The 288,358-nt window shown below is 36.1% G+C and overlaps 1 non-coding gene and 1 pseudogene across 1 annotated transcript; both read left to right on the forward strand.

The window, feature by feature from the left end:
* The first annotated feature begins 2,010 nt into the window (after nt 1-2,010).
* On the forward strand, nt 2,011-116,444 carry LOC123841199 (transmembrane protein 183A-like; annotated as a pseudogene).
* On the forward strand, nt 97,672-97,744 carry TRNAV-UAC (transfer RNA valine (anticodon UAC)). Its single transcript has one exon. It is a non-coding gene; the product is annotated as a tRNA-Val (tRNA).
* Nucleotides 116,445-288,358: the final 171,914 nt, after the last annotated feature.

Consider the following 288,358-nt stretch of genomic DNA (forward strand, 5'->3'; position numbering starts at 1 on the left):
AACAAATTAAATCAAAAGTAAGCAGAAGAGGAGAAATAATAAAACAGAAGTCAATGAAACTGAAAACAGGAAATCAATAGAGAAAATTCAACAAAACCAGAATTTGTTTCTTTGAAAAGTTTCATAAAATCAATAAGCCTCTACCCAGTCTACCTAACAAAAAAAAAGATAGAAGACACAATTACTAATACCAGAAATGAAAGAGGGAGCATCACTGCAGATCCCATGAACATTAAAAGGACAATAAAGGAATATTATGAAAAACTATGCATGAAAATTTGAAAACCTACATGAACATGAACAATTCCTTGAAAGGTACAATCTGCCAAAATTCACACGAAAAGAAACAGACAATCTGAATAGGCTTATATCTATTAAAAAATTGAATCGATAATTACTAACTTTCCAAAACAGAAAGCAGCAAACCCAGGTAGGTTCACTGGTGAATTCTACCAAATGTTTAAGGAAGAAATTATTCCCTACAATCTCTTCCAGTGTATAGAAGAAAAGAGACTATTTGAAAGCCAGTTTGGCAGTTTCTTACAAAACTGCAAATACTCTTACCATACAGTCCAGCACTTCTGTTCTTGGTATCAACCCAAAAGAATTGAAAGCTTACATCTACACAGAAACCTGCACATGCATGTTTATCAGAGCTTTATTCATAATTGCCAAAACTTGGAAGCAACCAAAATGTCCCTTAGCAGGTGAATGGATAAATAAACTGTTGTGCATGCAGAAATGGAACATTATTCAGCATTAAAAAGAAATGAGTTATTAAGGCATAAAAAGATATGGTAGGCACTTAAATGCATATTACTGAGTGAAAGAAAACAATGTGAAAAGGCTTTATACCATATGCTTCCAAATACATGACATTCTGAAAAAGGCAAAATATGGAGAGAGTAAAAAGATCAGTGGTTGTTCTAGGGGAGAGGGAGGAAGAGCACAGAGGATTTTTAGGGCAGTGAAACTATTCTGTATGATACAACAATAGTGGATACGTGTAATTATACATTTATCAAACCCCACAAAATATACAATATATATATATTCCTACTTTTAGGAATATCTCTATACTAAACCACCCTTCCCATCTATGCTCATCCTCCAGAGTTCCAAATATAGTAATTAGAGTACATGCATCTAAATTGTTTTTGAACTATTCATTTATTTATTAAATATAGTGTATCATGTTTATGCCAGGCATTATTCCACGCACAGGAAATATAGCTGTAAACAAAGACAAAATCCTTGCCCTTGTGAAGCTTATATTCTGTTCTAATGAGTGAGATGGATAATAAACAAAAAATATAGGATATGTAATTCAATGTCAGATACAATTGCCATGAATTAAAATGGAGCAGGAATAAAAAAGAGAAAAGTCTGGAAGAGAAGAAAAGTCTGGCAAGACATTTCTAGGGAGGTTACAGTCTTCCTAGGAGAAGAACATAAACAAGAGCATCAAAACCTCATGCCAGGAGCTGGAACTTTTAGGAAAATTAGAGGCCAGTGTGACCGAATGAGAGAATTTTGATTATAGTAGTAGGAAATTAATTCAGAAAGATATGGATAAGACCTTAAATATTTGTCATTAAGAACTTCTTTTCATTATAAAAGACCTTCAGTCTAAGAACTCTAAGTGCTATCATATTGGGTAACAGGTTCAACCACATTTAGTCAATTACTCAATTCCAGGCTCTATTAAGAGTAGTTTTAGAGTGTTGAAAAGGTCAGTAGCAAAGAATTTTAAAACAGAATAATTCAGAAAGCCTAGATGTGTTCTCTAAAATTTGGAGGACAAAGGAAATTTTACTTGCATGTCTGACAATTTCCAAAGAAAGCAAGCTGATCTCCCACAGATGATAGTGGATATGTTGGGATTTGCCATTGAGCCAATTGTGGACTCTTTGATAGCAGTCTCTGAGTAATATTGAAAATGTTCCTGCCTAAGAGGATTTATTGCTAAGAGTAAGAAAATCTCATTAAAAAGAGGCTTAAGGTGTCATCATGTATAAAATAGGCATAGGTCAATGGTGGGGTTGGAGGAATTCAGGAGGAAGCATTGCTCATGTCAAGGAACTGAAAGCCGAGGTCCCCAGTGGTATTCGAGGGTAAGAGAACCTCTGAAGAATGCCATAAAACTTATTTTCCATGGGAAAAAGAAGGAACAGCATAATGCCAGATTAGTACTGTTCCAGTGCAAGTATACAACTCCCAGAATAAGAGTAAAATACAATTCTATTTATGTATTTATTTAGGCTCTCACAATCCCTTTAAAATTTATTCATAGGGGGTAATTTCCATGCCTTGGATGGAAACTTTGGAAAGCTTCCTGACCTGTTAGGTAATAGACAATGCTATTCCCTCTTTATAGTGTAAAGACAGTCTCCATTCTAAAATTAGATTATCTTTTTTGAAGATGGTAATCCATAATTATTTAATTATAAGAAATCTCCCAGTAAACACATTTTCTTCCCCATGCCCTGAAATTGGTAGTTCTTTGGCCCACTCCCTGGTTACATCGGCTCTCCCCGTAGCTGGGGATTCCATGGCTGTCTGCTCTCTGGATCTGTGAGTGGTTAAAACAGCTTCTTTCTCCTAGGTTGTTTGGAAATTCCCATCTCTGGGCATCTCTTACTATTGTCAAGATCAGATGTACCACCTTCAGTCGTCAATAATTCAGCATTTACTACGTGTTTCTTGATGCTGTTGTCTCTCCCTTTCTTCCATCGTCTCTTTGGGACAGGACACTAGACAGTCGTATGCTAGCTCTCATGAATGCTCACCTCTCACACACCTTTCCTGGTTGAACTCACATATTTCTTGGCACAACAAATTCTGGGAAGACATGCCCATCTCAATCAGTTTATATTTTGCCTTTATGTGTTCCCAGAGGCTGTCAGTACTCAATTCAAATTCAGAAAAACAAATCACCTTCTCTGAAGCAAATTAAAAGATGTCTTAGAGAAGAGACTTAATAAACTTTGGGAAACTTGATAAAAATATCAATATCTGCTAAATCAGCATCTCAAATAAGGGGTGAAGCATCTAAAATTTTTAATGTACTCCCCTCAGTATTGTAATCCATACCAGAGTTTGAGTGAGATTAGTTTTTCCACAGCTTTCTTTTTCTTTTTTCTTTCTTTGTTTTATTTTAACTCAGTCATCCTTTCATCTGTCAACAATTTTAAGACACATAACACCAATTGTTAAAACCAATTTAGTGAAAGGAGGGCATGCACTTTGCTATAAATTTTTCCTAACATTACATATTTTTCCTCCATATGTTATTTTGCCTTATGAGAGTTAACAGAAGTAATCAAATGTAAAAATGGTATTTTTATTAAAGAGGAAAAGCCATGGCATTCGTTTGCAATGTACTTAAGAGCTTCCCATGTAAAATCTGAAACTGGCCACTGAATGTGGAGGACAGGGAGAGAGCAAAGAATGAGGCAGGCCACTCCTGGTTGATAGGTGCTGGTTTAATAAGCAGGGGAACTTACATATGAGGCTTGTCTTGGGTGGCCACAAGATGAGAAGATTCAAATACCTACCTACCAATTCTTAAAAGTTTATATAAAGGGGGCGCCTGGGTGGCTCAGTCGTTAAGCGTCTGCCTTCGGCTCAGGTCATGATCCCAGGGTCCTGGGATCGAGCCTCGCATCGGGCTCTCTGCTCCACAGGGAAGCCTGCTTCTCCCTCTCCCACTCCCCCTGCTTGTGTTCCCTCTCTCGCTGTGTCTCTCTCTGTCAAATAAATAAAATCTTTAAAAAAAAAAGTTTATATAAAGGCCTTAACTAGGTTCAGTCACATATGCCCTCCAGATGGTCTCAGCATCACATTAGTACCTCAAGGCTATGTCTTGGTCAGTTCTTGGACAAGGCAAGCAGAACTTCCCCCAACACATGACTCCTGGAGAATATGATGCCATAGCTATCTGTAGCTTTCATTAAACTGCCCATCAAGTCTACTAATAGTTACACCTGCACCCCTGTGGAAAATACCCTTGTAAGCCAGCAAAGTGCTCCCTGAACAGCCAAGCATAGGTAAAGATATCTGACACTACTGAGAAGGATGAGATGTATTTGTGGATTTCTGTAAATAATCAAAGGAAATCCAGATGGGATATTATCCTGCTGGAAAGTATATATAATTAAAGATGTAGTCACTTATTAAAATATATTCTCAATATATACTTATTCCATATATTATATATGTGGGCATAAATAAAGGAAGAAAATATAAACATCTATTAATCTTCTTACTAAAATAATACTTAAACTTCTTACTACAAAAAATGGTGTGAACAAAGTGTTTCTTCGGATGTTCTGTCTGCTGGTACTGAGCACTTTCTTTAGCTATTCACAAAGGCAAGTAATCAAGCCAAAAGAACAGCAGTATCACTACCATAAAATTACTTGCTTCCAGTGGGTAGGGTACTGGCTCTGTGCAGCTTGCTACAATATTTGCTGTTTTCTCAGAAAGTGCTGAGCATTTGGACCTGGGTTGCTCGTTTGTGATGCAAACCCACTGCATGAGTAGTGTCCATCTGGGCTCATTGTCTTGCCCTGGTGAGACTTGCAGGCAAATGAAACCAATGTAAATATGCTGATACTTTTATTGCCTGCTATGCTGTAAGTAATAAATTCCTTTATCTCTGAACCAGAGGTCTTGTATTATCTCTCAGAAGCCATGAAACTATGAGCTAACTTTTTACTTTTGTAGGGTAAAGTCTTGGACACTTTATAGTCCTTGATTTATTCCTTAACCAGTCTTACTCATGGACTATTTTCAGTCTAAAGTGGAAAATTTTGAGTTTACTTCTCAGTAAAACGAGAAAAATACTAGCTGTCATATAGTGTTTAAGCAACGTACTGGATTTCTATTATTGCTGGAACAAATTACCACAAGCTTATGGTGGCTTAACTAAGGGTTCTAGAGGGGAGGGGGGTGGGAGGATGGGTTAGCCTGGTGGAGGGCACATTTTGCATGGAGCACTGGGTGTTATGCACAAACAATGAATCATGGAACACTACATCAAAAACTAATGATGTAATGTATGGTGATTAACATAAAAATAAAAAATGAAAATAATAATAACAAATTTATTATCTCATAGTTCAGGAAGTCAAAAGTCCAAAATTAGTCTCACGAGGGTACAGTCAAGACATTGGCACTTTGGAGACCCTTGAAGAGAATTTGTTTCTTTGCCCTTTCCGGTTCCCGGGAGACATCTGCCAGCCTTGTCTCATCACGGCCCCTTCCTCCCAACGGAATCACTCCAACCTCTGTTTTTTTCGCCATAGTTCCTTGTCACTCTGGCCATCTACTTTTCTTTTGTAAGGACCCTTGTGATTACATCAGACCCACCTGGATAATCCAGGATAACCCACCCTTGTTCAAGATTCATAACTTAATTACATTGCCAAGTCCCTTTCCCATGTATGATATCATCTTCACAGGTTTTATAGCTTAGGACATGGCCATCCTTGAGAGGCCATTATTTGGTCTACCACAAGGGGTTTAAAGATGCCAAGAAGTCCAGCAAAGGCCCAAAGTTGACCATCTAGGAGTGACTTCAGGGGAAATTTTTAAGGGATTCACAGACCTTTATAAATCTCCAGAGGGCCTGAGGATCTAAGAATAAGAAATAAAACTTAATACACAGGGATTCTTAGGACATAATTAAGATTTAGCTACACCATATTCACACATGAAGGCAATTGTGACATTCTTCTTAGAGCAATAGTGATGGGATAGACATGTGATCAAAAGTAAAGGATTTGAATTCTATACACATTATTACCTGTGTGTCTTCAAAAAAACTATGTAACCTAACCTAATTGATTCATTCACTAAAAGGTATCAATACATCCATCTGGTTGAATTTTATAAGAATTTACTGGGTAAAAACACATTATTAATTATAATGCTATACAAATATTTATTTGTATCATGGCACTTATATATTATAATTAAAAATACTATAATTTAGTGTATGTGAATATATTTCTATTACACATTACATTATTATAGAAAGATCCAATATTGTAAATTACCAGTCAATACCTAATTGGATAGCATTTTTGAATACATTCTTTAATTTAAAAATGATTGAAAATAAATAAATAAATAAATAAATAAAAATGATTGAAGTCTCTCGTTAGCTCATATTTGTATTGCAGTAACAATTTTCTTCATTTTTTTCAGGTTTTTATTTATATTCTAGTTTGTTAACATATATAGTAAAATTGGTTTCAGGTGTAATTTTTCTTGTTTTTTAAAGAAACTCCTATATTGAGGGGCACCTGGATGTCTCAGTTGGTTAAGCGTCTGCCTTCGGCTCAAGTCATGGTCCCAGGATCCTGGGATCAAGCCCCACATCGGGCTTCCTGCTCAGCAGAGAGTCTGCTTCTCTCTCTCCCTCTGCTTCTCCCTTCACTCATGCTCTCTCTCATGCTCTCTCCTTTCTCTCTCTCAAATAAATAGGGGGGTGGGAGGGATGGGGTGGCTGGGTGATAGACATTGGGGACGGTGTGCTGTGGTGAGCACTGTGAATTGTGCAAGACTGTTGAATCACAGATCTGTACCTCTGAAACAAATAATGCAATATATGTTAAGAAAAAAAAAAAGAAGAAGAAGAAGAAGATAGCAGGAGGGGAAGAATGAAGGGGGGGAAATAGGAGGGGGAGACGAACCATGAGAGACGATGGACTCTGAAAAATAAACTGAGGGTTCTAGAGGGGAGGGGGGTGGGTGGATGGGTTAGCCTGGTGATGGGTATTAAAGAGGGCACACTCTGCATGGAGCACTGGGTGTTATACACAAACAATGAATCATGGAACACTACATCAAAAACTAATGATGTAATGTATGGTGATTAACATAACAATAAAAATTTTAAAAATAAATAAAATAAAAGTGCCAGAGAGCTTTCAGTATATTATCATTTAAATAAGTAACAAGGATAACTAATTTGTTGAATGAGCTGGACAAAATGGAGTATGAGCAAAAACTACTTTTTTTTTTTTCACCATTGCTTTTTAAACTTATTCTGTCGACTGGTTCCTGACCTTGAATGAAATCTAGCTCACACCTCATAGCTTATATGATCACCTTTAGATATGAGTAAATAGTCTTATTTGTTCAGACATTAAAAGTTCAGGAAGTCCAAGACTCAATTTCTTTTACCTCCAGCTTGAACCTGACTCAGGTCTAGAAGTGTATGGTAGGGAGGGGGACATTTCCAGTCTTACTTTGCCTTTCCCACATTCTTTCCTCCCTATTCATCTGCTGTTCTTCCTCTGTTCTACAAGGCTGATTTTTATTTTTTGTAATTGAAGTATAATTTACATGCATTATTATATTAGTTTCAGGTATAAAATATAACGATTCAACAACTCTGTACATTACTCAAAAGAAGTATACTCTTGATACCCTTGAGCTATTTCACCCTTCTCCCCACCCCGAAGAGCCCAAACAATCTTGAGAAAGAAGAGCAAATCCCAGATTTCAGGTTATCCTACAAAGCTGTAGTAATCAAAACAGCATGTTACTAGCATGAAAAATAGACACATAGATAAATGGAACAGAATAGAAAGCCCAGAAATAGACCCATGCTTACATGGTCAGTTGATCTTTGCTTATTTTTGAAGAATGGGTAATTGAGGGTTTAAGAGCAAAGTGCAAAATTTAGGATGTGAGTGTGTTTATAGTACAATACAGGCCGTAGAATGCCCTCAGATTTGGCAGATTTTTAAATGTAGGCTTTTTTTTTTTTTTCCCCCTATGGAGTTTCTTTTGTTTATTCTCACGGGTACTTACCATGTGCATTTCCTCGAGGTGAGATATGTCTCCTCTAGAATTCCTGACCTCTGATCTACATCTCAGTCCTTAGATTTAGTGTTTAAGTCCACACAGATTCCTTATCCTAGAAATACCTTATTCCTCTGTTCAGATCTTTGGGGAAGACTTAATTTCATGATTCTAGCCTCCCAGATGCTACATGTGCCCTCCAGTAGTCACTTGTTTTTGACTTCATTGGTGCAACGTGAAGTGCTCCAGCTGTTTCTGTACTTGTCCTGCTTTGGGGGCTGCTCGAGACTCACTCCTGTTTTTAGTTTTCCATATCCAAGTAAAGTATTGGTTCTATGCCCACTAAACTCTGTGAAATCTGCCAAATAATACAAATGCAAGTAGTTAGAGAACAGAGAAATCAATGCCACTTACGGAAATCAGAACTCTCAAAGAGAGTGGTATGTGAAATTGATTGAACTTGTACAAAAGAGACTGAATAGCAATGGCATGCTAGGTCAGAAAGTTTTTGCTGGTTTTAAGAGTCCGAGCTTTATAATTAGGTAGCCTTAGGTTTGAATTTAATTTCTAGGATATATTTCCTGGTTGAATCTGAACCAGACACTTCCATTGCTTTGGCTTCCCTATCTTTTCTGTAAAAGATAGGTATTTCTTAAGGTTATTATAAATATGAAATTATTTAAGGTATGCAAGGACTTAATGCCTAGTTTATTGTAAATAGTCAATATATCATAGCTTAAGTCATACCTCGGTGGCTCAGTTGGTTAAGTGTCTGCCTTCAGCTCAGATCATGATCCTGGAGTCTTGGAATTGAGCCCTCCTATTGGGCTCCCTGCTCAGCAGGAGCCTGCTTCCCCCTCTCCTTCTGCCTTTCCCCTCCCCGCTCATGCTCACTCTCTCTCTCATACTCTCTATCTCTCTCAAATGAATAAATAAATAAATATTTAAAAACAATAAATAAGTCATAGCTTAAAATAAATATGGTAGAGTTTCTGGAGTTAGGATTTTCTTTCTTTATTTATTTGAGAGAGAGGGAGAGAGCGTGACATGGGCCTTGATCCCATGACCCTGAGATCATGACCTGAGCTAGAACCAAGAGTCAGACACTCAACTGACTGAGCCACTCAGGAGCCCCTGGAGTTAGGATTTTTAATTCATGCATGGATATGAAGAAATAGAAAACAAATATGATTTAATAGTGAGAGCTACATTTGGATGGGAACAATGAGTTCATCTTCCAGGTGCTCCCATACTACTTTGTACATTTCATTTTAATTATCTGGGCAGTCACTGATCTTGCCTAAAAAATTATGGGCTCTTTAAATGAGAAACAGTATCTTACTCATCCTTTATGCCTTGGCACTGATACATAGCAGTCTTTAAAAGGAATTTCCTGAATGAATACATTAAGGTATTATGAAATAATTGTTATGAGAAATTAAATATTGGCATGATTATCAATAACAGATATTGAGAAAGAAATAATGAAAGTGGTTAATTGGCAAAAGTAGCCTAGTGTTGGAATGTAGAACAACTTCAATGAGATAAAGATGAGCAATTAGAAAACTATTTTTCTAGATGTGACTCACAGTGACAGGATTCCAGACCAAGTGGCAGCATTGGATGTAAATAATCATCCAAGAGATAGTGTGGAGAGTAATGCATGATGAAGTGAAAATAGAATATAAAGGAAAAATTAAAATGTGAATTAATACTCCTAAAATGAAGAAGAGACATATTTGGAACCTAAGTGTGGGACTTAAGAAGCAAATTGACCTAAGAATAAACAATCAAATATTGGGGGGCAGAGCAAGATGGCGGAGGAGTAGGAGACCTGGATTTCATCTCCTCTCAGGAATTCAGCTGGATAGGGATCAAACCATTCTGAACACCTACAAACTCAACAGGAGATTGAAGAAAAGAAGAGCAACAACTCTCTCATCAGAAAAGCGACCACTTTCTGGAAGGTAGGACGTGTGCAGAAGTGAATCCGAGGTGATATTCAGGAGGATAGACGGCGGGGGAGGGGCCTCCGTTGGCCGCTTCTGGCAAGTGATAGAGCTGCGGAGCACAAAATCGGAACTTTTAAAAGTCTGCTCTGCCGAGGGACGTCACTCTGGTGGCTAAGCGGGGGGTGGAACCCTCCGGACAGTGTGGTCTCAGGACCCTCGGGGTCACAGAAAGACCGGGGGTGCCTGAGTGCGGCAGAGCTCCCAGGTAACGGAGTGGGGAAGCCGGCTGCAGAGGCGGAGCCCAGGCGCGGGCTCCCAGCTCGGGGTGGCCATAAACCGTGATCCGCGGCACAGTGGGCCTCTGCTCCTCCAGCAGGGACCCAACAAGCGGCAGATCCGGGGAGACTCACCTTCCTCCCCCGGGAGGAGCCGCGCGGGAGTGCACCGCAGGGATCTGCTGGGTTTGGAGACTCCACACGGGGTTGGGTTGATACTTTATGTGGAACACCCAAAAGACTCCACCCCAAAACTGCTAGAACTCATACAGGAATTCAGTAAAGTGGCAGGATATAAAATCAATGCACAGAAGTCAGTGGCATTCCTATACACCAACAACAAGACAAAAGAAAGAGAAATTAAGGAGTCGATCCCATTTACAATTGCACCCAAAACCATAAGATACCTAGGAATAAATCTAACCAAAGAGACAAAGGATCTGTACTCAGAAAACTATAAAATACTCATGAAAGAAATTGAGGAAGACACAAAGAAATGGAAAAACGTTCCATGCTCATGGATTGGAAGAACAAATATTGTGAAGATGTCAATGCTACCTAGAGCAATCTACACATTCAATGCAATCCCCATCAAAATACCATCCAATTTTTCAAAGAAATGGAACAAATAATCCTAAAATTTGTATGGAACCAGAAAAGACCCCACATAGCCAGAGGAATATTGAAAAAGAAAAGCAAAGCCGGCGGCATCACAATTCCGGACTTCAAGCTCTATTACAAAGCTGTCATCATCAAGACAGCATGGTACTGGCACAAAAACAGACACATAGATCAATGGAACAGAATAGAGAGCCCAGAAATGGACCCTCAACTCTATGGTCAATTAATCTTCGACAAAGCAGGAAAGAATGTCCAATGGAACAAAGACAGTCTCTTCAACAAATGGTTTTGGGAAAATTGGATAGCCACATGCAGAAGAATGAATCTGGACCATTTCCTTACACCACACACAAAAATAGACTCCAAATGGTTGAAAGACCTCAATGTGAGACAGGAGTCCATCAAAATTCTAAAGGAGAACACAGGCAGCAACCTCTTCGACCTCAGCCGAAGCAACTTCTTCCTAGAAACATCGCCAAAGGCAAGTGAAGCAAGGGCAAAAATGAACTATTGGGACTTCATCAAGATAAAAAGTTTTTGCAAAGCAAAGGAAACAGTCAACAAAACCAAAAGACAACCGACAGAATGGGAGAAGATATTTGCAAATGACATATCAGATAAAGGGCTAGTATCCAAAATCTATAAAGAACTCAGCAAATTCAACACCCAAAGAACAAAGAATCCAATCAAGAAATGGGCAGAAGACATGAACAGACATTTTTCCAAAGAAAACATCCAAATGGCCAACAGACACATGAAAAAGTGCTCAACATCGCTCAGCATCAGGGAAATCCAAATCAAAACCTCAATGAGATATCACCTCACACCAGTCAGAATGGCTAAAATTAACAAATCAGGAAACGACAGATGTTGGCGGGGATGCGGAGAAAGGGGAACCCTCCTACACTGTTGGTGGGAATGCAAGCTGGTGCAGCCACTCTGGAAAACTGTATGGAGGTTCCTCAAAAAGTTGAAAATAGAGCTACCATATGATCCAGCAATTGCACTACTGCGTATTTACCCCAAAGATACAAAAGTAGGGATACGAAGGGATACGTGCACCCCGATGTTTATAGCAGCAATATCCACAATAGCCAAACTATGGAAAGAGCCAAGATGTCCATCGACAGATGAATGGATAAAGAAGAAGTGGTATATATATACAATGGAATATTATGCAGCCATCAAAAGGAATGAGATCTTGCCATTTGCAACGACGTGGATGGAACTGGAGGGTATTATGTTGAGTGAAATAAGTCAAACAGAGAAAGACATGTATCATATGATCTCACTGATATGAGGAATTCTTAATCGCAGGAAACATACTGAGTGTTGTTGGAGTGGGGAGTGGGGTGGGAGGGATGGGGTGACTGGGTGATAGACACTGGGGAGGGTATGTGCTCTGGTAAGCGCTGTGAATTGTGCAAGACTGTTGAATCTCAGATCTGTACCTCTGAAACAAATAATGCAATATATGTTAAGAAAAAAAAAAAGAAGGAGAAGAAGGTAGCGGGAGGGGAAGAATGAAGCGGGGGAAATCGGAGGGGTAGACGAACCATGAGAGACGATGGACTCTGAAAAACTAACAGGGTTCTAGAGGGGAGGGGTTTTGGAGGATGGTTTAGCCTGGTGGTGGGTATTGAGGAGGGCACATTCTGCATGGAGCACTTGGTGTTATGCACAAACAATGAATCATGGAACACTTCATCTAAAACTAATGATGTATGGGGATTAACATAAGAATAAAAATTAAAAAAAATCATATATTAGTATTTGGACTTTGAGACAACATCCAGGCATTTAAGTGTAAATTTCTTTTCCAAATTTGGAAATACAAACGTAGAGAACTAATTAAGATAAAAATCAACATGTAGAGTTGTTACTGAAAAAGCGACAGCTGTAATGTGAGCTTAGATTAATTGGGGAGAATTATATAAAGTACATTTTCAAAAGCAGGAAATCAACAGTGACCTCTGAATTCTGGTTAGACTTAGTGACTAAGAATGCTACCGCTTATTGAGTGTGTGGTGCGTGCCAGGTAAAGAGAGAAACTGGGCTTTGGAGAAGATAAGGAATTTGCCTAAAATCACACCACTAGTAAATGCTACCAAATGGAAGATCCAGGAATCAGCCTCACTCTGTCTCAAAATCTCCTTTTCCCTACCAATTATAACAAAGGCAACATATATGGAATAGACAAAAGAAGGAAGGTAAACCCAGGTTTTAATGGAGATGAATGTTTTAAGAATATATTATTAAATGTAGAGGCTGAAATGGCCACAAAAAGTTGAGGTTGATAAATATAAAATGTGATAAAATGACCAAGCTGCCCAAACTGCCTTGAATGGCCATTGGAAAACTGTGCAGCTCTCTTTCTGGCCATCAATAAATAACACTTATGTTAGCCATGTCTTTATTAATGATTAAAATCTTCAGGTCTTATAAACAGTCTTCTTCAGCAGTACCTCTAGCAAATTCGTCTTGAAAGATTTCCACAGCCCTGCACACTGAAGGGCTCATGTAACTGACAAGGTAACGACAGGGGCAATTTTAAACCGTTAAAAGACTGCTGTATTTGATCTTGCCCAATGCTGATTTCAGCAAAAGAAGGGGAAATGTTCATTATGTCAAAAAGAATGTAAAGCACAAAATATGATGCCAGTTTCTGAGACCTTTCCATCCAAATCCTCTCCTACCAAATGGCAGGAATATGTTAAAATTATAGTCACAGAAAACAAAGTAAATGTTGGTTCATCTCAAGCTAAGAAAGTAGTTACTGTTAACAAGCTTTGCAATTTTACAAATCCCCATTTATGTATAACAGTACACAATTTTATTTTATTTTATTTTATTTAAGATTTATTTATTTATTTATTAGAGAGAGAGAGCATGAGACGGGGGAAGGGCAGAGGGAGAAGCAGACTCCCCGCCGAGCAAGGAGCCCGATGTGGGACTCGATCCCGGGACTCCAGGATCATGACCTGAGCCGAAGGCAGTCGCTTAACCAACTGAGCCACCCAGGCACCCAACAGTACACAATTTTATATTAGCCAGAAAAGATGACAGGGAAAGGGGTAATGTTCACTGCAATAAAAATGATCTTTGCTTATATGAGGCAGGTTTTATTCTTTGATTTTCAATTTGATTCAATGCTTAACCTAATGAAAATGCTACAGCAAATAAAATGCATTTCCATTGCACAATCATTTGTGACTTTGTTTAGACTAGCTGTGAATAACTCCAGTTTTTCCTAAATGAAGTTATTTAGTTGTCTCATATCAAACCACTTGCTATGTTGCAAACAACAGAAGAGAAGAGGTTAATTTAGAACAGCATTAAGGAAAAAAAAAAAAGTTCAACAAGGGAAAATGCAAGGTTTAGTCAAAATGGACAATTGGGAACAAATGGCAAGGAGCTAAATACACTAATTGAAAACCAGGAGGGACATTTTTCCATTTCTTTCTTTTTTAGTGCACTGATTAAAAAAAATAGTTAATTAGTACACATCATCAGATCTACTCCACACTGGGAGTTTAACCTTGTAATTTTGTCATTTTTTAGAGAAGTCGGGTGTTCAATGAAAGCACCATTAAGTTATAAATGCATAATGATGTGTATCGTCGATAGACCAGAGACTACTCAAAACATTCCTTTGTAAATTTTGCATATTTCCAGCATTTATCTACCACTTCGTGTTTACCAAGTGCTTTATTCTTGTTCAAGAATCTATTTTCCAAAATCATGTGTAAATATTCTTTTCCAAAGGCTATTACAACACACAACGGTGACAGTTCTTAATTTTTCTTTAACAGTTGATATCATTTACATTATTTAACCCAATTTCTCTCAATTTTATAGGTAAGTTATATAGAACTCCCTGATTCAACAATTAATTATCCATTGTCTATATGTGAATGTACATGCTAGGTCTTTATCTTTTCAAGGACTTTTATAACCTCTTGGAGGAACCAGATTTCTCATCATGTTGTTACAATAAAACAAGGCAGTTGAAACTTAGCTAGGTACTTAAACCTACATTAATGCTGTGTGTCTTCAAGAATACCCTCTGGCAAAAAAAAAAAAAAAAAAAAAAGAATACCCTCTGGCATTTACTACCACATTCAAAATATTCTCAACTCATAACCTTCCAAGGACGAGACGACTGCATGCCGAGGACTCACAATAATAAGAAACGGCATTAGTTGAGTGTGCATCCTGCATCAAGCATTGTGATGAGCGTGTTTATCAAGTACTCACCTTTTAGGGACTGATCATAACTTCATAAGGCAGCTGTTATAATGACTTAATGACTTCCCATTTTCCAGTAAGAGAACTGAGTTTTAGAGAATCTAAATAATTTGCCAAACATTATATAACTAAATGAGGTGGAGCTGGGATTCACATTCATATAACCTGAATCCAGACTCTTATTTTTGCCCTAATGAAATATACTTCCTCCCCATCACATTGGGGATTTGGAAGGCCTCGCTATTTAGACAAGTGCTATTTTAGTTTAGCCATCCTTTGACCACCCTAATTACAATAAAGAGGACAAGCAGAGCCAAGATTTACTCCATTAGGTGGAAAGAATAATTTCCTATCTTCCTCTGTCCATAGGCATCATCTCACTTTGGCTCATGAGACACCTGAGCCAACAAAAATACATACATACATACATACATACATACATACATACATACATACATACATACAATAATCCAAGCAGAACGGTTTCAGCCTTGCCCAGCTTCTGTATATGTCAGGAGAGCAGCTGTTGTTGCGATGGCCAGATTCTCTGGGGACGCCTTGGCTGTGACTACCCATATTATTATGACTGCAGATTGCAGTTTGGCAAAGAGAAAGCATATTCTGACCAGGGCAGGTGAAGGAGAGAGGGTCGTGCATTCAGAGTATTGGGAAATTATGAATTTCAGAGTTGGAAGGGCTCTTAAAGTTTACTATCCCTTTATATCAACAGCATCTGACCCAATCCAGTTAGATCATTACGCTTCTCATCACATTACTTTCTCTTGCTTCAATCGCTGATTCATTCTTACCTTCTGAACCAGTCCAATCTAGGTACCTAGCCAACCCTGACAGATCTGGCAGCGTTATTTCAAGCTGAATCGCCACCCCACTGCATTGGTGTGGGTCACAGACACTGACAATCTTAAAAAGTTAGTTTCCATTCTTATCCTTTCGCCCTTGCCAAATTTCACTCCCTTGCCAGGCGTTCACCCCTGCCATTTTCACCCAGTCTTTCGAACTGGACTTGTGTTTTGTTTCCTTCTTCATGAGTTTTTCCACATTAAGCTTGAGTCCTGCCTTAAGCCCCGGGGCAATGGACTAGGTCACCCACCAGATGACTTCTGGAAGTTGAACAGTTTTATTCTGACTCCCATGTCTCTACTAGTGAAACTGATTTTACTTAGATGGACCTATTACACCACGACTCTCACTTATAATAATTATCACTTCCACAATATTCTACTTGCCGCCCCTGTGCACTTAAACAGTGCTACAAGATCCAATTGGGCAATGGTCCCCGGTGTGATCTGGACTAATGTTCACACACATTTGAGGCCCTCCATAATGGCAGATTGTTTTCCACACTTGATCTTAGCCAAAAGGCCGAAAAGCAATGGCAGATTGTTTTCCACACTTGATCTTAGCCAAAAGGCCGAAAAGCAATGGCAGATTGTTTCCTAGGTCCAGTCATACATTCTTTTTGTTCTTAATCATCTGTCATTTAGGTTTCAACATACCTCTCGGCTGCTCTTCTTACAAATTGATAAGAAGCAATTTTTTATTCTTCTTTGACTACAAAGAGCTTTTTTAAAATATCCTCCTGGACGTAAAAGAAGGACTCAACCTCAGGGAAAAAAAAAAAAAAAAAACACAATAAAACATGTTATACAAGGTGCAATACCCACAAAAATCATGACAGCAATACTCTTTTATTTTGAAATATATTTCCAAGATTTTGGAATAATCTCCTTTTTATCTTAAGGAAAACCCTTAATCTTATCAGCCAAAAGGTTTTAATACATGGCTTTTAAGCCCTTGGTTTTATCCAGAAAATAATCTATTTAGAAATAAAAGTGGCATTAGGAAAGTGGTTGAAGAGGCTTGCATGAACTTTCCGTAGTGCGTCAGTCTCTATACACTTAAAGAAATGAACCGTCTTTAAACAGTCTAATGGCTTTTAGAGGCACTCTAATAAAACAACACTTCCTTTCAGCTATTTGATGCACTAAATGTATTTCTGCTCCACTGGTTTCATGTTAAGTGTGCCTTTCTCCTAAATTGTTTTTCTATTTGCATATATATCTTTATAGCCATAGATATACAGTATATTTTGCACAATTAAAGGAAAAGGATTTTAAATCCAGAAAGTTCATGTGTATGAAGTATAGCTCCCAGAAACCCTGTAATATAGTTTCACAAACTGTTTTTTCTAATTCATGGCTTCTGTTTATTTCAAATGGTCTTTGTTTTTATTACTTGGATTCTGTGTTTATATGGGTTAATCTCAGAAGTTCATTTATATGCTTGTCATTAATAGTTAATATTTAATGAATACTTATTAATGGCTGATACTGTTCAAAATGTTTACATGTACTAATTTATCTAATACTCCCAGGAAATCATTAGAGTGGGTGCTACTGTTATTCTCATTTGATAGGTGCAAAAAGGAAAGAGAAGTTAAATAGTGCATAGTTGCACCGCAAGATAAGCAAACTATCCCAGAGATTGTGCAAGTGAGAGAGCCACATGATAAACCCTGTCCTCAGGTCAGACCTCATAGCTTTAGCCTCTGCCTTATGCTGTCTTAGTTGATCGGAGAAACTTACTAACTCATGCAAGGCCTCTTAAGTAGAATTTTAACCCAATTCTTCTAACTGCAATTCCAGCATCATGTCTATTTTACCATCAGAATATATGTCCTTCCTGATACGGTCATAGAACTGGGCATTGTAAAATAGTTTTGGCAAGAAGAGTATCAAGATACCTTTTCCTAGCACTTCCCCCCTCACCACCGCTGTTGGTATGCCCAATTGGAGAAACTATTTGGAAGCATTTTGTTAATCTAGAACCTCTGCATTTGGATAAATATATTTGGATTGGGGGAGGGGAAAAAGTTCTTTTTCTGCTTTGTGATGTGTTCTGCATTGCCTTCTCCTTGCTAGTATGTAATGTGGAAACTTTAAGCAAAAGGGCAGATATCCTAGGCTTCAGATCTAGTTAAAAGCAGAAAATGAATGTGAAAACCAATGAAGATCTTTCTTATTTATTTAAAAAATTAGAGCATGACTCTCAGCACTCAGAGCAAAATTCAACCCCAATGGTTTAAGCTATCACATTGGAGACAATAGCCATGATACCCTTATTATATATTTACACTTCTAGTGTGTATTAGGCATTGTATCAAGTCCTAAGGTTAAAAAAGGAAAAAGAGAAACAGGACAGGGATTTTATTATGCTTTCACCAGTAAGGTATAAAGGAAAAAATACTGCAAGTTTGAAGTAAGGCACACTGTCCCCTGGCAGAGAGCAAGAAAAACTCTAAACACTTACACATTAGACCTCTTCACAGACCATACTGGCTGGTCTTTTGCTGGTTCCTTTTCTTTTCTTCAACCTTCTATTGTTGGGTTTAGCTCTTGGACAGTTCATAGCCTTAAATCTCCTAATTTTTTTCTCTGGCATAGACCTTTTATCTCCTCTGTACTCCAGACTCATATCTCCATTCTCAAACCTAATATAGCCAAGTCTGCATTCCTAACTTATTCCCTGTTCCCCAAATTTGGTCCACTCACAGTGTTCATACATTAGAAAATTGATTTTCCCAATTTCTCAGTGAAAAACAAAATGAAACCCGAGACTCATCTATGAATTCTCTCCCAATCCACATTCTATGGGTCAAGAAATTCTGTTCATGCACCTTTTACAATAGATCCAGAATATGAAGGCTTCCCACCTGGTTCATTCAAATTGTGCCCTGGTCCCAGCTGCCCTCCTTTATGGCCAGGATGACTGCAATATCTCTCTAATCAATTGCCCTGCTTCCACACCTGTTCCCTACCCACACTCTCCTCTCAAAATGCTACAGTGATTTTTTTTCAATTGTAAGTCAGACATGTGCCACTGCTCAGATCCTGTTCTCGGTTCCTTATTTCTCCCAGAGTAGATGCTAAATTCTCTAAAATGGCCTACATGGTTCAATATGATCTGGGCAACATTACACTTCTCACCTCACCTACTTCCCTCCTCATTCATTGCAGCCACAGTGACCTCCTTGCTACTTTCAGAATATGTCAGGAAAGCTCTTACGTGATGGATATTTCACAGATTATTCCCTTTGCCCTAAATGTTCTTCCTCCCACAGATAACTGCATGGTTTGCTCCCTAACTGCCTTCAGTCTTCATCAAAGTCATCTTTCACTCAAGCCTGCCCTAACTACCTTATACTAAGTTAGCATCACTCTCTTCAGGTCCAGAAGCACTCTTCATTTTCTTGCACTTCTTTATTTTCTCTATTGTACATATTATACTCTAATATATGTTACATGCTAATTACTGTTCTAAGAATGCTGCATATATAAATTAATTTAATCCATACAATAACTCTACTAGGTCAGAAACATAGTCCGCACCTGAAAAATGAGAACATTGTGACACACAAAAAATTAAGTATCCTAACCAATTTACGTTGCTAGTAAGTGGCTCAGCTGAAATTCACAACAGTCTGACTTGAGATTCAGTTCTCTTAATTACTGTGCTGTGCAGTTTCTAGGAGGCAATATGGAGTTTACTAGACTAGAACGGTGGTATGTGCAGGCTTACCATGGGGACACCCAAGAAAGACACCTAAAGAAGGGAGTTTTCAGCTTGAAGTTTAGGAATTGGCAAGAGGATGCTTTCCAAAGTAGACAGAGTTCATTTTTGAAAGATACAGTGGTGTTAGGGGCGGGGAAAAGTGAACAGAGCTTCACAAGAAGAAGGGACAGAGTAAAGACAAAATGCTTGGCATGTACAGAGGATTTCATGAAATGATAGTATTACTTGACCATTAAAGCTGTCATAAGGAACCATGTATGCCATCTATATGACAGACAACATGAGAACAACTGGGAGTATGAAGCAGGGTTGTTCTCAGCAGGCCCTGAGAAAGGTAGCCATGTGAAAGAGTAGGATAGGAGACCCTTGGGGACTGAAAAGGAAGGAGAACAATAGAGGGTGATGTATAAATGAGGGAGTGTGAATGTGACCTAATCTCAAAAGGGAGTCCTGCATAATTGGTTTTGAAGTAAAATATATAAGGTAAAATAGCTACATTATATATCTCCTACAATGTTTTGGGAACGTTTTATTAAACTAAAGGTGCATTCCTAAATACACACAAACTGTATGGACTTTACCATGTTAGGCTATTCCCTAGGCAAGGGGAAGATGCCTGGGTGTGAGGAAAATCTTACCTTCTTATAGCCATGCCTTTTTAAGTGCAAGTCTTCTATTTCTGGCTTATACGTAATGAACATAATGAAGGTAAATAAGCTTAAATAACAAGTCAACAGAAATCTATGGAGGTCCTTAACAAGGAAATTTGCCTTTAGTGACTAAGAATTGAAGAAAACTAATTTGGTAGTAAAAAGACTATGAGGGCGCCTGGGTGGCTCAGTCGTTAAGCGTCTGCCTTCAGCTCAGGTCATGATCTCAGGGTCCTGGGATCAAGCCCCGCATCAGGCTCCCTGATCTGCGGGAAGCCTGCTTCTCTCTCTCCCACTCCCCCTGCTTGTGTTCCCTCTCTTGCTGTGTCTCTCTCTGTCAAATAAATAAAATCTTAAAAAAAAAAAAAAGACTATGAAATATTTAACAATTTATGAATGATTCTTTATTAGTAGAATGTGGTGTTATCTGTCCCACCAACACACAGTATTATTGTGAAGATCAGAGGATAAGGGGCGCCTGGGTGGCTCAGTTGGTTAAGTGACTGCCTTCGGCTCAGGTCATGATCCTGGAGTCCCAGGATCGAGTCCCGCATCGGGCTCCCTGCTCGGCAGGGAGCCTGCTTCTCCCTCTGACCCTCCCCCTCTCATGTGCTCTTTGTCTCTCTTATTCTCTCTGTCTCAAATAAATAAATAAAATCTTTAAAAAAAAAAAAAAGATCAGAGGATAAAAAGGATATTAAAAACACTTAAATTGGGGTGCCTGGGTGGCTCAGTCATTAAGCGCTTGCCTTCGACTCAGGTCATGATCCCGGGGTCCTGAAATCGAGCCCCGCATCGGGCTCCCTGCTGAGCGGGAAGCCTGCTTCTCCCTCTCCCTCTGCCTGCGCTCCCCCTGCTTGTGCTCTGTCACTCTCTCTGTCAAATAAATAAATAAATAAAAATCTTAAAAAAAATAAAAGACACTTAAAATTGTAAGTACAACAAGACTTGATGTACATAAATGAGTTTGAGATTTCTGGTTTAGATGAGCTATACCATCCAGAAATTCCTATTGCAGACCCTTTAACACAATGCTTTTGTGTATTTGCACAGTATATTTGTATGTATGTGTGTTTATGTGTGGATACCAGTTTTCCTCCCTTAACCATAATGGTAAACAGAATAATGAACCCCCCTAAAGATTTCTATATCTTAATTCCCAGAACCTATGTTATGTTACATGGCAAGCAGAAATTAAAGTTATAGCTGGAATTAAAGTCATGAATCATCAGACCTTGAAATGGGGAGATTGTGCTGGATTATCTGGGTGATTTAAATGTAATCACAAGGGTTCTATAAATTTGTAGAGGGATACAGAATAGTATGGATCAGAGGAATGCAGTGAGAAAGACTCCACTGTCCATTGCTGGCTTTTGAAAATGGAAGAGGGCCATGAGCCCAGGTAACAGGCAGACTCGATAAACTAGAAAAGCAAGGAAATGGCTCTCTCCTAGAATTTCCAGAAGGAACATAGCCCTGCCAAGACCTTTACTGTAGGCCAATGAGTCCCATTTCGGATATCTGAACTCCAGAACTTTCAGATAATAAATTTGTGTTGTTTTAGTTCCATCCACGTTGTGGCAAATGGCAAGATTTCAGTTTTTTTGATGGCTGCATAATATTCCATTGTATATATATGGAACTAGAGGGTATTATGCTAAACAAAATAAGTCAATCAGAGAAAGACATGTATCATATGATCTCACTGATATGAGGAATTCTTAATCTTAGGAAACAAACTGAGGGTTGCTGGAGTGGTGTGGGGTTGAGAGGGATGGGGTGGCTGGGTGATAGACATTGGGGAGGGTATGTGCTATGGTGAGCGCTGTGAATTGTGTAAGACTGTTGAATCGCAGACCTGTACCTCTGAAACAAATAATACATTATATGTTAAAAAAGAAAAAAAAAAAAAGAAGATAGGAGGAAGGGAAAAATGAAGGGGGGAAATCAGAGGGAGAGATGAACCATGAGAGACTATGGACTCTGAGAAACAAACTGAGGGTTCTAGAGGGGAGGGGGTGGGGGAGATGGGTTAGCCTGGTGATCGGTATTAAAGAGGGCACATATTGAATGGAGCACTGGGTGTTATACGCAAACAATGAATCATGGAAGACTACATCAAAAACTAATGATGTAATGTATCGTGATTAACATAACATAATAAAACAAAATTTAAAAAAAAACGTGTTGTTTTAAGCCACCAAATATGTGTTGATTGTTATAACAGCAAGAGAAAACTAATAACCATATAGATAACAGAATTTCCTGCATGTAGATTTTACATTGATGATTTTAAACTTAGACTTTTGGAAAATAAATTTTTGACAATGTGTTGCTATAAAGAGATATGAAATATTTCTCCCTCTCTTTTTTTAAAGATTTTCTTTATTTATCTGAGAGAGAGAGAGAGAGTGAGAGCACAAGCAGGGGGAGCAGTAGAGGGAGAGGGAGAAGCAGGCTTGCTGAGCAGGGACCCTGGCACGGGGCTCAATCCCAGGACCCTGGGATCATGACCTGAGCTGAGGGCAGAGGTTTCACTGATTGAGCCACCAAGGGGCTCCACAATATTTCTATACTTATTTCCCAAACTGAAGGAATAATTGCAGAGGAATATAACGTCTGCAGAGGCAATGGGAACATTGAATTGGTCAGCCAGTATGTGTGGAATTTACCAAGCTCTTAAGTTTGAGGGTTGTTATTGTTATTATTAGTATTATCAGTATTAGTAGTAGTAGTAGTTGTAGTAGTAGTATTTTGATGGAGAAGGAATACTTCTGGGAAAGGACACTTATCTTTTACTGAATAGAAATCACCCGCTTTTCTGTTAATTAAGGTCCTAGAGAGGAAAAAAAAATGTATAGCAGTTGTGAGGGAAACACAAAATCCATTTATTGTGAATTATTGTAATGGATGCAAAAACCCAGTTTTCTCTTGTGAGCAAAGAGAATTGCATATGTGACAAAAGAGAAACAATGTGCGAAGACCATGTTTATTTTTCTGGCTGTTTACAAAGCCAACAAAACACCCAACTGTGATGAGTTTTAATGTTATTATTGTAATGCTCAAAGAAAATTAACACTTCCAAGCACAGTGACTTTGTCATAAATGGGGAGGCAGAAAAGGAGGGGGAAAGAGAAAGAAGAGGGAGAGAGAGACTAAAGGAGACAATGGGTTCTGGCACCATCTGTCAGTGTGCTAATAGTTGCTTCTATAACAGCAGGAGGTTTAAGTCAAGAAAATCAGGCATTTGGATGATTCACTGTTGCATCAGATGTTGTTGTTTGCATTTTACTTTTGCTCATTATCTTTATTAGGTAAAGGCATTGGATATCATGTTGCTTATTCAAAGCAATTATTGAGTGAGGGAAAAAAACAAAATCTGCACATAGTATTTTAGAGACAAGTAAATGACAAAGGCAAAGAGAAAAGATGCTAAAATAGTAACATAATTTTATGTTGACATATTTAAAAATTAAAATTTGGAAAGAAGAGATTTTGAATATAAGAGAGTTGACACAGAATTGGGATTGCTATACCAATTGACTGTCTCCTTTTCCCATCTATCTAACATGAATTATGCTTAAAAATTAACAAATTCAAAAATTTTTATGGCATGTCATCAGCTCACCCATTCTGCATATTCTCAATTCGTTCCTAATATGACCTTTCCTAATAAGACCTTGACACTCTAGCTGGGATGGCTCAGTAAATGCTCCACGTTAGGCCTGTTTGTGTGCTTCCATCTCCAAGATAACCATGATTTCACATCCAGATTTTCTTTAACAGCCTATATGAAAATCACTGCCTCTGTGAAATTAGTTTGACATGAGTGATGAGTAGGTGTTAAATAATGGGATGTTTAATAATGTTAGTAATAGGTGTTAAGTGATGTTAAATAATGGGGATAGAGGAGGATACTTAGACAATGGAACATTCTGAAATTCAATGTGTAAGTAAGAACAGTGTGGTCAAGGTAATATTGAGAGGATGGATGATATAGAGTGAGTGTTTTGTTTTGTTTTTTGTTTTTCTTTGCTGTATTTCTTTCTTTTTTATTATGTTATATCACCATACCTTACATCTTAGTTTTTGATGTAGTGTTCCATGATTCATTGTTTGCGTATAACACCCAGTGCTCCATTCAGAAGGTGCCCTCTTTAATACGCATCACCAGGCTAACCCATCCCCCCACCCCCCTCCCCTCTACAACCCTTAGTTTGTTTCTCAGAGTCCATAGTCTCTCATGGTTCATCTCCCCCTCTGATTTCCCCCCCTTCATTCTTCCCTTCCTGCTATCTTCTTCTTCTTCTTTTTTTTTTTTTTTTTTTTGTGGAAAGAGCCAAGATGTCCATTGACAGATGAATGGATAAAGAAGATGTGGTATATATATACAATGGAATATTATGCAGCCATCAAAATGAATAAAATCTTGCCATTTGCAACTATGTGGATGGAACTGGAGGGTGTTATGCTGAGCGAAATAAGTCAATCAGAGAAAGACATGTATCATATGACCTCACTGATATGAGAAATTCTCAATCTCAGGAAACAAACAGGGTTGCTGGAGTGGTGGAGGGTGGGAGGGATGGGGTGGCTGGGTGATAGACATTGGGGAGGGTATGTGCTATGGTGAGTGCTGTGAATTGTGTAAGACTGTTGAACCACAGACCTGTACCTCTGAAACAAATAATACATTATATGTTAAAAAAAAAAAAAAATAGAGTGAGTGTTTTAAAGTTAGCAATAAAACCAAATAAACGAGGGGAAAAATACATTGTCTTTACCAAACTTCAGCCTCCTTACATATAAAACCACTCATAGTGCTAACCAAAATAAAACAAAACAAACCAACAAAGAAAAAAAAACCTTAGTGTTTATATGCATTTGAAAAGATATTCTGTTATCTCATTTCATCCAGCGACCAGAGAGGTGGTATTCCCTACCTTCATGCTCCCATTTTTAACATCTGATGCCCAATATTAAGCTACTCCCGTACTTTCTCCCACACGGTTCCCTGCTCCTAAATGTATGCCAATACCTTTGATAAGGATGGCTGCTCTGAATTTTAAGTTTCCTATCACAGTGGCGTATGGTAAACACTTAAAACATACTCAGTGAATGAATGAGGGAATGAATGATAGGTTGAAAGAATGAAAGTTAAGTATTCTTCTATTTGGATATTATTACATTCTCTTAACTAACGAGAGAACAGAACCAGTAGACTGGACTTTAAAAAGAAATGGATTATAGGCTGAATCATGGGCAACCTTAGCAATTCCTAGGGACATATAGGGATGTACATCATTTAGACTTAAAAATACTCATAATGGAATATAATATAATTGGAATATACAAAAAAAAAATGCAGCCTCTGTGGCTATTGGCTATAAATCTGAAAAGGTGGGCAAATCATTCGTTACCAGAGGGTGCACACCTTTATGAAAGGTAGCAAAAAAAAAAAAGTGTTTAAATTTTTGTATGTTTAATTTGTGTCTCTGTGGTCTTGATATGAAATTATTTACACTAGAGAACCAGGCATCTTTCCAAATTTTACAAACATGATGAATTACATTTCTAAAAGGAAATATATAGTGTATATTATACACCTTTAAGAAGACATAACAATTAGTCTGCACAGGTGTCCTGGAATAGGATGGTCAAGACAGCTAAGAAGGTAAACTAATAAGTCTTTATGAATTTTCAGGACAGTTCTAAATGAAAAAAAAAAAAAATCAAAAAATAATAAAACAAAACAAAAAACAAAACAAGATGAAGTAGTTAATGAATAAAATAGTCACTCAGCTGCATGAACTAATGAGCTATACATTTGTAAACTTGTTTTCCCTATACTATACTTTATAGACACAATAGAGACTCATTCATCCCACATACACTGACAACATTTTAATGTAGACTGTGACTCCTAAGGCAGTGAGAAATAAAACCAAGGAAGTGTCTCTTTTGTTGTTATTCAAACACAACATTATTTACAATGCTATTTCCATGTAGTTATTTGTGTGTGTGTGTGTGTGTATACATACCCACATGTACATATATACACACACATACTGGTATACATAAACACACACACATATATATATATGTGTGTGTGTGTGTGTATACACACATAAAAGAAAAAAGAATAGCAGACAAAGTCTTACGGGTAATGATTATATCCATTCCCTGTAAGACTGGTAACAATTAGTGTCTCAGGGATCACAATGCAGATGCTTAAAATGTGCATTTCCTTACTTACTGTTATATTCTAATGCAGTTTTTGTACCCTTTGCTTTAGATTTATTGCCATTGCCATGGTATTTCTTTAAAGACTGCATAATTTGATCTCCTGTAAGCAACCAGTGTACTACTTCCTAGAAGCAACTAGTCTGCTATCCTGAGGCCAAAACGTGAATCCCTAATTTGTAAACCTGCAGTGAAGCAAGTGTATAGTTCTTCAAAATAGGGGAAAATAACTCCTTTCCAAGTGGGAAGACATACAACAAAATACATTATTATAAAAAAAAAAATCTTGTAATTTATACACTTTGTGTTTTCTGAGACCATAGCATCTCTTGGACTCCAATATATGAGCAAAATTTCAGAGAGCCAACTGAATCTCTCAAATATAGCCCTGGATGAGGCCCTTCAATCCACCACATGGCATAATTCTTCCTTTCCCTTGGCTTGAAGTTTTCCCAAGTCTTACTTTGGAATTATATGATTTTGTTTCAGCATTATAGTTTGTCTGAGATGGGCTGAATCCCAAATTATTATTTAATGAAAATCTACTATATTACAAACCCACTTAGTACATTTTCTCATTTCTTTCTTGCAGCAAATTTACCAGGTAATCATAATTTCTACTGTAAAGGTAAAGAGAATTGGGCTTTGTAATATTAACTAACTGGTTAAGTTCTCAAACTTGATAAGCCACAGACATAGGATTCCAAGCTAAATCAGTATTCTTCTAATATCAACCTAGACAAGTAGGCCCTGGGTCTCCCCATTCCTCTTTGCAGTTTTGGAGTGCTTTCTTTGAAGGATGTCTCTCTCTGTAACCTGGAATATGGTAGAGATCAGAGCCATCTACAAATGGATACCAGTCCTATTTATTTCCATTAGAATACTTTCAACCCCCCACCTCACATTGTCCTCCTCCACAACTAAATGAGGCTGACCAGATAACAAAGGAGCTCCAAGACTCTCACCAGTGGAGTCCTGGTTCTAGAAGCATAATCTGGAAAGCAGAAAGCTCTCACTATCTAGTATATTATTTCTTTCACAAGATCCTTAAAATCAGACCATTAGAATGACAGTAATACTTCAATTTTGTGTTACAATCTATCAGTCACCTTGGATTTAAGACTCTTGTCCTTTGTCCATTTATGTTCTGACCTCAGGGCTACCTCAAGTCTACAGTGTTTACAATACAAAGGGACCTGACAACATCTTTTGTCCTGTGGGTTCCCACCACTTGCACCCAGGATAGTCACCTCACCACTTTTGCAGGTTCTATGTCATATGTCAATCAGTCCTCTAGAAGGAGTCATGCCTATCACTTCTTGTGGCTCTTAGGTTTTTTGTTCTTTAACACCAACAGACACTTATGATTGATGTCCTCTCTTCACTATCATCCATATGGGGATTGAACACTCTACTGGGTTAGTCTTAAGAATTGCCCAATGAGGAAAGGATATTCTTTGAACAATTGGGAGTGTTTTGTGGAAGGTAGGAGTGTAGTCAATATCAAAAGAGATCGCATTCTAGAATCAGGGTTTATGGCCTAAAGAGTTCAAGGGACAGCATGATTGAAAGATGTGTTGTCCTAAGTTTGTGGTAAGAAATTCTGAATAGTTGATTTAACATGACCAGAAAATAAATTATGGTTAGCATTTTTCTTCATACTCCAGGTAAAACTTGTATTTGTGGTCTTCACCGATGAGGCACAGGAACAACTTGTGAGATAGTCACTGAAAATCAGTAGTCATTGTGGTATAATGCACAGTGTATCATCATGTGATTAATGATATAACCAGCAAAAAATGCATTGCAGATGTATTTTGTTTCTATTTTGATAGAAAAAAGATCTATTTTGTTTCAATACAAGCTAGTTCCAAAGAACTATGGACTTGTGATTAATAACAATGTTGCTATTTTTTCTTGAGATAGGAGATATTAAATTAGCCAGGAATAGTGAAATAGACAATAAAGGACAGGAATAACTGGTTCTGGGGTTCAAGAACCATGGACAGGAAGAGTCGGTGCTGGAGAATATTCACTGATCAGATTAAACAAATACCTCTTCTCTATCCACTATTCTAAATCTTCATTATCAAATCACAATGCCTCATGTGGACCCATTAATTTTTAATATGTACTTATTAAAATTACTTATATAGACCAGGGCCCACATATAATATTTTTCCAATGTCTTGGTGGCCTTCTCCCAGGATATTGCCTATATAGCCTCTCATGTCTTGCTGCTCACTTGCTCCTTCCTTTGATGTTAACTTCTAATGTAGCTACTGTTCTGTTCTATTCTGTTCTATGCAACTGAGATGGCAAAATAGTTACAAACTTTATTTAGGTTATACTCTGTTACATGGGTTAAAAAAAAGACTTTTTTATCACTAACATTTTAAAGACAACTTAATTAATCATTTCCCTTCAATATCCCCATCACCTCTCCCTAGAACTGTCTCAAGTCTGTAACAGGATCAGAAAAAAACCTAAGCAGCATATATATTGTTTCATGGTTGCTTCAAAAATATAATTGAGACATGAAGTCACAATATATAAAGTTACATATTTCTTTTTTTTATTATTATGTTATGTTAATCACCATGCATTACATCATTAGTTTTTGATGTAGTGTTCCATGATTCATTGTTTGCGTATAACACCCAGTGCTCCATGCAGTACGTGCCCTCTTTAATACCCACCATCCTGCTCCCCTCTAGAACCCTCAGTTTGTTTCTTGGAGTCCATAGTCTTTCTTGGTTCATCTCCCCCTCCGATTACCCCCTTCATTCTTCCCCTCCTGCTATCTTCTTCTTCTTCTTCTTCTTCTTCTTCTTCTTCTTCTTCTTCTTCTTCTTCTTCTTCTTCTTCTTCTTTCTTCTTCTTCTTCTTCTTCCTTTTCTTCTTCTTCTTCTTCTTCTTCTTCTTCTTCTTCTTCTTCTTCTTCTTCCTTTTCTTCTTCTTCTTCTTCTTCTTCTTCTTCTTCTTCTTCTTCTTCTTCTTCTTCTTCTCCTCCTCCTCCTCCTCCTCCTCCTCCTCCTCCTCCTCCTCCTCCTCCTCCTCCTCCTCCTCCTCCTCTTCTTCTTCTTCTTCTTCTTCTTCTTCTTCTTCTTCCTTTCTTCTTCTTTTTAACATATAATGTATTATTTGTTTCAGAGGAACAGGTCTGTGATTCAACAGTCTTATACAATTCACAGTGCTCACCATAGCACATACCCTCCCCAGTGTCTATCACCCAGCCACCCCATCCCTCCCACCCCCCCACCACTTCAACAACTCTCAGTTTGTTTCCTGAGATTGAGAATTCTTCATATCAGTGAGGTCATATGATACATGTCTTTCTCTGATTGACTTATTTCATTCAGCATAATACCCTCCAGTTCCATCCACATCATATTGGGTATTTACCCAAAAGATACAAATGTAGGAATCCGAAGGGGTAAGTCACACATTTCTCCACCTTAGTTCTGAATCAATGAAGAGATAAACTAGAAGACAGTTGGAGATAAATATATCATCTTTATTACTGGTAACCACTAGGTTAAAGGTTACTAATTCTTACTTCAGAATTAGGAAGAATTATTGATCCAATCTCAGTTACAGCTGGACATTGGCTGGCCTCTCCACATGGCAGAATATCTGGTAAAATTTATGACATGGAGCATGTATTTCCTGAAAGACACCCCTCCAAAGCAGGAAAAATGCAAGGGTAAGCCACACATGCTCAGCATCCTAATCCAATTCACCTGTCAGGAACTTTACATATTTACCCTTTAGGAAGGCTAGCAAGGGTCAGTAGGTACCAGAAGTGTCACTACTTGATGTCCCTCTGAGTGGCTTCAGAATTTTCATCCAGAATATATTAAAATATATTGATAGAAGCACTAGTAACTAAATAAGTGTGTACTTATAGGTGAAAAAATGCACATTTTTCTTTTACCAAAGCAAAAGCCTGAAATAACCAACATTTCTTTGAGATTACACTCTGTGTCATAACTTTTATCTGTTAAAGAGTAATAGCTCAGCCATATCACTGGAGTTTTGAAGTGAGATACTAAATGTTAAAAAAGCTTCTTAAATATCATGTGAAAAGAATATTACCATAATAATAGAAGCTATCACTCAGAAGGATTGGATTAAAAATTAAAAAGAAGTATTACTCACTTTAATTCTTATATTCTAAATGAAGATGCTTTCATAATATAAACAGTAAAACAAATCAATGAATCAAAGAAAACTAAAAAGAAAAAAAGAAAAATAAGGAAAGAACTTAAATTGTGGGTATCACTGCCATTTGAAAAGTGCTCCCCCATTCACTAATTTCACTAGCATAACTTACATCAAAGCTAATGTTTGTATTCCATATAGCCACATGAATAAGGAAGAAGTATTGGTGGCCAGTGCCATGCAATTAAATTCCCCAGAAAGCCTAAAATAAGGGTATAAAATTCATCTGCTGTGATCAAATATCCACAAAGAAGCAAAAAAGGAATTAGTCAGTATTTAATCTTTCTCTGCACCTCCATGAATCTTCTATCAACAACAAGCTAGCGACAAGAATCATCAACATTGCAATTGTGGTTCAACAAAGAATAATTATCTAGAAAATGCATTCAATGGTTTTGTTCTCCTGGAAATGTTTTTCCTTTCAAGCAAGCTATTTTTTTTCACCCTGGATTGAGAATTTTAGTGATTGTCTTTGAAAGCTTTACAATCCTAATAGTACCATTGGAATAAATCACTGTACAATCTGGGTATGATCTGTTGATTCTTTTCTAATAATCCTAAGTCTTGTATTCAAATGATTGCATTACAGGATAGTAAGTCTAAAAGAATATACATCACAATGCTTTCATCAAATGCCAATGCAACATGATTAAGCATGAATTATTGATAATCAGGCTGTCTCGTTTTTTACCTGTTCCACTTACATAGAATGAAAAAACATGACAAATTATTGTAAGCAGGAGAAGAAACACAACAGCTGAGAACGCCTACATGGGAAATTGAAAAATATATCATCAGTTAAAGGAATTTGTCATCTATATTATTATAATATCACTTAATAATGAAGAGTTTACTTAGCTAAAATCTTTAGCAGAAGGTGTATACAGACAGATTATAACAATGACCCTTGTTTTTTAAAGAAATCATCCCGAGGAAAGAAAATTAATGCAGTTCCATTGCGATATAGGCTGTTTATACTCCTCGTGCCTCGTCACTTAATTGATATTAAAAATATCTTGAACTCTATTCATTAGGCAATCATTTTTACAATAAAATACAAATGAGGACAGAGCAATGTTGCTATAGCAAGATTTTTTTCATATAAAACTCCATACTGAAGTCTGTTTAACTCTCCAATCTTGTGCATCTGACATTTCTCTCAGAGAGCAGCTCATAGATTAAGATAAACTGTTGTGTTTTTCTTAAATACAGAGGATCTGAATATCAAATATAATAACATGTGTTCCTGCAGCCAAAACAGAATTAGAAAATTCTCTGAAGACATAGTCAATCTTTTGAATTTTTATAGTACTGATTGAAACAAATATTATTAATTTAACATGGTGTAAGTGAAATCTATTATTAGACACTTGAAAAATTATACTGAATTATAAAAATCTTTAAGTACATTAAAATATACCTAACAGATGATTTGAGTTCTTGTCGTTTTATTATTCTTATGCTTAGACCACAAATCCTACTTCATTATAAATAATTAGAGTTGATTTATTAAAAGAAAGTACAGCTAACTCCCATTTGTATAACTCCCATCTACGTAAAGAATATTGTCCTAATAAGAATCGTACATGCAACTCTTTTGGCACATTTATCTCCTTCCAGTTCACACCCTTGGATTGCTGCTACTTCACAATAGCGGTAGTAGTTGAAAGCATATAGGAAGAGAAGGGAGGACATACCATGTAAAGGAGAAAAAAGTTTTCCTTGACCCCCTTAGGTCGCTGGCTGGGTTTGAAAAGAGAACTGAGACAAATTAACAGGAGAAATGTATACATATTTATTTCATGTAAGTTTTATGTGACACAAGAGCTCTCATAAGGAATGAAGATCCAGAGGAATAGACTTGAGTATTTTTAGGCTGGGTTTGATGAAGAGTGACCACACATGAAGGACTATGATAGGTTAAGGAGTATGAGGTAAGTGTAGTAAAGGAGCGGGGGACTTAGCAAGTCCTGTTTGTTGGGATTCTTCATGGCATCTCTTTGTCTTCAGATATAAGAATGCTCCTTTCTCCTGGGTATAGGGAGGGCCCCCTCCCTCAGGAGGGCTTCATGATCTGTTTCAGGGAAGAAGGGTGAGGAGGGGAGGAGGTCAGAGTGAACTTTCTGCTTCTGCTGTTTTCTCAAACTCCTTCAGCTTAAGATACTCAATATGTCAGGGGCGCCTGGGTGGCTCAGTTGGTTAAGCGACTGCCTTCGGCCCAGGTCATGATCCTGGAGTCCCAGGATCGAGTCCCACACCGGGCTCCCTGCTCGGCAGGGAGTCTGCTTCTCCCTCTAACCCTCCCCCGTCTCATGCTCTCTCTCTCTATCTCATTCTCTCTCTCAAATATATAAATAAAATCTTTAAAAAAAAAAAGATACTCAATATGTCAAAATGATGTATTTTGGAGTAGCAGGTCCTAAACCCCATCCACATCCAACCTCACCTCTTCCCACACTCTTTCTTACCCTTATTACAAAAGAAGAGATATTTGGTTGCCAAACTGGATCTTTTCCCAGTTTAACAGTGAAGTTGGAATCTACTGATCTTCAGGAGACTGGACCATTTCCCCTCCCATTTCAGTCCCTCTGACTTACACCCACCTCTGCATCTGCTACTACCTTACATCCAGCACTGTACCAAACATTTGACTAAAGCATAATACAGGTACTTTTTTTATATGCTTCTTTTAATCCACTTGGGAGATTAAGAACATTATAGGTAAAATATTGAGAAAATGTGTTTCTTTCTTTCTTTTTTTTTTTTTGGTCTTTAGCATACGTACAATCCACTTTCTCTCTTGTCAAATAAAAATGCACTAGGTGTCTTAAAATTGTAAGGAAAACTTTACTTACAACCATTGCAATAAGAGGGAAAGACTACTGCAATAGGAGAGAGAGTGAACTCAACCTCCTTTGAAACAAAGGGCGGGAGAGTTTTAAGTGTTAGATGAGCTTGTATTTAAAGTACTGGAGGATGCTGGGAAGTGGGAGAGTGGTTAGTGTGATTAGGCCATCTGTGTTTGCTAATTGGTGTTTATGGAAGTTAGACTTCTTCCGTCCCACATAGACTGGGAGATAGAGGTGTCTTTCCTGATGATTATATTTCAAAGGGTGGCTCCCAGGTTTTTGAGAAAGACATTCTTGAGTTGGAAAACTAGCAATAGCCTGACAGAAAATCTATACCTCAAAGGAGCAGAGAATTTATAATTGCAAGATTTTTTGTTGTTTGTTTGTTTGTAAGATTTTTTATTTATTTATTTGAGAGCGAGAGAGCAAACACAGAGAGAGGGAGAAGCAGGTTCCCTGCCAAGCAAGGACCCCAAAGCAGGGCTCGATCCCAGGACCCCGAGATCATGACCTGAGCCAAAGGCAGATGCTCAACTGACTGAGCCACCCAGGTGCCCCTAATTGCAAGTTTTTTAAAGTAATGTTCTAAGAAAAGGGAGATCAGAGACCTCTATAATCAGGGGGAAAACAACCCTACACAATAGTGTTTAGTTGATATGAAGTTACTGCAGCCACCTTGAGAAATGAAATAAGAAACAATCTAAAGAGAGAAGAGGTGCGATTGTAAATGGAATCATTTCTCTAATTTCTCTTTCTACAGTTGCGTTGTTAGTGTATAAGAAAGCAACTGATTTCTGTGCATTGATTTTGTATCCTGCCACATTACCGAATTGCTCTATGAGTTCTAGTAATTTGGGGGTGGAATCTTTTGGGTTTTCCACATAAAGTATCATGCAGTCTGCGAAAAGAGAGAGTTTGACTTCTTCTTTGCCAATTTGAATACTTTTATTTCTTTTTGTTGTCTGATTGCTGTTGCTAGGACTTCTAGTACTATATTGAACAATAGTAGTGAGAGTGGGCATCCTTGACGTGTTCCTGATCTTAAGGAAAAGGCTCTCAGCTTTTCCCCATTGAGGATGATATTCGCTGTGGGTTTTTCATAGATGGATTTTATGAACTTGAGGAATGTTCCCTCTATCCCTATACTCTGAAGAGTTATAATCAGGAAAGGATGTTGTATTTTGTCGAATGCTTTTTCTGCATCAATTGAGAGGACCATATGGTTCTTCTCCCTCCTCTTATTAATGTGTTCTATCACATTGATTGATTTGCGAATGTTGACCACCGTTGCATCCCGGGGATAAATCCCACTTTGTCATGGTGGATGATCCTTTTAATATATTGTTGGATCCTATTAGCTAGGATTTTGTTGAGGATTTTGGAATCCATATTCATCAGGATATCAGTCTGAAATTCTCCTTTTTTGATGGGGTCTTTGCCTGGTTTGGGGATTAAGGTAATGCTGGCCTCATAGAATGAGTTTGGAAGTTTTCCTTCTGTTTCTGTTTTTTGAAACAGCTTCAGTAGAATAGGTATTATTTCTTCTTTGAACGTTTGGTAGAATTCTCCAGGGAATCCATCAGGCCCCAGACTCCTGTTTTTTGGGAGTTTTTTATCACTGCTTCAATCTCGTTACTGGTTATTGGCCTATTCAGGTTGTCAATTTCTTCCTGTTTCAGTCTTGGCAGCTTATAGGTTTCCAGGAAGGCCTCCATTTCATCCAGATTGCTCAGTTTATTGGCATATAGTTGTTGATAATAATTTCTAATAATTGTTTCTATTTCCTTGGTGTTAGTCGTGATCTCTCCCCTTTCATCCCACCAGTTAGAATGGCAAAAAATGGACAGGGAAAGAAACAACAAATGTGGAGAGGTTGTGGAGAAAGGGGAACCCTCTTGCACTGTTGGTGGGAATGCAAGTTGGTACAGCCACTTTGGAAAACAGTGTGGAGGTTCCTCAAAAAATTAAAAATAGAACTACCCTATGACCCAGCAATTGCACTCCTGGGTATTTACCCCAAAGACACAGATGGAGTGAAAAGAAGGGCCATATGCACCCCAGTGTTCATATCAGCAATGTCTGCAACAGAGAAACTGTGGAAAGAGCTGAGATGCCCTTCAACAGATGAATGGATAAAGAAGATGTGGTCCATATATATAATGGAATATTACTCAGCCATCAAAAAGGATGAATACCCAACTTTTACATCAACATGGATGGGACTGGAGGAGATTATGCTAAGTGAAATAAGTCAAGCAGAGAAAGTCAATTATCATATGGTTTCACTTATTTGTAGAACATAAGGAATAGCATGGAGGACATCAGGAGAAGGAAGGGGAAAATGAAGGGAGGAAAATCAGAGGGAGAGATGAACCATGAGAGACTATGGACTCTGTGAAACAAACAGGGTTTTAGAGGGGATGGGGAGGGGGGATTGGTTAGCCCAGTGATGGGTATTAAGGAGGGCACATACTGCATGGAGCACTGGGTGTTATACGAAAACAATGGATCGTGGATCTCCACATCAAAAACTAATGATGTATTGTATGGTGACTAACATAACATAATAAAATAAAAAAAATAAAAAAAAATTTAAATGTGAAAAAAATAAATCTTAAAAAAAAAAAGAAGAGGATATGAGAAACTGGATCCTAGAACTAGCCTCTGAATATTTATTTAGCAATATCTAAAGACATACTTTTCTGGAATTTTCATCAATGTGAGCAATAAACTTCATTTTGCTTTTGAATTTGGATTTTCAGTCACTTGAATCCAAAAGACACCTAAGTAATGTCTGCCACTCACAGGTACAATCACATGTATGATGTTTTAATTCTGTGTTATGTCTCTATCAACTGCAACCCCATTGCTCCTGAGAATTAAAAGAAACTTGAAAACATTCATTTGATTTGTTTCCCAATCCCAACTGAAATCAACAATGATATGTAAAAACAAGAACAACTTACATTGGACCAAAAGATAGACAAAGGTGCATTTCTTTTTCTTTTTTGTATAGATCGATATAACCTTAAAATAAATATATATCCTGAATGCAGTGGGGATAGTGCTTTACATGTTTATGCAAAGCTATGTCAATCACCCTCCCTAGATTCAAGATTATGTCCAGAAGTTTACCAATGGATAAGAAACAAGCCCATTAAAATGCATTATCAAACTGCAAGATCAACTACCATTAAAAAACAAAAAACAAACAAAACAACAACAACAAAAAAAAACCCAAAAAAACACACCATTGGTTATGTTAAAATCAAGTAAGAATTTTTACTTTAAAGATTTCCTTTACTTACGTAAATGGACCAGTATAAGCATTTACTAACTTCTATCCATAGTTAGTTAACTTCTAGGTCTGGGTTGAGATGGTCATTATTTTTTTTTTAAGTTACAAATGTAAAGCACTTAAGACACAATTTAACACACATTTGGTAGACAGAATAATGTTTTATATATGTGTTATTAAATCAGGGAAAATAAGATTTTACTAATTATAATGCAAAATAAAATATTGCAGTAAATAGCACAATTGGCACCAAATGGGAAAACTTTTGTTGTAGATGAATATCAGACAGAGGCTTAGCTTGGGTAACAGCAAAAGGTAAATTGGAGAAGTGCAAATCAACAGAAGACAGAGAATTCTCTGGGAGAATTACATAGTTACACAGTCCAGTCAAACTGGTGTGTTGTTGTTGTTGTTTTTACTTATTGGTTTATTTTAATTTTAAATTTTTTTGGGGGGAGGAGTAAATTTGTTTTTAATTTGAGTATAGTTAACACACAATTTTACGTTAGTTTCAGGTGTGCAACTTAGTGATTTGACAAGTTTATACATTATGCTATGTTCACCACAAGTGTAGCTACCATCCGTTCCATTACATCACCATTACAATATCATTGACTATATTTCTTATGCTGTGCCTTTTATTCCCATGGGTTATTCATTCCATAACTGGAAACCTGTATCTCCCACTCCCCTTTGCCCATTTTGCTCAACACTCAGACCCCTCCCCTCTGGTAGCCATCAGTTTGTTCTCTGGATTTATAGGTCTGATTCTGTTTCTTGTTTGTTGATTCACTTTTTTTTAGATTCCACTTAAAAGTGGAATCATATGGTACTTGCCTTTCTCAATCTGACTTATTTCACTTAGCATAATACTTTCTAGATGCATTCACGTTGCCTCAAATGGCATGATCTCATCCGTTTTCATGGCCCCATAATATTGCATTGCATTGTGTGTGTGTGTGTACGCACATCTTCTTGTATATACATACATGCATATGTTGTATGTATGTATATACATGTATATTCTATTATCTATCTATCTATCTATCTATCTATCTATCTATCTATCTATCATCTATCTATATCACATTTTCCTTAGCCATTCATCTATTAATGGACACTTAGGTTTTATTCATATCTGGGCTATTGTATAATAGCCAAGCTGTATAACTACATAAACATAAAGATACATATATCTTTTTGAATTAGTGTTTTCATTTTCTTTGGGTAAATATCCAATAGTGGAATTACTGGGTGATATGGTATTTCCATTTTTAGTTTTTTTGAGGAATCTCCATACTGTTTTGCGCAGTGGCTGTACCATTTACATTCCCACCAACAGTGTACAAAGGTTTGTTTTTTTCCACATCCTTGTTAACACTTATTTCTTCTCATTTTGATTTCAGCCATCCTAACTGGTATAAGGTGATACCTCATTGCGGTTTTGACTTGAATTTCCCTAATGATTAGTGAGGTTGAGCATCTTGTCATGTGTCTGTTAGCTATTTGGATGTCTTCTTTGGAAAAATATCTATTCAGGTCCTCTGTCCATTTTATAATTGGATTGTTTGGTTTTTGGTGTTGAGTTGTATAAATTACTTGTATATTTTGGGTATTAACCCCTTATAAGATATATCATTTCCAAATATCTTCTCCCATTCAGTGTGTTGTTTTTTTGTTTTGTTGATGGTTTCCTTTGCTGTGCAAAAGCTTTTTATTTTGATGTAGTCCCAATAGATTATTTTTGCTATTGCTTCCCTTGCCTTAGAAAAATGTTGCTATAGCCAGTGTCAGAGAAATTACTGCCTATGTTCTCTTCTAGGATTTTTATTGCTTCAGGTCTCACATTTAGGTATTTAATCCCTTTTGAGTTTACTTCTATGTATGGTGTTAGAAAGTGGTCCACGACCAAACTGCCCTTAAAGGGTAATGTAGGAAAGGAAATTATTAAATTATTGTTATTGATGACCACCTAGTATCATTTTTATTAATGTATGAACAATTGTATCTATTCAGTGATGTAATTAGTGCCTGCCATATGCTATTTTCTAGACACGGATGGCACAATAATGAACAAAATAAACTGATGTGTTTTCTTTCGTGCAATTATATACTCGTGGAGGGATATAGAAAATAAACAAATGAATATATGTCACACAGTGACAAGTAATATGAAGAAAAGTAAGATAAAGAATGGAACACAGTAATACTTTATTTGGATTGGAAATGATCAGCACTGATTTCAAAGGAGCTAAATTTGAGGAGAAATCCAAATGTATAAGGGAGTGAACTGTGTGAGTATCTAAGGCAAGAAACCAGACTGAGAAAGTAGTAAGCACTAGAAGTATGAGAGATGTTTGCATAAACACAAGAATTCATTATGCCGACTCAGCAAGGGAAAGAGGGATAGGAAATCAAGTTGGAGTGAGACCAAGGAGCCAGGCCAAGTGGCGCCCCTGTTCTCTTCTGTATCACTTACCCACTCCCTCTCTAGTCATCCAGATCCTGTAGATGAGCTGATGATCATTATCATTAGGTGAGAGGCTGGGTACTGTCTTTGGGTATAAAGTCTGCAGGCTGATTGATAAGGAAGTGAAGGCATTGCTGGTAATGGATGGTATTTTTCTGGTGATTTCCCAGTCATACTCTATTCAGAGTCCTTCTTTCTCAACCTCACAGCCTTGTGGAATTTTTCATTTAGTCTAGGGGTCAAGAAATTTTAATACAGTAGTCTCCCATTATATGTGGTTTTGTTTTCAGTGGTTTTAGTTACTCACAGTTAACCAAGGTCCCGGAGCAAATGATCCTAGTTCTCATGTATCATCAGAAGGTCAATAGCAGCCAAACGTTACAACACAGTGCCTACGCCATTCACCTCATCACGGGGGCATTTTGCCATTTCCCATCATCTCAAGAAGAAAAAAGATGAGCACAGCACAATAAGATATTTTGAGACAGAGACCACATTCATGTAACTTTTATTACAGTATATCATTATAATTGTTCTATTTTATTATTGTTGTTGTGAACTTCTTACTGTGCCTAATTTGTAAGTTAAATTTTATCATTGGTATATATGCATAGGGTTTGGTACTATCTGCATTTTCAGGCAGAGGGTTTTAGAATGTATCTCCCCATGGATAAGGGGGAACCACTGTATATTAGTAACCAGTGGCTTTCTAACTCTAGACAGTAAGAATTTTTTGTCCTGATATCCAACTTGCCGTGGTATTCCCTCCTCCCCAAATAGTGAAGAATTGTGTCTAGTTAACTCAGCTGAGTATAGTCGGTATAGATGGGGAAAGGACTCTGATGTGTGCAGGAGGTCAGCAGAGAATTGCAGTGCCGGGCACTTGTTAGCACTGTGAAAGAAATATTGCTATGTATTTATAGAAAATTCCTGGAAGGCTATACGCAAAGTGATGGATGAAATTTATCCCTAGCAGGTTTGCAGAGGCAAAAATATGTACTTTTCACTGTATACCCATTTCTATTTTTTGCAATTTAAAAAATAATTCCCATATATTAATTTATAACAACAAAAATAGCTCAAATTTAAAGTGCTGATTAAATGTGATACTGAATATCCCACTGAAATTTAAACCAATCTAAAATGTTGGTGGTAAGGGCCAAAATATGGGTATTGTAAGGCATATTACGATGTGTTAAACAACTTTGTAAAGTTAAGGTGCTCTGAATTCTAAGCCACTTAAATAGAAAAAGTAGTACAGGGAACAGATTGCTAACATATTGTAGATAATGTTTGTTTGACAAGTTTGCCATGCACATTAAGTAAAATGGACCATATAACTTTCTTATAATTTTTTTTACAAAAGAAGAAAACTATCTTTTTTACTTTTTGCTTTTGTTTATAAAGCTTATGTCTATAAAGCTATTATATATTATAAATTCTGTACATTTAAATGGCACATGATGTAATGAGCACTGGGTGTTATATGCAACTGATGAATTATTGAACACTACATCTGAAAGTAATGATGTACTAGATCTTGGATAATCAACTCTAAATAAAAAAAATAAATGTAACTGTTTGAATTAGGAGCTTTATATTTTAAAAAAAGGAGAACAAACAAGCCAAGACTCAAATATTTCTCAAACTTCCTATGAAAAGACTTTTCTGGAGTAGGAGAAATCAATATAAGCTGGTTACTTTGGATCATGCTAAAGTGATCCATAAATTTCTACATTCCTCACAGTAAAACAGTGAATTCAGGAATGTATACATCCTGTGATGTTGGCTTCCTTAGAGTTCTTAAATATATTGAGTTGTTCCTTCCTTGTAACATTTACCTTTACCATGCCATTCTTTCCCTAAAAACAGCCTAGAAAGTTGTTTGCACAACTGATGATCTCTTTCCATTAGCTCAAAGTTCCTCAAGATGGCTTTACCTTACAACACAATTTCAAGCTTCCCTCATATACATCCTACATACTCATAAACTCATGCCCTTATCAGTGAAGATGGTGAAAATCTATGAGGTGTCTGGGTAGCTTAGTCAGTTAAGTGTCTGACTTGGGCTAAGTTCCTGGGATTGAGTCCTGCCTCCACACTCAGCAGGGAGTCTGCTTCTCCCTCTCCCTTTCTCCCCCCACCCCCAATGCTCTCTTTCTCTCATGTGTGCGCTCTCTCAAGTAAATAAAATTGTAAAAAAAAAGATGATGAAGATCTATGATGAAAACTAGGAGACATGAGAAAGTTAATTTTCTGCAACCTTAAAGACCTTGAATCTTTCAGCATTGCAGACCAAACAGCCTTTCTTTGCCGTTTTGTTTTCATCTGGATATTATCCTCACTTTCAGGTTGACAAATTCACTTTTTTTTTTTTTTCTTTCAAGAATGACACCATGTTCAAGAGAAATCGCAGCTGGCCTTTCACAAATCCTGAAGAAATGACCTGAAGAGATACCCAAGACACAGCAGGCACCTAGTGATAAATTCTGATCCTGCATTCATGTCAAATTAGCTATTCTCCTCTTTACCTTGTCCTGCACCAACTCCATATAAAGCAACAAGAAATAGAGTGAAGTTATAAAATAGGTGACTTTGGGTCATATTACGAATAAACACTTCTTAATTTCACCTTTTGCATATAGTTTAAGAAAGTGGGTCTTTTGTAAAGTACATATTTTCTACTACAGAAGTTGACATTTGATTTTGGCATTATATGAATACCTCCTCCTAAGAGTTTGAGGTAGGAATCCGAATTTGCCTTTTTACTCTAGACCTCAAGTGACCCTTAGGGCCATAAGTGTCAAAATGAATGTACTGGAGTTAGAAAATAATAGTCACACTAACCAAAAGTCTGCTAACAAGTTTTTAAGAGGTGTGTTTATTGATTTACAAATACTATTGCAAATGGAATATTTTCGGGAATGCATGCCATTCTTTTTTTTTTTTTTTAAGATTTCATTTATTTACTTGAGAGAGAGAATGAGATAGAGAGAGAGAGCATGAGAGGGGGGAGGGTCAGAGGGAGAAGCAGACTCCCCGCCGAGCAGGGAGCCCGATGTGGGACTCGATCCCGGGACTCCAGGATCATGACCTGAGCCGAAGGCAGTCGCTTAACCAACTGAGCCACGCAGGCGCCCAATGCATGCCATTCTTAAACTTCCCCATCCCTACACACATGACATTGGTATTGGTGCCAGTCATATTGGCTGCTTGTCCCCTGGATGTAGGGATGGCTCTGGGATATAGGGCTGGCCACTGAGGCACACAAACCACATATCCCTATCAGTTATTCAACCACTCCGTAAACAAAAGACTCAAACAAAGACTGCTAATTCATAACACACAAACATGCACACGTCCATACAGCACATGTACACACAAGCCTCTGCATGTGTACATATGCTTACATAGAGCTATACTCTTTACATTTAAATACACATGCCCACGCGTGCCGATGGACACACACACTTATGTATTCTACAAGAGAGAGGAAAATCACCAAACTAGTAAACAAGAACCATATACCTCTGGAAGTGTTGGGACCATCTTAGTACAAGGTGGAGCAAACCTGCTGAAGAGTAAAGGTAACACAAAAGCAAGGAGATTTGGGAGACACAGAGATTGGTATCATTAACATTCAATGTCATTAACATTTTTCAGCCCCTGGCTACAACATGTGGAAGGTTAAACTCCCTACTCTCATGGATGATCCCAGTCTGTGTCAGTGTACGAGTCCCTCAAAACAGCCCTTCTGATAGAATATATTTGTGCTTACATTCTTCTATTGCTGTCAACTAATTACATTTCCTTTGTTTCCTTTAATATTTAAAATAGGATATATACCTATAAAGACAATTGAGCTACGCTGAGAACATTCTATGTGCACATCTGGCTAGGTATTTTGTGGATTTATCTCATAGAATCTTTGTGAAGCCATGTGGTTATTGTCATCTCTATTTAACAAATGATGTAACTAAGGCTTAGAGAGTTAAAACACTGTCCAAGGTCAGACAGTTTGTATATGGCAATTTTCAATCCATGTGTCTCAGCACTAGGTTAGACTCCCTTTTTGTAGCACATGCAAAGCATATTTGTACTACTAGGAAGAGATAATTACATATATCTCCACTTATCCAAAATATTTATAGTTAAACAGATCTGATATTAACATCTAAAAGCCTTCCAGAATAAATTATCCTCAAATGGGTACATTAATGATTCAAATATAAAATCTGCTATAAAAGAAGGAAGACTAATTTGTAAACTATTTTTCAAAGGTAAAAACATCCTTCTTAATACAGAGAGTATTAAATTTTAAAGCTCTCATTAAATATTTAAAAGTCATAAAGTTAAAAGAATTTCTTAACTCTTTTAGCAAATTGGGGAACTATCTCAGAGATAATTGGAGGAATCAAATAAAATGAGAAATTATAAAGGGTTAAATAATTAAATCATAAATAGAACAGCATTTTTAAGAAAAAGGTCAATTTAAATAATGTATACATTTTAATGAATTATGTGTCCTTTTAAAGCATATGAAATTGGGCGCCTGGGTGGCTCAGTTGGTTGAGCAACTGCCTTCGGCTCAGATCATGATCCTGGAGTCCCAGGATCGAGTCCCGCATCGGGCTCCCCGCTCAGCGGGGGGTCTGCTTCTCCCTCTGACCCTCTTCCCTCTTGTGCTCTCTGTCTCTCATTCTCTCTCTCTCAAATAAATAAAAAAAAAAAAATCAAAAAAAATAAATAAAGCATATGAAATTCATTCTAACAAAAAATATAAAAACTATACCACAATGGGTATATTAATTTCTTACAGAACCCAATGGTAAATAATGCTTAATTTTAAAAATTATTTTTAATAATTTTAATAATTTAAAAATTTGTTAACTATGATGGTGTGAAAGTGATGCACATTCAGTAGAAACCATACTTCAAATTCTGGATTTCAATCTTTTCCTGGGCTAGTGACGTGCTGTAAGATGACTTCTCATGATGCAGGGTGAGCCACACCTCCCAGTCAGCAATGTAATCACAAGGCTAAACAACTGATACACATGCAATCATTTTGTACATTTTCAGTACAGTTTTCAATAAATTACATGAGATATTCAATACTTCATCATAAAATAGGCTTTGTGTTAGATGATTTTTCCAACAATAGGTTAATGTAAGTGTTCTGAGCATACATAAGGTAGGTTATGCTAGGCTATGATATTCCATAGTTAGGTGTATTAAATGCATTTTTGACTTAAAATACTTTTAACCTATGATGGGTTTATTAGGATTTAACCCCATCATAAGTCAGGAAAGTTCTGTACATGAAAAGATGTTCAATATCATCAGCCATCAGGGAAATACAAAGCAAAACCACAATGAGACATTTATCATACCTGTTAGGATATCCATTATGAAAAACAAGTAGGAAATAACAAAGGTTGGTAAAGAATGTGGAGAAAAGGGATCCCTTACATACTCTTAATGGGAATGCAAACTGGTACAACCACTATGGAAAATAGTATGGAGGTTCCTCAAGAAATTAAAAATAGAGCTATCATATGGTCTAACCACCCCATTTCTGGGTACATATCCAAAGGAAACTAAATTGCTATATTTATATATCAAAAAGATATTTGTACTTTCATGTTCATTGCATCATTATCCACAAAAGCCAAGGTGTAGAAACAACGTGTGCATCAATGGATGAATGGATAAAGAAAATATGGTATACATGTATAATAGAATATTATTCAACCACAGAAATGAGGGAAATCGTTGCCATCCATCCAACATGGATGGACCTTGAAGGCATTATGCTAAGTGAAATCAAAGACAGAGAAAGACATAAATACTTTATGGTATTCCACTTATATGTGAAATCTTTAAAAAAAAAAAAAGTTGAGCTCACAGTAACAGAGTAGCATGGTGGTGGTTAAGCAAGGACTGGGGAGTGGGAGAAATAGGAAGAGGTTAGTAGAAGGGTACAAAGTTCCAGTTATAAAGTCTGAGAATCTAACGTATAATATGGAACCTGTAGTTAATAATAATACTGTATTATATAATTGAAACTTGCTATGAGAGTAGAACTTGTGTTCTCACACACACAAAAAATAAATACATGAGATGATGGATGTACTCATGAACTTCATGGCAGGAATTTTCCACCTTGTATTCACCTATTAAATCCTCTCTTTGTATACTCCGAATATGTTACAATTTTATTTGTCAATTAAACTTCAAGAGGGCTGGGAAAAAATAAATTAAAACCACTCTCTGCCATAATTACTGCTCTTCTTTAAGCAAAAGCTTACATAAGAAAAACCAACGCAAATTTCATTTATATGAAGAAAGGTCCTAAAGTTCCATGTAACAGGAGGGATGGCAGTGATTTCATAAGTCAGCAGTCCCAAACTTGAACACTTCTTCACCACTATGTATGAAGGCAACCTCGGGCAAGTTACTTTCCATCAATGTGCTCAGTCTGCTCATTTATCAAATAAAGGTAGCAGTCGTGTTCCCCATAAAAAGATGCTGTGAAGATAAAATGGTAAAAGAAATGCAAAGCTTGGGGCACCTGGGTGGCTCAGTTGTTAAGCCTCTGCCTTCGGCTCAGGTCAGGATCCCAGGGTCCTAGGATAGAGCCCCACACCAGGCTCCCAGGTCAGCAGGATCCTGCTTCTCTCTCTCCCACTGCCTGCCACTCCCCCTGCTTGTGATTACTCTCCCTCTCTGTCAAATAAGTAAAATCTTAAAAAAAAAAGAAATGCAAAGCTTTTAGCATAAGACTTGGAACACTATTCTTGTTCAGTAAATATTTGCTGTTACTCTCATTGCGATGTCATCAAGTAGATATGAACATGGACTAGAGAGTTTTTAAATCAATGATAATTATAAAATATATTCAAACTTCTTTAAATATTCAGAAGTATATATTTTTCCAACATAGAAAATAATACTCAGTGATTTTTTCTCTCTTCAGAAAATAAAATTCTACCTAATTTTGAGGCTAACTGCCTGACAACCGTGACTCATGTACCATGATACTAGTGTTTGCAGTGGAGTTTTAAATACCCCTGGTCAGAACTGTTTAATCATTTCAATAATTAATACTCTTATAGGCAAAGTACGGAGCCAGCTGTTGGGGTGTTTTATTTTTCAAAATGCTCCTCTCCGGCATCAGGCTTAGACACTGACTTGCTTTGGCCTATGCGATGTGCTTCTTTTTTTAATTTTTTTTAAGACTTTATTTATTTATTTGTCGAAGAGAGAGAGAGCAAGCATAAGCAGGGGGAGCTGCAGGCAGAGGGAGAGGGAGAAGCAGGCTCCCTGCTGAGCAGGGAGCCAAATGCGGGACTCGATCCCAGGACCCTGGGATCATGACCTGAGCCAAAGGCAGTCGCTTAACCTACTGAGCCACCCAGGCGTCCCTGCGATGTGCTTCTTGTGAGCAGAAACTTCAGAGCCAGCACATCATTTGCCACATTCTCTTAATCCCCTGTCATGAGAGCAATGTTCCCACCAGAGGCTGCTTTCTCAGTCTGGCTCCAAGAGTGTAGATGACAAGGAGCAAAACCGAAGTTGACTCACATTGGATATTTAGAAATAAACTGTTATAAGCCACTCTAATTTTTCAGTGACGTGTGTTGTAGTATAATCTAGCTAGCACCTACTGAAAAATTCTAATGTGTCTTCCATTTTCTCTTTTCCTTAAACATCACTCCTTTTTTGTTGCTCAGGATCCTGCATCCAATCCACCTTGTAGCTATTAGAAAGTAATACCGATATGACAGGGGGAATGCTCTGCGAAGCGTGAGGAAAACCAGGACTGAGAGTATAACAGAGCCAAATTAAGTTCAAGTGATCAAAGAGCCACATGCCTGCAGATCACTGACAGTGAGCCCAATTCAATTGTGGAGAAGCCGTGCTGGGGCAGGGAATGGGTGAAGCGGTGGGGAAACAAGAATGATAACGAGTCCTCATCTCCAAGGTTCTTCCAGCTTAGGAGACCTGCAAACTTGCAAAACTTTGTAAAGGATCTTATACTGAAGGCAGAGTCAGGGTCAGTGAAGGTACAGTGAAAGAGTCAGTCAACAGTATAGAAAACATCCAAAGTAGATAATGCTGGAACAAATCACAGTAAGTAGGAATAAGATAACTCAAACAAGGTGGGAGACGGAAAACAAAACCAGCACCTTTGGCAGTTAGCACCCCCATGGATCCATACTGAGATGACTTTCACAGTGGTTCTGGAGGCAATTGTTTGCTTTTATGCAGAATGAGAAACAAATAGGAAAGAAGTGAAAACACTGAAGGCAGCTTTTTGGTCTTGTTTTTATATTTGCCTGTGGGGGGAAAAAAGACAAGACATGACGCTCACTAGAGGTGCATGCTAGATTTGAGAAGATGGAATGGTTTATTTATTTAAGATTTTGAAAATAAGGAGAAAAAGTACATGATGGATGGACCATGGCTCCAGAGGTGACACCAAATAATAGCATCAAGGGTCCACATCCTGAACAGGAGCAGAGGTGGCTGATCTTTTGAGATTACAGGGAAAGAAATATGAATAGTTGAAGATACGGGTAATGGAGAGTGTGAGTTCTTAAGATTTTATATTTGATGAGAAAAATGCTTTTCCTGGAAAATTAGTTGCAGTGTCATCTCCTGCGTATAAATAGGGCAGAGGTTATGGATGAAGGCTTGAGGTGAATGGTAAAGATTTAAAATGGCTTTTGAGCAGAATAGGAGAGAAAAATGAACCAAATAAAATGATTGGCAAATCTGTATCAGGACACTTGAAATATTCATGTCTTCTTCACCCTGACATTCTATCTACAGTAATTTGTTCTAAAGAAATAAACTGAAACATAGGAACAAACTGATTATATGTTTATATGATATAGTTATTTTTTGAGAAAAATTAGAAATCATCTCAGTATCCAAAAAATACAGGAATAGTTATGAATTTTATCGCACATCCTGACTAGACTATGATATAATCACTACAACTTCTAAGAAAGAGTTTATAATGCAATGGAAAAAAATATTTGTGGCACTATGCCAAGTTTAAAGAAGACTGTCAGACCTATATGACATACCTATCCCTGAAGCATCAATACAGAGGACTTACATTAAAATATTTTTGGGTAGTGAGATTTTATAGATATATTTATATAACATTCATATTATATATAGCATAATCATATATTATTTGTTAACTTATTATATAATTTATATATTAGTTTTCCTACTTTTCTGTGTTTTCTATACTTTCCATACTGAAAATAAAGAACTTTTGTAATAAGATTAGGAGAACTCAATAGATTATAGAAACCTAAATAGTATAAGCAGGACAATAAGCTCCAAATCTGTGTGGTTAGTCATTTCTGAAAGTAGTACTTCACATATTCAAAGTCATAATGTATGCTTAATTAACAGTTTGGATGGAAAGTGAAAGAGAAAATCAGGTGGACCAAAACTTTCATGCGGTTGACCAAAATAGTTCAGGTAATTAACCATATCAGGGCCAGTACTTTTCAAAGTTTAATATGTACTAGAATCCCTTGGGTATTTTTTTTTTTTCAAATGCAAAATCTGATTCAGTGGATTGGAGTGGGACCTGATATTCTGCATTTCTAACAAATCCCCAGTTGATGTTGATGCTCCTGTTAAGTGTGGACCATAATTTGAGTAACAAGGATCTTGCCTGGGTAAGATATTAATGAGGAATTTATCAAGAACGAATCCTAAACCTTTATGAGAGTGCCACCTGGATGTTTTAAAATTACAGCAAGATAAAACTGGCAGTACAAAATTCAAAGAAATAGTGTTCTTAAAAAAAAAAAAAAGATTTTATGTATTTATTTGACAGAGAGAAAGAAAGAGAGAGAGCAAGCACAAGCAGGGCGAGTGGCAGACAGAGGGAGAGGGAGGAGCAAGCTCCCCACCAAACAGGGAGACCAATGTGGGGCTCGATCCCAGGACCCTGGGATCATTACCTGAACCGAAGCCAGACACTTGCCCAACTGAGCCACTCAGGTGCCCAAAAAAGTGTTCTCAAGTCAAGGTCATAGAGTTGTTGGAAGCTATCTTAAGGAAAGAGATTTCAGAGACTGCCTCCTTTCTCCTTAGATATAGAAGTAGTAACCTAAACATCTGATCTAGCAAAGCAAGCTATGACAGTTTCCCTTTCTCTCTTTATTTTTTATTGATAAAAACAAATGTATCATCAGTAGATGATTACTAATATAATGAATATGTGATCTAAGTGAGAAAAAGCAGTTAACTCTGTTCCATTAGCCCTAGACACAGAGTTAATTGGATCAACAGAATGGTTACATAAAATACCTAGAGATGTATTGAAGGAATTCATGATGAATGGAAGTCGATTTACCATATTGCCGGTGAAGCTTAAGTTTCAAGGACACAGAATTGCATGGACCTTTCCAGGGTCCTGGTCGTAGCAATGTGTTCTCCATCATGATATGTGTATATAAACTTTTCAAAATAAGGCATTTTAATTAAACTGTTTAAGGCCATTGCCTCTCTTCACCCTGATTTCATTTCTCACTTTTTTTTTTTTTTTTTTTTTTTTTTTTATCATGTCACATTTTAGTGGCAGAAAATTTGGGGGATCCAGCTTGAAGAGAAGTTGACCTGGAGATACATCTAGTTGGTTTAATTATAAATAGTTATGTGATTTACAGTCAAATCCATTTATAATTATGTTTTTGCTAGCCTTGTGTTTCAGTCCATCCATACTACTATACCAAAATACCATAAACTTGGAGGCTTATGGTTTATAAACAGCAAACTTTTATTTCTCGTAGTTGTGGAGGCTGGAAAGTCCAAGATCAGGGTGCCAACAGATTCAGTGTCTGGTGAGGAACTCCTTTCTGGTTCACAGACAGTGGCCTCTTGCTGTGTCTTCACACAGTAGAAGAGGCTAGAGAGTTCTTTGGGAACGCTTTTATAAAGGTGCTAATTTCATTCATGAAGCTCCACCTTCATGACTTAAACACCTTCCAAAAGCCTTACATCCTAATACCATCACATTAGGTTTCACTGTATGAATTTTGGGAGGATACAAATATCCAGTCTATAGCACCTTACTATAGGAATATTCCTACTCACACGGTCTCTCTTCCTCTGCTGACTTACCCAGCATCATGATAAAAGGTACAGAGACTGAGTTTTATTATAATAACAATTTGAATTTTGACACTTCCAAATTATGCAAATCATACAGGGGGAAAAAAAAAAAAAAAACTTGATCTAGATTCCCCAATTTGACAGTAAGGAAACGTGTCATGCTTCAACAATTCTTCTAATCTATTAGTAATTAAAAAAAAAATATTTTGAACAATTATGCAAAAGGGAAAAACTAATATCTTTTTCTTATCTATATGGAAAATATTTTAAAGTTGTCATTTGAATCGAAAGTAGATTATGTACACCCAAAATATAAGAAAGGGCTTTGGGGCGCCTCGGGTGGCTCAGTCGTTAAGCGTCTGCCTTCGGCTCAGGTCATGACCCCAGGGTCCTGGGATCGAGCCCCACATTGGGCTCCCTGCTCAGCGGGAAGCCTGCTTCTCGCTCTCCCACTCCCCCTGCTTGTGTTCCTGCTCTCGCTATCTCTCTCTCTCTGTCAAATAAATAAATAAAATCTTTAAAAAAAAAAAAAAAGAAAGGGCTTTGTAGTGGTATATAATTTTGTATTTAGTAGTAGAGAATATGAAGTCCAATGTAAACAGTATTTTTGACTGATTTGGGGATATTTAGGCTATATGTTAACTTTGTAAAACTTATAATTTACTTTGTATAATTTTATCATCTGAATTAGAAATTAATTTTGACCGAATTTTGTATTTGTAATTCTATTTTTTTTTTAATTTAAAGGACCCTCACATTGTAAAATGCACAAGCTGAACAACAACCTGGATATAATCATTTCAACTCTCTGAATATGTTTCTTCATCTATAAAATAGGAATAATAATAAGTATCTGTCCGGGTTTGAACAAGAATTAATTGAGATGATACATTGTATGTGCTCAGTATAGGCTCTGATACAGTAGAAGATCAATAAATGTCAGTTGTGCTTATTGTCCTATGTATATGTAATTATTATTTTTATTTTAGTTCTTTTCTCCATCCAGCTCAGCCTCTGCTTGGGATAACATCTAACAATAAAAATAAAATTATGACACTCTCCTGCTGGAAATTCTTATAAGGATGTCTATTTCTACAAGGATCCTTACAGCTTAAATTCAACCTGCCTCTAACTGTATCTCTTGAAATCTCAACTCCCTGCAGCCTTTAGATAAATGCACTTTTACCTGTTGGAGATCCAGGCCATGAACTTTTACTTTTCCCTGCCTTTGTATATGGGATTTGTTTTCTTCCTAAAAAGTTTTTCTCTCTTTTGCAACAATATGAAGTTCTATTTATCTTTTAAGGACCATCTTAAATGCCACTTTTTAAATAAATGATGGCACAATGGATAAGAATTTGCACTTACTTTTCATTAGTCATATCCCCTGAATGAAAATACTGCTAAATGCAGCAGATAACTCACATAATATCTTATAAACTAGCAGTTCCCCTCCTGCACCAACAAACCCAAAGTTACTATAGGAAGACATGCTCATTGTAACATTGTTGGTTCTGAAGAATGTTGAGTCCATAGCGATAAAATGCATAAATGAAATGTACTAGAAGCATACTAGAAAAGGATAAATGAAATGTACCAGAAGCATACAAAGAAATGATTTCAATAGCCAAGTAACATATGTGTTTATTTTTGTTGTTGACTGAAGATGTAAGAAACAAATTGAATCTGTAACAGAGTCATTATGTAATGGAAACACAAAACAAACTTTTTATTCAAGGTCACACATACTAAATACATTTGAGTGGGTGTCTGTGTTAAGGAGAAGAGTAGGGATGTAAGAGAAGTGATATATGTAATTTCAAATGCCCAAAGTCATGTCATTATAATATTTTCTTTCCATCTTTATTTCTTTCCCTCTTTCCATACACTTTTTCTCCATGGTATGGTTTAATTAGTGAGATCAATGTTTCTCAAAAGATAAATAAAAACATTTTTTTTCTAAAAAAAGAGATGATCTTCACAATAATCATCACAGTCATCTAAAAATACATGTTAAAGAGGCAAGATACTTGGACTGGTTTTTGGAAGTAAAGAATTAGTATCTATTCTAACAGAACTTAGAAATAGATCTTTTAAACAAGCAAACCAGGTATTGCTTAAGAAGTTACCTCATGAAAACCACAGACTAAAAATACGGTGCATATTAAGTCAGTCACAAACATCCAATGGATACAATTCATGAGAGTAGTCAGCCATTTTTGACATTGATTAAACCTTGCATAGAGGATTTATTCAATAAATGTTTGTTGAAGGAATGAATGAATGTTATTACTTCATAGAGGACAGTTTAATGTAATCAAGGCTACCAGAAAAAGTAAAATAAAAACATGTAATTAGATAACATGTAACGTATACAATTACAAAGTTCTAAGTTCATTTATTAACCATTTGATGCACAATAAATATTCATTTACAATAAATATATATACATAATAAATATATGTATGTATATGAGAAATTTTTCTAGTTTCTAACAAAGTAAACGGACAGTGTGCGTGATTCCAGAAGACTAATTGCTAGTATAATGACATACATTTTGTCTGCTGCTTATATGCCCCAGGTTTATATGTTTTTTGTTTTGTTTTGTTTTTATCCAACTTTTCTTAATTTAGTTGGTAGTCAATCTGGAGTGCTTTCGAGCCAGACTTTGGAACCATACTCTGCCCGTGACTATATAGGTCAAATTCACGGGGGAATTCATTCCAGTCCAGGCAATGTGAAAATGTTCTTCCATTTGAATAGCTGTGTTCAAGCACAGGACATGCTGGTATTTGCCATTTTGGCTGCCATCACAATTACCCCTATCAGTGTCTATGCACAGATGCTGAATGTGGGTAACTATTACTGGCAGGTTATGCTGGCGGCTCATACAAATGAATAATCATTGGCTCATGATCACCTCAACTCCCTAGATCACTGGAATGGCCCAGCTGGGCTGAGGAGGAAATCTAGCTAACGAGACGGATTGTTCTTTCCTGTAGCAGTTAGGCATAATATACAGGATTTCACACAGCTGTCTTTTTAAAAGTTTATCCCAAACTTTTAAAATTTATTTAAATGTTTTCATTCTTACCTTATTAATGAAAACATAATGGCATTAGGCATATACTGTGCGGGTAAAATAGCCATTCAGTTAGGGATTTAAGATTTTGAAATCATACTTACATGGAACATTACTTCTTCCTGTGATATGCTGTACAATTGCTAATGAATAGCATCAGGCCAGATGCTTACTGTGAAATTGCCACTCTTGCACCAGGCCTGCAATAAAATAAGGAACACAAAGGCTGTTATTAAAGCTGAACAGAAATTCTATTTTTGAATGACCCAATCTATATAATAGCAGCTAAGTAACAAAGTAAACATCGTTAGTGAGCTTTTCAGTCTATGTTTACATTTTGCTACCTTTTCCCCACCCCATTTCACAAGGTTTCTGAGGATACAGCTTCCTCTTTATGTTTAAATTGTCTATCTACAATTTACTGAGCCATTAGCGTTAAAAGGATTGTGCCCATGATCTTTAGCAACTGTTATTTCCTTCTGAAGACCCAGACATGGTGGAATGTGGAAAAAGGATCACTTTAATGTGCTCCCATCAGAAAGGCTGATGGTACAATGTTCCTAGGTGCTGTGAAAGTGAGGAATTTTCAAGAACAAGGAACATGCGATCATTACAAAGATGTTAAGACAAGACCCCTCCCCTCCTTTGTTTTAAAACCTGAATGTTAATTCAATGCCTTTGGTTCATGGAAAGATATTAAATGCTTTAAGATTGAGATGGTGTTAAAGTATAATGCAGGAAATTTCCTAAGGCCTTTTATCTTGGACTTCCAAATATAATTTAAGGGGAGACTATACTTTCTAATTAGGAAGTAATTAAGAATTTTGCTTGAAGTTACTTTCTTTCTATGAGACGGATAATATGCTTATTTCACGACTAATGTTATTATATTACAATCTATAAATTCAGATTTTTATTTTCCTTTTTGAAAATATGGTTGTTAACATTGGCCTTTAAAATATAGCAGCATGTTGGTTTTTTTCTTCTACCTTCCCATCTCTATTCAGCATTCTTCTTCAGCTGCATCTTAAATTTCAGAATTTCTTCTATCTGCAGCTCTCCTCCTTTATCACTTCTTACACTTGGCCCAGGTAATCTCACATATTAATGTTACAATCTATCAATATACTAATGACTTTTTGATCTATATCTCCAGGTTATCTCACCTGAGATCCAGTCCTAAATAGCCAAGTGATAATCCAGCTTGAAATTCCAATAAAACCCTAACATTTACCTTCATTATTCTCTTCCCATACCTTTTCCTTCTGTGGTGTTCTCTATGCCAACAGCATCACTATGCACCCAAGTCAAATCAGCAAACTTTGGACACATCACTGATTCCTCCCATTCCCTCATCCCATACATCAAATCAAGCACCAAGTCAAGATCAATCTTCCATAATTCTGTCTACATTTCACAGTTCTCTTTCCATTAACCTAGTGAAATAGCAGCAACTATTTTATACATTACAGCAGTGTAGTAACTAAGGTGCCTGCCTTGGTCCTAGTACTCTCCAGTTCATTCTCCACCATGCATCCCAAATCATCCTCTTAATTTGACCTTATTGTTCCACAGCAATGTTTCAATGCCTTGGTCTCTCCTAATGCCCTTGGGATAAAATCCAAATGTCTTACTATGACTTGCAAGAATCTCCCTGATCTGCCTTCTAATCTATTGCTGTTCCTGTGCTTTTATTACACAATGCAGATACATGATATAATTCCAGTTTTCCTGAGAGCCATTCATTCCTTTGGCCTGGCCTTGTTACACTGCTGTATTTATTTGAAACACTTTCAGATTCATTCCTTCACTCTTCCTTTACCTTTATAAAATCTTTTGGTGTGGGGAGACCTCCTCCAAGCCCCTAGTACCCAACACAGACTAAAGTCAGTGTCTCATCTATCCTCTTACTTCCCGTATTTTCTGGATTTCTATTACATTTATCACAATTTAATGAAAATTCTTGTGTTATTTGGCCATCTCACCCATTGGATCTAAATTTCAGTGAGGGAAAAGTGTGTCTGAATGTTTATATTGGTTTCTCCAGCACCTATGATAGGTCTAAACCTCTAATATATATGTTCAATGACTCTTTGATTAATGTATATGCAAACACATATAGATTCTTTTTCCCCTCAAAATATCTTTAAATCTGATAAAGTACTTTTTTATGTCCTGAAGCCTAGAAACACTCTCTAAAAATGAAAGGATTAGTCTATATGTCCCCATAGAAATGATTCCCTCTGATCATCCTATGCTATCTGAAACAATCTGATAGAAATATAAAAATGACTTGAAATGTATAGCATCCCTCCACCTTTATAAAAGGAGGAGGAAGGAGGGTGGAAAATCTCAGACAAATTAGAGGAAAGAAGGAATTTTAGAAAACCAGATATCTTGATGACATAAAAACAAACACCGGAAAAAAATAGGTTGTAAAATAGGAAAACTGATAGATTTAGTTTCAGTTAAGTATTAAAGAAATATAATCTGATTATCTCTGAAAATTCCAGAGTCTAATAGATAAGCAAATGTATTTACATTCAATTTGGCATGATTTTATCAATCATATTTTTTTTTATCTACTGTTTAGAATAATCATGAAACAGAATGTTATTAGCACTATTACATGAATAACAAAATTAAAACTTAGGGTAAAATCCTGATCCAAACCATGAAGGCAGTACACACAAGGTGAGATTAATACTAAGATTCACAGTTCTTAAACCCATTCGAAATTACATCAAACTACATCAGCAAAGGGTTAATTAGTATGTGTTGTATTTCCAGCTAGCCCTATGCACTGGATTAGACAAGTATCCTATTCTCTTCATTGATCATTCACCCATCAAAGTCTAATGTTCTTATGGTATAACCATGCATAATATTTCTAGAAAATATTCCATTTAATGTAGAACACTAGATTGTTTTGAAATCCTAGGACAATCAACTTTTATTAATGTTCCTTTGTCAGGCAAGTATGGGATAAAAGCCAAGGCAGTTATAGAGCAAACTGAACTTTTGGAATTCTTCAGCAACAAAATAATGTCCATATCCTTACAAGGTGGTATCTCCACAATGAATATTGCCCCTTTTCATCAACCCATTTTCAATGTTATAATCTGACACATTTTTCTAAAACTCAAATAATATTATACACACTCCACTTTAGAAAACGTAAATGGTCTTTCACAGCTATGATCATTGTTTGCGGTTGCTTTTCTTACATCCACTTCCCTGTCCTTCTATGCCAATCATTTCAACTCTGAGTGATTTTGCCCTCTGGGGGACATTGGCAATATATGGAGACATTTTTGGTTTTCATGACTGGGATGGGGGAAGAGGCTACAACTGTCATCTAGTGGGTATGGGTCCAGAATGTTGCCAAACATTCTCAGTGCATAGGGTAGTCTTCATCACAAAGAATGAGCTGGCCCAAAATGTCAGCAATGCCAAGTCTGCGGCAGCTTGCTCTATGCTAACAATACATCAATTTATTTGTATCAGCAATGTGCCTATTCCCAAGATAAAATCTGAATTCATTAAAATTAGCATACAAAGTCTCTCACAATTTAATACTTATTAGTATCTCAACATTATTGTCACTCTACTTCCTTGTTCTCAATTATTTACCACTAAAAAAAAAAAAAAATGTGTATATCAAAGCAGAATAAGCTGTACCACAATGACAAACACCACTAAAATATCAGTAGTTTAAGACCGCAAAGATTTATTTCTTATGCTACAAGTTCAGTATATGTTGGAAGGTGTTCTGCTCATTGTACTTACTAGGGACTCAGGCAGATGGAGGCTCCACCATCGTAAAAGTTTCCAACGCAAATTGAGTCTTCAGGTTTCACTATGGCAAGGCACGAGAACATGAAACCCTGCACCCCCCGTCCTTGAGTGCTTCTGTCCGCTAGTAAAACCTTGTCATCTCCACTTGCACTGGCTACATCCACTTGGCCAAACAAATCACACAGCCTTATCTAACTTCAAAACACCTTTTCCTGAAAAAAAGGAAAGCTAGAACTCAGTGAGCACTAGTAGTGTCCGCCCCTTATTTTCCGGGGCTAACTCACACTTAACATTTATATTCAATTGATGCATCACTTCTTGGAGCAAGTTTTCTTGATGCATTTTCTTGCACGATTTCGTTAGGTGTCTCTCTTGGACTTTTTTATCACACCTTGTACAGATTTGATAACATTTAACTGTTCTTATTATGGAAGTCTGTTCACTAGCTTGCCTTTTCTAGATTATTGGCTTTTGAGGTTAGGGAAGGTGTCTTATTTATTGCTGTAGTCACAAAATCTATCATACATGGATGATATAATTAAATGTTTCTTTACACAAACAAACAAGACAGTCAATCAATTAGCCAAATTATACAATAAAAGATATATGATCATTTATTTTTCTATCAAACAAGAACCTCTTGCCTCTCCAGTTAACTACTCATTCATTGACTTAAAGCTCTGTCCATAATTCCTCCTTATCGCAGTATAAGGAAATGTGTCTCAGATCATAGTATATGAGCAATTCATAGCATCATAAGACATAAAATGAAAGCATCATAAAAATCATGCTGTCTAAATTATATCAATTTTAGGATACCCAAAGCAATATTCTTCCTTTTAAAAAATGTCATTACTAAGTAAAGATAAGAGGAATTGTTGAGGATAGTCAAATTCTTGTTCAGTCTGGATTGCCTTCAAGCAACTCAAGAACCTTCATTTTTAACTGCAAACAACTTTCAGCATCCCCTGAAGAAAAAAAATCATCAGGAAAACTATGGTGAATCTAATGGGTCCCAAAGAAACCTAAACCTGTCTGAGGAAGACTGAATTTTCTCCCTCTTGAAGATACAGCGTTTTTCATATTCACTGTGAAAAAATATTTACTTCATCACCGTTGCTGAAGTAATTGATTTTATTCATAAATTGAGAGTCTCCCCTGAATAAACGTAACTGTATAATTCAGTTCAGGGGAAAGGTCACTGGACTAGACTCAAGGGACTGAAGTTCTTTTCCCGATCTTGCCAGATTTAGTCAGGTCACTCTAAGTAACTAAGATGTTTCTGGGTGTTCCTTTTTTTAGCCATAAAGGTGGATTTATTAACAGCTGTCCCATTTACTTCAGTTACTAGCAACAAATAAAGCTATGTGAATTAGCACATATTACAAATATAAAACAGACAATGGATATAAAACCATGTTATTATTAGCTTTGATATAGCACAATAGAATAGATTTGGAATCTTATTGGTACAAGTTACTTACCCCTTAACACCCTTTACTCCTTGAAAAACAGGCATAAAAAGTAGCAATTTATTAGATTGTTAGAAAAATTAAATTTAGTATTTATATCATGGGGCATAATACATGTTCAACAAATGGTAGATCTTTTAAAAAATATCATTACCTGAAAATACAGTATGATAATAAATTTTCAAAAAATAAATTATACATTTAATTTTTCTTTAGTGTTAAGTAATAGATTCAAGCACAGTTAGTATTTTCAATGAACTAGCAAAGCAGATGATTTACTTTCCTATGTGAACTTAGAGTACCTTCTCTAGAAAAGGTAGAGTAAACCGTACTTAGCTCCAAAATAATATTATTCTACCATTCTAAAATTTTAAGATAAATATGAATTAAATTTTAAAAGAAGACAAGAATAGAAGAGTTGTATAGTAACTGTGTGGTCTGACTCTTGTTTAACCAGAAACTGAAAGGAACTATCAGGTAAAGAAAGAAAGGGAAGGAAAGAACACAGCAAGGAAGAAAAACAGCACTAATGAAGTGAGAATCTGAAAACATCAAGCTCTGATTCTTACTCTAAAGATCCAAATTTGGCTGTAATGCATGTTTCCTGGTACACCATGGGGAGTGGTATTTATGATGCTTTTATAACAATTTTTTTTAAGATTTTATTTATTTATTTGACAGAGAGAGACACAGAGGGAACACAAGCAGGGGGGGTGGGAGAGGGAGAAGCAGGCTCCCCACTGAGCAGGGAGCCCGATGTGGGACTCCATCCCAGGACCCTGACCTGAGCCGAAGGCAGACGCTTAACCATCTGAGCCACCCAGGCACCCCTATGACGCTTTTAAAGAGTGGGGATTCTGGTACCCAGCTCTACCACCTATGGTAGCACTCTGTCTAATACATAATGGGAACCCAATAAATATTAGCTAACATTACTGTTGTTATCTTTGTGGGTCTTATGATTTTAAAATCCTGAATAGCCTACAGATTAGAAAGATATCTCTGCTGTTTACTCTCAAGCCCCAAATTTTCATCCTTAGGAATGGCAGAGTGAGATGAAAGAGATAGCTGGTTTCCCAAGCTTGATGGAGCTTACATGGGCCTGCAGTGGGAGGCAGAGTTTGGTGCAGGATTTCAAAATCTTTTCGTTAAATACAGTGTTTGTTCAAAAGTATCTCAGGTCTGCTATGACTGTAACTACTCAGCGAATATGAAGCAATCTATAAATTGTTAACTTCCTCTCTCTTTCCCCCCCTCCTTATGGGCATGATGCAGGGGTTCATTGAAGCCAGTTCTCAGAAATCCACGGACTTGAGCTCCCTCTTCTTTTTGGAAGGTTTTACCTACTGTGATGTGTCAAAAGCTGAGCAGCCTGCAGGAACAAATGTCCGAATCCAGTCTTCTCTGGGTACAGTCCAAATATCAATGGCTATTATTTACCCTGGGATTTCTCTGGTTTAGCTTTTTTTTGTCCTTTGCATTCCATACACTCAGATATCAAACTGGAAATAGTTTACCATTTCATATGATTATTAATAAAATAAATGTAATATTGAAAATAAAAAGTAGGATTATGGATTATTTGTTAATTTGTATCAATAGGAAAAGCTATAGTAGGAAAATTGATGTTTTTCCTTCTACCGTTTCATGTTAATTTCAATTTCAAAGTGAAATTGGTGAATTATATTTTACAATAAAGTTTATATATTATTCATTATCTTTGTGAGAGATAAAACTAGACTATAGTTGGCAAAAGTTTTCTTGGTAAGGCCCGATAGTAAATACTATAAACTGGGTAGGCTGGATATAAACCGTGTCGCATGTTTATTTTTGTTTTGTTTTTTGTTTGTTTTTTTGTTTTGTTTTGTTTTGTTTTTTAAACTTTAGAAGCATACGAGACATTCTTACCAAGAAGGCCATACAAAAAACAGGCCACTACTGAATGTGGCCCTCAGGCTGTAATTGCTGACTCATAAATTGGATATTAAATGTACTTTAAAATGAGCATGCTGAGGGTGAAGATGCAGAGGAAGTGGGATGTGTGAAAAAGCCAAGTGTTCTCTTTTTGTTATTTTGATATTGAAAACAGTCAGTGAAGAAAAATATTTACTGTGTGGACTTGACATTTCTGCCATTGAGAATATACCTAAATAATACTCGAGTAGGCGATGTATATAAGACAGCCCTCAATGGTCCCTGCTTGCTGGCATTCAAGTTTGAGGGCAATCCCTTCTCCTGGAATGTGACCAGACTTACTGACTCACCTGCAAACAATAGAATACTACAGAAGAGATGGCATGTCAATTCTGAAATTAGGTTAGAAAAGGACTGTGGCTTCTGTGATGGATATCATTTCTGATTTTCTCTCTCTGCTCACTTGGTCTGGGAAAAAACTGGCTACCATGTTGTGAATAGTCATACAGAGAGGCCCATGTGGCAAGGAATTGTGTCTCCAGCTGACGTCTATCAAGAACTTGAGTTTTGCCAAGATACAAGAGTCTGGGTTTGACAGTCTAGCCTTTCCCAGTCAAGTCTTGAGAACACAGCAACCCTGTGATGGTTAACTTTATGTGTCAACTTGGCTGGACCATGGTGCCCAGATATTTGTTTAGACATTATTATGGATGTTTTTGTTAAGATGTTGTTGTTGTTGTTGTTTTCTTTTTTCTTTATTTAGATGAGAGAAACATTTAAATTTGGTGGACTTTCACTAAAGCAGATTATCCTTGATAACTAGAGTGGGCTTCATCTAATCAGTTGAAGGCCTTAATAGAAAAATGACTGACCTTCCCTAGGAAGAAAACATTCAGACTGCAGATGATCATTGGACTCAAACTGCAACTCTTTCCTATGTCTCCAGCCTGCCAGCCTACCCTGAAGATTTTGATTTCCACCTCCACAATCACATGAGCCAATTCTTTAAAATAAATCTCAGATAGATGGAGCCATAGAAATCATCCTGTCAGTTCTGTTTCTCTGGAGAACCATGACTAATACAAGCCCCACCTGACAGCTTGACTTCAGCTGTGCTAGACACCAGCCAAGTGGCACCTATATTCTTGATCCACAGAAAATGTGAAATCATACGTGTTTACTCTTTTAATCTGTTAAATTTGGTGGTAATTGGTTACATAGCAATAGATAACCAACACAGATATATTTATATGAGTATATAGATCTAGCTTATTATTTCGTGCTGGGAAAGCATGATATCAAAATATATCTGTCTCTGGTGTCTAAAACATGTACACCAAGAACTTGTAAATACCAACCAGTAATTCAGTGTTGTCATTTTGTTTTTACCAGTCAATTTATATTTGTTGGAAATCTAGTCAGCTTTTGCTTTGAAGTTTAGTCCAAAATGTTTCCCTTTTGACTACTGTACACTTGGATGTTTTTTTATCGTAACATATTTTGTAACTTAAACTATAACCAAGAACTCTTACGGCCTTTAGAACAGACTAAGAGGCCATTTCTCCACCATCCCCATGGGCAGGATAAGGACACCTTGAAGTATAAATATAATCAAGTGACACCATCTGGCTGATTAGGCAAGGCCCCTCAGAGCCAAACCTCACTGTAGCATTGTGCTCTAGTATCTGATCCACAAATAGAAATAATTACTTTATCTGTACCTAGAAGATTATCAGCCTCAAGTAAAATGATTCAAGACAAACCCATAATAAAACATCCAAATCACTTCTTACATGTTTATGTGTTCACTCAACCAGTTTTTATTGAATGTTTCAAGAAAATGCTGTCAGGCATTTGACTGTGGGCAGGTATTTCAAAGGTAGATAAGATAAACTTCCTGCAATAGATGATATGGGAATCAGATGCAGGAAACAGGGTATCGAGTAGAACTTTTCTTATTGCCTTGGAATTTTTGAGTGGAGTCTCAAGTAGAAATAAAATGCTGTTTAGAAGTCTGTCTTCTAAAATACCTGCCAAAAAAGCAAAGCTAGCTCCCACCTTCAAGTTTACTGAGAAGCAGCCTAGTTACCTCTCCTATCCTTAATTATCAACCTTCCACATCAAACTTATAGTCTTTTTATAAAATATATATATATATATATAAATATGCTGAGAATATAAAGAAAAGATAACCATGAGAGCCTTGGTATGTTGGCCTCATAAAGACTGCAATAGATCTTTACCCTGACCTTCACCAAAAGTATTAAATGAGTTAAAAGACACCAACATTAACAGAACCTCTCATAGAAATCAGAGGGTTTCAAGGGAAGGGACACTAGGTTTTTACTCCCCAGGTGAATGCTTGCTGAGAAGCAAATAATCACACTTGTTTCTGTCATCAAACAAAGTATGGTGATAAATATTTTGAAATATGGCCCAGGAATTTGAAGTTATAATTATATGTGATGTCAATATTAATATAAAATCTCCCAAGATTATATATATATATATAATCTTGGGAGATTTATATATATATATATAATCAAGTGGCACTCAATATATATATATATTATATATATGTATATATAATCAAGTGGCACTCAATACTTTATACAGAGAGAGATGTATATGGGGAGGAGACTTGCTGTCTTTCCTGAACAAGTATTTGGGGTCATTATTTTAGTATGCCAGGAAAGAAAATAGAGTGACTTCCCACATAAATGTCTCACAGCCTTTGGCAACTATAGAAAAGGATAGAGTGATTCACCTGGCTCCATGAACAATCATGAAGTGAAGAAAACCCTGGAACCATGAAGCTGATGAGCTACCTCCCAGCCAAGTGGGTCTATGGCTCTTTCTAAGAAGGCACTGGAGGACTGGACCCTTGGTATGAGCTAATTGGCAGCACTGTATGAGAGCATCCTCAGAAAAGAATGTGACCAAGATAGAGACTGCCTAGGAAAACCACATACACCATTTTCATGAAAAATGTCACCAGGATTAGGGTCTTGGTGCCACAAGAAAATGGAAACCAACTGAGCAAACAAAAACAATGGAGCCTCTCCACCAACAAAGAAATGTAAGAGAACTTACCATTTTTTCCTGTCCTTCCTCCATGCACTCAATACAGACAGTGAGGTGAGAGGACAATCTTTCCCAGGAACAAAGCATAGATCTTCAATCCCTGAGGTGTTAGCCAGGGAAGCGGAAACCTAAAGCAGTGAGTAGGGCTGAAGCTGTCAACATCAGGAGCTCTGGCTCTGGTCTAGGAGCAGATGGAGGTGGACAACAGGTGGTTTCTTCTTTGGAATTGGAATTCATTCTTTCTCAAGAGAATGAGAGGTCAGAGCAATCTCACTGCTTAATCTGGAGACTATGATAGGATTCTTCTATCCTTAAAAGGAGGCTGGAAATAGCTAAAATTAACTCTTGTCTCTGGCTAAAGTTTATATATAACTGTATACCTCAGAGGGTAGAGGGAAATTGACTCAATCTCTCAGCTGGAACATGAACCAGGCTTCCCAGTAGTTCAGGGACCGTTTCTGCAATATCTTCAACACAATGAGGCAGGAGATTCTGCCACCAAAATGAGAGTTGGTTATGGACTAGGGTCCATGTGGGATCAAGAGGCAAACACAATTATTAGAGGACTGAACACAAAAAGAGTAGAACAAAACCAAAGTTCCCCCTCAGGGTAAGCCTGCATATCAAAATTCCAAACCCCACAAGGAAAACTAAAGTTTAGAAAGACCGATGTAAACATTAAGTGAATTACTTTACTCCAGATGAAAAGGAAAATAGAACATTCTAATATGGCAGTACAATCATATAAAGAAAAGAGACAAAAGAGAGAGAGAGAATAATATAAAGGCGAACAGGAAATTATAAAGCCAGTAGAGGAAATGATAATAGTATAGAGGAATATGAAAAATAATTAGTTAGAAACCCTTGAAGTGAAAAATTTAGTCCCCAGCATACAAAACTCAATAGCTGTTATAAACTCTGGATGGAAGAATTGGTGAATTAGAATACAGTTCTTGGAGATGCACCTAAATAAAACAGAGAACTAAAGAGCATTATATATATATATATATATATATATATATATATATATATATATATATATATAATTAAATATGATATTTAAAAAATATACTACATATATGTGTGTGTGTGTATATATATATATATATATATATATATATACATACATACATGCATACATATAATTTTTCCCCATGTTTCTAGAGCTCAATAGACTGTTATTTCCAATCTTTGTTCATTTTCTCATTCTTCTCTAGGAGATGTCTAGAAATGATGTAATTGATAAATTTGGGAAGAAAAACTGGGTAGGCTTTTTTGAGCTCTGTGCCCCTCTCCCTCAGGGATCAGATATTTCAGGGAGTCAGAAGTCTCCTCTGCTTCTCAAAGGTTAGCTCCCATCCTGCCACATGGACAAACCTGCTCCAAGGTCAGCACTTGCAGGTCCAGATGAAGAAGTATACTTAATTCTGTAGCTAAGGGTTGGCAGATTCACCTGGTTAATATTACCCAGTCCTGTCCTCCAGCTTGGCTTCTGTCAATAGTAGAGGAGTTATTTGGTCTCCATATGCCATTCTTATGTTTTCTGTTTCAAATGCTTTAGAACTCAAGCAAAGAAATGGGTGAATTTAAGAGATAAAAAAGAAATCCCAACACTTGCATGGGTATTGTGTGCATATATACATACTTAAGCTGTGCTTTCTCTTCTTTCTCCCTTCTTCACCCCACATTTCACTTCATTAGTAACTGTGCAGAGGCCCAGACTTACACTTTTGGTGGGCAGGAATAGCAGATGTTGGAACATTTCTGGCAGCTGTGTCCATTTTTCCTGCGAACTCTGAGGATGAGACTCGTCAGTAGTTTGATCGCTCTTTCTGTCTGACATGTAAGACCCCAGGGGACATGACAAAGCTTTGGGTACTGTAGGATAATCACTATCTAGATCGGATCAATCCAGCCACCTTCTGTTAGAAACGATTCAGTGGAGTCCTTTATTTCTCAGTGTTTGACAAATGGGATTTTCTGTGAAAGCTATCTGGACTTTTTACAGTCTCTAAGCCTTATTCTCTTGATGTGTTAAAACAAATTCAGAGTATGCAATGGGTATTCAAGCAAGAGAAAACAATTCACTGAACTCTGAACACAGCAGGGATTCCCCAAAGCTGGTACCCCTTATTGTGTGCTCTGAGATTTTGTATTCATATCCCAAGCCTAAGTGGAGCAGCATAGATGAGTTCTGACCCGTGTTGCCAGCCAGACAATGTCTCTATATCCCTAAAATATCTTCACAAACAGAAGCCTTCTTATATAAATAGACCCATATGAGGCAAATGCATAACATGATCATAGATATATCAACTTCATCATCTACGTGATGTCCTCTATGCTCTCCTAGGGGTCTATCAGCATCTCTCATTTCTCTGGGCCAGGCTGCTTCCCTGAGCACATCTCACACCCATACCCCAACTCAATTCACTGGTGGCTTAGAAGTTACCGTTTACCTACAGTTAGGCATCAGATCTCTTAAAACGGCAACCCTAAATCTCAAACTTAGCTCTTTCCTCAGCTTGCATTGGACAGTGTGTTCGGATACACAGCTGACACTCCCATCATATTCCTGAGTCCAGGACAGGCTTGGCAGGAAAAGAATATAACTATCTATATTCAAACCACAGAGAGCTGTTGAGCTTACTCTGGAATGTGTGCTGACATTAAGATGAAACCTTAATACTTAAACTGATGAATGTGAGGATCATGGGAATGCAGACAAAATCACCTACAGACTCAGACATAAACCATTTTGGTTTCCATTCACTGTTCGTTTGATGAACATAACATAGACCTCAATAAACCCTGTGCTAGCTTTTATCGTATGCTTTGCTTTTTGGCTCCTCAGAAATAAACAATAGGAAATAATATTATATTCAGGGAAAAGGCAAAAGAGTAAGTATAAAAGAGTTCTGGAATTTGACTCAAACAACCTAAATTAAAGATATATAATAGCTCAATAAAAATACACATGTCCCTTGTCTAAGGAAAAGTCATTTACCACAATCTACTTACTATGTTCTGCCTTATCTTTCTGTTTTTTCTGATTCATTTATGAACTCAAGACTTCACTTTTCTGGGCACAGGGTAGAAGCTAAGCAAATGTATTTCATCAAATCATTCAGGCATCCCTTGTGTATCTCTCTGTCCAAATTTTCCTATTATAATGACATAAGTCATATTGGATTTAAGGCCCATTCTAACCCACTATGACATCATCTTAATTTGATTACCTCTGAAAAGACATTATTTTTACATAATGTCACATTCACACATTCTGAGTAGATATTATTTTTGCAGGATAGTATTCAACCCAGCATAATTACACAAAAACCTTTTGAGCTATTAGAAGTGAAAGGGATCCTCTTTAAATCACTAGGACTTACTCTGGTAGCTACTGAACAGGTGTATGCCTGAGGGGTTGATATTTTTCCAACTTTAGCACAATATCTTTGGACCAATATGAAACTAACACAATGTGATTTTGAGAATCCATCATCAAAATTGCACAAGCAGGAGGATATAGTTTCACAAGGCTTCATAGGTAATGTTGTTGATGGAAGGAAGACAAAGGGAGGTAAAACGGCTTATGTCCATGGGTAGCTAAGAATACTTATGTAAGAAATAGCCTCTAGAAGCTTCCAGAAGAGGTTGAGAAAATTCTGGGAAAAAGTGAAGTATGAGGAGGGAGCTACATGTCCATCAATAGAAGGTGGACAGAGTGAAATGACGATAGACAGAAATAGGTATTATAATAAGAATGGATGACCCACATTCTTCTGAAGCACAGACAAAACCCTGGACATGACACAATAAACAAGAACACTCTGAAAATTGGAAAGAAAGCACACTGCCAGGGCACCTGGGTGACTCAGTCAGTTGAGCTTCCGACTCTTGATTTCAGCACAGGTCATGATCTCAGGGGTGTGAGATCGAGCCCTGCATCAGGCTCCATGTCTGAGCATGGAGCCTGCTTGGGATTCTTTCTCTCTCTCTCTCTTTCTCCCCCACTTCTCCCCCCCAACTCATGCATGCTCTCTCTTTCTCTAAAAATTAACAATTTTTTTTTTTTTTTTTTAAAGAAGGCACACTGTCTAGGGTTTTCCATACTTGGTAGTGAATTCCCTTAATTTCCTTATCCCTTCTTGTATCCTGGACAGAGGGCTCTAGAAGTCCCTAACCTGGAACTACCAATAGGCATTGGCAAAACAAACAAACTAACAAAAAACCTTTAAGTCTTTTCCCCTAGCCGAAAGACCTGGAAAAGCGTGTCTCAAAGCAGAAAACCTTTTTGGCAACACTTACCCTAATTCAGCCAAACATAATGGAAAAATCACTACACTCTGCTTCTGTAGTTTTAACTGGGCTGAATGCACAGCTGATCTTCCACTCTCCCCACCCACCTGGCAAAAAGCAGGCAGCAGTATTTCTGATCTTCCAACCTGTATTCAGTGGAAGCAGATGATGCTCCTCTTTCTTTGTCAAGGTAGTGTCAGTCCCCTAAGTGAAGCAAGCACTCATGCCCAAGATGCTAAGCTTCTGCCCCACCCTCCAACAAAAAGGGGTGTGAGTCACTCCGCTTCCCTCTGCCCTGGTGTCAGCTCACTGAGAAGCTGAGTTTATAACCCCACTTAGGAGCAACAGGTCAGTGTGGTTGGTTCCCCACTTTCACCAGAAAATCCCCACTTGAATTTTTACCCCAAGGCAGTCTGAGTCAGCTCTCACCACTTTTCCTGAGGTAGCAGCTGTAAGGTCCAGCAGAAAGCTGAACTTACACACCCTAATCTGGCTTGCTACACCTCAACAGGAAGAATGACTGCTAAAAGAGAAAATTAGATAACATCCAAAATCTCATAATATAATATCTATTGCTGAATGGGCTTAATAGTAGAGGTAACGGAGTACAGAATCAATGAACTAGAGGACTTGCTCAGATTTGCTCAATCTGAACAACAGAGAGAAAATAGAGCTTCCCACCAAAAAAACACAAAACAATAATATCAAGGACAATAACAAATGAGATAAGTCTGTATCATTGAACTCCCAGAATGAGAGAAGAGAGTGAATGGGACTAAAACAATATCCAAAGAAATAGTGGCTGAAAACTTCCCATATTTGTGGAAGAATAAAACCTACAGATTAAAAAAGCCAAGTAAGCAAGATGGCAGAGGAGTAGGAGACCTGGATTTCATCTGGTCTCAGGAATTCAGCTGGATAGGGATCAAACCATTCTGAACACCTACAAATTCAAGAGGAGATCTAAGAAAAGAATAGCAACAGCTCTCTGAACAGAAAAGCAACCACTTTCTGGAAGGTAGGACGTGCAGAGAAGTGAATCCAAGGAGATATTCGGGAGGATAGACGGTGGTGGAGGGGGCCTCCGTTGGCCGCTTCTGGCAAGTGATAGAGCTGCAGAGCACAAAATCAGAACTTTTAGAAGTCTGCTCTGCTGAGGGACGTCACTCCAGTGGCTAAGCAGGGGGTGGAACTAGAGTTCAGAATCATGACTTTAAAGATACTACCTGGGCTTGAAAAAAGCATGGAAGTTATTAGAGAAACTCTTTCTGGAGAAATAAAAGAACTAAAATCTAACCAAGTCGAAATCAAAAAGGCTATTAATGAGGTGCAATCAAAAATGGGGTGCTAACTGCTAGGATAAATGAGGCAGAAGAGAGAATCAGTGTTATAGAAGACCAAATGATGGAAAATAAAGAAGCTGAGAAAAAGAGAGATAAACAACTACTGGATCACGAGGGCAGAATTTGAGAGATAAGCAATACCATAAGATGAAATAATATTAGAGTAATTGGGATCCCAGAAGAAGAAGAAAGAGAGAGACGGGTAGAAGGTATATTGGAGCAAATTATAGCAGAAAACTTCCCTAATTTGGGGAAGGAAACAGGCATCGAAATCAAGGAAGCACAGAAAACCCCTCTCAAAATCAATAAAAATAGGTCAACACCCTGACACCTAATAGTAAAACTTACGAGTCTCATAGACAAAGAGAAAATCCTGAAAGCAGCTTGGGACAAGAGGTCTGTAACCTACAATGGTAGAAACATTAGATTGGCAACAGACCTATCCACAGAGACCTGGCAGGCCAGAAAGGACTGGCAGGATATATTCAGAGCACTAAATGAGAAAAATATGCAGCCAAGAATACTATATCCAGCTAAGCTGTCATTGAAAATTGAAGGAGAGATAAAAAGCTTCCAGGACAAACAAAAACTAAAGGAATTTGCAAACACGAAACCAGCCCTACAAGAAATCTTGAAAGGGGTCCTCTAAGCAAAGAGAGACCCTAAAAGCAACATAGACCAGAAACGAACACAGACAAGATACAGTAACAGTTACCTTACAGGCAATACAATGTCACTAAATTCCTATCTTTCAATAGTTACCTTGAATGTAAATGGGCTAAATGCCCCAATCAAAATCACAGGCTATCAGATTGGATTAAAAAACAAGACCCATTGATATGCTGTCTGTAAGAGACTCATTTTAGAACCAAAGACACCCCCAGATTGAAAGTGAGGGGGTGGAAAACCATTTACCATGCTAATGGACACCAAAAGAAAGCTGGGGTGGCAATCCTTTTATCAAACAAATTAGATTTTAAACCAAGGACTGTAATAAGAGATGAGGAAGGACACTATATCCTACTTAAAGGGTCTATCCAATAAGAAGATCTAACCATTGTAAATATCTATGCCCCTAACATGGGAGCAGCCAATTATATAAGGCAATTAATAACAAAGAGCAAAGAAACACATCGACAACAATACAATAATAGTGGGGGACTTTAACACCCCCCTCACTGAAATGGACAGATCATCTAAGCAAAAGATCAACAAGGAAATAAAGACTTTAAATGACACACTGGACCAAATGGACTTCACAGACATATTCAGAACATTCCATCTCAAAGCAATGGAATACACATTCTTCTCTAGTGCCCATGGAACATTCTCCAGAATAGATCACATCCTAGGTCATAAATCAGGTCTCAACCGGTACCAAAAGATTGGGATCATTCCCTGTCTATTTCAGACCACAATGCTTTGAAACTAGAACTCAATCACAAGAGGAAAGTCGGAAAGAACTCAAATACATGGAGGCTAAAGAGCATCCTACTGAAGAATGAATGGGTCAACCAGGAAATTAAAGAAGAATTAAAAAAATTCATAGAAACCAATGAAAATGAAAACACAACTATTCAAAATCTTTGGGATGCAGCAAAGGCAGAACTAAGAGGAAAGTATATAGAAATGCAAGCCTTTCTCAAGAAACAAGAAAGGTCTCAAGTACACAACCTAACCCTACACCTAAAGGAGCTGGAGAAAGAACAGCAAATAAAGCCTAAACCCAGCAGGAGAAGAGAAATAATAAAGATCAGAGCAGAAATCAATGAAATAGAAACTAAAAGAACAGTAGAACAGATCAATGAAACTAGGAGCTGGTTCTTTGAAAGAATTAATAAGATTGGTAAACCCCTGGCCACCTTTAAAAAAAGAAAAGAGAAATGACCCAAATAAATAAAATCATGAATGAAAGAGGAGAGATCACAATCAACACCAAAGAAATACAAACAATTATAAGAACATATTATGAGCAACTCTATGCCAGCAAATTAGATAACCTGGAAGAAATGGATGCATTCCTAGAGATGTATCAACTACTAAAACTGAACCAGGAAGAAATAGAAAACCTGAACAGACCTATAACCACTAGGGAAATTGAAGCAGTCCTCAAAAATCTCCCCACAAACAAGAGCCCAGGGCCAGATGGCTTCCCAGGGGAATTCTACCAAACATTTCAGAAGAATTAATACCTATTCTTCTGAAACTGTTCCAAAAAATAGAAATGGGAGGAAAACTTCCAACTCATTTTATGAGGCCAGCATTACCTTGATCGCAAAACCAGACAAAGACCCCTTCAAAAAGGAGAATTATAGACCATTATCCCTGATGAACATGGATGCAAGTATTCTCACCAAAATACTAGCCAGTAAGATACAACAGTATATTAAAACGATTATTCACCATGACCAAGTGGGATTTATCCCTGGGCTGCAAGATTGGTTCAACATCCACAAATCAATCAATGTGATACAATACCTTAATAAAAGAAAGAACAAGAACCATATGATCCTCTCAATAGATGCAGAAAAAGCATGTGACAAAGTACAGCATCCTTTCTTGATCAAAACTCTGCAGCGTATAGGGATAGAGGGTACAGACCTCAATATCATAAAAGCCATCTATGAAAAACCCACAGCAAATATCATTCCCCATGAGGAAAAGCTGAGAGCTTTCTCCCTAAGGTCAGGAACACAACAGGGATGTCCACTATCACCACTGCTATTCAACATAGTATTGGAAGTCCTAGCCACTGCAATCAGAAAACAAAAAGAAATAAAAGGCATCCAAATTGGCAAAGAAGAAGTCAAACTCTCACTCTTTGCAGATGATATGATACTTTATGTGGAAAACCCAAAAGACTCCACTCAAAAACTGCTAGAACTCATACAGGAATTCAGTGAAGTGGCAGGATATAAAATCAATGCACAGAAATCAGTGGCATTTCTATACACCAAACAACAAGACAGAAGAAAGAGAAATGAAGGAGTCGATCCCATTTACAATTGCACCAAAAACCATAAGATACCTAGGAATAAATCTAACCAAAGAGGCAAAGAATCTGTACTCAGAAAACTGTAAAATACTCATGAAAGAAATTGAGGAAGACACAAAGAAATGAAAAAAGGTCCCATGCTCATGGATTGGAAGAAATATTGTGAAGATGTCAATGCTACCTAGAGCAGTCTACACATTCAGTGCAATCCCTATCAAAATACCATCAACTTTTTTCAAAGAAATGGAGCAAATAATCCTAAAATTTATATGGAACCAGAAAAGACCCCTAATAGCCAGAGGAATGTTGAAAAAGAAAAGCAAAGCTGGCGGCATCACAATTCCGGACTTCCAGATCTATTACAAAGCTGTCATCATCAAGACAGTATGGTACTGGGACAAAAACAGGCACATAGATCAATGGAAGAGAATAGGGTGCCCAGAAATGGACCCTCAACTCTATGGCCAACTCATCTTTGACAAAGCAGGAAAGAATGTCCAACGGAACAAAGACAGTCTCTTCAACAAATTGTGTTGGGAAAATTGGACAGCCACATGCAGAAGAATGAAACTGAACCATTTCCTTACACCACACACAAAAATAGACTCCAAATGGTTGAAAGACCTCAATGTGAGACAGGAGTCCATCAAAATCCTAAAGGTGAACTCAGGCCGCAACCTCTTCGACCTCAGCCGCAGCAACTTCTTCCTAGAAACATCACCAAAGGCAAGGGAAACAAGGGCAAAAATGAGCTATTGGGACTTCATCAAGATAAAAAGCTTTGCACAGCAAAAGAAACAGTCAACAAAACAAAAGACAACCGACAGAATGGGAGAAGATACTTGCAAATGACATATCAGATAAAAGGCTAGTATCCAAAACTATAAAGAACTTCTTAAACTCAACACCCAAAGAACAAAAAATCCAATCAAGAAATGGGCAGAAGACATGAACAGACATTTTTCCAAAGAACACATCTTAATGGCCAAAAGACACAGGAAAAAGTGTTCAATACCGCTTGGCATCAGGAAATCCAAATCAAAACCTCAATGAGATACCACCTCACATCAGTCAGAATGGCTAAAATTAAGAAGGCAGGAAATGACAGATGTCGGTGGGGATGCGGAGAAAGGGGAACCTTCCTACTCTGTTGGTGGGAATGCAAGCTGGTGCAACCACTCTGGAAAACAGTATGGAGGTTCCTCAAAAAGTTGAAAATAGAGCTACCATATGATCCAGCAATTGCACTACTGGGTATTTACCCCAAAGATACAAATGTAGGGATCCGAAGGGGTACATGCACCCCGATGTTTATAGCAGCAATGTCCACACTAGCCAAACTGTGGAAAGAGCCAAGATGTCCATCGACAGATGAATGGATAAAGAAGAAGTGGTATATATATACAATGGAATATTATGCAGCCATCAAAAGGAATGAGATCTTGCCATTTGCAACTATGTGATGGAACTGGAGGGTGTTATGCTGAGCAAAATAAGTCATTCAGAGAAGGACATGTATCATATGACTTCACTGTTATGAGGAATTCTTAATCTCAGGAAAGAAACTGAAGATTGTTGGAGTAGGGGGTGGGTTTGGAGGGATGGGGTGGCTGGGTGATAGACATTGGGGAGGGTATGTGCTATGGTGAGTGCTGTGAATTGTGCAAGACTGTTGAATCACAGATCTGTACCTCTGAAACAAATAATGCAATATATGTTAGGAAAAAAAAAAAGAAGATAGCAGGAGGGGAAGAATGAAGGGGGGGAAATCGGAGGGGGAGATGAACCATGAGAGACGATGGACTCTGAAAAACAAACTGAGGGTTCTAGAGGGGAGGGGGGTGGGAGGATGGGTTAGCCTGGTGGTGGGTATTGAGGAGGGCACATTCTGCATGGAGCACTGAGTGTTATGCACAAACAATGAATCATGGAACACTACATTTAAAACTAATGATGTATGGTGATTAAAATAACAATAAAAAATCACTTAAAAAAAAAAAAGAAGAAGCCAAGTGAACTCCAAAAAGGGTAAACACAAATAAATTCATGCTAGAACACATTATAATTAAACTAAAAATTGAAGACAATGAAAATATCTTGAAAGAAACTAGAGAGATATTTTGCATTACGTGCAAGGGAACACCAATTCAAATGACTGCAGATCTCTCATCTTCTTCCAGAAAGAAGTAGCAAAATGTCTTTCAAGTACTAAAAGAAAAGAACTGTCAACCATAAATATTGTAGAAATATTTCTTAATTCCTAAAAAAAATTAAGATTAGAGAGGACATAAAGTCATTGTCAGACAAACGAAGAGAATTTGTTGTTAGTAGATCTACCCTTAAAGAATGGCTAAAGACAATTCTCTCAACAGAAAGAAAATAAGAAGAGAAGTAAGCTTGAAACTTCAGAAAAGAATACTATTAGAATGGATAAAAATCGGGGTAAATATTATAAATTTATTGAGTAATGGACTTAAAAATACCACATTCTTTGCTAACACCAAAGATATAATTCTCCACTTTAATATTAATATCAATATATTATATATGTGTGTCTATATGTTTGTGTTTACTTCTTGTTGCAAATTGTCACATAGGCAGAAGAAAACTTAATCCAAATCATCCAGATTCCATGCAAAAGTTCAACACAATTAACCCCATTTATCTGGATATAAGTTCTCTACGTTTCTAAGCCTGTAGAACACAATCACAAATAAGAACTGAATGTAAAGGCCTTTGAATATCTCAAATAGCTTTTCCTTTCCTTGCTATATTGAAGTCCTGATTATTGCGCACATACTTTTTTAAAAGACTCTTACTTAAATTAGCTCTCACCAAACTCCAGCAATCTGATTTTCAAATATCCTGGCAAACTCTAAGAAAATTAAAGGGGATTGGATGATGGAGGAGGGCTGGAAATTTCTAAGAGTAGGCATTCCATTCCAGGAAGGAAGAGGAGAAAACAATTCAAATAAAGATGCAAAATATTATTACACTATAGTTATAAACTATTAAAGGAGACAGAAATATTTAAATATCTTTTTTTAAATTTCCATTAGTAATATCTTATATATGTTTAGTTAATTCTAAGAGTATTTCCCATAAAAGACAAGATTTGGGGTTCTGTCTTTGAGAAAAATGTTTAAGAATTTTTAGGCCAATCATGTTAGCTCAATATTATGGAGTATCTAGGGCGCCTGGATGGCTCAGTTGGTTAAGCGACTGCCTTCGGCTCAGGTCATGATCCCAGGGTCCTGGGATCGAGCCCCGCATCGGGCTCCCCGCTCAGCGGGGAGCCTGCTTCTCCCTCTCCCACTCCCCCTGCTTGTGTTCCCTCCCTCGCTGTGTCTCTCTGGCTCTGTCAAATAAATAAATAAAATCTTAAAAAAAAAAAAAAACAAACAAAAAAAACCAAAACCTGCTATTTCGGCAACACTTTGAAAGAATTTGCATTTTATTAAATACTATCATATCCATAACTTTCAAAAAAGCATTTTTTTTTAAAGATTTTATTTACTTATTCATGAGAGAGAGAGAGAGAGGCAGAGGGAGAAGCAGACTTCCCGCAGAGCGGGGAGCCCGATGAGGGACTCATGCGGGACTCGATCCCAGGACTCCGGGATCATGACCTGAGCTGAAGGCAGATGCTTAACCATCTGAGCCACCCAGGCGCCCTCAAAAAAGCATTTAAGGGGGCGCCTGGGTGGCTCAGTCGGTTAAGCGGCTGCCTTCGACTCAGGTCATGATCCCAGGGTCCTGGGATCGAGGCCGCACCGGGCTCCCTGCTCAGTGGAGAGTCTGCTCCCCCTTCTCCCTCTGCCTGCCTCTCTGCCTACTTGTGGTCTCTATCTCTCTGTCAAATAAATAAATAAAATCTTAAAAAAAAAAAAGCTTTTAAAAATAACTTTAAATATACCAAAAACATATAAAGGTTTCATGGACAACATGCTTTTTCTTAAGAGACTTCAATATATTAGGCAGAAAATTTTACATAAGTAAAAGTCAATAAAGTATTACATGTACTATAATACAAATATTAGCAGGAAAAAAGAGAATATGGAGAAATGAATTTCACATGGAAACGAGACAAAGTAGGTGATGTTTGGGCTGAGTCTTAAAAGATGATCAAGTGAAAAAAGGAAGGCTGGGAATTCTAGATAGAAGAACTATGCAAAGCAAAGTAAGCTGAGATATTAAAAAAAATATTTTTTTGTTTTGGTTTTGTTTTTTGTGTTTTTTTTTTGTTTTGTTTTGTTTTGTTTTGTTTTCCTTCCATGTTAAAAGGTCTCTATATGGGGTTGAAGTTAGAAGAGAAGTCTGGGCTCCAGGTAAATATTTACAGTATACTTAAATGTTGGTGGTGGTTGAAACCTTGGGTAAGAATGAACTTTCAGGAGACACTAGGACTTCTTTCCTAAAATAGAAAATCCAAGAAATATGTAACATTTTAAGAACAAGCAAAAGAAGATAAGAAACTTGCTAAAGAGATTATTTCCTATAGGAATAAGGACATGATTTTGGAATCTAATGATACAAAATGCTCTCAGGGGAGTGTGGAAGCCTAATATTGAATTAAGCGGTAGTTTACAAAATCCTAGCCATTTTTACTCAGCTTTAAATATTATACAACTGCTAGACAAACCTTGTCAAGCAAGATAATAATTAGCAACCTATTCGAGGACCCGCCTTCCACGTGTTTAGTGGTGGAGGTGATTTTTCTTTTTCTTTTGAGGTGTACAGCCAGGGAACAATAAGGAAAATATAAAAGCATCACACATGCTTTAGAAGGAGAGTTGGAGAAGCCATTTGAAGGCTCATGCTTCATGAAGTGGTCACATAGTATATTGTTTGCACAAGAGAAATAAATGACTGATTTTAGATCAGTTCAGCATTAGCACTTGTGTGGTAAAAACCAAACAAAAACTTTTATGCATCATGCCTTATCCTAGACACACTCACAATCTTTACTACAAAAAAGTAACATTAAAATAAATTTCATGTATTTGCCTATGAAAGATATATGTAAATTCTGATCATGACACTCTAAAAGGGCATTTTTAAGTTTTATCAAGCCTAATAGTCTCAAAAATGCTGTTTATAATATATTAAGATTTCATGTAAACTCCCCTTCAGCATATTTAACAGAAACTGCTAAATCTGGGATATGGAAATTTTAAAACTATTTTTCACACTTTATTTGGTATCTTATTTCTTGCTCTGCTAGACTGCTAACAAATAGCGATGGTATTCATTTAAAGATGAACTTTAGAAACCAGTTGCTTTTTGATTTATCTCTTTGAATATGGCCCAGAGCTTAGAAGACCTATTTCTCTGGTCAGAACAATCCCTTTGGGTAGGATTTGATTGGAGGGATAGTGAAAGATCTTTACAATGATTATGCAGCGTGCATAAAATCCTTACCATGAGAGTCTCTTGCCTGGAAAGAGACAAGATCTTGAGGAAATGGAGCTGAAATGCACAAATACAGTAGAAAAACTAATGTAGTAATTCTGAAGCAAGAATACTTTTATTTACATGGATGAATTATATCATTTTCTAGCTAAATGCTTTGATAATCTAAAGAGTCAAAAAGTAAGATTTGTTGGGAAGAGTGGAGGCATGAATAGTCAAGAACCTAGGACACCACAGATTTGAGAGTAGAAGTCTAGAATTCCAAGAGAAGCATATAGTAGCCCTGCTTATGCAGGGTTTCACTTTCCTTGGTTTTAGTTACCCCAGTCAACCACAGTCCAAAAGCAGATGATCTTCCTTCTGACAATAATAGATTAACTCTATATCACAATGCCTACGTCATTCTCCTTGCTTCATCTTACCTGCAGGTAAGGGGAGACTGCTGTATTTGGGGGGCTGGAAAACAGGGAATTGAAATAGCATCCAAGTAGCTGGGAAAAGTGAGAGATCTTCCCCAATGTTGATGTTTCCTTCCATATAGAGTATTTCATCCAAAGTCTTTATACTTCTTACCTTCTCCCCACCACTCATTCAGTGCCTTCACCCACTAGGGGGAAGGGATGGCTTGCCTGACGCTCTAGTTGAAAGGAGGAACTAGTTCTATGTACCAAACCCCTACTTCTTTATCTTTTCATTCTTCTCTTGGGGAGAAGCTGCCTGATGTGGCAGTCTTCAGAGGCAGGATGGACCTCCCACATAAAATTTAGTTTGAATGTTGAGACTGGTGATATTTGTCTCTGTCTCTGTCTCTGTCTCTCTCTCTCTCTTTCACACACACACACATACACACGCAGAATATGCAAAAGTTAGTCACATCATGAAGCTCTCGAGTGATAGCAGGGAAGGCTCCTAAGCAGTTTCTTCAATAATTTGAGGGAGCCAGGATGTGTGACTAGCTTTGGCTGTTATTGAGGTCAGGTGTGGGGTTGGACGGAGATTTCCTCTACGCATGCACAGGCCAGAGCAGGCATGGCAGCAGCAAAGGAGGGAGCATCTGGGCTTTCATAATGGCTTGCCCAGATGTGAGGAAAGAGTGGAAAAGGGATGGGTGGAGCTTGAAAGCTTTCAGCAAACATCAAACGTGGAGTAAGACTTTTTATTTCATTGCCACATAAGTATGTGCTTACCTCTTCTCCGTTTCTTCAATCCCACAGGGGCTGGCCTTTCTGGCAAAGAAGCCTACCCTGGCCCAACATTACTTGCAACTGGATTGCTAAAGGCTTCCTGATTCTGCATTCAGGTGCCTGGAGAAGTCAAATCATCCAAACTTCCTTTGTCAGAGGTTATGTGTTAATCACTTTGATGTGTTAATCCCTTTGTTTTATTTCTTAATTGTTTCATATTTTGAGCAGAAAAGAGGAGACTACTCATTGCCTGTAGCTGCCACCCCCTCAGGGAAGAAAATAAAAAGACTTAACCATAAAAATGTTGTAAGGACATATGGTCAAATAAAATTTCAAATTCTAAATTTTTTTCAAGGCTTATCCTAAATCTGACATTACAAATATTTATGCAACTAATACTAAATCAGTAAATGTGGAAATGAATATCCCACAAATGTAATCTCAATAGACACTCATTAGCTATTTCTCAGGTCATTTTAGACTTAGAGATTTTTATTCCATATAATAAAATGACATAATCTCTAAGAAAAAGACAAATACTATATTTGTCAGTAGTTGGAGTGATATGGGACATAGGAATCACACTCATTTAATAACTATTCTCCACCTATAGGAAGAAATGAAGAAGATACAGCCCTAAAAGTATGTCTAAAGTAGTGTTTTAAAATGTTCAGAAGAATAAAAGATGTGCATTCACATACACATACAGAATAAAAAAAAAAAAAAAATCACATCATGAAGCTTTCTAGTGATAGCAGGGAAGACTCCTAGTTTCTTCAATGATTTGAAGGTGCCAGGACAGTGTTTCTGTCTTACTCATTCAAAACTACATCTCTTGTACTTAGCTTAGTTTTTGAAACATAGTAGGTATTTAATAAAACTTGGGTAAATTCTCAGGATAGGAATCAGGTGGTGGAGTAGGGGAGGTGCTGTTACAAGTCTTCACAAACAATGAAAGCAAACACATGCAACTAACAAAGCAGTCCAGGACAGGAGAGAAGGAAATGAACTTATACTAGCATTAGCCCTGAGTACCTGAAAATGCAAACATTACTTTGGATGACTAATATTTAATATGCAATAACACATACTAGGATGGGAGAATAGATGGGAAGTAAGAACCAGAAAAAGCTTATTACTATTTTTTTTTAAAGATTTTATTTATTTATTTGACACAGAGAGACACAGCAAGAGAGGGAACACAAGCAGAGGAAATGGGAGAGGGAGAAGCAGGCTTCCCGCCAAGCAGGGAGCCCCATGCAGGGCTCGATCCCAGGGCCCTGGGATCATGACCTGGGCTGAAGGCAGACGCTTAACGAACTGAGCCACCCAGGCACCCCAAAGCTTATTACTATTAATATTATCCCTTTTATCTAAAGATTTTATTGATTTATTTGACAGAGAGAGACACAGTGAGAGAGGGAACACAAGCAGGGGGATTGGGAGAGGGAGAAGCAGCCTTCCTGTCGATCAGGGAGCTCAATGAGGGGCTCAATCCCAGGACCCTGGGATCATGACCTGAGCTGAAGGCAGATACTTAATGACTGAGCCACCCAGGCATCCCCCCTTTTTTTTAATCTCAGGATTTTGTGGCCTGGGGAAAGATGGATTAAATTAGACTTTTTAAGGAAATAAGTATATATTAATGTGGAATCTAAATTATGGCAATAGATCATTTGCATATACCACTTTCACTTAATGATTCCTCTTTCCTTCATCATATGTGTCAGGCAAAGGGGCATCTTTCCATGTATCTTTCAATGACAGCATAATATCACAGACAAGGGAATTTTTGTGTGGGCAAAGCACTAAAGAAATCGGTCAAGTAACGGAGATATCAACGTTACTAGATTTTGGATTATAGAAAAGTACATGCTCATGAGAAACGACACATTCAAATCTCAGCAGCTAAGGAAGACTCTCTTCTCTTCTGCTACTTACTAGGATATCAGATGTCAGTGTGATGTAAGCGTAGTTATAAAAATCTGCGTCTTGGTTTTCTCATCGTTAAAATAAGCATAGTATCATACGTCAGCTGTAGATACCCACTGTGATTGCTTGTTCAGGATACTTTCACTCTTTCTCTGGTTACAAATTCTTCTTTCCTCTGGGAAATAAATATAGTTCTATTTGAAGGGTCCCACACGGTCTCATGACCCAGACCTGCTCAGCAACATTACCTAATCTTCTTAGCACAGTGGTTAGTTCATGTATAGGCATGTTACACTAACTGTCCAAACCAAGTGCCATTGGGGGCTTTTCTGCCTATGCATTAAGAAGATTCTCCTTCCACAGGGCCATTATAATGTCAGGATGAAGGTCATTGCCCACCATCATGCCCACCACTGGAAGACAATCTATTTAAGAGATTGAAAGAAAAGGACCCCTGAAGATATCACTAGCATTGGTGGTTCAGTGGTAGAATTCTCGCCTGCCTGAAGATATCACTTGAGCCCTGAATCCAGCAATACCTGGAGCCAAAACAACCTGGATTTTTCAGTGACTTGAACCAACTGATTTATTTTTGTGGGTAAGCTAACTTGAGTTGTAATGCTATATTAATACCACTAAGAAATACAACCTCATATCTTGTTACACTGACCAATGCACATTTATTGCCACATAAATAGAAACACTAAGAAAATATTAGCTTCCTCATGCTGGATACAGCTCTGAAAGTATTTCTAAAGTAGTGTTTTAAAATGTTCAGAAGAATAAAAGATACATTATAACTTTTTTTTTTTTTTTTTTCCCCTACAGACCATCTTGACTTCTTCCAATAGCTGTCATGCCAAGGGTGAATGTGCTACTTCTACATGAAGGAAAGCAGTTTGTATGGAAGAACGTTAAGCCTGGACCTTCTCCTGTCACATATTTCATTGTTTCCTGCTGAAAATTATTGAGTGAATAAGGTATATTCACAACCACAAAGAGAGTTCATCAGGCTGTGAAGCATGTTTCTTCAATGGTTTTATGGTAGTGAAAACAATTTTCAGAGTCCTAGCATGTGCGAGATAGCTGGGAGACTACATAAGAGGCTGTGAAAAGGAGTGTAAAAGGGAGAAATAAAAACTAAATATATCATCCCCACACTTGTCTTTTTTTTTTTCTTTCTTTTGACGATGGTTTGCACGGGGGTGAATGTGCATGAAGACACAATGCAATTTTTAAGGGCTATGTTTTTTGAAATACATCAAAGAGCCTGAGAGAAAGCAGAAAACTACAAATAGACTTCAAGAGAGTCTTTTTTTTTTCTGTTAAAAACATCAGCATCTATAAAGGAAATAAAAGAACTGCATTAGACCTAAATGATCTTAGAAAAGTGTCAGAAGAACTGACAGGTTAATGAACGGTCTATCATTATTTTATTTTATTATTCCCTTCTTGGAAAACAAAGCAAAGAAATGGCTGACTTTAAGTCCATTGCCGAAGAGTTATACAATTATATTTTTCTCTTATTGTTTTTCATGTGTAGAGAGTATCTTTTATGTTAAGTGTAAATCAATAACCCAACAGATGAGTCCATTCAAATGGCATTCACTGAAGACCTACTATATGGTAGGCACTCGGTTAGACTCTGCATGGAAGATAAACTACAACATGGCCCCTGATCTCAGGGAGCTCAAAGACTAGATAATCTGGGAAAATAAAGTAATTATTCAAGCAACATGCTCAGTTCCAGATGTGCATGTTCACTATTATTTATTTAGGTTATACCATGGAGGACTAGCCTACCCAACTAGAAGTTTAATAAATATTTAGTCTTCTAGTATTCATTATTTTAACCAGGCAGGAGATCTGGAAAGTAATTTAGTAGTTTAGAAACATTTTGAAATATTTTACTTGATTCTGTTCTTTACGCTAAGGAAACTGCTAGAATAATACTGTCATGGACACTCACAGAAGAAAGAATGGTCTAAAATCTGCTCCAAATCTCTAAATTGACTCTACCCAGAAGGGACAAAGCATGAGTGCAAGTAGAAAGAGATTTAAAAAAATGGATTACTGACCGGCTTTCTTCATACCTGATGCACTGTAGGTTCTAGTGTTATAAAGAAGGGTTCCTACTGCCTATCTAGTACAGTCACTTAATGTAGAGAGTCTTTATTGGTTTGTATCAACACCAACACCAGGAAGCTGAGCTGCATATAACATTTTAACACAAAATGCTCTGGGGAAATTCTGTGGCCTCTAGTTCTTTCTTTATGCCTACAAAATTCACCAGGATTAGGGGCCACTTTTTCTGTATATGAATGATTACAAAGTATGCAGGTGACGTGAGATTTTTCTCTTACCCTAAAGAAAATTATAACTGTGTGACCAATAGCTTACCCTCTACAGCTTTTCAATACCCTCTTTTGTATGAAGCACATGTTATAGTTATTTTCCCTTTATTTCCTGTGCACAGAATGCAAATTGAGGTCATATACTCTGCTGCTTGCTTGACACAACAGAGATAATCAACAATTAACAAATAGTTTATCATAAATGAGAGAATTGTTGGACTTGCTGTTCCTAAAATGTCACTTATCAGATGCAGAGGAAAAGGAAACAATCTTTTTTTTTTTTTTACTGTTACTTTAGTGAGATAGATGCATCAAATTAGATTTGGCTGGTTCCTAGAAAATTTTCAAACCACACAAGTTCCTCTATATGCAATTTTGTAAAGATTTTAAACTTCAGTTTTTGTATTGAAAAATACTTGCACCCATGCTAAAGTTGTAAAAAGTCTCTGCATTTGCTTCAGTGCTTATGTATTCAGTCTAATAGTAATAACACTAGTGTAGAATCTTATCTCATATATAATTTTATTCAATGATTTATATGGTTATATACATACAAAATTGTGTGTGGTGTGTAAAGGTAAAGGATATATTAAATTGCCTACCATTCCCCCATCCATTCTCAGAGAATAAACTCTAGGGATACCATTTATTTGATCAGGGGTGAGTCCCTAACTGAAGCAGACCAATCAGATTCTCTCACCTGGAGAATTGGAAAAGAGATAGAGTGATGTCAGTAAGTCTTCAGTTTGCAGTTGAAATGGGAAACACATAGGCCTTGTTTCCTATTTCTTCCCACTCAAAAGGAAGACTGGACATCTGTCTGTAAAGTGCATGCAATCCCTCATCAATCAACACAAAGGAAGGAGTTGCCTTGTTTCAGAAAGGCTTTCTGGTTCTTGATCCTGGGCCCTTATAAATCCTGGCTTTCTTCCTCTCCTTGATTTTCCTGGACACCCTATATCCTGCCAACAATCAAAATGTTTTTCTTAAGCTAATTTCAGTTGTCTTCAATTGTTTTACAATTCTGATGACAATCTTCCAAGTTTAATTCAATAATTTAGGAAATATTAATTGAGGAGTTACTCTGTATTCTGTATTGTGGAATGGCGAGATATATAGAAAAAAAAATTCCCTCAAAGAATTTATTTTGTAGCAGAGAAAGTAGACATTCAAGTGGGTAACTTAGTTATATGTATCGTGTTACTATAAATGACAGAAAATCTCCTATAACAAACAGAGAAGTGCTGAAAAAGATTGAGCTGCAGGGAGAAAGTCATGGAATTTCAAGGAGAGTAAGGCTGCTACATGAGTGAGGTGTAGAAATACAGCCAGACTTAATTTGACAAGGAAAGAAAGAAGAACATTATAGACAGAGGGAAGGACAGGGGGAGGGGAATGGAGATGTGAAGTCCTCCATTTAGCAATATAAACACATACTGTAGGCCAGCCACCATTGGAAGCAGCAGTTAATAAAATAATAATAAATTCTCCCCTCATGATACTTTCATGATATTTATCCTTTGGGGAAGGAGACTTATTATGTCTTATATATATGGTATTTAAGATAATATATAATACGTACAACACAATAAATGAAGAAAGCATATAGGATTGTTCTCCAATCAGCCTGAATCAGAATCACCTGAAAGGCCTGTTAAAACTTAGATTGCTGGTCTCCCTTCCTCACATTTCTGACTCAGTAGGCACGGATTGATGGCTGAGAATTTTCATTTCTAAGAAGCTCTCAGGTGAGGATGCTGCAGCTACTCTGGCCATCACACTTTGAGAACCACTGATACAGTATATTAGATAGCAGTAAGTGTTATAAAGATAAAAATGTCAGGAATCTTGGAGAGGGTTGTCATGTTAAATTGATGCTCAGGCAAAGTTTCTCTGAGAAGCCTGAAGAGGGGAGGGACCCAGCTGTGTGAATATCTGGGGAAAGATCTCTCTAGGCATTTACTTAGTGTGATATGGGAAGTCATTGTTGAGTTTTAAGCAGACATGTGACATGGTCTTGCATGATCTCTCCATTGAAACAGACTTACTATAGCTTCCCCATTGAGAATAGATGGAAATGAAAGGAGGCAGAGAAATGAAACCAATAAGGAATCTATTGCAATAATAACATTATCAAGAGTGATGGAGATTTGACCTTGAGTTACTAATGAAAACATGGCTAGAATAAAGGTGGAAGATATATTTTGAAGGTAGAAGCTTCAGATGAAATAATGAATTGGATGTGGGATGTGAAAAAAAAAAAAAAAGTCAAAAATGATTGCTAGAATTTTGGTCTTAAAAAGATGGACTTGCCATTAATTGTGACTAGAAAATCCGTGAGAGGAGAGGGCTTAGGGAGAAAGATCACAAGCTCAGTTTCTGGCATGTTCATTTTGAGTCACCTACTAAAAACTCAGGCAGGTATATAGAGTAGCAATTTGTATTTAAGTATCTGGAGTTCAGGGTAGAAACCTGAGCTCAAGCTATAAACTTGAGTGCCATGCATGTTTATGTTTGTTTATAAAGGGATTGAATGCAGATAGAAAAACAGATGTGATCTAAGGGCTAAGCCCCAGGGGAATATGAGTGTAGAGAGCTGAGGGGAATAAAGACAAAAGAGGAATAGCCAGTGATAAAAACAGAGCCTGAGAGTAGATGTTGCCTAAAAGCCAAAGAAAGTGTTTCAAAGTAAAGAAGCTGAACAGCAAAAATAGGCAGAAATATGCAGAGTTTAAGGAAAATTTAAAAACAAAGATTACGATTGGCAGAATTTGATTTGGAGTTGAAAAGTAAAAGAGGAAGAAAATGCTCTGTGTCATCTTTTTCTGACATCACCAGTCCCAAGTATTACCTCCTGAAGAGAAAACAGTCATTGTTTTGGAGATGAAACCAAGGAGTTGCAGTGAGTGTATTTCCCATAAAAACCATCTGTTCTGATGAAGCTGAAACTCTTTAGCTCTATGAATATAATTTATTTAATGTCCAGAAATAATTCAATGCTTTGAATACAGGTGCTAAACACAACTAAAGGAAGTAGCTTATTTTCTGAGATAAGTAGAATAATTATGAGCATTTTTTTTTTACATCTAAAAAGCAGGTTCCATCAATGATTCTTGAGAACAACAATGTAGCTAGCTTTTAAAAGATGAAAGTAATGGTGCACTTTGAAGCAGACCTCAAAATTATCTGTCTTTAATAGAAAGTCATTATGCATTTGTACATAATGCAAGAACAAGTGCTGACTGACATTTCCAACTGGGAAAAGTTAAATAGTATTCTATCAACTGGCAAATAGCTAGTGATTCTTGGTGATGAAAATAATTATGACATATTATCTATAATGTTTGTATCTTTGAGAGGAAGGTGATTTACTTGGGATCCATAACAGGAGAAGAACATTTGGGGATGCAAATAGTTCTCTTCAAGATGACTGTTTATGCTGGAATATTAAGTTTCCATTTGTGGTAAATGGGAAAGCAGATGGCTAAATAAAAATATTTTGTCAAGTTTGTAACATAAACTACCTAGTTGTAGAAAAAACATCTTTCTCATCATTGGAAGGAATAGAAAGTGAGATGTAAACATAAATAGACTAATTTTTACAGGATGGAGTTACCCTTTGGGTTTTGAGCACCCATTAATTTAAAGATTTCTCCACAGTTAACCAGTTAGTCAATCATGTAGATGGTCCACAGATATTTCTTGAGCTCCTACTATATTCAGGCACTGTTTTTGTTGCTGTGGGGATACAGAAAACAAAGAGACATAAATTCTGACTTCCAGTCTCTAATATATGATAATAAAAATAAGGCATGTACTTAAATTCTCTCAGCAACAATTATTTATTAATCACTTACTCCGTCTGCTGGAAATACAAGTGTAAATAATATATGAGGATATAAAAATGAATTAGATACTTCTAAGTTAAAATGTAAAGATATTTAATATTAATATTTTATAGTGGTTTCTGCTGTTGAATGAAATGGTGGAACAATATAAAAGGTATTACTTTTTAATTCAAACATTTCAGTGTTGCTTAATGTTTAACAAATTGTATGAAATATGTTATTATTTTTATCATTATCATTAATAATGGCAAAGACCATTATTTGGTCAGTACTTTCTGTGTCAGTCCTTTCGTGCATTATCTCATTTAATTGTCAAACCAATTCTTGATGAATACTTATAATACACCCAACTTATAAATGAGGTAACTGAAGCTTAAGGAAACTAATTAATTACTTTGTCAAAGATCATATTAAGTGGCAGAGTCACATTTTAACCCAGTTTATTTGACTTCAATACTCAATGTTTTGTATTCTACTTCACACACACACACAAAATAAATATGGAGTGGAGAGAGAAGAGTTTAAGTACAAAGAAAATGGAAGGTTTTGTGGAGGAGGCTGGACTTTTGTTAGGTTGCCTTACATTCTGCATACTATTTCAACAGGATGATTCGGAACATGGAAGGCACTAACTAGTGAATACAGTTTGACTGGAATGTCTGATTTTTGAATGAGATATTTATGAAATTATATTCTAAACTTATTCAGAGTTTTGATCATGGAAATCTTCAAAAACCAGGGAGAGGAAACAATTTCAATCTTATTCTGTAGGAAATGTTAAGTTACTAGTGGATTAATCTGGCTGCAGTCTGTCAAATGGACTATAAATGCTGGAGATTGGATGGGAGAAAAGAACTTAAAGACTCTTGGCATGTTAAAGATCAGTGGGGTATCTTGTTAAAATTCATATTCTGATGCAGTGAATCAGAGTAGAGTCCTAGAATCTCCATTTGTACCAACCATCTAGCTGATCCCTTTGCTAATGGTTCATAACAGTGGTTCTCAACCCAGGGTATTTTGCCCCTCAAAGGACATTTGACAATATTTGGAAACCTTTCTTCATTGTCACAAACTTGGCAGGTGGGAGGAGGGGAGAAAGGGAAGTGTAGTTGCTACTGGCATCCTGTGAATGCAAGCCAAGGATGTTGCTGGAAGCCCAAAATGGCACCAAATTTGTTAAATGCACAGGACAGTCCCTACAACAAATTAGAAAGATCAGTATTGCGAAGGTTCAAAAACCTTGCCCTAGAATCATAACATTTGCAGAAAATCAATAGCATATCCTCTTTGAGGAAATATTGGAAATCTTTGTAGAATTAAGAAATCCTATGTTTTTTCACATGGATGGAGAGGGTGGTGTAGAGCTGGAAGGAGGCAAAAATTTGTCAGCTCTTACGTATGTGCAATTACTGAAGAAAATTCAATGCCTCTAACTAAATGATCACAAGCTATCAGTAAGAATTAAGTTGCATACACTTCTCCTAAACAAAATGCATTTCCCTTTTCTTCTGATTGCTCTTTTTCATATTTTTCAAATCACTTCCATTCCCTTATTGTTTTTTAATTGAAGATAAGAAGACATGAATTATCTCAAGATCTATCTTTTTACCAATAAATAGATCAAAACATTTGCATCTACCATTTCTGCTTACTTCTAATCTCAGTGGAAAACATTCCCACTAGTTACTAAGGTCTACCATTTCCACAATTACTCCAACTTATTCCATCTAATTAGAGATTCAGTTATTTTTCTACCCAAATCCTTTTCTTCTTTCTTGCTAACATAACTTTGATTTTGTGTCAAGGGCAGGACAACGATCATGCTTGTTCAAAACCGATCTCTACAATGCCATTTCCCACTTCTTTTGCCCTCATAAATTGTGTCCATATATGACCAGTTCTGATTGATATGATTTTGGCTGGAGAAGGCTCTGGGAAGTTATTTCGACCCCTGAATAAGAAAGCAGGGGTTCGGATGTGGCTATAACCTTGTTCCTGTTCAATGTCAACAGGATGGCTAAGGATCCAGCAGCCATCTTCCTATCCTATGGGAAAAACTTTGGTCTTTCCACCACTAAGCCACTAAATAATGACTGTAACTCCTACTTCTGGAATTCCTGTTATATAAGAGAAATAAACCCCTATTTCTTTAACCCACAGTGGGCATGTTTTCTATTTTGGGGGGTAGCCCAAAACAGTTCTGATGGCTGTGCCTATCCTCTCCACATCCTCAGAGGACATGGATCACCAGTTTTCACTGAATGTGAAACAGTTTTCAACCATTCTCTTTCTAGTTTTATCTTCTCAAACCTGCAAACATGCTTCACTTTCTTCTACCTCCAAAAAACAACATATAACAAACCAAAACTTATTTGTGAATAGATATAAAATATATACTTCCTTTTTTATTCTCAGTATTACTTAAAGTTTAGGTAGTATTTTGCATTTGCTGCAGTTTGACAATGAATAGAAAGATAAATGCTTAACTGCCTCTTTATGTTTCTTCTTTTTTCTTTTGAACTGAATATAGACTTATCCAAATTTCTATGCCTGTAACCTGCAGTTTAAAACTCTGCAGAGTAACAGACTAATCATTTTATGAGAAAAGAAGAGAACAAAAAATATATTTCTTCCTTTCTTTATTATTAAAAAGTTTTTAATAAAAATAAGATACCTATTTAAATAAAAATACCTGGGGCGCCTGGGTGGCTCAGATGGTTAAGCGTCTGCCTTCAGCTCAGGTCGTGATCCCAGGGTCCTAGGATCGAGTCCCGCATCGGGCTCCCTGCTCCTTGGGAGCCTGCTTCTCTCTCTCTCTCTCTGTCTCCCATGAATAAAAAAATAAAATCTTTAAAAAAAAAATTTAAATAAAAATACCTGTAACCTCCTGTATATTTTCAAATGCCATATATGGAGTTAACTATGCCTCTCCCTTTAAGAACATTTATAAAAATTGTGGTACAGTGAAAAAAAAAAAGAAGGTGGTTTGAATTCCTCTAATTTGAATTCCATTGTCAAATCTACTTTTCAAAAATCTATCTTGTCGACATTCTTTCAGCACATTTCAGAATTACACAACAATGCTTAGGTGATTGGTAAGTCATCTTCAGAATGCCACTGGTAAATTTGAAACATTTTCTCAGATCCAAAATAGAATAACAAGCTTAGCTCCCCTCTGTTGAGAAGCTTACTAATTCAAGAATTGTGCAAATTCGCACAGATGCTGCTGCTCCCACAGGGAACTGAGCTAGTGCTGCTACCTTTTTACTTGTGGCATCTCACATAATTAAGAAAATTACAGTTATGCTCCTTTCTCCAAGACAGGGAACAAAAACTATCCTTGGACTCTTTCCAAAGGTAAGTGGGCAATAAATCTCTCTTAGCTTTTATCCTAGTTAAGAAGAATATGCCAAAGGCAGGGGGTGGGGGGGGAAAGGAAACAACAACAACAACAACAAAACCAAGCATTACATTTTTCAGTACTGGTAAACACACTAGTGAGATAAATTTAATTTAATTTATGCCTGGTGCCCCTTATGCTCTCTCATTTAGAAAGATGGGATAATGATTATATTAACATATTCTGTCTAAAAGTGAACTTTAAGATATATATTGATGCACTCAATGAAGGTAGGAGGTTGGAATAAAGGTGAAGAATTCCTAGAAGATGTAATGAATTATGTCTATTCATAGTATCTTTCATCTCTAAAAATGGGGAAAACTGGAGTTCAGGTACTAAGGCTATTGATCCACCTCAGTACAGCCCAGACATAACATGCCACCTCCATTTATTTTCTGTTTGGTTCACTGATTTCTTCAGTTTCTTGTGCTACTTTCATTCCATGTTGATACGTTCTATCAGAGAAATTACTCTAATTGCACAGTATTCTTAGTATCTATGGCTGCAATTACTCAATGTTCTTATTTTTTTTTAAAGATTTTATTTATTTATCTGACAGAGTGAGAGAGAGAACAAGTAGGCAGAGAGACAGGCAGAGGGAGAGGGAGAAGCAGGCTTCCCGCTGAGCGGGGAGCCCGATGCGGGGCTCGATCCCAGGACCCTGGGATCATGACCTGAGCCGAAGGCAGACGCTTAACCGGCTGAGCCACCCAGGCGCCCCCTCAATGCTCTTATTTTAAATGCTCAATTTTATTCCATTATCTTGCCATGATATAGTTATTTATGCCCTTAAATTCACACAACTTAAAAAAAAAATCCTTTTGCTTCTGACACCTTAAGCAGAACATATGGTACATGTTCACTTCTAATGGCATTCCTCTGTCTGTGTTTTTCTGTTCTTTATTCACCTGAGAACTCTGAGTTGTGTAATAAGGGCAATGTACAGAACTGATGAGTATTCCGCTTCCTATCATTTAGAGAAAGAGGAGAGTTTCCATGTTGAAAAGATACAGATTCCATGAAACTCCTGTTCATCACAATTACAAACCTCAACCTCCATCATTTTGACTGAATGAATCACATCTTTCTTTATTTCACCATGTAAATCTTGCCATGCATTTGACTATTAATACACATGGGCAGTGTCTTTACTAAACTTTGTATTTAAATTCTCATTCAGAAGATGGAAGAATATTTTTCTTTATGAGTATTAGTGTTACTTGTAAAGCATTTTCTTTACAAGGTTGTTCCATTAAATAACAAATCATGTAAAGCCATATAAGGGGGCAGTCCAGGATGGCAGCATAGTAAGGTCCTGAACTCACCTCCTCCCATTGAAACACCAAATCTACATATGGAACAATTTCCTCTAGAAAAGATCTGAAGGAACCCTCTTACACTGTTGGTGGGAGTGCAAGCTGGTAGAGCCACACTGGAAAACAGTATGGAGGTTCCTCAAGAAGTTAAAAATAGAGCTACCTTACAACCCATAATGGCACTACTAGGTATTTACCCAAAGGATACAGAAGTGATCCAAAGGGGCACCTGCTCCTCAATGTTTATAGCAGCAGTGTCCACAATAGCCATACTATGGAATGAGCCCAGATGTCCATCAACAGGTGAATGTATAAAGAAGATGTGGTAATATATACAATGGAATATTACTCAACCATGAAAAGGATGGAATCTTACCATTTACAACAACATGGATGAAACTGGAGGTTGTTATGCTGAGCGAAACAATTCAGTCAGAGAAAGAATATCATATGGCTTCACATATATGTGGAATTTAAGAAACAAAATAGAGGATCATAGGGGAAGGGAGGGAAAAATAAAATAAAATGAAGTCAGAGAGGGAGACAAACCATAAGAGACCCTTAACTGTAGGAAACAAACTGAAGATTGCTGGAGGGGAGATGGGTGGGGGGGATGAGGTAACTAGTTGATGGGCATTAAGGAGGGCACATAATGTAATGAGCACTGGGGGTTATATGCAACAGATGAATAACTGAACTCTACATCTGAAACTAATGATACATGATATGTTAATTAATTGAATTTAAATAAAATAAGTTTAAAAAAAAAGAAAAGACCTGAAAACTAGCTGAACAGATTCTTCACAATAAATAGTAAAAGGATCACCTCAAGATGGTTAGGAGAGGCAGAGGTGCAATTCTGCCAAAAAACCCATGTTTGGCACTGTGACCCACAATTGGGAAGGATCTTAGAGCTCACAAATCGAGAGCTTCTCCCTGAGGATCAAAGGTTCATGTTCCACATCAGGAATCCCTGAGAGCTACTGTAGAGAGACAAGTCTCCCAAATGTCTGGCTTTGAAAACCAACAGGCTCAGATCCAGGAGACTCAAAGGGCTTTAAGGAACTGAGATACTTCTCTTAAAGGACTTGCTTGTTGATTCACTCACACTGGGAATAGCGCAAAAGCAGCGGTTTAAAGAGTGCCTAGCCTATATGTGAAGATTTATTTGCAATCTTAAAGCATCTGCTGGAGGGACAGGGACGTTTTGGCACTCTGCTGGGGACAGAAGTGCTGGCAGGCACCATTTTTGTGCTCTCCATCTATCTTGATAGTGCTGGAAGGTATGCCCCAGCCCTGAGCCCTCTTCCAAATCAGAGAAATGAGTGGATGTGCCCTGGCCCTGAACTCTCTAGCTGCCTCGCCAAAGCCAGAGTACATGCATAGTCCACACAGGGGATGTTCATTGATTCCCCAGCTCTGGTAGCCAGGGGGCTTGTGTTTCCACATCCCACAGAACCATAAAAATTGGAGAGACAGTTCTTGTCAGGCTACCAACTCTAGGTGGTAACATCAGCTAACATCATACTGAAAGCTTTTCCTCTACAATCAGGAATAAGACAAGGATGCCCACTTTTATCACTTTTATTCAACATATATTGGGAAGTCCTAGCCAGAGTAACTAGATAAGAAGAAATAAAACTCACTATTTGCAGATGATATGATACCATATATAGAAAACCTTAAAGTACTCCACAAAAAAATTCTTAAAACTAATAAATGTGGTAAAGTCACAGGGTACAAAAAACAACATGAAAAATCTGTTTCAGTCTATATACTAACAACAAACTATCAGAAAGAGAAATTAAGAAAACAATTCCATTTACAATTGCCTCAAACATAATAATATACCTAAAAATAAATTTAACCAAGAAGGTGAAAGACCTTTGCATTGAAAACTATAAGACAGTGATGAAAGAAATTGAATAAGACACACATAAATGGAAAGATATCCCATGCTCATGGATTGGAAGAATGTCCCTATCAAGATAACAATGACATTCTTCACAGAAACAGAACATACCATCCTAACATTTGTATGGAACCATAAAAGACCCTAAATAGCCAAAGCAATCCTGAGAAACAAGAAGAAAGCTGGAGGCATCACATTGCCTGATTTCAAACTATATTACTGAGCTATAATAATAAAAATAATATAGTTTGACATAAAAATGGACATACACAATAGAACTGAACAGAATGCTCACAAGCAAACCCACACATTTATGGTGAATTAATTTATAACAAAACAGGTAAGAATATAAAATGGAAAAAGGATAGTCTTTTTAATAACTGGTGTTGGGAAAATTGGACAACCACAGGCGAAAGAATGGTACTTGTCTACTATCTTATATTATATACAAATATGAACTCAAAATGGATTAAAGACTTGAGCTTAAGCCCTGAAACCCTAAAAATCCTACAAGAAAATACCAACAGTAATTTCCCTGACATCAATTTTGGTGATTTTTTTTTTTTTTTTGGATCTGACTCCAAAAGCAAAGGCAACAAAAGTAAAAATAAACAAGTAGGACCGCATCAAATTAAGAAAAACTTCTGCACAGCAAAGGATACCATCAACAATGAAAAGGCAACCTACTGAATGGAAAAAAAAAAATTGCAAATCATATATTCAATAAGGGGTTAATATCCAAAATATATAAAGAACTCATACAACTCAGAAAAAAAAAAAAAAAATAGAGCTACCATATGATCCAGCAATTGCGCTACTGGGTATTTACCCCAAAGATACAAATGTAGGGAACCGAAGGGGTACATGCACCCCGATGTTTATAGCAGCAATGTCCACAATAGCCAAACTGTGGAAAGAGCCAAGATGTCTATCGACAGATGAATGGATAAAGAAGAAGTGGTATATATATACAATGGAATATTATGCAGCCATCAAAAGGAATGAGATCTTGCCATTTGCAATGACATGGGTGGAACTGGAGGGTATTATGCTGAGTGAAATAAGTCATTCAGAGAAGGACATGTATCATATGACTTCACTGATATCAGGAATTCTTAATCTCAGGAAACAAACTGAGGGTTGCTGGAGTGGGGGGGGGATGGGGTGACTGGGTGATAGACATTGGGGAGGGTATGTGCTCTGGTAAGCACTATGAATTGTGCAAGACTATTGAATCTCAAATCTGTACCTCTGAAACAAATAATGCAATATATGTTAAGAAGAAAAAAAAAAAAGATAGCAGGAGGGGAAGAATGAAGGGGGGAAATCAGAGGGGGAGACGAACCATGAGAGATGATGGACTCTGAAAAACAAACTGAGGGTTCTAGAGGGGAGGGGGGTGGGAGGATGGGTTAGCCTGGTGATGGGTATTATGGAGGGCACATTCTGCATGGAGCACTGGGTGTTATGCACAAACAATGAATCATGGAACACTACATCTAAAACTAATGATGTAATGTATGGTGATTAACATAACAATAAAAGGGTTTTTTTTAAATCCAATTAAAAAATGAGCAGAGGGTCTCAGTTTTTCCAAAGAAGACATACAGATGACCAACAGGTACATGAAAAGATGCTCAACATCACTAATTATCAGAGAAATGATAATCAAAACCACAATGAGATATTATCTTACACCAGTCAGAATGGCTGGTATAAAAAATACAAAAAATAACCAGTGTTGCCAAGAATGTGGAGAAAAGGGAACACTGTGCACTGTTAATAGGAATGCAAACTGGTGCAGCCACTATGGAAAACAATATGGAGGTTCCTCAAAAAATTAAAAAATAGAATTATCGTATGATCCAGTAATTTTACTTCTGGGCACTCACTTTTCCAAAGAAAATGAAAATGCAGATTTGAAAAGATATATGAACCCTTATGTTCATTGCAGCCATATTTTCAATAGCCCAAATATGGAAACAACCTAAGTGTCCATCAATGGATGAATGGATAAAGAAAATGTGGTATATATATTTATATAAAATGCAATATTGCCACAAAAAATAAGGAAATCTTGACATTTGCAACAATATGGGTGGACCTTGAGAGCATTATGTTAAATAAAATAAGTCAGAGAAAGATAAATACCATATAATCTCACTTATACATGAAATCTAAAAATATCCCCCCAAAAAACCCAAGCCCAACAAACAACCGAAACGAAAGTCATGAATAGAGAGAGCACAGTGGTGGTTGCCAGGGGAGAGGAGGTTTGGCAGGGGGTGAAATGAGTGAAAGAGGTCAGGAAGTACAGACCTCCAGTTGTGAAATGAATAGGTCAAGGGGATGTATAGTGTTGCATGATGACTACAGTCCATTTACATAAACTACAATATCATTTATAGTAGTACATATTTGAAGGTTGCCAGGAGAGTGGATCTTGAAAGTTTTCATCAAATAAATTTTTTTTAAATGTAACTTTTTTAAAGATTTATTAATTTATTTGAGAGAGAGAGAGAGCATGCATGTGGGAGGGAGGGGCAGACGGAGAGAGAGAGAGAGAATCTCAAGCAGATTCCAAGCTGAGTGTGGAGCCTGATGGGCTCAATCCCAGAACCTTGATATCACAACCTAAGCTGAAACCAAGAGTCGGATGCTGAACCGACTGAACCACCCAGACACCCCTAAAAATGTAACTTTTTATGGTGAAAGGTAATGACTAAACTTATGATCATTTCACAGTGTATACACAATGTATATACATATACACCTGAAGCTAATATATTGTATGTCTATTATACCTTAATTTAAAAAATACAAAATGCCAAACACAAATGAAATACTCAGAATCAATTAAAAAGTAAAATCTATAAGTAAATATAGTTCTACTTCAATTACATGTTAACATGGAAATAAAACCTGTTGGGACTGTGAATAGTTCATGAAGAATTATGTGATGCTTATCTAAGCCATTTCCATTTGGACAAGAACTAACTTTATAGAAAGTTATACTTATTGCTAGCCAGATTGAATCTGCTACAGTAAATACTAAAATTACTGCCTAGGGGAGTAGAGACAAAATTAGAGCTATTCATTCACTAATAAGTGAAAATATAGAAAAAGAACTCAAACATAACAATGACAAATGAAAGATGATTAATGTAATAGGACATATACAATAAGCATTCAAAATCATGTTTAAAGTGGGATGGGGTATTTGAATTAATAACAGTAGACATTTGAATTAATAATTGTAATGGAAAAGTGGGAGCTTCTTCCAATAGTGTCGCCTTCTTTTTGTGAAGTGGGAAAGGGCACATTTACGTTGGGGAGATGTAAATTTATGTTAGAAAATGATCTTACATGAAACTGACAACACTGTCATGTACAAAAGGGTTTTAGCAAATGGGTCCTCACATTTCATTAAAGTAACATCACTTGTTGTCTTTCACATAATGGAACTGAGTAGATGATATAAAACCTGTATTATATTTCTCATGCTCATGGGGCTACCGTCGCTCTTCTAGTATCAGCACCAGAGTTTTTGCCTTATCAGGGCTTCAATGAAAGAAGCTGTCTTGTTTGTAAAGTCATTCAAATTCTTGGACTTTCCGTTTCCATTTTGAATAATGACTTGATTTTAATTTGTATCACTGTAGTTGCTCTGTTCATTTTGCCACCCTACATGCTTTTATAGGAAAATATTCAATAAATTATGTACTGTTTTATGCCTAAGCTTCTTAGTTGTAGGAATATATAAATAATGCAATAAATGTGATATTTTTCACATTTATCATGAATAGAGAGAACACAGTGGTGGTTGCCAGGGGTGAGGAGGTTTGGCAGGGGGTGAAATGAGTGAAAGAGGTCAGGTTGCTATAAAAATAGCAAATTAAAGTCCATTAAAGAATTCCACTTACTGTCTTCAGGTTCCATGGTGTAGTGGTTAGCACATCTGCCTTACACGCAGAAGATCCTGGGTTCGATTCCCAGTGGAACCACAAGGTTACCTTTGGCTTCCACTCAAAAGAAAAAAAAAAAAAAAAAGAATTCCACTCACTAAGATTGGTAAGTTCATTTGAGTTATTGCTCATTTCTGTTGTACCACAATCTTGGGCCTAACACGTTGAAGAACACTGAGAAAGGGCCCAGGGTTTTAGCCGTAAGTAAGAAAGTCAATGATCTTCCTACAAAGTTTCATTCCATCTGGTCCTTTCAAATTTGGGGGCCAAGCTCAGTAATAGAGGCTTTAAATATTTTTCTAGAGTCAAAGGTTTTATAAAAGATAATCACATAAGAGATTTTTGTATCTCTTGAATATTATTTTCAAGCATAGTTCATGTTTCTACCCCTCAAGTGATCCTACTGTCTTCTTTTCCAACCTCTATCCTCCAGTCTTCAGCTAATCTCCCATATTTCTTCTACTTTTGTCTTATCACTCTAAGCACCCAAAAAAAACCTTTTTTTTTTTTTTTAAAGATTTTATTTATTTATTTGACACAGAGAGACACAGCAAGAGAGGGAACACAAGCAGGGAGAGTGGGAGAGGGAGAAGCAGGCTTCCCGCGGAGCAGGGAGCCCAATTCGGGGCTCGATCCCGGGACCCTGGGATCATGACCTGAGCCGGAGGTAGACGCTTAACGACTGAGCCACCCAGGTGCCCCGCGAAAAAAAACTTTTAAATAAAAAGCCTAGATAGAGTTTTTTCAGAGTGGGCCTATTCCACGCTGTTAGATTAACCTAACATCTGTTCTTTTAACTCTGGAATTAAGGAGAGCCTATATCTTAAAAATTTACAATGGCAGTGACAAAGGACAAGAAACTTTTTTCTTTTCTTTTTTTTTTTTTTTTAAGATTTTATTTATTTGAGAGAGAGAGAATGAGAAAGAGTGAGCACATGAGAGGGGGGAGGGTCAGAGGGAGAAGCAGACTCCCTGCCGAGCAGGGAGCCCGATGAGGGACTTGATCCCAGGACTCCAGGATCATGACCTGAGCCGAAGGCAGACGCTTAACCAACTGAGCCACCCAGGCGCCCAAGAAACTTTTTTCATCCATTTGCAATTGATGAATGTACTTATGTGAAGAGAAAAGAAAAAAAAAAAAAAAACAAAAAAAACAAATCAGATCAAAGCACACATTAATTCTCTACAATAAAATGTTAATAAAGCATGTTGTTACATATAAAGAAGTATATATGTTGGCACACATAGCCAACTCACCTAATTTCTTACATACACCATGAATTTATACAACTGAACAAGTTTTTGTTTTTCACATACTTTGTTATTTTGTTCTATTTTATAGATTTGATTTTCTTAACAAAGAGAATTGATTAAATAATCTGATAAATATGAATTAAAATACTGGCTGTCTCAAAAGGAAAGTGCTTTTGGTGATTTATTTCTTTGAGCTTTTGTTTTTGAACCCACAAAATGTAGATGATAACATGCAGTTCCAAAGATCATTGTGGAAATTTTTGAATGGGTATAAACCTTGACTGTTGGAAATACTCAATATTGCCACCACTCTCCTCAACCCCAGCAACGAACATGGTATATTAATTTCATCCCTACTTTTGTCTTTATATGTGTATATTTTTAAAAATTATTCATATAGTTGTCTCAATTTTTCCTTCAGATTTCAGATCTAGGTAAAGTTTTAAGTATTTGGGAGAAACAAAATGAGACCTGATAAAACGAAGAAAAAGTAAAAAATGATGACTCTTTATCTGCCTTCAGGAAATATTCAAAACTAGTTTCTAGCAACAATAGTAATTGGAGAGGTAGTTAGAACAAAAATTAAGAGTAAGGTACGTAATTGATTAAGGAAATAATGTTAATTCTACCTAGAATACTGACAAGATAATTAAGTAATTCAAATTGATATGATGGCAATGTGGACTGCTATCCAAACTTTCTTGATCATTTTACTGCCAATAATAATTGTATGAAGCAAGGTTATGTGCCAAAATATTCTTTCAAAATAAATGAAGATGATGGGATAAAATGGATAATTAAGATGTTCCCAAATGATAGGAAAGATCGTATCTGTGATACAATTAAAAACGGAAGAAGAATTTACATTATTTAGAATTCTTTTTAGGTTAAAACAATCTAATCAAAGACCTCATTTTTGGTAATGATGTTCAAAAAAATGAAATGATGTTTTTATCCATTCTTTTAAAAATCTCTTGTGTAGTCAAGGACCATCTTCCAACCTGAAGCAGGATTAAAATTTTAATTTACAGAACATAATTTATTGGAAAGCTTGTTCGGGTTTAAGTGCAGTCTTTGCTTACCAAGATCGATTGTTCTCTAAGTAAGTGTAAGAGTACCACAATAATAAGAATGTATTAATGTCACTGAACTGTATACTTAAAAACAGCTAAAATGGTAACTTCTATGTTATGTATTATTTTTCACAATGAAAAAATCAAAAGATTGGAAACCTTTTATTGACAGAGCAGCATATTTTTTGAACACTTAAAAAAATAATGATTAACTCTTTTTGAAAAAGAAATTATTCCTTAGTTATGAGTCCTGTTTTTTATTCCTTTCTTATTGACAACTTTTTCTTGTATTTTCCCATGTTCTTTTAAAATGTGGAAAACTGTAATTGACACAATACCAGAAAACAATGGAAGAAAAATATAGCCTTTGAAATACAGAATACAACTGTCATAAGCAAACCTCAATTTAAAAACAAACTTTATATAATTCAGAAAATAAAAGGAGAGAAAATACTTTGTAACTCTTTTCATGAGGCTGGCATTATTTTGATACCAAACCTGGGGGTGGAGGGGTGGGAAGTACAAAAAAAAAAAAAAAAAAGTATAGACCAATATCTGTCATGAACCTACATGTAAAACTCCTCCAAAATATTAGCAAATAGAATCTAGCAATGTATAAGAATAATGATACAAGACCAGGGGGGATTTATTTCAAATATACAAAACTGGTTCAATATTCAAAGATCAATCAGGGTAACCTATCACATCAACAGGCTAAAAAAGCAAAACCATAAGATCATAATAATTGATGCAGAAAAGGTGTTTCACATAAAATCTCATCAAACTAGGAATAGAGGACAATGTCCTAAACTCAATAAAGAACCACCTACACAAAACATATACTGAACGTAACATTTAATGATCAAAGACTGATTACGTTTATTATAAGGCTAGTAACATAGAAAATATATCTATCATATTTGACAGAGTACAGGAAGTGGTAGATTCTGAAATAGGAAGAAAAATAAAAAGTAAACAGACTGAAAAGGCAGAAACAAAACTGTCCCTATTTTGCAGATGGCATGATTATCTACATGGAAAACCCCTAAAAAAATCTATAAATAAAACAAAATTCCTATGACTAATAAGTAAGTTCAGCAATGTTTCAAGATACAAGATCAAAACACACAATTGGATCACTCATATGTTGCTAGCAGGAACATAAGATGGTACAACCACTCTGAACATATTTGGCAATTTCTTATAGGACTAAATATGCAACAACCATACTGCCCATCAATTGCACTCTTGAGACTTTATCTTAAAGAAATAAAAATTTATACCTGCACAAAAACCTATATCCTTTTAGAAATAACCAAAAGACTGCAAACAGCCCAGATATACTTTAACTGAAATGGAAAATTGGTGGTACTTCCATTATATACATTAGTCAACAGCATGAATATTCAACACAAAGAATATTACTGATACCCCAAACAACTTGAATAAATCTCCAGGGGATTATGCTAAGTGAAAAACAAAGCCAATCTCAGAGGGTTATATATACTATAATTCCATTTATATCATATTCTTAAAATAAGAAAATTGGAGAAATGGAGAACAGATTAGTGATTGCCTGGGGTAACGAAGAGAAAAGGAGAGAGAGAGAAGTAGGACTATAAATGGGCAACACAAAAGATCTCTGTGATGATGGGAATGTTTTCCACCTTGAATGCCTCAATGCCAATGTCAATATCCTGGGTTTTTTGTTGCTGTTGTTGTTAAGGTTTTTTATTTATTTCTTTGACAGGGAGAGTGAGAGAGCACAAACAGGGGGAGCAGCAGAGGGAGAGGGAAAAGCAGTCTTCCCACTGAGCAGGGAGCCCAGTGCAGGACTGAGATCATGACCTGAGCCGAAGGCATATGCTTAACTGACTGAGCCACCCAGGTGCCCCAATATCTTGGTTTTGATATTACACCATAGTTCTGCAAAACGTTACCATTAGGATAATTATGTGGTACATGGGGTCTTTCTGTATTATTTCTTAAAATGCATACGAATCTATATCTCAAAATTAAAAGTTTAATTAAAAAGTAATATAAAATTTGTTCCTAGGTCTCTAATTTAAAAACATAATAATATTGTAAGCCAAGTAAAACAAAATTTAATTAGTTTAGACCCAAGTAACCAGTACTTTCTCTCCTTTTCTTAACCTGGAGCAAACAATATATCATAAGAATTTTTGTTTATATTAGATAATTAAGTAAAAATAAGTAATTTATACTACTAAAACTGAATATATACATAAAACTAGGTTATAGTAATTTTTAACCTTTTAATATATACCAAATAAAAATGTCTACATAGTCTTACCAAATATCTACATAGTCTTACCAAGAGTTGTATGCAAACTGTTAAAAACAGTATTAGGCATAATAGCCAAAATGAAAATAATCTAAACCAGCCCTGCAAGAAATAGTAATGGGGACCCTTTGAGCAGAAAGAGAGACCAAAAGTAACAAAGACCAGAAAGGAACAGAGACAATCTACAGGAAGAGCAACTTTACAGGTCATACAATGGCACTAAATTCATATCTTTGAATAATTACTCTGAATGTAAATGGACTAAATGATTCTATCAAAAGACATAGGGTATCAGACCCATCAATATGCTGCTTAGAAGAGACTCATATTAGACCCAAAATTACCTCCAGATTGAAAGTGAGGGGGTGTAAAATCATTTATCATGCTAATGGACATCAAAATAAAGCTGGAATAGCCATCCTTATTTCAGACAAACTAGATTTTAAACCAAAGACTATTATAATAGGTGAAAAAGGACACTATAACATAATAAAGGGGTCTATCCAATAAGAAGATCAAACAATTGTAAATATTTATGCCCCTAACTTGGGAGCAGCCAAATATATAAATCAATTAATAACAAACTTAAAGAAACTCATTGATAATGATACAATAATAGTAGAGGACTTTAACTGCCCACTCACAGCAATGGACAGATCATATAAGCAGAAGATCAACAAGGAAACAAAGGCTTTGAATGACACACTAGACCAAATGGACTTAACAGATATATTCAGAGCATGTCATCTTAAAGAAGCATATACATATTCATTTTGAGTGCACATAGAACATTCTCCAAAATAGATCACATACTGGGTCACAATTCAAGACTCAACTGGTACAAAATGATTGAGATTATGCCATGCATATTTTCAGACTACAATGCTATTAAACTTGAAGTTAACCACAAGAAAAAAAATTTGGAAGGACCACAAATACATGGAGGTTAAAGAACATCCTACTAAAGAAAGAATGGGTCAACCAGGAAATTAAAGAAGAATTTAAAAAAACACATGGAAGCAAGTGAAAATGAAAACACACCTGTTCAAAATCTTTGGGATGCAGCAAAGGCAGTCCCTAAGAGGGAAGTACATAGTAATACAGGCCTTCTTCAAGAAGCAAAAGAGTCTCAAATACAAAACCTAACCTTACACCTAAAGGACCTGGAAAAAGAACAGCAAATAAAGTCTAAATCTAACAGGAAAGAGAAATAATAAAGATTAGGGCAGAAATCAATGATATAGAAATAAAAATAAAACAGTGGAACAGATCAATGAAACTAGGAGCTGCTTCTTTGAAAGAATTAGAAAGATTGATAAATCCCTACCCAGACTTATCAAAAATAAAAGAGAAAGGACCCAAATAAATAAAACCATAAATGAAAGAGGAGAGATCACAACCAACACCAAAGAAATACAAACAATTATAAGAGAATATTATAACCACTTATATACCAAAAAATTAGGCAATCTGGAAGAAATGAATAAATTCCTAGAAGCATATAAACTAAAATTGAAATAGGAAGAAATAGAAAACCTAAACAAACCCATAGCCACCAAAGAAATTGAAAGTATAATAAAAAAATCTCCCAAAAAACAAAAGTCCAAGGCTGAATGGCTTCCCAGGGGATTTCTACCAAACATTTAAAGAAGAATTAATACTTATTCTTCTGAAACTTTTCCAAAAAATAGAAGTGGAAGGAAAACTTTCAAACTCATTTTATAAGGCCAGTATTACCTTGATCCCCAAATCAGACAAAGACCCCACTAAAAAGGAGAATTACAGACCAATATCCCCGGTGAACATAGATGCAAAAATTCTCCACAAGATACTAGCTAATAAGATCCAACATTACATTAAAAGGATTATTCACCAAGACCAAGTGGGATTTACTCCTGGGCTGCAAGGGTGGTTCAACCTCTACAAATCAATCAATGTGATACAACACATTAATAAAAGAAAGGATAAGAACCATATGATCAGGGTGCCAGGGTGGCTCGCCAGTTAAGTGTCTGCCTTTGGCTCAGGTCATGATCCAGGGTCCTGGGATTAAGCCCAGTGTTGGGCTCCCTGCTCACCTCCCTCTACTTCTACCCCTCCCCCTGCACTCATGCTCTCTCTTTCTCTCTCTTTCTCTCTCTCAAATAAATAAAATCTTTAAAAAAAGAACCATATGATCCTCTCAATAGATGCAGAAAAAACATTTGATAAAATACAGCATCCTTTCTTGATAAAAACCCTCCAACATGTAGGGATAGGAACATATCTCAACATCATAAAGGCCACATACAAAAGATCCACAGCTAATATCATCCTCAATGGGGAAAAACTGAGAGCTTTTCCCCTAAGGTCAGGAACATGACAGGGATGTCTACTCTCACCATTGTTGTTCAACATAGTACTGGAAGTCGGGCGCCTAGGTGGCTCAGTTGGTTAAGTGACTGCCTTCGGCTCAGGTCATGATCCTGGAGTCCCGGGATTGAGTCCCACATTGGGCTCCCTGCTCAGCAGGGGGTCTGCTTCTCCCTCTGCCCTCTTCCCTCTCGTGCTCTCTGTCTCTCATTCTCTCTCTCTCAAATAAATAAATAAATAAATAAATAAAATCTTAAAAAAATTAAAAAAAACATAGTACTGGAAGTCCTAGCTTTAGCAATCAGACAACAAAAAGAAATAAAATGCATCTGAATTGGCAAAGAAGTTAAACTTTAACTCTTCACAGACAACATGATACTCTGTAGAAAACCTGAACGACTGTACCAAAAAATTGCTAAAACTGATATAGGAATTCAGCAAAGTCACCAGATATAAAATCAATGCACAGAAGTCTGTTCCATTTTTATACACTAACAATGAAGCAGCAGAAAGTGAAATCAAAGAAATGAATCCTGTTTACAATTGCAACAAAGACCATAAGATATGTAGGAATAGACCTAACTAAAGAGGCAAAAGATCTGTACTCTGAAAACTATAGAACACTTATGAAAGACATTGAGGAAGACACAAAGAAATGGAAAAACATTCCATGCTCTTTGGAAGAACAAATAATGTTAAAATGTCTATGCTGGGGGGGCGGAGCAAGATGGCAGAGGAGTAGGAGACCTGGATTTCGTCTCCTCTCAGGAATTCAGCTGGATAGGGATCAAACCATTCTGAACACCTACAAACCCAACAGGAGATCGAAGAAAAGAAGAGCAACAACTCTCTCAACAGAAAAGCGACCATTTTCTGGAAGGTAGGACGTGCGGAGAAGTGAATCTGAGGCAATATTCGGGAGGATAGACGGCGGGGGAGGGGCCTCCGTCGGCCGCTTCTGGCAAGTGATAGAGCCGCGGAGCACAAAATCGGAACTTTTAAAAGTCTGCTCCGCCGAGGGACGTCACTCTGGTGGCTAAGCGGGGGGTGGATCCCTCCGGGACAGTGTGGTCTCAGGACCCTCGGGGTCACAGAAAGACCGGGGGTGCCTGAGTGTGGCAGAGCTCCCAGGTATCGGAGCAGGGAAGCCGGCTGCAGAGGCGGAGCCCAGGCGCGGGCTCTCAGCTCGGGGTGGCCATAAACCGGGATCCGCGGCACAGTCGGGCCCCTGCTCCTCCAGCAGGGACCCAACAAGCGGCAGATCCGGGGAGACTCACCTTCCTCCCCCGGGAGGAGCTGGGCGGGAGTGCACCGCAGGGATCTGCTGGGTTTGGAGACTCCACACGGGGTCGGGTGCCAGAGATAGAAACGCACGGTCAAAGGCCTGGCGAGCACGGAGTGCGGCCGGAGACCGGGGAGACGGGAGTGACGGACGGCTTTTCTCTGGGGGCTCACTGAGGAGCGGGGCCCCGAGTTCTCAGCTCCTCTGGGGAGGAGATTGGGAGGCCGCCATTTTCACTCTCCGCCTCCAAAGCTGTACGGAAAGCTCGCAGGGAACAAAAGCCCCGGAGAGCAAACCCGAGCAGATTACTCAGCCGGGAGGGGGCAAGGGCGGGGCAATTCCGCCTCCGGCAGAGACATTTGGAAACCACGGCAACAGGCCCCTCCCGAGAAGATCAGCGAGAACAGGCAGCCAAGGCCAAGTTAACGATCAATGAGAGCGGCAGAACTCCAGCGCTAGGGGAATACTGGACATAGAATTCATGGCTTTTTCACCATGATTCTTTAGTCTTTGAAAGTTAATTTTTTTTTCTTTTTTTCTTTTTCTTTTTTTTTTTTTTGAGTTTTTCTTTTTCCCTTTTTCAACCAACATCTTATCAATCCCTTTAAAAAAAAAAAAAAACATTTTTATTTTTCATTTTTAGAGTCATATTCTATCCCCTCATAGTAGTTACCCGTATTTTTGGCTTATATATATATAAGTTGTATCTCTTTAAAATTTTGAGATAGTTTCTTCTAACAGATTAAAATATACCCTAAATCTCTAGTATATGGTTTTTTCTACTCCCCTGCCTGATCACATTCTCTCCCTTTTTTTTTTCTTTTTTCTTTTTTTAAATACTCTTCTTTCTTTTCTCAAACAACTTCTTATCAATTCCTTTTATAAAATTTTTTATAATTTCCATCTTTACAGTCATATCCCATCCCTTCATCATATTAACCCTTATTTTTGTACATATATAAGTTTTTCTTTCTTTAAAATTTTGGGAGGCACTTTCTTCTAACAGACCAAAATACACCCCAAATCTAGTGTGTGACACTGATCTATATACCAGCCTGATCATATTTGATCACATTCTGTTTTTTTTTTGTTGTTGTTGTTCTGTTTTGTTTGTTTTTGTTTGTTTTTATCTTTATCTTTATCTTTTTCTTTTTTCTCTCTTTCCATTTGTTTTTCCACTGCTTCAGGTCTTTTCTGATTTGTTTAGAGTATATTTTCTGGGGACGTTGTTACTCTGCTAGCATTTTGTTCTCTCATTAATCTATTCTCCTCCGCACAAAATGACAAGACAGAAAAAATCACCTCAACAAAAAGAACAAGAGGTAGTACCGATTCCAGGGACCTACTCAATACGGACATTAGTATGATGTCAGATCTAGAGTTCAGAATCATCACTTTAAAGATACTAGCTGGGCTTGAAAAAAATATGGAAGTTATTAGAGAAACCCTTTCTGGAGAAGTAAAAGAACTAAAATCTAACAAAGTAGAAATCAAAAAGGCTATTAATGAGGTGCAATCAAAAATGGGGGCGCTAACTGCTAGAATAAATGCGACAGAAGAGAGAATCAGTAATATAGAAGATGAAATGATGGAAAATAAAGAAGCTGAGAAAAAGAGAGATAAACAACTACTGGATCACGAGGGCAGAATTCGAGAGATAAGCGATACCATAAGATGAAACAATATTAGAATAATTGGGATCCCAGAAGAAGAAGAAAGAGAGAGAGGGGCAGAAGGTATATTGGAGCAAATTATAGCAGAGAACTTCCCTAATCTGGGGAAGGAAACAGGCATCAAAATCCAGGAAGCACAGAGAACCCCTCTCAAAATCAATAAAAATAGGTCAACACCCCGACATCTAATAGTAAAACTTATGAGTCTCATAGACAAAAAGAAAATCCTGAAAGCAGCTTGGGAGAAGAGTTATGTAACCTACAAGGGTAGAAACATTAGATTGGCAACAGACCTATCCACAGAGACCTGGTAGGCCAGAAAGGACTGGCAGGATAAATTCAGAGCACTAAATGAAAAAAATATGCAGCCAAGAATACTATATCCAGCTAGGCTGTCATTGAAAATTGAAGGAGAGATAAAAAGCTTCCAGGACAAACAAAAACTAAAGGAATTTGCAAACACGAAACCAGCCCTACAAGAAATCTTGAAAGGGGTCTTCTAAGTAAAGAGAGACCCTAAAAGCAACATAGACCAGAAAGGAACACAGACAATATACGGTAACAGTCACCTTACAGGCAATACAATGGCACTAAATTCCTATCTTTCAAGAGTTACCCTGAATGTAAATGGGCTAAATGCCCCGATCAAAAGACACAGGCTATCAGACTGGATTAAAAAACAAGACCCATCGATATGCTGTCTGCAAGAGACTCATTTTAGAACCAAAGACACCCCCAGATTGAAAGTGAGGGGGTGGAAAACCATTTACCATGCTAATGGACACCAAAAGAAAGCTGGGGTGGCAATCCTTATATCAGACAAATTGGATTTTAAACCAAAGACTGTAATAAGAGATGAGGAAGGACATTATATACTACTTAAAGGGTCTATCCAACAAGAAGATCTAACAATTGTAAATATCTATGCCCCTAACATGGGAGCAGCCCATTATATAAGGCAATTAATAACAAAAGCAAAGAAACACATCAACAACAATACAATAATAGTGGGGGACTTTAACACCCCCCTCACTGAAATAGACAGATCATCTCAGCAAAAGATCAACAAGGAAACAAAGACTTTAAATGACACACTGGACCAAATGGACTTCACAGACATATTCAGAACATTCCACCCCAAAGCAATGGAATACACATTCTTCTCTAGTGCCCATGGAACATTCTCCAGAATAGATCACATCCTAGGTCATAAATCAGGTCTCAACCGGTACCAAAAGATTGCGATCATTCCCTGCCTATTTTCAGACCACAATGCTTTGAAACTAGAACTCAATCACAAGAGGAATGTCAGAAAGAACTTAAATACATGGAGGCTAAAGAGCATCCTACTGAAGAATGAATGGGTCAACCAGGAAATTAAAGAAGAATTAAAAAAATACATGGAAACCAATGAAAATGAAAACACAACTGTTCAAAATCTTTGGGATGCAGCAAAGGCAGAACTAAGAGGAAAGTATATAGCAATACAAGCCTTTCTCAAGAAACAAGAAAGGTCTCAAGTACACAACCTAACCCTACACCTAAAGGAGCTGGAGAAAGAATAGCAAATAAAGCCTAAACCCAGCAGGAGAAGAGAAATAATAAAGATCAGAGCAGAAATCAATGAAATAGAAACTAAAAGAACAGTAGAACAGATCAACGAAACTAGGAGCTGGTTCTTTGAAAGAATTAAAAAGATTGATAAACCCCTGGCCAGGCTTATCAAAAAGAGAAGAGAAATGACCCAAATCAACAAAATCATGAATGAAAGAGGAGAGATCACAACCAACACCAAAGAAATACAAACAATTATAAGAACATATTATGAGCAACTCTATGCCAGCAAATTAGATAACCTGGAAGAGATGGATGCATTCCTAGAGATGTATCAACTACCAAAACTGAACCAAGAAGAAATACAAAACCTGAACAGACCTATAACCACTAAGGAAATTGAAGCAGTCATCAAAAATCTCCCAACAAACAAAAGCCCAGGAACAGATGGCTTCCCAGGGGAATTCTACCAAACATTTCAAGAAGAATTAATACCTATTCTTCTGAAACTGTTCCAAAAAATAGAAATGGAAGGAAAACTTCCAAACTCATTTTATGAGGCCAGCATTACCTTGATCCCAAAACCAGACAAAGACCCCTTCAAAAAGGAGAATCACATACCAACATCCCTGATGAACATGGATGCAAAAATTCTCACCAAAATACTAGCCAATAGGATCCAACAGTACATTAAAAGGATTATTCACCACGACCAAGTGGGATTTTTCCCTGGGCTGCAAGGTTGGTTCAACATCTGCAAATCAATCAATGTGATACAATACATTAACAAAAGAAAGAACAAGAATCATATGATCCTCTCAATAGATGCAGAAAAAGCTTTTGATAAAGTATAGCATCCTTTCTTGATCAAAACTCTTCAGAGTATAGGCATAGAGGGTACATACCTCAATATCATAAAAGCCATCTATGAAAAACCCACAGTGGATATCATTCTCAATGGGGAAAAGCTGAGAGCTTTCTCCCTAAGGTCAGGAATGTGGCAGGGATGTCCACTATCACCACTGCTATTCAACATAGTATTGGAAGTCCTAGCCACAGCAATCAGACAACAAAAAGAAATAAAAGGCATCCAAATCGGCAAAGAAGAAGTCAAACTCTCACTCTTTGCAGATGATATGATACTTTATGTAGAAAACCCCAAAGACTCCACCCCAAAACTGCTAGAACTCATACAGGAATTCAGTAAAGTGGCAGGATATAAAATCAATGCACAGAAATGGGTGGCATTTCTATACACCAACAACAAGACAGAAGAAAGAGAAATTAAGGAGTTGATCCCATTTACAATTGCACCCCAAACCATAAGATACCTAGGAATAAATCTAACAAAAGAGACAAAGGATCTGTACTCAGAAAACTATAGAATACTCATGAAAGAAATTGAGGAAGACACAAAGAAAGGGAAAAACGTTCCATGCTCATGGATTGGAAGAACAAATATTGTGAAGATGTCAATGCTACCTAGAGCAATCTACACATTCAATGCAATCCCCATCAAAATACCATCCACTTTTTTCAAAGAAATGGAACAAATAATCCTAAAATTTGTATGGAACCAGAAAAAAACCCGAATAGCCAGAGGAATGTTGAAAAAGAAAAGCAAATCTGGCGGCATCACAATTCTGGACTTCCAGCTCTATTACAAAGCTGTCATCATCAAGACAGCATGGTAATGGCACAAAAACAGACACATAGATCAATGGAACAGAATAGAGAGCCCAGAAATGGGCCCTCAACTCTGTGGTCAACAAATCTTTGACAAAGCAGGAAAGAATGTCCAATGGAAAAAAGACAGTCTCTTCAACAAATGATGTCGGGAAAATTGGATAGCCACATGCAGAAGAATGAAACTAGACCATTTCCTTACACCACACACAAAAATAGACTCAAAATGGTTGAAAGACCTCAATGTGAGACAGGATTCCATCAAAATCCTAAAGGAGAACACAGGCAGCAACCTCTTTGACCTCAGCTGAAGCAACTTCTTCCTAGAAACATCGCCAAAGGCAAGGGAAGCAAGGGAATAAATGAACTATTGGGACTTCATCAAGATAAAAAGCTTTTGCACAGCAAAGGAAACAGTCAACAAAACCAAAAGACAACCGACAGAATCGGAGAAGATATTTGCAAATAACATTTCAGATAAAGGGCTAGTATCCAAAATCTATAAAGAACTCTTCAAACTCAACACCCAAAGAACAAAGAATCCAATCAAGAAATGGGCAGAAGACATGAACAGACATTTTTCCAAAGAAGACATCCAATTGGCCAACAGACACATGAAAAAGTGCTCAATATCACTCGGCATCAGGGAAATCCAAATCAAAACCTCAATGAGATACCACCTCACACCAGTCAGAATGGCTAAAATTAACAAGTCAGGAAAGGACAGATGTTGGCGGGGATGTGGAGAAAGGGGAACCCTCCTACACTGTTGGTGGGAATGCAAGCTGGTGCAGCCACTCTGGAAAACAGTATGGAGTTTCCTCACAAAGTTGAAAATAGAGCTACCATATGATCCAGCAATTTCACTACTGGGTATTTACCCCAAAGATACAAAAGTAGGGATCCAAAGGGGTACGTGCACCCTGATGTTTATAGCAGCAATGTCCACAATAGCCAAACTGTGGAAAGAGCCAAGATGTCCATTGAGAGATGAATGGATAAAGAAGATGTGGTTTATATACACAATGGAATATTATGCAGCCATCAAACGAAATGAGATCTTGCCATTTCCAACGATGTGATGGAACTGGAAGGTATTATGTTGAGCAAAATAAGTCAAACAGAGAAAGGCATGTATCATATGATCTCACGGATATGAGGAATTCTTAATCGCAGGAAACAAACTGAGGGTTGCTAGAGTGGGGGGTGGGGTGGGAGGGATGTGGTGACTGGGTGATAGACACTGGGGAGGGTATGTGCTCTGGTAAGCGCTGTGAATTGTGCAAGACTGTTGAATCTCAGATCTGTACCTCTGAAACAAATAATGCAATATGTTAAGAAAAAAAAAAAAAGAAGAAGAAGGAGAAGGTAGCAGGAGGGGAAGAATGAAGCGGGGTAAATCGGAGGGGTAGATGAACCATGAGAGACGATGGACTCTGAAAAACAAACTGAGGGTTCTAGAGGGGAGGGGGGTGGGAGGATGGTTTAGCCTGGTGGTGGGTATCGAGGAGGGCACATTCTGCATGGAGCATAGGATGTTATGCACAATGAATCATGGAACACTATATCTAAAACTAATGATGTAATGTATGGGGATTAACATAAGAATAAAAAAATGCTCTAAAAAAATGTCTATGCTACCTCAAGCAATCTACACATTCAATGCAATCCCTATCAAAATACCACCAGCATTTTTCACATATCTACAATTTGTATGGAACCAGAAAAGACCACGAATAGCCAAAGTAATGTTGAAAAAGAAAACCAAACCTGTAGGCATCACAATTCCAGACTTCAAGCAGTATTACAAATCTATAATCATCAAGACAGTATGGTACTGGCACAAAAACAGACACAGAGATTAACAGAACAGAAAAGAGAACCCAGAAATGGACCTTCAACTCTATGGTCAATGAATCTTCGACAAAGCAGGAAAGAATATTCAATGGAAAAAAGACAGTCTCTTCAATAAATGGTGCTGGGAAAATTGGACAGCCACATGCAGAAGAATGAAACTAGACCACCTTCTTACACCATACATAAAAATAAACCTAAACTGGATAAAGATCTAAATGTGAGACAGGAATCCGTCAAAATCTTAGAGGAGAAAACACACAGCAACCTCTTTGATCTTGGCCTCAGCAAATTCTTCCTAGACATGACTCCAGAGGCAAGGCAAAGAAAAGAAAAACTGAACTATTGGGACTTAATCAGGATAAAAAGCTTTTGTACAGCAAATGGAACAATCAACGAGACTAAAAGAAAACCTTTGGAATAGGAGAAGAAATTTGCAAATGACATATCCGATAAAGGGCTAGTATCCAAAATCTGTAAAGAACTGATCAAACTCAATACCCAAAATACAAAACAAAACAAAACAAAAAACAGTCAAGAAATGGGCAGAAGACATGAACAGACATTTCTCCAAAGAAGACATACAAATAGCTAACAGACAAATGAAAAAATGTTCAACATCACTCAGGGAAATAGAAATTAAAATCACAATGAGATACTACCTCATACCTGTCAGCATGGCTAAAATTAACAACTCAGGAAACGACAGATGTTGGAGGGGATGTGGAGAAAGGGGAACCCTCTTGCACTGTTGGTGGGAATGCAAGCTGGTGCAACCACTCTGGAGAACAGTATGGAGGTTACTCAAAAAGTTAAAAATAGAACTACCCTATGACCCAGCAATTGCACTACTAGGTATTTATCCAAAGGATACAAACATAGTGATTCAAAGGGATACATCCACCCCAATGTTCATAGCAGCAATGTCCATAATAACCAAAATATGGAAAGAGCCCACAAGTCCATCAACAGATGAATGGATAAAGATGCTGTATATATATTTACAATGGAATATTACTAAAAAAAAAAAAATGAAATCTTGCCATTTGCAATGATGTGGATGGAACTAGAATGTATTATGCTAGGTGAGACAAAACAGAGAGACTGATACCATACGGTTTCACTCACATGGAATTCAAGAAACAAAACAGATGAACACAGGGGAAGGGAAGGAAAAATAAAATAGGACAAAAGCAGAGAGGGAGACAAACCATGAGAGACTCTTAACTATAGAGAACAAACTAAGGGTTGCTACAAGGGAGGTTGGGGGGGTAGGGATGGAGTAATTAGGTGATAGGTATTAAGGAGGACACTTGATGTAATGAGCCCTGGGTGTTATATGCAACCGATGAATACCTAAACTCTACCCTGAAATTAATAATACATTATATGTTAATTAACTTGAATTTAAATTTTAAAAAAATGAAAATAAATGTTCATAGTAGTAGAACAAGTAAATTGTAGTATATTCAAATTATGGAGAACTACACAGCAATGAGAATGAACTGCTCTGTGAAATAGCATAGATTAATTTCACAAACATACTATTGAGCTGATGAAGACAGTTATAGAAGGATGCATATGATCTGATTCCACTTATATAAAGTAGGAAGAGGAGAAAGCTGTCTAAACTCTTAGAGATATGGACAGTGTCTGTCTAGGGAGGAGCAGGGTCTAGGAGCAGGGTTAGGAGACCTTATGGAGAGTGGCAATGTTCTACTACTTGACCTGGATGCTAGTTACTTGCATATATTCACATTGTGAAAATTTATTCAAAGGTACACATTTGTTTATGCATGTTATAGGACAATAATGAAATGTACTTCAAAAAAATTTTTTTTTCCAAACTCTGATCTATAGTTAGTATGTATGCAGCTCAAATTCTTTCAGTCTCTCTACAAATTTTTATACATGAAAAAATAAATGGACCGATAGTGGTAGAATGGCAAAAATCCCAATCATTGAAGACAATAACCACAATGATAATAAATTAGCTTTCAGGAAAATACAAAACAAGAATTAAAACAAAATATTTGATTCAATTAAAGAAAAAATTTTAATGTCTCACTTAATAAAATCTAATTATAGTGCAGATCTATCCATTTTTTATTCACCGAAGACACCAAGCTAAGCATGTGTACCTAAACAGCATTTCATTATTTTATATTCCTGCCTTTAAACTTTCCATTACGGTATTGTTTTGCTCTTTTCCCCTTTTCTTATGAAAAATAAAAACAGTGATATCAAGTTGTACCTTTTTTTTTTTTTAAGATTCTGAAAACCCGGGGCGCCTGGGTGGCTCAGTTGGTTAAGCGACTGCCTTCGGCTCAGGTCATGATCCTGGAGTCCCGGGATTGAGTCCCGCATCGGGCTCCCTGCTCGGCAGGGAGTCTGCTTCTCCCTCTGACCCTCCTCCCTCTCATGCTCTCTGTCTCTCATTCTCTCTCTCTCTCAAATAAATAAATAAAATCTTAAAAAAAAAAAAAGATTCTGAAAACCCTGTCACCTGCTTTTTTTCTGGAGAAAGATAAAGGGAGGAGAGAAAATATTCACTTGAATTTGAGGGGCAGCTTAATGGGAAGTAACAGTAGCAACAATTTTAGGCCTCGAAGGCTCCTCTCTGATCACAAGGGAATGCTGAAACTTCCTTGTTTGAAGATTGAAGAGTTTAATTTAGAGGGAAGTGACTCAAGTTCCAGGCCCACAACACCTGCTCTGGACGAGTGACGGTGGCAGATTATGCCAACTGGGATCCGGCGGTCATGAGGTCTGGACAGGTCAAGAAAGCCGTCGCCAATTCTGTGCAGCAGGAAGTAAAATCCCTGTGGCTTGGAAGCCTCCCAGGTTCCTGCAGAGGAAGCTCTTTCTGGGGTTGGTGAACCCTGTGACATCACTGACAGCCTTGATGAGAGGATGCCCAGGAGGACAGCATCCGTGAGAGAACTGCCTCCTGAACAAAGAAAAGCAAGAGGCACAAAGACCTGGACGGGGCTGGAGGAGAAGAGTATCCCATGGATATTCGGCTATTGCTGGCCTCCCATATCCATCCCGAGGACACTGGATTTTTCCCTGATTTGTAAGAAGGCCTGAACTGTCACTTGCACTGCTTCCTTTTGGACTATGTTGTACCGAACCACTACACTCTGGATGCCTCTCTGCCTTTGCACCTGTTACCAGAGTCAGTGGAGAAGCTGTGCTGTCTGTGTGATCTGATCTCTATACCTTATGTGTGAGCCCTTTGCTACTCCAATCTCCAAGAATCCAGCCATTCCAGAATTCCAAGTGCTTACTTTTCTGGTGCAGAAAGATTGTTGGGAACAGACAGGAACCAATGTGGGAATTCAACTTTAAGTTCAAAAAACAGTCCCCTAGATTAAAGAGCAATTGTATGAGAGGGTTGCAGCCTCCCATTCAGTACGAATATGTTCATACCAACCCAGACCAGGACTGCTGCCTACTGCAGGTCACCACCCTCAATTTCATCTTTATTCCAATTGTCATGGGAATGATATTTACCCTGTTTACTATCAATGTGAGCATGGATATGAGGCATCATTGTGTGAGACTGGAGTTCCAAGATTCTCCTGTCCATGGTGGTCGGAAACTGCACAGTGAACAGGGTCCGCAAGCCATCCTGGACCCAGTGCACAGCGTTGAACTCTTTGACTGGTGGCATCCTCAGTATCTGTTCTCCCTGAGAGCATAGTTACTGACTGCTTCCTGTCCCTGAAGGCAGCCCTGAGCTAGGCCAGTCCATTAGTAATCAGATTCCAGTTTGGAAGGGGTGTCTGGATTGTATATCTGGTTAGTAATACATATGCTTTTCTGGTTCCTGGGGCTCCTGTTAGGGGAAGGAGAAAGACTGAATCAAGAGGAAAAACAACTATGATTTATAAACATATTTTAATGTAAAAATTTGCATTTGAAAGGAGAAATCTGGCCCTATTTTCTGTGTTCAACCCATTTGGTGCTATTGAATTTGCTGTTCTTTATTCTTTTATCCTATCAAGTTGTACTCTTAACTAAATTTGATCTTGTGAAGCAATCCACACCTATTGTTTCATCTGTAGATGGAATGGGTTTAGCCTAAATTCTTTATCCAGGTCGCAGGCAAAGATTTCAGGTAATATTTGCCTCAGGACACGTTCCCTGTGGTGATTGTAATTGGAGAGTGCAGCTGTGGACTCTAAGGCAGTCCTTTTCGCTGTAATCCTTTCCACATGGTATTCACACAAAACTTCTTTAGTTTTCAGAGGCAGCAAGTCTTTGCCCAAACTAGTGCAGTTTGTGGTTCTCTCTTCAGGTTCACTTCATCCTTGCTGTCTTTGATCAAAAAACCTCCTGCTTTCAAAATGCCTTAGGCAAGGTGGGTCTGACAGCCACTGTTGTTTTCCTAGCACCTCTCAACTCTTCTCCTTCTTTTGAAGCTATAACTCATTGTGCTCAGGAAGTACAGGATTTGTGTCTGCCCTCTCTCTTCGGCCCTCCCCTATTTGACCTAGCCACACAGCTGGTGGAATGTCACATTTGGCATCCTGAAGAGTGTTAGTATTATTTCGAGCCATTTTCATCCTTCAGAGGCAGGACTGGCTTATCAAGTGAGATGCACTGGGCTATGCTATGGGAACAGAGAACTAGGGAAGGAAGAGACTATCTGATGCCACTTTATTCATTGTGCGGTAGGTATTTTGGAAAACATAACTGCTACTGTAAAAGAGTAGGAAAGAAACCAACTCAGTTTGGTTCAACCAACTATGAACTCAGTCAATCCTTATCTCCAATGTGTGTCACACAAGAAACTCAGAAGTGGCCTAAAGACAGAGAACAAGTAGGCCACTCACACTTCACCTCGCACAGCAGAAGAGAATTCTCTTCTGGCCTCTTGGCTACAGCCAGATCTATATGTGACAAAACCGGTTCCAAGGAGAATATTGTATTTAACATGTATTGAGTGCTCACAATGCACACGGCACTGTTTCTAACACTTCATCTGCCCTGTCTTATTTAATCCTGTGATAAATCTGTGTATTATAAAATTTTAATATGCCCATTCTGGAGATCTGAAAAGTGAGGCTAAGATAAGTTTAGTCACAGGCCCCAAAACATACAACATGTAACTTTTGGAACTGAGATTCCCGTGCTGGCAGGGCTTACTCTAGAGTCTGAGTACTTGGGCTAGAGTTGCCTCTAGGTGATGAAGGCAAAATGAAATATATCAGTTCTTTGACTCCAGTGCTTCTGAAATGGGGATGCGAAAATCCTATTGAAATGGTAGGAAAAATCTCCCTCTCTGTATTAGTTTCCAAAGGCTGTCATAACAAAGCACCCCAAACTAGGTGAGGTTCAAAAACTTGCCCAATATTGCAGCATTCGTGTGTGAAGCCAGGATCAAAACCTAGGTAGTCTGATGCCAAATCCTTGTGTATTAGTTTCCTGTGATTGCTGTAACAACCTGCCACAAATTGGGAGGCTTAAAATAACAGGCATTTATTATCTCATAGTTTTGAAAGCTGGAAGTCTCAAATCAAAATATCAACAGAGCCACATCCCTCTGAAACCTGTCAAGGAATTCTTAGTTGCCTTTTCCTAGTTTCTGGTAGTTTTCCATCAATCTTTGGCAATCCTTTGCTTGCAGCTGCACAGCTCCATCTATGCCTTCACCATCACGTGGCATTCTCTCAGGATGCATCTGTTATCACATGGCTGCCTTCTGTATAAGGATGCCAGTCATCTTGGATTAGGTGCCCACCTCACTCCAGTATGACCTTATCTCAACTTAACTACTTACGTCTGCAATAATCCTAGGTCCAAATAAAATCATATTCTGAAGTAATTAGGGTTAGGATTGCAACATGTCTTTTTGAACAATTCAAATTCTCTCCTTCACACTCTCAAAGCCCTGAATCTTAAAATCTCTTAAGCTATATCACTCCATATCTGTTCGCAGGTTCACATGGATTACCTGCTTATTAGAATATGAGATGTCAGGAGGGTTAATAGCTACCACATCTTACATCTTGTTACCTGTTGCCTATTTTTTAATAGTCTGACACAGGAACTTAAGCAACTAACATATTTTTGAGTGAGTAGATAATTTTTCTGCATGACTATACTAGGTATATATTGCTGCATAACAAATTTTGCAGTTTCTCTGGATAAAAAATCCAAATGAATTTTAAATTAGGTCATATCTTTCAACATAATTTTATTTTGCACTTTTTATGGTAACTATCTATAAATATGAACCTCAGTAATTTTTTTAAAGATTTTATTTATTTATTCATGAGAGACAGAGAGAGAGAGAGAGGCAGAGGGAGAAGCAGGCTCCCAAGGAGCAGGGAGCCTGATGTGGAACTCGATCTCAGGACCCTGGGATCATGACCTGAGCCGAAGGCAGACGCTTAACCATCTGAGCCACCCAGGCGCCCTGAACCTCAATAAATTAATTAGGATTTTAAAGCGAGACAAAATAGTGATCTATATGCTAACAGTGTAAAGAGCACACCATGGGTTCAATTATACATAGATTTCACTTAGTCAGCATTTTCTATAAGAAAAGCACTGCACACAGCATTGTAGGGGACACCAAATAAGTAAAACATTGTTCTTGTCTTGGAAGATTTTACATTCTAACAGCAAGAAAGCAGCATCTGAAAAGCAGAGAAAAAAAACTAAAATAACAAACAACAAAGTGTTATACTAATTATACCAAATCCATGTACTAACTATTCTAGTTTGGTTAATCCAATAGGATTTCCATTCAAGAAAATAGCTTTTAATTGTTGAAGACAAAATGCTTAAATTCCTGAGCAACAGAGACTCTTCAGTAGCTTTAACTATTAGGCCATGTCTAAATACTTGTGTCATTTCAATTGTTGTTTCAGATTAGTGTTCTGTTATAACTGCTTTATAATGGTAAAGGAAACTTAAATAACCTACTTATTTACACAGGATATCATGTATCATTCTCTGTATCTGTATATAAAATTCATATTCTTGTTGAAAGTTGTTAAATCGACATTTTCGTATAGATAAAAGAAAGGAAAAGTTTATATTCCTGACACCTTTACTCTTCCCTAAACTTAACCCTTCCCAATCCTCTTTACTTTTCTAATTTTGGGAGTAGAATTATATAAACAAGTTCTAGATTTCCCAGGGTATGGCTATTCAGCATATTATTTTGAAACCATTTAAAAGCATAAAGTTGAACAGAAATCAAAATGGCTGCACTAATGTTTCAGCAAAGCTTGATTTTAAAGATTTTATTTTATTTTATTTATTATTTATTTGTTAGAGAGAGAAAGAGCAAGCACAAGGAAGGGGGAGCGGTAGGCAGAGGGAAAAGCAGGCTCCCTGCTGAGCAAGGAGCCTGCTGCCAAACTTGATCCCAGAACCTTGGGATCATGACCTGAGCAGAAGGCAGATGCTTAATGACTGAGTCACCCAGGCATGCCAGCAAATCTTGATTTTAGAGTAACCATTTTCCTCTCTTCCACAAACCTCCCCTCCTCCTTTCTTAGCCTTTTGTTTCAGGAACCTCTGGTACCACTATGAAGACATGACACATGAGGCTGAGAGCAGGTACATAATTCCTGCTAGATCCTGTATTTCCCTATAAAACCTCCCCAGCCCCTTCTTCCAGGTGGGTTTGGAGTTTTGAAGTCCTTAGCCAGTTGCAGCCTCCTTTTTCCAGCAAAGCAATAAAGTTATTGTTTCTCTTTATACCCAAACTGTCTTTGTGTTACATGTTTCAACTCCAGAACACAGAGGTTGGTTTTCAACAACAATTTGAGTACTTATTATGTCCTAAACATTAATAAATATGGAAACAGGACAGATAAAATCTTATCCTTCATAGATCATATAGCCTATTGAAGGAATCAGGCAACTAAACCAAAACAACCACAAAACAATGGGAAAGAAGAGCAATGAATCAGTAAAATCAAGACAACGTGTGATGATGGGTCCAGTAAAGAAAAATGCATGGTGCCATAGAAGTAACAGAGAAGGACTGGCTTGCAGGTGGATAATATTTCAGACAAAGCAGTCACAGAGGAGATCATTTAATCTGAAATGATAAGGTTGAAAAAAAGGACAGTCAAGTCAAGAAGAAGGAGAAGTAAATGTCCAGAAGGAAGAAATGGCATGTATAAAGATCTCAAATATCTTTAGACTTTGAGTCTAAAGACTCATAAGGTTAGTATGTTGAGGAACTCAGTGATGCCAGTTAAACATGTTTATAAAGGATAGGGATAAATTACTTGACCTCTTGGATAGGAATTCCAGTTGAAGTTTGCTAGATTCCACCAGGGACATACTGTTCAGTGGCCCCAGTGTTCTGTTTAGAAGAGAAAATATGCTATGTCTCTACAGAAATCATGTAGTAAAAAAAAAAAAAAAAAAAGCATAAAAGACACAATGTAAGGCTCTTAACTCTTTCAGAGGCCATTCTCTCAGTCCAATGATTGTGAAAAGTCATTCACTTAATGAATTGTTTTTAGGCATTTGCTATTGTTTATCATATAGCTACTCTATGCCACATGCCAATCTAAGCATTTTATAAGACTGTTCCATTTAAATCTCTAATACAGGGGTGCCTGGGTGGCTCAGTTGGTTAAGTGTCTGCCTTCTGTTCAGATCATGATCCAAGACCCTGGGATGCAGCCCCATATCAGGCTCCCAACCTGCTTCTCCCTCTCCCTCTGCCGATCCTCCTGCTTATGTGCTCTCCCTCTCTCCCTCTTTCTCTCTCTCAAATAAATAAATAAAATCTTTTAAAAAAATTAAAAAATAAGTCTCTGATTAATCCTATGAAGGAGATACTGTTAAAATCCCTGGTTTATAGATGAGAAAACAGAAGTCTAGACTTCTTGCTTAGTTTTACATAAATAATTATAAGCTATAGTGATAAGATTGAAATCTTATAAAGTTTGAAATTATTATCTGCACTGTTATGTAGTATACATTGCAAAGAAGTATGTGGGTACACACAGAAACCAATTAAGACAAGATTCTTGATATGCAGAGAATGTTACAAAGAATCGAAGTAAAAGATAAACATGAGGTGCAGGAGAATGAGATACAAAAAGTCAACAAAGAGCTGGGGAGGGGTGGGGAGAAGTAACTAACTGTGTAAAACTTATTGACACATAGAATAGGAATCTACAACATTTGAATTTGGATAGTTCTACATTGTCTTTGCCTGCTCCTGACTTCATATTTTTTGTTTAACTAACGCCATTTGATTATTATGGGATAAATAATTATTGAAAATCTCTATAGTAGTCACACATTAAGAAACAAAACCAAATCTATTTAGAATTTTTCTACAAGAAATAGCTCATCAAACAGTAATGTATGGAAAACTTGACTTTATTTCTTTAAAACATGAAAAAAAAAAAAAGGGCGTCTGGGTGGCTCAGGTGGTTAAGCGACTGCCTTCGGCTCAGGTCATGATCCTGGAGTCCCTGGACTGAGTCCCGCGTCGGGCTCCCTGCTCGGCAGGGAGTCTGCTTCTCCCTCTGACCCTCCCCCCTCTCATGTGCTCTCTCTCTCAGTCTCTCTCTCTCAAATAAATAAATAAAATCTTAAAAAAAAAAGAAAAAAATGAAAGCCAGCACTAAAACTTTGCTGACTAATATTCTAATAATGGAATAATTCATAGTCAATTGTAAATTCTTAATGATTCATAAAGAAAAGTGAGTTAAATACACATTTTAGAAAGCCTATATTACCAGCTATTGGTTATATGATTACTTAAATAATAAACATAGAGAAAGAAGATGAAATTCCAGTGTTTAGTAATAAATACATATTACATTCCACTAAATTATATTTATTTCAATACACCACAATTTCATATGCATATATCTATATTTGTATATACATACACACACACACATATATATATAATAGTGATAATTTCACCTTACAATTTCAGTGAGAGACATTTAAAAATTATGGATTCTATGTACAAAAATGCATGCAGAGTCAGAACATGTATAGATACATAATTTATTACTTAAATAAATTACAGAAGTGCCCCCAAAGTGAAATAAATTCCACTAGGATATATTAGAAAACCAGTTGAAAAGATGGAGTATGTTTAACCAAAAAAAGTGGACAGTTTAAACCATGAGGAAAATGAAAGCATTTTAAAGATTCTGAAACAGAGCTTTTGTTGTGTTTTGACTTTTTGCTCTGTAAAAGCAAATGAAGACCAACCAAATGAGAAAAGCAAAGGCTATTTATTTAGAGCTTGCTTTAGCGAGGAAGTCAGCCACTGTCACTCGTGTTTTGGCAGAGACTTGAAGGCAGGCAGAGGAGTGGGGATGTTTTATAGTGGGAAAAGGGGAAAGCTGCAGAGATACCCTGATTGGAAGTTGTTGGCCTGGGGAAGCTGTAGGTACACCAACTAGATGGGGCATTCAATGTGATTGGTTAGGGGTACACATTTGGCTTTCTCGGATTAGTACTAAATTGGAAGTGGGAACAAAGATTAAAGAAGCTGTCAGTTATTAACTAAATCCTGGTCATTTGGGGCCTCATTTGCGGACAAACACCATGGAAATTATTGTTTAGCTTCCTGGATTGTTATGAAAGATAGCAATCTGACTTCCCATAAGTCTAACTTGCAGCAGGTCGATTTCTTGTGTTGTTTATTGTATATAAGAGATTTAGCTTACTGGGCAGGTTGCTATAGGTTGTGGGTCAGAGTTCTATTCTTATGTTGTCCTAACGTTGTCTATTTCTATATTGAGTATCTCAGCTCTTCAATTGTTTTTCTTTCTCTCCAGTTAGTTTCTCTCCAATTAAAAATAAGGAAAATAAAAGTGGTGTCAAATGCTGATACTTGAAACTTAAATGTAGTTTTTGGTTTGTGTGTATGTGTCTATGTAGCTGTATCTATAATGTTGACCAGTTTTCTCTTTGCAATCTAGAAAATACAACCGTTTCACAAATAAACACTAAGAGCTTTTTGCCAATGATAGTGTGTATAATAGAATAATATTGAACTATGTTTCTCCTGATAATAGTACAGCTTAGATCTTTTATTTCTTTTGCATTTTTCTAAATTTGCAGACTGTAAGAGTACAAAGGGGAGGCTGCCAAAAGAAGGAAGGAAGTATAATTAGATTTAACTTGCCCACTGAATTGGAAGATATTCTATTCCCAGAGGTTCTCTGAAAAGTTGTAAAATTCCAGGCTATATGAGTCTTGATTGCTATAATTAACATATGTGAAGTCTTTCAAATGTGTCCAGAAGTAAGTGCATCTATTGGAAACTACCTTCTAGGGCTTTTAAGTAGAAGAAAGTTGACTCCATAGACTATAGCTCTCCATAAATGCCTACCTATTATCAAGGTCACAAGTTGATACATAATCACTAAACTGGACCTATTTTTTTAATGAATTGTAGGCACTTAACTGTGGGAGGAAGGGAACTACATAGTCTTTAGAAAGCTATTTCATTCCCACTCTCATGAAGACAGGGAATCCATATATGTGATACAAAAATTGTTCTTAATAAAAATAGTAAAGATAAGAATTTAGTGCCATTGTATTGCCTATAAGGTGACCTTTACTGTATATTGTCTCTGTTCCTTTCTGGTCTATGTTACTTTTAGGCTCTCTCTTTGCTTAGAGGACCCCTTTCAATATCTCTTGTAGGGCTGGTTTCATGTTTGCAAATTCCTTTAGTTTTTGTTTGTCCTGGAAGCTTTTTATCTCTCCTTTTATTTTCAGTGATAGCCCAGCTGGATATAGTATTCTTGGCTGCATGTAGTGATCTGAAGGGGTACGTGCACCCCAATGTTTATAGCAGCAATGTCCACAGTAGCCAAACTATGGAAAGAGCCAAGACGTCCATCAACAGATGAATGGATAAAAAAGAAGTGGTATATATATACAATGGAATATTATGCAGCCATCAAAAAAAAAAAAAAACAACATCTTGCCATTTGCAATGACATGGATGGAACTAGAGGGTATTATGCTAAGCGAAATAAGTCAATCAGAGAAAGACATGTATCATATGACCTCACTGATATGAGGAATTCTCAATCTCCGGAAAACAAACAGGGTTGCTGGAGTGGTGGGGGTGGGAGGGATCGGTTGGCTGGGTGATAGACATTGGGGAGGGTATGTGCTATGGTGAGCACTACGAAATGTGTAAGACTGTTGAATCACAGACCTGTACCTCTGAAACAAATAATACATTATATGTTAAAAAAAAAAAAAAAAAAAAAAGATAGTAGGAAGGGAAAACAAAGGGGGGGAAATTGGAGGGGGAGACGAACCATGAGAGACTATGGGCTCTGAGAAACAAACTGAGGGTTGTAGAGGGGAGGGGGGTGGGGGGATGGGTTAGCCTGGTGATGGGTTATTAAAGAGGGCACATATTGAATGGAGCACTGGGTGTTATACACAAACAATGAATCATGGAACACTACATCAAAAACTAATGATGTAGGGCGCCTGGGTGGCTCAGATGGTTAAGCGTCTGCCTTCGGCTCAGGTCATGATCTCAGGGTCCTGGGATCGAGTCCCGCATCGGGCTCCCTGCTCCTTGGGAGCCTGCTTCTCCCTCTGCCTTTCTCTCTCGCTCTGTCTCTCATGAATAAAAAAAAAAAAAAAAAAAAAACTAATGATGTAATGTATGGTGATTAACATAATAAAATAAAATTTAAAAAAAATTAAAAAATAAATAAAAATAGGAAAAAATGCATCATTCAAAGACAATTTGCTACAACCTCTCCAGTAAATTCAGATTTTTGTCTTTAGAGCCTTTCATCAATATGTTGACCAGTTCTGGGTGTAATTTATTTACCTTATGAGAGCAAGCAAGATGTACTTAAAAAAATATTGTATTGATTTAGGGGTCAGAAGGTCACAGTTCCAGAGGTTATTCTCATACTACCTGAATAGCCTCAGTTTCTCCATCTGTAAATAAAGTGACTATATTTGATAACTTTAAATATTCTAAAAGATTTCTAGATATTTATATATTTAGAGAAATTTTAATCTTGATTTTTAATCTTAATATCTTAAAAAATACTTCCTACTATTAAATTTGTGATTCTACAGTCTGTATTCTATCTCCTTTTTTTAATTTAGCCATGTTAATAATATGAATTATACATAATATAAATAAGTTCTCTTTCTAAAGAAATTACACTCTAGTTATGAACCGTATGTATATGCTAACTTAGATATGCTAACATTTACAACACTATAATATTCAGTACAAAATTACATATGAAGTTCTATAAAAATATGTTCATAGAAGAAAACCCAAAGACTTTTTTTGTTTTTTTGTTTTTTTCAGAGAGAAATATAATAAAGGAAAAATGGATTAGGAGTAGTTTCCTGTTTTTAGTAGATATATGAAATTTAAAGCCTTTCCAAGGGAGTAAATTTCAGTGCTTAAAATATTTCTCAAAGTTTAACTTCTACAACAAATAGGAATTCCTTTTTATTACGAAGTAGCATTTCATGTAGCATTTCCTTATATGGGTGTACTACAGTTAGTTTATCCATTCACTGGTTGAAAGACATGAGCTTTGTTTCTAATACTTGGCTACTAAGAATAAAGCTGCTATACATGCTTATCAACATATTTATACATCTTTTTAGAAGTTATTGTATTAAGGTTTACCATGTACATTTTAACTTAAAGTCTACCTTCAAATAGTGTTATATCACTTTCTATGTAGCTAAGAACCTTGTCATAATACATCCTAATTCCACAACCCATCTTGTGTTATTTTACCCTTACACATGCTAAAACACACAGCATATTGCTAAAATTTTTTGTGTCAGTTATCTTTCGGTGCTTTACAATTCTTTTAATCTACAGAATTGAGCTTTATCTTCCTTTATATCCTTCCCAATGTTATTTATTTCTTTGCATCCTATGTTTTAGCTTATTATATTCTTTCTATCTGAAGAGTGTTTTCTAACACTTTTAATTTTCTTAGTTTTTGTTTTGATTGAGAAAGTCTCATTTTTGAAAGACACTTTTCGTGAGTAGATTACTTGGGGGTGTTTGGTTTTTTGGTTGTTTTTTTCCCTTTTGTTGTTTTCCCTGCTTTCAGCACTTTAAAGGTGTTAGTTCATTGTCTTCTGTATAGCGTGATTTTTGAAGCTATAGTTCCTATCTTTGTTTTTCTAATATGTAATATTTTCCCCCTTCACTGTCTGCCTTCAATATTTTTTTGTTTTGTTTATAGCAGTTTAAATATATCTAGGTTTTGTTTGTATTTTTAATTTTGGGAGAGTACTTATTCTGCTTGGTGACCTCTGAGCATCCTATTATCAGTCATTAATTTTGGAAGTCTGTCATTATGTGTTCAAATACTTCTGTATTGTTCTTTCTCTCCTCTTTTGGAAAATCCAGTTATACATATGTTGGGATGTTTGAACTAGTTCCACATCAATAAGATATTCAGTTCTTTTTGTTTCTTTTTTTCCTCCTTGTATTTCAGGAGGAGTAATTTCTATTGACCTATCTTTAAGCTCACTGATTCTTTCCTGTGTCAAGAGTAGCGCTAAGCATTTTTATTTCTGTTAATGTGTTTTTCCCCCTAATATCTTCATCTGCTCCTTTCTTCTAATTCCCATCATTCTGGAATTATGCATCTGGTCTTGTATATAGTCTACCCTTTTCATTAGAGTCTTTAGCATATTAATTATAGTTACTTTAAATTTCTCCTCTGATAATTACAACATATGTGCCATAACCAAGTCTAGATCTGAAGATTGTTTGCCTGTGCTGACCATGTCTTTACTTTCCTTTAAAAACGCCCTACAATTTTTACTGAAAATCAAACATACTGTGTAGGAGAGTAGAGAAGGAGGTAAATAATTTCTATATTCAGAAATGATATGCCTTCCCTTTTTCTTTCTTTCTTTTTTTTTTTTTTTTTTTAACAATTGGGTTTGAATTCATTTAGTCAGGAGTTTAGAGAGGGAGTGATATTTGTTACTCTGATGGATGTAACTTGTGGGTTTACAGCAGTGGTTTACAACCGAGTGGGTGTCGGTTTATAATGTCTGTTTGATTCTGAGGTTTAAGTTTTTCAGGTATTTCCTTTATGTGCCTCACAGAGTGCATCTTTGAGTGCTGATGTTCTGCGCCTATCCCTCTCTCAACAATATTCTGAGGTTACTTGTTATTCAAAACTTCATGGATTCCTGGTACTGGGCTGAAGATTTGCTCTTACGAGGCCGTATTCTTGGGCATATGTCATGCGCCTGTGTTAGGAGAATGTGGGCTTCCAGTTCTGTTGCTCCCTTTATGGTTGTGAGCTCAGCATGTAATCCTGTCCCTCCCACAGAAGTAAGAGTAGGAAAAATCCTTGCGAATTCCCTTTCCTAGCTGCAGTACATTTTCAACTGAGGGCAGCAGTGATGGTTTTTCTCCCACCCCACACATTAAGATTTTTTTTTTTTTAAATGAATGGGAAAAATGGATCTAGATGGAGTTTCTTGCCCCTCTCACATGGCCACTTCTATTCCCCTCCCTCAGGTCTGCACCACAATAAAAAATTCTCAGGTCTTCTTTTAACTTTTTTCTATGAATATTTGGTGGAGTTTGTGGAAAAAGACCCTGACAGAAGGTGTAGCTCCTCCCAAATTCTTGAGTCCCCAGAGTTTCAGACTCTCTCATCTGCCTGTATTTGGCATTCATCAAGTTGTCAATTCTCCTAGTTGCACTCTTTTTATTGGTGTCCAGTCATGTTGGTCTCAAGTACGAGCATGCTCATTGTTTTCTCTGTCCCTGCAGGAAACGATAGCTAGGACAGTCTTTTGCTCTGCAACATCAACTCTCTCTTGGGTTTGGCACAAGTCGTGATTTTGATGTTGGTTGTTTTAAGCAGGGCATTGATGTTTTAGCTCTACATCCTGTACAGGAAGCTGAATACCATGGGTTTTTGAAGATAAAATGAGACAATAAAAATAATGAATTTATACTTATAAGTTGCATGCTGTGTAAAGTGCTGTTTACATGCATCATCTCCTTCATTGTCACAGTAATACTGTAAAATTATTATTTTCATTTTCCAGATAAAGTAAGGGATGTATACAGAGAATATTTCACTTGCCCAAATTACTACATGAAGAGTAGAAACTCAGCACTGTCCCCATATTCCACACCATTAAGAATTAAAACTCTGGTTTCTATCATATGAGCAAGTATGTGAAAGCCATGTAAGAGATTTTATGCCTATACTCAGTAATTGCCCAGCAAACACTTTCATCATATCTCCGTTATTCTTTGTTTCAGGTTCTTGTTGATATTTATTGTCATCTCAAATTGTCAATGTCCATCAAAAGCAATTCTTGTTTTTTTTTGCAAGCCTTTCCAATATATATATATTTTTTAACACCGTCACTTCATGACACATTTTATTCAGCAGGATTTTAGTTCACAAATAGAATCTAAGTCATTATTGATTTATTTTTCTCTTTCTTTGGGGGAAATAAGCTTTCCAACCTGTGTTTTATTTTTAGAGGTTAATAATCAGATTGAGTGGTTAATGGGGATGCTTGCTTCTTGTGGTTACTGTGCACAGAGCTGAAGCTTCCGGCCATTTAGGACGGCATCCAGTGTAAGGGTGTTCTATTTCCCCTTTAGATGATAAGAAACGAGTATACAAGCGATAGAGAAATAAATATTCCGAGGGTATTCATAGGAGCTGAGCTATGCAGTTTTGACCCAAGATATTTCCCAGAACAACAGCTCAATCTAATATGGATGATTTATAAGGGCTTAGACTGGCCTCTTTAAACCACAAGTCTGTGACACTGAAATCTTTAATTTCCTTTTGTTTTTTCCTAGGCGAACCTTATCATTTCCAAGCACCAACCGGTCACAGGGAAAGAAATGCAAGTTGGAGCATTCAATTTATCCTGAGACTATTTGGGAGACCCCCTCTTGGCCCAATCAGAATTCCAGATAGTCTCCTTTACTATGAGGCTTTGTTTTCATGTCTTGTCATGGAACAGGACTCTTAAAATTCTTATTAGGACACAGTTCAATTTTAACCTTCCGAGACATAATGGATTTTGATTAATTAATAAGCTAATGGACTCAAATAATTTTTTTATTCATTTTGACAATCATTGTATGGACTTCCAACTTTGATTTGAGTGGTTTTTCTCATAAATATGCCAATCTCAGTGGTTACCTCTTTCATTTCAGAATAGTCTTTTGCTTTATGCATTTTTCTTTTTTTTTTTGTAAAAATTTAATTATTTATTTTAGAGAGAGAGAGCATGAGTGAGGGGAGGGGCATAAGGAGATGTAGAATCTCAAGCAGACTCTCCGCTGAGTGCTGAGCCCAGCACAGGGCTTGATCCCAGGACCCTGAGATCATGACCTGAGCCACACAAGTGCCCTGCATTTTTCTTTTTTCTTTTTTTTTTTTTTTTTTTGCATTTTTCTTTTTTTTAATGCCTCATTTGTTTCTTTAAACCTTGTGGCTATTTATATGTTTTTTTATTTTCAAGAATAAGATTTCTTGGGATGCCTGGGTGGCTCAGTTGGTTAAGCGTCTTCCTTAGGCTCAGGTCATGATCCCAGGGTCCTGGGATCGTGTCCCCCATCAGGCTCCTTGCTCAGCGGGGAGCCTGCTTCTCCCTCGGTCTGCTGCTCCCCCTGCTTGTGCTCTCTCTCTCTCTCTGACAAATAAATAGATAAAATCTTAAAAAAAAAAAAAAAAGATTTCTTACCTAAACGTTACTCAACCAAATCTAAACAATCATTTGATTTACATTCTATATTTAATTTATGTAGAATACAAGGATTGGCTAATATTTTTAAGAACACCTATGCTGGGGACAGAATTCCAAATGACAGTCACCTTTGTATAAACATTTCACCCTGTGTAGATGGAACCTATGAATATGATATCACTTCTTGGATTACATTACCTTCTATGCCAAAAGGGATTTTTCAAATGTTGCTAATGTCCCAAAATGATTGACCTTAAAATAGGGAGATTATATCTGGGTGAGCCTGACCTAATCACTTGAGCCCTTTAAATCTAGGTCTAGAGGTCAGAACTGGAGGGGTCCAGGGATTAGAAGGGAAAGAAGGACTTGATGTGCCATCACTGGCTTGAAGACTGAGGATGCCACATGGTAGGGAATGCAGGTGGCCCCCATGAGTTGAGAGTGGCCCCCCCGCTAAAGACTGGCAAAGAAATGGGGACCATATAGTCCTCTCACTTCAAGGAACTAAATTCTGCTAACAAGAATGAGCTTGGATGCAGAGCCTCCAGATAAGAACTCAGCTTGACTTCAGCCTTTGATACCATAAGCAGAGTTTCTAGTAATGTCATGTAAGACTTCTGACCTCCAGAACTGTAAATTAATAAATGGGCAGTGTTGTAAGTTGTTAAATTTGTGGTATATTATTATAGAGTAATAGAAATTTGTGTTAATACATCTTGATTCTGCTTTTGTTATGATGAAATTCATTTGCCTCATTCTCTTCCTACAACTAATGATATCTACATCCTTGTTATCTGGAAATTTAATTATTTAAAAGAAAAATGTATCCATTAAGATATATAAGTCAAACAGCTATTACATAGGTAGTTTACCTCATAAGAGAAGGGTCCATTCAGAGTCAAGAGACTTCTATATTCATTGCCTATTTTAATAAACATGTTTATCTCATACTTTCTAGTCTGTAAGAATCAAAAGTAGATTGTAAAGGAGGGTACAGTGAAAAGTAAAAACAAAAATCTCATAGGGAAGAAAAAAAGCAAAACTGAAAAACTAGCTAAAGAGTGGCAAAACAGGGGCACTTGGGTGACTCTGTCGGTTAAGCATCTGCCTTCAGCTCAGGTCATGATCCCAGGATCCTGGGATCAAGCCCCCCATTAGGCACCCTGTTCACCCTCCCTCCTACTTGTGCTCTCACTCGTGCTCTCTCTCTCATGAATAAATTTTTAAAAATCTAAGAAAAAAAAAAAGACTGGAAAACAATGCAGTTTGAAGTCACCAACTCTTAATTATACTCGTTTTAAAAAGTACAAGGAGAGTCTGCCAAGCAATGGATGGGTTTAGTCTTATTTGCCAGAGTGGGTGGGCTAGATTAAATACTGAGATGAACAAATGTCTTGCTTGTTAAAGGGGATTTTAAGAAGATGCTGTCCAACAAGGATTCTGGAGTCAGAAAGAGAGCTACCAATAGGAACAAATCTGTGTTGCTTTTAGCTCTTGAAATTTGGGAGTTGTTTATTACCACAGCATAACTTTGTTGTGACTGACTAGATGTACTCTTTTCTTAGTCTTCATTTTAGTTCAGTGCAACTTTATTCTTCTATTTTTTATAATAATTTAAAAAAATATTTTATTTATTTATTAGAGAGAGAGAGTGCATGAGAGAGAGATCATGAGTACTGGGAAAGGGTAGAGGAGAAGCAGATTTCCCAATGAGAAGGGAGCCTGCTGCGGGACTCGATCCCAGACTCTGGGATCATGACCTGAGCCAAAAGCAGACACTTAACTGACTGAGTCACCCAGGCACCCTATTCTTCTATTTTTTTTTTTTACATGTAAAATACTAACATCATCCTATACCCTTTCCTTTCTTTCATCATCAAATATTCATCATTGAATCCATAACCAATCCTCTTGTTTCTATCTTCACATGTATCTACTTCTCCCCATTTACTGCTTCACCTTGATCCAAGCACTATGGCTTAGTTATCCTTTGCTGAAATTACTACATTAGCCTTCAAACTGCTTTTCATAAAGACTGACTCAGTACCTTCCCTAGAAAGTGTATATTTGGTCAGATAATCTATCATAAAATGTAGTATGTGATCTTTGCATAAATAAAATGTATATTCTCAGCATGCAAGGCTCTTAGCATGCAAGGCTCTTTAACATGAGGTATATTTCTACAAATAAGAGAGGTTACCTATGATATGAGAAATCACCTGGATTCTAGTCATTTTAAAACAAAAGTAGCTTATGCTAGCTGACCAGGTAAACTCAGCAGACACAAAATCAATTTTATTAAAATAAGTTCTTTTAAAGAATATCTAAATATGAAAGGAGATAAGGAAAAAGAACCATGTTGTGTTGAATTATATTTAGAAATGTTAGTATTAATTTATGATTCAATAAAGGTATATAGTTTCTAAGAGCTGAGAAAGGGCTAAGAAATCCATGATACCTCTGAAACAAGGAGCACATTTAGCACCCTGATTCATTTTAAAATGTCATCTCCCACTAGATGGAACCAGGATCCTTGGCAAAATGGCCAATTCCAGTATTGGGCAGGGAAAAACATATAGTGAACCCAAAATAATTATTGTGCCAGAGAGAAAACAGAACTCAAAAACTAGAGAGGACATACCAAAAGGATACAGGAGCCAACTTGAATGGGCTCTCACTGATCAAATTTGGCCCATATAAGTATCAAAATCAGCAAGGACAGTGATGGGCTATATAATATGTCATATATATGATGTGTTCTATAAAATATTTAAAGATATTGTACCCGAATTAACAGTAACTCACACCCAGTTAATTCAAATACAAAAACTTCAACAAAGAAACTATTTATTATCAGGGAGCCTGGGCGGCCCAGTTGGAAGTGGCTGCCTTCAGCTCGGGTCACGATCCCTGGATCGAGCCCCACGTCAGGCTCCCTGCTCAGTGGAGAGCCTGCTTCTCCCTCTCTCTCTGCCTGCTGCTCTGCCTGCTTGTGCTTTCTCTCTCTGTGTCAAATAAGTAAATAAAATCTTTTTTTAAAAAAAGAAACTAGGGTGCCTGGGTGGCTCAGATGGTTAAGCGTCTGCCTTCGGCTCAGGTCATGATCTCAGGGTCCTGGGATCAAGTCCCACATCGGGCTCCCTGCTCCTTGGGAGCCTGCTTCTCCCTCTGCCTTTCTCTCTCACTCTGTCTCTCATGAATTAAAAAAAAAAAAAAAATCTTTAAAAAAAGAAACATCTATTATCATCTTATCATGATGTAAAAAAATTATGGTTTATTTCTCCATCTTAGTTTTAAGAATTTGCTGACCATTCTACTAGCTACTGACTCAACCATGTGCTGCACATGTCATAAGAATGTTTCAGGATTATCAGCCAACATTCTAGGTTGTAAACCCTCTTTCTTAATCAGTCATTCTAGTGACATTTTCATAGTGTGGTCCTCCATAATCTTTTTATTCAAGGCTTAAAAATGCCAGTTGTTTTTTCAGTTCTTCATTTAAGTAAAAATGTGTACTTTTTAAAATAACAAGGAAAAAACATAAAAATACTCAATAATGACAAGTCGTAGGAAACCAAAAAGAGATACTGAGGTCCCAGGGATCAAGAGCAGTAGGAAGAACTGAAGGGGGTTGGGTGGGGCAGGGGACTAGTGTAATTGGAACCTAGTGAGAACTGGAACTGTGGAGTAAAAATAGTAAAAACTAGAGTTAATAAGGTATCCAAAACAGTGAGAGAGTGGATATCTCTCTGTTCTGTCCACTTATATCTCGTTGGAACCTTCTCTTAGCCCCATTGGCAAGAGTATCCAGTTGATGCATCCACATGAGTTGTTCCCACATGGCTAAGCAGGTAGAAAAAATATATGACAACATTAGTAAAGTATCATCCCTTTCCAAAAATCCCACCTGGCTGGACATTACAGTTTAGTCTACTTCCAGGATTTGATTAGAATTTTCATTTCTAAGTCACCTTAATTCTATTTTATATTCAGTCCAATTACTTCTGGCTCTGGAACTTGACAAGGATTTCTCATTGATTGGCATGCAAACTCCTTTTACTTATTCAAATATATCTTACAATAGCTATTTTATTTTAAGGAACTTTCTGAGAGTCTACTTTTCAATCTGCTGTTGCAACAGTATCCAACAGATTTCAGATTCCTCTTGACCTAATGATACTTATTCTCTTCTTTCTCCATGACACACAAAAAAATAGAGAAAAACAGTGTGATAATCTTAAGGTATTAAAACTTCAAAATTTGTTCAGTCAAAATCACACAATTTCCACCTTACTTTTAAAGAAACTTGAAATACTCTTCTGCATCATCATTTTTCCTTCTTTGTTATATCATTTTTATCAGCATAAAAACATATTTTAATAGAACTCATCTTAAAAAAGGAGAGGAAAAACCCTCATTTGACCCCGTTCTCTCTCCAGGTATTTTCTCTTTTATATCAAAACCCTTAAAAATCATTGTCACAACTCTGTTTCTTCCAAATCTCTTTTAAGGTGCTGTAGTCAGGCATTTTTTATTATCATTTTACATAAAAATTATCATTTCAGTCATCAGTAATCTCCATGCTACTAGTCCAGTGGTTGAGTTCAATGTCATCATTATCAGCATTAAGTATATACGATTGCTCAGTTATTCCTGAATTATTTTATTCCTTTGGCTTTTGGGACACCATTCTCCTTCAGGTTTCCTCCTACCTTGCTCAGTGGATACACTTTCAGTTTCCATTATTTGTTTTCCCTCACTTTCCTGACCACCCAGTTGTGTGTGTTCCATGCTGTATGTAGTCCTTGTGCTTTTTCTCTATGTCCCCTTTGTACGTAGACATTCGTACATAGCCAAGGTTATGGCTTTAAACATTTAATTCTAAACCAGATTACTCTCCTGAATTTTATAACTATATAACTCTGTATTTGGCATCACTAGTTGGATGTCTAATAAGAATGACCAATTTAGGGGCGCCTGGGTGGCTCAGTCGTTAAGCGTCTGCCTTCGGCTCAGGTCATGATCCCAGGGTCCTGGGATCGAGCCCCACATTGGGCTCCCTGCTCGGCGGGAAGCCTGCTTCTCCCTCTCCCACTCCCCCTGCTTGTATTCCCTCTCTCGCTGTATCTCTCTCTGTCAAATAAATAAAATCTTTAAAAAAAAAAAAAAAAGAATGACCAATTTAGCGTGTTCAAATCTAAATGCCTTCTGGAGATTACTAAGTGCTATTTACCAAACATGCCCAGCCTACACCTTTCAGGCACATGGCTAAAATTTATCTCCAGCTCCTTTTTGAATATAAATGTGAATATGTGACCTTCTTTGGCAAATAAAGTATTAAGTATAAGTTGAATTTAATTTCTGGAAAGAAACTTTAAGATTTGGTGTATGAGTCAATATGTTTCCTGACCTGTGCCATGGTGATTGTTAAATTACATAACAACATGGAGCCTTAGTCAGCCTGGGCCCCTGAGGGGCTGCGACAAACAGAGCCTTTGTTGCCAATTTTCTCTGGACATGTGTCATAGCCATAAACCAATTTTCATTGTATTTAGCACCTGAGATCCTAAAATATATTTTCATCACATGGCTAAGCAGGTAGAAAAAATATATGACAACATTAGTACAGTATTATCCCTTCCCCAAAACCCCACCTGGCTGGCCATTACCTTTTAGTCTACTTCCAGGATTTGATTAGAATTTCCATTTCTTTTTTTTTGTTTGTTTTTTAAAGATTGATTTATTTATTTATTCATGAGAGACACAGAGAGAGAGAGAGAGAGAGAGAGAGAAAGGCAGAGGGAAAAGCAGGCTCCCTGCTTAGCAGGGAGCCTGACGCGGGACTGGATCCCAGGACTCCGGGATCATGACCTGAGCCGAAGGCAGACGCTTAACCATCTGAGCCACCCAGGCGCCCTAGAATTTTCATTTCTAAGTCACTTTAATTCTATTTTATAGTCAGTCAGTCCAATTACTTCTGGCTCTGGAACTTGACAAGGATTTCTCGTTGACTGGCATGTTATCATGCCAATTTGTTACCACAACATAAGTTAACCTATCCTGACTTATACACCTTCCCAAATGTGCTCCTTCCCTAATCTTTTTTCATTTTAGTTTGATGCCAATTTTATCTTCCATGTAGGCCTAAAATTTTGAAGTTATCCTAGATTTTTCTGCTTCACTCATATTCCATATCCAATTCATCACCAAATACTGTTGTCTATTTTCAAATGTATCTACTTGTCACCGTTTACTGCTCCAACCTGAATTTTAAGCAACTATAGACCATATTATCCTCTCCTTGGATTTTTTTAAAAGACTTATTTATTTATTTTAGAGAGGTGGGGCAAGGAGGGGCAGAAGGAGAGGAAGAGCGATATCCTCAAGCAGATTCCCAACTGAGCATGGAGTTAGGCTTAATCCCAGGACCCTGCATTCATGACCTGAGCCAAAATCAAGAGCCAGCTGCTTAACTGAGCCACCCAGGCGCCCCTCCTTGGATTTTTATAATAGCCTCCAAACTGTTCTTATACCTCTCTTGCTTCCTTATAATATGTTCTCAGCTGAGTAGACAGAAAAAAAAACTTTTAAGTGCAGGTCATATAATATCACTCACTGGTCAAAAACCTCCAATAACTTCCTATCTCAATCAGAAGAAAGTAAAATTGCTATAAAACCTACAAGGCTTGGCCCTCTTATTTCACTGACCTTATCCCTGACATACTAGCCTTCTTGCTGTTCCTTTAACATGCACCAAGTATGCTCTCTCTTCAGATATTTTCATTTGCCAATCCCTCTACCTGATATATTTTCCCCATTCTTTCTTAATTTGGCACTCATCAATAAATCTTCTGACAAATACAAACAACATCTTCTCCCACTTTCAGAACTCCTTGTAGTCTTTCTTTAACTTAATTTTCTTCCATGGCATTTATACAAACTGACATTTTATTTATTTACTCTTTTTTATTATCTCTTTCCCTCACTGGAATGTAAGCACTTTCAGAATCGGGCAATGGTTGACTAGATTAATATATTTGGTGAATGAAAAGTATAAATAATTCCTTGAGATTGTTAATTACAGGGATAGAAAATAAATTCAATCCCAAAGATCATCTATTATGTGTTGGTTGTGGTTATCTAAGTTTTGTTCAGTGGATAGATAGCCATATCTGCTCAGTGGGAAAGTGTCATCATCACTTAGAGATATCCTTTAGGACTTTAGGGGGGTCCAAACACAAACCTGAAATCTAACCTTGATTTATAATCACAAATCTAAGGAGTTTTATTACTCATAGCCATGGTGGTGATGGTAGTGATTCTAGAGGTAGAAGGGAAGTTAATTGCTGACTTGATGCCTTTAAGAGACTCCAAAATCATAGTGTGACCCTAAATCCCCTTTCCTCACATACTCAGCCTCTCTCTCTTTCTCTTTCCATCCTTTCCTATCCTTTTTCTCTGTTGTCCTATCTTCTTTACACCCCTGCCTATATTTTGTCTTTGCTATGAAGTCATTTGATTGTATTCTCCAGTACTAGTTAGTCCTCCTAAGAGTAATAACAACTAATGCTATTTTTTCCTTCTCTTCTCTTTAAGTTGTGTGATCCAATTGCCACTGTTCTTCAGTAAATTAATTTCTAAGCAATAAAGTTTTCTTAAACTAATACTGTATGCCAATATTCTTCTATCCTAAAATAGGTGATCAAATCATCTAATGAAGCTCCAAGACTGCATTTTAGTATGCGTGCACACATAAAGAAATAAACACTTGTTGAGTAAATACTGAAACAAATTCTTAGCTGCCTACTCTATCTCAATATTTTTCTAGAGAGTTACAAATACAAAAAAATTAAAAATATAAAATAAAACAATAAAAGTCGATTTTGCTCATTCTGTGTCAGAAACTTTGGTTTTATGGCATTGTGATTTTGAAGTTTGTACATTGAATTACAGAACACTGCCTTTTCCTTGAGCCTTCCTTTAGCATCAGAGTGTGATCTTATATTGGAAGGCAAATTACAAAATTTTGTAATTATACAAATCATATTTCCTGTATCAACACGAAAGGCAGATATCAAAGGAAGGTTATCAAAAGAGACATACTTCTTAAAACTGTTTTCATAATAAATTCTGATTTTCTAAAAAGAATAATTTTGGAAATACAGGAAAATGACTTTAGTCTGTGTATCTGTTGGGGGGGGGATAAAAAAGCAGAACAAAATCCCTACAAATGTAAAATATTTAATGATTTCACCATTTTGTATCGACATTCCTATCATCAATTATTTAGTTTCAACTAGATCTAGTCTACATTGATTAATTTTTTTCTTAAAATTCATTCAAATCCTCCCAGGTGTCAGGTCTGTAGAAATCAAAGTATACAAATATTAGTAAGACAAGATCTTGGCCTTTAAGAAATCTATAGTCTGGCAGGAGAGGAAAATATATAAACCCATATGCCTAACAAAATACGAAGTTCCAAGAATTGACAGGAACCAATTTTAGGAAAACAAGAACTTTTTTAAGCTAAAACTGATGTAATTTAAATTTCATTCTACTCAGGACTCCAATCTCAATATTTAATTCAACCCCAGTACTTTATATATGATACTGTCTTTGTATATATTTAAGCCATTAAGAGGTATACATTTTCTCTTGCTTTTTTTTTTTTTTTTTGGCATATATAAAGTGTGGTATGTTTCTAGACTATTTCAAGGGAGGAATAAACTCATTCTTTCACCTTCCATAACAAAGCTGTAGCTAATTAATTAAACTTGTTTGCTCCTGCAGTTACATTTTCTAAAGTTTGGCAAAGTTCTCCTTTATTTGTGAAATGGTTTTATAATTTAAAGAGTTGAATATGATTATGAAAGAGCATTAGTTTAATGAAGTACCTGCAAAAGTTTGCACATTAACTTGGAACACAAGCAAAGCATAATTTATACATGAGAGCGTATCAAACAGGAAGAAAAAAAAAAAAAAAAACACAAAAACTTTGAATTCAAAGAAAGAGATAATTTTTGTCCTTCAGAGAAAATACAAGATAAACACACATAAAAGAGAAAGTGTAATATGGACACATCTTAAGCTCATTTTACTGAGCCAGGAAGAATTTTCCAAAAGAGATACAGGTTGAATTGGGCATTGCCTTTCTGCCCATAGTGTTGGACTAACATTGACATCCAAAGACCTGAGTTCAATTTACCAAATTTTATATTAACCATTGTGTGCTGGAAGGTTGATTGACATTTTAAAACATCAGTTTAGTATTTTCTTACAGCCGCCAAACTAAGATAGAAGGTTTCTGTGCCACCTGTGGGCAAAGCAAGCAATTCTTCAGACACATGAAGAAAATAATTATAAAACTTAATTTCTCTACTTTTGGGGTAATAATAGCCAGAAACAAAGGCCGCGTGGAGTTGGGCCTTACTACTGGAATTCAATTTCATGGAGAAGCTAGCTACAAGACATTTAGTGATAGCATGATGTAACCTGGTAGTAAAACCATGGATTTCAGAGCCAGAATGTCTGGCTTCCAGTCTTTGCTCTATCTCTTAGCCACTGTATAATCCTGGAAAAGTTACTTCAATTTCCTCATCTGTAAAATTGGTATGTTGTGATAATTATATAAGGTCATGCTGCAGAGGTGATTTTACTTTCTTGGTTGTTAACATTACACTACTCGACCTCAAAAAAAAAAAAAAGAATTATATAAGGTCATATATGTCAAACATTCAGAACAGTGTTTGGGCATCGTGATGGTAATATGCACTTGCTGTTCTAATTAGCTTTCCATGTAATTCAATATGCTTCTAACCACTTGTACATTTTATATGCTAAGAGTAATACATTAAAAATTTTGACATAAATTGGATAATTCACAGTAGCAAGCAAAAAGATAAATTACAATAAGCTTCAAAAGAAATGCACATGAAATATATTTTGAAAGCCAGAAATGTCTCAAGTTTTTTTTTTTTTTTTCAATTCTGTTAAAAATTGAGTGCAGGCAATAAACAAGACATATAAAAATCCTTGCTCTTGAGAGTCTTTCATTCCAGTGGAGGGAGATATAAAATACAAATATACATACAAAAAAATAAATAGATGATAGATAGGTAGTATATTCATCAGGAATCCAGTGAAACATAACCAGTTTAACCAGTATAAGAAGTGGGGTAAGGAGAGGGAGATTATATAGAATTGGCTCACAATTATGGAAGCTGACAAATCCCAAGATCTACGGAGTGAGTCAGCATGCTGGAGACAAAGGAAAGCCAATGGTATAGTTCCAGTCTGAGTGTGAAAGTCTGAGAAAAATGAGAATAGATGGTATAGTTACAATTCCAAGGCTGGTAGTTTCAGGACCCTGGAAAAGCCAATATGTTAGTTTGAGTCTAAAGGCAGGAAAAAAACAAATGTCTCAGATTAAAGGCAGTCAGGTAGGAGAAATTTCTCCTTATTTGGAAAATGGTTGGCCTTTTTGTTCTATTCAAGCTTTCAATGGATTAGATGAGGCCCACCCTCACTAGAAAGAACAATACGTTTTATTCTTTGAACCAATTCAAATGTTAATAGCATCCAGAATCACCCTCACAGAAACATCCAGAATGATGTTTGATCAACTATCTAGGCACCCTACCGCCCAACCAAGTTGACACATAACATCAAGCATTACAAGTGCATACACACGTAGGTAGATAGATGCATTTATAAAATGCTGGAATGTGATCAGTTACTTGGAAAAAAATATATATAGCAAAGTAAGGGAACTTGGAAATAAGGTGCACTTTTATATGAGTTTCACTGAGAAGATGATATTTAGAAAGATTTGAAGGATCTAAAGGCATAAGACATGAAGGTGTCTGAGAGGAAAAAAACATTCCAGGCGGAGGATACAATGTAAAGGTCCAAAGATGGGAGTACATTTGCTTTTGGGAGAAAGCAAGGCCAGTGTGGCTATAGTGGAATGAGTGAAGTGAAAAGAAAGGTGAGGTGAACATGGCTATCTGGGCAGGGGTGAGTGTGTGGGCAGATCACCTAATGCCTTATAGGCCATTTTAAGGACTTTGGTTTGTTTGGATGCAGGACTGTTGCAGGGTTTTGAATAGAATGGTGTCTTGATCTGATTTATGCTGTGAAAGAATCATTCTAGCTGCTCAGTAGATCATAGACTCTAGGAGGGGTAGTTAGTCACATGTGGAAGGAAGAATACCAGTTAGAGGTGTAATCTAAAAAAGAGACGATGGGCCAAGGTGACAACAATGTAGTTGGTAAGTAGAGGTCTGATGCAGAATACATTTTGAAAAAAAAAGTGGAAGTATTTCCTGAGAGAATATAGGTAGGTGTGAGAAAAAGTTAGTTAAAGATTTCATCCGGGCAACCAAAATAACAGATTTTCCATTAAATAACTTGGGAACACTGTAGGGGAGGCAGGTTTTAGGAATATGGACCAGAACTTATTGTTGGACATTTTAATTTTGAGATCTCTATTAAGCATCCATGTAAAGATGTCTAAGAGGCTATGGACATTTGGAGAAGAGATGAACTCAGTTCAGGCTAGAGATAAACATTTAAACTTAAAATCCATGAAAACTGAGGTTCCAGTTGAATTGTAGAAAGTAATAAGAGACCATGGCCCCACCTTAACACAGAGAAAAAAGCCTGGAAACAAACTAGAAAATAATGCATTTTTAGAAAATATATCTAAAATGTGGAATGCAAATAAATCAAAACAAACTAAATCCTAGAAAGGGACAATCTCTGACTAGGAAAAAAAGTAGCTCACAGCCACTTTCTTCCCTGAGTACATGGTGGGAAGAGAAACAAGCCTGCCTAGACAGAAGTGGAATCCAGTTGAAATTTTAGCATCTTTTCACACACCCACACGGATTGGTGAGAGAGATTAGAATCCCAAAGTGCCCCAGATGTAAAGTGGAAACATTTATCGACCAGTTCTTTCCTGTAGGCATTTGCCAAGGGCATTGCACCAGCAACTGATGGCAGAGGAGGACAATGAGAAAGATATCCCTGAGTCACATGGTTTTTTTGTGAGGCCATGCCAGAATGTGAAGAAGGCAGAGCACAGGGCAGCAAAATGAGATCTCTCCAATACAGAAAGTTGGGGGTTGGGTTGGAAACTACAGAAACACCTTTAGTGGTATATGGAACAGCCAACTGGGCTATAAAGCACAGAGAGAGAGAGAGAGAGAGAGAGAGAGAGAGAGAGAGAATGAGATTGATTTGGAGTTTTAGCTGTGCTCAGATTTCAAGCTCCCCTGAAGGGAGACTACAATCAAAACTTATGAAGACAGTGGTGTTCTTAATTTGACTAAAGCTTCAACAAATCCTAAACCAAGCTCAACAACACATTAGATTGATTTAGGTCCCACTTGAGAGGGCTGACAGAGGAAAGGGTATGTCTTTGCTGATGATAAATATTATTTACTTCAGTGTCTATCATTTTTTAATACCAAATATCTGACATGCAATCAAGAATTGTGAAACAGATAAAGTAGGAAAATGCGACCCTCAAATCACAAAGGACCTATGATTAGGTAATCAACTATAAAATAGCTGTGATCGCTATTATTTATCACCTGAAAACAACAAGCATTTTTTATGTCACTGTGTGGTTCAGGAATACAACCATGGCTTTACCTCAAGCTCCCTCACAAGGTTGCAATCAAGTTGTCAGGTGGGGCTTTGGTCATACCTGAAGGCTCCATTGAAGGAGGATCAGCTTGCAAGTTCACTCAAATGGTTGTTGGCAGGATTCAGTTCCTTGTGGGTTGTTGGACTGAAGGCCTCAGTTCCTCGAGGCTTATGGATGAGAGGCCCCCTTCAATTGTTTGTCAGGTAGACCTCTCCATGGGGCAGCTCATATATGGCAATTGGCTGAAAGAAAGAGGGGAAAAAAGAGGAGAATAAGTGAGAGAAGGCAGAAGCCATACTGTTTATTGTAACATAACCTTGCAAGTGACATACCTTGCCATGATCTGTTCATTAGGAGTGAGTCACTAGTCCCAGCTCACACTCAAGAAGAGGTGATCACACAAGAGTGTGGAGCTATTTGGGAGACATGGTAGATTCATGTTATCTGTAATATCACATAAGAACAACCATATGAATTTTCACTAAGCTGTTCTTTTCAGTTTTTGGAAAGAGAGCTAAGCTCATAAACTCATAAATACTTAAAATGGCACAGAAAAGTGAAAATATAAGACCCAGGACTCCTGGGTGGCTCAGTCCCCATTAAGCGTCTGCCTTCACCTCAGGTCATGATCCTAGGGTCCTGGGATTGAGTCCCGCATTGGGCTCTTTGCTTGACAGGAAGTCTGCATCTCCCTCTGCCTGCCGCTCCCCCTGCTTGTGCATGCTCTCTCTCTCTCTCTGATAAATAAATAAAATCTTAAAAAAGAAAAAGAAATATAAGTCCCTAAGTCCATGTACTATGTCATGCTCTACAATCCTGGGAACTCCTTGCAGTCACTCATTTAAAACCAACTGTGCCTTATATTAGGCAACATTATGTTTTGTTTTGTTTTTTAAATTAAAAGTCCTTTGAAGAGAAGAAACTAGAAATTAGCATGCAATATTCTATTCAGAAAAAGAAGAAAAACAGGAAACATTTGTAAGAGCATATCCAATCAGGCTGTTTGGGGACATTTTATATAAAAGCCATTTATTGAAATGTATATTTCAATTGCTACTAAAGAGTCTATTAAATTTTCATCTAAAATAGTTAAAGTACTTTTTTCATAAAATGATTATTAAGTGAGGTAAAGTTTTATTTGAAAAAAAAGAAACTTTTATTAAAGCTCATATCCAGACAATCTTCAATTAATTAGTACAGCACAATTTTCCTAAAGCAAGGTCAATACAATTTCATCAGTATGTCTTTACTTGGCAATAGATTTGGTCATCTAAACAAACTGTTTCATTAGTTTTTTTTTTTTTTTTTTTTTTTTTTTACTGCCACTTGTCCAACATGAGAAGTCCTCAAAATAGCTCATCAACTCTTACTATTTCATCACTACCTAATCAAATTAAGTAGCTGATTATAATAGCAATTACTAATAGTTCATCTCTATTATTGTCTGTAAACAGCTCAAAAACTAAAGCAAGGAAGAATAACCACCTACCATGCAAGTTTAGTAAATGGCAATATGTATCTGGTTTTCAACTGGTAAAGCAACTATATATTTATCAGTAATTCTTCTTTTAGCAGGAGCTCAAAATCTGAGATTTGTGCATTTTACTTCATGCTATTAAATATGGTGATATAATGATATAACTAAAGCAAAATAATTTAAAGTGATAGACACATCTTTGTGAACTTGAACAGATATCAATTCCTAGAAATCTTTAGTAAATCTGATTCAAAAGCTACTATTACAGGAATGTTCTCATTTATATATACTGGAAAACATCTATCAAAGAGCAGTAAATTAGAAATTTTAAATTACCCTTTTCTTATAATGTGAATGAAACTTCATAGTTTAAGGAGAAGATACTGTTTTTTCCTAGCTTTAAAAAAAAAAGATTTATTTATTTATATGAGAGAGAGAGAGAAAACATGCATGAATGAGAACACGTGAGGGGGTAAGGGTAAGGGGCAGAGGGGGATAGACAGAGAGAGAATCTCAAGTGGACTCCACACTGATCTAGGAGTCCAACATGGGCTCCATCCCATGACGCATGGAATCATGACCTGAGCCAAAACCAAGAGTCAGACACTCAACCAACTAAGCTACCCACCACCCCCTCCAGCTTCTTTGAAGAATAATTGACAAATGAAATGGTGTATATTTAAAATATACAACATGATGATTTGATGTATGTATACATTGTGAAATGATTACCACAATCAAGTTAATTAATGCATTTTTTTTTTTTGCCTCACATAGTTAACTTTGTGTGTGTGTGTAGTGAGAATTCTTAAACTCTATTCTCAGGTAATTTCAAGTATTTTAACACATTATTATTATTATAGTTACCACACTATACATTAGATCCTTGGAATTTATTTATCCCAAACCAAATTCAGTAACGTTGCAAGATACAAAAATCAACATACATAAATACTGTAACAACAAACCGTAACAACAGACTCGCTGAAAGAGAAATTAAGAAAACAATCCCATTGACAATAGCATTAAAAAGAATAAAATACTTAGGAATAAATTTAACCAAGAAATTGAATGAATTGTGTACTGGAAACTATAAGACACTGATGAAACAAATTTAAGAAGGCACAAATAATAGGAAAGATCTCCCATAGTCTTGGATTGGAAAAAATCAATATTGTAAAAATGTCCCTACTTAACCAATTGATGTACCGTGAGTGCAATCCCTATGAAAATTCCAAATTTTTCACAAAAATAGAAAAAAATAAATCCTAAAATTTGTATGGAAGAAGCTATTTTGATATACAATGAAGCTGCTCAATTTATTCTTGTTGATCACTGAAATCATTGGAAAACCCCTACCTCAAATAAAGAAATCTGTTATAATATAAGCAACCTGAATTTACTTTTCTTTGTCAAGTAAGGAAGATGACAACAGAGACAATTCTGAAAAGATATCATGTTAGTGAACGTAAGTGCACAGGGTTTATTGCTATGTTTAGTGTCAGAAATTTAGTGTCAGAAGTTCTCAGCATTGAGTATCAGAAGGATAGACAGTTTTTGGATTGGTTGATATCCTAAGGACTGGTGGAAAAATTTTAATGTGAAATCTAGTTCTCCTGGGACAATGAATATACAATTAGTGGCAGCAATTCACGCAAACCCAGACAATGATTGGATTTGGTTGAATGCTACAAAGCTATGATACTAAATTGGCGAAGCCAGGCCAAGTAAACATTTTCCAGAATCCATACGCTCTACCTTGGAAAGCCAATTTAGAGATGGATTTTTCTACTTGCTCAGTGAGTTAACGGAGTACAATACAAAATGTTAGTGATGGCAAAAATACTATCCTGGCTAGCAAATAGTGTCAAAACTATATGGCCAAATTGCGTTTTTTTGTTTGTTTGTTTATTTGTTTCTTTTTTGATCACAGGAAATGCCCAGACTGGCCCTGTTAGGTTGAAAGTCAGTTTCCCAGAAAGGCAAAAACGAAGTTAGAGAGCTCCCAGTGAGCACTATGTGAGGTGGGGTGTGTAGGAGAGTAAGTACATAGTCCACAAAAAGGGGAAGGGATGGGTAACCTGGCTGGCTCAGTCGGTGGAGCCCGTGACTCTTGATCTTGGAGTCATGAGTTCCAGCCCCACTTTGGGCGTGGAGCCCAATTAAAATAGAAATAAACTAATTAAAAAAAAAAAAAAAAAAAAAAAACAAGGTGGGAAGGGAAGGGAGAGAATGGTTTGGGGCACTCGGAACATCAGAAGCAGCTCAAGAAACTAGTAGAACCCAAACTCAGGCGCTGTAGCTAGAACCACTTCTCCCAGAGGAAAGCCTGATCTCCCGAGGTTTACCTAGGGCAGCCTGCGCACCTGAGGAGTCATCGCGATGAAAAATACCAGGATGCTCCAGGAGCTGGAGGCTGCTAGGTCCAGACATGTCTGTAAGCAGTGTGGCTCATGCCACCTGTCAAACATACCCGAATCATTCCCCACACCCCGTGTGCCCCTGCCCTCATCTGCTCAGAGTTACAGTGGGTCAGCTCCTTGCCCAGAGGGCCTGGCCAGGTGGGAAACCAACTCTGGCCCCAAAGCTTTGCTTGTGTAGGGTCAGTCGGCCTTGAACTTTAGGACACGTGATCATTTATGGTATCAGCTTAGTTACTGATAAATTCCTGACCACTTTTTACAAATTTGAAAAATTCTGATTGTAAGAATTACCATGTTGAGTGATTTAAGAGTTTAAAAAGTTAATAATTTAGAATTCTGAGTAATTACCTGGAGCCGTGTGTGTGTGGGGGGGGGGTTCTAGGGCGCAGTCTAACAACATCAAATTGGGAGGTGGCGGGGGGAGGGGTGGTGTCAAGGATTGTTTATTTTCCAAAAAACTTTAATAATTTACTCCCTAGGCACAAGTCAGGTTTGTGTGTGGTAAACACGTGAAGTCTTTTTTTTTTTTTAAGATTTTATTTATTTGACAGAGAGAGATACAGCGAGAGAGGGAACACAAGCAGGGGGAGAGGGAGAGGGAGAAGCAGGCTTCCCGCTGAGCAGGGAGCCCGATGCGGGGCTCGATCCCACGACCCTGGGACCATGACTCAAGCTGAAGGCAGATGCTTAACGACTCAGCCACCCAGTCGCCTGGTAAACAAGTGAAGTCTTAATGTGTATATAAGACATAATAGTCTAATGGGATAAAGCTGTTAAATATAGAAGTAATTTAATGTGACAGGAGTATTCATTCCATCTATTTATTCCTTGGGAAGGAAAAATTCCCTGAGATGGAGAATATCTAAGAAAAATAAATACACTAATACAAAAAGGAGGACCCAATATGTGTTCCCAACACTGCTCTCTCTTCAGCCCTGTGAACATCTCTCTCATTATTTCTTGTAGATATATTTTGCTATTTCTTGTCCAATTTTAACATGACTGAATGTTGGCATTAATAATGTGGGACTGTTTCATTTTTACCAGAAGTGTCCCGTGGAAGGTAAATGATTCTCTGAAGTGTTTAGAGGAATGGAGATTAGATTTTTATCCAGAGAAACCAGGTAGGAGATATTAAAAATAACAGTCACAAGATATAAAGCTGTAACAAAATGTGTGATAATCTCTTGGTGTACATTTTGGGAAGAATAAAGAATAATATTACAATATTTAAAGGACCTCTCCTCAGTAAGTTTAAAGAATGAGAATTAAGTTATCAGAAATCTAATACCGTAAAAATCTATTCTAATCTAAATCAGCAATGTAATACTGTAATTCCATTTTCAGCTAAATGGAAAGAAATAGGCCAAAAGGTTAAAGTGCCAGAAGAGAATATGCTAATCTATAGCTCTTGGCATATAGATAGTCTTGCTGCAAAGATCTAAGGTGGAAGCTGTTTAATTTGTGCTGTCATTGGCTTTATATAAAGGTCTTGGTTTCTGACAGTGTTCTGATTCCAAAATATTTTTTTAAGTATCCTTAACTAGAGGTATTTAGTTTGGATGCTCTTCTAATCATTTTTAATTGATTTGTGTCTCTGTAATTTAGAAAAATGGATCTTAGGATCCACCTCTTGGAATTTTACTTTTTTTTTTTTTTTTTTACAACTTTTTACAACTGGAGATAGTTGCTTACAATACCTTATAAGATTATTTCTACCGGAATTCAATGGCTGGCTTTCTATAATGTCTCTTCCAGAAGTCCAAGCCTTTATATTTTAGGTCATTAAAAGTCTCTTGAAAGAATGTTGAGGGTAGACTGCTCCTACCTTTTCTTTTTAATGTCGAGACTGAGTATACTTCATGATTCCCTTGCCATATTCATTTGCAACCCAGCAGGGTTCTGAAAAGTGTAGGTTGGCCAGTTACTAACCGATACAGCAAAAAGTGATAGATTTCTTTGCTTTACTGACTTTTCCTACAATATGAACACTGACAGTCTTTTTCTGTGTAATCTGTCTAAATAGCTAAGATTTGGTATCTTTATGTCTTTAAAATTATGGCCTTAATTATTTAAGAAAACAAAGATTCCTAATGAAAAAATGAGTGTCTTTACAGTCTTGTTTCCTTCTGTTTTTATTTTTAAATGTTCTGTAGACATTACATTGAAATGTTAACCAAGAATTATTTCTCAGGCACCCATAATCCCATATAAATAAATATTCCACTCTTCTGACAACTTGTTAGTTTCTGCTTCTCCAAATTGGATTCTAATTATTTAACATTCAATTCAATTCCATTAAAATTTAAGAATGTCTTTTGCACTTAATATTATATTTGAGATATTTCAGATGACCTCTGCAAATTTGCAAAGATTTATTCTTTAACCTTAAAAAAGAAAGATACTAAATACAATTAGGTTTATTTGATATGTTTCTACTGATGAGTTGCATGGAAAGAGTTGACAACTCAGAAGAAATGCTCGCCCTTTTTTAGGTTAAATTTATTTAGGTTAAATTTATACAGATAATATATGATTAAAATAAATATTTCAGTAATTATATGGTTTTGTGAAGTTTTAGTGATTTATCAATTCCCTCAGTTTTTGTAATATGTACTAAACTCATGAAAAATGCTAAAATACCATCTTATAGAGTTTTTCTATATTTATCAGACTCCTGGTGTTGTTTGGTCTGACGATTTTAGGCAACAGTCTAATGTTATCCATCATGGATATTATAGGAGTTGAAAAAGTTTTCCTCAACCCTCTTAGGGTCCCTGGCTGGTCTGAAAAGTAAACTGACAAAGACAGATTAACAGGAGAAAAGCATACAAATTTATAACATCTTACCTGTACATGGGAGACATCACAAGAGAATGAAGACGGAAGGATGACCAGATCAGGAAGCTTTTATACCCTTTAGACAAAGAAACTATAAATTTGTAAGGAATTGACAGGACAGAAGAATTTGGGCTAGCAGTGGTAAATGGTGAAGAAGTAACTAGGAAGATTCAGGTTAGGTTAACAAAGTTTGTTTATACAGATTTTTTAGACCCAGATTTCCTATCTCTGTGGTAGGAATATCTTAATTTTCACATGGGAGATTTATCTCCTGCTTTCAGGAAAGAAGGTCAGGTTGTGGGGAGGTCAGAGTCAGCATCCCACTTCTTTAGTTTTCTCAAACTCCTGCAGTTCAAGATACTCAGTATGCCAAAGTGGCATATTTTGAGCTTGCATGTCCTGGACATCTTCAGTATGTTAATAAATGTTAACTTGGCTGCAACTTCACTTATAATTTGAAAGTAGTATCTTCTTGCCAAGTGGTTTTCAACTCATCATACTTGCCTAAAGAGTTTTATGCAATAAAGTTAGGTTAATTTTTTTTAGTCGATATTCTTGATGTATTTTAAAATACATGACTGCTATATTCATGGTATAGTATGTTTTTTGATTCATTATTATATGTCTAATTCCATTATTGTTTTATCTAAAAATTATGTTTGTCCAGTTTAAAAATCAGACGTAAGCACTCACTGATTTATTTGGCAGTAGTCTTAATCTTATGTTTATACTCATTTTGTCTATAACTTGTTTTTTTACATTGACCTTATCATCTTGTTAGCATGACACAGAAACTACCAACTATTTGTGTTAGTGATCTTACATCATTCTTGTTATAATTTTGAAGAGTACCAGAATATGCCACCCCCAAATAAGCCACTTTGGTATGTGGATTATTTTTAGCTAAAGACCATTGAACCAGCTGACAGAGGAAGAGCTCTGAAAACAGGGCATAAATTGTCTGTTTGTAAAGGAAATTTCCATTTGTAAAAGATGGTTCCAGATTCCATGCCAGAGAGAAGAGGACTCTACTCATATCAATGGAGAAGTCACTGATTTAAATCTGCTTTACAAACCTAATTAACAAACATAACTAAATGAGCTTTACCATAATATCCCTGATCATCTTCCTATAACTTGCCTCCTCCTGCCCAGAAACTCCAAACTCCTTTTCCTTTGTTTTAGCCTGAAATGTTGCATAAACCCTAATTTCAGTTATTCATCTCTGGGTACTCTAGTGTGTAACATGATACCCATCCTAATAAACCTTTCTGTTTTTTTTTTTTTTTTTTTTTTTCTTGTTTTTCATCATGCCAGCTGAGGGCCTCAGTCAGGATTCTAGGAGAGTAGTAGCAAGATAATTTTTCCTGGTATAATCTCTTATCAGACCTTTCAAATTATGAAATTACTCTTAGTAAATTCACCAGTCATTTTAAGTCTCTGTCATTTATAAGTACTTTATTCTTATTTCTGCCTGACGGTTCTCACATCAGCTGCCTGCCAGATATTGTGTAATGCACAAAGAAGGATTGTCCCAGAGCCCCATGGAAAAGGACTGTACCAGGTAATTCAAAATATTTATACTTCAAAGAGTAGACTCTTAGTTTTAGGCTTTTGATTACATTTCGCTATGAGTAGACTGAGTCAGGATTTCTAGAGTTTTTTTCTGGCCATTCCAGATGGTTTTATGAGACTATTAACCCAAGATCTAGCAGCTTAAGAATGAGTTATATATACTGGGCATGTAATGCACAAATGATTACTATATTTAAACTGCTGTATGGTACATTTCTAAGTTGCTAAGAGAGTAAATGCTAAGAGTTCTCATCATAAGGAAAAAAGAATGTTTCCATCTATCTATATGAGGAGATAGATGTTAACTAAAAATAAATATTTAAAAAAAATAAAATATAAAATTATGTAGGATTGAATGAACTGACAACAGAAATGTTATTTGTTTGAAATATCATTGATGTTGTTTTAATATTCTACTTTCTGTGAATTAGGAAGTCCCTTATTCTTAATGTAACTGTTGCTCATAAGGGATAGCAGAATATGCCCCTGTAGGGGAGGACAAATTTTACTCCACCCTTCTAGGCTCTCTTGGCTGGTCTATTAATCAAATTGACCTAAGACAGATAACGGGAAAAAAAAAAAAAAATTACATCTGTACAGGAACCCCTTAAGAAAATATGAGACCTGAAGACAAATTCTCAGTTGAAGCTTATATGCCATCCTAAGTTAAGGAATGGGATAGGGCCTAGGGCTTCAGAGAGGAAGAAAGTAATTCACAGGAGAATAGGAAGAGCAGATGTTTGGTAATTAAATGTTTGCCCTGCCATACAGATAGGTCTTTCAGATAAAAACCTGGTAATAGCTCTTTTTTTGGGGGGGGGGGGCGCAGGCCCCTTATCTAAATTATTTTAGGTGATTAAGGGAGAGGTAAAAGTTTCTTGAGTCTGTTGGGTCTTAATTACCCTCAGCTCAAAATAATCCACCTGCCTATGTGGCATATTTTGGAGTCAAGTATTTTGTTCCCCCTCACCACCCAAAATACACTTCTTTGGTATATTAATTATTTTGAGCTGTATGCACTTGAAAAACAAATGCATAAAGAGGCTTTCTCTGAACTCCTCTTATCTCCCTAAAGACAGGTCTTTCAAGAGGAGCTCAGTTGTCATAAATCCCCTAGACTTTTATCACCAGGGAAGATTGATGTTTATCCCAGAAGAGACTAGAAGTGATACCACACCCAGAGAAACCTTGTCACAAACTAATGTTAAAATATAAACTGAGGCACATTAAAATTTTTTTCAAAACGTTTATTTATTTTAGAGAGAGAGAGAGAGACAGCACACGAGCAGGGTGGGGGTGGGGCAGAGGAAGAGGAGAGAGAGAGTCTTAAGCAGACTCTGCTGAGCAAGGAGCCCGATGTGGGGCTCCATCTCATGACCCTGAGATCATGACCTGAGCTGAAACCAGGAGTTGGCAGCTTAACCCACTCTGCCACCCAGGTGGCACACATTAAATTTTTTAAGAGTTTACGTGAGCAAGCATCAGTTTGAATCAGGCAGCACCAGACTGAAAGTGGTTAGGAATACTCCACCAACAAGAACGGGGGTAAAGGCATTTATAGACTGATATAGAGGAAAGCAAGGAAAATATTTGATTGGCTAGAGCTTAAGCGGTTGCCTTATTTGGAAAAGGCTAGTTGGCTATTTGTGATTGGTCACGGTTAGATTTTGATTTTTTAACCTTGAAGCGTTTATACTAATATACTCTGGCTTAAGTTTTTTTTAAGTTTTTTATACTCAAGGCATTCAAGCCACCTGGGTCTAATGGTCTCCTTGTTTAATTACTTTACTATCATACTTCTCATTCATTCATCTTTCTCAAAAATCATTTATTCTCCTCTAAGTGGCCCACATTCACCCCTCACCTTTCTGTATAAGATGTTATTTAAGTCTGAATTGTCAGCAGCTTCAGAGAGTTACTCATTTTTCCTTGAGTATCAGCCATGTATACATGAGAGATACATGTTAAAAAACTTCTGTTTGTTTTTCTTTAGTTGATCTATTATTTACTAAAGAGGTCTCAGTTAAGAACTCAGAAAGGTAGAGGGAAAATTATTTTTCTTCCCCTACACTCTACTAAAGACTCTGCTTTGTAAACAAATGAAACATTTGAAAATAACATCTGATCCCCTGACATCCCCCATCTTCTCCCAAGAATTCAGAAAACTGTATTGAGTTTTCTTCCTTTATATGGTTGTTACATTATTTGCATAAGTCCATTTAGAATCTGTCCTTCTGTTTACCAACATGTAATTGTTTACCATGGAATAGCTGGGAACATTGGTTTTGTAACCAGCCTTACCTGGAATGTGGTATTTGAAAATGATGCACATTTAATCATTTCTGTTCAGCTACTTTAAAGAAACTAAGTGTGATTTTATTGAGTCAATACTTTAAAAATCTACCCGGAAAGTTGACCTGGTACATGGGTTACAGGGTCATAGTAAGGGAAGTCATCTCCGGCAGGTCAGGTACCTCAGAATATTTTGGGGAACCTAGAGGAAATCATTCAAAGTTATAGGTCCTATAGGTCAAATCTCATGAAGAAAACTTTTCAGGATTGGCTTTCTGGGCTCACGATAGCAAATAATTGAGACTCTTAAAAATCTAATCTGAGATTCCTTTGAAAACATCCAACAAAGCAGATTTAAGAAGGTCTAAGTGGTAAATTAAGACTTCTGTTGTACTTACATAAATAATAAGTGCAAATCTAATGAGACTGGTTTTGTGGGCTATAATAACCTTTCTCTGAGATTATTTTTGAACTAAGGAGGAGGAACTATAGGAACAGTTTGTACTTCAGTAAAGTAATGCATTATCTAGAACACTCCATTCATGCTTCTTTGATTCTAGTCTTTCATTGACCTTTAGCTGTTTTACAACCCTTATATGGCAGATAAAATATAGAAATGCAAATTTCTATAGTCTATAGACATAAAAATAAATTCTGTCTGATAGAGGTTCAGTTGATTTCCCTTAGCGCTGTGGAAAGCCAGTTTTGCTTCTATTTGCACACTCATTTCAATATTCTTGATTTATAAACTTGCGATATTTAGATCCTCCTTTGAACTGGATATAACATCTTACCAGTTTCCTTATTAATGAGTTAAAAAAACTTTAACTTCTGTTCATTTTATATCTGTATGAATGTTATGATTTTGCTTTATTTTAAATTTAATGTTTAACATACCATAAATATTTCTTCTGATTTCATACCTCTACAGTTTGAAATGTATCTTCATTCATTCCCTTCTTAGTTTTCTATAGTTATGTTGGTGGTTTTATCAACTCTACTTGCTCATCTACTCTCCTTCTGTGTGTATGTGGGGTAGGAGGGTTCATGGGCATACAAAGTGATCAACAGCAGAGTAAAAACCACTATTCGTCTTATTATTGCTTCCCTTCTGATTCTTTTTATTTTTCTCCCTCTTAAGGGAAGGTTCTTTCCAGATTGCCATTTTATGACTGGATTTTAGCTTTTAAGTAATAAAAGCAAAAAATGAGTCTGTTTTACCTTATGGGTTCTGTAATTTCATAATTTTCTTTCATGGAAATGAAAAAGGAATGAGGAGGGGATGTGAATACAAGTTAAGCACATTGTTTTTATTTTAAAAAGAAATTCAAACCTAACAAGTCCTTTCTATATGCAAAGCACAGACTTAATTCAAGCAATAATTCTGTAAACCAGGAATATTATTATTTTCATTTTAAATGTAATGAGAATGATGTTTAAAAGGCAGAGTAACATTCCCAAACTTGCACAATCTCTAAGTAGGTAGAAAATAGAATAGAAGTGGTAGTGGGAAGGCCAGATGAAATAAATTCATTCTTTGGTTCAGACTATTAATTTCTATTTTCACATCTCTCTCCTTTTTTATAATATTTTCAGAGAAAGGATATGATGATCTCTTTCACAGTATGTGTAAATGACTGATAAATTTTGAAATTTGTTTCTCTAAATGGTATTTTTGTGTATGAGCATTATGGCTAAGTTGACATAGAAGATATAAAATACTCCATGTGAGTTCTTAAGCTTAACTTACTTTTTTTCCAATGGTGTTAGTGTGCATAATCAAATAGTCAAAAGCTGGCCTTCCAAATATCACCAACACAACCTGTTGATGAAACACAGCTGAGTTATTATGGTAGGGCAGAGAGTGACCTTGCAAAGCTTTGATGGTGTCTTAAGGGGGAGGAGTTAAGGTCAGAATTCATTGGGAATTGGAAGTTTGGTTTATGGCAAAACTTTCAATGCAAGAATGTGAGTAGAAGTGGGTAAGAATCGCAATACAGTAGTTTAGGATTTGTGGAAAAAGCAAGGCAAAAATTTTGAGGTGAGGGATTTAAGAATCTTAGGGCACAGACTATTGATATTTCTATTAAAAAATTGATGGATCTTTCAGATAGTTCCTGTAATGAGGAATCAAATAATTTTCCTGGACAGCAAAGCCCTAGAAAAATGAAGTCATATTACTGATGGTGAGGAATAGCTAAGTCACATTAATGTAGAAAGAAAGGTGTGGTTTCAGTTCTCAGTGTCCAGAATGAATATGGGGGAAACTGGTTTTGGTTCAGAAAACTAACATTCTAATGTAAAAGAAAAAAAAAAAAAAAAAGGAAAAAAAGTCATTTTGTAACCTTATATATTTTTTAATTTTTATTTTAAGTACTGTTGCCATTCAATCTGTGTGCAAGATTACCATATGAAGCAGAGTACATATCACCTGTCATAGATTATAGTGTTAGGGATGGAACGGGCAATGAAAACAAGGATGAGAAATCACTTCCTCAGTCAAATGAAAAGCTCATCAGAATATTCTAAAAACAGGGGCGCCTGGGTGGCTCAGTTGGTTAAGCGACTGCCTTTGGCTCAGGTCATGATCCTGGAGTCCTGGGATCGAGTCCCGCATCAGGCTCCCTGCTCGGCAGGGGGTCTGCTTCTCCCTCTGACCCTCTTCCCTCTCGTGCTCTCTGTCTCTCATTCTCTCTCTCTCAAATAAATAAATAAAATCTTAAAAAAAAAAAAGAATATTCTAAAAACAGCTGAGATAAGAAGCACAGAGTACTTGACAACAAAACAAAAAACCCCAGAAATTCTCAGCACCAAGGGCCTCCTGAAAACACTTGTATTTTACGCAAATAGATCTCTTGAAAATCTACTGTCATTGACACAACTTGTACCATATTATCAAAACAGCTGCCACTGACACATTTCTACCTCTTCAGTTTTCTCTAGAGCTCTCATAAAAGAAGTACGTTCATAGAAGTTACCATATTAAAAGAAGAAAATAAGAGTCTAAAGAATAGAGAAAATCAGACTATCTTTGTTAAATATGTTAAATGTTAAAGCGGTTATATATTAGATCTTTGTGTGTCAGTTTTCTGTATGAACGTGTTGAATTTAGCTAAGCATCCTATGTTTTAGGAAGCAGATTTTGTTCCCCAGTAGTTCCCCATTGTTTTCCAAGGAAAAAGCTAACAGGAAAGGAGGACCCTGCTCTCATCATTATTCCTCTCCATTATTCCTCTTAACTCCCATAAGAATTGCCAATGATTTCCTTGTTTACCTGCCTGTAAAGAATCCAAGGCCTTCTTCCTTTTTCTTTGAGACATTCTTCATTAATAAATGTTCTTTATATTGCAATAAATAATTATTGAAAAAAATAATGTCTGTAATTGTCTGGTGCTGAATGTGTGTATCTATGAGTATATTTGTAGTTATAAATACCTTCACCATATTGGACTTTAAACACTGATAAATTAGGTAAACTTTCTCTTTGATATCCACAGTGCTTGTTTTGGTCTTTATGTCGCCACTCCATTATTCACAAATACTCTGTGAGTCAACATGAAAAGACACATTAAGAAGAAAATGAAGGGGCACCTGGGTAGCTCAGATGGTTAAGCGTCTGCCTTCAGCTCAGGTCATGATCCCAGGGTCCTGGGATCGAGCCCCGCATCGAGCCCCGCATCGAGTTCTCAGCTCAGTAGGGAGTCGGCTTCTCCCTCTGCCTCTCTCCCCTGCTCATGCTTTCTCTCTCTGTGTCTGTCTGTCTCTTTCTCTCTCAAATGAATAAATAAAATCTTAAAAAAAAAAAAAAAAAGAAGAAGAAAATGAAGATTCTATTGTATATAGGCTTTGTGCTCATTTTTATTCATTTGTATGGAGCAGCTGTAGAAAAGTATGGGCCTTGGCAGTTGAGGCCTTAAATCTAGTTCCTCAACTCTTTATTATGACTTTGAACAAATCACTAAGTCTTACTCATCTGTAAAAATGGGAATAGAATAAAATAGATTTCACAGAAATATTTTTTTTTAATTACATAAATTGTGTATAAAGTTCCTAGTAGCAAGTGTTAGTATTCTTCCCTTCTTATTACCAACTATGTTTTACCCTATCAATTTATGAAGAAATGTATCTAATAAGTTCATTTATAATAAGACATAAATAAATGCTAAAGCCTAAAGTTTTGTCTCTGTTATAGTTATTTGATTTTAGACATTGCCAGAACTATAATCCACAGAAAACACATACAGGGATTATCAGATGCAGATAATATGCTTCTTAATGGGGATTCTCAATGTTTAAAGTTAAAATTCTTAAATTTGCTCCTAAAATCAAACCATCAGGCAGGCATTTTCTGTGCCTCTGTATAGGATCAACCTAGATGTAATCTGAATATGTAGATAGTTATCCAAACTTACTACATATTTCTGTCTTTATTCTGTGTTAATTTGGTTTTTGGATTCAGTAGGTGAAATACATGACTTGTGTTTGTCTAGAAGTGATAATATGTAAACATCACATATGTGGGCACATATTTGGGAAAATAGCATCCAGGTATTAAGACTCTGGAAGTCCTATATCCAAATATCCACATCTCAAGTTCAGAGTTTACTACTTGCTATCTCTAGGATTATTATTCAAGAACACAGGCTTTTGATAATCATTGCCACAATTGTATTTTTTTATATATATATGCATAGCATGCTTTGTTTTCATAATAAATTAACAAGCATTTACAATTATCCTATGCTATATAAAGTACTCTGGGATTACTTGAGAAATAATGTTTAAATCTCTGGAGAAATTGAGAATGTTGAGTAACTGAGATGCATGCCTTAAAAAAAAAGTAAAGGAAAACATTAGAACATCCAGTACTATAATAAGGTGAGCATACTAAAAGCATTTCAGAAATTCAAAGAGGGAAAAAAAACAGAACAATGTAAGTTAATGTAATTGCATCACTGGCTTTCAAGGCCAGAATATTTGGCACTATATTTAATTCACAATAGGCAATTAATAAATGTCTGTTTTAATGAATAAATGAATGAATGAATGTATGAATGAATGGCTGTACATACACTCACATACACACACTTGGTAAAACATTCATGATGGGACATTAGTTTAATTTTGACAAATATATAGTTTAGGTTAATGCAGAGAAAGCAGAAAATAATTATACGTAGAAGGGAACTGATGAGCAAAACCACAGAAACCACAATTACAGTGGACTGTAGGGTAAAGGGAAAAACATCCATGACAGAGCCACTGAGACATAAAATGAATGGGTGCAATAAAGCATCATTTTAAAATTATGTGTATACATATATATTTTAAGAAGTCAGTATTTCCATAAAAATCATTATAAAAACTAGTGATATTCCTCATCTACCTTTTCCCCTTAAAACCTGCTTTTCATTTCTCATTGGTAACTACTTTTAAATTGTGAAATAATTTATTTTGGTAATCACCTCCATGTTTATAAATAAAAAGCTAACCCTGCTACTTTTTTTAATACTTTAGATATCACATGACTTGTCAAAATAAATGATTAATATTTTGATCTCTTACAGCTGTAGCTCTTTTCTTTTTCCTTCTCTCATATACACTCACATACACACACAGGTGCATGCTCTTCTCCCAACTACCGATATATAATTTTATTTTATTTTATTTTATTATTTGTTTTAAAGATTTTATTTATTTATTTGAGAGAGCATGAGAGGGGTGAGGGTCAGAGAGAGAAGCAGACTCCCTGCTGAGCAGGGAGCCCGATGCGGGACTCGATCCTGGGACTCCAGGATCATGACCTGAGCCGAAGGCAGTCGCTTAACCAACTGAGCCACCCAGGCACCCTATAATTATATTTTAAATGTTAGATGGCTCAATATTTACTGTTTATGTTACCAGAATTATACAAATATTATTATTCAGAGTTGAATCATGTAGAGTACTATAATTACCCTTTTTTAAATAAAAATACTTGTTTTCTCTGAAGTTGCCATCCATTTAATTTCTATAAGCCTATCAACATCTTACATTCAAACATTTTGCTAAGAGTTAAAATACTCTCAATATAGTCTAACAGACTAAGATGACCATCAAAATTCTGTTCTTCAAGACATCAGAACTCTCTCTTCTGTTTCCTGCTTATCTCTGAAAAAGTAGCTTCAGACCTGATGAAACATCATCTTCCTTGAATCTCTCTTCCCTTTTGTCATGGTTATTCCCTTTGTCTCTTTCTTTTTCCTAGAAGATTCTAATATTTAAACTTCATGGTTTTGCTACCTCACTTTGATGGAAAAATATTCCAGTAGTTTCTTGAAGAACACTACATGGAAAATAAATTATTTTGCATGTGTGAAAGTGATTTATTTATCTTCATTTTGTTTTTCAATAGAATTCTTGATTGAACTTGAATTTTCTCAGAATTTCAAAAGCCTTGTTAAATTTTCCTCTAGGTTTCAGAATTACCATTTGACCATCAGATGCCATTCTGTACAAAATGTGACATTTTAAAAATCCACGGATGCTTTTAGCTCATATTAGTCTTGAGTTTTATGACTTCTCTAAATAACATGACTTAATGGATTTTTCCCCTTACATTGTGGTATGTACGCTGCCCATCAGTTCTTGAAAATTTGTGTGTCTGTGTGTGTCTGGGTGTGTCTTTAATATATGTGCTGCCATTTTTGCTGTCACCAACTTTTAGAATTCCTCTTACAGGGCACCTGGGTGGCTCAGTCGTTAAGCGTCTGCCTTCGGCTCAGGTCATGATCCCAGGGTCCTGGGATCAAGCCCCACATCAGGCTCCCTGCTCGGCGGGAAGCCTGCTTCTCCCTCTCCCACTCCCCCTGCTTGTGTTCCCTCTCTCGCTGTGTCTCTCTCTGTCAAATAAATAAATAAAATCTTTAAAAAAAAAAAAAAGAATTCCTCTTACATGTTTCAGTGTCTGGACTTGACAATAGTTTTGTTACTTTGTCATTTCCTCTCTGTCATTTTTAATGTTTGCCCTTTGAATGGCTACCTCAACTCTAACTTCCATTTCTTTACTGAGTTATTAATTTATTAAGAGTTATAAGTTGTATGATCATTTTTATGGTATTTTGCTCTTATTTCATGATTGCAGTTTCTTTTTCTAGATCTCCTGTACATTAATTACTGCTGCTGTTTGGGGTCTTTTGTCACTTTCTCTTTATACTGTTTCTTTTAAAGTCCCTGTTTTCTCTTTGTATTTATCTTCATCTCGTACGTTAGTGGCTTTTTCGGGTTACCTTTGTATACTTGTGAATCTTTGTATTAAATTTTGTTTTTACTCCTGTAGGTACTTCCTCCAAAATAATTCTTCTAATCTGATGTCTAGGGTCTCAAGCCTGCCTGCTGTCTTTACGGAAGTTATTGTTGTCAACTTGTACTTAATTTTGTGTTTTCTCTATGGCCTCTGACCTCAGTTGCGCCTGAAGACCCCAGTCCAGAGTTTAGTTGAAACTATAATTGAAACTTTCTAGGGGATAAAACTTTAGTCATAGGTCTGGGTAGATGAGGGAGTATGAAATTTCATTACTTAGGTTTTCAATCTTAATTCTTGTTTTTAACCACACATGTACCCACCCTTATTGTCATCAGCTTTTTAGCTTTACTATGTTTTTCAGTGCCAATTGCAAACAGTTGTCTCTTATTGCCAGCTTGAAGTTTGCATTTTCTGTCTTTTTCTATAGTCTGCTAAGCCATTTTAAATTTACCTGTTTTACATCTTTTTAAATAGTTATAAGTGACCTTTCTTGTTCTCTGTGTTCATGAAAGATTACTTTAGTATAATTGTAGTTGGATTTCTGGTGGGCATCAAGGTAAATTGATGTGTTTGATTAACTACAATCAATTAATACTTAGAAATACTTAGAAATATTTAGATTAGACAATACTTAGAATATTAGACTTAGGCAATACTTAGAAAACTTGTATGCTACCATCAACCGAATTATACTTTATCTTTCCTTTTGTGTGAGTATGAGTAGATTTTGTGTAATAAGCTAAATAATGGCCACTCATAGATATCAGGTCCTAATCCATGGAACTGGTGTGTAAAATCCTTTTTAAGAAAAAAGGATTTTTGCAGATGTAATTACCTTGAAATGAGGAAGATTATCCTGGATAATTGGGTATTTCCTAAATGTAAAACAGTGACATTATAAGGGAGGCAAAGGGAGATTTTATATAGACAAAAAAAAGGGACGATATACACACAGAGAATAAGAGTAATGTGAAATCAGAAGCAGGAGCTGGAGTGATGTGACCAAGGAATGCCAGCAGCCACTAGGCTAAAAAAAGTGAAGAATGAATCTCTATTAGAGCCTCTGGTGGTCGTGGGGTCCTCCCAACACCTTGATTTTATTTCTTTCTTTATTTCTTTTTTTATTTTTAAAGATTTATTTGTTTGAGAGAGAGAGAAAGAGTGGATAGAGAGTTAGAGGGTGAGCACCGATCCGGGGGGAGGAGCAGAGGCAGAGGGAGAAGCAGAATCCCTGCTAAGCAGGGAGCCCGATGTGGGGCTCAATCCCAGGACCTTGGAACAACTTGATTTTAGCCTGGTGAAACTGATTTTGGACTTCTGGTCTCAACGGTGGAGAGAATACATTTCTATTGTTTACCAACAACTTTGTGGTTATTTGTAACAACAGCTACAGAAAACTAGTAAATACCCTATGTATTTAGACTTTGGATTTGTTCCTCTTCAAAGTTATGATTAAATAAAGAAAAAAATAGTAACAACTTTACAAGAGTAAAACAAAGCCATATTTCTGTGTGACAAGACCACAAACCATAAACTTTAAATGAATAGATATGATTGAAATGAAAATCAAAATTTCATCAAGAACTTACAAAAGACATTAAGATTCATTTGGGACTCAAATGGAAAGATAAACTCAAAATATCTTGAATAAGATTAGACTATAAAATTGCTGTAAGGTTAGGGATTGTGTCTTACCACAGTATCTTCTACATAATATCTGTAAATATACATTTTTGAGTGAGTAAAAAATGAGAAATGGGATAGGCAGAATTCCAAGATGACACCCAGGACTTCTAGCCCCTGATATACACATCCTGTAAAATTTCTTCTTCAGTATAGATGGGTGGTGAATATGGTATGATTTCACTCCTATGATTAGGTTATTTATCAGTTGACTTTGAGTTATTCGAAAGGGAGATTATCTTGGATGGGCCTAACCTGAACTAATTAGGTGTGCCCTTAAGAAAGGGACTTCTGGACCTTTCCTCAAGAGAGTTCTGAAGCCAGAGATTCTCTTACTAACTTGAACAAAATAAACTGTTCACACTGTAGAGTGGGCCATGTGGTTAGGGCCTGCCTGAGAGTACCCTCTAAGACCTGCAAGCCACCTGACCTACAGCCATCAAAAAAATGGGCACCTCAGTCCCATAAGCACATGAAACTGAATTCTTGCCAATGATATAAACAAGCTTGGAAATGAATTTTTCTCTAGTCCAGCCTCCAGATGGGAATAAAGCTTAGACAAAAACTTGGTTTCAGCTTTGTAGAACCCTCAGCAGAGGACCCAGGTAAGCCATGCCCAGACATAGGTCCCATAGAATCCTGAGATAATAAATTAAGCTGCTATGTTTGTGGTAATTTGGGACATAGGAATAGAAAACTAGGAACTTGACCACATTGGTATTAAACATACCATAAATTCTCAATAATTAAAATATTTTTTTCTATTGCACAAGACTCAATTAATAGATCAATGGCTCTGATTAGATATCCCAAAAACAGGCAAAATTTTATATATCCAAAGTTTACTTATAAGCAATGTACATTATTAGCTAGATCAGAAAGAACATTTATTGACTAAATGGCATTAGAACTTCTAAGTACATTTTGATATGTAAAAAAGCAGTTAATTACATGGTATCTTCTAAAATACCTACAGATTGATTAATAACTTAAGTGAAAGAGATGAACTGACAAAACTAGTGGAAAATAAAGTTGAATATTTTTTCTGATTTCAGAAAAGGGAAACATTTCTCATGCATAATACCAAATGTAGAACTCTCAAGGGAAATATATGTAATGATGACTGTATTGGTTTTGGATCAAAGCAATAAATAAATCTATTTGACAAACTGACATGCTTGAATTAGTTTAATTCAAAATTTGAAGACTTGGGGGCACCTGGGTGGCTCAGTCGTTAAGCGTCTGCCTTCGGCTCAGGTCATGATCCAGGGTCCTGGGATCGAGTCCCACATCAGGCTCCCTGCTCAGCGGGGAGTCTGCTTCTCCCTCTCCCACTCCCCCCTGCTTGTGTTCCCTCTCTTTCTGTCTCTCTCTCTGTCAAATAAATAAATAAAAAATCTTAAAAAAAAATTTGAAGACTTAAAGACAAAAGGGAAACTCTTTAAGATATATATTGCCAACAATACACATTGTGTGTGGCTAAAGAAAACATGTACCAATAGCCCCGTGTATCCATGCATGGTAGTCAGCCTCAACTCTAGCTCCATCTAAGCAAGCAGCTGCACTCATTGCATTATATCATCATCAAATATGCATAATGGTGCTCCACTCCCAGGCCACTGAATAATGGGCCAGAGATTGTTATTTAACTCAGTGGTTTGACAATTATTTTATGGCCTGGTCAGATAGAAAAGTTGTGACAGTTAAATTATTATTATTTTTTATTTAAACTGACCTTAGGGCCACAGAGACCATTGTCTCTTAAATGGGCATTCAGCTGAGGGGTCTATGTCTGCCTTTGATAGGTCTTGTGCCTAATGAGTAAGGTAATAGAGAAGAAAGGAAAAAGAGGGTAATGAAGAAAAGAGAAAATAAAGAAGACAGATCAGAAAAGGGAAAGAAGGGGAGAGAATAGTTACCAGAGAAAAGAGAAGGAAATAAGAGAGCATCGAGATGAGATGGATCACGTAGGGTCTGAGTGCTACAAAGCACTGGAGCTATGAGGAGATGCAGAGAAGACATCCCAGGATATGGAGATGAAAATGTCCACACCATATTTGGGGAATAAGAAAAGGAACATGTGAAGAACACAGGGGAACCAGAGATTGTGAGAGAACAGAAGACCTGAGAATGGCCCTCCCTGTGGGGATGTGGTACTGGGAAGTTCTATTCAATAGCTATTTTTTCTAGGCAACAAAATAAGAAGGAATGTAGCCCCACATCAGGCTTCCGGCTCAGCCAGGAGTCTGCTTCTCCCTCTTCCTCTGCCTCCTGCTCCCCACCCCCCCCCCCGCCCCCGGCTTGTGCTCTCTCTCTCTCTCTCAAATGAATAAATCTTTAGGAAAATAAAATAAGAAAGAAAGAACATAAAATAAGAAGAATGCTGCTTACCTCTACGTGATAACCTGTGTGCATAGGCTTGTTACAGAGAATGCCCAAGAAAGCAATATGAAACTTGTTTTTTTTAAAGATTTTATTTATTTATTTGACCGAGAGACACAGCGAAAGAGGGAACACAAGCAGGGGGAGTGGGAGAGGGAGAAGCAGGCTTCCCGCTGAATAGGGAGCCCGATGAGGGGCTTGATCCCAGGACCTTGGGATCATGACCTGAGCCAAAGGCAGATGCTTAACGACTGAGGCACCCAGGCGCCCTAAAACTTTTTTTTTTTTTTTTTAACTTTAGTACTTTCCTGTGGCTAAAGGAGAGACATAGAAACTACAATTGTCAGTTTGCTCTCATCAGAGTTTTCCGTCAAAACCCTGGTATCCATTAGATCATTTCTGAACAATTTTTTTTTTTAATTTTTAAAGTATTTTATTTAATACAACATAGTTAGGAAACTGTCATGTCGGCATGTAACCAATGTTAAAAATAATTAAGATATTCTGTGTTCTTTTTTGCACTAAACCTTTGAGAGCTGGTATAAATTTTATACTTACAGCACATCTCAATTTGGACTAGCTGCATTTCAAGTGCTTTCAAAGAAAAGAAATCTGCTAAAAATAGAGAAATTGAAGAGCATTGTAGACCAAGGCAAAGGGCACGGATTGCATTGCATTTATGTCATGAATGAATACAATTGCTTCCTTTTGAGCTTCTGACGAGGTAGCTCTACCACTATCAGCCCTTCTTTTTTACTTTTTTATTGACATATAACACCCCTCCTTTTCACCATCATATACCAAACTTTAGTTTGTTTCCCCAAATTCAAGAAGAGATGGGCACTTGACACATAGCTGGCCTCTTCTGTCACCAACACCCATCTGGTGTTATCTGAGTGCTCCTAATTTTGCCTGTCAAGAAGTAGTCACGGACTTCTTTGGGGATCTTAAAACTTATGACCATTTTACAAAGGAAAATGTACACAAACAAAATTTTGCATCTAATTTCATGGTGTTCACGGTACTCCTGAAGCTATATACGAATCCCAGGTTAGGAGCGTCTATTCTTTATATCTTCCACAGAACAAAGTCAAAATTCCCTAGTATATCATGTGAGGTATTCTGCCACTGAACCCCACCTCCTTTCTGATCTCATCTCCCACTGCCTCTCACCTACAGTTTTCACAGGGGCTCTACCCATTCTTTTTTTTTTTTAGATTAATTTTATTTTTTTTTTAATTTTTTATTAACATATAATGTATTATTTGTTTCAGAGGTACAGGTCTGTGATTCATCAGTCTTACATAATTCACAGAGATCATCATAGTACATATCTTCCCCAGTGTCCATCACCCAGCCACTCCATCCCTCCCACCCCCCCTCCGCTCCAGCAACCCTCAGTTTGTTTCCTGAGATTAAGAGTCTGTTATGGTTTGTCTCCCTCTCTGGTTTCATCTTGTTTCATTTTCCCCTCCCTTCCCCTATGATCATCTGTCTTGTTTCTCAAATTCCTCATATCAGTGAGATCATATGATATTTGTCTTTCTCTGATTGACTTATTTCACTTAGCCTAATACCCTCTAGTTCCATCCACATAGTTGCAAATGGCAAGATTTCATTTTTGATGGCTGCATAATATTCCATATATATATATATATATATATATATATATATATATATATATACCACTTCTTCTTTATCCATTCATCTGTTGATGGACATCTTGTCTCTTTCCATAGTTTGGCTATTGTGGACATTGCTGCTATAAACATTGGGGTGCACGTACCCCTTTGGATCACTACATTCATATCTTTGGGGTAAACACCCAGTAGTGCAATTACTGTGTCGCAGGGTAGCTCTATTTTCAACTTTTTGAGGAACCTCCATACTGTTTTCCAGAATGGCTGCACCAGCTTGCATTCCCACCAACAGTGTTCCCCTTTCTCTGCATCCTCGCCAAAATCTGTCATTTCCTGACTTGTTAATTTTAGCCATTCTGACTGGTGTGAGGTGGTATCTCATTGAGGTTTTGATTTGTATTTCCCTAATGCTGAGCGATGTTGAACACTTCTTCATGTGTCTGTTGGCCATTTAGATGTCTTCTTTGCAGAAATGTCTGTTCATGTCTTCTGCCCATTTCTTGATTGGGTAATTTGTTCTTTGGGTGTTGAGTTTAAGAAGTTCTTTATAGATTTTGGATACTAGCCCTTTATCTGATATATCATTTGCAAATATCTTCTCCCATTCTGTCAGTTGTCTTTTGGTTTTGTTGACTGTTTCCTTTGCTGTGCAAAAGCTTTTTATCTTGATGAAGTCTCAATAGTTCATTTTTTCCCTTGCTTCCCTTGCCTTTGGTGATGTTTCTAGGACGAAGTTGCGAAGACTGAGGTCAAAGAGGTTGCTGCCTGTGTTCTCCTCAAGGATTTTGATGTATTCCTGTCTTACATTGAGGTTTTTCATCCATTTTGAGTCTATTTTTGTGTGTGGTGTAAGGAAATGGTCCAGTTTCATTCTTCTGCATGTGGCTGTCCAATTTTCCTAACACCATTTGTTGAAGAGACTGTCTTTTTTCCATTGGACATTCTTTCCTGCTTTGTCAAAGATTAGTTGACCATAGAGTTGAGGGTCCATTTCTGGCCTCTCTATTCTGTTCCATTGATCTATGTGTATGTTTTTGTGCCAGTACCATACTGTCTTGATGATTATAAGCTTTGTAATAGAGCTTGAAATCCTGAATTGTGATGTCACCAGCTTTGCTTTTCTTTTTCAACATTCCTCTGTCTATTCGGGGTCTTTTCTGGTTCCATACAAATTTTAGGATTATTAGTTCCATTTCTTTGAAAAAAAGTTGATTTTGTATTTGTATTTTGATAAGGATTGAATTAAATGTGTAGTTGTTCTAGGTAGCATAGACATTTTCATATTTCTGAACAATTTTTATAGTCTATTTATTTAGTTAACTTTTGCTTTGGTAGGTATATTTTGACACAGAACTTAACTTGATGCATTTTTCACAGTTTTTATATTTTAGCCCGATTCTCTTAGGATAAAATTCCAGTAGTAGGTGTGTCAGGGATATTGATTATAATTTTAAAGATGCTTTTTTAATGTACACTTGAGATCCAATCTTATAAATTTCTTGATCCTTACTTGGCATCAGTCATTGTCTAAGGAGCCCATTGTCTAAGGAGCCTGAAAGAATTTTAAGAATCCCAATATGGTTACTAGGGTTACTCATTGTTATTGAGAAAATAGTTTAATGAATAAGTGGATAGGAAACCATGACTTTTTTATCTCAAAATCAAGTTTTCTAAACTCCAGAATATTATTCTTGCAGAGCAGTTCCATTCCTGGATTATCTCTTCCTAGCTAAACACTTAACAGACAGTATAGCAGTGTGAAAGATTAGAGAGTTAAGAGATTATGTGAGACTGGCTCCATATTTTTTGAGACCAAAAATCAGTTTTTCCTGTCTCAGATTCTGTTTCTTATAATAAAGATCCTTTTATTTTTCTCATTCCCTGCATTATGGTACCTATATTATCCAAATGTCCCTGAAAGAATGATTATTTTCTTATTCTCCCTTTTTTTACCCCTGAGAAATGCTCTGCTATTTTTTTGAGGATAAGCCATTCGCATGGCCATTGGCAATCAGTGTAAAAGTAGTAAAATTCTACCAAATGTCAGCACTCAATTAACAATGAAGTTTCAGCAAACTCTATTTGCACCCACATTCTACTTTATATAGAGGCCTCAAATTGTGATTCATTCCTTAACACCACATATACAATTGAAAACCAGTAAAAGGCAAGGACAGAAGACAGAAACGATCAGTTTGAATGTAAAAATAAATATTTTTACCTATAGGAAGCCATTCTATTTCTTGCTTGAGGGAATTGAATACACTGTAGCATAATGTAATCTTTAAAAGCATCATGGCACAGAGACAACTGTGAATACAGTGCACAAATTCTGACATTGACAACTTGTCTAAGAGTCGATGGAATATAAATGGGAGTGACAAACTTTCCAATTCCATTGACGTTTAGGTACTTAAAAAATGAAACCGCTCAAGTCATTTTAATGTTAGTACTTATACAAGACTTGTAAAGCCTGTTAAAAAAAAAAAAAAGGAAGTCTGAAAACACAATATTATATTGTATTGTATTGTTATATAGAGTTACCAAGATAGAGTCTAATATAAATCCAGCCTTATGAAAATCACTATTCTAAGAGAGAACAGAAATGTTGATTTAGTAAGAAAAATAACAACTACATCTCTTCTTGCATGAAGAAAAAAAGCAGATACCAGTCAAAAACTTTTTCATATTTCTGCAACAGCACCCATGAATTTATCTGTAAAAATTGCTATCTTTTTTTCCTCTTATTCTTTTTCCTGTTCCTTCTGAAAGGCTATGCCCTCTCCCTTTGCCTGATCCTGTCTGCTTTGTATAGCACCTTGCCTCATTATCCATTATCGAACTAATTATCATATCATGCTCCTCTTCCTTATTATATAATGGCTCCTTTTCATGAAAAATAAAACTTTTTTTATTATTCTTTCCAATGCCACCTTTTCAAAAATATTTTTATCACTTTGAGTTTTTTCTTTTTTTCTAAATTTTGCTCATTCTGTTATATCTTCCATACTTTTTCCCACACTTCATTTCTAACATCACAGGAAGTGTTGAGGTTCTTTTTTTTACTTGCAAAATATGCTTTTCGAATATGGCATAGCTAAAGGCTATGAGTATTCATGAGACTATGAAGTGTCTAAAAATGAAAAAAATATTTAAAATTATTAATAGTTCTCTATCATATCATAATAAGATATAATATATAATTTTTCAAGTCCCCCCTAGGAAAAAAAAATGTGTGTTTATATATAGCAATAAAATTAATAGTACCTGCCACAAAAAAAGATGTATTTCTAGTGAGAGGAAATTTTAAGTTTGGATAAATAGAAAAGATATGTTTCTGGAAGAGAAAACAAAAGTTCACTGTAATTAAATTTATAGCTCTAATACATACAAAATCAGTATTCTAACAGATCTGTTCTTGAACTTGTCAAAAATTTAAAAAAATATATTTTTAAGAAGAAAGAGTATAAAAGGAAGTTCACGAATGTAATTAGAGGAAAAGAGCCCTACCTCATATTATAAATTTTAAATAATATTTTAGAGTTAAAAGAATAAAGCAATGAGATAATTTAAAAAAAAGATAAATTGTTCAATAGACTGGAATTGCAAAACCAGAAATATATTTTATTTAAGAAAAAATAAGGCTTATATTAAATAAAAATTATATATCCTTAAAAAAGTGATGGATTAATTAATTCCTGAAGATTCAATTGCCTTTTTGGGGGGAGGGGCTAATATTTAAACATGTGTACATGTACACAGCAAAGTTTTCAATAACTTCCCCTAGAAATCTATTTTGATGCCTCTAAGGGACTTCAGAATCAACATGTCAGAATTCACCATCTCTCTCCATAAAGTAGCTTTTTCTCTGATATTCCCTATCAGATGTATTATCACTATAATCATTCAAGTTACCCAACCCAGAAATCTTTTTATGATTGACCAGTAGTTTTTCTGTGTAGATGTAGTTTACTTTTAAAATTTTTCTTTGTATATCTACCAGTGAAAATTCTGCACATATAATACAATTCAAAGGATGAGATGATCAGTTTTGTTGACTGACAGCAGAAGTAATCTTTTCTGATTATATTTATAGATGCTTATGACTCTCCCTGTCAGCTGTACACTACTTAGTAGATTTAAAACTGTCCACAGCAATTCATAAAGATTCTAAGATGTGGCGCCTGGGTGGCTCAGTTGGTTAAGCGACTGCCTTCGGCTCAGGTCATGATCCTGGAGTCCCTGGATCGAGTCCCGCATCGGGCTCCCTGACCCTCCCCCCTCTCATGTGCTCTCTCTCTCTCATTCTGTCTCAAATAAATAAATAAAATCTTTAAAAAAAAAAAATTCTAAGATGTTTTCCATGGTCATTCCACCAGATAATATTAGAGTTAATGGTATCATACTACTTCATTCCCTAATGAAGGATTTTCTCTAATCTGCTTACATTCAATGTATTTTATAAAGCATTGCTTCAAAAACTTTAGTCCATACAAAAATAGACATTAACATCATTTGTGAACAGTTTTTGTATATGTACACCTTATTTCTTTCAACAGATTGGAACATAAGATATTTCAGTATTACCACAATATCTCACATAGGTCACAGACCCGGGTTTGTAGAAATTCTTTGTTTTGAAAGAAAAAAAAAATATTAAAACTATTGAATGCCTAATTATATATTAGACTTACATATGTCATGTTATTTAAATTTCTCAACAATTCTACAAAGTAAAAGTTATTTTTTCATATTTATTTATTTGTAAAGATTTTATTTATTTATTTGACAGAGAGAGCTCACAAGTGGGCGCGGGGGGCAGGCAGAGGGAGAGGGAGAAGCAGGCTCCCTGCTGAGCAAGGAGCCCAGTGCAATGCTGGACTCTATCCCAGGACCCTGGGATCATGAGCTGAGTCGAAGGCAGACACTTAACCGACTGAGCCACCCAGGCACCCACATATTCATATTTTAAAAAGTAATTTATTCAGTGTAATTTGGCTGGAATTTGAATTAGACTTTATTTTTTTTTAAGATTTTATTTATTTATCTGAAAGACTGAGACAGAGAGAGCACAAGCAGGGCAGAGGAAGAGAGAGAAGCAGACTCCCAGCTGAGCAGGGAACATGACGTGGGATTAGATCCTAGTACCCCAGGATCATGACCTGAGCCGAAGGCAGACACTTAAGCAACTGAGCCACCCAGGTGCCCCCTGAATTAGACTTTAAATTTAAAGGTTGTTTTGTTTTATTATAACTCTGTTTCCATTTTATAAAATTGTAAAGGAAAATAAAAGAGATCACTTTGTTGTGCCATTCATAATGATCCTAAAAATGTAACTAAGATTAAATGTCTGTCATTCTTCAAGCATGCATGTTAAAATATAAATAAGTTACCGCCCAAACTTTAAGAAATAATAATAAGTACTTCATGTAAAGAACATAAGTTAGATGGTAGTAACTGTGGCGTATGTTGATTTTTCAAATTGACAGTTGAGTGTTCGAAATAAAACCATGCTAGAAGTTTTAGCAGTCAATATTCTAGGTGATTAGTTTATATAAATATATTTAAACAGTACTGTGAATTAATTATTAATTCAATTAAACAGCATTGTGGAGTTACCATTTTGGTATAGCAGAATTTGGTAAGTTTGAACTTGATCAGAGACATACCTTAAGAAAGTGAAAGTACCATGAAGATTGTTATTGGATAGTAACTATTTGGCTACAGTACTATGGCTAAAATTTTGGGAAGAGAGATAGTTAATATCTCACAAAACATTAATATCATTTTTTCCAGACAAAATTAACTGGGAAGAGAAGAAATGTAGAATTAAATAAATAATAAAGAGCAAAGTTGGGAGTAGAGAAGGAAACTTAGTAAGCACTTCTTTTGTCTTAGGCAGTACTTGCATTTTTATATCCTTTCATTTCATACAGTGAACAATGTTAGATTGAGATTTACAGACATAAAATATAAAGAGAATCCAAATCATAAACTTCATTGGGTATGAATAACTTTTCTGTGTATCTTCCCATCTTCTTGCTGTAAATACTACCAGGGTCTTAGGTAGTTATCCCTGCAGCTTTTGCAAATGGAGGCCATTCTCTTTTCCACACTTCATATATCTCTAGCATGTGCAAATGAGTAGTTATCTTTTTGGTTCCTTACTGCCCTCTCCATCAAATGTCTTCTTTCCTCTCTTAAAATCTCTAGCATTTTTGAAGTATATGTAGTCAGGTTTCATACTCTTTTACCTTCCTCTTAATGTCATCTAAAGATCCAATTGTGGGGGCGCCTGGGTGGCTCAGTTGGTTAAGCGACTGCCTTCGGCTCAGGTCATGATCCTGGAGTCCCTGGATCGAGTCCCGCATCAGGCTCCCTGCTCGGCAGGGAGTCTGCTTCTCCCTCTGACCCTCCCCCCTCTCATGTACTCGCTCTCTCTCATTCTCTCTCTCTCAAATAAATAAATAAAATCTTAAAAAAAAAAAAAGATCCAGTTGTGCTCCTTCATCTTTGATCATTTAAAAAATTGGGTCACTGTCATCTTCACTCTTCCTATTATCATTCTTGTCAAAGTCAAGATATACTGGATGATCCCTCTAACACTCTGTCTTCTTATATTCTTGACCATGCCACATTTGGAGATGATTCCTTCTTCTCCTCTCTATCCACTTACATAGAGTTATAGTCGATATTTTGGAAATACAAATCAAAACTACAATGGGATATCACCTCACACAGTCGATTTGTATTTCCTTGATGAGTGATGTTGAGCATCTTTTCATGTGTCTGTTAGCCATTTGTATAGTTTCTTTGGAGAAAAGTCTGCTCATGTCTTCTGCCCACTGTTTAACTGGATTATTTTTTTAGTTGTTGAGTTTTATAAGTTCTTTATATGTTTTGGATACTAACCCTTTATCAGATAGGTCATTTGCAGATGTCTTCTCCCATTCCATAGGTTGTCTTTTAGTTTTGTTGATTGTTTCCTTTGCTATGCAGAAGCTTTTTATTTTGATGTTACCCCAATAGTTTCTTTTTGCTTTTGTTTCCTTGCCTCAGGAGACATATCTAGTAAGAAGTTGCTATGGCCAATGTCAAAGACATTACTGTCTGTGTCCCCCTCTAGGATTTTAATGGTTTCCTATCTCACCCTTAGGTCTTTCATCCATTTTGAACTTATTTTTGTGCATGATGTGAGAAAGTGGTCCTGTTTCATTCTTTTGCACGTTGCCATCCAGTTTTCCCAGCACCATTTATTGAAGAGACTGTCTTTTTTCCATTGGATATTCTAGCCTGCTTTGTCAAAAATTAGTTGACCATATAGTTGTGGGTTTATTTCTGGGTTTTCTATTCTGTTCCATTGATCTATGTGTCTGTTTTGTGCCAGTACCATACTGTCTTGATCACTACAGCTTTGTAATATAATACATATTGTAATATAACTTGATATACTATAATTGGAATTGTGGTATCTCCAGCTTTGCTTTTCTTTTTCAAGATTGATTAGGTTATTTGGCGTCTTTGTGGTTTCATACAAATTTTAGGATTGTTTGTTTTAGCTCTAAAAAATGCTGGCGGTATTTTGATAGGGATTGCATTGAATGTGTGGATTGCTTTGGGTAGTATAGACATTTTAACAATATTTCTTCTTCCAATTCATGAGCATGGAATGTCTTTCCATTTCTTTGTGTCATCTTCAGTTTCTTTCACCAATGTTTTGTAGTTTTCAGAGTATAGTTCTAGTAACTTTTAAAATAGATTGTATGAAATTTTCTACATATAAAATCATGTTGTCTTTAAATAATGACATATTTACTTCTTTCTCTCCAGTTTTGTAAAACTTTATTTCATCATCTTGCCTTATTTTACTGGCTTAGACATCTAGGACAATGTTAAATAGAAGTAGGGAGAATGAACAGATTTGTTTGTTTCTAATATAAGTTAAGCATTTATTCTTTCAAAATGAACTATGATAACAACTGTAGATTTTTTCATAGAAGCACTGTTATTATGTCTAGGATGTTTTCTTTGATTTGACTCTCTCTCCCCACCCATGTTCATTTGTTTTGTTTCATAAATTCCATTATATGAATGAAATCATATGGTATTTGTCTTTCTCTGACTGACTTATTTTGCTTAGCATAACACTCTTTAGCTCCATCCATGTTGTTGCAAATGTCAAAATTTCATTCTTTTTGATGACTGAGTAATATTTTTACTCAGCTGGGGATTTTTATTTTTAAATCAGTAATGGATATTGAATTTTATCAAATGCTTTTTCTCTATCTACTGGGATTATCTCACATTTTTTCCTGTTTATTTTGTTAATATAATAAATTATACTGAGGTATATTCAAATGTTAAAACAGCTGGGAAAGTATTTGGTCTCTGTTTCTTCAATGTTTTTTTTTTTCTCTCTTTCTTCTCTCCATTGAGGACTCTAATTATACAGGTTAGGCTCCTTGAAGTTGTCCCATGGTTCACTAATGCTCTGTATTTTTTACAGGTGTCTTTTGTTTGTGATTTTCTCCCTGGCGATTTTGTTTTGGATGGTAACTTCATATTCTGACATATTTAATCAGTTAATCCTATCTAGTGGATGTTTTTTATTCTTTTTCTTTAATCTCAGACATTATGATTTTCATCTCTAGGAGACTAATTTGAATATTTTTTTGTCTTTAAGAAATATAGTTATAAGTGTTTTTGTTTGTTTCTATGTCCTGTGTGCTAATTCTAACATCTATATCCGTTCTCAGTTGATTTTGATTGATTTATCTCTTCATTATGTATGCTATTATCTTGCTTCTTTGCTGGTTTGATAATTTGTTATTGGATGCTAGACACTGTAAGTTTTATTTTGTTGAGTGATGAATACTTTTATATTCTTATAAATAGTTCTGAACTTTGTTTTAGAATATAGTTAAGTTACTTAGAAACAGTTTGATCCTTTCAGGTCTTGATTTTAAAATTTGTTATGTAGGACCAAAGAATTTTTTAGTCTAGTCTTGACCCGCTACTGATGCAGGACCTTCATTAATTTTCTACACACTGCTTTAATAATCATGAGGTTTTCCAGTCTGGCTGGTAGGAATAGCTACAATTACCACTTCTATGTGAGTACTGAACACAGGTACCTCTATTCCTTTTGATGATTCTTTTCTGTCTTGAGTGGTTTGTTCACATGTACATATTCATCATTATTCACCTGAATACTTGAGAGAAACTCATAAAAGTCTCCAGAGGTTACCCTTTGTGTATCTCTTTTCTGAATAAGCATCATATTCTCTGTGCTCTACCAGGATTTCCCCTTCCTAAGTCATGCCCTGGAAGCTTTCTCAAAGAAGAAAGTTGTAGCAATCTCAAGGCTCACTTGATTTGTTTTTCATCTCACAAGGATCACAGTCCTTTGTGTCTGATATATTCTAGCTCACTATCTTAAAAACCTTTGTCTTCTGTTGTTTGCCTGGTTTTTGGTTGTTTCAGGCAGAAGAGTCAATCCAATCCTTGCCATTGCATCTTGGCCAGAAGGGAAGGTCTCCAAGTTGTCCTGTTTCATCTTTCTACCACCGAATACACTGTACTTTCTTAATCTATACCTACACACTTGGTTTCTTAACATGCAGTGGAAGAAAATATATATGAATAGAAAATATATGAAATCAACCCTTTCATTTAATCTGATTCTTTTTAACCCACCTCCTGCAACTATCTTCTTTCTCTTTTATATTATTAATTTTGTCTTGTACTGAAAAGGTGAGTAAACTTTTTTTTTTTCTATAAAGGGCCAGATATTAAATATTTTGGTCTTTGCAGTCCTTGTGGTCTCTGTTGTTGACTATTCAATTTTGCCATTGCAGCAGAAAAGCACCAATATATAATACATAAATTAATGGACATGACTATAATATATTTTATTTATAAAATACCTGTGGTGGTCTTGATGTGGTCCATGAGCCACAGTTGTCCAAACCTGCTCTGCTGGATCATCACGTTACCATAATCATCTTCATTTTAAACACAGTGGCAGCATCCATCCATTCTCCTTGTTTTCTTCTCATCTTCTAGTTTTCCTATAACACATTCCAAATGATCTTTGATCTTTAAAACTTGTATATAGTAGCTTTGATCAAAATCACCAATGACATACAATTAACTTTATTTTACACTATGTGTATACCACAGCCTTCTTCTTGAACTATTTTATGTTCCTGGTTTCAACCACATTATCCTTCTTTTCTTCCTATCCAGTTGCCTTTTTTTACCAATTACATTTTGTGACCCTTTCTTTCTCACAGATATATAAATATTGAGACACTCCCAGGATAACATTTTCTTTTATATTGTCTCTGCCTTATCAGATTTTACTGGTTCTGTAACTTTAAAAACTATCTGATAAGTCCTTCTGAATTTAAAGTTCTAATTGTTAGCAGATCATAGAGCTCAGGACTCGTATATTCAATCTCCTATTTGATCCTTTGTATTTAATAGGCATTTAAACATAAATTATATGGTTCCCACATTCTAAGCACTCCAGTGTCTTTCAATCACACTTAAATAAGCACCTAACCTTCTTCCCAAGGCCTGAGAACTGTATGATATGGTTTCTAACAATGTCCTCAACCTCATGTGTTACTAGGATCCACTTGTTCACTGTTGTCCACATAGTTGGCTTCCTTACTAGCTGTTAAATTCCAAGCACACTGTAGCTGTGGAAGTTTATGCTTGCTGGTTCCAGTGCCTGTCACTTCCACCAGGTTCAAGTCTTCACTTCATTCAGGCAGAATGGGACCCTTCTTGAGAAAGATTAAATAATGTTTACATTTTCCATAAACTTACCATACTCCTATGACACTTATCTGGGAATTTCTTTTTTTACCAATTCACCTCAAAACTCGGCTAACTTTATATAACATACTTCATTTTTTTCTTGGCCCTCTTCTTCCATAGTTGGCCATAGTTTCCTCCACAGTCTCTATGCTGTTACAGTGCTCTATTTTCTTCATAAAGTATACTGGAAATATTTAACCTATGCATTTGATTTTGTGCTCGTTTATCATATCCACCACTGATGCCCCTCCCCTAGAATCTAAAGGCAAGAATTTAGTCTATCTTGTTCACTCTGTATCACAAGAATCTGCAAATTGCTTGTCTGATATATTAGACATCCAGTAAAGATTTGCAGAGTAATTGCCAAATGCCAATCAGATTTTAATTGTTAATATAAGCATTGTAGTGACGCATTAAAAATAAAATTGTACAGGGCGCCTGGGTGGCTCAGTTGGTTGAGCGACTGCCTTCGGCTCAGGTCATGATCCCAGGGTCCTGGGATTGAGTCCCACATCGGGCTCCCTGCTCTGCGGGGAGCCTGCTTCTCCCTCTCCCACTCCCCCTGCTTGTGTTCCCTCTCTTGCTGTGTCTCTCTCTGTCAAATAAATAAATAAAATCTTAAAAAATAAAATAAAATAAAATAAAATTGTACATAATACCCTAATAGGGAAAATTCCAGTCAAATGTAACCAAATATATAAAGGAGCCTCTAAAATGAAGGTATAATTTTGTGAAAAGATATGAGAAAATAAGACAATAGATGGTTTCTAACTACGTGTTTGAAAGAAAATCTATGGAAAATGAGACATGAACAGAGATGGTGTCATTTTAAAAAGATTTTCATAAGTCAGCTAAGAAGCACTTAATGTGCAATATATGAATGAAGAGGCAGAGTTTTAAAAAGATTAAAGATAATGAGGCAAAGAAAAACAAAAAGGACACATTATGGCAAGAGAAAAATAGATTGGTAGGGAAACAGATACCAAAGTTGTTGTATAGGAAAGCGCACTTAAAAAAATACCAAACATGAATCACTATAAAGTAGTTTACACACATTCGTACAACGTTGATGAATGTTAATGTTTGTACTCCTATGACAGTGTCTATGGGATTTTAAATGGTTATATTTGCTCTTCTCCTGAAATATGGTTCATATTGCGGAAATTAATATTAATCTAAATGTTCTTCTTACTCTATGTCAATGAATAAAGAAGAAATACATCTGTCACACAATCTTCAAACAATATTCCAAAACAAATGATAGATAGGTACCTCTCCAGTAGGACTCTGTCAATAATTCATTTTCCACACACCTCTGGGTGCTGCAGTAGCTTTTAATAGACTCTAGTGCATACTCTGTAGTGTGTTTTGCACCAAAACACTCACACAAAGGAATAATGCTGAGGGCGAAAATAGGACAACTGAGCTCTTGGTGAATGATTCAAAGAATGATTGAATCATTTTTCCTTCTAGGATGGAAACGAGTTTTGTTTGTACTGTTCCACATTTTTATTATAAATAAGGCTTGTATTTTCTGTGGAAGAGTTTGCCTTATTCTGACAAATACCCATTAAAGTATAGAGGGAAATAGAGAAGAAGATGTAGTAATATTATAGAGGAAAAATGCAATGAAAATAACTGAGAGTCATTTTCTGGTCCCTGAGAGTGTCTTTCAAACCATTTGGTCCTGCTGAAAACCCATAATCTTCATAAATTTTTCCTTGTGTAAAGTACTATTTAACTTCTTTTACCATGCTTAACAGATTTGTTGAATTACTTCTCCTCAATTCTTGGTCCTTAGATATGAGAATTATATGGTGGTAGTGGATTTTATACAAGTGCTTTTGTTGTTTTCTAAGTCAGGTCAAGATAATTTTTGTTTCTGCTCTCTATTCTGGTGCTCCTGCTTTTTCTCCTTTGTCCTTTTCTTGTGTTCTGCATTGTCCTTCTCTCATATACTGGTATTTGACTCTTTATAATCTCATGTTCTGAATGACTGCCAAATACCATAAAGCATCATTAACTATTAAAGTTTTACAAGCTGGGGCACCTGAGTGGCTCAGATGGTTAAGCGTCTGCCTTCGGCTCAGGTCATGATCCCGGGGTCCTGGGATCGAGTCCCACGTTGGGCTCCCTGCTCCTTGGGAGCCTGCTTCTCTCTCTCTCTCTCTCTGTCTCTCATGAATAAATAAAATCTTAAAAATAAATAAATAAATAAATAAATAAATAAATAAATAAATAAATAAATAAGTAAGTAAGTAAGTAAATAAATAAATAAATAAATAAATAAATAAATAAAGTTTTACAAGTTTATCCCAATTCTGGGATGTGGAAAATGACAATGTGATGTTACAAGAGGGAAGAAAGTAAATATAGAAAAGAGAGGTAAATAATACATGGCAGGATTGCATGATGAAATTTTATATGAAGCAGTGGGGAATAGAACATTAAGAGGTATTGACAGGAATAAAAGAGACAAATAAAATAATGAAAAACTTAAGAAGGAGGGGACAGAACAGGAAGAATAAGACATATTATGTGAAGTAATTCGAGTTTTGAAATGGATTGGGAATTTAAAAAATTCCCAAGTAAGTGGTGTAAGGTTTTTAAAAGTTTATGAGAAATCGAGAATTTATTTTCCCTTTCACAAGAAGGATGCAAATGCTGTCCTTTGGTTTATTTGAGGGAAAAAAAGCAAAGGCAAGAAGAAAACAATGACAAGAAAATTGTTGTCAGTTTTCTGGAGAAAGTTGAATATATTAGGTTCACAGATTTTTAAAGGATTTTTCTGTCAAACCATAAAATGTTATGAGTCTTTTTAGTCAAGTGGGCAAGAATATACTATAAACTCACGTTTCTATTCATTGTTTATTCATTCAGTAAACACATACTATTTATATTAGGCACTGTATAAAGCATGAAGATAAAAAGATGAATATGTCCTTAAGCAAGTAAGTGATGATGGTACATCAGATCTGGGAGGAAGCAGTGTCGGTGCTGAAAAGAGGGATGAGTATAAATATGCATTGAAGATAGAGAAGATATGCTTTCCTGATGCATTGGTTATGGGATGTAAATGAATGGAGTCATGGATTCCATCAAAGATTTAGACCTACACAAGAAAAAGTAGTCTTCAAGTGAAGTCAGGAATTTAGTTTTTAACATGTTAAGTTTGAGATATATTTTTGATATTTTGTACATTATGTTGAGTAGGCAGTGGAAAATAAAAGGCTAGATTTGGGAAGAAATAAGTAGTCTAGGGAGAGAAATTTGTGAGAGTTTGACCTATACAGAGTATTTAAATCTATAAAAATAGAAGATTTCAACAAAGAAGTGAAACTATAGAGAAGAGAACCAAGAACTAATCCCTGTGGCATTCCAAAATTGAGAAGAGGATATACACATAAAGTAGGCTATATACGTAAAGAGGAGAGGAAGAACCAGAATAATAGAAGGAAAAAAATACCATAAGATTGGATTGCCATGGAAGCTTAGTGAAGGAAATTTATAAAGCAAGAAGAGGGAGTGATCAAATGACAATGTCAAATGCTGACTAGTTCAATGATGTAAAGACCAATAATTGACACATTAAAGAGATGTATGTTATGGGTTAGAGAACAGTGAAAAAATGGTGACCTAAATATATTGAAGACTAACAGATTGTTGGGTTTGGAGTACCAAAAAGATGAGGTAGACAGGTAGAAAGAGTGATTGGGAAGTAGGATAAATTAATTTAACATTAAAGATAGCTACAGGTGTGTGTTATGTAATCTAAAACTTGCTGGTAATAACCAGTTGTTAAATTTTCAGGAATTTTGTAGGCTGGATACAAAATTACTAGTACCTTAAAATCAGCCATGGTTGGATAATTTGCATGGTAAAAATAAAAGCTCTTACAAACCAACCTTTTTATCCCCCCAGCATTGGTTTACTGACATTTCCTGTATATTGTATATATTTACCACTGTAATGTCTAGGATATAACTTTGTGAATGAGTGTTGAAGTGAGTTGAAGGTAAGTGAATAGGAGGAAATGAGTTCAAATAATTGAGAAGACAAAGTATTGGAAGACAAAGTATTCTGCTTATGTAAATTGAAATAATGAAAAATTGAGACAGATGCAGTACTAGAGAAAGTAGCCATGAGTCACAAGCTAAAAACAACTAGAAATGATAGGGTGTGACTAGTCAGTTGTCAGATAATAACATTGAGGGATAGTATGTGATATACTTAGATAATATTTGGTACAAAGCCAGGAGTGGTGGGGATAACAAAAGGAGAATGGTCTAAAAGTGGCAACAGGAGCAAGGAATCCATGTGTCCCATCTCCAGGTTCTGTGGTAGAACCATGGGAGAAAAAAAATGTTACCCTCATTGGGAAGGCTACGTGAGAAGCAGTCTGTGGAAGTAAGCCAGATTTCTATTAGAACATAAATGTGAAGGGAAAGTTTAGAGGAAAAGAGCAGGATATTAGAAATTCATCCTTTTCTTTTCTTTTCTTTCTTTCTTTCTTTCTTTCTTTCTTTCTTTCTTTCTTTCTTTCTTTCTTTCCTTTTCTTTCTCTTTCTTTCTTTCTTTCTTTCTTTCTTTCTTTCTTTCTTTCTTTCTTCTTTCTTTTTCTTTCTTCTTTCTTTTCTTCTTTCTTTCTTTTTCTTTCCTTTCTTTCTTTCTTTCTTTCTTTCTTTCTTTCTTTCTTTCTTTCTTTCTTTCTTTCTTTCTTTCTTCTTTCTTTCTTTCTTCTTTCTTTTCTTTCTTCTTTCTTTCATTATTCTTATGTTAATCCCCATACATTACATCATTAGTTTTAGATGTAGTGTTCCATGATTCATTGTTTGTGCATAACACCCAGTGCTCCATGCAGAATGTGCCCTCCTCAATACCCACCACCAGGCTAACCCATCCTCCCACCACCCTCCCCTCTAGAATCCTGTTTGTTTTTCAGAGTCCATCGTCTCTCATGGTTCGTCTACCCCTCCGATTTCCCCCACTTCATTCTTCCCCTCCAGCTACCTTCTTCTTCTTTTTTTTTTTTTTTTCTTAACATATATTGCATTATTTGTTTCAGAGGTACAGATCTGAGATTCAACAGTCTTGCACAATTCACAGCGCTTACCAGAGCACATACCCTCCCCAGTGTCTATCACCCAGTCACCCCATCCCTCCCACCCCACCCCCCACTCCAGCAACCCTCAGTTTGTTTCCTGAGATTAAGAATTCCTCATATCCATGAGATCATATGATACATGTCTTTCTCTGTTTGACTTATTTCACTCAACATAATACCCTCCAGTTCCATCCACGTCGTTGCAAATGGCAAGATCTCATTCCTTTTGATGGCTGCATAATATCCCATTGTGTATATATATACCACTTCTTCTTTATCCATTCATCTGTCGATGGACATCTTGGCTCTTTCCACAGTTTGGCTATTGTGGACATTGCTGCTATAAACATCAGGGTGCACGTACCCCTTCAGATCCCTACTTTTGTTCTTTGGGGTAAATACCCAGTAGTGCAATTGCTGGATCATATGGTAGCTCTATTTTCAACTTTTTGAGGAACCTCCATACAGTTTTCCAGAGTGGCTGCACCAGCTTGCATTCCCACCAACAGTGTAGGAGGGTTCCCCTTTCTCTGCATCCCCGCCAACATCTGTCGTTTCCTGACTTGTTAATTTTAGCCATTCTGACTGGTGTGAGGTGGTATCTCATTGAGGTTTTGATTTGGATTTCCCTGATGCCGAGCGATATTGAGCACTTTTTCATGTGTCTGTTGGCCATTTGGATGTATTCTTTGGAAAAATGTGTGTTCATGTCTTCTGCCCATTTCTTGATTGGATTCTTTGTTCTTTGGGTGTTGAGTTTGATGAGTTCTTTATAGATTGTGGATACTAGCCCTTTATCTGATATGTCATTTGCAAATATCTTCTCCCATTTTGTCGGTTGTCTTTTGGTTTTGTTGACTGTTTCCTTTGCTTTGCAAAAGCTTTTTATCTTGATGAAATCCCAACAGTTCATTTTTGCCCTTGCTTCCCTTGCCTTTGGTGATGTTTCTAGGAAGAAGTTGCTTCGGCTGAGGTCGAAGAGGTTGCTGCCTGTGTTCTCCTTTAGGATTTTGATGGACTCCTGTTCTCACATTGAGGTCTTTCAACCATTTGGAGTCTATTTTTGTGTGTGATGTAAGGAAATGGTCCAGTTTCATTCTTTTGCATGTGGCTATCCAATTTTCCTAACACCATTTGTTGAAGAGACTGTCTTTGTTCCATTGGACATTCTTTCCTGCTTTGTCAAAGATGAGTTGACCATAGAGTTGAGGGCCCATTTCTGGGCTCTCTATTCTGTTCCATTGATCTATGTGTCTGTTTTTGTGCCAGTACCATGCTTTCTTGATGATGACAGCTTTGTAATAGAGCTGGAAGTCCGGAATTGTGATGCCGCTGGCTTTGCTTTTCTTTTTCAACATTCCTCTGGCTATGCGGGGTGTTTTCTGGTTCCATACAAATTTTAGGATAATTTGTTCCATTTCTTTGAAAAAAGTGGATGGTATTTTGATGGGGATTGCATTGAATGTGTAGATTGCTCTAGGTAGCATTGACATCTTCACAATATTTGTTCTTCCAATCCATAAGCATGGAATGCTTTTCCATTTCTTTGTGTCTTCCTCAATTTCTTTCATGAATATTTTATAGTTTTCTGAGTACAGATCCTTTGTCTCTTTGGTTAGATTTATTCCTAGATATCTTATGGTTTTGGGTGCAATTGTGAATGGGATCGACTCCTTAATTTCTCTTTCTTCTGTCTTGTTGGTGGTGTATAGGAATGCCACTGACTTCTGTGCATTGATTTTATATCCGGCCACTTTACTGAATTCCTGTATGAGTTCTAGCAGTTTTGGGGTGGAGTCTTTTGGGTTTTCCACATAAAGTATCATATCATCTGCAAAGACTGAGAGTTTGACTTCTTCTTTGCCAATTTGGATGCCTTTGATTTCTTTTTGTTGTCTGATTGCTGTGGCTAGGACTTCCAATACTATGTTGAATAGCAGTGGTGATAGTGGACATCCCTGCCACGTTCCTGACCTTAGGGGGAAAGCTCTCAGTTTTTCCCCATTAAGAATGATATTTGCTGTAGGTTTTTCATAGATGGCTTTTATGATATTGAGGTATGTACCCTCTATGCCTATACTCTGAAGAGTTTTGATCAAGAAAGGATGCTGTACTTTGTCAAAAGCTTTTTCTGCATCTATGGAGAGGATCATATGATTCTTGTTCTTTCTTTTGTTAATGTATTGTATCACATTGATTGATTTGTGGATGTTGAACCAACCTTGCAGCCCAGGGATAAATCCCACATGGTCATGGTGAATAATCCTTTTAATGTACTGTTGGATCCTATTGGCTGGTATTTTGGTGAGAATTTTTGCATCCATGTTCATCAGGGATATTGGTCTGTAATTCTCCTTTTGGATGGGGTCTTTGTCTGGTTTGGGGATCAAGGTAATGCTGGCCTCATAAAATGAGTTTGGAAGTTTTCCTTCCATTTCTATTTTTTGGAATAGTTTCAGAAGAATAGGTATTAATTCTTCTTGAAATGTTTGGTAGAATTCCCCTGGGAAGCCATCTGGCCCTGGGCTTTTGTTTTTTGGGAGATTTTTGATGACTGCTTCAATTTCCTTAGTGGTTATAGGTCTGTTCAGGTTTTCTATTTCTTCCTGGTTCAGTTTTGGTAGTTGATACATCTCTAGGAATGCCTCCATTTCTTCCAGGTTATCTAATTTGCTGGCATAGAGTTGCTCATAATATGTTCTTGTAATTGTTTGTATTTCTTTGGTGTTGGTTGTGATCTCTCTTCTTTCATTCATGATTTTGTTGATTTGGGTCATTTCTCTTCTCTTTTTGATAAGTCTGACCAGGGGTTTATCAATCTTGTTAATTCTTTCAAAGAACCAGCTCCTAGTTTCATTGATCTGTTCTACTGTTCTTTTAGTTTCTATTTCATTGATTTCTGCTCTGATCTTTATTATTTCTCTTCTCCTGCTGGGTTTAGGCTTTATTTGCTGTTCTTTCTCCAGCTCCTTTAGGTGTAGGGTTAGGTTGTGTACTTGAGACCTTTCTTGTTTCTTGAGAAAGGCTTGTATTGCTATATACTTTCCTCTTGGGACTGCCTTTGCTGCATCCCAAAGATTTTGAATAGTTGTGTTTTCATTTTCATTGGTTTCTATGTATTTTTTTAATTCTTTTTTAATTTCCTGGTTGACCCATTCATTCTTCAGTAGGATGCTCTTTAGCCTCCATGTATTTGAGTTCTTTCCGACTTTCCTCTTGTGATTGAGTTCTAGTTTCAAAGCATCGTGGTCTGAAAATAGGCAGGGAATGATCCCAATCTTTTGGTACTGGTTGAGACCTGATTTATGACCTAGGATGTGATCTATTCTGGAGGATGTTCCATGGGGACTAGAAAAGAATGTGTATTCCATTGCTTTGGGGTGGAATGTTCTGAATATGTCTGTGAACTACATTTGTTCCAGTGTGTCATTTAAAGTCTTTATTTCCTTGTTGATCTTTTGCTAAGACAATCTGTCTATTTCAGTGAGGGGGGTGTTAAAGTCCCCCACTATTATTGTATTGTTGTCGATGTGTTTCTTTGCTTTTGTTATTAATTGCCTTATATAATTGGCTGCTCCCATGTTAGGGGCATAGTTATTTACAATTGTTAGATCTTCTTGTTGGATAGATCCTTTAAGTAGGATATAATGTCCTTCTTCATGTCTTATTACAGTCTTTGGTTTAAAATCTAATTTGTCTGATATAAGGATTGCCACCTCAGCTTTCTTTTGGTGTCCATTAGCATGGTTAATGGTTTTCCACCCCCCCACTTTCAATCTGGGGTGTCTTTGGTTCTAAAATGAGTCTCTTGCAGACAGCATATCGATGGGTCTTGTTTTTTAATCCAGTCTGATAGCCTGTGTCTTTTGATTGGGGCATTTAGCCCATTTACATTCAGGGTAACTATTGAAAGATAGGAATTTAGTGCCATTTTATTGCCTGTAAGGTGACTGTTACCGTATATTGTCTGTGTTCTTTTCTGGTCTATGTTGCTTTTAGGCTCTCTCTTTGCTTAGAGGACCCCTTTCAAGATTTCCTGTAGGGCTGGTTTTGTGTTTGCAAATTCCTTTAGTTTTTGTTTGTCCTGGAAGCTTTTTATCTCTCCTTCTATTTTCAATGACAGCCTAGCTGGATAAAGTATTCTTGGCTGCATATTTTTCTCATTTAGTGCTCTGAATATATCCTGCCAGTCCTTTCTGGCCTGCCAGGTGTCTGTGGATAGGTCTGTTGCCAATCTAATATTTCTACCCTTGTAGGTTACATATCTCTTCTCCCGAGCTGCTTTCAGGATTTTCTCTTTGTCTATGAGACTCATAATTTTAGTATTACATGTCGGGGTGTTGACCTATTTTTATTGATTTTGAGAGGGGTTCTCTGTGCTTCCTGGATTTTGATGCCTGTTTCCTTCCCCAAATTAGGGAAGTTCTCTGCTATAATTTGCTCCATTATACCTTCTGCACCTCTCTCTCTTTCTTCTTCTTCTGGGATCCCAATTATTCTAATGTTGTTTCGTCTTATGGTATCGCTTATCTCTCGAATTCTGCCCTCGTGATCCAGTAGTTGTTTATCTCTCTTTTTCTCAGCTTCTTTATTTTCCATCATTTCATCTTCTATATTACTGATTCTCTCTTCTGTCGCATTTATTCTAGCAGTTAGCGCCCCCATTTTTGATTGCACCTCATTAATAGCCTTTTTGATTTCTACTTTGTTAGATTTTAGTTCTTTTACTTCTCCAGAAAAGGTTTCTCTAATAACTTCCATATTTTTTTCAAGCCCAGCTAGTATCTTTAAAGTGATGATTCTGAACTCTAGATCTGACATCGTACTAATGTCCGTATTGAGTAGGTCCCTGGCAGTCGGTACTACCTCTTGTTCTTTTTGTTGAGGTGATTTTTTCCGTCTTGTCATTTTGTGCAAAGGAGAATAGATTAATGATAGAACAAAATGCTAGCAGAGTAACAACGTCCCCAGAAAATATACTCTAAACAAATCAGAAAAGACCTGAAGCAGTGGGAAAAGAAAGAGAAAGAGAGAAAAAAGAGAAAGAAAAAAAAAAAGAAAAAGAAAAAGAGATAAAAACAAAACAACAACAACAAACAAACAAACAAACAAAACCAGAATGTGATCAAATATGATCAGGCTGGTATATAGATCAGTGCCACACACTAGATTTGGGGTGTATTTTGGTCTTTTAGAAGAAAGTGCCTCCCAAAATTTTAAAGAAAGAAAAACTTATATATGTACAAAAATAAGGGTTGATATGATGAAGGGATGGAATATGACTGTAAGGATCTAAATTATAAAAAAATTTATAAAAGGAATTGATAAGAAGTTGCTGAAAAAAGAAAGAAGAGGATTTAAAAAAAGAAAAAAAGGGAAAAAAAAGGGAGAGGATGTGATCAGGCAGGGGAATAGAAAACACCATATACTAGAGATTTAGGGTATATTTTAATCTGTTAGAAGAAACTATCTCAAAATTTTAAAGAGAGAACAACTTATATATATAAGCCAAAAATACGGGTCACTACTATGAAGGGATAGAATATGTTTCTCAAAATGAAAAATAATTTTTTTTTTTTAAAAAAAGGGATTGATAAGATGTTGGTTGAAAAAGGGAAAAAGAAAAATTCAAAAAGAAAAAAAAAAGAAAAAAGACAGTTAAAAAAAAAGAAAATGAACTTTGAAAGACTAAAGAATCATGGTAAAAAAGCCATGGATTCTATGTGCATTATTCCCCTAGTGCTGGAGTTCTGCCGTTCTCATTGATCGGTAAACTTGGCCTTGGCTGGCTGTTCTCGCTGATCTTCTGGGGAGGGGCCTGTTGCCGTGGTTTCCAAATGTCTCCGGCGGAGGCGGAATTGCCCCGCCCTTGCCCCCTCCCGGCTAAGTAATCTGCTCGGGTTTGCTCTCCGGGGCTTTTGTTCCCTGCGAGCTTTCCGTACAGCTTTGGAGGCGGAGAGTGAAAATGGCGGCCTCCCAATCTCCGCCCCGGAGGAGCCGAGAACTCAGGGCCCCGCTTCTCAGTGAGCCCCCAGAGAAAAGCCGTCCGTCACTCCCGTCTCCCCGGTCTCTGGCTGCACTCCGTGCTCACCTGGCCTGTGACCGCGCGTTTCTATCTCTGGCACCCGACCCCGGGTGGAGTCTCCAAACCCAGCAGATCCCTGCGGTGCACTCCCGCGCGGCTCCTCCCGGGGGAGGAAGGTGAGTCTCCCCGGATCTGCCGCTTGTGGGGTCCCCGCTGGAGGAGCAGGGGCCCGACTGTGCCGCGGATCCCGGTTTATGGCCACCCCGAGCTGAGAGCCCGCGCCTGGGCTCCGCCTCTGCACCCGGCTTCCCTGCTCCGATACCTGGGAGCTCTGCCGCACTCAGGCACCCCCGGTCTTTCTGTGACCCCCAGGGTCCTGAGACCACACTGTCCCGGAGGGTTCCACCCCCCGCTTAGCCACCAGAGTGACGTCCCTCGGCGGAGCAGACTTTTAAAAGTTCCGATTTTGTGCTCCGCGGCTCTATCACTTGCCAGAAGCGGCTGACGGAGGCCCCTCCCCCGCTGTCTATCCTCCCGAATATCGCCTCCGATTCACTTCTCCACACGTCCTACCTTCCAGAAAATGGTCGCTTTTCTGTTCAGAGAGTTGTTGGTATTCCTTTCTTCGATCTCCTGTTGGGTTTGTAGGTGTTCAGAATGGTTTGATCCCTATCCAGCTGAATTCCTGAGAGGAGACAAAATCCAGGTCTCCTACTCCTCCGCCATCTTGCTCCGCGCCCCTAGAAATTGTTCTGATAATGTCTTGCAAATTTCAAGAGTCTCATGAAAGATTTTGAGGAATTAGAATGGGGGAATTATAGAGACATGTATATAAGAATGAGAGATTTGGCAGTTGATCTGGTGGGTTCTTCTGTGGACCAGTATCAAGAGGAATGAAGGGCTTAATGAGATTAGTTGTATGAATTCAAGACAAGTAACGATGGTGAAGTTGTATTGAATGGCAAGGAGTGGCAGGTTTTTTATTCTTTCTCTTCATCCTTGGTGATCAGATTACAAGGTTTTAGAAGGCATATTTTTAGTCCAAGTGTGCTGGTAGACTCTGACTTTTGGGAGAGTTGAGACTTCTGGGGTCCAGTGTGTTATACTGCAAGTCCCCCCTTCATCACTGATGATGAGGGAAGAAGGCCTAAGGGGGAGATATGACCTTTAGTCCCAGAGCTCAAACTCACATCCTGACTGAGGCTGAGGCTCTTTGAAACTAAATATTCCTGTAATATGGAAATGAGAATTGTTTTTTTAATTTGTGAAAATTTCATTTTACTCTTCCTAAGTATAATAATGTAGCTGTCCAGGGAGACATCACAGATAGCCATTGATCATGGGGTTAGTATGATCCTTCTCCTCCTGTTTAAGGAACCCTTTTTTTTTTTTTTTTCCCCCAGGAGAGTCAGTGCATTGCCTCCCTTCCCTTCCTCTCCTTTCTTCCCCTCCCCCCTCCCCCCTTCCCCTCTCTTCTCTTTTTCTTTCTTCCTCTTGTCCCATCCCTCCCATCCCCTCCCCTTCCTTTTTTCTATGCAAAGGTAAAGTAAAGAAGCATATATTGACCTGGAGTTAGGATTTCATTGCATGCTTCAGTCAAAATCTCCAATGCCCCAATGATACAAAGCCAGTAGGCAATGAGAACCATTGTGTAAGGAGCCTAAAATTCTTCTGGAAAGAAAAGGACATGATATCCTAAGTGCTACCTGAGTTTCAAGTCAAGGAGACAGGATGGCGTGGTTGAATGCTGCTCTATGCTAAATATCATGGCAGGAAGAGAAAATAAAATTACTCTAAGAGGAGGAGAGTGGTGTATTGATGACATGGCTTCAGGTAAGTAAGGCATGAAGGTTCTTAGTAAAGGCTAATACCACCAGAGTTTACTGCTAATCTGTGGAATGTCCTTAGGACCCAGACATCATTTTACAGTTTGATATGGTAGGGTCTACTAGTCTAATAACTTTGGAGCCTGAACATGTCACACTACTCAGGAGTGGCAGTACATAGAACTGGATTTGGCATGGTTGCTGAGCACCCCTAAAACTGTTCAAGAGCATAGTCCATAGAAGAGGATTCCCTCTTGCTGGGAAATATTTCTTCTCTAGATGACAGACTTTCTCTGCTCCCATACATTTTGCTATAAACGTGAGTCTGGGTTTCTTGGATAATTCAAGAATGATTTTTAGAACAGGACAATAGTAACAAGGTATTTTTTGGACCCCTGTGACCAATTAAAAACAAGTGATTAAAAGAGATGTAACTAAGTTCTATGCTGATTTCATGGGGCAATTCAAATTTAAGTAAAGTTCTTAAAAATTCATCAATTTTTAATTTTAAAATCTCTCCCAAGTTGCTGGTTTGTTTTATCTTTCTACTTGGAGAGTGTCCATTGCTTATTCAACTTTGGGTCCTTATTATATAACACAATGGCAAACACTTGCAAGGCCATTAATTAACATTTGTTGAATGGGTTCAAAGGTAAATAGCTGTCTTGATTCTCACACTCAGGCTCTGGTCCAGAATATGGCACTATTACTGAGAACTGGCTCTATGGTATTTACAGAAGCAACTACATGCTGAGTCAGAATTAGCCTTCCCAAGCAATTAATTCATAATTGAATTCACAAATTAATAAATAGATTTCTGAGTGTATAAAAACAGAAACATTTTAATTTTGTTATAACCTGTAACTTGGTACTCTAAGTTGAAAGCAGTTAAAAGGTAGGAAGATTTATGCCCAGCAGGTTAGCCAAGATTTAGTTTTTTAGAAATTACATGAATGTATTGCTTCTGAAGTTCTCCTAGTATCATTTTAATTGTTTTTTTTTAATTTTAATTGTTAAATGGATCATTTAAGCTTTTGATAAAATAATAGGATTTATGACTATCCAAAGTGAATGAAATATCTCTTAAAACTCAACAAAACAAAAACAAACAACCTAGTTAAGTAATAAGCAAAAAACAACCTCACCAAAGAAGATATACAGATGACAAATAAGCATATGAAAATATGCTCCACATCATAGGTCATTAGGGAACTGAACATAAAAAAAAAAAAAAATGAGATACCTATTTACCTGTTAGAGTAGCTAAAATCCCAAACATTGGCAACACCAAATGCTAGCAAGAATGTGGAGCAATAGGAACTCTCATTCATTGATGGTGTCAACACAAAAACCTGCGCACAAATGTTTATTGCAGCTTTATATGTAAGTGCCAAAAGTTGGAAGCAAAAGATGTCCTTAAAAGGGTGAATGCTTAAACTGTGGTGTGTACATATGGTGGAGTGCTATTCAGAAGAGAGAGAGAGCGAGAGAGAAAGAAAGAAAGAAAAAGAAAGAAAGGAAAGAAAGAAAAGAAAGAAAGAAAGAAAGAAAGGAAGGAAGGAAGGAAGGAAGGAAGGAAGGAAGGAAGGAAGGAAGGAAGGAAGAAAGAAGAAGGAAGGAAGGGAGGAAGGAAGGAAGGAAGGAAGGAAGGAAGGAAGGAAAAAGAAAGAAAAAAGAAAGAAAGAAAGGAGAAGGAAGGGAGAAAGAAAGAAAGAAATGAACTATCAAGCTATGAGAAGGAAATTTAAATTCATGTTGCTAATTGAAAGGAGCCAATCTGAAAAGATAACATACTGTATGATTACAACTGTACAATATTTTAAAAAAGGAAAAACTGTAAAGGCAGTAAAAAAAGACCTGTGGTTTCTAGGGGCTCAGAGTCTGGGGGGGGGGAGGATAGGTGGAGCACAGGGGATTTTTAGGGTGGTAAAACTATTCTGTATGACACTGTAATGGTAGATACATGGCATTGTACATTTGTAAAAACCTATTGAATGCATAACACAAAAAGTGAACCCTAAAGTTAAGTATAGACTTTAGTTAATAATGTACCAATATTGCCTCTTTAATTGTAAAAATTGTGCTACACTAATGTAAGATGTTAACAGTAGGGGTAACTGTGTGTGTGGGAACTCTCAGACAATTAAAAAAATGAAAAGAATTCACTTTTTGCCCTTTAGAAATTAGTGTTTTAATTATTGCAGGGAGGGGCGCCTGGGTGGCTCAGTTGGTTAAGCGACTGCCTTTGGCTCAGGTCATGATCCTGGAGTCCCGGGATCGAATCCCGCATCGGGCTCCCTGCTTGGCGGGGAGTCTGCTTCTCCCTCTGACCCTCCCCCATCTCCTGCTCTCTCTCTCTCTCATTCTCTCTCTCAAATAAATAAATAAATAAAATCTTAAAAAAAAATTAAAAGAAAAATCTCCAAATATAAAATAAGTAACAAGAACACACGACTATTTCTATGGATTTGAATTTATCCAACCAGTGCTAGGTGACATCTACATTATGAACATGGGTCATATTACAGGTCATATTCAACAAATAAAAACAGACATATTGGGCACTTGGGTGGCTCAGTTTTAACGACCGCCTTCGGCTCATGTCATGATCCTGGAGTCCCAGGATCGAGTCCCACATTGGGCTCCCTGCTCAGCGGGGGGTCCGCTTCTCCCTCTGATGCTCTTCCCTCTCCTGCTCTGTCTCTCATTCTGTCTCAAATAAATAAATAAAATCTTTAAAAAAATATATAGCAGGGAGTAGAGAATTAAAATTATTAACACACACACACACACACGTCTATGTTGGTTTCATTGAGCTGGTGTATAAGTTCTAAAACTGATGAATTGAGAAATATTAAAAAAAGAGAGAGAATGAACAAGTTCTGGGTAACAGTCAAGATTCCACTGGCATGCAAGAACTGTGGAAAGCATATTTTTCTATCCAGTGGTTTGCTGTATCTCATAGAACACAAGAATGGGTCTCTCATTTAGTCTGTTTTACAGCTGTTAAGTATGCTTTTCTGGGCCTACATGGTAGAACTGAACTGATTACTTCTTTACCAAAAACAGAAGCCATATCTACCTGAATAGTTTCATAATTATCCATCCAGGCTTAAATTACCTGGATAATATTCATATATTAGTTTAGGCTGGTTTTGCACATTTAGGATTATATGGATGCGTGGGTGAATGTGTGTGTACTAAGGACCAAGGTGCTATGCCCACATCCAGGAGACCCTCTAGGAATAATCCTGATAATGGGACCGAATAGAATTTAAAAATACAGTCCTATAAATGGAGGAAATTGAGGAAAGAGGAAGAAAGACACAGATAATCTGTAATATATATAATATAGAATATGTATAATAGGTACTATAATATGTAAGATAGAATGGTCTATATATTATAGATGTAAATACCAAATACTATTCTGTTTTATTTTATATTACATAATATATAAATCTGTATGTATAATATGGCATATATCATATGCTTCATGTTCATAATCTCTTTCTGCCATCTCAGGGATATTTGCTAGGGCAAATCTAGATTTGGGATAATTGCTATTGGCCTCAACCATCCTCCAGTCAAAGGTATCAACAGTTAATGTACAAATATCATATATAGTTCACAATTATTAGGCTTTCTTTTTTACATTCTACAATTTGATATTTTATTGAGGGATTCTGCCTTCCTTTCTTAATAGTTACAGATTTTACGATTCATTTAGTTTCAAGGACTCCATTCCCTGTGACCAGAGAAGGATATCTTGTAGAGATCCCAACAATTCTGAGTCATTGATTTGAATATTACTAAATTTCCTGGACCTTTTTGCATGAACTGTAAATCAGCTCGTCACCATATTTCACTTTTGCAGTTAGCTACCTCAAATGGTTTTGAGATACGTGAGGCCTATATTACAATTTCATGAAGCCATAAGTAAATTATTTTTAAAGATTTTATTTATTTATTTGACAGAGAGAGAGAACACAAGCAGGGGGAGTGGGAGAGGGAGAAGCAGGCTTCCCGCTGAGCAGGGAGCCCAATGCGGGGCTTGACCCCAAGACCCCGAGATCATGACCTGAGCCGAAGGCAGACGCTTAACGACTGAGCCACCCAGGCACCCCAGCCATAAGTCAATTTTAATGCAACATTTTATTGACCTTAATTGTCAGAATATAAAAATGTCTAACTATTATTGTTTTGTGGTAAGTGATAAAAATTCCTTTCAATTTCTACTCTTATTGTGAGCTTAAATAAGAAGCCCTTCTTAATAGACTAAACCCTGAACACTTTGAGTATGATGATCACTCAGCATTATATGCTGCTCTCTCTGGATCCCGTGCTGTTTTATACATTGTAGCACTCCATGAAAATTTTGTTATTTTGTTAGGACTTTGGTAAAATTAAAGTATACATTTTACTTTAAAAATATATTGACATTCACGTTTGAATTTTAAATGGGGAAAACTGTAGATGTAGTTATATAAATTCATAAATGCAATTATATATGCAAAGGGAACAATCTATTTACCTAGTCAGAGCCCTGTTGTAAAAAAATCAATGTTTAACAAATATTTTTACTACCTAAAGCCTAACTATTAGAGAAATGCTATTAATCGTATTAACACTATTTATGGCAAAACATTACTCATCTTGTTTGATGAAAGTGTAGAGTTTTTGACAGTCTCCAGAGTGTCATCTGATTATGATCATCATCATTCAAATCCCACAGATATTGACATCCATGTTTCAAGAACATACAGCTCCTACTTACTGACACATTCTTTGTAACTTTAACAGAAACATATGAGAGAAGACAGTATCTTAGGTGTCTATGACAAAGAGGCAATCATTTTAAAGACAGATCAGCAACATTTCTTCCAAAACAATGCATTCTTGTCTAAGTTAAGAAAAAAAGTCATTTGGGCTTCTCCTACTTTATAAATTGTTCCCCTGTGAAAAATAATAGCAAAAATGTTCCCTTAGTTCACTGGAGCTGAAATTTTAGAGAAATTCAAAGGAGCACATGAATTCCTTTCTAAATATTATCCATAGAAATAACAATGTTAATTTAAGGGGAAAATTTGAGATTTTTAGAAGCTAGTTTATATTCAGCTCAATCTACAATGTTGCTTTTGTTGACAAGCCAAAATAGAACGTGTATTTTTTTTCTAAAATAGTCCAATATGGAGAAAGAATTTTTTTTCAGTTTTACTGAGATATAATTGACAAAATTATAGGATTTTTAAAGCATACATAGTGATGATTTGGTATGTGTATACCTCGTGAAGGGATTCCTTCCATCTAGTTAATCAACATATCCATCACCTCACATATTTATCTTTTATTTTTTTGGTGAGAACATTTAAGTTCTATTCTCTGAGCAAGTTTTAATTATACAATGCATTGTTATCAACTATGGTCAACATGTTATACATTAGATCCTCAGACCTCATTAATCTTATAGCTGAAAATTTGTATAGTCACATTTAATATATATGCTTTCTACAGCATTGAAGCCTAAGCCCAGAAAAATTTCTGTAGGTCAACTTTAAAATTCATCTTTCTAGATTGCCTTGATTTGCTTTAATTTGTTGCATACTTTGTGAGGACCAGTGTGTTTCTGACAATGTTTATGTACTGTGTGTTTGAATATAAAAAAAGGAAGGCATAAACTCTACTAGTAGATGGGAGACACAAATAACTGGTTGCTAATGCTATAGACCAGGAGTTGGCAAACTCTTTTTTTTAAGTGAGATAAAAAATAGCATTTGTGAGCCATATTTTTCTTGTCACAACTATTCAACTTCATTGTTGTAAATTAAAAAACAATCATGGACAACATATTAAAAATTTAGTATGGTTGTGCTACAATAAAACTTTATTTATGGACAATGAAATGTGATTTCCAGGTAATTTTTATGAATCACAAATATTAATCTCCTTTTGGTTAATTTCTAACTATTTAAAATGTAAAAGCCATTCTCAGATTGCAAACAATATATACTGGTGATGGGCTGGATTTGATTCTCAAACTAGTTTGCTCACAGTATAGACATATTATGTATGTTTTAGAGATGTAAAAGCAGTTTATGTAATTCAATATACATGTGAGATGATAATAGGGAATAAAGAGAAATTTTGTCATTGTTTGAATTGGTCAGAGATGGACTCTTGGAGGAAGATGATTTGGCAGTTGATGAGGAATAGAGGACAAGGAATCGAAAGGCAGTAGAGGTAGAACAAGTTCTTAAGCAAAGGTTCAGAAGCAGAAATGTGTTGGTTATTTGGAACTTATCACTGATTTGGATTTTGACAGTGTTTACCAATGATTTTTCAATTGTTATTTTAAAAATTTCTTATTTATTTTTAGCTTATGCTGAGTGATAAAATGCTTATTTTAATAATTTAAAATTAAATACAAATAAAATGTTTCTAATATATAAATACATTCATTACAAAAATATCTGACTTTAATATTCATATTAAACATAGATATTTCATTCCATTTATTTCTTTGTAGAAGGTTCTTTGTCTTCTTCACCACGATTAGATCTCATCAATCTTTTTTCTGCTTTTTGCCCCTATAATTAAAAAAAAAAAAAAAAAACTAAAGCAAACATGCAAATGAACAGTATGAAAGTAGTACCTCTTCTGAGGTGTAATTTTAGGACAAACAACCCCCACTTAGCACTAGGTTCAAAGATACTGCATTTCTATTATAACTTCTAAAATGAGAACATGACAACTTAGTGAATAGAAATTCCTCCATGAATATCATACATCCTGCATAAAAGCTATGTTTTTAAATGTTTTAGCAATTGTTTTGAAAGAAAAACTTAGCAGTGCGGCACTGATAAAATTAATCACCCAATTAAGAGAAGTTTTACATCCATTCAAAAACTGACTACGGCATCATGTGAGCAAATCAAATCATAAGCCCCTCAAGATGCTAGCATTCAAGTTTTTATATTCTAAGTAGTCATGATCAAAGATTTTAATCCTCAAGTAGGTCAAATTTCTTAGTGCAGGATATGGAGATTATTTTCTCAGAACCTAATAAACACTAGCTTTAATGTTATAAAAAATGGTTTGGTAGTATCATACTTGAACAAATGTTTCCAGGCCAATATATTTATTGAAAGTAAGAAGATAACAAATTATTTGTATTTTGAACAGCATCACTAAAGAGTAATAACAGAATTCCTGGTTTCAAAACACATTTCATTTAAGTCAAGTCTGTGCACAAGCTATAAAATTGTTATGCCAGGTTTCAAACCCATGCAGCCTGATCCACACTATTCATCACCATGTACAATATTCATTATTCCAGAAGTAAGTTAAACCAAGTAGTTCAACCATTGTAAATTTTCCTTCTGAATACTCACATAGCAGGCATTCTTGGAATTTGTGACAAACAGTACTGAATCTGATAATTCCTGCTTCATTTACATTTTGAATTATATTTACATTGAGAAATATTTTGAAGCTGAAATAATATGGTAAGAGTATAAAAGTTGAGGAAATAAATGGTTTTAACAAAAAGAACAAATAATGTATGTTGAGAAATGAAGGACATAATCTTGTCAGAACATTTTCCAATCATTCAATAATTTCACTAAGGGGTAAGAGACATTCAAAATTTCATGATGATATAGTTGTCTTGGTGATAGCAGGAAGTTCACTCTGTAATACCGGGATTCTGAGTCACGGGGATACTGAGATGTTCTCCACTGGTGTCAAACTACTTATGAAACTATTACCAGCTGGTGGCTGTGCAGGTCAACTCTCAACAGCCTTACCGACTTAAAAGCCCAGCTTGAAGCAAAGAATAAAGAAATTTTTAGATTTTATTTTTTACTACTAATATAGCTGTCAATGTACTGTCCTGAACCAGTTTTCTTTTTTACCTTCTTATACCAATAGATCGCTTTCTCGAGAGAATTATAAATACCCTAAAAATACTAATTTCACTTTGGTCACAGGATTCACATATAGTAAGTACTCATTTATTTGTGCATGTGTTGATGAATCCCTTAAAAATAGATGCCTCTTAGTGATGTCTATGGAAGTATTTGATATATCTGAATGACTTTAAGTTACAGATAAATGACCCCATATAGTTATGACCAACAATCCCAAACCATTTTGGGGTTATTTTTCAAGTGTTCTAGATTTCTGGGTAGGATTTTAGGGAGGTGCCTGCATTGTGGTAAGTCCTATATTCTTCCATATTCAATGCTGCATACTCTTTTATAAAATTTATTTTTACTATGATTGACATACACCATCGCATAAGTATAAGGTATACAATGTGTTGACTTGATACATTTATATACCGCAATAGGATTATCAGCATAGCATTAGCTAATACCTCTATCACCTCACATAATTATCATTTCTTTTTTATGGTAGGGATAATTAAGATGTAGTTTCTCAGCAACTTTGGAGTTTATAATATTGTTGTCTATAATCACTATGCTGTGCATTAGATCTCCAGGGCTTATTTATCTACTGGCTGTGAGTTTGTGCCCTTAAACAACATCTTCCTAATTTCCCTACCCTCCAGTGCCTGGGACCTACCATTTTACTCTGTTTTAACGAGTTTACCTTTTTTAGATTCCACATATAAGTGATACCATACAGTATTAGTCTTTGTCTGAGTTAAATCACTTTATAATGTCTTCAATCTTTACTTTTTCCAGTATAGTAGGTACTATACAAAAAGCAATATAGTTTTTCTGTTATATATTATATTACAAAATTATGTTTTATATATTTTTATAAAATTACATATATAATGTAAAAATTAGTCACACTGAATTACTAGATTGTTCATTCATAGTTCTACTTTATGTACACTTCAGAAAGTTTTTTGACAGCTAAGCCTCTTCTGAAAATGCTCTAAACATGGAGTTTTCACTGAGTACTCTAAAGAAATCTCTCTGATATATCTAATTGAATGCCAAGTGGGCATGGACTGGGTCAAATTGTTCTTTATAGCATTTAGTGCATTGTTGATACTCAGAGCGTCTTTAAATGATGACAACAGTAACAATGTTCCCTGGTCTCCCAATAGAATGTTCCCTCCCTTATTTTTGTTTTTTTTTTTTTTTTTCTTTTAATCTCTGCTAGGTGCATTGCAAGACCTAGTCTCACCGTCCAAACTGCTTGAATCATGGCTCTTTGTTTTCATGCTTTGGCATTGTTCTTTCACTGTATTTATTGATATGTTACCATTTCTTCCACTCAGAAGATATGGAAATTGGCTTATCTCTATGTCATCCTTAACCTCTGAAAAATAACCTCACAGCCAACCCATCTAAAGATTCTTACTTTCTGCTATTTTGATCAATCAAGAAATTCATAGCTTGAAGTAAAAAAAAAAAGTTTTCCTTCTCTCAAAGGAGAAAAAAAATGTCACCAAATGAAACCTGGAGGTTTTATTCAGTTCCAGTGTCTTGAGATGTTATTCAATTTCTGTGTCTAGTGTTATAAATCATAGAGATATTTATCTTTCCATTCCAACAGATCAGCAGAAAGCTGAAGGGAAGCTTTTACATTATTGCAAATTCCCAATAGTTTCACCATAATAAACCTTTGTCCACTGAAAATCTCTATTGCTTTCTTCCACAATTTAACATGGTTGCATTATCTCATTCATGCAGTGGCTCTTGAGATGGGGCATTGACACTGATTATTTTATTTTATTACTTAAGGGTAATATAATAGCTAGTATTCCTAGAAAGCACATTCTCATTTCAAAATTAAAATATTTTATTTTTCATTTTAGGTAGTATAAATATATCTTCTAATAAACATAATAAAATTATAGCATTTACATCACAAGTAATACATGTATATCCTCCCAGTGTTCTAGTATTAAGCTAAAAGTCCTTTAATACTTACAATGCTGCTGTCATGCAATCCAGGCTTCTAATCATATTAAAACAAAAACTTAGACTCCATTAACTCAACAAGCAGGTCTGTCAAAAGGCCTATATGTGGATTAAGAAAAATGAGACCTTGTCTCATTCTGTGGAGATGGTTGAATAATGTATTTCATACCACTAAAAGCCTTGTTGGAGTTGCTGGTATTTAGTTCATTCCCAGGACTCACAAACACAAATCTTATTCTCATTCAGTCTCCTGACATCTCTTCAGATAGTGGGAGAAATTAATATGTAAAGAATCCATTGAATGAAATGAGACTGTTGTTGCTAGCAGGTATTTAAACTCCAAACTCTGTTGTAATCCTCTGGTAGCATAACGTGAAGAAGGTGGAAAATTAATTGAATTAATTGTAATGAGAATAACTAATATTTATTGAGGGTTGTGTTCCAGACCCTGTGCTCAGGCATTGTGTCTTAGGGATCTTTACAGCCACTTCAGGAAGTGTTACTATCACCATTTTACAGGTATAGAAACTGAGCATAGAGAGATTTGTTGACTTGGACAAGATCATCTTGCTAATAGGTAATAAATGCAAGATTCTAATTCAGGTAGCCATACTCAATGGCCCACATAGAGAATGCATAGAAATGGTTTAAGTGATTTCCAAAAACTAAAAAGACTTAAGTGTTTCATTTGATTTTTCTTCAATGAGTCCATACCCAGTATTGGAGTCTTCTGTATTTTACCTCTCTGATGTCAAAATAAGTTCCAGGTTACCCCCTCAGGGTTATAACAGGCCAAAAGGCATTTGTTCCATTAAAGGTAATTCATTCTCATTCTGCTATGATGGGCATACCTCGTTTTATTGTGTTCCACAGACACTGCGATTTTTACAAATTGAAGGTTGTGGCAACCCTCTGTCGAGCGTTGTCTGTCAGAGCCATTTTTTCAATAGCACTTGCTCACTTTGTGTGTCCGTGCCACATTTAGGTAATTCTCGCAGTATTTCAAACTTTTTCACTATTATATTTACGGTAATCTGTGATCAGTGATTATGACTTGCTGAAAGCTCAGATGATGGTTAGAATTTTTTACTAATAAAGGCATGTATATTTTTTAGACATGATTCTATTGTACACTTAGTAGGCTACAGTGTAGTGTAAACATAACTTTTATACTCACTAGGAAACTAAAAATTTCATTTGACTTGCTTCATTGTGATATTCGCTTTATTGCAGTGGTCTGGAACTGAACTTGCAGTACCTCTGAGGTATAGAAAAATAATTAGATTGTTTCTTTTTGTTATTATTGTAATTAAAAACATCAGTGTTGAGATAAGACTGCATAGTGAAATATTTATATACTTCCAAGAGTATTTGTCTAATGTAGAATTTCAGAAATTGGGTGGCAGGTAAAAAATGTAAAGAAAATAAAAATATTGCTACATAGGTCCAAATTTCTCTGCATAAAGTTTATAACTGTTTATGCTTTCACTAATGGCCCTTGAGTTTGCCTGATACCCTCATTCATCATTAACATTTCTTTAAGATATCCACATTTGCTAGGCGAAAAATTGCATAATATTTTAAATTGTCATGGCCTTTAGTTATTGGTTCAATTGAACATTTTACCATTCATTTGCTATTCATTTTTTTCTCTAATTAGTAATCATTTAGTAGGCTCTAGGTTGTACTAACACCCACCTATCCCTTCAATTTCATGTACAATTCAGAGAATTTTTGCGAACCTTTCAATTTTACTCCAGCCTCCAGCTTCATGGTAACAGCTTGCTGTGAATGCTTTTGTTTCTTGTCTGTATCACCCAAAGTGACATAATCACATAATTATATTATCATTTTTATTGGTATTTAACATGCTATTGAAATAGATTACTTTTTCTGTATTACTTTTTTCTTTTCATGATGTCTGATGGACACCAATAAGCAGTTTTTAAATGAATTGAATGTATTTGATATGTGCTGTTGGCTAGGATATTGAAAGAAATATTTACCCTCTTGAGAATGAATTTCGTTGTTGTTATTGAGGTTGTGGTTGTGGTTTTAATGTCAATTCACCTTATTATATCTTCCTAAAATGTAGTTATCTATTAAACAACTATTGTACATTTTTATCCACTTTATTTTATTTATTTATTTATTTATTTATTTATTTATTTATTTATTTATTTATTTATTTATTTATTTATTTAATCTAGTTTATTCTATGATTTAGAATCCAAGTAGTCAGGTTTCAGAGTCTTCAGGCTTCATAAGTGAGTTTTCTGCCTTCCTAAACTGTATCAGGAATATATGACTGTTATGATTTCACAGATAAGGAGCTCTGGTTGTAAGAGGTTGAAGCAACCAACTTACCAAGTGCACGTAAGTTATAGAACAGGAATTCAAAGCCAGGTCTACCTAACTCCATGCTGTGCTATACGGTCTTGTTTACTTTTTTTATGTATTTTGTCAGCTTAAATTGAGGATGATTCCATTGAAAGCTGAGGTTAACTAAAATTAGACCTTAATGGGTTCAGCTGCTACAAATTATAATCGTAACTTAGAGGGTGATAATTTAGTTTGTTTTTATAGACAAACCCACCTCTATAATAATTATCACCTTCATAAGCCACAGTATTCATTGGCCAGTGGAGCACAAGAGACATTTGTCTGTGATCTGTGCAGAGAACTTCAAGCACGTGAGAAATAGGTACTGAATCTAGCTTCTTTTCTTTTGTTTTTAACAGCCGCACAACTAATAAATAATGATGGTTCTTTGTAAAACTTGCAAAAAAAAGGGGATTACAGTGATAAAGAAATCATAATCATTGGTGTATTAGTCACATTCTGAGGTACATATGGTATGTTAGTCACATTCTGAGGTACATACGGATTTTGGGGGGACACAGTTCAACTCATAACAGTCCTCTATCCCCATTAAACCCATTCCTTTCCATTAGATAACCACTCCCAGCAGTTTGATCTCAAATTTAGACAGTCCTGTTCCAGAGCCAGAGTATATGGCCACTATAAAACCTATCTTCTAAGTCAGATACACACATACACATACATCATACATATACATGTATATATGTATATACACACATGCAAATATATGTAGTTTAGTATATAATTGCATAAATGTTTCAGTGAGCATTGAGAAAGTTGGTCATATTTGTTAAACTTTTCATATTGGTTTAAAAATATGGCTTTTCAATAAGAACATATGAACTGTATTATTTGGCATATATAGATTTATTTTGGGTGGTCAAAATACATGCTGGATTACTATATATTAAAATATATGAGCCACTTTGTTAATCATTGACCATGTAGTTTCTATCTTTAATTATATTTTATAATTGTTTGAGTTTGAAAAAATATGTAAATGTCTTCTACTACTTTGAATTTTTAAATTTACTTTATATTCCTATAATTTTCTTATGTACTAAGACACCATATTATCAAGGATGAAGAGTCTTACCAACTATAAATTATTAGCAATAATTATATAAGCTAATAAAAAATATAAAATACCTATTTATTGAATATTTATCATGTTATATTTTGTCTGATTAGACTATACTTATACTTAATAGCCTTTTGACCACTCACCTTGTATATTTTGTCCAACCCTTACTGTGAAATAATCATCTTTTAGGTGGGTTTCTTGTAAGGACTATGTAGTTTGAACCCCTGGACCTGCCCTCCCTCAAAATATCTTTATATTAGGATATTTAGCCCACTCATCTTGCAGTCACAACTTAAATATTTCTTATGTCAGTCTTTTTTGTTTTGTCTTTAATATTTGTTATGATTTTCCTATTTTTCATTTGTCTTGAGGATTAATTTTGACTTCTTTATCAGACATCCTCTTTGTTCCTCCTAGATGATCAGAAGTTACATAATTAATATCTTTATTTACTTGGAGGGGGGAGAGGCAGAGAGAGAATCTTAAGCAAGCACCTTGCCAAGTGTGGAATCCAATGCAGGGCTTAATCTCACAACCCTGAGATCATGACCGGAGCCAAAATCAAGAGTCGGTCGCTTAGCCAACTGAGCCACCCTGGTGCCCCATGCATATATTTTTTTAAAAAAATAAAAATGTATTTTTATATTAGCTTGTAGAATTAATCAAAATATAAACTCATCAATTCCTCCAGAAATGAATTTTTTAACACATTTCTACTCTTCTGACTCCTTGTCATTGTTTTAAGCTATTGTTTTACATATTATTAGGAATTTTTCTATATAATTTCTAAACAATTTAACTTAAGCCTCACAAAAATTAAGAAATTTTTATGCATAGATAATATTTCCTGATTATCCTTAAGCTTATAGATTTTTCTAATATCTCATCTTTTCTTTTATTTATATTAATTTTTCAATTTACTGGACTTTCTCCAGTGGCTATTATTGAGTAGGGGGGGAAGTTTTGTAGAAGTCAAGTGAATGCATTCAAAAGAAAATCTGCAGTTCTATCAGATATTTTGGAGAGTCAGAGACAACAAAAGGAGAATCCATAGGCAAAGAAGCAAAAGAGCTTGCATTCTTGCAGCTACAAAATTAAGGAGAGCTTGGGAACATAATCAGAGCAGAAGAGGTGGGCTGTGCACGCTTCACTCTCACTTCTCTTGGCAACAAGGCTTCCTTCCATCATATAAAAAATATTAAGGGGGTGCCTGGGTGGCTCAGTTGGTTAAGCGACTGCCTTCGGCTCAGGTCATGATCCTGGAGTCCCGGGATCAAGTCCCACATCAGGCTCCCTGCTCAGCAGGGAGTCTGCTTCTCCCTCTGACCCTCACCCCTCTCATTCTCTCTCTCTGTCATTCTCTCTCTCTCAAAAATAAATAAAATTTAAAAAATTAAAAAAAAATTAAGAAGAACAAGCACAGGTGCACGAAATACATAGTAATTGAAGCAATAGATCTTATCCTGACCACACTGCAGACCAATTAGGTCAAACTGTAGGACTGAGACCCACAAAATGAGTTGTAATTTAACTTTTCCAGTGATCCTAGAACGCAGCAAATTTGAGAACTACTGAAAAAGAGCACACCAGAAGATTTGGAGGAGAAATCCAGGAGTTCCTGTGGGAGGGGTGTGGCAGGGATGATATTGCAAAGAGAAAATGGTTTTGAGTCACGTACAAGACGATTAACTTAATGCTGTCATGCTCTGGAAAGCATCTGACTACTGCTCACCTGTTGAAACTCCAGATGAAGCTGGCCAAGTATCGTAGGCAATAATGATGTAGTTACATATACAAAGTGCCTTGCTTTTTCAAATCATCATCATCATCATCATTTCTTTGAAGGGAAAACATGCTCTGATAATAAAGGTTCATTTTCTGAGGAGACACTCTATTTTGACATGGTTTCATAGAAAGCCTAGCAGCTTGCTTTTAGAGTCTTTTTGTTATTCTTAATGTCACCAAGTAATCTAGGTGGGGTAGTAAAACAGTGAGCCATGAAAGTACACAGATCAGTAATTTGTTTCTAGTAAGTTTACAGGTGATCAACCTTTTGCATTTAAGTATTTGTAATTTGGACTCACTTTTTTTTTTCTTTTTCAAGTTTTTATTTAAATTCCAGTTAGTTAACATACAGTGTAATATTAGCTTCAGGTGTAGAATATAGTCATTCATCACTTTCATACAACACCCAGGGCTCATCACAGCAAGTGTACTCCTTAATCCCCATCATCTATTTAACCCATACCCCCCCACTTCCAGTTATCATAAGTTTGTTCTGTATAGTTGAGTCTGTTTCTTGGCTTGTCTCTGTTTCTGTCCCACCATGTTCATTTGTTTGCTTGTTTGTTTTTCTCTTAAACTCCACATAGGAGTTTAATCATATGGTATTTGTCTTTCTCTGTCTTACTTTGCTTAGCATAATACTCTCTAGCTCCATCCACATTGTTGCAAATGGCAAGAGTTCATTGTTTATGGCTGAATAATATTCCACTGCATATTATATACCACTTCTTTATTCATTTATCAGTTGATGGACGTTTGGGGTCTTTCCATAATTTGGCTTTGATTGATAATGATGCTATAAACATTGGGGTGCATGTATCCCTTCAAATTAGTATTTTTGTATCCTTTGAGTAAATACCTAGTAGTGCCATTGCTGGGTCGTAGGGTGGTTCTATTTTTAACTTTTTGAGAAACCTCCATACTGTTTTCCAGAGTGGTTGCACCAGTTTGCATTCCCACCAATAGTGCAAGAGGGTTCCCCTTTCTCTGCATTCTCACCAACACCTGTTGTTTCCTGTGTTGTTAATTTTAGCCATTCTGACAGGTGTGAGGTGATATCTCATTGTAGTTTTGACTTGTATTTCCCTGATGATGAGTGATGTTGAGCATCTTTTCATGTGTCTGTTAGCCAATAATGAAGCAGCAGGAAGAGGAATCAAGGAATCAATCCCATTTACAATTGTACCCCAAACCATGAGATACCTAGGAATAAACCTAACCAAAGAGGTAAAACATCTTACTCTGGACTGACTTTTCTTTTACAGTACTTTAAAAGTATTCTATTATTTGCATTCACAAAATGCAAAGATATTTTTGTCATTCTTTTAATTTGAAACTATTTCAAAATTATAGAAAGTTACATGTAGTGTAGAAGGTCCCCCACCCCGCCCCAGACTATCCTAAGATTAAATTGCAAGTGTGAAATCCTAGCACTCCCAAATACATTAGTATATTATTCTATAAATATGAATATTCTTATTGCAATATAAATATTCAAATAAGGAACTTAACATTAAAACAACCCTGCCATAACAAAGTACCAAAGACTGAGTGCTTAAACAACAGAAATTTATTTTCTCATATTTCTCAAGTCTGGAAGACCAAGTTAGGGTGCCAGCATGGTCAGGTTCTAGTGACATCTCTCTTCCTGGGTTGCAGAGGGCTACCTTCTCATGTCCTCACATAGTGGGGAGAAAAAGAGACAGAGAGGGAGAAATGTCTGTGGTGTCTCTTCTCAAGAAACATTAATCCCATAACGAGGGGCTCTTCATAAATTCATCTAAACCTAATTATCTCCCAGAGGCCCTGTCTCCAAATACTGTCATACTGGTGGTTAAGGCTTCAACATGGTGAATTTTGTAGGGACACAATTTAGTTCAAGCAATAACTAACATCGAGCTCTCATAGTCCATTCAGTTTTTACCAGTACATTGTAGTAAATAATATCCTTAAAAGCAAAATAATGCATTTTAGATTCAAGCATTTCACTTAGTTGGCATGTTTCTTTAGTCTCCTTCAATCATAAACACTTCCTCAGTCTTGACTTTCATGATCTTGATGTTTTGGAAGATTACAAATGAATTATTTTGTAGAAAGTCCTTCAATTTTGGGTGCCTGGGTGGCTCAGCCGGTTAAGCGTCTGCCTTCTGCTCAGGTCATGATCCCAGGGTTCTGGGATCCAGCCCCGCATCCAGCTCCCTGCTCCGCAGGAAGCCTGCTTCTCCCTCTCCCACTCCCCCTGCTCATGTTCCCTCTCTCGCTGTGTCTCTGTCTGTCAAATAAATAAATAAAATCTTAAAAAAAAAAAAAAAAAGAAAGTCCTTCAATTTGAATTTATCTTATGTTTCTTCATGATTAATTTCAGGTTAGACGTTTTAGGAAGGAATATCATGGAAGTTGTGCTTTTTCTTACTACTGAATTTTCTCAGGCATCCTAACAGACATTTAATCCTCTCCACATATGCGCTTCATCAGTGATGAAGATGGTGCTCACCAGCTTTGCCACTGAAAGTGTATATATTTTCCCTTTTTAATTAGCAATTATTTTGTCAGAGATGCTTTTGAACTACATGGGCATGCCCTTCTTCAACAAACGTCTAATTCTATTATTTCAATACAAAATCATTGTTTCCTATTTTATTGAGTTAAAACTTATTTAATATTTATTTTGATGCCAAAAAATCTTCCAGATTTGGCCAGTAGAGGGGCTTTTTTTTTTTTTTTTAAGATTTTATTTATTTATTTGAGACAGAGAGAATGAGAGAGAGAGAGCACATGGGGGGGGGAGGGTCAGAGGGAGAAGCAGGCTCCCTGCCGAGCAGGGAGCCCGATGCAGGACTCGATCCAGGGACTCCAGGATCATGACCTGAGCCGAAGGCAGTCGCATAACCAACTGAGCCACCCAGGCGCCCCAGTAGAGGGGCTTTTTTTAAGATGGGCTCTTTTTTCTTTTGACATATTCTTGTCATTCCTTGGTACGTTCTTAACCTCTGGTATTGCAGGATATTCTATATCTGGAATTAGCCATCTCCAAGGAACACTGGTTTCTTATGGTGGAGCATAATATTTAGGAACCAAGATATGGATCCTAGTTGTACTTATTGCCATCACGGCAATGCTGTTCTCAGGACCTCTGAGCACACCAAACTCAGGAATGTGTGTGTGCATGTGTGTATAAATGCGAACAACACATTAATATAGTTCTATCCTTCTCCATACTTACAACTCCTTCTTCATCAACTAGAAAACTGTTTTCCGTTATTCTTAATACATTTCCTTATTTACAACCAATGTCCCTGTAGAGAACTAATCTTCTTTTATCACAACTGCCCCCTCCCCTGGGCTATTGCTGTCCTCACCCTACTTAGGCTTTAATATCTTGTTCAGAGGCACTGGCACCTCCTTCAACATGGATGCCTTTCTCATCTCTTTCAAACTCTGCTATTCTGCAATATGCACCCCCCTGCCCCCCCCCCCCCCCCCCACAACACAGACCGCCTTCTCACTCTGCTCAAGGTCTGAAACTCTACACTGGGTTGCTCATTAGAATGGATGCCCTTCTTACTCATTTGACTTGAGTCCTACACTGGGTCTCTCCCCGTGTTTGGGAGCCCTCTTAATCCCACTTAGGGTCCAACACACTTGAAGACAGCTTCATTTTGTGGGTGCTCTCTCAAACCCCCAATCCATTTGTTAAGCTATATCCTGCATAACCCTAGAATGGATATCCCCTTCAGTCCTGGTGCTAGGCTTCCAGCATCACTGTATGGATGGCATTCTTCCTTCCTCTGGGCTCTGATAATCGCTCTCCAAGACATCCCGCACCAGGCTGCCTCCTTTGAAGGACCTTTATTTACCTCTATTAGGCTTCAATATCTCACACTGAGCCCTCCCTGCATGGTTAATATCCTCACATTACCCAGGCTCCCACATCATGTACCAGAACTCCATCTCATGGAGACATCACTCTTACTCAGCTTTGGATCCAACACTTCATAGCTGCAGCTTTTCGACAAAGATTCTCTCCTAACCTTGCTTGAGCACCACTTCACTATCTGTTCAACACATTTTTCCATTCTTTAAAATGGTTATTTGACTTTCTATTATTGGTTTATAGAAGTTATTTATAATTTCTGGGTATGAGTCTTTTGTAAAATATATGCACTGTGAATATTTCTCGGATGTGTGGCTTGCCTTTTTCCTTGCTAAATGGTGTTTTTCTTAAATGAATACAAGTTTATAGTTTCTGAAACTTAATTTATCAAGATTTTTTTAAGATTTATTTATTTATTTTAAAGAGAGAGAGTGTGCACGTGCAGGGGGGAGGGGCAGAGAAAGAGGAAGAGTCTTAAGCAGACTCTGCACTGAGTACAGAGCCTGATGTGCTCAATCTCATGACCCTGAGATCATGACCTGACCCAAAACCAAGAGTCAGATGCTTAATCGACTGTGCTACCCAGTAGGCCCTCAAGATATCTTTTATTTTCTGAATTTTCTAAGAAGAATTTGCCTAGCCCAGATTTGTTAGTTTCCTAGAGCTATGGTAACAAATTACCACAAACTGGGTGGTTTAAACCAACAAATTTATTTTCTCACTGTTCTGAATGCTCAAATGGAGACTTCATTCTTTATATCTTTCTTTTTTTTTTTTTAAAGATTTTATTTATTTATTCATGAGAGATAGAGAGAGAGAGGCAGAGGCAGAGGGAGAAGCAGGCTCCCCGCGGAGCAGGGAGCCCGATGCAGGACTTGATCCCAGGACCCTGGGATCATGATCTGAGCTGAAGGCAGACGCTTAACCGACCGAGCCACCCAGGCGTCCCTATTCTTTATATCTTTCAATTTTGGGGTAGCTGTTGGCATTCCTTAGCTTGTGGCCAGCACACTCTTATCTTTGTCTCTGGGGTCATATTACCTCTTCCTCTTTTGTATGTGTCAAATCTCCCTTTTGTAAGGACATTTGCCATTGGATTTAGGGCCCACTGAAATAATTCAGGACTATAACTTCATCTCAAAATTCTTAATTACATCTGCAATTTTCAACTAAAGTTAACTTTACAGGTTCCAGGGATTAGGATGTAAATGTATCTTTTGGGGGACAACCATTCAACCCATTACATAAGCTAATAGAGATTTCTTTCAAATGGGCAAGTGACTTATACAGGCATACACAAAAGAAATTTGAGTGATCAATAAGCATATGAAAAAATGCTCAACATTGTTAGTCATAAGGAAATGCAAATTTGACCTAAGGGTGTTGCCTCTACATAATTATTTGAATAAAAAAAAACATAAAAGACCAATATTACAGATTTTAATTTTGATGAAACTTAATCACATTTTCAGAGGTTTACAAAATATTCTAAGAAATCTTTGCCTAAACCAGGTTATATGGATATTGTCTCACATTTATACTGGAAGCTTTATAGTTTCAACTTTGATATTTAGGTTTACAGTCCATCTCAATTGATTTTTGTGTATGGTGTGAAGTAGGGCTCAAGGCTATTTTCTTCCATATAAGTATCCATTTGTTCCATAACCATGTATTAAACAGTACTTCCTTTTCCAATAAAATTGCCCTGGAAACCTTATTTAAAATTATGTTATTACATGAGCAAAGGTCTATTTGTGGAATACCTGTTCTAGTCTATCGATATGTTTTCTTTACCTCTATAAATACTCATTTAATCAATTGTAACATTTTAGTAAGTACTATAATCAGATAATGTAAATTTTTAAATTTTCTTATTAAAGTTTGTTCAAGATATTTAATATTCTTTGTGTTCCCTTATAAATTTTATGATCCCTTTAAGAAAAAATTCTCCATTTAGGGAAAAATGGTATCTTAACATAAATGTTTTCTAATTTATTTAGATACTTAATTTCTGTCAACATTTAAAACATTTTCAGGGTGGAGGCTCCCTGCTCAGTGGGGAGTCTGCTTCTCCCTGTCCCTCTGCCTCTCCCTCTGCTTGTGTGCTCTCTCCCTCTCTCTCTCTTAAATGAATAAATAAAATCTTTTTAAAAAATTTAAACATTTTTAGGGCAGAGATACTGCTTATCTTTCATTTTATTTATTTCTAATATTTGAAGTGATTTGATTTCACTCTAAATTTTATTTTTTAGGCTTTCATTAACTTATCAGTATATAGAAATAGTTAAATCTTACAACCTTGTTGAAATCACGTATTTGTAGTAGTTTACATATAGATTCCCTTGGACATTTTATATATACACTCGTGCCTTTTTAAAACAATGACAATTTTACTTCTTTCTGTTATGTAACTGTTCTTTTATTTTGTTATCTTACTGCACAATGTTTAATAAAATGGACAGAGTGGACATTTTTCCCCCTAATCTTATGGGAAAATATTCATTTGTTTATCTGTAACAATAATATCTGCTTTAGATTTTTGCAGATACCCTTTACTTATTAAAGAAGTTACTTTCTGTTCCTATTTTTTTTTTTTTTAGATTTTATTTATTTATTTGACAGAGATAGAGACAGGAGAGAGGGAACACAAGTAGGGGGAGTGGAAGAGGAAGAAGCAGGCTTCCTGCTAAGCAGGGAGCCCAAAGCGGGGATCGATCCTAGGGTCCTGGGATCATGACCTGAGCTGAAGGCAGATGCTTAACTGACTGAGCCACCCAGACACCCCAACTTTCTGTTCCTATTTTCAGAGTTTATATCATTCACAATATTGATTTTATAACATTTTTTCTATTTCTATTGAGATGATTTTTTTCCCCTTTATCCTGGTGAATTACCATGATTGATTTTTATGTTAGATAAACCTTGAATTACTGGGATAAACCCCACTTAGTCCTGATGCAATATTCTCTTTATATATTTCTAGATATAATTTGTTATAACTGTGCTTTTGCTTTTATGAGGTGTAGTGATACTAATATTCATTTCATGTTTTCACCTCATCAACTTTTGGTGTCAGAATTATGTGGGCCTCATAAAACAAGTTGAGAAATATCTCTCTTCCTCTCTTCTCAAAAAGCATTTTCATAAGGATGTATAGAAGTTTGTATTATTTCTCTCTTAAATGCTTGATAAAATTCCCCACTGAAGTCATCTGGTTCTGGATAATTTTGGTAGAGAAATTTTTAATTGCAAATTTATTGTATGGGTATAGTATTTTTCATATTTTCTATTTCTTCCAAAGTGTTTGTTTTGGAAAGTTATATTTATCAAATAATTTGTCAATCTCTTCTAAATTGCCAAAGTGAAATATTATAAAATCAATTATAATATCTTCCCATTATTCCTTTAGTATTTTTTTTAGAATCTGTAGTGATATCCATTTAAAAATTCCTAGTATTGGTATTTTATGTTTTTCTCTCCTTATTTAGCTATCAGCTTCTCAATTTTATTAATCCTTGCAAAGATCCAGCTTTTTTCATATTATTGTTTTCTGTTTCATTGATTTCTGCTTATACATGAATCATTTCCTTTCACCTACTTCCTTTAAATTAATTTGCCCCCCCTTTCTTGAACTTAAACCTTGCATCTTAAATATTCTACCCTGGGGGCGCCTGGGTGGCTCAGTCGTTAAGCCTCTGCCTTCGTCTCAGGTCATGAAACCAGGGTCCTGGGATTGAGCCCGGCATCCGGCTCCCTGCTCCGCGGGAGGCCTGCTTCTCCTCTCCCACTTCCCCTGCTTGTGTTCCCTCTCTCACTGTCTCTCTCTCTGTCAAATAAATCAAATCTATAAAAAAATAACAAAAATAAATAAATAAATAAATATTCTACCCTGTTTTGTTTCTAATATATTCCTTGCTCCAAGCACTGCTTTAGCAAACAAACTTGTATGGTGTTTTGTTTTGTTCCCATTATCAATCATTGAAATTAAACAAAAAAAATTTTTTCTTTCATCTTTTTTTTTGGTTTCTTATTTGACCCATAGATTTCTTAGTGTTTTGACATACTTCCAAATATATTTTTTTCTGGTTATATATTTGTTACTTACTTCTAATTTAATTGAAGTGGTAAAAACATAATTTGTGATTTCAATTCTTTAAAATTTATTAAGACTTGCTTTATGACTCCATAAAACCTATTTTGGTAAATGTTCTATTAACACTGTAAAATATGCATTCTGTCATTGTTGATTTTAATGTTATTTATTTATCCCATTTTGAAAAAGTTAATTGTCCTGTTCAGTCTTCTATATTCTTACTGCTTTTGGTCTACAGTTTCTGTTGATTATTGAGAGAAATGTGTTTTCATCTTCAACTATGATTGGGATTTGTATACTTTACCAATTTATGTATTCTGTAACTATATTAACTGCACAGAGATTTAGAAGTATATCTCCTTAATAAAATGATTCTTCTATTATTTGAAAAATGTTTCTCTTTCTCTCTTTATTCTTCTTCATTTCTTCACTTTAAAATAAATTCTGATAAGTACATTTTTTATTAGTAGTATTGTTTGCATAGTATATTTTTTCCCTCAAATATTTACTTTAACTTCCTTTGTTTTCTTATATCTAAATTAAGTCTTTTTTAAACAATATATGGTAGGATCTCTGCCTTATTTAGTTAATCTGACCATCTCTATCTTTTTAATTTTTGCCTTTGATTCATTTAGATGAGGTGAAATTGATAATTTTTTATTTTAGCCAATTTTTGTAGTTCTTCCATTAAATTCTTTGATAATTTGTTTTTCCTTTTCTGCATTCTATTGCATTATTAAAATGTAACTGTGTTTTATTTTGTCATTTCTATTGACTTTTTAGCCATACTTGTCAAATTGTTTTTTTAGTGGATATTTTAGATTAAAATATGCACCCTTAACATATCACATCTCACCTTAATATATGAGCTGCTCATGAACAGTGTAAGAATCTTGCAATAGTGTCATTGTATTTATATACCTTATACTCTTTGTGCTATTGTGGTCATATATTTTACTTTTACAATTTTTAAAGCCCTATAGTACATTTTAATTATATTTGTTTTAAATAGTCAGTAGTCCTTAAACAAATATGATCTCGTACATTTGTTCACAGTTTTCTCACAAGTTTTTTTTTTTTTTTAACTCTTTGATGGTAACTTTCCTTCCTGCATGCACATGCAATATTATTTTAGTTTAGTAAGAACTTTCTTTTATTTTCTTGTGGTATGAGTTTTTGACAATGAATCATTTCAACTCTTGTTAGACAATACATTTTGTTGTTGTTGTTAGTATTTGGTACCATGTAATAATGTTCTCTCTTCTCTCAGAAGGATGTGTATATAACCTAAAAAGAAATGTAAAGTGTTGTAAATAAGACGGCTCATGAAGGGACTGCAAGGCCTGCCCCCTTCTGTATTCAGGACCAGGCCTTCCCTCTCTGCATGGTGAAGAGAGACACTCTTTTTCTACCACAACACCATGTAGGGCTGGGACCCCAGAGACAGCTGGCGTTCTTACCAAGATCCAATATTTTTATGATAAATCTGTGGCTTGACACATCTACTGATGGAAATGGATGTCTTAGACTAGGTAACTATATTTTGTCATGTGGAAATGAATAACATGCAGGATGTAATATGAAAAAAAAAATGCTTTCATGTTGCCTTCGTATTTGAAGGTATTTTCATTGGGTATAGAATTTAAGGCTGACTTTCGGTTGTCTGTTTTTAATCCCCCACCTCCAAACTTAATGATGTCATTCCATTACCTCCTGTTTTTGTTTTGTTTTGTTTTGTTTTTCTGAAGAAAGTCTATTTTTATTATTATGATATCCCTGAATATGTCATATTTCTGTATCTGATTATAAGTGTATCTCTTTACCTTGAGTTTTCTCAGTCTGACTCTAAATGCCTAGAATGTGTGTGTGAGTGTGTTTCTTTTTATATTAAGCATTCTTAGGATTTATTGTGATTTTTGAGTCTGTGCTTAGAAAACTTACATCAGTTGTGTACAATTTTCATCCATTATCTTCTAATATATATGTTTTTGCCCCTTTGCTCCTCCTCTCCTTCTTTCATTCTAATTATGCAAATTCCAGAGTTTAATGTGTTGTACATGTCTATAATGCTTTACTCATTTGTTTCTTTGCTTCTGTGCTTTGATTTGTATTATTTCTATTGTTCTGTAATCACATCTACAAATACTTCATAGTTTCACTTTGTTTTTAAACTCAAAAAGAAAACTTTTTTCTTTTTCTCTTAAGAAAGACAATTCTAGAATTTCAGAAACTAAAATTCTAGCACTTTGTTTTTATAGCTATTCCTATGCTAAAATCCTCCATCTTTTTGACATATTTTCCTATAAACTCTTTAACATTTACATAATAATTATATTTATTAAAACCTAGGACTGCTAACTTCAACATCTGTGTTACTTATGCATTTGCTTCTAGTGGCTACTTTTATTCTCTTGATTATAGATCACATTTGCCTGCTTCTTCATATGTGTAATAAATTCTGATGTCTGATGAGTATCACAAAAGACACTTTGGGTAGCACTTACATTATGTTAACTAGATTATATTATTTTTCTCTATAAAGTGTTGTCTTGTTCTGGAATGAAATTAAAGTATTTTGTTCTTATCAAGTCTTGAATTTGGCTTCACTGAGCTGGATCAATTTCAGTTTTTGCCATTATTCCTACAATAGACCTCCATTCTCGGCATAGTTCATACCACAAGTACAAGACTTTTCTGAATTGTCAAATTAAAGCAAAAAAACGGCACTTTACCTGGCCTTTCTTTCTGGCTAGGGTTCAGTATCTTAGCATTGTGTGATCTCTGAAATTTCTGTTCATCTGACAGGCCTCAAGCAGGTGTTCTCTGCTATATTTCCTGGATTCTTGCCCTGCTTGTTCCAAGCTTAGGAATTGGCCAATCTCTGAGGAAAATCTTGGGTAACATAAAAACTCAAGTTTTCCTAGAACTTGAATATTCTTTTTTTTTTTTTTTGCTATTGTGCTGGAGGGATAGACTTAAGCTTACTATTAATGTTATGCACATTTCATATAAAATTGAATTTCATTTGTAAAAGATATTAAAAGAGGTGTATTATAATATTTGCAATAATAAAAAATAATTTGAATTTCAGGCAATAAAAGAAAGTTCTTGAGAACATACTAGAGGTAAAAAGGTGTCTGAAATTGAAGGAAAATAGTGGAGTATGATGTTCAAAGTGAAAAATTACTATTGGTAAGCTGGATCATTTTCATTTTATTTCAAGAATGCATTTTAATCCAGTACTATAGTTTTAACATTGGAATAAGTACAGTCTTTGATTTTGTCTTCAGCATATTTGTTATAACATTACATCAATTTGATCTAAAAATTACATCTCTTCATACTAATTACTAACTCTAAGCTAAGACTTACCTCATGAGAATACATATACTAAAAACTGGGTCATTGGAAGTTGCTATTGTGACAAGGCAAGGGGAAAAATTGGTGAATATCATAAAATATCAGATAGGAAGCTTAGGTTTACATCTCACTCTCAGAAAGACATATATCAATACCTTCTCTACTTTATAATATACAAAGTGAAATTTGCCTGCACATACTTATTTTCCTCCTGTAGGAGAGTGAATGCTCACTAAGAAGAGTGAAAAGAGAGTAAGGGGTAGAAATGTATCCTGAAGCAAACAGTATATTAAAATTTGTCTTTTGTATTTTTTAATTTACTTCTTGTCTTTATGCAGCAAGAAAGTACATTCTATTAAAAAGAAACTGTGAAGAACTGAAAAGCAATATATAAAAATATTATAAATATATTTATTTTGATTCATTTTTGTGCCATTATCTCACTGTTTTCTGTTATCTGGCTATTAGGAAAATCTTACTTAAAAAAAATCTTACTTTATTAACTTAGGGAGAATCTCTACTTTCCAAAGTGGATTAACTTCAAGGAGTTTGCATGCAGGTTTGTATAAAACTTACAACGTGGTGTAAACCCAAAACATTTTAACTTCAGTATCATATAATTGAGTATAATTTTTGGTGCCCCAAAGCACTGCATAAACCTTAATAAAGAATAAGTCTTCATGACTCGTTTCAATTGAATGCTTCTAAGCAGGCGAAAATGAGGAATCATTATATACACTGGTGGAAGCATACTTTTAAGCTGCAGTTTTGTTTAATTCCTGTCACCTTACTTATGACAGCTATAACAAATAAAGAAACTGAGGATGAATTCATAGGGATAATTAAGCAGTGTTGATCTTAGGACAGTTGTCTTTTCAATGAAACACTGATTGCATTGTTCATAACAAAACTATCTCTGCATGACAGAACTAATTAGTGACCATCTGAACTTACTTAGCCAAATGAAAAAAGCAATTAAAAACACTGGCATCACTGGATCTACCATTGAACAGCTGGTTTTATTGATAAGCAATCCAGCAAGTTAAAGCTACTTTAGAACACAATGGAACATAATCTGCTTTCTGAGCGGTAATTAGAGAGCAGTAAGAGAATATGAGATTACTGTTGAGAAACTGTAATTGTGATGCAAACAACTTTTAAAATACATTTTCTTCTTGAATCGGCATAAGAATAATAGGTGAAAATTTTCATATTTTCGAACCACTTTATATTCCCATAGGATTTACATTTCATATTATAGGATTTATCAACAATTAACCATCTCTCTTAAGGGAAGAAAAACTTGTATGACATTACAGTTTGATTTACCAAAGCAGGTGAAGATGGTCTTTACATAGGAATCACTGTGACTCTTAAAGAATTGAAAGAGCAATTACCTGACATTGCATTACAAATACCTAGAGGGCAGGATTAGGTGTATCTATTATAAAATGTAAGACATAAAATCTCTGAAATGTGTGTGTGTGTGTGTGTGCGCGCGCGCGCATGCATGGGTGGTTTTATGTTGCTATTCCTCATTATATTTGTTTTATTTTTTTATTTTATTTTTTTTTAAAGATTTTATTTATTTATTTGAGACAGAGAGAATGAGAGACAGCATGAGAGGGAGGAGGGTCAGAGGGGGGAGGGTCAGAGGGAGAAGCAGACTCCCTGCCGAGCAGGGAGCCCGATGCGGGACTCGATCCAGGGACTCCAGGATCATGACCTGAGTCGAAGGCAGTCGCTTAACCAACTGAGCCACCCAGGCGCCCTATATTTGTTTTAAAATGTCCATAGATATGAGAAATCTTTTTTCAATTTTTAGGAAAGTGGGAAATAAGATCACATTCTTTTCAATCATATTGAGTGCACATTCCACATAAAAAATTAATTAAATTCAATTTAAAAATGTAATATTTCAAACTTAGCTAACCTGTGGACAGTTAACTATATGTGTTTGAAAGAGTACATGCAACTCTTATGTTGCTTGAGTCCTTTTCTGTCTTTATAATCATGTAACTAAAACAAAATTTTATTCTAGAGGAGATGATACTATAACGTTCAAGCATAGATTTTTGGAAATAGATAAAACAGACATGTATCCCAATCCTGTATGTACAATTAACCATCTGTGTTACCTTAAGCATGTTACTTCATTTTTAACTCTTAGGTTACACACATGAAAGATGGATGGGAGGGAATATCAACAACTTGGGAAGATTGTTAAATATATAAATATATATATTTGATATCTTTGTATCTTTAGATGGCCATTATTCAGCCCAATAGGTTGAAAAATGGCCATCTAAAGATACAAAGATATCAAGTTCTAATCCCTAGAACCTGTAAATGTTATTTTATAAAGATAAAGGTTTTTTTTAAATTTTATTTATTTGAGAGAGAGAGAAAGAGGGAGAGAGAGCATGAGCAGGGGGAGAGTGGGGGCAGAAGTAGGCTCTCCGCTGAGCAGGGAGCCCCACGTGGGGCTTAATCCCAGGACCCTGGGATTAGGACCTGAGCTGAAGCAGACACTTAACCGACTGAGCCACCCAGGTACCCCGATAAAGTTTCTTTTTAAGACATGATAAAGATCTTGAGGTGAAATTATTCTGGATTACTCAGGTGTGTTCTAAATGCAGTTACAAGTGTCCTTGTAAGACAGAGGCAGGGAGAGGTTAACATACAAAAGAGGAAAAGGCAGAGATCAGAGTGATGTAGTCAAAAGCCAAGGAATACTGACAGCTACCAGAAGTTGGAAGGAACCAGGAAAAAATTCTCTAGCTTCTCCAGAACCTCCAGGAGGCATGTGGCCCTGCCTATAATTTGATTTCATTTCAGTGCTGCTGAGTTGGGACTTCTAACCTCCAGAACTATAAAATAATAATTTCTCTTGCCTTAAACCACCCACTTTGTGTTAATTTGTTATAGCAGCCACAGGAAAACTTTTATATAAATATATAGATTTATAAATTTATATATATGTAAATATAGTTCTAATACTAGTATCTGAGTATTCTGACTGGCCCAATAAATGTAAGTTCTTTTAACCACTTATTTAGGTATTAATTCCATTACTCTTCTGGCTGTTTTCATTATTCTTTCTTTTTCCTCCTGTTCTGTTTTACATTATTGTTTTATTTACATCATGGTAAATATATTAAAAACAAAGAAGGACTTATTTGGTTGCCAGCTGCAAGGAAGAAAAGGTAAATGGAGGCCTTAATCCTCAAAATAGTACTTTTATTGAATCAGTAATGCAAAGACATAATATTACGTCTTCTCTATCTCCTTAATATGTGCAATAAAGTTCCCTACCAATGCAAATACAGTGAATCTAAGCACTTCATGTGGATAGATTTATTTAACTCATTGATTAAATATGGCAGGTTATTTTGTCATTCCATGTCACAGATTAAGGTAAAAACATGGAAATAATTTGTGCAAGGTCAAAAGACCAGCAAGTGGTACAGTTGACCTTCTAAAGCTACCTCTCTTGAAGATGAAGGCAGAAAAACTGCTTGTTTATTTAGTTAACAAATGCATATTGAGCAATTACTATGTGCTAGGGCTATAATAGACAGTAAGAATATAGTAGTCAAAACTGCAGACAGAATTCCTGCTCTTAGGGAATTTTTTCTTTATTTAGACCAGGGATTGGCAAGCTTTTCTGTAGAAAATGTGTTGTTTCTGTAGAAATATTTTAGATTTTGCCGGTTATGTGGCCACTGTCACAATTATTCATTTCTGCCATTAGAATGCAAAGGCATCCAGAGATCATGCATGTATGAATGTATGTCCTATTCCAATAAAATTATATTTATAAAAACAAGTGAAGAGCCAGATTGGGTCTGTGGGCCATAGTTTTTTCATCTCTAGTATAGATAGACAATAAACCAGATAAATAAGGGCTAGTACCCTCTACATTGTGCTAGAGCATGTTAAGGGAATAAACAAAACAAAACAAAACAAAACAAAACAACAACAACAACAACAAACAGAGGAAGGAGAGAGTTAGGAGTAGGAGAGTGTATAAGACCTCTCTATGAAAGTGGCAACTGAATAAAGACCTGAAAAAAGAGAAGATGCAAGTTACGTGTGTATCTGGGATAAGTAGAAGGAAGTGCTCTTGCAAAGTGCCTGAGATAGGATCATGGTGGGTCTAACAGGAATAGTGAGAAGGTGAGTATCTGACAGAAATAGTGAGAAGATGAGTATATCAATGGGGTGGTAGGGCTGGAGGAGGTCAGAGAGATAATAGGAAGTCACATCACATGTAGCCATGTGCTTCATAAGGAGGGTCTGGCTCTTAGTCATGTGGAAATGGTGGAGTAGGGCAGTGATAACAAGGTCTGATTTCGATTTTAATAGGATGACTCTAGCTCTTGGGTCAGGAAGTGATTTGGGGATGGCTTTGTTAGAGGCAGAGAAACCAGAAAGATCTCTTTAAACTTATTAAATAAATTTTTTAAGGGCTTTATTATTTTATTTTTTTTAAGCTTTTATTTATCTATTTGACAGAAAGACACAGCCAGAGAGGGAACACAAGTAGGGGGAGTGGGAGAGGGAGAAGAAGGCTTCCCGTGGAGCAGGGAGCCCAATGCGGGGCTCGATGCCAGGACCCTGGGACCATGACCCGAGCCGAAGGCAGACACTTAACGACTGAGCCACCCAGGCGCCCCTAAATAAATGTTTTTTAACATAAGTCTTTTGGGTAAAATTTTCATATTCATCACCCAGTGAAATGAATTCAACAAAATGTATACAGTACTTCCGTATGCCAGAAACTCTGCTAAGTCCTGATGTTATAGTCAAATAGGACACCATTTTTCTCTGTATCTTTTTTAAGCTATTAAGTATTTGATCCTCTACCCCTCTTAGTAAAAGTAGGTCCTCTTTTTGGGGGGTTTGTTTAAAACAAAAATAACAATTGCCATGACTTGTCACTTAAACATTAGATTTACTCTTCAACAAAGAAATACTAAGACAACAGAAATGCATAAGCAAATTGTCTCACCCTCCTGTGACTTCACCACCATCTCTTTGCCAAGAACTGTACCTCTGTTGAAGGTCTGGTATGTGTCAATCAGAGAAGAGAAAATAAAGGAGTCCAGAAGTTGGTATTCTGATGGTGAGGTGACAAAGACTTACAGTAACTGACTCTTGGCAATATTAACACTTTCTTCATTTGGGTTTCAGTTGAATGGCAAGGCCCTCATCTCAAAAAGGATCAGCCTTTGTGGGCTACATAAGCATGCTGTAAGAGCTCTTTGAGTTTCTAGCAAGCAAGGAGAGGTTAGTTAGTTCAGCTTTTGGCTGAACTTCAGACAGATCATTTACATCCCTGATTGACCTGATAACCTGATAGAGAGCATGGTTTCATGTGGCCAAAGAACAGAGCATTTAGCAGAGAAACAAATGCCTGCACTTTAATCTATTTTTCAAGTACATTTTTTCAAGATACTTTTTCCCAGTATCTCTTCAGATTGAAAACCAGGGCCATTTCCCTTACAAATTGAGAGTGATTGTGTCAACAAGGAAATTAGATGAAAATGCTAAGGTTTTGTAGGGATTTGAAGTTGGTCCTTATAGATGGCTCATTCTCCACCCACTTATTGTTTAATGATATTTCTCTTTTACTGTATATCCTGAGAAATCACATTGATATTTAGTTTTTGCTATAGTATTATAAATGCTATCATTAAGTGTTTTCCTATTAGTATGTTTTCTTAACTATAAATTTTTATTGTCTAATCCTTAGTTTTAACTTAAAACATTAAATTATTAAGAATAACAATGGAGTTCTAGTTCAAGATGATAATGTATGAAGATTCTGAACTCACCTCTTCCCATGGACACACCAAGTCTACAGACACTTATGGAATAATTTCATTAAAAAAAAAAAACAACAAAAAACCTACTGGGTGACTGAGTGATGACTACACATGGGCAAATAAGAAGAAACCCACACAGAAGTAGGTAGGAGAGGCTAGAACACATTCTTGCCATAAACCCAACCCCTGGCATGGCATCCCACAACCAGAAAGGGACTCAAAATCCAGAGCTTCACCCTGAAGAGTGAAGGATTTGAATCCCACATTGGGCATCCCAGTTTTTGAGACATACACTTGAGGGATGAGCCCCTAACATATCTTTGAAAACCAAGGGAGCTAGTGTCCTGAGGCTCATGACTATAACAATCTGAGAAATTGCTTCTAAAAGTGCTCACACTTGGACTCACCCACCCCAGAGCCTATTTCAGAGACAGCCAAATTGTGACCAGGTTGGAAGTGAAGGAGGCTTACCTACATGTATTGAAGCACTGGCCTGAAGGACAGGCATCTAACTTAACACACACATCTAGGAGACTATTTGAACACTCTCCAAGGAGAGAGACTCGTGTATGCCATGCTTTCCTTTTGTTATGCTCTACAGCACCAGTTGTCTCCCATATTCTGGTGCCCAAATTTTTGCAGGTGCCACCTAGGGGATGCGTCTTGATCACCTGGCTCTGAAGCACAAGGGGCTTGTATTCCTGGGGCAGACTATAATCCTTTCCAGAGACCTCACAGGGCAGGCTGTGTCTTCACGCTCACCTTTTGCCATGCTCTAGAGCACTAATATCTCTTGGAAGGGAGCTTTACATGTATCTGGTGCCATGGGTTTTATGTCTGGTGTCCTAGTTTTTGTGGTTGCTGCCCGGAGGACACCCTTCAATCACCTGGTTTTGGTGACTGGGATGGTGGCTAGAATTCCTTGGTCCCACAAGACTGTGGCAATTGAAGAGACAGCTCATACCATACAAGAAAAAATTAAAAAAAAAATTCCAAACAAGAAAACTCTATCCCACAAAGTTATACTTCAGGAGAGGAAAATAATTTTCCAAACAAGCAAGAGCTGAAGGAGTTCATCATCACAAAACTGGTTTTTCAAGAAATGTTAAAGGGACATTATTAAGCTAAAAAGAAAGAGTGCAAAATTGTAACAGAACACATATAAAAGACTAAATCTCACTGGAAAGGTAAATACCTGGCAAAGATAATGAATTAATCACTTATAAATCTGTTATGAAAGTTAAAAGAAGTAGTAAAAATAACTATAACAATTAGTTAAGGGATATACAAGATAAAAAGATGTAAAATGTGACATCCCAAACATAAAAGGTAGGGTGGGAGTAGTAATAGAGTTAAGCTTTACAATGAGATTAAAGTTGATAATTTAAAATATACTATTATAGGCATAAGGTGTTCTATGTACGCTTCATGGTAACCACAAGCAAAAACCTATAGTAAATGCACAAAAGGTAAAGAGAAAGGCGTGTAATCATGCCACTAAAGAAAGTCATCAAACCATAAAGGAATAGAGTAAGAGTAGAAAGGAACAGAGAGGAACTACAAGAATAGCCAGGAAACAGTTTTTTAAATGATAATAAGCACACATCTACCAATAATTATTTTAAATGCAAATGGACTAAATTCTTTAATCAAAAGACCTAAGAGTATCGAATGGATAAGAAAGCAAGACCCATTTATATGCTGCATACAAGAGACTCACTTTAGGTGAAGGAATACACACAGACTGAAGATGAAGGGATGGAAAAAGGTATTCCATGCAAATGGACACCAGAAGAAAGCTGGAGTAACTATACTTAGACAAAATAGACTTTAAAAAAAAGGCTGTAATAAGAGACAGGTGCATTATATAATGATAAAGGGATTTCTCCAACAAGAAGATCTAAAATTTGTAAATATTTATGCATCCAACAAAGAACACCTAAAAATACAAAGCAACTGTTAACAGACCCAAAGAGAGAAATAGACAGCAATATAATATAGCAGGGGATGTTAATACTCCACTTAGATCAATGGATAGGTTATCCAAACAGAAAATCAATATAGAACATATTCCAAAATAGATCATATATTAGACCACAAAGCAAGTTTTAATACACTTAAGAGGATTAAAATGAAGTTAGTTTAGACTTATCCTTAGAAAACATAAATTGGATTCTAATAATATTTTCCATATATTATTATTTCTCTTTTATATTTCAAAAAACTGTTGACAATAGTTCTGAGATTACATTGTAGATTTTTTTCAATGATAGGTGGACAAGCTAAGATGATTACCTGTCTTTTTTTCCTATTCTTTTTTCTCTATTTTTCCAGTTGTTTCTTTTTTCTTTTTCTTTTTTTTTTTTTTTTAGTAAGCTCTATGCCCAACATGGGGCTTGAACTCACAACCCTGAGATCAAGAGTCACATGCTACCCCAACTGAGCGAGCCAGGTACCCCCAGTTTCTGTTTTTTAGTTTCAGTTCAAAGATTGCTGTTTGTCAAATAAGAGTTAATCATTTTGCTGGTATTATTGGAGGGAAGATGGAAATATTTCACTTGGTATTGATAAAACTCTAATTTAGTTGACAACTCCTTTCCCTTCTTATCAGGAAAGAAAGAAATAAAGAAAAACACAAAAGGTTTGGGTACAGGGATTTGGGGGGCCCTGAAAGAGAAGTAAAAATGGAAACTCATTTGCAACTATGCAATTTGCATAGTCCAACAGAACTAAAGGAAGAAAAACAATTCATAGGCAAAAAAGTACATGAAAGTAATTTTAAAAATTAAAAAATTTATGCAGCAATAATAATTTATTTTAATATTTTCTGGTCTTAGAATGTTTGTTTTATGAAAATTGATACTTTTCTGTGCTTATAATTTATGTTACTTTTATTCTTGATAATTTAACATTAGATTTGAGGGACTGGAGTAACAAGGATATTGACTCATACTTCTTAGTATATTTAACAGGGTCAACCGGAATAGGTATTTTTAAATTTTTTTTTAAATGTTGTATTTGTTTTTGTTTGGGAGTAGGGGTGTAATTAATATGTATTGGGCAATTATGAAAATTTTTGTTTGATATTGTTTATTTTTTCACTGTAGATGTATTTTTAAAAATTTAATTGTCAGGGGTGCCTGGGTGGCTCAGTGGGTTAAGTGTCTGCCTTTGGCTCAGGTCATGATCTCAGGGTCCTGGGATTGAGCCCCATGTTGGGCTCTCTGCTCAGTAGGGAGTCTGCTTCTCCCTCTCTCCCTCTCTCCCTCTCTCTCACTCTCTGTCTCTCTCAAATAAATAATCTTTAAAAAAATTAATTGTCAGAATGTATTCTTTTTTCTTGCTTTGCTTCAACTAGGGCTCAGCTACTGTTTCATAGGTAATATGTAGTAGAATTAAAATAATTATAAAATGAATTTTTTCTCTATTCTATCTCTCAGTTATGAGTATACCTACATGACTTTACTAAGTCACAATTATCAATTTCTTGATATCTGGTAAAATGTAGATATATTTTACATTGCTGGTGCTCACTACAAGGTTATTGCATTGAAATGTACATTCAATAGATACTTTAGGTGTTGAAAAAAATGATTATAATATTCTTTATGAATAAAATGAAAAAATTGGCAAGTTTATTCAATTCAACATTATTTATTGACTATTTGCTCTGCACTAGGCATTATTGGGGATGTTTAACTCAGCAAGGCAGATGTATGCCTTTTGTCCTACAGGAATTTACTATGTTCAGGAAAATTATTTTGGCCAAAGGTTTCTTGTCAGGTTCCTACAATGACAATCAGCCATTGTATATAAATAAAAGCACTTACTGACTTCTTTGAATGATTCCTCCTTTCATTCTGAAACACTTTTACCCAAGCCCACTTTGCTGGCCTCAAATCCTGCCCATTCTACGTATTACATCTTTCATGTCATTTTCTAAAGGAAAATGTTCTCTGTTCTCTGGTAACTGGGTTAATGTCTCACGGTATACATTTTCAAAGCACTCCCTACTCACTATGATCTCCATAATTAGTTCTTTGTGTTTGTTTAATGTTTGTCTTGCCTCCTAGAGTGTATGTTATCAGAAGACAGGAGCCATTTTCATTTACCTCCCTATCCCCAGTGTCTAGTGAATATCTGACTCAGTGATAATTGATTGACTAAATGGAGAATTGGTTAAGGCACATAGCTAATACTATTCTTGTGAACTCTTAGAGAACATAGAAATTTAAAGTTTAAAATACCCTTTTCCTAGATTCACCAATTATTAACATTTTGGTTTTGCTTTCTTTCTCTCTCCCCACTTTTTTCTTTTCATATATAATTTAAGCATGTATCTCCAGTGAACAAGAACATCATTCTACCAGATCACAACACAATGGTCTCCACAAGGAGTTTAACACTGATAAAACACCGTTGTCTTTCCTAGATCCATATTCAGATTTCCCCCAGTTCCTATAATCCTCCCTTTTTGTTTAACCCATGATCCAGTAAAGTATCATAGATGCTTTTAAATTGGCAAGCTATACTTATTATAATTATTATTACTTAACATAATAATAATTTTACTTTGTTTTTGAAACAGTGGTCCCTTAAAACTTACTTTTACTTTTAAAAATATGACTTCCTTAAAACTTTGGAACTGTTGTAGATTCTCTAGCACAGAAATTACCAAATGAATGAGTGGCATGAGGGCAGAATTTACACATGTCTGTGTTTATTCTATAAGAGTAGGTATATTTTAAATTTAGGCTTTTAAAAAGTCATTACTAGTGGTACAGCACATTGATATTAAAATATGATTTCAACAAACAGGACTCTTCATGCTGAACATTTACATAGTTCTGAAGAACAGATTAGAAAATTTTCCAGTCTTTAATTTTCTCCTTGAATTACCTTCTTCATGAATCTAAGTTTACCTGCAGGGCCTTAAAGAAAATGAAAAAAAAAACCTGCCAGAAAAACATACAATATGAAAAAGTATCATTTTTTTTTAATTTTTAATTTTCAATTCCATGGAACTTTCTAAGAGAAATCAATGTAGAGGAAAGATATAATAGGGACTGTCCAGAGAACTTACACTATTTTAACTCAGTACCATCTTTTTAAAAGCTACAAGAATAAACATTGTTGTATTGAAGAAATGTCTGTAAGAAGTGAGAATAGACATTTCAATCTGGTCCCATTTCACATTCACTGTGAACAGTTGGATATTATTGAACAGGCTTTGCCCTTTACTAGTAAATCCTGCTGCTAATCTTATTACGAACCAGTGGAAATGGAAGTTATATAGAAATCAGAAGTTAGCTACACAGTGGAAGATTCAAAGAGGTTTTCTTTTTTGTTAAATACTTTTTCTGTGTTTATGTAGGTTATCTCATTGAATTAATTATATTTCCAACATTTTAAAATGTAATCAAATGGGTTACACATTGCAGTTCCTCATATGAACATATTCAAAGATTTAGTTTTGTCAAACATGGGCCGATTTACCTTGAACATGCTTTAGATAATATTAAAGAACTTTGATGATCCTTTGAAGAACACAGACCATTGCTTTAAAATGACTTATCTTTCCTCTTAAATAACTGTGATAGAGGAGGAATGAGAATTGACTCTACAGATTCTCAGTAAGTCCCAGATTCCTCTAAAATATTATATATATAAACGACATGACCATTGTGGTTTTGTCACCATTTAACTTATGCCATATTATGTTTTATGACTCTGCCACTGGTCATCCTTGTGATTGGGACCTATTAATCATTTAACTTTTCCAAGCCTTGGTTATGTTAGGGAGAGACTAGGATAATTTGGAAAACCTAAAGTTTTATCAAATCACTGTTTTGTTCATGACCTTTCACAGTTTGCCCAGAAACTCAGAATAAAAGTAAATGCTCTTAAAACAGCTCTCAGGGCCCTTTTTACTTGTCAAAACTCATCTCTATTGGGGTGCTTGGGTAGCTCATTCAGTTAAGCATCCAGCTTCTTTTTTTAAGATTTTATTTATTTATTTAAGACAGGGAGAGAGAGAGAGAGAGAACACGAGTGAGGGGGGAGGAGCAGAGAAAGAAGGAGAAGTGACTCCCCACTGAGCTGGGAGCCCTATGTGGGGTTCAATCCCAGGACCCTGAGATCATGACCTGAGCCTAAGGCAGATGCTTAACCGACTGAGCCACCCAGGCACCCCTCAGCATCCAACACTTGATCTCAGGGTTGTGAATTCAAGCCCAGTTTTGGGCTCCACACTGGGTGTAGAGCCTACTGAACTACGTAAAACAAAATAAAACAAAAGAAAAACCTCATCTCCATCCACTATTCCCCCCTAGCTACTGCCACCTCTGTTTTTACACTCTGTTTCTACACTTCTCCTAAGCTTTTCCTTAAGTACTACATTTTCTCTGAAATCTACTTATACAAGCATCCTTCTTTAAACTTACAGTTGATGCTTTCTGTTCTCTTTTTTTCCTCATATCATGTGTTATGTCCATGATATGCAACCGAGAGTAAAGTAAGACAAAGGTGATAACTTAAGAAGTTAATTCATGTAATGATGATTTCTACTGTCTTATTTTTAATGCATCATACACAGTGAAGGAAGTTGGAAAGTAAGCTATTTGATCATTGAACAGATTTGAGAAAGGAATATCAGTTGATAAAGAGGTAGAATGGCAAATTGAGTATGGTATAGAAAAATACATACAGGGTATATAAAACTATGTAAAAATACATTATCAATAAATTCAATTTAAGTAGGGTTTAACATTAGAAAGGTAATTGGGTTTATGTAATGTGCTTACAAAATGCATATGCATATCAGTAAAATGCTACTTAGATTGACATGGAGCAAAAATTTCTCAGTAAATTGGATGTGTTGTCTTTAAATACAAAGTCTCACTCAGCATTTGGATGAACTGTTCTCCTTAACTTAAAGTAGGTAGTCACATCTGAAGGTTGTAATAATTCCCTTCACAAACTAATTTAGAGAAAAAATGGGTTTATAGATAAATTATTTAAATGACAGCTATAAAAATGAAGCTGGGATATCAGAAAATGAATTTTGTTGGTATTACAGATTGGCCCTTGGGGATGGTAAAAAAAAATAAAAGGACTAGTATAATGGTAAACATTATTATTTAAAATATTAAAATTAAAATTAGAAGCGTGGTCTAATCTAAGTTAAAAATATGTGTCATTTTTCCCTAAAATATGCTATACAGTGTGCTAGAAACAAATATCTACACAAAATTATTAAAGTTTTGGGAGGTAAAATTCTACTTTCTGATACTACTCCTTGGTGGAAAAAAGAAGTGTGATAAATTTATAAAACCACAAGTACTACTGACTGTAATGGAGGAGGTAAAGGATTAAAAAATTAAACTAAGCGATCAAACTCAGAAATTCTGGAAAAATTGAACAGGCTTTGAATATAGTTTAGGACTCATAAAAAATGCAACTTCATTCATTTCTTAATCTCTACAATATATGTGAATAAAAGGTCTATAAATGTCAAAAGGAGCATTTGGGGGATTGTGGCTGTGTGTGTATGGAAATTTGAGCTGGAGGAAGAAGATTCAACAGTGAGATAGGACTAAGATTTTGTAAAAGATCTGTGTTTTGAATTGCAAGCATACCTGAAGTTGAACCCACAAATAAAAGTGGAGCCTGAAAATACATAAGTAACTCCGGGAGTGTTATAATTTGCTAAGTGACTAAAGAAAAAAGTACATCCCAGAATATTTTAAATTTATTTAATTATTTAAATTCATGGTTTTATTGTGAGTGCTCCCCACTTTATTTAGTATGAAAGTTTGCATGGATGTGCTCCATTTTGTGACCCTAAAATCGAGGTAAAAGTTATTTAGTTTTGAATAAAAACCTTGGTGTTCTATTATACTTACAACAATATATCTATGTCTAATTACACACACTGTTTCCCTGAGATGTTTCTTTGAGTGCCTTGCATATTTAGATTTTTTTTTAATTCTATTTATTTATTTAAGAGAGAGAGAGCACTGGAACAAGAGCAAGGGGGAGGTGTGGAGGGAGAGGGAGAAGCAGGCTTCCCGCTGAGCAGGGAGCCCGATGCAGGGCTTCATCCCAGGACCCTGGGATCATGACCTGAGCCGAAGGCAGATGCTTAACCCACTGAGCCACCCAGGCTCCTCCATAGATTTTTTTTTTTTTTTTTTTTATACAATCTTCTTGTTAACTTTTTATCAAACTACCTAAAGGTCCTGACCCCAACCATTAAATAGCAAAGACCAGCCTCCAGTTCTTAACAAGAAGTTATAAAAAGTTCAGTTAAAGCAGATGTTAAATACAAGAAAAGTAGCTACATTTCTCTTTTAGAGACTATATTTTCATGTTTTGCCTTTCAGGGTCTTCTTTGACTTCCTCAAATTGACCTTAATGGTCAGGGTCGAACTATTCTCTTCCAACAAAAGTGCCCTGAGCACATCTTTTTCCCTGGATGTTTAGGTTCGAATGCTTTAAAGAGAATAATATTGACCCTACATTGAATCTTTATTCCCATTCTTATTTCCTTCCTCAAAATGGATTTCTTTGAAGATAATTCATGAAAAATTGTATCTCCTGATGGCAAGTTTAGAATATTTTCTCATGGCTTAAAACAGGCAAATATATCACAATATGTAGTTCAATAGTACTCTAAATTAAGCCACTTACAGGTCAGTAAGAAGCCATTCCGGGTTGAATGTACATCTAATCTCTCCAGGTAGAATGGAGCCCCAGTCAATTTGAGATTACTATGGTCCCTGCAGGTTCATCCTGCAGTCTCCTATTTCAACTCACTTCTGTGGACAGCTGTTCACATAAGAAAACACATGCATCCACAAACATACACAGAATTGTTTACAGCCATAGGAAAATCAATATGCACAGGGAGAAGAAGAGACACCTTCCTTTTTCTACTACTTTGTTCCACAGACTTAGAGGTGCATCTACTACTCAAGTAAAAAAAATTAACAATGTGATCAAACTGTAATTGAGCTTCTTCCTCTAAATCTCCACTGATCATTTTAAAACAAAAAGGGAATGTTTATTTTTGTGGAAGTAATGAACTTATTTAGAATTAAAAAAAAAAAAGAGAGAGAGAGATCTGTCCCCAGAGAGAAGGAAATACTCTTGCAAGACTGAAAAAAAAAGGGGGGGAGGGGTTTGGATTTGACATTAATTAAAGTTTCAGGAATCTTAGGACACACCTGTGTATACTTATGTTCACCATGTTACTACTAAGATTTCAGAATGATATCTTCTCCAAATATTTATTCTCTTATTTTTATAGGCCTTTATATTGTTTATTTGACTCATAATTTATAATTATATTGGAGTAATCACCTCTGGTTCTGTATATATATATTCTATATATATGTGTGTGTGTATCAATGAAGAAAAGTGTGCATTTGTAAGAAATGTGGGAAAACAACTCAAATTTCCAGCACTGAGGGACAAGATTAAAATTTTAGTGTATTTAGGGGCTCCTGGGTGGCTCAGTCGTTCAGCGTCTGCCTTCGGCTCGGGTCATGATCCCAGGGTCCTGGGATCGAGCCCTGCATCAGGCTCCCTGCCCAGCGGGAAGCCTGCTTCTCTCTCTCCCACTCCCCCTGCTAGTGTTCCTGCTGTTGCTCTCTCTCTCTGTCAAATGGATAAATAAAATCTTAAAAAAAAAAAAAAATTAGTGTATTTATCTATAGTATGTTTCCATAAAATATATTTTTTCTGTGAGCATAGATATATAGTCATTAGATAACTTTGTGTTTCTCACATAAATAATGAACAATTTTAATAAAATAACATAAACAATTTACTATATATAATTTAGGTGTGATTTTGGATATTGTACAAAATTTCATGATTTTGTTCACTATTGGTTATTATTATGAATTACTATTACACATAAAGCTTTATGTAAATCCTCATAATTTTTACTGGTTAAGTTACTGAAAGAGGATGACTGGATTAAACACTCATAGAACTCAAGTTTCAGCTCTCTTTTTTTTTTTTTTTTAAAGATTTTATTTTTTATTTATTTGACAGAGAGAGAGAGCAGGAACAAAAGCAGGGCGAGTGGGAGAGGGAGAAGCCCGCTTCCTGCCGAGCAGGGAGCCCAATGTGGGACTCGATCCCAGGACCCTGGGATCATGACCTGAGCTGAAGGCAGACGCTGAACGACTGAGCCACCCAGGCACCCAAGTTTCAGCTCTCTTAACACTCTGTACAATTATAACTCCATCAGCAATACATGGCAATATCTATTTCTCCATAAATAGTATTTCATGTAGGAATTCTATGGTTTTATATTTGTTATAATATGTTACCATAATTAGAAAAAAGATAAGCTATCACTTTTCAGCTTAAATGCTAAGCCTTAATGACCAGTGAAACTGGTCATTTCAGGGAAGAAAGCTGATGGAGTAAAGCTGTTTTCTACCTTTTTCTAGACCTTCATTTCTTATTATCAATCCTCTCCTGCCCCTACAAAGCCGTGTGTGCGTGGACACATGCTCTCATATATGAAAGAAATCTACTGCATTCTATTAAATATTTCACTTGAAATTGATTGCTCTAGAGATCAATAAACCTAGGTCTGACACAGTTGCAAAACTCCCTAATAATTGGACGAGGAAGTGAGTTACTTATTATTTAAAATATGATTTTAAGCCTCTTTATACTTGTGAAATGCTATCTAATTTATCTAATTGTTTATCCTTTACCATATTTGGAATCTAGTTTTTAACTCTAACTTTAGAGTTTTAAAATGAATACACAAAGAGATGAAGGACCCTCAGTAACACCAAAAACAACAAAAATGACCTAACTCAGAATTCTTCAGAGAGAAGTATATGTGAGTATGCCTAGTATCATTAGTTTTAACATGTGTATGTGTTTTTAGATGAGGGTTAAATCCCCACAGGTCCAAAAACTATCCTTCAAAAGCTGGTGAACAGCTAACAAAGCAACAGAACAAAAATAACAATATTGAAATTAAAAAAGACACTTCAGTGTCTGCCAGTCTTGCCTTTTTTATTTCAAGTTGAAGAGAAAAAGATATTAAGAAGTGAATTATACTGACCTTTTCAACCCAGAAAGAAATTGGTCTTTAAATCTAATTCTTCTGATTTGGGCCTAAATACCCTATTGTATGTCACATGGAATATAATATACTAACTTATAGAAAAAAATAAGCATGTATAATATTAAATTCTAAATGAATTTAAAATTCTAAGGGAGCAACAGATTAATCTAGAAGGCATTTTAAAAAATGTGTTTCAAAGAAGCAAAAATTAAATAATTTCAAAAAATTTTTCATTTGAGTCTTTTCAAGGACCTTCATTTGGCTTGAAAAATATAACATTCTCATGTTTTTAAAATCGTATCACACATTGAGATTTTGCTGCCATAAAGATAGTACTTCATTGCCTAGAGAATTGTATCAGTTACTAAAGGTTCAATTGATCAAATGCTAATACATAATACATTTTAATGCTCTGAGGAAAACTACTTGATTCTATATATTTTCAGCTGAGTTTGTCTTAACATTTCTCTTCTGATGCCTAATGAGTAGGACATTTGTTATTAGGAAATAAGGAACCTAGGAAAGATTTGTGAGAATGGAAATGTCATACTCAGAATTATTCTGCATCGTCTGCTTCTGCGAGGTTCTGTTTTTATTGTGAGCATCCTAAGTAACTTTCTTTTCCCCATTTCTCTGCCTGATAACAAGTAGGCAAAAGTCAAATGGGAATAAGAATACTGAATCCTGGGTATAAGTCCTGCCTTTACCCATAATCAAACAAGTCTCTGAAAAAGCCACTTACCAAATCAGGACTTGAGTCTCATCTAGATGTAAGATAAACTGACTGTTACATAGTAAGCAGATTAGCAGTGTTAATGATTACTATTTTAATCCACTTTTATCTTTTTGAGAACAAGTCCTTCGACCCATTTGGCCACAGGCATTCATCTTCCTGGAAAGTATGTATTTATTATAGAAGGAATTAAAATAAAAGTGTAACATTCAGTTTTGGCATATATAATTCATGCAACAAGACTGTATATATATATATATATATATATATATATATGAATGATGAAACAAAATAAAACAACAACCCATATCTTTTCCTTCCCTTGAGAAATGGTAGAAAGATAAAAGAGAGAAGGGTGAAACAATCAGAAATAATTATCCATTTTTGTCTCTCAAGGCTCTGGTTTTATAAGCAGCAGATATACATATATTACATATTGGAGGTGCAGGAAGGGCAGAGGGGTTATAATATCTCTCTTTTTTTAAGGTAATAGAACAACTCTTGGGTCATCCCTGAATGAGGCTGAAATGTAGCAAAAATGACTGGTAAAATTCTCTGGACCCGGGGTTAATTTCCCCACATTACCCTCAGTTTTCATGAGGCATGGATGCTGAATTGCTAGGCAATTACCTTTTATGGGGCCCATTTTGTCAGAGAATATGACCTTGCAGAGCTAGGGGAAAAAATGCCCAACATGACTGCATGGACCGTTGAGAAGATACTCCCAGCTTTGAGTCAGTAGAGACCAAACTGGGGCAAAATCATCCAGAGAGCGTGACTGGGCTCTGCCTGAGGCACGAGTTTCGTCTGCTGCAGAGCTCAGCCATGTCTACGGCAGCTAAGATGGAAGGTACATGAAGGGAGTCAATATTGGTTAAGTCAGAGATCACGATATAAATCTCTGCCACTTTCCTCCAATTAAGAAGGAAAAGAATAGGAAAGAGGAGGCAGAAACTGCCTTTTTAAAATTCACACAAGGTTTATTAGCAAGAAATGAGGCACAGTTTATCTGAATGTAGGTTGTAGGTCTTTCCACTATACTTTAGGTATTTATAAGAACCTGTGTACTCTGGTCAGATTAGATTATCTCTAAATGTTTGTTCATCTTTAAATTTCTATAAGACATTTTATTCAAATTTGTTAAGGGTGACTGAAATGTTGGACATAACTCGTATTCTTATCAGTTTACAGATTATTTAGGAAAAAGCAAAATATCATGACAAAAATACCATGCAAAGTTAAACATCAATAAACACAATAAACAAGAAAATTTAAAAGATATTAATTAGGGCGCCTGGATGGCTCAGTCGTTAAGCATCTGCCTTCGGCTCAGGTCATGATCCCAGGGTCCTGGGATCAAGCTCCACATCAGGCTTCCTCCTCAGCGGGAAGCCTGCTTCTCCCTCTCCCACTCCCCCTGCTTGTGTTCCCTCTCTCGCTGTGTCGCTCTCTGTCAAAGAAATAAATAAAATCTTAAAAAAAAAAGATATTAATTAAAGTATAGTTATTTAATATAAAACACAAAAAGGGGTATTAATATTTTGATACAGGGATAATTTATTCACATTTTAAGTTACCACATAAAGATTTTGGGAGATTAGCCTTAAGATACACTTGATATATTTGTTCACTCATGTAACCAAAACCTGTATACTAGAAAATTTGTTATGCGGTAAGGCTACAGAAGTAAATAAAATAAAAGGAAAATCTGGTTCTCATGAACCTTATAGTCTGAGTTTAAGAGAGAATAAATATAATAAATCAACCAAATACAAAATAGATCAGATTAGTGTGTCTGGGGAGTATTTATTACAGAAAAATGTCACAGCAAAATACTTGGTTATAAGTGAATCTGAAAGTTTAGGAGACTAGTAATGAATACTAGTACAAAAGAGAGTTTTTGAAGGGGTAAGTGGTGGGAAATTCAACTGCAAATGTTGGTAGTGGCCAGACTTTGCCGTGTGTTGATTACTGTGCACTGCACTTTGGATTTTGTGTAGTAGGTAGTGTGGAACCACTGAAAAGTTCCAATCACAGAATGACATATATAAAGTTTTCTTTAGGAAGAAAAATCTAGCAAGATCAACATAGAAGTACAAGCCTGTAGAGATTACTGGAGCCACATGAACCCGCGGCAATTGCGTAGCAGTGCAATGCTTAGGTAAAGATCTTTGGCTGCATAGCATTATTGGGAGGCCCCTAAAAATGCTGTTGCAGAAGAAGAACTTGACCTAACTAGCCCCAAGGAGTGCCTGCAGTTTGGGCAGGAGGGTGAAATAAGGAAAATACGGAACCTAGTTGGTTCCCTATTTATTCATTTATTTCATTCACTCATTCATTTATGAATTTACTAACAAAATCCTTTTTGACCTATAATGTATCAGGGATATAGTTCATGATAAGAAGCCATGATTAATAAGACATGATGCTTCCTACCAGAGACATGAAATTCAGACATTATCCCCTTAGTGGTCTAAAGAAAAGGGCAAATGTGTGTATAGAAGCAAAAGAGGAGGCATCTGACTGGCTCAGTCAGTAGAGCATCCAACTCTTGATCTCAGGGTCATGAGTTCAAGCCCCACATTGAGCATGGAGCCTATTTGGAAAAAGAAGAAGAAGAAGGAGGAGGAGGAGGAGGAGGAGGAGGAGGAGGAGGAGGAGAAGACGTGATTCACTGTGCCTCTGGGAGGGGAAGAAGGGCAAGAACCTTATCCCCTAGGAATTTATGATTAATGGAGTCTTTAAAAAATAGTAAAACTGTAGCAAAGGCAGGGGTGGGGAAATTAAAAGAACCCCTGGGGAAAAGGAATCAGGTAGATAAAGAACCAAGGGATTAAGAGAGGGCATTACGAGTGAAGGGAACTACAAGGTCAAAGGCTTGTATCTTAGATGTGAGAGGATAATGCCTTTCTCTAGGACAGTTGTTGAGGAAATGGAAAATAAAGCTTTTCCAAGAAAGTATTGGCAACACATAATGACTACTCCCCAACAAATGCAAACATTGAGGTAAAAATTTCAAAGTGTCTGTCTAAGCAAAGGACTTCAACCTATACTTGAAGTAGGGAGACAGAATCATGGAAGAGAGATCAGGCCTGGAGATTTAAATGTGGGAGTCAGACATGCAAGGAACACATAGAAGGAAGAATTTTCTGTATGTTTGGAATTAAGTGTTTTCAAAGTATTTCATTTCTTCCACCGTCAAAAGGACTAGAATAAAATTAAGTGAAACTCCTAACTAGACTTGACGATGAGATAAATTAACTGTATCTCGTTTTTTATTCTTATGTTTTGTCTTAATTTTTGTAACTCAGAGAAAATGCTGTAGCCAGTTCTGCTGAAGCTATATACTGTGTTTTAGATTATAAATTTATCCCCTTTAAATTCAGTACTTCAGAATATCCCATGATCTGAATATCCAAGAGATATTTTTCCTAGATATTTTTTTTCCTAGATATTTTTGGCTAAAACATATATTTTGAGATTTATTATTTTCCTAGCAGTAATTCTATTCACATTGAATGAAATATGATTTCATAAAATATGGGATACAATAGTAAAGATATCCCTTATGGATGTTTATACTAGAAGGAAACAAGCAGTTTATAGTTTAAATTCCTCATATTATAATCATAAAATTGTTCAGAGAGCCTTCTGTGGGTTAAAGCTATTCAAAGATGGAATTGGGGTTTTTCAGGTGGCAATGAGTTACACTGCAGGGAGGGACAAAATGGACCTAAAACATTCGGTGACATTTAAGAGTGTAGAACTCTATATGAAATTATTTGCTCAACATTACTCAAGTGATTTGGACCCAGGTTTTTTAACTATCTGAACTCCATCTTTTATCTCTTAAATCTTTTATATTTATCAAAGTTATAATGAAAGTTTTTCATTAAGCAATGCTTAGCAAGCAGATGTGTTTATTGGCTCCCAAATAAACAAAATAATAATCTTTCTTATCCAGGAATTATATGTAGTTTGAGATAAGGCACAATCGTTGATTTTAGCATTACATTTGCTTTTATGCCAGAACCTGTTTTGTGCCTAAGAGTCAAAACACTTCAGTGAGGAAAAAAAAAAAAAAAAAAAAAGAAGAAAAAAAAAGAAATATCAGTCCAAATCTAGATCATACTCTTCACCAGTATGCTGAATGACTGTAGTTATTCTTTTAGAACTTGACACCTTGAAACAGACGTTTGTAGAAACTGACCTGTTCAGAGATATCCTTGGGCTGACTTAAACCTCCTGAGGTTAATGTTAATAGGAATGGATCTGCCTTGGGACTGCTTAAAGTGTCACCTTCAGCTGTTCTTTTTTATTGGTCAACGGCTAGCCTGAGAGCAGCATAAATTGTAAAACAAGTGCTTAGAATCTTTTACTTTAGTGTAATGAGCAGTGCAGGATTGAATCATGCTAGGTCAGCTGATAACTGTGGGAGTGGTCTTGGAATATAATTTCCAAAATGTGTTTGTAGTATCTTTTTTCTATTTATTCAGTCAACATATGTTTATATGAACTCTTCCAGGACCTAGAAATACATTGGCGAAGCATGCCATCATTGTAGGGGTAAATATCAAAAAACAGAAACAAAAAATTAGTGGTAAGTGATCTGAAGGGTGTAAAATAGGGTGATGGTGACAGAGAATGTCTGAAGTCTACATTAGCTGGGTTATCAGTGAAGGATTTATTGATATTTGAGTTGAGACCAGAATGATGAGAAGAAAGCAGCTATATGAAGATGTGGAAGAGAAGTGTGGGATGTTTCCAAGAAGTAGATAAGATAAAGTGCAAAAGCCCTAAGACAAAAATGTGTTTGGTCATTTTTAGAGACAGAAATAAGGCCACTTGAGTCATAGTTTAGAGAGTTGAAGTGTAGTTAGTATAGGCCTCCTAAAACCTGATGGATAATTTCAGTTTTATTCATCTTCTAAGAGAATTACTGAGTTGTTTTTGTTTTTTAATTTAAACAGTAAAATATGATTTATATGGCTTAGTGGAAGTTGACTTGTGTGAGGGCAAGAGTGAAGTAGAGAGGCTTTTGCAGTAAGTAGTTTGGGTGAGAGCTGATGGTAGTTTGGATATGGCTATAACATTTAAATGAGAGTAAAGGATCTGATTCAGAATAGATTTTATACACTGAGCCAACAGGACTTAAATGTTGGGTAGGGAATGTAAAGAATAAGGCAGAGTGACTCCTAAATTCTTGGCCTAAATAACTAGTTGGTGCCAGTCTGAAGGTAAAGTATGGTTGGGGGGGAGGGGAAGAATGAACAAAGGAAAGGTTGAGATGCTTGTTAGACAGCTCGGTAGGTATATATTGACTATTAGCTATACCAATCTGGAACTCAGGTGACAGTCCAAACCTGGTCATCTGAATATCATCAAAGAACAAAGGAAACTCTAATATTTACATGTGTGCCAGTAGAGTAAGGGACAGTAAAGAAACAAATGAAATAGAGAATGAGTAAGAAGAGCCCGGGCTATTGTGATGTCTCAGAGAACTAGAGAACATGGTGTTGAAAGAAAGATGGAGTGGTCAGTTACTGATATTCAGTTGATAATTTGAGTAAGAAGAGAAAATTTGTCCTTTGCTTTGGCAAGATATAGTTTTTGGTGACTCAGTGACCTTAATAACTCAACCACCACAATATTTTGGACTGAGAAGTTTCATTTTAACCCTTTTATTGCTATTAGTAATGCAGTAAAAGTAATGCAATCCATAGAATTACTGAACAACAACAACAAAATCCTCCTTGAAATGTCATAAACAGGATGGCCTAAAAGCATGGTTGTTTCTGCATTCCTCCTCCACAATCACAGATAGCAGTTTATTTCCTCTCAATGGACCTTATATTATTGGGCAAAACCAGCCTCTCACAAGTACAACTAATTGAGGAGCCTCTTCATCAGCAGGAGAGATCATATTCAATTTGATGCATATGAGTAAGCTTTTGAAAAACTGAAATTCGAGATAGCAACTGGCTGCTCTGAATTCAGCTTGCAATCTAAAGGAGGGAGACAAAAAAATAAATAAATAAGGGGAGACAGTGTGGTTTTCGGGCATTTGACTTTTTTTTTTTTTTAAGATTTTATTTATTTATTTGACAGAGACAGAGACAGCGAGAGCAGGAACACAAGCAGGGGGAATGGGAGAGGGAGAAGCAGGCTTCTTGCCAAGCAGGGAGCCCGATGTGGGACTCGATCCCAGGACCCTGGGATCATGACCTGAGCCGAAGGCAGTCGCTCAACCAACTGAGCCACCCAGGCGCCCATTGACTTTTTTTCTATATTCATGTTGTTCTCATGTCTGATGTTAATTGTAAAGTGCAAAAAAATAAACATACTTTCTTACTAGGGTAAAGTAACATAAATGTAGGAGAGTAGACTCAAATGAGCCCATTCTGAACATCATTCAGTATACCATCTGATGCAGAATAAACCCCATTAAACAAGTACAGGTATTTCTAATCTGAAAAGACATGATGCCTATCTAATCCTGCATTAAATTATAATAAAGGGATTAATCTCTTTTGGTACATGCTGATCAAATATTCTTATAGTTAATTACCTCTTGTAAGGGATCCTGGAGACCTCTATACACATGCAACATACATAGATGTGTGGGCATTTTGTTTAAAATGTTTACTTTAGGGGCGCCTGGGTGGCTCAGATGGTTAAGTGTCTGTCTTCAGCTCAGGTCATGATCCTGGGGTCCTGGGATCGAGCCCCGTATCTGGCTCCTGGCTTGGCAGGGAGCCTGTTTCTCCCTCTCCCTCTGCCTCTCCCCTGCTCATGCTCTCTCTCTCTCTCTCTCTGTATCTCTCTGTCTCAAATGAATAAATAAAAAATCTTTCAGAAAAAAAATAAAACGTTTACTTTAGTTGGTTTGCTTTTCAGTTACTGAGTTTTGCTTCCTCCTACAGGCTTTTTAATTTCCTTAAGGTTGCAACAATGAACTTACCACATAGCTCCTGCAGCTAAAATGTGAATTTGTGAAGCAGATGGAGATGTTAGCACTTGGACTTTGTTTGTTGGTGAGGGTCAGGCTGACAGAGGAAACAAAAGATAGGTGATCAGAAGTTCCTGCTAAAATTTTGACTTTTAGTATGATCCTTATAAGTCTTCTAACCTCACTAGGAGTCACTGTCTAAAGTGGTGAAGTCAACAGAGAAAGGTATTGGTTTTCTATCTCTCAGAGGCAGGGTGTGAAATAATAATTGTGATTTTGAATAGAAATAGGAAGAGTCTGATTCTTTATAGGTGAAAAAAGATGTCTATGAGTTTGGAATATTACTCTAGCCTATGGAAATCAAACTCTTTATGTTCTTATCAAAACATTTTTAGTTCTGTCCAACTGCAATAATGTAAAAGGCATAAGTTTCCTACCAAAATATTTTAAAAATCAGCTTTAGTTTGCATGTTAGAATAGAAAAAATAAACAAAAAAAAACACAAAAAAACTTCAGACTCAGTGGTTTTCTAAATTTTTTGTTGCACGGTGCCCTTTCTAAAACAGAATTTCTACCTTGATATTTAATTAAAATAAAATAAGAGTTGTTTTAATTGCTTTGGGAATGTGGGGAAGAGCCCCACTGACTTGGCCTCTCTTTTCATCTCTGCCAGTAGCCACAGATACATTTTTGGATAAGAATACAAACATACTCAATTAGAGGCTTGATAAAGAAAGTATGTTTTGAATTATAAAGTTAACAGATATGTAAGCTGTTTACCATTATTGTACCCAAACACTTCTATCCTCAATCCATCTTAAGCAGGATTGATTTTTAGACTAATTTGCAAGGATTACATTTGCTTGTTGGTTGCCCAATCTCTGATTTGTATTCCTTATCTTTAAAAAAAAAATTCTAAAATATTGAATGGTTGGGCAACTGGATGGCTCAGAAGGTTAAGTGTCTGCCTTCTGCTCAGTCATGATCTAGGGCCAGTGTCAGATTCCTTGCTCAGCAGGGGAGGGGGGAGTGTCTGCTTCTCCCTCTGGCTCTGCTCCCCCTGCCCCCCCAACTTGTGCTCTCTCTCTCAAATGAATAAATAAAATCTTAAAAAAAATATTCAAGGGTTACTTTATGTTTCTTAATCTTTCTGTTCACCATTACAGGGTTTTCTTACTTCCAGAGGGAATCTCCCATGATCTAGACATGTGATTCTAGTCACTTTATCTGACTTATGTGATTTTTGACCCATTTCCTCATGGTCTTTCAAGTGGTGAATTCATTCAATTCTCCAGTAATGTTCTGGTTGTTTACAAAGAATGGAACAATGATTCTACTATAAATAAAATGTTTCTTCTCTCAAGGAAAGTATAGTTTAAGGAAGCAAACAAAGTCAGTAAGAAATTTTAATATAGTTATATTTGAAGTATTTTGTTACTTAAAGTCAAATATAGTAGATCACAAAGCAATCTGTTAGATTCATTGTTTACTAATGACCATAATATGATTCAGTGGAATATGAATACGGCTGCATTTTGAAATATCAAGGCCTTTGCAATGTAAAGTGGTAATGAAATAATTAATCATCTATAAAGTTTTAGGGCACAAGCCTATTAGGTCAGGTTGTCAAAACCGTGATATAAAACAAATAAATGCAATTAAGATGACTCATTTCTATTATTTCCTTCTTCATTTAGAAGAAAATCCTCCCACGAATGCCATCACTCTTCAGAGATGCAGCACATACAAATCCCTTTATTTCTGCTTTAGGCTCAGCCTTAAGACTGAAGTAGAATTCCTGGAAGGAAAAAAAGAAGTATTATTTTTTTTTTTCTCAATACTTGTTCTTTAACAAGTGCCTCAACACAAAGAAGTGAGTAAGTGGGGTGTTCTAATCATTATGTCTATGAAAGAAAGGGAGGAGGCACAGGTGAAATTTAGTATCCTGAAAATCTTATATTTTATTGTTGACTGATCACTGTGTTTTTTGATGTGACCATCAGTGTTTTGAATAACAATCCTTATACTAAGTGGTCATTGTACAAGTTAAGGAAAGAAAACGAATCTGATTGTTACAAAGGCAAACAATAAGAATCTTCCACAGTATAAAACCTCACAAATCTTGAAAGTAACAGCTGCCATTACAAAACAAAATATTATTTCCAGTAAATCTCACAGTGTGAAGATTTTTGATCACACATAATCTTTTCAGTAACAATCGATTATACCAATCATGACCATATTTATCATCTACTGAGAAATAGAACAGTAAAAATATGGGCATGGACATATAAAAAAATAATTTAGAGTGTCTAGGAAGAACAAATAGTGGCCTAATAATCTTCATATTTTAGAGTTGAAAGCAATCATCTTGTCAACATTCCCTTTATATAATTTATATCACACAGACTGTAGAATATCTGCAATAACATATATATATGGAATAAATAAGGAAAAAAATAGCTCAGAAACCCTTACTATACAATATAGTTTGAAGAGATTTATATTTTTGTATTTAATGAGTTTTATAATTTATGTTATAAGGAATGTATTGCATTTATTATATAAAGTTAAGAGTAAAGGAATACTACTATTACCATGAAACAAATTATATAAGGTAATATATATGCAACTATTTTTACATTTTGTATTTTTAAACTTTTATACTTTATACTATTACATATTTATTATTACTTTGGTGTACCCTGGGCTTTCATTCTGAAGATTAATGTTTATGACTTTATAGTTCATTGCATTTTATGAATTGGTTCATATTCTAAATCATGGTAAAGATGCCTGGTTTCTGAGCCTTGAAGGCTTGTTCCAGTTTAGAGAACAAAGCTGTTTTCATGCCTCTAGAACACTGTATTACTTTGCATTTTTATGCAATGTTTAGAATTTTACCCAAAACTTTCAGAGGATGATTTCAAAATGTTTCACCACATGGTTATTATTCCTCATATAACAAAACTAGCCAAATACAAATTTGGGTTTCCAAAATTAGAGAACTCCACTAAACATATTAAAAATAATACCTCCTGTTTTTTAGAAGAGCAAAGAAAACATAAAAAGATGGAAAAAAAGTTTTTTTCACATGAGAAAATAAATTAATATTTTTGTGTATTTCCACCAACTTCATTGAAATTTTTTAAAAGATATTTTATTTATTTATTTGAGAGACAGCATGTGGGGTGGGGTGTCAGACTCCCTGCTGAGCAGCCAGATCCAGGGACCCTGAGATCATGACCTGAGTCAAAGGCAGATGCTTAACTGACTGAGCCACCCAGGTGCCCACTTTACTGACATTTTTAATTTATTTAATTTTGAAATACTATGTAAATAAATATTTTCTGCTTGATTCCCTTAACATTAATATCCTCAATACATTATGATGAGAAAAATCTCAATAGATGGAGAAAAACGGTGAAAATATTACTTGCCGTTAAGCATTTAATATGCCTTTGATTTTTAAATTGTTTTTACAAATTAAGTTAAAAAACATATTCTATGGGGTACCTGGGTAGTTCAGTTGGTTAAGTGTCTGACTCTTGATCTATGCTCAGGTCTTAATCTCAAGGTCTTGAGTTTTAGCACTGCATTGATCTCCACACCCAACCCCGTACTTCAAAACAAAACAAAACAAAACAAAAAACATATTTTATGAATAAACCCTTTTTATACCAGTAGAAAGTATTTTCAGAATTCATAGTTGTCTTAGTCTTGGTTCTCTAGGAAAAAAAAATAATCTGCTGCATAATCTATGTGCTAATATTTTCATTGAAAGTATAATTCCTGGGCAGCAAATGAGGGAAATTGGAAATGATGCTGAAAAAAAGTGTCAGTAAATTCAGGGTGATATGTTACTTCACATGAAAATACAGCGAGTTTCTTGGGTGCCTGGGTGGCTCAGTTGGTTAAGCGACTGCCTTCGGCTCAGGTCATGATCCTGGAGTCCCGGGATCGAGTCCAGCATCGGGCTCCCTGCTCGGCAGGGAGTCTGCTTCTCCCTCTGACCCTCCTCCCTCTCATGCTCTCTGTCTCTCATTCTCTCTCTCTCTCAAATAAAAAAAAAAAAAAAAAAAAAAAAAAAAATCTAAAAAAAAAAAAGAAAATACAGCGAGTTTCTTGATTATATGGAATATTCTGAATAGAGCACATGGAACCAGTGGACCTTGAAATAGTCCACCAGAAGGAGAAAGAAAGAGAAAATTTTCTGTCGGTGCTTTCTTTCTTCTGTCTCTCATTGGCCAATTTTTGTCCCAAGCAGTGTTAATTTCCTACATATTTCTAGGATATATCAATTATTCCTTCTGAGAGAATCCTAGGAATCTAGGGCCCATGCCCTCTGGTGTACTGTTTTATTTGAATCTAGAAGCGGTGCAGGCCAGCTCATTCCTGAGACTTGAATAGCAACTGAGCTTTGACAATGCTGAGCTTGCACCATAGTGAGCATCACAGAGGCCATGAAAGGACCTAGCACTCACCTTAAACATAGTCAGTGTAACCAAATGTGCTATGAAATGAAGTGGGAGCCAGGATGACCAACAGCCTCTGCAGGAAATGATACTCAGCAAACCTAAGGGGTGACATAAACCAATATATCTGATAAAAGGTATGAAAATTTATGTGGCTCTTAACACAAATGGACATACTACTTTTAAAAAATGTGTATTCTTTTGCACATGTATAAGCAACAAACAAATGTATTCAGTATTTTTATTAATCCATTTTTTTCTAGATCAAACAAAACTTTCCTAAAGAGCATTGTTTAATTAAATTTGCATTTTTATTACTAGAACAGTTTAAAATTACTCATGTTTATTCATCTGGACTTTCAACTGATCCATATCTATATAAATATTTCCCCAAATTATTTAAACATGCTTTTCTCATCAATCTAAAATATATAAAAATAAAACCAAAGGGAGAGAAAAACCACTCATACACACTCAGATCTGTTTGAGTCAACTCTCTTCTCTTTTTGAGCCAAGTTTCATTAGAGTTTTATATAAATATTGAATACAATAACAACAAGCATTTTTGCAGGTTAAATACCTAGGGCTATACTTTTTTTAACATTTACGATAACAATATGCAAGGAATTCATTACTACCAATGCACTCAAAAAGAAATATGAACAAATGGAAAGACCAACCATATGCTTGGATTGAAGGACTCAATATAATAAAGATGGCAACCTTATTTAAATTTAATCTGTAAATATAACATGATACAAAATCCTGAGATTTTTAAGTTAATAAGATTTAGAAAAAACACAAATGACCAGAAGCTGCTCTGTTGCATTGCAAACATCCACCAAATCTTAGTGGCTTCCAACAATAATCATTTATTTTATACTCATGGTTGTATTGATTGGTTATGGTTTGGTTGCTCTTGGCTGGCCTTAGCAGCTAGCCCAGGATCAGATCCAGGTTATCTTCATTCTAGTTCTGGGTTGAAAGAGCCATGGCTACTTAAGGTATATTTTCCAATCAGAAGCTCAAACAGTCTCTTAAGAGCTTGAGTTAGAACTCGCTCTCTTGGGGAACCTGGGTGGCTCAGTCGTTAAGTGTCTGCCTTCGGCTGCGGTCATGATCCCAGAGTCCTGGGATCAAGCCCCACGTCGGGCTCTCTGCTCATCAGGAAGCCCGCTTCTCCCTCTCTCGCTACCCCTGCTTGTGTTCCCTCTCTCGCTGTGTCTCTCTCTGTCAAATAAATGAATAAAATCTTAAAAAAAAAAACTCACTCTCTTTCTTACTTCTGTGTACATTGTATTGATTAAATCAAGCCGTACAAGGAACCTTAGCAATAGGATAATTTTACTCTACTCACAGTGTATGATGGCAGAGAGGGGAAAAAAAAAGAAAAAGAAAAAACTCTGAGCAAATGATACATTCTGCTACACATAACTTCTTCATGATGTGTGTTCCATTTACTCTTTAAGTCTTAATCATCTCCTGTATTTTTTCTCTATTTCTAAAGCTTGCAGGGCTATTTCTTGCCCCAGTAACATTGCACATACTTGCTAGTCTGCACTAACTCCATTTTTTCTACCTCCCGGTAGTAGTTTTTTGAGTTTGTTCTTAAAATCACTTTCTTAGTATCACCTTTACTAATGGCCAGCATTTTTATAGGATCTTTTTGTCTTATTTATTATTCCCCTTTCTCTATTATATATTTTTATTCCACACACCATGATTTGTTGCTTTACTTTTATTTATGTTGTTTTGCTTTTGAAAATGGAGACTTTATATGAGAGATTTTGAAAAGATATGATACGTAAAATTGTAAATATAAAGAAAATAAAACAAAAGATAAAAATTCTGTAATAGCAAGTATTTACTAGAGGATAACCAGATATCAGAGAAAACCCTATAATTCAAGATGGCAAGAATAGAAAAGGAATAATTAAAAATGAAGAGACTAACTGGAAATGAATTCCAAATGGGTATGGTTGGGGAATATTAAATGTGATATGTTTGTAGAAGGTTGATGCTACTGGATCATAATGCAAATCAAAAGATCTAATGATCAGAATTGGAGGAAACTGGGACGCCTGGGTGGCTCAGTCGTTAAGCGTCTGCCTTCGGCTCAGGTCATGATCCCAGCGTCCTGGGATCGAGCCCCACGTCGGGCTCCCTGCTCAGCGGGAAGCCTGCTTCTCCCTCTTCCACTCCCCCTGCTTGTGTTCCCTCTCTCGCTGTGTCTCTCTCTGTCAAATAAATAAATAAAATCTTAAAAAAAAAAAAAAAAAAGAATTGGAGGAAACTTTGGCAGGAAGAATACTTTGGATTGTGCAAGTTTTGCCACTCTTTACAGCCAGTTAACTCTTTAAGGATTTTCTTTTTCCTTTTTCTGTTGCTGCAAGTATTTGTTTTACAAAATATTGTTTCTCAACTTGTTCAGTTAAGAACCCAGTCAAACTTACTCTGTGTAGAACAATGTAGGCCTTGATGCCAGGGAGTCAGTCTGTCCAAGAACGTAAAAGGAAGTATAGCCCTTAGATGTGATAAACATCAAAAGCCCGTGTTCCTACCACTTACTACATTTCATTTTGTTCCTTGGTTATGGGTATGGGTGTCAAGATTTGAGGGAGAGTAGAGGATGATATTGGAGTTTATTTAATCTTTGGGAAAATATGTCAGAGTGAATATACTGGTGCTTCTATTGAAAAAAAAACACAACGCCTTTCCTCCACCACCAAGCAGTATAGTCTCACCAATTTGACAAGCAACAGAACTACCAGGGGTATGCTGGTAAACCAGCTTGCCAAAAGGGGCAAAAAAGCTCTAATTTGTAGCTTTCGTTAATTTCCATAGTGTAAATAATCCCAGCATAGTTGATTTCAGGTTACTAACATGACAGCGTTGAATACGGAATTGGTAAGATGTGCAGAGTTAGCTTTCACGAGCCAGTATAAGAGGGATCCAACACACTACAAAGACAAATCCAGCCATGTCCTTTATTTATATTCATGTTAGTTGCTATAAAAAAGTATGAGACTTTTTCATCATTTCTTATCCCCTAGATTCTGATTCCCAGTAAATTAAACTTTCCTAGTCTCTGAGTCTTCAAGGGCTTTAATATTCTAATTTCTGACCCCTTCTTCCAAACTTGCCAGCTCCCAAACCTCTTTATTTTGTCTTCTGAAAAATCACAGTCATCATCAGCAAAATTTCTATTTCCTCAGCCTCATGTATGGATGATCATTTCACCTCTTGCTGTAACCAAAACCTGGTGAGAAAACAAATGTTTCCCTTGCAGCCCTCTGCAATGAATCCCATTTTTCCTATGGGTCAAAAGGGATGATAAAAGTCCTTCTTTCTCTTCATATTTCAAAATTTTTATCATTTCTTCTTTTTTAAAACACCCTGGCATTTCTAGAACATGACAACTTCTCTTCCCTTTATCCTAGCCAATTATTCCCATAGTCTTTCCATACCAACACTGTCTGATAAAAATTTCTGTAATGATAGATTTGTTCTATTTCTTCGCTGTCCACTCTATGGACATTAGTCGCATATGGGCATTGAGAATTTCAAATTGGATGTTTTTGAGAAATTTAAATTTTAGTTTTATTTAGTCTTAGTTGATTTTCATTTCCATAGCCACGTGTGGCTAGTGGCTACATATTAAACAACACAGCCTGATGTAGAACATACCATTTGCAATTGATATCATTTTCAATAATTGTACCTCCTCTATAACAATTTCATGTATCCTATTCTCTGACAACATCTTCATTCTTTTCAGCATTCTCTTTCTGTCACAATGTTAACATTTTAGAGTGCCAACATGTTGATCCAAAGATTTTTGCCTTCTTTTATCTACCTCATATTCTTTTCTCTTCTGTCTCAGCTTAGACTTGATGATCTAGTATTAAGGTAACTCCATTGCATGTATCCTAGAATCCTTTGCCCTATCTTCCTTCATCATACTTGCCTGATAATCTTAGTTATATCCAATTTTCCATAATTCTTTACATGCTGCAGCATAGCTGGATACAGTTGTCAAAATATACATGGACATGCTGACATCGACTGGTTTCACTTTAAATCCATTAAAATTGGTCTCAAGAGTTCTGTCAATGCTCTTCAGCCCTTAGTCCATTCTCTGCTATTTTCCTGGATGATTATTTAAGTACTTCTTTCCCTACCTCAACTTTGTAGTATCTGTTCCCTCATTCCTACTTTTAACTCATGGCCTCATGGCTTTGACTCCCATTTTATTGAGTAGATAGAATAAATCAAAAGAGAGTTTGCATTTCTGTCTATCTAGTTGTTTTTCCCTATATATGTTGCCTTTGTTATTTTGCTGCATATGAGTTCTCTCAAACTCTTCATTCCCCCCAACTGTCCACCTCTCCCCCCAAAATAACAACGTGATCACACTCAGTCTTTTCCATGTCAAGAAATCACATTTGTTGTCTTTGACTTTTTTTTTTTTTTTCCACATCAGATACTCAGTTCAACCTGAAATCCTTAAATCTAACCTCAAAATATATCCAGCAAAATGCAGAATCTGGCCACTTACTACTATTGCCCCTGCTAGTGCCCTTGATGTGTCTCTATAACCTGGATAATTGCAACAGCCTCCAATTTAGTCATTCAGCTTCCACCACAGTCCAACATAAAATCTATTCTCACGGGCGCCTGGGTGGCTCAGTTGGTTAAGCAACCGCCTTCAGCTCAGGTCATGATCCCAGGGTCCTGGGATCGAGTCCCGCATCGGGCTCCCTGCTCTGCGGGGAGCCTGCTTCTCCCTCTCCCACTCCCCCTGCTTGTGTTCCTTCTCTCGCTATGTCTCTCTCTGTCAAATAAATAAATAAAATCTTTAAAAAAAAATCTATTCTCACAAAATTCTCATAAAATCCTGGTTAAAATATTTTAGATTGACAGATGATAGGTGGGTAGGTATATAGATATTCAGATAAGATGCTTTCTCTGCTTAATACATCCCCTTTTCCCTCACATGTGGTCTTTTCCATCCCTAAGGCTATATATATTGTCTCCTGTTCCCCACCCTCCCTCTGAATTTAACTGCTGTTAATTTACTTCAGCTAAAAAGTTGTTTTGTTTTGTTTTGCTGTTTCTCCAAAATACCAAGCAGTTAGGTTTCTGGGTGGACTGGGGAGACCTCTGGGCCCTGAGGCCTCTACCCAGCCCATCCCCCAGGGACATTGCCGGAGGGTTTTAGTCTCCTGGAAAGAAAGGAATTCAAGGACAGACAGTGTTTGAGTGGTGTAAGTGATATTAAAGTGAGAAAGAGTATATACTCTCCAGATGTGAGAGCAGGCCAGCTCGAAGGAGAGCTACACCCAGAGTTTGGGTCTCTATCTTTCATTGACAGCTGTTAACTAAGGGGTGGAATATTTATCACTTGAGGGGTGGGGGATTTCTTTGGGAGCAGGGTTTTGCACCTTTTTTTCCTTACTTGGTCAGGGTCCCCAACCTTCTTTGTCTTGGGCCTGTCTGATTTGGTCCAGCTTCTTGTGGTCTTATGTGTGGAATGCCGCCAGGGTGGTTGCTAACTTTCCTAATAGTGGGCTTCGATTCCCCCTTTGCTGGACATCCTATTAAAGCCTAACTTACTGCCTACTCTAACATTGACATGACTAGTTTGTTCTTTCTTTGTATTGCTTTTTAAATCTTACCTTATTGTTAAGGCTCTTTCTGATCACCTGATATAAAATATCAACATCCACTGTACCTATTTAACCTTTCTGTCCCTCTTACCTCGCTTTACACATCTCCGTGGAACTTACCACCTTACGTCAGTTCATGTATTCTCTTGCTTACTTGTTTATTTTTAGCTCTTTTAGACTGAGGTATTTATCTTCTTATTCACTGATGTGACACTAGCAACTAGAATTGGCCTTGGAATCTTATAGATACTAAATGAATATTTATTGAATAAGTGAATAAATGAATGAATGAAAGCCAAGACTTTTCTAGCAATTACAGTCTCCATCAGGTGTCAATCTATGCATCAAAAGCAGCTGCTGATGTATTTCTCTATCATGCTTATCATGATTTATTAGTTTCTTTTTAATGTTCTATCTTCACCCACTTCTGCCTCAGAGACTCTAAATGTGTCATTTATTCACCATCAGAGTCACTCTTCTAACACTTCTGTGTGTTTTTACAGGCTACTATTACTCCTGGAATTCATAGGATTCTTCTCAACTCCCTGGTGATCGCATATTCATGCTTCAATACATTCTCAATTATCCTTTCTCTGGGTGGTCTTTCCCTGTTTCCTTGTTGGTTAGTAATCCCTCTCCCTGTGCTATTATAGAATGAACACATTGTTATTATGATAATTTTATCATATGGTGATAGATTTTATTATGGGTTAAATTGTGTCCTCCTCCCACCTCCAATTCCATAGGCTGAAATTCTAACACCCATTATGACCTTATTTAGAAATAGAGTCATTGCAGATGTAATTGGTAAGTTGAGATGAGATAGGTAAGTCTTGCGAACACTGTGGTCATGACTTTTAACCTCCAGAATGTGAAATCATATATTTATGTTGTTTAAGCCATCCAGTTTTTGGTATTTATTGTTGTACCAGCCCCAGCAAACTAACACGTTTGTTTGCCCTTACAAATTAGAGATTCCTCTTTTGTGTCTCATTGATCTTTGTATAATTCCTTTCTCTAACTTCACCCAATCCTCAAATCAGACACAGTGTCAATGGAATGAATAAATATGTAAAAAAATGAGTAAACAAATGATAAAGATGGAAAAAAAATCCCAGTTAATTACTGTGATGAGTTTGTAAGGTATGTGTGAGAAGTGTTGGAGATGTTGCTTCCCAAAAATGTCTTAAAAAGGGCAAAATGAGAGGTGCCTCAGTCGGTTAAGTGTCTGACTCTTGATCTCGGCTCAGATCATGATCTTGGGGTTGTGAGATCGAGCCCTGCATCAGACTCCATACTGTACATGAAGCCTGCTTATGATTCTCTCTCCCTCTTCCTCTACCCCTCCCCCGCCTCTCTCTCTCTCAAAAAAAAAAAAAAAAAGGGCAAAATGAGGTGGTAATTGATCCACTAAATATGTAGACAGATATTTACATTTCTTGGACTTTTTCAATCCTACAAATTCTCATCTCTCTTGATTGAATATACACGAATCCATTCTGTTTTTTTGTAGTTGCTTCAGCATAACCATTTTGCATAAAAATCTTCTTTAAAATAATTTCTTCCCCCAGTCCAATTCCTTATCTCCAATTTCCTATGTAAACTGTGACAAATGCCCTGACACTTCTGTCTGTTCACATTGACTGAATCTCTTTATTGTCCCTCTTCAGTATATATGAATGTTCATTTGCCAAGAGACTTCAACCACAGGGTAATGCCTTCTGGATATTTTTCTTTATACTTCCAATTTTAGGAAGAATAAAGATTTGCTCTGATTTCACTCTACCTTCAAGTAGGAAGTGGAAGAATTTTTAAAAGGAACCAAGAACAAAATATTATTCAGAAATAAAATTATAAGACATGCTGCTCTAACTTCTAAGGAGAAGTAAAGACATTAATAGAACTACTGTGCACTAGATTTTTTCTTAGGCCACATCGGATAATTTTTAGGCTGCTGCTCTTTGTAGAAATGTGTGCAAAATTATTTGCAGGGGAGGCATTCTAATCATCAGGGAGTAGTAAAAAAAAGAATTAGGTTGCACTAAGGTAAATCATCAAACAAGCTGATTGCTTGGGACTATCTTGACTAGGGCAATGGAATGCTCAGGTCTTACAAATCCTATTTCACTCAGTAAGACACTATGTAGGGATTTGACGTCAGATCCCTTGCTGATCATAATGAGTATATTTGCCTGGAAATCTAGCAGACATGCACTTGGAATCCTTAGCAACTGTAGGAAACTATCTGATACAGTGTATAGGCTGTGGGCGTTATGGTCATTTTCATTTATTTCCCATAAAAGGGACATTGCTAACAGATGGTACCAGATTTAAAATGCTAGTATGGGTTCACTGTGTTCTTTTACTCCCTTTGATAGATCCTGCTTAGTTTATTTTATAAATTCTAGCCCATGAACTATATGGCAATCAGTGTTGGTATTGATTTCTTTCCATTTTTATCATGGGTTGCTAAATAAGGAAGTACATTTATGATTATAGTTAGATAGGATGTTTTTAAATAATCGTCTTTTGTTGAATTCATATTTTAAGGAAATAAAAACAGAGTACAACTACACTTTAAGAAATGTCTTTTTCATAGTTACTATAACTTATTAAACACTTGAGAATTATGTTTTGTATAGAAAACTATTTCCTAAGTCAACTGAAAGGCCATGATGAAAAGATACATTAAGTGAGAGAAAATTATTAAATTTTTCTTGTCCATATAGTTATTATGTCACAAGAATATCATAGAGAAGACTGAGTTCCCTTATTTTTCCCTTATTTTTAGTGCATTCTACATCAATACACAGTTTTAATTTTTTTTTCTTTAAATCAACACTTAAGTACATGTACATATTGAAAGATAGGTCCGAAATGTAGCTAGGGAATAAACACAGTTCTAAGATATTGAACAAGATTCTATAAACTAATAATATAAAACTGCAATAACACATAAGAGCAAAATAGTATTGGGACAAATTACCCAATGTACAGGCAACAATTATTTTTAAAAGACAGTGCTAGCCTATTGTTTATCCTGCTGTCTAAAAAAAAAAAAAAAAAAAAAAAAAAAAAAATTAACATACAAAATAGATTTCTGAGGGAAAACAAAACAAAACAAAAAAAAAAACCTCCCCACAAATAAGATATACTTGTCACAGAGGATGGTCTATTTCTAGCAATTGTAGTGCAAGACTTACATGGCTACCAGAGTGAACACTTATTTACTTGGCACCCATTTCCTAATAGAACAGACTCACCAGCTTGTAACCAGGCAACATGCCATCCTAACAGATGGTTCTGAGTGTTTGCAGCCAAGACACCATGAATGAACATCAGATGTGTTTGCTGAGGGCAGGGGTCCCAATCAAAAATACCCAAACAGCTGTCTTTTCTAAGGTTATGAACCCAGGGTTGAAGGTACATGCCACTCTTACTCCTAATCTTGTGAGATTAAGTTTTCTCAGATCTCTAAATTGTCTTCTTCTGTTCATAGGAAATAACTTTTAAGAAATATTCTTTGTACACTGGACAATGGGTGTATGTGTTTAATTATATCCAAAGTGGTGTTTTACTTGTAGATATGTTAATGTCAGTTAACATATTGAATGTATGTCCAAGGGAAATAGCATATACACATTTGAAACTGATATTGGTTGATATATATTGCCATCATTGTCATTATTATTTATGGTCTCAAATTAATCTCTTCTCGTCTAGATCCCTTTACCATTAGTTTTTAGGAAATGCAACACAATCTGAGAATGGTAATCATGGTCGTATTCCTTAGAAATTATAAAACCCTGATCAGCACATATGACACATCAATAAGAAAAGATTCCTTAGGGAAGTAGAAAAAGAACTTAAGAAAGCTAACAGGAGGAAGAATTATAGTTAATACATGAAAATATATTCAAGTTCATTTCAATTAAAAGTGCAAAATTGAAGCTATTTGATAGATTAGTCTTTATTGATCAGATTGATTAAAGAACATAACTATTAGTTATCCAGAATTAGAGAATAGTTTTCATCACTTTCCGTTAGACCATAAACACTATATAGCTTTTTTGGATGTCGATCCAGTCACACACACACACACACACACACACACACACGCGCACACACACACACATGACAGAGAATGAGAGAGTGAGAGAGATTGAGAAAGTGAAAGAGAGAGAGAGAGAGAGAGAGGATATACAGATGGATGTTCGCCAGTCATTTGGCAGTGATTATCTGAAGAGTAACGGGGAAGGTTAAAGGGAATTTATTAGGAGTTTATATTTCTGTTACTTTTATTTGTTTGCTTTTGTAAAATGCATGCACTGTTATTGTAATTCCAAAATTGTGTTTTCAGTAGAATTAAACAAAAATTGCATGAACTGAACAAAATTGTGAAAATACATTAATGTTCTAAACACATAAATCTTAGCTAAGTTTTAATTCAGTGCTCCTCAAACTTCAGCTTGTAAAATAATAATTACAGAATCTAATACAATACAGATTCTATAGCTACACTTCCAAGGTTTCTAATCAGGGTATCTAAGGAGTAAACCATGAACATGCATATTAATGAATACTCCAGATGATTCTGATGCTAGTGTTCTCTCACTAACATACTTTAACAAGTACTGCATTGATGAATAAAAAATGTCTACAGTAGAGTTTTGTTTTTAGTATAATTCACTACATACTCGTCACTTTTAAAGGAAACTTAACTCTGCACAGTGACAATTTCTCCTTACTCAGAGTTTTCTAAGTTATGATATAGAGAGTCTGGGAACATTTTCAGTGTATTCATAGCATTCTTACACTTACATTAAACATTAATCACAATCACATAGCTATTTTTCTACAGACTTGTCTCTTTCTCATAAAATGTGAGCTTTATGAAAGCATGTATGACACTTCACATATTCACTGAAGTGTCCCAAATGTCTTGCACAGGTTTAGCACATAAGTGACACAAATCTTGTTGGATTTGGGCAGATGTTTGAAAGTATGCATAAATAGATGAATGAATTCCTATTAATTTCATATTGTTTTATGTTTCTATATGCATTTTGTTCCCTTAACTAGACTCAGAATTTTGAAATCATCCGTTTCTTTGTAAACTACAATAAACACAAATGCAAAATAAAAGATTGCTTTAGAGATTAGAAAGAATAACAAAGTACCAAATGTTCTGTTGGTGCCTTTAGTTTATTTAGTGTCACTGAAAAGATAATCTGTCAGTGAGTGGAAGGATAGAGAGACAGAACAGAGTGGTTGAAAAGTAGAAGTTTGAATTAGACTTCCAGGGTTTGGATTCTGGTCTAACACTTTTTAGTTTGGTGGTATTAAGAAAGTTTCTTACATCTTCTGTCTCTATTTTTTTATTTGTAAAATGTGAATGATAATAACACAATTATATCTGTAGACTCCTGCAAAGATTAAATGAATTATTTGTAACCAAGCTTGACATATATTAACCACTAAATAAATGATAGCCAAATAAATTCTGGGTGATATTAATGAAGGCTCTTCTATATTTATTGTTGTAATATGTTCTAGAAAGTACAACAATTTCATCAGTTGGGAGTCTATCGAGTAGTTAATAAACCATTGTACATAGATAGATTGTCATATGACCAGTGGAATCCATCCTTTTAACCAATTAAGCTATTAGCTCAGTGGTTGACTTTTTTGAGATCCATTGATGCCTTATCTCCTTATTCTTCTAGTAAGTAATTTTGAACATTTGTGCCCTAAGCAAATCCCTACCAGAGAAATATAGAAATAAATAAAAGCATAGTAACAAGATTTTATACATGACATAGAAGATGATACTAATGAATATCAGCAGATGATATGTTACCTATGTAGAAATCCATTACCCAAATTCTAAATTTATTTTTCAAATGTCTATATATGAATATTTATATATGTAGCAGCTAGCTGTTTATAATCATCTTTCTTTTTCTGTATTTATAGTTAATATAAGCCTAGGGCGATAACCAAGAATGTCATGTTTTTGTTAATACCAAAAAATAAAAGAAAATTGCTATATTTAAGAATATAACACTGATTCGAAGATCAAATTCTGGCCCAGTCCTCACTATTATAATAGAGGTAGGTAGGATTATTTGAAAGCTTGAGAAGGTATGTTGCTTCCAATAATGGACAAAAACAAGCTCATTTTTCTCATGATTCCCAGATTAACTCTTGAAGTTTCTCTGCAGTCTAATGCCTTCAGCAGGGAGTCTTCCAGCAGGAACTCCTTCTACACCTCTTTACCTCACTTCCTTAGGTGGTAAGGCCCACTGTTTTCACTCCCACCAGAAATGGGTCAGGAGCCATGTGTTTATTGCAGAGAAGGAGGAGGAAGAAAATAGATGAGAGACAACAGTCTTTGACACATAACCATTTCTCATGCAGTCAGAACTTACCATAGCTTCACTTCCAATGAATATTTTTAGGTAGTAATTGAGTTCCCATAGTGCCATAGTGCGAAGACAAAGTAAAGAAGAAAGGAGAAAAGAAACAAGATAAAGATACTAAGGGGATTGATTTAAAAAAAAAAATTCTGATGAGAGCAGCAGAAATTTATATTTCTGATGTCAATTTCAGTTGTCCCAGTGAGAAAACCAAGCTAATTTCAGTTGTCCCAGGGAGAAAACCAAACCAAAACTAAATCTTTCAGTTTTAGTTTTTTGCCTTTATTTCTCATAGACTTTTATAAGTTAATGATTTTTCAAAGTTCAGATATTCATAATTTGGGAAGCACCTTTTGGAAGTGTGGCTATTCAAATGGAAATAAAGACATGTAGTTTTATAAATTGGACTTGTAACTTACTACTTATAAGAAATATTGTTTTTGTCCATCTTTTTTCCAGGATGTCCCCTTAAAAATACTTGAAGGTGCATCTGTGTAAACACAAGAGAAGAATTAAAGTGATCACAAAGTGAGTGACTATAAAGAAAAGTACCATATATAACGTGACTCTGTGATTAACAGTTGCTAAAAACTAGGTTATTAGTTAATTACTTCATAATCTTTGTTCTTTTTTTAAAGATTTTATTTATTTATCTGACACAGAGAAAGACAGCGAGAGAGGGAACACAAGCAGGGGGAGTGGGAGAGGGAGAAGCAGGATCCTGGGATCATGACCTGAGCCAAAGTCAGACACTTAACGACTGAGCCACCCAGGCACCCCAATGTTTGTTCTTAATATAAATTACGTGCCATTGTCCTGTTCATTCTAGTTCTTAATACAAATCATGTTGTTTTTAATACAAATTATGTTTGTTTGTTTGTTTTTCATTCTGGTTCAGTTACTCTGATTAGTTTTCTATATTTCCAGGTTTTGTTTTGTTTTAATATCGGGTAATTTCAAGCTAAACAGTCAGTTCTTAGTTTGAAATTACTAGGAGAAATTGTAAGCCCTTCGCAGTCATTCTGTCTTTAGTTACTTAAAGACTAATCCATACATACGTTCTTTTTTGCTAGAACTCAACAAGTATTTTTATATAAACTCTAGTTTATCTTATTAATTATACAAATATATGTAGTAGTAACATTTTCTGAAGTGTGATTCTTAAGTGGAAAGCTCTTGGATGTGATCCTTACATTAGCATAAGGAAAAGTTTTCTAGAACATGGTGTTTCTTTGTTTGAATGTTCACGGCAAGAGAGGGAACACAAGAAGGGGGAGTGGGAGAGGGAGAAGCAGGCTTCCCACCGAGCAGGGAGCCCGATGCGGGGCTCCATCCCAGGACCCTGGGATCACGACCTGAGCTGAAGGCAGACGCTTAACAACTGAGCCACCCAGGTGCCCCGATTTTTTTCTTTCTATAAGGGGATTCATCAGGCATGCCTTCACTCTGTTATAAACAATCCTGGTTCACCTGGGCTTTGCTCTTTATCAGGATCATGTTGGCTCTATTGGTAGTTGTGATAAATTGTCATTCATCTATGTATGTTCTTGTCAATAAAAATTGTGACAATTTAAGGCCAGATAACTGAACAAAGAATTGCCATAAAAAAGTTTGTGAGTGAAAATAAAGTCTTCATGGGGCGCCTGGGTGGCTCAGTCGTTAAGCATCTGCCTTCGGCTCAGGTCATGATCCCAGAGTCCTGGGATCAAGCCCCACGTCAAGCTCCCTGCTCGGCGGGGAGCCTGCTTCTCCCTTTCCCACTCCACCTGCTTGTGTTCCCTTTCTCGCTGTGTCTCTCTCTCTGTCAAATAAATAAATAAAATCTTAAAAAAAAAAAAAAAGAAAAGAAAGTCTTCATTAACCATCAGTTAACCTAGGTTTATTTGTCAACTTCAAATGTGTTTTCTTCTCCACTATTAGAATCAGAAGATTGTCATCATAGGACATGTATTTTTTTTTTTTCATCTCAACTAAGTATTTTTTTAACAGCATTTCCCATTCATTGACTGTTTAGTATATACCAGGTTCTGTTCTTATATAAATATATATACATATGTGTTAGCTTATATCGCCTTTAGTCCGTTCCATGAATTTAATGCTATAATTACCTCTACTCTATGGATAAGGATTCTGAGTGCAGTGTGAGGTCTCACAGCCAGGAAGTGCTGAAAATAAGTTTCAAATCCATGTGTCAGTACTCACATGCTATGCTACAAACCAATATGCAACACAAAGTCCTTATATATTAAAAGACTTCTATCTATAAAGCATTTTAATGATTCTTCATATGCAACATGACTAATAAAAGTTGATGGCTTTTTTTGACAGTAATTTCTAAGAAGGATGAGAGCAGAACTCTCTGGTTAACTAATCACAAGACAGTTTATAAAACTATAGCAATAGAATAATAGATTGGTTGAACACTTTATAATTGGGTGGGAGGAAGGGGAGATTTGCACATTTAAAATGTAATTTAGGGAAGCAGAATTTATGGTATTACATGAGGAGCAATATTTAAATATTAAATACTTTAAGACTTCAAATTTATATTTAATTCAGATGGAAAAATGACTATCAAGATTAATTTCACTAGCAAAATAGCAGCTCCTTATTTCATTATTAAACTAGTAATAATACTACACTTGACTCTTATTCTCTCAACAAATATTTCTTGAATTCCTACTATTATATTAGTCACTATTCAAAATTTTTTTGTTTCAACTGGAGCGGGATAGAAAATAGTCCTGTACCTATGGTTCTTCATTTTTTCTTGGGAGCATGCAGAGAATGGACAGTTAAAAAATAAAAAAAAAAAAAGGGAGGGAATTTTCAGTGGGGATGTTATAGTAACAACGGCTTTTATTGAGTTCTTATTAAATGACAGACATTTTTCTATATTATTTACATGCCTTTGATTTTTCACAACAACACTCAGGTAAGAAATGTCATCATTCATATTTTTCAGGTTAGGAAACTCAAGGACATATACATTAAATAGTTGGTGAGGTTCAGCCAGGAAATTTGTTTCTTTTTTATTTTTTTTAATTGATGGACTTAAGTGTTTTAGTTTAAGATTTGTAGAAAATCGAGCAGGTGATGCAGTTAGTCTACACCCCTCTCTCATTCACTCACAAGTTTTCCATATTTTTAACGTCTTGCACTTAGTATGGTATATTTGTTACAATTGATGAGACAATATTGATATATTATTATTAACTAATTAATATGTTATTAACTAAAGTCCATAGTTGACCTTAGGACTCATTCTTTGTGTTGTACAGTTTTATGAGTTTTGATAAATGTATAATATTGTATATATACTATTACAGTATCACAGAATAATTTCACTGCTCTACCACATTATTTATCCCTCTCCCCTTCTTTTTGGAAATTGATGATCTTTTTACTGTTTATATAGTTTTGCATTTTATAGAATGTTATATAATTGGAATTTTATAGTGTTTTGTTCAGGCTTTTATAACAAAAATACCATAAACTGGGTGCCTTAAACAACAAACATTTATTTCTCACACTTCTGGTGGCTGAGAAATCCAAGATCAAGGCACTAGAAGATTCAGGGTCTGATGAGAACCCCTTCTTAGTCTGTAGGTGAATATCTTTTCCCTATGTCCTCACATGGCAGAAGGGGGCAGAGGAGCTTCTTTTGTGAGGAAACTAATCCCATTCATGAGGCTCCACACCCATGACATAATCACCTCCCAAGGGCCCCACCTCCAAATAACATAACATTGAGGATTAAGTTTTTATATATGAAATTTGTGAGAACACATTCATTCTATGGCATACAGCCTGTAGCCTTGGTAGACTGCTTCTTTCATTAAACAATATGCATTCAAGGTTCAGTGCACATCTTTCAATGGCTCGGTAGCTCCTTTCTTTTTATTGATGAATAATACTCAATTGTATGGATGTACCACAGCTTGTTTATTTACCCTTTTTTAAAGATTTATTTATTTATTTGAGAGAGAGCATGTGCACATGCTTGTATGAGCAGGGGGAGGAGCAGAGGGAGAGAGAATCCTCAAGCAGACTTCCCACTGAGTGCAGACCCCAACTCGGGGCCTGATCCCAAGATGCTGAGATCATGACCTGAGCTGAAATCAAGAGTCGGATGCTTAACCCACTGAGCTACCCAGGTGTCCCTGTTTATTTACCTTCTGAAGGACATCTTGGTTGCCTCCAGTTTTTGTCAATTATGAATAGGCTGCTATAAACTTTGTGTGCAGGTTTTTTCCAACTACCAAGGAGTACAAGTGCTGGATTGTATAATGAGACTGTTTAGTTATCTAAGAAACTGCCAAATTATTTTCCAAAGTGGCTGTACCATCTTGTACTCCCACTAGCAGTAAATGAGTTTCTGTTGCTCTACCTCCCAGCCAGTATTTGGTGTTGTTATTCATTTATTTATTTATTTATTTATTTATTTATTTATTTAATTTAAAGTTCTAGTCTTCCTAAGAGCTAAAGAGTGGTTTGCAGTCTCCTAATGACATATGATGATGAACACCTTTCCGTATGTTTATCTGCCTTTTGTATATCCTCTTGGTGAGGGTCTGTTCAGTTCTTTTGTCCACTTTTAACTGGGTTGTTTATTTTCCAATTTGTTTCTTGTCGCCAAAATCTTAACCATTAAGGTTTATTGTGTTGTAGAGTGCTGTGTAGACAATGAAAGAGGGAAGAGAATAGAAGTAATTTGGAGGATGAGACTCTGCTTTATATTTTACACAGGAATTGGCATAGAAGGCCATTCTGAGGAGGTAACATTTGAATTGAGATCTGAATAATGATAAAATCCAGACCTGAAAATATTGGGGAGTAGAGGGAAGTTTTTCATTAATCACTTTGAGTTAACAGTTTCCTAAGTTGTGAAATAAAGATATCTTGGTTAAGATATACTCTCTGTTTATGTTAATTAGATAGACAGAATCAATGAATAATTATCTTTAAATTGAGCATCTAATTATGTGGCCTGTTTGTACATCTTTCTTCTAAACTAGCATATGGACTTTGACTATCTGATATCATCATAGATGTATTGTTAGTGGAATTTACAGAAACAATTTATATTTTTGTGTCTTCTTATTTTCAAATGAGTATTTTTCTGATTAAATTTCACCAGGAAACTAAATACTATTAAAAATACATACACATACACACAGACCTTTTGCCAATTAATGCTTAATTTGCAAAAGAATCACATCGTGTCGGCACCTGGGTGGCTCAGTGGGTTAAGCATCTGCCTTTGGCTCAGGTCATGATCCCAGAGTCCTGGGATCAAGGCCCACATTGGGCCCCCTGCTCAGTGGGGAGTCTGCTTCTCCCTCTCCCTCTGCCTGCAGCTCCCCTTGCTTATGCTCTCTCTCTCTCTCTCTCTCGATTATTCACTCTCTCTCTCTCTCTCAAATACATAAATAAAATCTTAAAGAATCACATTGCATGCATTGTTTAGTATTTTATTTTATTTTATTTTATTAAAGATTTATTTATTTGAGAGAGAGAGAGAGCACAGTGTGGGGGGGGGGCAGTGAGAGGGAGAAAGAATCTCAAGCAGACTGAATGCTGAGCGTGGAGCCCAACGCCGGGCTCAATCTCAGGACCCTGAAATCATGACCTGAGCCAAAACCATGCATCGGACGCTTAACTGACTGCGCTACCCAGGTGCCCCTTGTTTAGCATATTAGTTGTAAGCCACCAAACTGACACTGGCCAATTTGAACAGAAAAAAAAAATGTATTAAGTGATGGTTATTAGACAGATCATAAACATTTCAGAAGGGCCAAAACACTGGATACAGAGACTATGTAGTCTGGACTGTTGCCTCCAAATCCTGTCACCTCACTAGTTCGAGAAGACAGTACTACTACAACTCTGGTGACATCATGCATGGAATAATGGCAGTACAATCCTTAACAATGCTGCCCTGGAACCTGGCTGTAGTCACTGCACTTGCTCCACTTTTTTTTTTTTTTTTTTTTTCGTGTTCTGGACGTCTTTTTCTTTGCATCCCAAGCTTCAAACTGGGGAAGCAGGTATTTCTGATTGGTAGAGCCTAGGTTATGTGTCCACACTTCGGCTGAAGGGAAGCTCAGTAAATGAGTCAATTATTTGGCATTTTAAACTTCATTAACATGAGATATGGTAGAGTGGTAGAGTGTTCTCCAGACTTTGACAAGAGTTCAGATGTGAATGGCCTAAAAGAATAATAGCTCTCTATATAGTACACTATATTTCAGAATACATTTTTCCCAGAAAAATATACTATCACGTCTCATTTTCTAATATTATTGTGTTATCTTAAGATTTTTAGTATGATAGGTAAGAAAAAAATGGCCACAATTTTGTCCCAGCAGGTGTATGCCCCTTTATAACATAGCATTCTAGCTCTTCCATAAAGAGTTGATTTTTCTATTAGTCTGAATCTATTGCTTTGGACAGTAGGAACTTAGAAATGCTATAAGCAGAGGTTTGAAAAGTGCCTGTGCATTAGGGCTTACCCTTTTGATAATCTTGGGAACCTTGCAGCCAACATGTGAACAAACTTGGAAAGCCAGCTATGTAACAAGTGACACACATCCCAGTCATCCCATTGTTTGCCAGGTAATGGCGGATGCATGAGTGACACTAGATGACATCATAGAAAGCAGCTGAAGACGAATCCAAATTACTTAACCATAGAAATGAAAAATAGAGTGTTTGTTTGGTTTTTGTTTTGTTTTGTTTTTTTTTAAAGATTTTTTTATTTATTTGAGAGAGAGAGGGAGAGAGAGAGAGAAAGAGCACAAGAGGGGGGAGCGGGAGAGGGAGAAGCAGACTCCCTGCTGAGCAGGGAGCCCGATGCGGGACTCGATCCTGTGACTCCAGGATCATGACCTGAGCTGAAGGCAGTCGCTCAACCAACTGAGCCACCCAGGCGCCCAAGTGTTTGTTGCTTTAATCTACTAAATTTTAGGGTGGTTTGTGTTCAGTAAATGCTATCAAATACATTTAGTGTTTACTCCTTTATCCTTTACTCCTTTATCACAGAGTTCTTTTTCTCCCTCTAAATTGATCCTCATCTGGTATATTTCAAGTAAATAGCTAAAATTTAACTGTCGTTTTTAAGTGTACAAGACACATATCGGACTTGATTTATAAGATAGCTTTATGGAAGACAGTGTATTTATTTCAGCAATATGAGATATCATATACATTTTTTTCTGAAATTTTTTTAACAAAATGGTATCTTGGCATACTTAACACTCTTCAACATAGATGATGGCATGAAAAACTTCTATTTCGGTTCTGCTATTTACATACTAATTGGTTTCAAAAGTCAAATTCCATTATACAAAAGAGAAAATAAGTGAGAATTTTAGATCAGAAACATGTTGATTATTCCTAACTAGGGAAATGTAAAAATGACGTGGACTCTAAGTGCTGGAGAAATGAGTGATTCAAAACCCAAAACCTTCATAGGATTTTGTGACTATAGGGATTGCAGGGGATATACCTCTGTGAGCAGCGTATCATTTACTTTCACCAGGGAATACTGGTTAATTTATTGCTATCCATAAAAAACATTTTAAACTCTAGTGAACCTGATATTTTTGAGAGTGGTCATTGAATATCCCAGTGGATCAGTTTCTTAACTGAATTTATAGGTGATTTATAAATGACTTGTTCAACTCTTTTTTTTTTTTTAAGATTTTATTTATTTATTTGAGAGAGAGAGAATGAGAGACAGAGAGCATAAGAAGGAGGAGGGTCAGAGGGAGAAGCAGACTCCCTGCCGAGCAGGGAGCCCGATGTGGGACTCGACCCCAGGACTCCAGGATCATGACCTGAGCGGAAGGCAGTTGCTTAACCAACTGAGCGACCCAGGCGCCCGACTTGTTCAACTCTTATTGCCATGGGAAGCTAGAAAGTATTTGTTCCAAAGCCATTTCCTCTACATTGTACATATTGGGTGAAATCTACTATTCATTATGCCAGACTTCCAATCAGTTATTTCTAATATATCTATAAAAGTGATTTCCTTAAAGTGAAAAATATAGAAATGTGTTCCTAAGTTTGCTGTGTTACAGTTACAGAAACTAATTTTAGATATGGGGAAGGTTTTTGTGACTTTTATTTCTATCATGTTATTGACCTCGTAACCACATGTTTGTATTCATAATCTTTTAATCAAGTTATCTTGCATAATTTAATTTTACATGAATTATAGAATTTTGTTTAGTGTTTAAATGTTGTTAACACACATCAATATGCATAACAGAAAGTATGCATTTCTTGAATAGCCAATTCAAATCAATAAATTTTTTTAAGGATGGTGTGTATAGACTGATGTACAAATACATATGCAAAATCAGGGGGAAAAAGAGTTCTGTATATTAAACAAATGAAGTCAAGAAAAGGAGGGATTTAAATTATTCCCAGGGAGAAATATTATAAAAGTATAATTTGAAACATTTCACTGACATTCATTTCAGCTTCTCTATATATAGTAATAGAGAATAAATGGAATCTAAACTGAGAGACCAACTAAGTTAGATTGGTCCAAGAAATGGAGTGGTGAAGAAATGAGTGATAATGACCAGAAACTCAAAGAGCAAGATGACAATAAATAAGCATTATGTTTATAAATCATAATATATTATTTATAGCTAAAATATTAATTGATTAATTATTTTACCCATTTAGAATAGTACCCACTTATTCTATTGAGTCTTCAAATGCACCTTTACAAAGATTCAATGTTTAATATAAATTTATTTGGTTGGACTTTTCTTTTACTCTAGTCTTGAGTTCTACTTCCAATTTCAATTTTACTGCTCTGTGACCTTAAATAATTTATGAAATGGACACTAACAGAATAGCCCTTCTTGCACATGAAAACATAAATCATATCCTCCTTTAGGTTTTCCAATTTAATTTTGCTTCTAAAAATTTGTTCTTTCTTAAGTTGTCTTTGACATTTTTTAATTGAAAAGCTTAGTTGCTGAAACTACTTCATATAATTATATATATATTATGACTCACAAAACATTAAAAACAATTTAAATTCTTAAATTTGCAAACTATGACCTATATCATTTGCTAAGTGGATCAGTGACCAATAATCCCATCAGAGATTTTTATTCCTATTTATACAGATGACAGAATTGATATCCAGAATTACCAAGGTGCTTATCATGTAGATGACCTTAAACTGCAATTCTTGTCTTTTGATAAGTTATTTTATTTCCCTAAGATTTTATAACCTCCTGCAGAATAGGATTTATCTGTATGTTACCTTAAATTTTCCCATTCCAGTGGACTACTAAGCTTAAAAGTTGAAATATGGGTCATTATGTCAATAAATAAAGAAGCCATATAAGAGTTATGGTTCTATGGTTTTTGGTCAATCATAATTCAGCAAATTGATGCTTAACGTGTCCCTCAAGGACAGTGAGCTTTTCCAGTCTTAAAATGTTTCCTGGAAAAGAAGCATAGCTCTAAAATAAGATAGCATTAAAACAAAACAAAACAAACCAAGACAAAAAAAAAAAAAAAAAGTTGTTGGGTCTAATTAATACACAGTATGGTCAAAGATGATTGCCTGTTAAATAAACCAGACAGGATTCTCATTAAAAAAATAAAATAAATATAATAAATGTATTTAATGTGGTTAAAATATCAGTTTTAAAATCTTGGAAACATTAAAAAAATCTTCAGATAATTAATACATTCTTTATATTTAATTACTATTATGCACTGCACATATATAATAACAGTTAATATGAAAGAGCTCTTAGGGATAAATAAACATGGAGTAAAATGTGTATATTTCACTGTTTATAGAGAATAATTTTTAATGATTTTTTATAGCTAACTAGTAGATATTTGAGCATCTTTTTAAAAAAGATTTTAATTATTTATTTGAGAGAGAATGCTCACAAGATTGTGGGAAGGAGCAGAGGTGGAGAGAGAGGGAAAGGGAGAGAACCTCAAATGGACTCCACACTGAGCACAGAGCTGGTGCTGGGCTAGATCTCATGACCCTGAATAATGACCTGGGCCAAAACCAAGAGCCAGATGCTCAACTGACTGAGCCACCCAAGCACTCTGATATTTTAGATCTTATCTAAGGTGCCTCAGTCCGATAATTTTTTTTTTTTTTTTTTTTTTTTTTTGCTTTCTATGCCACCAAAACTTTAGGATGGTTATTCTTTCCTGGAACTTATTGATAGCCATCACCAGGACTGAAATGGACAAATATAATCAGTTTGCTTGATAACAAGAAATTGACTTTTAAACAAACTCTAAGTAACTGCATGCCACCACTGACCAAATATTAAAATGGACCATGAGATTAGACTAACCTAAAAGATACTCAAAACTATGATGCCGACATATAGCAAAATTCTGTAGTGTTTCCTGGGACTTAACCAAAAAGTTAGAAATTATTGCTTTAAATAGAAATAAAGTTTTTAATTAATTCAAATAATGGATATGCTGGATGCATGCATGGAAATCTGGATATGCTGGATGCATAATGGAAATCTGCATGCATGCATTGTGCTATATAAAACAAGTATAATAGACCATGTTTCCCTTGGGAATTTTCATATAAAAGTTAACTTATTTTAATATCAAGAATTATTTAATATTACCATCAAGAAGTGAAATATTTAGATTTGAGATGTCTTTTCTTGTTCAAATCACCGTCCAGCATCCCACAACAGCAGTGTGACTAACTTTCCTCATAAGCGCACGATGAGTCTGGATGGTATTGATAGGTTCTTAAACTATCTGCCAAAGATCCAAGAATGATAAGAATTTACCACTAGACTCCCAAAAGTAATTTCCAAGATTCATATCAAGTGCATGATTGTTATAAAGTAATCTCTCCAACACTTTACATTTTTGAAATGATATAGATAAATTCAGTCCACTAAAATTCCACTTGAGCCTATTTAATGTCCTACGATTTGGTTACATTAGCAAAAGGATTTTGTTTGGGTTTGGGGGTTATGCTTGAATAAGACTCAAGTTAATCTTTTAGGTACTTAAATGTTCTTAACTCAAGGATTTCCTCTGACAGTCATTTTAAGAACAGCTTTGTATTATTCAATTCATCTATTCCTCAAAAAACGCATGCAAGGAAATTTCATTCTGCTCAGATTTTTCTGTCTTGTCACCAAAATGCATTCCTCAGGTCCATTTTCATTTACAAAGACCTGTATGCTGCATGGATTTAAGCATCTATATTTCTCAGCTAAAGGTCAAAGGGTGTTAATTATAGCTCCATAATTGTTCTCAACCTCCATTAACAGACACCATATTATACTGATGGAAAGCTCTGCTTAATCGGGCTTTGCTAAAATTACTCAGGTAGGTTATCAGGATGAAAGAACAGGGAAGCTAGAAGTATGCCTGAGGGAGAATGTGCTCTGATGTTATCTCTTTCTGACTCTAAAACCTAGGTTGCACTGACAGATCTTTGTTAAGAAAAAGTTCAGGCTTAGTATCAGATTTTATTTTTAAACACTAGAGTTTGATGGTTTCAGTTATTGAAGACAAAGCACAACCTGTTGCAAGAGGATTTCAGCAAGGATGTTGCATTTCTTCAAATACAGTTTTAAACTTTCTATACAATATTTGAAATGTCTAATGCTATTCAGACTTATGTTGATGACACTTTTGTAATATTAATGCCTCAAAAATATATTTGTGAGATATGGCAGAGTACCTATATTATAAAACAGGCTTTGCATTTTTAATTTGTAACTACACATATCAACTACCTAATCCATGTTGATTTAACACTGTTAAACCACTTTGAAAATATTATGAAACAAAAAGAAAGCACTGAAGTTTCAAGTACCTCATATCTGATACACACACACACACACCCACACACACCCATATTTGACATTTATCAAAGGAAGATTCTGGTTTAAAAACATATATATATGAGTGTGTATGCACATGATGAAATTACCATATAAATTAATATTCACTCAATTCAAGCTAAAAAAAAACCGTCCTCATTGTTGTACTACAAACACCACTAAGCTAAATCCTAAGAGGCTATAAAAATATGTTAAAATACAATTCTTTTAAGTTGATTAATTTTGACCATACATATACGTATTTTATAAAAGCAGGCAGAATATGATGCATTATTTTGGTGATATAAAATTGTATGGAGCTGCAGATAAATGAACAGTTAATTTTTGCTAGGGAGTCATAAACTTTTAGGTAATTCTTCTTTAAGGAGATAATATTTGAGTCAAATCTTAAAAAAAGGAGTAAAAATATCTCACTGATGGCATTTGGCAGTAACATTTCTTTCTTCATTAAAAGAACCACATGGGTATGGGAAGATATTGGAAAGCGGGCATATGTAATTAGATGTATGTGAACATTCATTCCAAACCACCAGGGCCATTTTCAATATACAGGTGATTCTCAATATACAGGTAATAGGGAAAAGTACAACCAAGAGTAAGGCAGAATGGAGATGACATTTCAATAGCAACCAGAGAACAGGAATATAGTAATTCAAGTGTAAGTTTTTTATCATGAGGATTATTAGGAGAGTGGAATATTTCAAGCTGGGGAGTGACATGATCCCGTTTTAGTTTCCAAATAATCACTGAGGCTGTAGTTAAGAGTGTATGGGAGGGAGGTGAAGGTGAAGACTGAAAATTCCCTTTGCATGTTGTTGCTGAATTCAGTTGAAAAACAAAGGTAACTTGACCTGAGGCAATGGCAGTGGGAATTGACAAATGCGGACTGTTGATAATTAGAAGATTAGAAAGATAGGACTTACAAATTGATTAAATGAGCTATCAAAATATAGGAAAGGTATCATTCCAAATTATCACACTTTATTTAATTTATTAGTATTTTATTTCTTGCATGGAGTTTCCTCTCTCCTTTCCTCCACCACATCACTGTTCCTGTATTTCTGAATTAGAAATCTTTTTTATATATGTAATAAATATAAATAAAATATATATGATATATGTAACACATTATATATATAATAAACTGAGAATTAAAGAAGAACAAAAGAATAGGCAGTAAGACTGGATTCTTGGTGGGTGCCTGGGTGGCTCAGTCGGTTGGGCGACTGCCTTCGGCTCAGGTCATGATCCTGGAGTCTCGGGATCGAGTCCCGCGTCGGTCTCCCTGCTCGGCGGGGAGTCTGCTTCTCCCTCTGACCTTCCCCCCCTCATGCTCTCTCTCTCTATCTCATTCTCTCTCTCAAATAAATAAATAAAATCTTTTAAAAAATAAAAAAAAAAATAAAAAAAAAAAGACTGGATTCTTGGTAATTTGACCCTGGGAATAGATTTTTAAAACTCTGTCCCTACTCTATTAAAATCATGTGCCATATTAACATTAGTGAGAGATCTGTCAATGGTGGTGTGAATTAAGATCGTTAATTACTTTACTTTCAAAGATGCTTTTTCACCAGTTTATGTGAAGAGCCACATACCAGAAATTATATTACAGGTTTGCCTTAAGCTTATAATGTGGTGTTAATTCATCATCAATATATTCATCAAACTGTCCTTACCAGTTAACAGTGTAAAAGACATTCAGTATCTGAAATTAATACTTTTTTAAAAGTCCCATGGACATTGCCTATGAAATTCATAGGAGAGTATTCTTTGTCACAAAGTTGGTTGGGCAAGGATAAGTTTGATATGGTGTCAGTGTATCAAAATAACACATTTCATGCTGTGTGATAAAATTTTCACCACTGTCAACCTCAGAAAAAAATAATATTTTAACAAGTTTACAAGAAAGCAAAACATGCTTCGTTATCGCTTTAAATATTTCATGAGATCAAAAGATACATGTTTTTTCCCAAGGAAAAATCTGTTTCGTTACTGAGAAAAACTTGTTTAGGTTTAAAAAGGTCGACATTTTTGAGATAAATGTTATATTTTCATTTAAAAATAAGAATTTCTAAATTTTTCCAACGTTAAACCCATATTCTAATAGTTGCAATAAAATTGCATTTGTAGATATTCCATTTTGAATCAATACTTTGAATGAAAAACTTGGACATTTTTTAAATATAGACAAAAGAAACTCATGTTATGATACAAGTCGATTTTAGCATCTCAGGAGATGTAATGTGTTGACGCCATTAGATAATGATATATCTCCCATCTGAGAACTCCCCCTCACTTAACTGTATGATTTTAAACAAACTATTTCACTTTTCTAGGCCCTATAGGCTAGTGTTGCCATAGCCAAACACCACAGAGTACTGTTTCACAGAACAGAAATGTATTTTCTCACAATTCTGGAGGCTGGATGGCCAAGATCAAAGTGTCAGCAGGGTTGAGTTCTTCTGAGGCCTCTCTGCTTGGCTTGAAGATTGTCATCTTGTGTCCTTGCGTGGGCTTTCCTCTGTGTATGCATGTGCCTGGTGTCATTTTTACCCTCTTCTTATAAGGACACCAGTCAGATTGGATTGGGGCCCCCCCTGAGGGCCTCATTTTAACTTAATTACCTTTTTAATGGTCCCATCTCCAAATACAGTTACATTCTGAGGTATTGGGAATTAGGACTTCAACATATAAGTTTTGATGGGGAAACAAGTCAGTCCATAACAGCCCTAGTTTCTTCAGAATAAAAAGAAGCAGAAACATCATCTTAAAAATTACATTTATGGGGCGCCTGGGTGGCTCAGTTGGTTAAGTGACTGCCTTCGGCTCAGGTCATGATCCTGGAGTCCCGGGATCAAGTCCCGCATCGGGCTCCCTGCTCAGCAGGGATTCTGCTTCTCCCTCTGACCCTCCCCCCTCTCATGCTCTTTATCTCATTCTCTCTCTCAAATAAATAAATAAAATCTTTAAAAAAAATTACATTTATGTAAGCAGTAGTCAGAACTACATTGATCAATCCAACTTGACAACTAGCAAAATTAAATTAGACTTTAACATAACGGCAAATATAATTTTATGAAAGATTACTGAAAAATGGCAATTTTCTGTTTTCATTTGTAATGCTCAAAAAACCATTACTTAATTGACTACAATTATATCTAAAATCATTCATGGCAACATAATACTATATTGAAACAAATTTTCAACATCAAATGAGAAAAAAATTAATAAGACCAATACTCTAGGTCATACCAGGACATGTCTCCATTTGTCTTTCAGGTCAATTCCTCACCACATCTGTAAACCTGTCTTTATAAATCCCCATTTTGTTAATAATATGAGCACTACTTTGGAGAAGGAGTACAGCTATTTGGTGCCTGGAAAAAATGAAATTTTAGTAGCAAATTTTTTTTTAGATAACCTGATATAAAACAAGTAGAGAAACATAATTCTTTGGTATGTTGTTGATAATCAATCTCAAGCTGTTTGCCAGTATAATGCAAAATGGTGATTTAATAGAAGTCCTCATGACCAATATTGCTATTACTCTTTGAGATAAATTAAAACAGACTGATCAATGCATAAACAATAATAAAAACAATGAAACTACACCTATGTAAAAAATGTTGGTATTTCCGTTATTTGAAGATAATACCTGTTTTTTTGTTTTTGTTTTTGTTTTAATTTAGACTGCTGGGGAAAGCAAAGGAAGTATACGCTATAATTCTTTAAAAATTAAATAAATGAAATATTATTCCTATAGAAAATAAAAATGTAAAATATCTTATAGGCAATATGTAGGATATTCCTAACATTACCTGCATTATATTTCAGATGTGACTAGACAGATAGATGATAGATAGATTGATAGATAGATAGATATAGAGACATAGGGATAAATATTCTAATTATATATCTATATACATATATGCATTTTCTTGAGAAACTCAAAATATATCCTAACCAAATATAGAGATAATTCTGTATTTTTTCTGGATGTTGGATATTTTAAAGATATGAAGACGTCAGTTTCTCCCCAAATAAATATATGTGATCAATACAATGATAATCAAATGTGATTTGTTTTTAAAAGTTCTAATGGAAAAGTTAGTATGTAAGAAAAGCTAAGATACTTTAGAAGAAGAAAGCCAGTAAGAGGACTTGCCTTAACAGAAATTAAGGCTCCTAGTAAGCTTCCAACAACTAACCGATTATGGTCTTGTTTCCAGGACAGAGACAGTGATTTATACCCCCAAATGGGAGTCCAGAATATGAATAATTTAATATGTGATAAAGAAAACTAAACAAATAATCTAAGGGAATGGGATATTTAATAAGTATTAAATTAAAATTAAAAATTAAAATTAAAAAGATTCATATCTCATGCTATACGCTAAAAATAAATTCCATTTTGAAATATAAAAGCAGCAAGTGTAAAAAACTACACATTAGATTCTGGATGGAAAAAGACTTTAATAGCAAAAATGCAAAGGGAGAGATAATATAGGAAAACATAGGTGGTCTCATTTCTTCATTCCCACATTCCCATTCTTTAATGAGTCATATTGATCACCAAAACACATTACTCATCTATCAATTTCTCTCCATCTTCCCTGCCACCACCCAAAAGGTTATAGCTAGACTACTAAAGCAGTCTCCTAAATTATTCTGTTCATCCAAAAGCTTACCCCCCATTAATCTCTCAGCTGCAAGGTTATACTCTAAAACATTAATATTTTCTAACAATTATTGAACATTTATTATGGGCTGTATACTATTCTGTTTCTTTGGCTATAATAATACACTAATCACACTAATCCTAAAAAGTACTGTACTATTATGTACATGTACTACTATGGCCCTTGATTTTAGATGAAGAAACTAAAATTTATTATTTTTTTATTTTTTAAATTTTTTTTAAAGATTTTATTTATTTATTTGAGACAGAGAGAATGAGAGAGAGCGAGCACATGAGAGGGGGGAGGGTCAGAGGCAGAAGCAGGCTCCCTGCCGAGCAGGGAGCCCAATGCGGGACTCGATTCAGGGACTCCAGGATCATGACCTGAGCCGAAGGCAGTCGCTTAACCAACTGAGCCACCCAGGCGCCCTATTAATTTTTTAAACATGCATTAACTTAACAAGGTCACATGGCTAGAGTGGCAAGACAAGATTTACACCCAAGCAGTTACAGCCAGAGCCTACACTGTAACCTTAACATGGCAGTCTTGTAAAACAGCCTTGGAATTTATCTAGAACTGAAGAGGATAACTTCCAGCCTCTTCCCAGGGCATATAAAACCTCTGTCCCAGCTCATTTACACGACTCCCATCACTCTTTCACAAGGATTGAGTCATACTCCTTGCACTGAATTCCTAGCTCTTGTCAGGCTGATTCTCACCTAAATCTTTTGCTTTTGCTCTGGCTTCTGCCTGGCTCTTCCCAGTGTCAGTCAAATATTAACTCCTAAGTAATGCCTACCTTCAACACACACACATTTCAGGTGCTGTTACAACATCCTCTTTATTCTTCATAGCTTTCAGACATTTTCTTTTTCTATTTGTTATTTATTGTTTGTGTTCCCACATTAGAATGTAACCTCTATGAGATCAGTTGCCTTTTCCTTTTCTGAACCGTGATCTATCACAATGAGTTAGCTAATCAATTTACAGCACAGAACTTCTTAATACATAGTAAAATAACTGGGGTAATAATTAATGCCAGATTAAATAAAGATGCAAAATGTCTTTGTGTTAAAAGAATGCTATTACAACTCTACTTTCCACTCAATTCTGTAAACCTAAAAGAATTAAAAAGTAAAGTTTATTAATTAAATTAAAATCTAAAATTACAGAACAAGAAAAAAATGAAGAAAACATTTTCAACATTATGCTACAAAGAGTTGAAATTTATAAATGTCAAAATTTATTTTTTTTAATATACAAAACACCAAGACCCCAACTTTTAAAATGTGCAAGAGATATTGAGATTCATGTATTTGGAATAGTAAATGTTGAGTGAGTATATGAAATGATTTAAATTGCAAATTCTTTCCCTTGGGGAATTTATATTATCCTGGGTGAGATGGACAAGAAACACTTAAATAAATAAATCTGTGTCGACACATAAACAAGTACATCTATAACAGGTCAGTTAGTAAGAACTGATAGGAAGAAAATTAAAATAAAGTAAAGATACAGAATGTTTAGACACTATTCTTTGAAATCATTGATATTATTTATTAAGCATTTATATGAAAGCATACATCTAAGCTTTTAACAAAAATATTCCATTACAATCACACACATCATGACGAAATTTCTAGTATCCTAAGCTTTTTGAAAAAATACATAGGAAGGGGCACCTGGTGGCTAGTTGGTTGAGCATCCAACTCTTGGTTTTGGCTCAGGTCATGATCTCAGGGTCATGAAATCGAGCCCCGCTCAATGGGGAGTCTGCTTGAGAGTCTCTTCCTCTTCTCTCACTCGGTCCCTTCCCCACACCCTCCTACCCCTGCTCATGAGCGTTCTCTCTCAAATAAATAAATACATTTAAAAAAATATATGCATAGGAAGAACTGCAAATAAAGAGGTTACAGTGCTTGCTCAAGGCACACATCCTATCAAAACACAGAGTCTGGATTCCAAGATTTCGAAGCCCATGCTTTTAATAAGTAGTTACTCTCTCAATAAATATTTTGTACCAATAATTAATGAATAACTAAATAAGTGACTGAATATTTTCTATTTAGCCAAATTTATCAGCTTGTATTCAAAATTACTGAATTGTGTTCAAGTTTCTTTTATTAATAAGAACAGGAAAATCATATCCCTATGGCCTCATTTTGACTTATTCCTCAAATTACAGAACTCACTTTTTGTCTATCAGAATGAACATCTGTCAGATAAGATTTATTTTCACTTATTTAATTGCCCTTTTTAAACCCTTATGATATGTTTAATGTCCTAACTATAAAATTATCACAGAAAGTATCAAATTAAGCATTTTAATGGAATATTAATTTATAATTCATAGTTGAATAGAACAGAATCACCTGGACTACTCAGTTCCTTCAGTGTTTTATTGATTTATTCATTAGTTTATTCTGTCAGTCTTTCTTTCATTAGGAAAATAATTGCGGAATTGAGGTTTATGGTGAGAAAAACAGTGCAGTTCTATTTTAGATTCTCTTGCCTTCCAAATCAAAAAGTTCCACATCATAATCGAAAGGAACAGAAAGAAAATGAAGACAGCAGGTATGCAAATACTGTTACTTAGAAGAATAAGAGGCATTTTTTTTTTCCCTTTTCTTGAACATTTAGCTTTTTCTCCCTTGGCCTTTTCCTCCGTTAGATCCAGCAACATCCATTTGTGGAAACAAAGTTCTAGAAAAACTTGGATTGCATCTCTTGGTGTTGGTTTTTTAAATAGGTAAGTTATATATTTCATTGAATTACTGAATACATTGTTAAAATGATTGGATAGAATTATTTTATCTTAAATAAAAAATGAACAAATAAATATGAATTATTTATCTATATTACATTCCTGTTTTTAGATCTCAAAAATTATGGATGAGATAATTTCAACATTTCAGAGAAATTCTTCCACCATCAAAATTTCAAATATATATATATATATATACACACACATTATGTATGAATGTGAATTATATTCTCACCCACACTGGCATAGGAAATTTTATTTTGTCACATCATAATTATTTTTATAATTAAAATGTTTAGTTATCCTACTTTTTGTAAAAAACTGTTAATACATCAGATGTACCTGGAATAAAAAAACCCACATTACTTCCATTTTGATGTGTGACCAACTGATAAGAAACTGTTGATAATACAGAAAAATAATGTGATGGTTTTATGTACTTAGGGGTTGTGAAGCTGAATTCATTAAAGGGATCAAAGATATCTATTTTCAGTTATTTTTCTATGTTAGCAAATAAATGCTGTTCCAATATGTTGTTTATCTGCTAAATATTCAGTATGTTAAAATGGAACCTAATGGCAATTACTGACCTTTGTATCTTATTTAAGAAAAAAAGAAACTGTATTAAAAATAATGAATTCAGGTTTTCAATAAATGCTTTTATTTTCTGTTTTTCTTGTAAGAAATGTGTATTAATATTGAGCTATAAATATAGATGACAAATTAGCAGGACTTTTTTTTTTCCTTAAGTTCAAGCATTGTCATTTATTACCTTCCTCATACTGCCTATGACCCAGTTTGAGGGAGATTCATGAATATTTATTTGAGTGTAATGAGGGTCAAGTTGAAGAAAGGTAATGAACCAGTACTTCTTTGTTCTCACTCCTTTCCGTAGGAGTGTATCATTTCTTAATGTGGCCCTTTACATAATATGTGGAGAACAAGGGTGCCTTCTGCCTCCCACTCGCCATCCCTTGGAGGTGCAAAGACAGAGTGCTGTCCTAACAAAATCGTTTCTGTGTGAAAGGGCTTTCCGTTGCATCTGAACAAACATGAACAGAAAGAATCATAGATATGCATGTTGAAAAGATTTTTTCTTATTCATAAAGTGATGTTCAGGATCACTCAGGCCCCATCTCATATTTAACCATGAGATCACAGAACACTCTTCTTGGAGAACCTTGTGTGAACAGGTGTTTTTCATTTGTTTTTGTTTCTATGAGTTTGCCTTTGCAACGTAAATGTTGTCCTTAATGGAAAAGTGCATGCCCACAGGGAAAGGAGATGATTCTGTCCAGATTCTTCTTTTAGGACTTGGTTCAACTGTCCCCAGAAATTCTACTCAGGTATTTCAATCTGAACTAGTCATTCTATATAGGAGGCCACACATCAAGGGCTTTTGCCACAAGTTTCAAAATCCTGTGTGTAACAGAACATAGGCACCCAACTGGTCCAGTACTCCAGTGAATCAATTAAGCTCCTTATCACTACTTCAAAAAATAACTAACAGAAATTCACTTTTCGAATGGAAGCACAGCAGCTATTGAAATAAATTTTCTGACTTAATACTTAATGGAAAATTTTAATAGTGAGATGTGATAAATGAAATAAATTGATCCTCATTTATATTACTCAATTTAATTTAAAAATTCGATCAACTTTGAATAGACACTGCTTTCATTATGACTCCAAAATGGTGATTTTTTTTTTTTTATGGAGAATGTTGTCTTCCTGACTTGAAATTTTCTAACCTTACAGAAAATCCAAAATTTTATTTCCTCTGTTTTATGGACTGCGTCCCAATATACAGATAGTTTTTCTAATGCTGAAAAGTTGTACTGAATATTACTATCCAAGTAAAAATGAAAACGGCAAATTATATATCATTTAAAAGACATATTTTGGAAGGGCATAGATAAATACATGTTTAATTTTTTTTCAATCTTTAACAATTCCTTTAGTTTCAATAAACATGATTTTCTATGAGACTTTTAAGAAACAGAATATATATGGTATAGTTAAAATGGCAGGAACCCTAGTATTAACAGGTGGTTTATGGAACGACAATAATTTCTTCTAAATTTTGTTCTTATTCATTCTAGCATACTTTGAAAGTTTAGATTTTTGTTGTCATAGTTCTAGAACTTAATGCAATAATTTATTTAACAAAGGAAATCTGATAGAGTAGTGTTTCCCTAACCATTACTTATCCAAATAGGCTTGTTGCCTGCAGTTTTTTTTAAACCTCTACTTCTTTCATGTGTGATTTTGTTATAAACTTCCAATACCTCTGAAATGTATTATGAAAAAAAAAAAAGTAGGTGGGGGCAGAAGAGGGTCAACAAAATTCCTTTAATATGTACCTTGCCATAGAAAGATAAAATCCAATTATTTTAAGTGGTGGAAATATCAATGAGTCAGACCCCATTTTGTTAGTTTGTTTCAGAAAGGATATGTACCTGACTTGCATGCAGATGTTATACTACATTTTTGCATACATATGGGTATTTTATTGAGGGCTTCTACCATAAGTATCTAAATTTTACATGCAAAAAGCACATGTTATGAATTTAAAAGAGCAATACTTCGGCATAAAGATTCCTTATATTTAGGCAAACATCCATCTGACATCTCATGACGCTTTCCTAAAATGGCAATTGGAAAAAGAGCCATTTCACTTTGTACAAGTGAGACTTCCAGTGCCTTATATAGGAAACGGATATACCAACTTGTCTGGCACATTAAGGTGTTCCTTGTTATGTAGATGGGGACACCTTCCAGGATATTTGGACTAGAGCATAGTTAAGGCTGACAATAAATAAAAGGGACATGGAACAAAAAATCAAGCTGAAATCTTTTGGGTCTAGATTTTATTTCTTGTACCAAATTGTCATTTAAGAATTAAACACTCCTACTACTTACTGTATTTTATCTGTCCAAGAGCTAAAACTTTGTATTATATTGTTAATTTTTAACAATGACAATATTTGCAATGTAGGGGCAGATGAGACCTATCTCAGTGAACTAGCCCTTAATACTTTAACATAAAATGATCATTTGTTTTGGCCGTTTGACAATACTTTCTATTATCCTCATATTCATTACCTGTGATTTTAAAATTGTTATTTTGTGAATCATGGAACACTACATCAAAAACTAATGATGTACTGTATGGTGACTAACATAACATAATGAAAAAGTAAATAAAATTGTTATTTTTGTGTGTTTGTCATCTCTACAACTAAATCATAAACTCTTTGGAGATAGCAGTTATATATTGTTTTATTGCCCCTAAATTAATAATAATAATACTGCTGTTCGTATTAAAGTGTAAGCATTCCATTAATATTTAGTGACTAGATGAATTAATAGCAATTTATGAGCAGAAGATTTAAATATTATAAATAGAATTTTCTTAACTTACTTAAATTCAATTAGTTAACATACAGTGTATCATTAAGTTCAGAGGTAGAGGTCAGTGATTCATCAGTTGCATATAACATCCAGTGCTTATTACATCATGTGACGTCCTAAATGTTCATCGCCCAGTTACCCCATCCCTATAAATAGAATGGTTAGTCAACAAATGTAAGTATGATCACATTAGTCAGTCCTGACCATGTATAAAGTGGACCAATATGGAGTATATAGGCTGTGGCTGGAACAGCTGTGGCAGTCATAACAGGCCAGGGCACCTGGGTGGCACAGTTGGGTGAGCGTCCCACTCTTGGTTTAGGTTCAGGTCATGACCTCAGGATCCTGGGATGGAGCCCCGCTCAGTGGAGAGTCTGCTTGAGATCCTCTCCCTTTCCCTCTGCCTTTGCCCCTCCCCCCGCTCACGTTCTCTCTCTTTTTCTTTCTCTCAAATAAATAAATAAATCTTAAACAAAAAAGAAGAAGAAGAAGAAGTGGTAACATGCGTGAAAGCTTCAGGACAGGCTAGAGTGGCAGGCAGCAGCAGAGAGGAAAAACGATACTGTGTTGTTGTTTTTTTTAAAAGTGGCAAGAAAGAGTAGCACCTTGGATAATACACTCATCCAAAGAAAATTAATACAAGTACAAATACATTCAATACATCTTAGTAACCAAGGCCTCAAGGCCCTCATAGTACAGATGAAAAACATGGCAAAACAAACTGATAAGATAAGGGAATTAAAAAGAAAAAAATGGGGGGATAACTGCTAAAGAATAAAGAGCCATACAGGCATTTGCAGCTTATGAATGCAAGAATTTTGACCATTTAAAGATTACATTCCCTGTATCTGAAAATTGGGTTGAAAATAGTGGGTTACTGAGACAGCATTATATTAATACCCTTCCTTCCTTCCTTCCTTTGATTTTTTGATTTCTTTCTTCTTTCTTCTTTAAATCTTTCTTTTTTTTTTTCTTTCCTTCTTTTTTAACCAGTGACTCAGAGAGGGAAATATGTAATTTCTAACTTACTTTAGACAAAAGCAGCCTTTCCTCTTTCCCCTTTTCTTTCCTCTTCTCATCTCCACCTCCCCCAACTGGATGTCTTCTTAGAAGATATTCCATAGATTTTTAAATTATATGCTTTAGAGATGAATGTGGAAGAGTATTGGCAATTGTGACTGTTAATAAACATTTTGTAAACCTTCCTTTCCTGAGGCATAATAACTATGTGCCATTAAAACTGACGAATGTATTCTCAGGGGCAAACTGCAAGTAATTAATTTAATTTTTCTTAATTGGAAAATTAAATTAAATGTAACTACTGATCCCAAGGGTAAAGAAAGTCGAAGCAGCCTAATGTAGCCATCAAAATATTGGAGTACCCAACACATAAGCACTTTACTATAAAGATACTTTTTTTTCTTGGTCCTCATAATTTACAGTTGTAAAACTATATTCTACATTATTTTTTAATATTCTTATTCTGTCTAATACACAGAATAATCACCCCCACCTCACCAAATTCCTTGCCCTCATGCCTGGTAACTGTGAATGTGAACTTACATGGCAAGGTAGAATTAAAGTTTCAGATGAAATTAGGTTGTTAATCAGCAGACCTTAAAATAAGCAGATTATCCAGGCGTTTCCAGTATAATCAAAGGGTTCTTAATAGTGGAGGAGAGCAGCAGAAAAGGACAGAAATGAGAGAGAATTGACGGACTACTGACTTTGAAGATGAAGGGGGTCACAAATCAAGGAATATGGGCAGCCTCTAAAAGGTGGAAAAGGCAAAGATATAGATTCTCCTTTAGAGCCTCCAAAGGAATACAACCTTGCCAGTACCTTGATTTTAGCCGGGGAGACCCATTTTTGATTTCCAATCTCCACAACTGAAGTATAATGAATTGCGTTGTTTTATGTCACTGTGAATTGTTGTAGCAATTTGTTACAAAAACCATAAAACTCTAATACATTTTGTATGATTATTATGGACTTTATACATTGTCAAGTCAAATAATATTTTGATTTTTGAGGTCACCAACCAGGACTATAAAATAAAAATGTCTGAATGATCTCAGATTGAAATAATTATTTGCTCTGATTACTATTATTGAATTTAACTGATATGAAACATATTAATTTAATTATATTTTCGGTTTTCATGACTATTTGGTTGCCATGCAAACTCAGAGATTCAAAGTCTGAAGTTACTAATTGATTTCAACTTGAGTTATTCAATCATGTTAGCAAGAAAACAGTGTCATATGAGCTAGGAAAAAATAAAAATTCATGTTTTCCTGGCATATATTCCCATTTATTAGGGAAGTCTTCTTTAAAAGTCAAATGTTTGTCAGATGAATATACAATAAAGAATCAAGACTGGTTATTTCAAAATATAATCAAGCTTTACGATTAGCTCATTAGATCTCTTTTAATGAAAATCAAGATGGATTTGGTTTATAATGCTAGGAGGAAAAAAGTCATCTATCATCTATCATCTCTTATTTTCCTTTGTATTATATCAAAACTTCATCTGTGATATATTATTAAAACATGATCTTTTTCTTGGATTGTACATGTAAAGTCCTATTATTGACCATTATGTTTTTATTGTGGTTTTTTTTTTGCCCTCATTTTTCCTCAATCAATTGCAATAGTCTCTGAAATGTTCCTCCTGCTTCAAGTTGCTCTGTGCCTGATGCATGCTATTCCTCCTGTCTGAAATGCTCTTTCCATCCTTTTTTTTTTTTTTTTTGGATGGTGAAGTTATTTGCATTCATTAAAACACAGCTCAAAGGTACTTCTTTCTGTGAAGTCTTCACTACTTTCCCATGCCACTAAGATTTCCACTTACGATGCAAATTTAAAAGTACTTTGATAGTATTTTTTTTACTTGGCATTATCATCGTTGCTTTATATGTGTCCCCCTGCCTCAGGAGGTGAATTGTTGAAAAGCAAGGACACAGCACAGCGCCTAGGACACTCTATCAATATTTATTGAACAAATTAAGTACCTGATTAAATTCTAGGCATATGTCTTTGAATCTAAGATCCCACCTTTGTTCTGGCGAGGTGAGGTATTGACAGTGGGATGGATACAAGTCACTCACTCCGTGTCCTTAACCATTCCAAACTAGTTAGTAGAGAAAACAAAACTGGAAAATGCTTGGTGACAAATTAATGTATTTATTAAAGAATCTTATTTTAAGTACCTAGTTTTTACTTCTATGTGTTGGATACCCATTTCATACGGTACACTAGAAGAAGCATAAGGACCATATCACTCTGAATGCAGTAATTCATTCTTTATAGAGGGCTTACATTCCTTTATTTATATACTTATGATCTATTTTGTTTTTAGGCCTAGTAACCACTAATCCTGTTTATATTTATTTATTTATTTTTTATTTATTTATTTATTTATTTTTTAAAGATTTATTTATTTATTTGAGAGAGTGAGAATGAGAGAGCGAGAGTACATGAGTGGGGGAGGGTCAGAGGGAGAAGCAGGCTCCTCGCTGAGCAGGGAGCCCGATGCGGGACTCGATCCCGGGACTCGATCCCGGGACTCCGGGATCATGACCTGAGCCGAAGGCAGTCGCTTAACCAACTGAGCCACCCAGGCGCCCTGTTTATATTTATTTATAATTTAAAGTTATTTTCTTTGTTTCTTTGTGCTGAAAAAATGCAAATTAATCATAATACTTACAGATGCAATAAAGCCTGGTCTCCTGAGCCAGACAGCCTGACTTAAATCCCAGTTCTTACATTGTGTTGGTAACTGAACAAGTCAGTCAACTGGTAATTCATTTTCCTTATAATCAATGGTAGACTTTTCAGACTAGCTGGGTTGTAAATGTTTAAAGGGGTCAAAAGAAAAACTGTGTATGCTAGATGGAGCCATGTTGAAAGAATAATTACGAACGCTGATATTTCTTCCATTCATGTGTTCAGTTGTTTTGTGTGTGTTTAGTATGGTGTAAGCACTGACTAGGAGTTGTAATTTATACACCAAGCTGTAAAAATTTTAATAATAATAACAATAGGATTATAGGTTTTTTTTTTTTCCAAAATCTCCCCATATCAGTGATTGTAATTGATTTACAGAACAACCCTGGATATTTACATTCCATAAATGGGAATAATACTCATCTTTTGATTGAGTACTTACTGTATTAAGTATACTGTGCTAAGACCTTTATGTCTCTTGTTTTATTTAATCCTTATACTTTAAGAGATTTATTTTAATTCCCATTTTGAAGTTGTGAAATGCGTTCTTAATGATATTAAAAAACCTACACTCTTCAGTAGCAGAAGCCAGCATAATTTCTCTGATGGTTGAACTGTAGGGCCAATAATTAGCAACTGAAATAATTCTTCACTGTAAAATAAGGTTAACTTAGGCTGAAAGAGGTTGCACAATTGTAAGATGTGCTATAACTCAATTAAAATAAACATATAAAGGGCCCTGATGAACTTTACTGTTAAATGTAATATGCTAGGAAGGCAGTAGAGTTTTGATTAAATTGTATTCTAGAATGCCTGAAGTCTGTGCTGAACCAGTCATACTTCATTTCTTTATGGTTCTTGAGGGAGATATACTCACAAGTGTCATTGACAAATGGGAATCCTGAGTACTGTTTTACTGCCATATGGTATGCTTCGCCCTGCCAATATCAATATCCCATTGTAGGGTTCTTCGGTAAAACTGGTTTGAAAGTATGAAACTTTCATACTTCATGTCCAAGCAGGGTCATTTTTTAAAACCATAAGTTCCAGTCTTCCTAATAAACAGCTACTGAGACCTAGAAAATAAGCAACCTAGAGTACATGCAACACAAAATGAAGAGAGTCCTCAAATATGCCAACTTGTTCCATCATTCTACTCAAACACATCCATGGATAGAAGAGAAGCCTGCACAGATCAAAATTTCCGCACTCTGGGATGCAACCTAGTAAATATAGGCCAATCAGTGTCATGGCATTAAAGTAATAAATGTTCCTGCCTCTTGGAGTAAAAGTAAAGCTTGGAGTAAAGCTTGGCAGTTGTAAAAGAATGGATGCTAACTTCTTTAGAATCATTTGGTTGTGCTGGTGGTAGTTGTAGTTTTTTTGTTTTGTTTTGTTTTGTTTATTTTTAATTCTAAATGTATGCTCAGTCACATGGAAGTACTGCTTAGAGCTAGATGGCAAACCCAAGTAACAACATTCTTTTCCTTCAAGACCAACTTATGTTTAATAGAGTAGAGAAAAATATACACAGTACAGAGACAACAATACATAATACTTCCAGGGATATACAGTTCGAAAAATTATAGTCTTTTATTTTTTTTTAAAGATTTTTATTTATTTATTTGACAGAGAGAGAGCACAAGTAGGCAAAGAGGCAGGCAGAGGGAGAGGGAGAAGCAGGCTCCCCGCTGAGCAGGGAGCCCGATGCGGGGCTCTATCCCAGGACGCTGGGATCATGACCTGAGCCAAAGGCAGCCGCCCAACCGACTGAGCCACCCAGGCACCCCAAAATTATAGTCTTTTAAAACCCAATGACATTTATTCAATACTTGACTTATATATATATAGGTAGATGGGTCTAAAATTCTTGAAATTACCCTTTTAGGTTAAGGCAAAAACATTACCTAGAAGAAATAATAAATGGTATTATTCAATAAAGAAGTCATTTATCTGAAAGTCTTAAAAAATGAGCTCCACACCTTGCCAAATCCAAACCAAGTATGAAATCTTTAGTCTTTATTTCTCGATGTTTAAACCTTATATTTGAGACATCACAAAGTCCTTCTAAATTTATATTTTCAGAATTTTTTCTGTGTATTCACCACTATAATCTCTGTTAATATTTTTTGATCCAGATTTTTATCAGATCTCAACTTGATTATTATAATAGCTTCCTAATAATTATGTATCTTTCTTCAATAATGATTTAAGGTACAAATCTGCTCATATTGCCTTACCCCTATAAACATCTGATATCTACACGCTACCCACAGAAGAATTTTGAGCTTTTCAGCATGTCTTGAAAGACCCTCCATATCCTAAATAATGCTTACTTAACCAGTCGCATCCCCAAAGTTCTTTGTCTTGCATAAGACTCTAGAAATATTAATCAGCTTTCTGTTCCATCTTCCTGGAAGTAAATAGTTTACAGTTTTCTTCATTTGGATAACTGCTACTCATTAAGTTTGACTGAACACTTCCTAATTCTAAAATAATTACACATTTTGTTACATGTATTCCTTATAACCTGATAGGGTAAGAATTATTATAATTCTACAGATTAAAATTCAGTCATAGAAATGCTAAATTATGTTTCTGAAGTTATAGTACTAGCAACTGAAAGAGATTAATTTCAAATTCCATCTTTCTTTCATACACTCTATTCTGTTGCCCTAAGAAGTTTTAATGAGACTGGAAATCTTACTTGTATCATATTTATTCTGACACATACTTTGGTCTTCATTTTTTTCTACCTCAGCACAGAAGAAATGACCCAAATGTCTACCTGATCATAACACTGAAATAAAAGGAGACACATTTGTTGTGCTATTTGACATTTTCTCTCTAAAGAAATAAATTAGAGGCCACTTGGGTGGCTCAGGCGGTTAAGCGTCTGCCTTGGGCTCAGGTCATGATCCCAGGGTCCTGAGATTGAGTCCCACACTGGGCTCACTGGTCAGTGGGGAGCCTCCTTCTCCCTCTCCCTTTGCCCCTCCCCCTGCCCATGCACTCATGCGCGCTTTCTCTCTTTCTCTCTCTCTCACTCTCTCTCTCTCAAATAAATAAAATCTTTAAAAAAATAATTTTGAACCCAAAAGCAGATGAATTTTTCTAATTATTTTTCTAATATATATAATATAAATATGTAAATATATAAATGTTGCTTTAATATATCAAATCTATATATGATCTATAAAAATCTGTATATTTGATTATATAACATAAATATGCCATGTTATCTCCCTTATAGTTACATAATTAGCAAATGTATATATGAAATTGGGAAAATATATATATTCAAACATTTTGTAAAACCAACAGAAAATTCATTAGAAAGAAGGCTAATTCTTAAATTGTTCTCATTGTTTATATAAGGTTTCAGTTTTATACTTTTCCTTAGTTGTTTACATTCACACTTCCGATCTCAAATTTAATGTGCCAAAAATATATGTGTGATTTGTTTCTTTTGCCTTCAAAAACTAAATTATTTTCCTTCCTCCCTCCTTACCAGCCTCTCTCTCCTACACTCTCTTTGTCTTTTATTTTGAAAACGTAGGCCAACAGTTTTCTCATTTTTTATTTTTATTTATTTTTTAAGAAAGATTTTATTTATTTGTCAAAGAGAGAGACATAGTGAGAGAGAGCACGAAGAGTGGGGAGAGGGAGAAGCAGACTCCCCGCTGAGCAGGGAGCCCGACGCGGGGCTAGA

The sequence above is a fragment of the Mirounga angustirostris genome, unplaced genomic scaffold (assembly GCF_029215605.1).
Source record: "Mirounga angustirostris isolate CCGP_5_RB_7025 unplaced genomic scaffold, mMirAng1.0.hap1 SCAF_2, whole genome shotgun sequence".
Classification (NCBI taxonomy): domain Eukaryota; kingdom Metazoa; phylum Chordata; class Mammalia; order Carnivora; family Phocidae; genus Mirounga; species Mirounga angustirostris.